This window comes from Euprymna scolopes, chromosome 7 (assembly GCF_053919585.1).
Source record: "Euprymna scolopes isolate OS-2025 chromosome 7, ASM5391958v1, whole genome shotgun sequence".
NCBI lineage: Eukaryota > Metazoa > Mollusca > Cephalopoda > Sepiida > Sepiolidae > Euprymna > Euprymna scolopes.
In genome coordinates this window covers 92650455-92938812 of record NC_136488.1, presented here as the reverse complement: position 1 = coordinate 92938812, position 288358 = coordinate 92650455, and the positions used below count along the sequence as shown (strand labels likewise).

At 33.0% G+C, this 288358-nt stretch overlaps 3 protein-coding genes and 1 pseudogene across 5 annotated transcripts in view; 1 reads left to right on the top strand and 3 right to left on the bottom strand.

The window, feature by feature from the left end:
- Positions 1 to 45887: 45887 nt before the first annotated feature.
- LOC145279828 (nucleoporin NDC1-like) lies at positions 45888 to 108244 on the bottom strand. Of its 2 annotated transcripts, none has more exons than XM_080131234.1 (17): positions 108170 to 108244; positions 100610 to 100712; positions 97513 to 97614; positions 93031 to 93202; positions 89924 to 90047; positions 87767 to 87875; positions 81148 to 81196; positions 76950 to 77082; positions 75701 to 75793; positions 72045 to 72126; positions 60842 to 61009; positions 58275 to 58322; positions 57632 to 57681; positions 51787 to 51901; positions 51079 to 51179; positions 49881 to 50035; positions 45888 to 46127 (listed from the first exon to the last, which is right to left on the bottom strand). In XM_080131234.1, the coding sequence occupies exons 1-17, from the start codon at positions 108227 to 108229 to the stop codon at positions 46064 to 46066; spliced, it is 1728 nt and encodes a 575-aa protein (XP_079987360.1). In that variant the 5' UTR covers positions 108230 to 108244; the 3' UTR covers positions 45888 to 46063. The 2 variants fall into 2 exon arrangements, with proteins under 2 accessions (XP_079987360.1, XP_079987361.1); XM_080131235.1 differs by lacking the exon at positions 108170 to 108244 and adding an exon at positions 107877 to 108025.
- Positions 90417 to 90534, bottom strand: LOC145280405 (5S ribosomal RNA; annotated as a pseudogene).
- On the top strand, positions 107123 to 190389 carry LOC145279829 (tax1-binding protein 3 homolog). Of its 2 annotated transcripts, none has more exons than XM_080131237.1 (4): positions 107123 to 107259; positions 161330 to 161482; positions 173287 to 173364; positions 190057 to 190389. In XM_080131237.1, the coding sequence occupies exons 1-4, from the start codon at positions 107251 to 107253 to the stop codon at positions 190255 to 190257; spliced, it is 441 nt and encodes a 146-aa protein (XP_079987363.1). In that variant the 5' UTR covers positions 107123 to 107250; the 3' UTR covers positions 190258 to 190389. The 2 variants fall into 2 exon arrangements, with proteins under 2 accessions (XP_079987363.1, XP_079987362.1); XM_080131236.1 differs by lacking the exon at positions 107123 to 107259 and adding an exon at positions 108196 to 108269.
- A 39588-nt stretch (positions 190390 to 229977) lies between these two features.
- The window catches only part of LOC145279827 (uncharacterized), a 289465-nt gene continuing 231084 nt past the window's right edge, over positions 229978 to 288358 (bottom strand). Inside the window, exons 5-12 of the mRNA XM_080131233.1 lie at positions 283443 to 285043; positions 260252 to 260413; positions 256434 to 256547; positions 240256 to 240385; positions 239513 to 239654; positions 237775 to 237989; positions 235857 to 236078; positions 229978 to 230893 (exon numbers count right to left, since the gene is read on the bottom strand). Of these exons, the coding sequence (XP_079987359.1) occupies positions 230745 to 230893; positions 235857 to 236078; positions 237775 to 237989; positions 239513 to 239654; positions 240256 to 240385; positions 256434 to 256547; positions 260252 to 260413; positions 283443 to 285043 (2735 nt within the window). The 3' untranslated portion in view covers positions 229978 to 230744. The remainder of the gene's footprint in view (positions 230894 to 235856; positions 236079 to 237774; positions 237990 to 239512; positions 239655 to 240255; positions 240386 to 256433; positions 256548 to 260251; positions 260414 to 283442; positions 285044 to 288358) is intronic.

Below are 288358 nucleotides of genomic sequence, written 5' to 3'. Positions count from 1 at the left end.
AATATCATAAAAATAGAATCAATAGAAAAATTTTGATAGATTTTTAAAGTTTAAAAATTGAAAAATATTGAGTTCGTAAAATTCACTACTGTTTAAAAAAAAAAATTCTATTACCTTTAAAACAACTTTAATAGTTTATTTTGGAAGTATAATCCATAAAGAAAATAAACAACCCACTTTTAAAGGAGAAATTACGAGTTTTTTATATTTTATTCGCAGTTTCGTGATAGGGGTGTCAAAAATTCCTACAAAAATTCTGATACATCTACTAGATTGGAGTGTTTATTCGTTGTAAATGTACCCGACAACCTATAAATGTTGACATTTCCAATGTGAATGGTAAGCTGGACTTATGTAAAAATAACAAAAAGATATACCAAACTGACTTTTTCGTTTACAAATGGAATTATTTCCTTTTCGTCATTAACTTTTTTTTTTTTTTTAAATAAATATTTTGTGTTTTATATACATAAAGTACAATTGTTGAATGTTACTGTTTTGATTATATTCGTTTGGAGGGTGCACAATTAAAAAATTAAGAAAGATTAAAACGAAGCGAAATTTAAATTTCCTTTCCATTTTTACAACAACCGTAAAACAGTGCATACTCAGCAAGTTTTATTGAATTTATAAGCATAATGTTGAAACACTAAATCAACATTTTATTTATATTTTGCATAATTAATGATGGAAGTATTTTTCTGTTTATTTTCTGAACATCAGTTAAAAAAAAAAAATAATTTGTACATTCTCTTGAAAAAAAAATCAAACTTTTCTCTACCTTCACATAACTATTTACAGTGTTCATGCAAAGCATTCATCTGTTCTTTTTATAATAAAAATTCCGTTTTCAAAGAGAAACGTTTACTGCCAAATTTCTTTAAAAAAAAAAAAGTGCAAGTTTTCCTGAAAAAAAAACTTTCACCTAACAATTTATGGTAAAAAATTATTCTTTTTTTGGGGAAAAAAATTACAACTTTTATTGATCAAAAAAATTGCAAAAAATAATAAAAGTAAATAAACGAACAAAATGCAATTTTTCTTGAGGAATGTGTTCCATTTTAACAAACTTAGCCGCAGCAGCAGTTATTTCTTTCATATAAGCTATTTCTTTCTTTTTTTTTTTAGGTATTTAAAAGGTTGACATACAAAATTATTATGCATCATTTATATTATTGTTTTCAATGCTAACTATAACGTAAAATATAAAACCTTATCTAATTAAAAACATATTCTCTGTGAACATTTTAGGTATTAAGACTATTTTTAGTGTATTATCTATCTATAACGATTTTGCTAAACATTTTGTTATTTTTTTTCAATTTAAAAAAATATTTAAGCATATAGTTCCTTAGAAAAAACTTGGGTTCAAAAAATGAAAACACAGATTGATTTAAAAAACACACAAATTTTGAGAATAGTAGTCTGTGTAGTCCAGATATTACAAATTATCAATCCTCTTCTCGAAAAAAAATTCCGAAACATGTATCTATCTGTTCACCAGGTAACATCATGCCAATCAGTAGCTAACATGACGTATTAGTATTGTCTAGTTATTTTTGATGGACGATGTACACTAAACAAGCCTATATAAATAGTGCAAATTACACATGCATATTTAAATACACGTGTCTGTCTCCTTAGCAAATATCAATATCCGTTATCAGTATTTAGTGCAAATAGCTACCTGTTGTTCTTTGTGATGCGGATGAAGAGATGAGCAAAGAGAGACACAAATTAATCCTTACATTACCAAAGAGCAGACGGATGGAGATGGATGATGCTTATCTTTATTTTTCTTCTTCATTCTTTTTTTTTTTGTTTGATCGACTGCAAAATATGGACAACTAAAATGCATCTTTAATGGGGAAAAAGATGCACAGCTTAGTTGAAGATCAGAATGTTTTTTTAAAAAAATGCTGATAACAAAGGTTTTTCCGAGGCCAAAGTAGTGAAAACAAGAAAAGATTTCTCCAGAAAATACAAAAAGAATTTTAAGGAAAACAAGGGTTTTACATTTCAAATTAATCCGGACACCATCTTACTTAAAAACAAGAACTCATTAGTGATAGCCAACCTTTAACATTCTGTAGCAATAGCATGAGGAGGCAGAATATGAGGAGACAAGTTCAACTGATGAAGAATATAATTATTTGAATGCACATGGTTATCACAAATTAAGGGAAGTAGAAAGTGAACCTTGGGTTTACTTTTGGCAGCCTCGTCGTAACTCTTGCTTTTCGTTATTTTGTCATTTAGTTGTCACATTCCGTAAGTGATGTTTCTGATAAAGAGCAAAAATTTGCTGTTTTCTGAGTAAAATTTATCTAACTACCACTTAATTGTTAAGTAATTTTTGACTTAGTAGTATTTTTTATAGTTCCTTAGATCAAGTGGCTTCATACCATGTCAGGAGCGATTTCCATAACAAAAAACAAAAAATTAAACGCAACAACTGATGAAGAATACATTTCTTTGAACATACATGGCTGTTGCAAATTTAATGCGACAATATTCCTCAATGTGTAAACTTAAAAATAAACATAAACTTTTATAGTTATCATTAGGATGAATCAGTTACATTGGTATGCTCATGTAGAGCGTTCATCCGCCTGAAGAAACCATTACAAAAGCATGGTTGTGTTAAATCGTAGGAAGGAAAACTTGGAAACATATGATTCGACAAGACCAAACAGAATGTAATTTGGAGACAGCTGGCTTGCTTAACTGTGAGAATTGGAGAGTGGCTTGTGTAAGATTACAAAACGTTTGACCCCCTGAACAAGGGAAAAAATGACAAATGAATAGGAGTTATTGCTGCTAAAAGACAAAATAAATAAAAAAAATAACTTTGTGTTGAATTTGGATTGTTTAAAGAGAATTTGTGTGCATTTACCTCTTTTACCTTACTTATCAGTTGGTATGCTGGTCACTTGAAAAAAGTACGGAGTCAGGGATCTTGGCTTTCTCATTAATACAGTAGAACCCCGGGATATGGTGGCTCTAGGATACGTTTTTTTCAGGTTACAATGTGGAATTCGATGTTTTCCCGGTCCCTGGTTACGGTATTTTCTTTGGTTTACAGTGTTATTTATAATGTTATTTGATTATATATATGTGTATTATATACTGTATTGTATTTTGTTATTAATTTTTAATGCCATATGCCGGGGTTCTACTGTACTGGAAAAAGATGGTGTAGAGGCTGAATGTCCCTTTTGTTATTTAATACCATCAAACAAAGGAGAATAACTCGCACACCATTTTTCATGTTTGAGTTTGAATGTGACATACGGTTAAGGTTTGTATTATTTGCTTCATTCAGACTTTTGTTTTCCACTATGTATATGAGTTTCATAACATTTTGGCCAATGTAACTTCTGACCTTCCTTAAGTGCATCCTGTCAAGCTCAGGACCTTTCTGTTGAACTTGGTAATCTGTACGGAATTTCGAACAGAACTCTTTATTTAATCCATGTGAGTAGTTTGTTCTCAACTATGAATGACCGGTAGAAGACTTCAGGAATTCATAACTGTATTCTCTCTCTCTCTCTCTCAAAAAAAAAAAACATAATAAAGAATCAAATCAGTTTCCATCATTCATTTGCACAATAAATAAATAAATAAAATAAATAAAGCAAACAACGATAAAATAATTAAAGCATTGCTCTCTTCTGAAGTCCATACACATGGACTTAACAATGTAACACACAAACACACACATATCCACATACACACGGTTTGACTTTAACACATATGTATGAATGGACTTTCTCATAATATGAATTCTCCTTTCCTACTGTTGTGACGTGGCTCAAATACCTGACTACGGTTCAAATATATTTAAGGAGAGCGAAACTCACTGGAATCGATTGAAGTTGTGATTCGAAATGTGAACATTTAGCAGTTTACTTGTCTACTTACCAGTTGTTGCTACCTGACATGGACATCTATTATTGTACCTAACCAAATAAAGCTATACTATATTTTATATGTCTTATTTTCATCTCGACGATACATCATTATGTGAATAAATGTGAATGTGTTTATATAAATAAAAGCGAATGTTTTAGTCTGATGTTTACAAGAAAATTATGAATGAAATGTTTATTAGTTAACATTTTGATTTTGCAAAGTGATAGCAAGTTGGAAAAAGGGTAAGTTTTGATTTAGATGAAAAAATGAGTGCTGTGATGTGACTCAAATATATGGCTATGGTTCATGCATATTTAAGGAGAGCAAAACTGGTTGAAGTCAGTTGAAGCTGCGAGTTGAAATATGAATATTTAGCAGTTTACTTGTCAACTTAAGAATTGTTGCTACCTGACACAGACTCCTATTATTATATATAATGGAAAAAAGTTATTCTATATTTCATATTTAGGTATTGTTTTCTATTATGAAGATTAATATATAATATCCACTAAACCTTATATCTAGAATCCTTATTTCAATTTAGATCAAAATTCATTACAGGATTTTGATTCAGAAAAATGTCTAAAATATAATACCTAGGCTCAAGGGGCCTTAAGAATAAATTGAAATACAGGAAATCTTGCTTAATTGTTGCTGCAACATGACTTTAGCACATTACTATAGTTCACATATATTTAAGGACAGTGAAATAATTGAAGCTGTGAGTTGGAATGCGAACATTTAGTGGTTTACTTGTCACATCATCAGTAGTTACCTGACATGGACAACTATTATTAACGGAATAAAGTTATTCTATGTTTTATATCTTGGCATAGTTTTTCACTCAACGATACACTTACAAATGGGACATTCATCCAATCCTTCATAATAAGTATTGAAATTCCAAGGTGACTATTCTGCACAAGCACCCTGATTATTTTAAGTGAAGTTAGAGCAGACGATTTCTTAACATAACATTTCTGAAAAACAATAAAAAGTTTTAGGTCAGTAGGAGACGAACTTAAAGTTCGCTGGTGAATGTGTTACTTCGATGATCAACAACAATAACCTTCATTTGTTTATTGTTTTGGTTTAATGGTGTGAGAAACTGTGTGGTTTGGTCTGCTTAGTAAAGGTTACCCAAAGTTGACATCAGCCTTCTATTATTTGTCACTTGAAGAAGGAAATTTTATTACCAGGGCAAAAAACAAAAAAAAAATACATGCAGTATTTGATTACATTTTTCTAAAGGTTTTGAATATAAACATAGCATATCAATGACCCATTTAGTTAAAAACAACGACAAAAAACAAAACAAACAAACAAAAGTATACTGTCCTTATCCTTGTTTTGACTCTTAATTCTAAATATAATTTTCTTTTTCTCAGTGTCTACCGACTTTTTGTGGATCACCTATCTCTATTACAAGTAATGTCCTTGACTCTTCTGAAATCACCGTTTACGCAATAAAGATAGTCACTAAAAACGATTATAGGTGAAGGAATATTCAACACTATGGCTTTTTCATTGCAGGCGATGATTGGTAACAGAATCTGTCTCCAGTGAATCTAGACTAACAACACTCACTTCATTTCCACGCACATAAATAATCTGAAAAGGATTCACACGTCAATATGTTCACAAGATCCAGGAAGAATGTAGTAACACGATCAAGATACAGCTTGTATCCTGATTCCCATAAAACAGTGAATGAGACCCACAGAAATTTTTTAACCGACTTAAACTTCCCCAGGTGAACAGACCAAAGAGTATAAATCCTCAATAAACACTGATTATCATTTGAGCAGCAGAATGAAAACAAAACGAAACCATTCATATTATTTGAAATCTTCGGACTACTGTTCTCATCTTGAGTGCGATTTTTACAATGTTTCGGTTGATGTAACCGACCTTCTTCAAGTGTATCTTGTCAAACTCTGGAATGTTTCTGTCAAACATGGGAATCTGGATGGAACCCTTTATTTACTTCATAAGGGTAGCATGGTCTTATTACGTCAGCCATGACTGGATAGAGGTCCTAAGTAATTCGCAATCATATTTTTTGGTTGCCCACACTAAGGATTAAACCTTCAACCTTTAGGAAAATATGATTTTACAATCGATTTTTCCAAGTACTCTAACCAATGTGCCATGAGAACAAGAGCATAGTACCCCCGTGAAATAAATGAAGGGCTCCCTTTGAAATTCCATCTATTAAGATTACTGAGTTTGACAAGATACACCTGAAGAAAGTTGAGAGTTACATTGACCGAAACATTGTGAAAATCGCACTCAAGATGAGAACAGTAGTGCGAAGATTTCAAATAATGTGAATAACCAATCCTCAACTCCAAAATTCAAAATTTTAAAACAAAACAATATGGCATTCACCCAAGGTGGGTTGAGCCGGCTTTCTTCAAAGGAAAAAGTTTCTAGGAAATATTAAATTCACAAGCAGTTCCCAGCCGTTAGTTTTTTGCAGTTCTTACAGAGGTATTGATATACTCTTGCATACAGCAAGTGGTATTACAAAATGGTCACCCCTCTGATATTGACCAGGCACAGTATCGCTTAACATTAGTGATTTAAACAAGAAACAGTGATTATACCAAATCAACTGCTTATATTAAACCCAAAATGTCAATACTTGGCCAGCAAAATGAATCATTTGCACAACTGGATGCGGCTTACTTCATTGTCCCAGATGTCTGTTTCTAACTGTTTGTTTGGGATAGCCAGTTCTCTTTTACTGCAGACAAGTTGGTGTTGGCGGTTATTATCATCAAATACATTGTTTGTATCAACTTCATTCTACAGTAGCCAGTGTTATTTTGAGGTTTTCTTCGAGATTAGTTGCCAATATCAAATCTTCAGAATAATCTATCTTACCATTTATTTTTATTAATGAGTCATCTATATATTAAGAGAATAGTTTTGGTGTTGGTTTCGATTCAAGCTGATGCACCCAAGTCATACGGATATATTTTTTTTACTTTTGAAATTGCAACTTTATAATATATAAAAATAGATAGAACATTAACTCTATAATAATATATATGAAATCTGCAAGAATTAAAATATCATATTTAAGTGTACTTTACGACCGGGCTATGCTGACTTAGATAAGTTTTAACAAAAGAACTACAATAACATCAAAGCGTCTCCATTTACGCTGAACATCTACAGAATGTCAAATCAATATATTACATATGAATGAGTCCTCTATAGAATTTCCACAGTCCTGCTAACTAATTATTAAGACCAAAAGCCACTCGATAATAAAGGTTAATAAGATGGGTATATTGTCAGTTGAACGATTAGAATTATTATGAGAGGGTTAGAAATTTTGTTTGATGTTAAACAAACAAAGGAATAAAAGTTCTTTGCAGTTGTAGAAGAAGGATGAGTTCTTGCTGTGAATGCCTTAATGGTTCAATAATCCACGGCTGGGAAATAAGGAGTAAGTGATATATGGATTCATACCTTTCCCAAGCATATTAGTGGTCCAGTTATTTTGACAGAATTTGTGTCAATGTGAATCTGTGTGCATTCATTACATAAGTTGTGATCATCCACATGTTGTGTTGGTCCAAAGTCTTTGATTGATTCCAACAATGGTTGCAATATCAATTATGTGGTCTTAGTGCTGCCACAGAAGAATTTTCCCTTCAAATAAAATTGCAACTCCAATTTAAAACAAATAACAAAGGTTTTTTTGGGGGGGCGGTAACAATGAGTCTCGTTTTCTTCTGCTGAACAACAGAATTGCAAATGAGAATTCTTAGTCTTATTGCTGAGTTGGGGAAGAAGACTATTGGATCCTCATTTTATAGTAAGAGTTGCTTTATTGGTATCCATTTTAGTTATTGGATATAAAGTAAGAGTCACAAACTTCTACAATTTCAATTCATTTTATTCAAACTTCATCTCTACAAAACAACCAAACTAAACACCATGAATAAATATTTTGAGATATAAAAAACTTGAAGCATAAAAACTTTGGCCTAAATGAGTGGACCTGAAAAGGGTTGATATGCTGTAAAACAAAACTAAACATTGTGTATTAATATATGGAGATAAAACAACTTGAAGCATAAAACCTATTTTCCAAAATTACTGGATTCGACATTAAGGAAGGATGGCCTCCAGAGACAGATTGGAACAGATATTACACTCTGAATTATTTATTTACAACAAAATATGTTACATTACTGATTCCTCATAACATATTTGTCTTTTTTACTATTGGCGAGAAGCATTGCAATCACCATAATATCACATTTACTCTAGGAGGTCATCCTACCTAAAACAATCCAATAGTGTTGGAAAATTTAAATTTTATTCATAAATATATTACACCTTGATCACAACAGCTCACAGGTCAGAAAAATCGACACTTGTGTAGTTTAACATCACCAAGCAAATTTAGAAAACTATTCTTAACATAGGGGGGAGGGAGTCTTTGTTAACTCTTGCCTTGTATGGACAGAACTCTCCTAAAATAATTAATTTGCTTCTGGATGTTAAATTGCACAAGTGTTGAAACAACTGTCAATATTGCTTATTATTATTATTGTAATACTAATATATTACTATGAGGTAAAAGCAGTTTCGCGGCCTGAACATAATAAAAAATTGTGTATAGGCGATATTGTTTTATCTTGTTTTTGTTAAATATTAGTAAAAGAGAAAGTATTTTGAGTTAAAATCTATTTAGTATTACGCTTGTAACATGTACATATGCTGAAAGTATTATTAGAAAAAAAATGGTTTTGTTTGACAATCCACAGTGGTATGAAAAAGGTAGTAAAAAATTCAAATATATACCAAATAAATGTTATCAAGGCAAGATAAGTTACTCTTCTACTTACCTGTTAAAGTTTTTAGCGGTTTTACTCATTTTAAACTGTTTATTCAGTTCGAAAAACATATAGTGCCGAGTGTTACGTGAGAACAAGAAAAATGGTCGCGAATTGACACCTAAATATTTGAAGTGTTGAAAATGATTTAAAAATGAAAAAATTATACAAAATACTGTTACAAATGTAGAACTAACTTGTAAGGCTGTGAGTTGGCGTTCACCAATTCATAATCAGGATCTATCAATTTTTAAGACTGAAGTTGCAGGTGCAGAAATCTCTTGGAGTTTACAGTAGTAGGGTATCCAAGGGACTGTTAAAAGTAAATTTAATGAGATCGCTGGTTAATAGAATACGCGTGGGTATTGAAAACGGTAATTGCTATGAAAATGTTTCTGTCGTGGATTTGTTCTGGCCGTATGTAGCGGTCACTACATGACTCTCTTCCTAGATGAAAAGTCGATCTAAGAAGAAAGAATAAAATTATTGCAAGTATTTCACTGGGTGCAGGTAGCAAAATGGAGTGGACACTTTATGTGCCTGCTGGATTTGGTGGAAATCATAGCACTAGGTAGCACTGTATCATTAGGCGTGGCTTAGCCGATCCTGTTTGAAGGGCATATCTTGGTTGATGGCAGTTCGAAAGAAAAGTGGCGTCATCAACTTTTGTGATTACGAGTGCGATAAATGGTGCAATTTCAAAAGAAATGAGCTATCTGTGTTTGCAAGATGCATTATGGACGACGTTCGTGTCCATTTGGGATATACTGAGGAGTTGAGTGAAAGCAGAATGTCGAAGGTAACAATTCCTCACCATTCTTCTGGTTTGCCACAATCTGTCGAAGATCGGCGTTATTCATGAGTGATTGCAAGTGAGTCTGCACGATTGTTTAAGTTCTAGTTTGCAAGTGGGTCTACAGAGTCCAAGTACAAGTGGGTCTGTATGTGGCATTTTGTATGAGTGCAATTTACTTCTTTTTTTTTTTTTAATTACATTTTCACCCTAAACAAGGCACAGCGCCACTTTGATGTATGGGGCTACTATTGGTGACATAAGTTGCAGGGATATTATGTAGGGAGATGAGCAGCAAGATGTCTGTTCACATTACACTTGAACTTTTGCATGTCAGTACAGTTGAGAAAGCAGAGTCCGGGAAGGGAGTTCCAAAGTCTAGCAGTTCTGGGTAAGAAACTATTGGAATAGAAGGTTTTCTTACATCTAGGGATCTCTAATGTGTAAGGGTGGGATTTAGCTGCTTGGCAGGTTTGTCGGGGTGTTTACATTGAGGGGGTACAAGTGCTTGTAGTTTGTCGGAGCATTCCCCATTAAAATACTTGTAGAACAGGCAGAGGGATGCAACATTTTGTCGATGGGACAGAAGTTGGAGGCTAGATGACAGTTCAGGACCTATCAGGTTGGTGACTCTCTTTTGAACCCTGTCCAGGAGTGAGAGACTAGTAGCAGATGCACTAGCTTTGTAAGAAGATCCCTTATGCATGTATGAAAATATACTGGGATTGCTTAAGAATCCGAGGTGCTTGTAATGAGCTCGTTTTGAAGGTCTTGTGCATAGTTCGCCCAGGGGGGGAGGGCTCATTAAATTCCACGCTTACAAAAAAATAGTGGTATCTCCGATGTGGTGGGCGTGGCCATGTTGACGTGAGAGCATCTCTCTACATTATGTTGTTAATTTCATGGGAGATTCGGCGTGAAATGGGCATTGATGATCACCACCGGCAACGATGCAGGTAAACTCCTGTTGGTGGGCGAATTGTCCAAAGTGCTGACTTTGGGACCACTAATCTTTAGGAAGACCATGTGTGTGTGGCGCTATTTTTGCTGGAATCAAGGCTGTGTTCACTATTCATTCTGAGTAATCGTCAGTTTCCAGAATCACTAATGTTGGTACCTCTCTCTAAAAATATTTCTTTGATGACCCCTCCGATCGCCCATACAGCTCCTGCCCTGATCTCTCCCAGATAGCAAACTTCCTCGGTCCACAGTTGACCATCAACAGATACAGCTTATGGCGATAATGGGTCACATCAATGGCTAATTGCTTCCAGTCCTCTGCAATGTGTAACTCTCCTGCTTTGTGTCTGGACAGTCCAGGGTCTATCGATTGGTACTCCTGACAGTGCTCCACTACCTCCCTGACCTTTTCTTCGGTGGTTTCCGAGTAAACCTCTCTTGCCAGGAATAACGTCCGTTCTTGACCAAAGTGGTGCATTTCATGTAACTCTTTAACTTCCTCCCCTGCACAGCATACTGAGGAAACCTCCTTTCCCTCTTGCAGCCAGGCCTTCTTTACCTGTGTCATCGAATCCGCCTTGTTCTTTTCCGATAGGACCAGCACAACAGACACCCTAAACTGGAATTCCGCTATCAAATCTACGAGTGCTCCGAGCCTGCACTTGATCAGCATTTTTGCAGCACCTCTGGTACTAACTCTCTTATCGCCAGTCACTGCCGACCTGATCCATGAAACTACCATTGCCGAATCGGATTTGATTTCAATTGTTTTCAATCCCCACTTCAGGGCCAGATTGATTCCTTTCATAGTGGCCTCCAGTTCGGCTACGTTGATATGGGAATAGTCGTTTTTCTTTCTTAGCCATGCCGCATCTTCCACAGTTACATCTCCCATCTCTAATACGACGCCCAATGCCAGGCTGCTAGCATCGCACCAAATCACCCCCGCGTCTCCCGCCGCTGACGTACAATTCTCCCTTAACTGGGTCTTCTTTCGTCACTCTTACGATGCTTTCTTGTAGCATGTTCATGACCTCCTTCGTCACACAGCCTTCCCAGCCATCAGTGTCCATTTGTTGTTTAATAAAACCGCACGCTATCCTGAGCCAGCCGGCGATTGGATAGTGTCCCACTAGTCTCCCGCAGACCGAGAAGAGTTCTCGTTTTGTCAGGTCAGTTCCGACTTCAGGTATCGCATTCCGACTTCAGGTATTGCATAATTTCAACCCCAATGCCGCTCCTCTATCCAGGGACTCTGCCAGTTTTGCAGTCAACCAATACCTCTCGACATGGCCTCTCACTTTTTCCGCTGTCACCTCTGCTTCCTCTACGAGAATGTCGTCAATGTACGAACTAGTGTCCTTGTCCACTGTACAGTCTTTACTCAGCACTGTCTTCAGCATGGCAGTCATAATTTTGGGGGCTGAGCTCAGCCCAAAGCCTAACCTCGTCAGGCAATACATCTTCTCTTTGTACCAGACCAATTGATGTTGCTAGAGTTTTTCATCTACATGGACCTAGAGATAAGCCGATTCAGGTTGACAATCTTAGTGGCCCGCACCATCCCCCTCTATTTTCTCATAACCTCTTCGCATACGTCAACCCCCTTTCTTTTTTATTTTACATTTGTTAGTTTGAAGAGATCAAAGGGCTCCTTTCTGGAGCTAACACTTGATTCTGTTACAGTTTACATTTATATCCGAGGGTTCTTTTAAGAATAGACACTGTTCCCTTTATGGCTGCTATCTGTATTTCCTTACAGTTTGGTTTTCCAGGGATTGCTTCTAAGTATTTCTAAAGGTTCTTTTTTATTAGGCCAGTTGCTCCCGTCACAACTGATATTATGTTTATTTCTTTCAGAGACCATATTGTTTTTAGATCCTTTTTCAGGTCCTGATATTTAGTTATTTTTTCCCCCGTTCTGCTCTATTAAGGCCAAAGTCATTTGGAACTGTGACGTCGATAATGAGAGCAGTTCTGTTGGGCTTGTTCCATATTACTATATCTGGCTTGATGGCCTTGTCTTTTATGTATCTGCCCGTCTGTATGTCTTTGTCGTAGAACACTGTCACTTTTCCATTTGATGTTATCAGTGGTGGTTCATGTTCCCAGATGTTCGACGACCTATCTAGTTGCATCTCTCCACAGATCTTCCAATCTACATACTTTGTTGTGGCAGGCAGTGTAATGACCATCAGCTAGAAGGATCTTGCATCCAGACATTAGGTGGCTTGGGCTTTCAACAGCCGAGTGACAGAGTGCATTGGTCGGTTTTTTGTAGACCAGCCATTTTCTTAAATCCATTTGTGAGTAAACCTTGGTCTTGTGCAGCTATAATTAATCGTTCTTCATCAAATGGAAATTTGTCACTTTTAAGCCATTGTAGTGAAGCCTCCTTGTCAATGTAGCTCTGGTTCAGTTCTTCCATGAACCTGTCTGCTCTCTTATGTTGTTGCCATCCTTCTAGTCTTGTCTTCAGTTCCCTTTTTGTATACTCCTCTCTCTTCTTTCGGGCTATTAGGGTTGCTGGGTTGTCATATTGTTCTATTGTGTTATCCAGTGTGTTACCACTGAAATTTTCACCGAGCTTTGTAGTTGACGTCTGCTGAGGCAAACATTTGGTGTGATGTTCATTCACCATTTTTATTTTTGGGTCAGAAGAACATTTGATATATTGGCCTATGCTTACCATTGAAGCTTGGTATGCGTGGTTAATTTCAGTCAGGTCTAAACCACCTTCTCTCCATGGTAAGTACAGCCTGTCCATGCACTGATGTTTGTAAATGACTTTATCAAGGGCCAGTATTTTCCGAGTTTTTACGTAAAGGTTATTGATGCAGTTTTGTGGTCAATTGATTATGCCAAATCCATAAGAGACAACGGGTATTGCCAATTGATTGATGGCAGTAATTTTGTTTTTCGGTGATAATTCTGATGAGAGATTTTTTTTAAGTCGCTTGAAGTATTCTCCCTGCACTTTTTCTCTCATCTTTCCATGTTCAAGTGTCTCATTCTCCTCTACTCCCAGGTATTTATAGACAGCATCCTCTTCAAGGTCTTCAATAGAGCCATTGTCAAGATTAAGATGTTCTGATGCTGTCTTTCTTCTTTTCCTTATGGTGCACTTAGCGCATTTGTTGAATCCAAACTCCATGCAGATGTCCTCTGTATAATCTTTAACAATGTCTATCAGAGAGACAAGTTGTTTCTCGGATTCTGTATAGTTTCAAGTCGTCCATAAAGAGTAGATGGTTTACTCTTTTATTTTCCTCCTTCTTTCTGCCCATGCTTAGATTGTATCCAGCATTGGATCGTTTAAGTAGCTTACTTAGTGGATCCATTGTGAGGCAGAAAACGAGCGATGAGAGGCTGTCTCCCTGGAATATTCTTCGCTTGATCTTTATGTTTGGGGTCTGTATCCTTCCTTCCGTGTGCCGTAGTGTAATTGATATGCACCATCTGGCGATTTGTTTTGGAAGAAATGATGTAATATTAGTGTGCACATTGTACAGCTCTTTTACTCTCTTGGTGTTGGGGTAAGAGTTTTCACTGAATAAACCATGCTACCCCCTATGTTGTATGATTTATTTCACTCAGTGGTGCATTAGTTGGAGTGATTCTTTCGAGGGCATCATTGACTTTTGAAACAAGCACCTTGAAGGCTTTGTTCATATTAATTTTTACCAGTCTGGGCCGATCTTCAACAGCCAGACCTCGTGCTATTTCTATACTGTTTGCCAGCTCTTCCTCTAGTTCTAACTGGTCCGCATCCAATGTCACATGTTCAAGTGGGACATACCATTGGCATGTCTGCCCATGTTTAAATTGTGTTGAGTCTGTTGGGAGTGATTCCTGGGGAGATGTTGCATTATTTGATGGTGTGATACATCGGGTATATTTCTGGTTTGTTTTTGGTAGACATCTAAGACTTGGACTTGTTGGCATTATCTCAGGGAGATGTGCCAGGTGAGAATGTGTTGTAGTTTGGTTTGAAAGATCTTGAGTATAGGGAGGGGATTGCTGATTGGGCAAATGTTGTTTTTAGCCATTTCATGGACATCTTTTTTTAGCCGGGATATTTGCTCACAAGAAAAGACATTGTTTCTCAGAAAATTAGATTTCTGACATGTTAACTTTTCCTTCTCAATCCCCTTCTTGTTTGGCTAGTGGTGCTTAAAAATCTTTTGCCATTGTTTACAACTGTCTGTGAGTTTTTGGTATTTTATTTTTGCGTATTCCATTGACCAAATCAATGTCCATTTTTCCTCCCTATTCCACTGGGTTTGGGCATGTTCAGCAGTGTTAGATTTGGTAAAATCAATCGCTGTTTCACTAAAAGCTTTCTTCTCAATTAACTTTCTAACATCTTTTGGGAGATATTTATGTATTTGAGATACAATTGAAAGTAAGTTCTTAGTTGTGGTTATTGATATCTTTCCTTTTGGTAAGGGTGAAGTTTTTATTTGAGCCTCGAATACTGTGTTTTTTTCCCTCCCCCATTTCTCATACCTTGAGTATGCGAAGCAGTGAAGAATAATGTATAATAATAATAATAATAGTGAAGAATAATGGTATAATGTTTATTTCTTTCAGATACCATGTTGCTTTTAGATCATTACCGCCAGTAATGGTAGCACACCTTTTTCTTCCACTGTCCACGGTTTCAGAATTCCCTCTTCTATCCACCTCTCCACTTCTTCCTCGAATCCTTTTCTTATTTCTCCTTGCAGTATTTTCTCATAGCAGCTTATTTTGTTTCGTAATTCCGGAGATCCATTTTCATTCCACCGTCCACTCTCACCATCAAACCTCACCAGAAAATCCTCGTTCTCGATGCAGCAAGCCTCCGGTTTTTGCATTCTGATGTTTCTATCACCTTCCACTCCTGCCATCCCTACTGCGCCGAGGCGTCCAAAAGTTACTTGGCCCCCTCTCAACTTAGCCCCCCCCCCCCAATCGGTTGATTGCACTTACACGTAAAACCACACCAACATCTCTGACCAGACGATCCAACACCAGGGTTCGCAGTTCAATAGGCACACCTTGCACCAGTACTTCTGCTGTCGTCTCTGCTAGGCATTTCACCTTCCTGCCATCAACAGTCTTAATACTCCTGCCTCCGCTCCATGACCTAATGACATTCTTCGTTACTAACGTCGTGGTGCAGCCTGTGTCAACAAGGGCCATGGATCTCTTCCCATTGACTACTACCGATAACTGAGGCAACATTTCATTGTGCGCCATTTCCACATAGAAGGGGGAACCACTGGCGCAATGGCTCTCCTTTACTCGTTTCCCTGGTCCTGCGAAGCGACACAATAGCAGCTAATGTGCCCAACTCATCCACATCAGTAGCATGTGACCCCCGGTCTCGGCTCTTTGCAGTCCTGGAGCAGGTGAGGACCCTGGCACCGGAAGCACTTGATGGCAGGTCTTCCCTCCTGTCACCTCGCCACCTGTCTCTCGTCATTCAAGTGGGGCCTCGTGCACATATTTCCACTCACAGCTGCAGCCATGATTGAGCCCTTGACATTCTTGACTAGGACTCTGGTGTGGACCAAGAGAGCGTCCACTTCCATAGTATTGATCTCAGTGATTCTCTGCATGTTTGCGGAGATTTCTTCTGGGAAGCCGTTCACTAGGTATAGCTTTACCATCATCTCCATGCTCCTCCCCACGTAACCAGCCAATCCTGCTAGTCTCCTGATCTCTGCAGCAAAGATGTCAACACACTCGCCAGTCCACCTCAAACTTGCAAGCTTGCCGAGTGCTTCAAATCGACTCTCAGTGAAAGCCAATTTCAGTCTTTGCTCCACTGACGCAAGGTCTCCCTTATCTTCATCGCGCATCTGCTGGTAAATTGTGAGGGCTTCCTCCTATTAGTATAGCGGCAGCAAGGTGACCACGTCTTCGATTTTTTGCAAACTTGCCACCATCTTTCATTTTTCCAGCCATTTAATTAGGTCACCCTCCCCAGTGAAGGGTCTCAACATCTGAGTGTTCAGTCTCCAGTCAGCCATGTTAATCTGCTTGACAGGCCGAAATAGCTTGTGAGGTTACGATCAGGATTCGGTTCTGAGGTTCGGGAAGGAGTGAGTCACTCACTCGACAATAGCACGTTTTTGCCCTCTTCTTTTCCAATCGACCAGACCTGGTCTCTCGCCACCAATGTCACACCGCACAATCTGAACATCAGCAACACAAAATACTTTTCAAGAAATGCAGGGAATTTTATATCCTCCTATCAAAAAAAAAAAAAAAAAAAGGAAGAGACAAGAAAAAAAAATAGCTTCTCCCATCATGCCCCTCCTTCTCAAGATGCCCTTCGAGTATATAAATGAGCTAGCCATCTTTTCCTTCTTCTTTATAAAAGAGTGATGCAGATACGCCCAGTACGTCGTATATTACTTATTTTTGTTGTTTTTATTTCCAACCATAACATAGCCTTAAACGGTACCTTTTTTTCCCCTTTCGCATATACCCCACAGGAAGATGTGGCGGTAGTTGAGAGTTTGGAGGGAAAACTGATTTGAATTTTTGCAGCAAATCTTTAAATAGGGGTGTTCTCGAATGTTCCAGTCTGTTTGCTGTATCTATACGTATGGAAACGTAACATAGTTCCTTTGTTCCATGTGTGCTGGTGGTGGTGGTGGTCACATCACAACGTTTTGTGTTTGCGCGTTCTTCACACACGTGGGCATTGAAAACGATGATTGCTATGAAAATGTTTCTGCCGTGGATTTGTTCCGGCCATATGTAGTGGTTGCTACAGAAACCCACCCAATATACGTTACCGTGACATATATTGAGTGAGTTTCTAACAGTATTTTGTATAATTTTAAACTGTACCTCTTTGGATTATAATCCCCCCCCCCAAAAAAAAACAAACCAATCGAGTGTTCATACAAACAGAAGTTAGACAAGTAATGATTTGTCTAAAAATCGAATCGTAAATAATGAATAAAACAAAAAACGAAGTAATAAAAATAATCTTGTATCTAATTTTTTTTTACTTATTTGTTTACAAACTGTGCAATATTTTAGATGGGATTTTCAAATTAATTCAATATTTGCTTTTGTTTATTACATCGTTAGGTGAAAGTACAACAAAACCTCCTTCCCCATGTTAAGAATGGGTTTCTAAATAACGTTATTTTTTTAGCACGATTCGTAAACTACATTAGTACCTTTAATTTATTCAAACACACCAAAATTAATAAAACTTTATTTTATTTCAAATCTTGTGAAAGAAATATTTTTATACATATTTAATTTTGTTGTTTGTTTCTGTTAAAAAAATAAAAAATAAATAAATAAGAACTTTACTTTTATGGGTGTGTGTGCGTGCGTGTGTGTTGAAAAATACCTTAAAAATTCTATCTTAAAAAAAAAAAATAAAAAATAAAAAATAGCACGGTCCATTACAGTGTAATGGCATTACACTGCAAAAGTACATCACAACAACAAAAAAATCTCGTTAAATAAATATTTAAAATAAATTTTAAATATTTTTGATTACACGACTTTACTTCGTTTCTTTATTCATGATTTACGATTCGATTTTTGGATAACCTGTACTTACTTCTCTAGCTTCCGTTTGTATGAAGAGTCGTTTATTTCAAGCGTGTTCCTAAGATTACGGGCATAATACTAAATAGATTTTAACTCGAAATGGTTTCTCATTTACTACTATTCAATAAAAAATATGATAAAACAATATTTATCGCCTGTAAACAATTTTTCATAACATTATGTTCAGGCCACTAAACTGCGGTTTTACACTACAATTATTACGATTGTTAATTAATGTTGATGATTAGTTGTCTAAATGAATAAATAAGTCTTTCATTGTCAATAAAAATGTCGTAAAGTGTACGACGGCAAATTAATAGGAGCCGAGAAGAGAAAACTTAATGAATAAATAAATAAAATAAAAAACGAATCGCAAAACGAGAAGTCGACGACATATGGACATGTAAACACAAACTGTTGCCAAGGAAAAATGAAAGCGGAAAGTCGACGGCGTGTTTAAAAAGAAAAAACAAAAAACGATTGACGCATACAGTAGTAACTGACTATTTTCTACAAATAAAATTAAAATATGTTTTTTTTTGTCTTTTTTTAAAATTTTTATCGGTAGATTTCCATTTCGTAAAGAAACGACGAAGACAAATATAAATGCTATATTTATTACGATTTGATGTCAAACATGGCGGCCTTGTCACACACTTTTAAAGCATCTATAAAAATATATTAACTAGTTGGAAATGATTTTCATCTTATTGAGAGATTAATAAAAAATAAAAAAAAGATAACAGAAAACTTGGTACTTATGCAGAATACAAACCGTGTTATTTTTATTTTTAATAAATAAAGTTGAATGGGATTTTAAATAAATAAAATTAAGATTTCAAGTTAAATTCAGTGAATTTTAAATTTAATATTTACGGTATGTGTTCTTAAGTGCTGAATAGTTAACAACCCCCTCTTTGCAATGGGTGTCTGAATAATGTTATTATTTCAGCAGCACAGCCCGTATTTTGTATAAATACCGAAAATTTAATTTATGCGTTAAAAAAAAAGTTTGACAAAAAATGAATGAAAATGTGTTTTTTTTTTTATACATATATCTAATTTTTTTTAATCATTCGTCGTTCTATATATTTAATTATTTTATCACTAAAATGGTCAACAATTAACAACATAATGAACTTCATTAAATGATTAGTAAATATCAAATAAATATACTAGGAGAAAAACAAACTAATCGAACTTGTTGAAAGTAAACATAACGGCGTTGTGAATCAAGTTATTGTAATAAATAAATAAATAAAATACACAGAAAGAAGGGGAAAGAAAAATTAAATAAATTTAGATTAAAAAAAAAAAAAAATGTCGAAAAAAAAAAGAGAAAGAAAATGAACATGTTATTTTTATTCTATAAGTTTAATTTTTTTTTTTTTTTATCCTTGTTCCGTCGTTGTATGTTTGAATTATTTTATCACCCAAAACAGTCAAACAATTTACAACGAAAACAAGATTGGAAAAGGTACACTAAAAATTGAACTTGCTAACTTGAACTTCGTTGTTAAGGAAACAATACACAAATAAAAAATATACAGAGAATAAAGGAAAAAAAGTTACAGATGAAAAAAAGAAATTGTGATTTTGTCTCTGCAAATTTCTTTCTTTTTTTTTTTTTATTTGTTTTATATTTTAATTTCTTTCTATATTTTAACAATATAATGAAAATACGCACAAAACTAAAAATACAATATCCTAACAACTGAACTTGTTGACTAACGTTGTTAAGGAAGCAACTGCAAAAAAATAAATAAATAAAATAAATAAAAAATAAATAAATAAAAGCCGATTAATCCTACGAATTTAAACTGAGACGAAATCTTAAAAATATTCAATTTTTAAAATCAATTAGGAAAAATTAAAAAACAAAACAAATTAAAGGGAATTTTAATATTTCAATATAAAAGAAGTAAGAGAAACAATTTTTTTCTTCTACTTTAAAACTGATTTTAACTCCGTCTTCACCGAGCGTGTGAAATTTTTGTTGGTTTTCTTTATGTGTGAATTTTTGTTGGTTTTCTTTATGTGTGAATTTTTCGAGTGATCATATAGAACGATTTCTAAACCTTAAAAAAAAAAAAAAAAAAAAAAAAACATACAAACAACGACAAAAAAAAACAAAAAACTATTGAACACTAAAAACAAACACGGAGTGCTTTTGCTAAAAAAAAAAGTTAAATTATTTGTAATATAATTTTCCTGATTTCAAATGAAATATATAAATTAGTTCAAAAATATTTGTTTACATAAAAAAAAACTACTCTTTGCTCCCAGGTTAAAAAAAAAGAGAAAAAAAGATTCTATTTATCCGCAACTAACTGTAAACCTAATTTGAATTTTAAGTTTAGTTCAGCAAAAGTTTGTTCGATTCAAAATCTGTAGAAGCACCATTTTTTTTTTTTTTTTTTTTTTTTTTTTTAATTTTTACCCAATTACAGGTCTATATCCTGGAAATACCTAGAGAATAAAAATTAGACCTTAGATGACTGGGTAATTTTACGATATAAATATAACGTAACTAGGAAGCGTTCATCGGAACAGAACGCGTAATCATTTTTTTTTGTATTTCCAAAATGTTATTCATTTAGAAACATAAACTTGCTATGTTCGACGTCATGCTGTCAAAAAGATAGGCGACAAGTTTACATTAAAAAATTATATAATAAAATGAATCTCCAGTTAAAAAACAAAACAAAAATCAAATAACACACACACACACACACACACACACAATAGAATCTTACTTTTCAGGATGAGGATAAAGGATGAAAATTTACAAAAAATTTACACAAAAAAAAAAAAAAAAAAGTGGAAGCCATCATTTCTTTTATTTACTTGCGATTAAATACTACCATACAATTACTTTCTCTTTAATAATCAATAGATATTTTTAAAAACGAAAATCTCAAATATATAGATTTTTTTCCTGCTATATAAAATTCAATATCTGTGTTTGTGTCTTCCTGATAGAAAGATAGTTTAGAGAATCTACATAAAATCTAAAAGTGTATACTTATGGAAATTTTACCTGGAAAAAACAATGAAAGTGTTCCTGAATCTTTCAGTGCAGTCACTGCAGTGCACGCCTACGAGGCTTATCAGGGCATAACTCTCCTAAAATTTCAAATATATCCTATTTTGATGAAATTTATATTATATGTACAAAATTCTTCAAGGAAGACAATGGGAACAGTCACAAATCATGTGCTGGCCTCTATACACCTTTAAATGATCCACTGTGATAAAACTTCTTTAAAACTATATACAATTTCTTCCACTCTCTATTTGTGGCTAAATCTAAACGCAGATTCCATGAACAAAACTTCTTTCCTAGAACTACCTGCCTGTGGAACACTGTTCTGCTGACCTGCTTCCCGGTGGAATACAACATGGCAGCTTTCAAATCCAATGTAAACAAATTCTTGTTGAACATAAATAATCAAATTCTACCCAATGTACACCATTAACGATTACTACACTATCACCTTACATTCCGTTACCCGGATCCTTGAGTGGCCTTCAGGCCTTGATAAGTGGTGACTCCCAAGTAAAAAAAACAAAACAAAAAAAAACTTCAAATACGTACATTCGAATTTAATGAAATTTAAACCATGTTTGTAAGACACTAATTCAGATTTTTCCAACATTTCAGTTTCTTCTGATTTATATTAAGGGCCAAAAAAGGAAGAGGGAACAGTAAAAATAAAGAAAGTAATAAGGTGTTATGAGCATAGTGAACAAGTACATAGTAGTGACCCTCATTTAATCTTGAGCAACGTTGGGTCTTCTTGCTAGTTACATATATTATCAACATTTTAGAATTAAAACGACTTCTGTCATGTAAGCCGTATTTGTTCGATTTCATTATTGCAATATTCTTTGGGTTCAAACTTCTTTCAGTTATTAAAGAGTTCAGTGATGCCTTAATATCATGAACATGACTTGTGATAGGTATTTCAATCCGTACATTTATATATATCTTGCTGAAAGCTGCTGAAGAAGAGACATATTGGAATGCACATATATAAAAACATAAAGTAAAAATAATTCCGTGTTATCTCGTAAAGGATTGTATGCCAAACCATTGTTAACCATGCTGAATTTTAGGAATAGTAGCAATAAATAATATCAAACTATTTGTTTATCACTATTCTCTCATATATATATATATGAGAGAGAGAGAGAGAGAGAGAGTCATCTAAAGACATAATATATATTATACTGGCATGGAAGGACGAACACAGCCTTGCCGGGCCGCAAAATACACTTAAATATATTTTAATACATGCGAATTTCAAATATATTAGAACCAATTCTCTAGTAGCGATTTCAAAAGCTAAAAAAATAAAAATGACTTGGGTGCCACCAGCTAGAATCACCACCAAAACATTTTACGCTCCAGCCATGTCTCCTATTGATGTAGCTATTGAGAGATAGGTAAGAAAGATTTGTCATGGTTTGCCAGCAGATTTAAGATTAAACGAGTTCAAGAAATGAACTGAATTTGAGCATATGTAGAAAGAAGTAAAAATATGTCAGCAAGTTGAAATTGAACAGTTTGCATTTCACCTTGCTGATATATGTTTGTACGCCTTATTCATCCATCCAAAGATTTTACTCATTATAAACCATCCTCGGTGTATGATTATATTTCCTGTTAATTTCAGTGCTATGTGATCAGAAGTTTAAGAGTTTATCAATTAAATATTTACACTCAGACAGACATACATGCATCTACTGTTTTATTTATATAGATATATAATCATCCACAGACAGAGAGCTTTGCTATATTACAGCTCTTAAATATGGTTAGACAAGCAACTGCCTCAAACTAGAATTGAAACTTGACCGTTTAGATGACAGTCAGCACTTATATCTGTTGAAATAAATGAACCCACGAAGATAAACATTGTCAAATGCAAAAAGCTCCATTTGTTTACACAAAGAGTATTGCGTTTATACCTTAGTAGCAGTTTGATATTTAACTTACCAGTAATCTCAACCCATAAAATAGAGCATATGGTGCTAGTGTACCAAAGGAGCCCCAAATTTTTGGTTTCTTACTGACCTTGAAAAATTTAGGTCATGTGATATTAGATGGCCGATGTAACATCAAATGACATAGCCTCTTCATTTTTGATCCATGCAGTCATTCATCCCCTAGTCGATAGATCTGATTTTTATATTTTAGAAAGAAAGCAATAGTTCTTTTTATGTTTTTTAATTGGTTACTTTTATTTTTTGTGATTTTATTGAGTCAAACAAAAATAAACAGGAAAAATTATAAAAAAAAAAAAAACAAAACAAAAAAAAAAAACAGTTAAACAAACAGTAAAAAAAGAAAAAAAAAAGTTCAAAGAACATTAAAATCCAATTTTAGAAACAAGGGGACTATAGTTATCCCGGAAAATCTGTTCTGGTAAAAATTTACTTTCACCATGACTAATGTTTGTGCAAAATTAAAAAAAAAAAAAATTCAAGGCCTGCTTATTGAGAAAAGTGTGATCAGACAAATAAGATTGAATTACTAAGTCCAATCCCTCCTTTCTCAGGATACCAATTATAACATTATTTGCTTTTCTAAATTTTCAAATTAAACTTACAAAATAATGTTTTCAAAGATGTGACCAAGTTTCTCTATATTTTTTCCATTTTTAGTATCAATATGGTTAGTATGTGTTCAATTAGTGATCAACATACCGATTATTAGAGCTAGGACAACAGAATATTCTTATTGTTTTGACTCTCGAGTATATATCCAACACAATTAATCAACTGAAAACCGCATCACTCCATACGAAAACATAAGATATCAACAGATATATGCTCGAGAGTCAAAACAATGAAAAGAGTTGTTATCCTAGCCTGACTGATTATATATATATATATAAACATTTCTTTGGTACTGAATTTTTTTTGTTTTTATAGGTTGTGAAATTTTTCATGTAAGTAATGGAAGTTTATTACACCTCACTTGGCATGAGAAAAATTCAAGATAATCCAGTTTTTTGGGGGCGGGGGTGGGAGGGTAGTGCTTTCTTTTTATTTGAATTGTTTGTATGAGACTGCACAACAGCAATTTCTTATGAAAAAGTCATAGTCAAGGCTTTTAATAAAAATTAATCCTCATAAGGAATACAAAGTAACAATTCATGGGTCAAAATCATGCATTTTTTTTTTTTTAATCCAGACTGCCTGAGATGATTTAAGTGATAAATAACTTCAAATACAAAGCCAATGGTTTTTCTACTTACGATGGATTTCAAAATAATTTGTACCAGAGGCGTTCCATAAGTAAGGGTATTGCAAATTGTACAGTTATGATGACTTAACTTACACATTCATGACCTGAAAGTTTCCTCTCTCTGTTGCAGATATTGACAGTGTGAGACTAAGAAAGCAACTTCTGTTATGGACACACATCAGAATCAAAGATGCATCATTGAATTCCTGATAAAAGTGCATTGAGAATGATGGTGACTATGTAGAAAAATAAATTCTGGAGCACAAACGATTGTTTTAAATGGTACCACTCCAGTTTTTGTAGGTCTTCAACATTTTGACTAAAGAGGCTTTATTTTTAGAATGATCCTTGTATTATTTAGATTATCTGGATTACTATTCTCATAACGTTTCTGCCAATTTAACCTCCGACCTTCTTCAGGTGTGTCTTATCATACTGGAGAATCTGTACGGAATTTCAAACTGAACCACAGGGGAAACTTGCTCTCATTCCGTCAATCATGACATGATAGAAGTCTCAAGTAGTTGTTGATTATATTCTTAGTATCACCTGTACTAAAGCTTGAACCTTCAACCCACAAAATAACCATCACTTAGAAGTGACTATTACTTAGCACTTTATCCGTTGCAGCATGTGGAAAAGTTTGATAAGATGCATTTGGAGAAGGTTGAAGGTTGCATCAACTAAAGAGTTGTGAAAACATCCACGAGAACAACAGTGTAAATAATCCAATATGTTAGAAATCTGTTGAATTGCATTTCTGGCAATCTTATTCTTAACATCATATCTTTTCACTAAATTGGCTCTGCTATTTATGTTATTTGTATTCTTTGGACTACTGTTCTCATCTTGAGTGTCATTTTCACAATGTTTTAGTCAATGTAACCTCCGACCTTCTTCAGGTATATCTTGTTGAACTCGGAAATGTTTCTACTGAACTCAGGAATTTGGACAGAATTTCGAACGGAACTCTTTATTTACTTCATGGGGGTAACATGCTCTCTTTTCACTAGCCATGACTGGATAGAGGTCCTAAGTAATTCGCAATTGCATTTTTTTTTTTTTTTTTTTTTTGAGAATGGCACTTTTAACCTTTAGGAAAGTATCATTTTTACAATTAATTTTTCCAAGTACTCTAACCACTGTGCCATGGGTCCTTGCAGACAGTTCTAGTATGAATTTTGGGAACCATAAACCTATTTTATTTCTAGTCATAAATATCAATATTTATTACTAACTAGACTGGGTGCCCAGCGTTGCCTGAGTGTTCGTAGCCGGGTGTTGAGCAAAAGTGGTAGTAGGCAGGCAGGCTCGAACCCGTGAAGCGAAGGTAGAAAAGAAAGTGGAGGTGTGTGTAAGGGTGTTGGTTGAGCAAAAAAAGGAAAATTGCATGTGCAAAAAAGTGGTAATAGACAGGCAGGCTTGAACCTGTACCATGAAGGAGGAAAAGAAAGTGGAAAAAAATAAAAAGAAGACACGTTAGCTGTTGCACCCATCGCCAAACCGGAAGTGACATAGGTTTAAATTAAGGCTAGACAATCGAAAAGACGCAATGACTTTCAAAAATATCAGCGAAAAAAAGCGACCTCTCCCTGTAGAAAAGTGCCCAGTTGAGAGTGAAGGAATTAATGTTTTTGGTCAATTTTTCGATATCTGTCGTCCGAAGGGTCAAACTTCAAAACGATACTGATCTAGTGAAAATCCGTCGCCTCTGTCGAAAGTTTTAGGCAGACATACAAACATACATTTAAACAGACAGGTGAGATTTATATTACACTAACGGGGGTACCCGGCGTTGCCCGGGTGTTACGAGGTGTGTGTGCTCTTTAATCAAAAAGAAACCAGGGGGGAGGGGTAAAAAAAAGTTTTGGTAAGTTGGTAGGATCGAACCTGAAGCCCTGAGGCGAAGTTGGAAAATAAAATGTAAAAAAAAAACATGATACGTTAACCACTCGGCCAGCCAGTATGAGTTAGTGAAAGATGTTTGAATTTATTTAATTAAGAAGAGAATTGACAGGTGCCTGCACTTAATGACGTCAAGTGGAAGTCGTAGAGTTAACATTTTGTGCTAGCGTTACAACGGCGACGTAAGCAATAGCTATTCAGCAGTTAACATTTTCTGCGGGACAGTTTTTAATGAGGTCAATAACCTGGTTTGTTTGTTTTTACTTAAGTTTGAGGAAAACCAGCTCTCCCTTTATTAGGGGAGTGTCTCGTCTCAAAATGAAAGCAACCGTCTGATATGACGACTGTAAGCCGACATTGACCAAACGTTACATCGCTTTCTAGAGACCACTGGCCAGACATTTGAATAGAGTTTTGCTTTTTTTATACCGAAAAACGAAAGCAATATGCGGCGATCTCAAAATGTCGAATTTTTAACGTTTCAAAGTCGGGCAAATTAAATAGACGGGTGACCTCCGTTCGTAACTCGCAGATATGATTTCGACGTGATATAAAAAGTTTTAAAAATGAGTGACAGCCTCAAGAATCCGCCGGAAAAAATCCTTTTGCAGACATACGCAAAAAGCGAACATACATACATTTTCACTTTTATATAGATACTAGCGTGGGGTACCCGGCGTTGCCCGGGTGTTAGGAGGTGTGTGTTGTGTTAAATAAAAAAGAAACTGGGGGGGGGGTAACAGTTGGTAGGATTGAACCCGAAGCACTGAGGCGAAGTTTGAAAATAAAATCGGCCAGCCAGAATGAATTATTGAAAGATGTTTGAATTTATTTAAGTAAGAACCAAATTGACAGGTGTGTGCACGGAAGTCGTTGAGCGTTACGACGACGACATTCAGCAAATGAGGTCAATGACTTATAAGTGAAGTAAAAAAAGAAAAAATCGTTAAAACTTAAGCGGGGGGGGGGGTAATGAAAACATCGAAAAAAAAACAGAAAAAAATCTAACGTAAGGCAAACGAATGATGTTAAATGTAAAAATCGAAAAAAAACAAAAAAAACCCCAGAAAAATGAACATGTGAAAAATGGCTTAAATAAGCCTGTTTCGATATTAAAATTTAAAAAATCGGTGAGTACCCGGGTGTTTTTGGGTGTGTGGTCAGGGGTGGACAGGCGAAGTAAAAAAAAAAAACGGAAAAACGAACGTTACGTGAAAAATGGCTTAAATAACACTGGTTCAATATTTAAATTTAAAAAATCCAAAAAAATAAAAAGACATCTCACACCACGATTCAAACCCAAAATGTTTAGATAACGAACCAACGCATTAACCAACTGAGCTAACGCGACGTACATGAAATTTAGTCAGTTCTTCAACTATTTAAAGTAAATCAGGTCATGACGTCATTTGATGCATGCGTAGAACTGGACGTCGTCACAAGGGGACGGTTTTTGAAAATAAAATCGGCCAGCCAGAATGAGTTAGAGAAAGATGTTTGAATTTATTTAAGAACGAAATTGACAGGTGCGCGGCCGGAAGTCGTCGAGCGTTATGACGACGACGTAGGTTTGTTTGTTATAAGCAAAGTAAAAAAAGAAAACGTTAACACTTAAGCGGGAAAAAAAACACAAAAAAAAACTAACGTAACGCAAACGAACGATGAAAACAGAAAAACGAACACGGGAAAAATGGCTTCAATAAGCCTGTTTCGATATTAAAATTTAAAAAAATCGGTGGGTACTCTGGTGTTTTTGGGTGTCGCTAATAATAAGCGAAAAAAAGCAGAAAAACGAAACACTGGTTCAATATTTTAATTTAAAAAAAAAAAACATCTCACACCACGATTCAAACCCAAAACGTTTAGATAATGAACCAAGGCCTTAACCAACTGAGCTAAGGTGACTTACATGAAATTTGTTCGGTTTTTCAACTATTTAAACTAAATCAGGTCACAACGTCATCTGACGCATGCGTAGAATCAGTCATTGTCACGAGAGGACCGTTTTCGTTGACCCCCCCCTCCCTCTGTCGAAAATTGTCGATTTCGGGGTGAAAAAGTTAATGTTTTTGGCCAATTTTTCGAGCAAAGGATGGAGCAGCGGGGGGGGGGGGTACCCGGCCTTGCCCGGGTGTTTTTAGGTGTGTGTATGGGAGGGGGGGGGGATAAGTAATAACCCTGAAACGATGTTAAAAAAATCGGATAAACCAAAACCAAAAAAACAGCGAAAAAAAAAACGCTGTGTGTATGGGGGGGGAAGTAAACTAAAGAATAAGCGAAGTAAAAAAAATAAAGAAACGTTGCCCACGTGTCTAAAGATGTAAAAGAAAAAAAAAATAGTTTTGGTTGTGAGGCTGGATTGAACTTGGGAGCCTTGACGCGGAGGTGAAACAAACTCCAACCACTTAACCGTGTAGGCCAAAAGTAAGAGGAATTGATTATAGTGTTAAAATAAGGCTTATAAAGCGAGTGAAAGAGGTTTGATTGACAGATAGCCACTAAATGAGGTCATCGCGAGAGCGTTACGAGATGACGTAGCAGTATTTTATTGTTTTTGTTTTACTTCACATTAGCGTTTATTAAATCACGTATTTTGTTTCCTGTCTAGACATCTCTCTCTATCTGTCTCTCTCTCTCACTTCGTCTTCCTTACTCTAAAGACTGTTACTAAAAAAGAAAATGGCGTCTGGCTGTTTTTTTTTTTGTAAAAACTTTGATCGTTAATATTTTTTGTAGAATATTTTTTTTTTTACTTCACATTTTTGGCTTGTTATTTTTCATTTAACTATCGTATCTAACTATTTTTAATGTGCTAATGACTTTGGTAACATTGTCATAGCGTAGAAGTTCATAGTTTAGCTTGTGTGAGGGTTAAATTTTTTTTTACAGATAACAACATTTTTAAATTTTAAATTCAGACTGCCATTAGAGCTTGCTGACGTCAAGATCACGTGACATGACTCAGCGGGTTATAAATACAAGTTGACCCAAAATAAACGGCCCCGTGTATACTTTATGTAGAAGAACTGGTGCCCATATTTTTTTGGGCAGTTATAAATCGATTTAAAAATATGTAATGTTTAACATTAAAATGTCACTTTTTTGGGTCCCCCCCCCCTTGCAGAAAATCGATCAGTTGACGCACTTCTGATGGTCCTTTTGGGCTAATTTTTCGATATTTGTCGTCCGGAGGGTGGGGCTTTAATATGATATCAAGTTTGTGAATTTTTGTTCCGTCGGTCAAAAGTTTTTAGCAGACACACAAACATATATACATACATTTTTGCTTTTATATATATAGATAAATTGTTTACTTATTTCTGTATATATTATCAATTATTAGTCATGTGCAAGCGACTCTATAAGTCACTCCATCGGTCTGTCCGTAACACTTTTGTGCTTAGCCTTTTTGGTTAAGATCAAAGGTCTGTTGTTAATAAATGCTGTTCTTAGCTTTTTAAGATTTTCTTGGCCTTTTGGCCAAGATCAAAGTACCCTCCCCCTCCGACCACACACACATAAATACAAATTTAAAGGGGTAACCATGATAAAAGATGCTGGCCGAGAGAAAAATCATTTAAAATTTACAACAGAGACGAGATGGATCAACCAACCTCACCATTGACTTTTTGAGTTGGTCTTGTGCCTAAGTTTTTTGTTCATTTTCCCAATTGTATTTTTCTTCCTGTGAATAAAAGATTTAATATCTCAAAGTTTAGTATCTGTTCCGGCAGATACTGCAAGCAAACACCATATGTGGGGGAAACCTCACATATAAGACCTTGGTCAATGTAGAGGCAACCCTTCATACTAATTGTCACTATCCAGCTCCCCTACTCCACGGGGAGTTGGTCCCCATTTCCGCTTAACTCCTCACATTAAAAATCGGCCTTGTGCCTAATTTGCTCGGTGGGGGAGCAAATAAATACCCTTTTCTTGTCCTTTTGGCCAAGATCAAAGTGTAGTATACATCGCGCGAGGCAGTGCTGTTCTGGCGACACATTCTTGTGCCCGGAACACCTGACGAGCTTGTTGAGTAGCGTTCTGTCCGCACCCCCACTTTGTCTGTCTTTCTCTGCTCTCCCCTCTCACGAGGGGATCCGAGCTGATAATTTACGACCTTCAAAACAATGCAAGGGACAGGTCCCAATGTTGGTCCATCCGTCACTCTACAGGACCATAAAATTAATTTATCCTTTGGACGTTGGTGGCATTGCAAGAGAAGGTCAGGATATGAAAAACCTGACCACCTTGAGCATGGCACATAACGTCAGCGTCCTCTCCCCGACTGACTTCGGAGCTGAATGTGACACACCCTAAGGTAGGTACCATGGCTTTGAATTTGGCTAGTTTGAATGCGAGGGGGTTGAGATCATTGGGCCAGGCGCCTCGCCTCCGGCACAACCTCTTGTCCCTGGGAGTGGATGTGGCTGCGATTCAGGAGACGCATTTCGTTTCCTCTGGACTGTCAGGTGCTGGCCAGAGATTTTGAGGTTTTCTCAGTTTTTCTCAGCATATGGCAGCCTGCGGGGGAATGGAGTTTCCATGCTGGTTAAACGTACCCTGTCGGCGAAGGTCGATGTTCATAGGGATGCGGAGGGCAGGCTGGTTGTGGCTGATGTTGCCGTAAAAGATTCTGTGTTTTAGGTGATCGCGGTTCATGCGCCCAGCACCGCTCATGAGAGGGTCTCATTCTTCAGTCAGCTTGACGTGTTTGTAGATTGTCGGAAGCGGGTAGTGCTAATGGGGGATTGGAACGCCATCTTGGACCCCGAGATAGATAAGGTAGGAGACAATGCTAGAGAATCGGAGAGGTGTGAGTCCAGCCTGGCTGATCTGATGGCTAGATGCGGTCTGGTCAACAGGTTTCGGGTCGAGCATCCGGGGCGGGAGATGTGGACGTGGACCAATAGCGTTTCTTCCTATCCAAACACTTATTTGGACAGGATGTTGGTTAGGAGAGGCGAAGTAAACTTCTTATCTTGACCCATGTTCACTTGGCTAGGCCAGACGGACCATAAACTAGTTATGGCCCGGCTGAAGCTAGGAAATAGGCCTAAGTTAGTGGCTCACTGGAAGTTAAACACTTCCCTTCTAGAGATACAAGATTTCCAAGAGAAGCTAATAGAATTAATTCAAAAAGCACTTACCGGGAGTAAGTGGTGGGTAGGTCTAAAAGTCAAAATTAGAACCTTCTCCGTCAAGTATGTCCAGCGCCTCGCACTAGATAAGGCCAAGACGAAGAAGAAGCTAGAGCAGAAACTAGCCCGGGCTACAGGAGAGGGTGATAGGGTTAGTCAGGAACTAGCTAAGCAGGACCTTCTGCATGAGAATAACGAGCGTTACAAAGTTCAAGTAGTCAGAGCTAGGCTTAGAAAGATAGGCAATGAAGCAGTCAACTCCAACACTGACACGCGTCGTGAAATTTCTAGGCATGGCTCGGACAAGTACATTGTAAAGGTAAGACATCCAGATGGATGCACCCTGGAATCGACTTGGGAGATCTGCGAGGGGTTTCGAGAACATTTCGAGGAGCGTTTTACGCAGTAGCCCGATCTTCCAGTCCTTGAGTTTAGTGACTATTTGGCTGACTCTCCCCGCCTCGAAGCGGCTAGTTGCGAGGGCTGTCGCCCATGTTTCTGCCTCTTCTGACATATGTGTTCAACCATTGGTTTGCTCAGGGATCCATCCCGGGGCAAGTCACCAAGGGAGTGATCACATTGCTGAGGAAAGGTGACGGGCATGGTGGGGGAAGAGTTAGACAATTACAGGCCCATAACTCTGCTAAACACAGAGTTGAAGATTTTGGCCAAGGTCCTGTCGAATCGGCTGCAGGTTGTTACCAACGAGTTGGTTGAACCGGAACAGAACTACGCTGTGAAAAGGAGATCGATTCAGAACAATTTGCACCTGATACGTACGATCCTAGGGGGAGGGATAGATGAGGATCCGGAAGCCGCGCTGATCAACTTAGATCAGTCCAAAGCTTTCGATAGGGTCGACCATTGTTTCTTGGCATCCGTTTTAGAAGCCGCTGGTTTTAAACCGGACTTCTGCAAGTGGATCTCCGTGATGTATCAACAGCCCACAGCCGTCGTGCAAGTCAACGGAAAGCACTCAAAACCCTTTGTTATCTCTCGGTCGGTTCATCAGGGTTGTCCGCTGTCCCTCCTGCTCTATGTCCTGGCTTTGGAGCCCCTGCTTCACAAACTGAGAGGCAAATTTGGCCCTGCGTGGAATTGCAATACCCGGTGGCTCAGCTGACAAGGTATCCGCGTTCACCGATGATGTCACGGTCTTTGTGTCGAGCTTCAGAGTCATCGAAATCATGTCAGAGGCGCTCGCTCGGTACGAAAGAATTACAGGGCTCAAGATAAACTGCAGCAAGTCGGTAGGATTGCGGTTGGGCGCCTGGAGTGGCAACACCAACCTCCCGCCACCCTTCAGCTGGACGGATAGCCTAGTTCGGATCCTCGGCGTGTCGTTCGGACCAGGTCTTCAGCTTGACAAAAATTGGTTGGAGGTACGGTCAAAGGTGGACGCTGCAGTCAATTTGTGGCTTCTAGGAAACTTTCCTTAAAGGGTAGAGTGGAGGCGTGCGCTACTTACGTCTTTCTTCTCATCCTTTACCGACTGGCCATACTTTCCCTGCCTACACAACACCTAACAGCTCTCGTCGAACTCTTGTCCTCGCTTCTTTGGGACAGAGGAAGACACTGGGTGAGCAGACAGGTCTGTATTCAACGTCCGTGTGAGGGAGGCTTGAGAATGCCAGACTTGGTGTCATTGAGACGCTGGCCTTCCTGAGCCACTATATGCAAGATGACCAACCGTAGTACCCCGTGGTTACTGCCGCCTTCCCCGACCTCGTTCTCGACCCTTCTATCGAGAGCTGTCGCAGTCCGCGGGGAGAATCTGCCTACATGAAAGAGTGTCGAGCCGCGCTAAAATGACTATCAAGGTCCAGCGACCTTGTGACTGCCACCCGTAGGGAACTCCACAGGGATCTAGTGAAGGGGGCCCGCCGACGACCCGCTATGCGCGCATTTGGGTTGGCAGCAGAGTGAAATCTGCTTCACATGTTCGAGTTATCTGAATAATTCAGAGTTCTCTCTGACCTGGTGATTGGCTTGAAATGCACTTCCACTCAACAACGTACAATGCAGTTCCGGGTTTTTGGAGTCGCCTGATTGTCTCCATTGTGGGACAACGGCCGTAGAAATGACTGATCACACTTTCTTCGATTGCCGCAAACTCCACCGGTACTGGTCGTATGTGAGCGAAGTGACGGCTCGCATCGATCCTGAGCATCCTCACACAATTACTGTATCCAATGTTGTGGACAGCGTGAGACTACCGTGAAAGACAAATGGTCTACGTTACGATCCTGGCCGTGGTGAGAATGGTGATTTGGACGTCGCGTCTGCAAGATTGCCGGGGGGGGGGGGTTATCAGGATCTGATCGCTTTCTTTAAATACCAACTACGGGTGAAGATCAGATGTGATAGAAGAAGGCTGCATTGCACGGCATTTGACAGAAGATGGATACATGTAGCAAGTCTGTGTGTACGAAGAGGAGCCAAATTTGAATATGTGTTCCCCGCCTAGGTGTGGAATGCACAGTTCCGTAAAGTAAAATTAAACAAGTAGCCTCTCAGCTAGTCTGTATTCCATCCCTCCCCGATTAGGAAGCCTCCAAGATCCCCACCCCCTCCTACTTGCAATTTTTGTTTTCACCCTTTCCTCTAAATTTCACCCATCTTGGAGAGAAAAAAATACAAACTAACCCCCATCCCTTACCCACAAAATTTTCTTTTCTCCATTCACCCGCATCTAGAGGGCATCCCCACTTAGAGACTGACCCACAGAAGCGAGGTTCCTTTTATAAACCTAGTGGAACGGGCAGTCTATCAACTAGACCTTTTGTTTTTTCTTCCCCCAACCTCGACACAAATGAATTATTGTACCATTTTTATTGTCATCTTTTTTTGTTTTTACACGTCAATAAAAAATGTTTTAAAAATTGGGAGTTAAGTAGGACGTCCCCCAGTATGAAAGGGTGAATGCGGTATTATGGTGAAAGAAGATACTAGCTGGGAGAAACTTTTGATTTTGTTTAGTTCTGGAGTGACAAGGATGACCAACGACCCTCACAATCCCCCCTTTTGAGTTGGCCATGTGCCTAAGTTTTTGTTCATTGTTGATTTTCACTGTATTTTTAACATGAATAAAGGATATAATATCTCAAAGTGTAGTATCTGTTCTTACTACAGGCTGTACTTATGTTTGTAACTTTTCCTTGGCCACATAGCTAATATAATGTTTCAAATTCCCTAAATCAAATAATTTCTGTGATATAAAGTGGGAGATCACTTTTCTGTATTAATTTAATGTAAAATGATCACCCACTTTACAACCAGTCAGTCTCAAAGCCATTCAAGTCATTCTCCAGATCATTCAAGTTGTTTTTGAAGGATTTTAGTTATTTTTTAAGCATTCGAGTCATTCTTAAGGTCATTCAATTCATCCTTAAGTTCATTAAAATCATTTACTTTTTATTTATTTAAGTCATTTCAGCCAATTTTTCGGTCATTTTAGTTTATCTTTAAGAATTTCATGTCAATCCTACATTCACGCATTCATTCATTACATGAGAGGACACAACTAATGGCTATCGGCCTTGTTTTTAATTAACGGTTCCCATATAAGGTTACATTCTATACCAGGTCTACTTAGTAATTGATTGTCGCCCAGCACACGTGCTGCTTCTTTGAGTCATCTTACTCTCCACCATTCTTCTGTCTATAATTTTTACTTTGTTCCATAAGGGTAGATGGTTTCTCTATTCCCTCCAGATAGGGTCAGCCATACCTGACTTCTCAATTTCTCCACGTATTACAGCTTTCTGATATTATTCTAACCATACCTATACATTGACCAAAACGTTGTGAAAATGACACTCGAGAACAGCAGTCCGAAGAATCCAAATAACCAATCCTCATCTCAAAAATTCAGAAACGGGATTTAAAACCTATTCTCACTCTATTATTGATCAGACAAATGTTTCATGTTCATTATCATAAAGATACAAGTGGCCAATGGAATAAAAAGGCTGAAATCGAGATGCATTTACAAACCATGGGAGTTATAGTAGAGTGTCGGTAAATTTTTTTTTTTAGTCACCAGTTGGAAAAAAAACATTGATTTTTAACATGATTTACACGCAATGAGAACACTGTAAAATCTTTTCTCTAAGGGTTAAGTATTCATCAACTTTTTCATGGACTTGACGTAGTTAGGCTGTTTTATACATAAATAAACATTGCTCACAAATGTAAACAATGTTACCTTGCAGGCCCCTAAAATTTCGCAACAGTGCAAACATAACTAATCATGGGCTTTGAAGTTTTGAAAAAGACAGCACCTATGTATGTGACGGAATAAGAAAACTCAGTAAGATAAATAAAGATTACCTTTAAAGTAGTTAATAAAATTCTTGTACATCATATTAAATGTGTTATGAAAAGTTCTATGACGTTTTTATCATAAATTTTTGACAGCATTAATCTCACTTCAAACAAGCAGTTCAACTTAAAAATATAAGAGAATCGTAATGAAAGAATCGTAAATCTAATTTTTTAACTATGTGATTCCGATTTCCCCAAAATACACGATTCTTACGATTAACGATTCCGATTAATCGTCCCACCACTAATCTTTATTATCATTTCTTTTTTTTTTTTTTTTTTTTTTTAGCTTTCAGATCAGTTGTAGCATCTGTTTTTCCCAAAGATGGTACAATAATGTTAGTGTGTGTGGGGAGGGGAGAAACGCTCACATCAGGCATCCAAAGAGTGGAATTATGTCACAAATTCCTACACGGGTTTTGGAGATGGACTCCTGTAACCATATTCTGAAGCTACATTAACTAGAGTATTAAGATAAGTATGTTTCAGATTGGATAATGGTTGCACAATTATATCCTGAGGTTTGTGTTCATGCGGAATGTCCATATAATGGGAAGCACAGCAGCAATATAGGATAGATGAAGAATGCAACCGTGGAATTTCCACGGGTCTTGCTAGTAATGATAATATTAATAGTAAACAATTACAAAAAGACTATCCATGTATGATCTAATGAAGTCACATGCTGTCTGAGTAAATACCTCACTACTGATGCAAATCTCTACCTATATAAGAGCTAGGTAGTCCAAGGATGGAGTATTGTTGCTACATCTGGGCAGGAGCTACTAGAAAGACCTTCTCCTGCCTTGGCAAGGTTCAAAATAGACTTCGTAGCCTAGTAGAGAATGCCCTTTTCTCTTCCCTGCAACCTCTTTCTCACAGAAAAGATGTTGCAAGCCTGTCTCTGCTTTATCGTGCTCATCTGAGCTCCAATCTATGCCCCCCCCTCCTCGCCAAACTTTCACGACAAACAGTTGTCTAGCTGAAACCACTATGAATCATGAACAAAGCTCCTTTCTTAAAACTGCACACCTGTGGAACTCTCTTCCATTTGACTGCTTTCCAGTTGACTCCAATATGGTTGTATTCAAGTCCAACATAAACAAATTGTTGATGAGCTGTTCCCCTTAAGTAATCCAATTTACTAAATTTCCACTACTAACAATTACTACGATATTGTCCCATTCACTACTGTACACTCTTTAACCCTTATCCTCGAGTAGCCTCTGAGCTTTGATAAGTGGTGTCTTATGTAAAAAAACAAAACAAAAAAAAACAAACAAGAAAAACTGCAAAGCAATAGAGCTATAAATAGCCTTATAGTTCCTTACATAAAACTTATTCTAGATAAACAGAAAGAGAAAACAAAATCAGGTTAGCAATGATCGAGAATTTAATAATAGTTGTCCACAGAAAGAATGAATGTATAGAGTGACTCGCTCCACCAAAAAAAAAAAAAAAAAAAAAAAAAAAATGCCATCCATACAATCGTTAATAAAATTCACAATCCTTTCTGCAATCCAACCATATTTCGTACAAATAAACTTTAGCCTGAAACTTGGTGGGCAAGTCAAGTACAATTATGAATGTCCAATATTGTTTTATCACCATTCAATAATCAGGACACTTGGATACGGTGTACAAAATTGTCAATAATTCTGACACACTTCTCTTTTGGTACTAACCTAATTTTGACCATGATGGACCTCTTTAAGTTAAGAATAGTCTGGGGGATTATTTTGATAGACATTTTCTTTGAGATTACCCCAGCAGATTTTTTTATGATCCCATTTAGAATCATACCCTACTGATGATATAATCCCTAAAGTGCCCCCCCCCATCCCCAATATTATTGAATGGCGATAAAACAAAAAATGTTTGATATTCATTACCGAAATTTGGTCAACAAATCAGATTGTACTCAAATATGATAAGATTTGATTGCAGAAAGGATTGTAAATTTTATTACTCCCATGGGGAGCATTTTTTTTTGGGGGGGGGAGAATCACCCTGCACTATACATGGTTTTCAGTTAATGGTTTGAAAACATTTTAAACTTTATAGGTATACGATATGTGTTAAGTGATAGCTCTACTTGTCTGCATATATCGGTGTTTACTTTTTTTAGAAAAAGAAAAACGTCTTTACCAGGAGTTGGGTCCAGTATACCCTACTATTTCACCAGGATCAATTAGGTTTACAGACCTCAGAAAATAAGCAAAATAGTTGATGTTGAATGTACATGGCATCTGTAAACAAATATATAATAAATTCACATTGTTTGTTTTTTTTTGTCACAAGGTCGACTTTTGATATAGGGGAAGATTTATTTATCCTGGGGTCCTTGAAACCTAATTGATCCATTTCACCCATAGCTAAAATGGAAGAATGAGATGGATTTATATCTTTTACAAGGGTATTAGCACAGCTACCGAGACAGGAGGCCAGTGAACATGATAGCATGACGTCATTACCAGATCAACACGTAGGTAGAGGGTGCCTACAGTTTCTGGTGTTCAACCACGTAGGCATAAAAAATATTTTTCGTTGCCTTAGATTGTGGCTGTGGTGATTTTATGAAAGTAGTCCAAATGTGCATATTTTTTCTCTTTAGAAGAAAAAACAATTCTCCATTTGGATGATTATATAATTGCACATTGGGATAGTTTTAATCTAACAAAATATAACAGTAAGTGAACTTGTTTTTGAATTTTTATTTCTATTGAAAGAAATTGAATATTTATTTTTTTTAACTGCAAAACAATTTTTTATATGAGAATATTTTTCAGTACGTTCTTTTAATAAATAAAAACTTCATTGCACATAAAGATAGAAGCATTTTTCACAACAGTTTTTTTTAAAAACTAAAACAATCTATGAATTCAATATTTTAGCACTGGGCATAATTTATTTCTTTGAAATATATTTAAAACTTAAAGATTTTTGTTTGTTTTATAACATTTTATCTGTAAATAATTTACATGACTGAAATGGGAAATGAAATAGGAAATTCTCTTCTCTTCTGAGATATATGAACACAAATTCATCTTAAAAATTCATTAACTAATTAGTTTTAATTAAAGTTTTGATATGAACTTAAAATAAAGAATACATTAAATTTTAGTTAACATATTTTGTGTTTATCTTATAAATATTGTTTGGTATTTGTGCCGTGTTGAAATAACGTTACTATTTAGAAAGCCATTCTTAACGGGGGGGGGGTCTAACTATTCTGCATTTTCACCTAACAATTTAATGAAAGAAAAAAAAAAAAAAAAGAAGATACCATAAAAATTTAATTTAACTTGAAGATCCTATCTAAAATATAGCACTGTGCATACACTGTACAAGCACCATTATTATAACAACAGCAATAATAATAAAAAAAAAAAAAAAAAAGGTACTTAGTTGCTCCCTATAAAGTGCATACACAAAAGATTTTCATTGGTTTATTTAATCACAAAAACCTTTTGAAGGTACTATTTGAGGCAAAAAAAAAAAAAAAAAAAAAAAAGAGGCCAAAAGCATTATTTGAATATGTATGAAAAAAATAAATGTAACAAAAAAAAAAAAAATATTTAGTGTGGAAAATATAATAAAAATAAAATAAAAAAAAGCACAAAATAAAAATATGAATCAAATTTAATTAAAGAAATAAAAAAAAATTCAAAATATAAAATACATGCTCGATTACAAAAAAGTGTATGAGATATATACGAAGAAAGCGAGAAAAAATCTCAAGGAGCAGCCATTAAATTAAACCCTGTTTACACAGGGTTCACATGCCCTGTGAAGTGCAAAAAAAAAAATGGTAGATGACATCGACTGGCGCCACACTAACTAGTTGTGAAGGGTCAGGGAGATGGAAAGTCAGAGGTGAGAGAGTACTAACCAGATCTCCACTGGAAGTGTACAGATCAAATCTGATACATTGGGGAGGTTTTTTGTCACCCAAACCTCAGGAAACACCAATGGTGGATGCCAATGAGAAATCAATGGCAAACGGCTGTTGCAATAACATGCAATCATCTGCACGAGTAGTCAAGAGTTGAAGAACATTGGAGATCTGGGGAGACTTGTTGTCACTCGGTCTTCAGCTAATACCACAGGTTACTGTCAGTGAGTGATCACTGATGATGGCCTGTGAGACAAGTCCTAGTAAGTGAAATAATAATAATGTCCCCTCCCAAATTCACCACCACTCTGATTTAATATCGTAGACGTTTACTATATTTTCTTAGTTTTTAACAAATATTCACATTATGGTATGATTATCTTTTAGTAGTTATGTGAACTTCATTTTCGTATTCATGTATTCTGCACTGATATGAAGATGAAGACTATAGAGGAGTATAGGATTTCTATCCATGTAACTGATGAAAATATGTCTCAGCCATGAAGGATTTCTCCACTGACAGAACAAAAAATTGAAGTGTAGCATCTGAAGAACAGATGGTATTTATTTGCTCCCCCACCAAGCAAATTAGGCACAAGGCCAATTTTTAATGTGAGGAGTGAAGGGAGGGGGAAGGGAAAAAGGGGACCAGCTCCCGAGAGGTGGGAAATGGGAGCTGGTTGCTAGTCATAGCTAGTCATAGCTTGCAGCATCTGAAGAACAGATACTACACTTTGATCTTGACCGGCTGTGTTTTGTTTCTTTAATTCTTTGTTCCCTAAATTCATAATTCAGTTTTATCAGTATTAGATTGTATGTTGCTTTAAAATTACGTAATTTTACATAGATAATATTTATATATTTCATATTGAATAAAGTTCACTTTCATTATTAATCGAATTGGGTTCCTTGTTTTAATTTTTTTTTTAACGTGTTTTAATGTTCTTTTTAAAAATGCCCTCATATAGTAATAGTTTGACAAATCTTACTTACATTGCCTGCAGGCATTTTTCAGTTAAGAGGCCTTCTATATATCAGTGGCCATGGTATTAACGACTCAAAATAGCTCTCCAGGAAAATGGACATGGTATGCAGTGCCTTTGATAATTTGTGCTGGTAGCTATTTTCACACTTATATGCTAAGCCAAATCATTTTCATGCATGTTATCACCTGTCACACACATTAAAAAGATAACGAGATTGTCTAATTGACAAAGATGGTGATTAATCTGATCTCCCAAGTAAAAATTTGGATTTTATCCATTTTAAAATGAATTGTTCCAAAATCAAACCATGTCATCCTCTTAACTTAAGCAGTACAATATTAAATAAATACATTAAAAAAAGAAAAAAAAAATAACCTTTGTTTTCTTGATTTAAAGAATATTTAGCTAACAGTAGTTTTTATGATAAGAGAGCATATTTGTTGTTTTAAAAGGAATTAAACTGCTACAATTTTAAATAAATATAGAAAAGACATATTTGTTTTATTTATTTTACTCTTCCAACCCTGCATGGGCAATATATTGGCCCTAGCAACATAGCTAAAAAGATGACATGGCCCATATTTCGCACTTCTAATAAATAATATGTTATTAATTTTGCTAATCGTCCATCATCTTTTTGGCTAATTATTGCTTAATTGGTTCAGGGTCCATAGGGTTAAAACATATATAGCTGACAATGGCAATTATTTATAAAAAAAAGAAAAAAAAAAAGAAAAGTAATTTAATCTTAATATTATTAACCCTGACAGACAATATTCCTTTTGAAATAAAATATTAATAGTGAATTTATACAGATTGATGTAGAAAGGATTGTAGAATTTTCATGGAGGTTGATCGGAAAATTTATAATAAAATTTTTCTTAAAAAAAAAATATATATATATATATATATATATATATATATATATATATATGTATGTAATGCTTTCCTTACTTAAAATTCTTTTTAACATGATATTTTGAAGAGAAATAAAGAGAGAGAGAGAGAGAGACTAAGTAATTATCTTATTATGAACGAATAGATAGACACAGTGAACAAAGATTCTAGGAGGGGGGGGATCTCGTTCTGGATGATTATCAAAGTTTTTCTTTCAATAATGAGAGCATAATTGATGATCTGTTTTGCACCACATCCATAGACAAAGTATTTCTCTTACCCTTGATATCCGTGATGTCAAGTGCCATGTCCTGATAGCTCCTCATTTTTACTCAAACTCTCACATCTTTTTCTGTTCATGGTTTTGGAACTTGTTTATTTTCCAAACTTTGTGTCATTTTGATCTGTATTTAGTTAAACCCATTTTCAAGATTAACACTAGCTAAATACTGTTGCCACATATGGGCAGGAGCTGCTAGAAAAGATTCGTCCTGCCTTGATAGGATTCAAAATAGACTTCGTGGCCTAGTGGGAAATGTCCTTTTCTCTTTGCTGCAACCTCTATCTCACAGAAGAGATGTTGCGAGTTTGTCTCTGCTGTACCGTTATTTTCATGGAAAGTGTTCGACTGAGCTTCAATCTATGGCCCCCCCCTCGCCAAACTTTCACAAGAAACACTCGTCTAGCTGAAAACACTATCAATAATTCCCCACACTCTTTATCTATGCCTAAACCTAAACATAGATTCCATGATCAAAGCTTCTTTCTTAGAACTGCACGCCTGTGGAATTGTCTTCCGTTTTCCTGCTTTCCAGCTTTCTATAATATGGTTGTCTTCAAGTCCAACGTTTCTGATGAGCCATTAAGTTAACAAATTTACCGAACTTCCATTACTATCGATTACTATATTGTCCTTTTGACTACTGTACACTCTTTAACCCTTATCCTTTAGTGGCCTATCGGCCTTGATAAGTGGTGACGCCTATGTTAAAAAAAAAAAAAAAAAGCTAATGTAATCACCATCCATTATGTATTATGTAAAAAAAAGAGCTATCTAAAGTTACCATTAGGAATAGCATTGAACTTAGTTATTCTTGTATAGATAAAAAAAAAAAAAAAAAATCAAAATGTAATTAATAATATGTAAAAAAAAAAAAAAAAAAAAAAAATTTAGCAAAATCTTATTAACAGTATAAAACATAACTTTACTTTTGATTATTTTTCTAAGTTTTAATATGAAGTCCTATACCATATTTTTGTTTGTAATGTTCACTTTCACGCTCACATTTACTACCATAATACTATTGATCCCCCCTCCCCAAGTTTTGGGAAGTAAAAAAAAAAAACATAACATGAAAGAGAAAATACATTCGTTGGCAGAACAAAGGAATAGGAAGTTGTTCACAAAAGAACACAAAAGGAAGTTAAATACAATTGTTAATCAAGGTGTGGCAGTGATCGGAGCAAAGGACCAGACAATAAAGGAAGATATACTTAGAGTTTGTTTTTGAGGAGCTTTGTGACAGTTTATGACAGTTGTGAACGGTTTTTGGACAGTTTTAAGTTTGTGATGGTTGACGACAGTTTGAAGGCAGGTCGTAGTTTAGACCAGATCAAAATGAGCTGACATTAACTGATGAACATGGTCTCGAAAGAATGTAGAAGTGAACCTTAGTATATAGAGGGTCGATGGTGTCACATACACATCCAGAGTGCAACTGATATCTGCAGAATGTGTTGGAGTTTTTTTTTTTTTTTTTTTTGTCTTATTTTTTTTTAATACTTGTGAATATGTGCACGCCCCTATTGGCAGCTGCTAACGTGAGAGACGATGACACAAACAGAAAAGACAAAGCAAAAGAAGACTATGGAAACGGTGTTGGGGCATTTGTTATTGAGTGGTCGGGACATTTTAGTGGTTTCACAACTGGTGACGTGACCAAGGCTTCAACTCTTAAAAGCTAAATGGGAGAAAGAAAAAAAAATAGACTAAAAATGTTCAGTAATTTGGCAATTGTCTGACTAGGATTAACCTTTACAAGCAAATATATACATATACGACTCCAAAATGTTTCACAAATGGTGTTGAGGGTTAGCTTTCACTCATAAAACTGGAGAAAAAATATAGACAGGAAAAAAGAATGTGTAAACTTACATAGAAAAAGTGAAAAAATGATAAAGAAAAAAGTGAACGAAATACACAATAAAGAAAAAGAAAAAAAGAAACAAACTACAGTCTCGACTAGAGGCGAGGGAGGAGGAAACTTATCTAGAGAAAAAAAAATATGAAAAGGCAGGAAAAAAAACATGGAGAAAAAAAAAAATCATGCAAAGGTGATCAAGGTTGCTTTCTCTATTTTTTTAAGCTTTGCACAAAAAAATTGGCTTATTGTAAACATTTTTTCTAATTTTGATATGCTCTTTGCTTCATAAAGATATTTGAATTCATAAAAAGCAACATACTGGGGGAGGGGGGAGAACAGACAGGCGTGTCTCACGATCCACTTGAAGAAAGGAAGGAGAGACAACTTCGTAAACTTACTTCACTTTGTAAAAGTTTGTGACAAAATCTCACTCAGATAATTGGTGAAATGTTTTTTCCTCAAGGCCAATATGCCAATTTGAGATAGATTTTGAAATATATACATTTTTCTTTTTTACTTAACCATTGATATCTAATGTTTTTGTTTTACTTCAGGGTAATTACGTAATGAGTATTATTGGTAAATGATTCGATTGTGAGGGAGTTTATAGGAATTGTTTTAATTTACTTAAAAGAATTTTTTATGCTTATTCAGGTTAATACTTATGGCGATAAAAAAAAAAAAATGAACAAAAACTTACTGTCTACCTACTTGTCATGAACTAAAGATGGTATATTCCAAAAATTTTTTTTCAAAAACAAATTTGCTGGGTTTTTTTACCGATAAGTGAAGGCCGAAGCCATTTTAATAGTCTTCAAATGTAATCATTAGCTTATATAAAATTACCTTTCAAAAGATGTTTTCATAATTTGAAAATTTCATTTTTTCATAAAATAAAAATTAAAACAATACAACTTATGTTAATAAATTATTGTTTGGTTTTAAATCTTACATTTCCGTTATGTTTCCAATATTAAAAATAAAAAATGGAAATGAAAATCAGTTTGCCTTTGTTAATTCCCCCCCCCTCCTTATGGACATTGAGTGAAATTTGATTTTCTTGCATAATAAAAAACCTACTAGATCAAAGTATATGACTTAGAATATTTCATCTTCGTTCCATGACTGATACAGACTTTTCTGTATTCATTTTTAATTATCGCCATAAGTGCCGATCTGAATAAGCACCAAATTTTTAAATTATTTCAAAAAACAAAGGGTTATAATCTATATAAATATAAAAGCGAAAATGTGTGCATGTATGTTCGCTTTTTGTGTATGTCCAAGAAATACTTTTTTCCAAGAAGTGATTGGTCGACTCACTTCTTAAAACTTTTTATATCATGCCTAAATGATAATATCTATGAGTTAACAACTGGGGTCGACTGTCTATTTAATTTGCCCGACTTTCAAAAGATAAATATTCAAGATTTTTTGATCGCCGCATGTGCATTAAGCTTTTTCGTATAAAAAAAGAAGCGGTAAATAAAACACTGTCCCGCACTCAAAGTTGACGTCATTAAGTCGTCAAAAACGGGCACCTGCTATTAAACGTTGCACGTTTTTTTTCACACTTTATTATTTTCCAACTGCGCATCAAGGCTTCATTTTTTTTTTTTTTTTTTTTAAAACAAACATCCGGCCAACGATTTTTGTTTTCATTTACCCAAAAACACACACACCTCCAAACACCCGGGCAACACCAAAGTTAAGTGCTGGATTTCATTTCCCCTATAGCGTGATGTTTGACCTCATTAAATTTACACACCTGTCACATAACTTTTTAATCATTTAATTTCATCCACCCTCATTCCACTGCCTTCGTAGTGTCGAGGTAAGTTATCACGCTTTTTTTTTTCCACTTTTGCCTCAAGGATTCGGGTTCGAGCCTACCTCCCTACCAATTTTTATACAATAAATAATTCTACTATTTGTAATCAACAAACTCTGAGGGACAAGACCGTATATCATTTTCATATTAGAAAAAATATTGTATGTCGCACTGGTTTAAAGATGCATAATGGAAATATGAGTAAAAACTTAATTTCATTTCTTACTAAAATTCTACTTCATAATTTTTCCTAATTTTTGGTGTAAATAACTATTTTGCCTAATATGTAATTTCATATTAAAGAGTTTTCATGTTAATTTATTTTGAATTGCTATCTGTGTATTTCTTTCGGTATGCACAAAAAAATATTAAAATCGCCATTTTAAAAAGTAGAACACAAAAATACAGAAATTTTCAGAATTTATTAAATATAACATCTTTTTGATATAGTCATCAATTGGTAGAAAGCTGGATTACTTTTTTTCCTTATTAAAAAAAAATATAAAAAGAAAAAAAAAAAACAAAAAAAAAAACAAAGAGTGTCCTTGAAATTATATTTACATGATAAATTGAAAGAGCTAAATTATTCTTTATATTCTAAGAATAATTTAAGACGTCTCTTTTGTTCAGGGCCCAACTTGAAATCCCTGTATAAAAAAAGAAATTAAATGATTAGAACAATTTCAAATATAATTTCAGACAGCTGTTCTTTATATAATAGCGAATGAACATTGCAACATGTGATTAGATGTGTTCATTTTTTGGTGTGTGTGTAAGAAATTGAAACTTAATAATGATGAAAAACATTGAAAAAATAATGTGAAAAATTTGAATAAGAGAGAAAACTGCTAAGACAATGCATGGCAACAATGAAAACAGCTGAAATCTTGAGGAAAATCCTTGAATGCAGAAGGCAACCCACAAAAATTGCAAACACTAACCAGACAAATGGAAGTTGTAATAGAAATGAAAAAAAACCCAAAAAAAGAACCCAACCAGATGAGACGATGAAAACTGAAACCGCAAAAATGTTAATGCAGTGATGGACTAACTTATACTAGCATTACAAGTTGATTTTTCTTTTTAGATAATTGTTATTTTATCGACTTGCATGAAAAGAGCTATGTAAAAGATGCTTAAAACCGTTTGAGTTATGCCAATACCATCAGTAATTCAAAAGTTATGAGAATTTTAAGTGCCAAAATTTAGGCTTTTCCATGGACATTTTTCTTTAGAAAAGTGGGCTAAATTACAGACGTCAACATTTCAAGAAATTCGGTAATTTCGCCACCATTTATTTATTTTTTAAGCTATTCTCATGAAACTTCATACACCCGTCTAGCTGAATCCACTGTGAAAAATTTCCCCCACTCTATATCTGTGCCTAAATCAAAACGCGGATTCCATGAACAAAGCTTCTTTCTTAGAACTGCACGCCTGTGGAACTCTGTTCCGTCTGCCTGCTTCCCACCGGACTACAACTTGGATGTCTTCAAGTCCAACGTTAACAAATTCCTAATGAACCGCCCCCTTTAGTAAACACTTCATCAAATCTCCACACTAACGTAATGTACTTGCAATAACCCTTATCCCTGAGTGGCTTCCGGGCCTTGATAAGTGGTGATCACTGTAAAAAACTTGATGTAAAATTGTGTGCTCTTTCTGATTATACAACCAAACCGGATGTATCTCTTTACCATAAACCATGAATTATAAATTGAGATGTATAAATTTCAATTTCTTTTTGGTATCATTCAGTTGGTGTTTATTCATGAACAAAACTAAGTATTTAAATGTAGCTTTATTGAGAGTAGGATTGACCTGCCTTCCCACCAAAAGAGCTTGATCTAGGGTATAGAGCATTCATGGCTGGTATTTCTACTCCCCTCAAAGAAGAGAAAAAATTGAGTAGATATGAATTAATCTCAGAAATAAATCAAAGAAAATTTTTCAGATAGATTTTGGATTTCTTTAAAGGATGGAAATTCCCATAGTTGATCAGAACTTATGCATTTTGAGACCAGTCCAATTTTCAATTTTGTAAATCCTCTATCTGGCTCAAAATATACTTCCATTTTCTGAGATGCAACCATAACTCGTACTCTACATGAATTCTCAAATGTAGCTTTCACAGTACCAGGAATCCTGTTAAACAACAACTATATATTCATCAGTTTATGATAATTTTCATAATTTCTATTCTGGTGTTTTACTGAAAATTCAACTATGTAAACAAAGAAACAAAATGGTAATTTTTTACCTTGTTTCCACTTTAATATTTAAAATAATTATTTTTATAGATTTTAGGGTATGCTGAAAATGACCATCGCATTAAAATTTTCTGCCAATAAGTAGTTTTCCGGATATTAAGCAGTGTAATTTCTTATGTTATAGCTGGTGGCCATCTTGGTACATGTGAGTGTGCAAACGCAACCCCGAGAAACTATATGCAAACGCGTGTACCAAAATGGCTAACAGCAATAACATAAATGACATTGCTTAATATCCGGAAAGCTACTTATTTGTGGAAAATTTAAATGCAATATACGATTTTCAGCATACCCGAAAACCTTAAAAGGTAGTCATTTTAAAGAAAAATGTTAAGGTGGAAACAAGGTAAAATTTACAAAATGCATCACAATGAAATTCTTTATTGAACTGTCTAATTATTATTATTGTTATTTAGATATCCTCAGTTACAAAAAACAAAACAAAAAAAATGGTTTTATTTTACAGATTCAAAAAAATGGTCTTGACAAGGAGTTTAAAAAAAAAAAAAAAAAATATTGTACAAAATACTATTAGAAACCCACCCAATAAATGTCGCAAGGACATTAATTGGTTGGGTTTCTAACAGTATTTTGTATATTTTTAAGTCATTGTCAAGATTTCAAAGACATAAGATACCATGTGGCTATTTTTCTTGTGCTTGTATAATGCTTGACACTAATTTTCGAAATAAACATTTTACATTAAATAAACACACTAAAAACTTATCCAACTAAGTAAAAGAGTAACTTATCTTGCCTTTGGTAATATTTATTTGGATGCTTATGCACTAATGTTACCGTGCTATTTTTTCAAATAGTATTTTCAAGTAAAATTCAAGTTTCACAATATCTTTTATTTAATTGTTAGGTGAAAGTACAGAATAGTTAACAAAACACCCCTCCCTCCCTCCTATGTTAAGAATGGGTTTCTAAATAATATTATTTCAGCATGGTAGCATAAGTGCACAAGTACCTTTTATTTGTTGTATTTTTTTTTTGACCACTAAAAAACAGTTCTACTTTAAGTACAAGTAAGTTATAAATACCATGATAACAGAAATGTGTGTACTTAGTACATTTTGTTGTCTTTTAACACTTTTAGTACATTGTGATAAAAGCGTTAAAAACAATAAAATAGTTTTGACTCGGTATTGTTTGGAAATAAAATTTGAAAATCTTGAAAATAATTTTTTTTAAATTGACAAAATGACTAGTCTACAGAAAAAAAGCAGAAAAACAGTTTTCTATTTTTAAGAGAATACTTTAGTCAGCTCAGCGCTGGTCAGTGCATAGCAAGCCGTTTTCCTTTTAAGTGGATTTGAATTTCTATAAAAGATAACATTTTAAAAAAATTTCTGCACAATTAAAAATTATCAAATATTTACGCATCATACATGAAAATAATTCTGAAACTATTATCTATATGAAAATGGATGATATATGCTGATTTATCTTATCAATTTTTAAATATTCTTTGTCAACTTTGCTCGGCTGTAACTTTACTTCCGTGGTTGTAAAAATATAAATCAAAGTCCAGTAGCGATAGACTTCTACGTTTGTTTTTTATATAGCCTGTAAAATTTCAGCCATATCCAATCAAATTTGACTTCGTGCATGTGCATTCAAAAAGTAACATATGAAATGTAAACATTGAAAAAACAGTTTCCCTTTTTGCTGTTGGCATTTTTTACTGTTTTTTCATTTTTAACTTGGAGCATAAAAACATGAAACAAATAAAAGAAAAATAAATTAATACCATTAGAATGCTTATTCTATTCTCTTTCAATGTAATTCTTTTAAAAATTGACCCACAAATAAAAAAAGATATGACTTGTTGAAGCACATTAGGTATGTAATATTGCCAATGTTCACGGAGGTATAGCATATGCTTGTAATGCTACTTATACTGAACAAGATTTGATGGACTGTAGCTTTAATACCAAAAGATGGATCCAGTATTGACACCAGAGATAACGATAATGGGCATAGGATGTTTTATCTTTAAATTTCATCAATTAAGCAGTTATTGAACTTGGAAGGTCTTTTAGAAAGAATCAAAAATATGTAAATATAAAAATAGATTCAGAATTAATAAACCAAAAATGCAGAAGAACAAAAAAAATTACTTACAGAATGCAATCACCAAATGTACTTGCCATCTGGTAAATTGATGATTTGAGGGTTGAACGGAATGCATGCCGCAACATGAGATCATAGGAAGTGTTAACATTGTTCGGACTGCGTCGACCAAGATTAGAAGTTAACTTAAAATGTCTCTCAACATTCTGTAAAAAAAAAAAAAACAAAAAAAACTTTAGAATTATAACATTAGCTGATTTAAAATGTTAGTTTCTAAATTATTATCATTTCAAGCTGAATAAGACTTTCTTGGAACTTTATTTTTTAAATAAAAAGCAACGATTTTCAATATCCAATTATCATATCTTGAAGAAATCAATGAAAAACTATTAAACAAAAAACAAAATCAGAAAAAAACAAAAAAAAACAAAAAAAAAAAAAACGAGTTATACAAGACAATATCCTAGTCAGGAAACAAGGCCAAGCTGGTATTGATAAAGATAGCACTAGAATATGAAATTTTAATAAACTTCATGTATTCAGAATAATGGTAAAACAATGAATTTACAAAGACATTTTAGAGGCTCTAGGGCATTCAATGCCATTCCCCTATTCTCTATTTGAAATTTCTCTTTCTCTCAGAAACTGAGTAAATTGGGTTTGCTTGCATGCCACTTGTGCTCACTCGACTTGTTTGGGCCGGTCTTGTTTGAGAGGTTGAGGGTACCTGATTAACAGTTTATCTGGCTTCTGTTTCCGACTGACAGTACAGGAGTCCTAACTCTTAGGTAGTGTTTAGAGTAGCTGCTCTATCATCAATTGTATAATATTAGGATAGTTGTAGTGCCATGTCACGCTTGAAAAAGGGCCTTGCTGCTATCTCTGGTGGGCTTTCATGAGGCCATAATTTTTTAGACAGGACTCAGCTAATGGACTTAGTGAAAATTAAGTTTTGCTAAATTGACCAAAGATTTTCAGTTTTCAGAAAATATTTATCTCCCTTTTGTTACAATTAGAACTCTGATTTCTGTTTTTGAAAAACTAGAGATTTCTGCGAAAACTATTTTCATTAATAATTAATTTTCTAACTTATTTCTCATAATTTTTGGATATGTTCATTACTGTGACATGACAATTCAGTAGATACCATTGCTCTCACTTTAAATTCATTTCAATTTTAATAGTGTACTTTTGAAAAGAATACACCAGATAGTCATAAAAAAAAAAAAAAAAAAAAAAGCATTGTTACCTCATACAAGGAGAGGAACACATCAAGTATAAGTGGCAGATTTTGTTGGACAATTCCAAGAGAATCTTCATGTAGAGAAGCAGCCACAAGTGAAGACAAGCCTGAGAAGAAATTTAAAAAAAGAAAAATATTAAAGAAATAAATTCAGCAAAATGAAACAAATTTTATTTTATTTTTGTCGATAGGTTACATTAAAAAAAAAACAAAAACAAACAAAAAAAAAAACCAGAAAAGATTGGAATATAGAACATTTTTTTTTTTTATTTGAAGCAAAAATTTCTTGTACATACAAATTTCTAATTTTAAAACCTGTTCATAAACTTTTGCTGTTATTGATGAAGGGATGATATGAAAAAATTTGATTAAAAAATTAAAGGGAAAGTTTCTCCTAATAAGAAGATAATGGAAATGACAAGACCAAAATCTTTTCTATTTTATGCTGTAGTTGATGAGAGTATATTTATCTATTGTTTGACTGGCATTCTCATTATAGAAATTTTGAAGAGAAGTTATAGCATATAATAACTGTATAGAGCTATGATGCAACCACAGAACTTCCTTTTTTTATGAATATTGCTCCAGACAAGGCATGAAGCAACTTGATGTAAGGAGCTAAAAACCTTTTACTTCAAGATAGTGCAAAGCCAAAACAAATTTTTTCTTTTTTTTGACAGAAAGTGAAAACTGAACACTGTTAGGATGACTTACCTTCTACAGCCCAGATATGAATTTGTACAGAAGAGAACAGTTTCCGAGCAGTAGCATCTGGCAGGTCACGTAGAAAATAACCAAAAACAGGTTTTTTCTTCAAGGCATCCAATATCTGTATAGTAATAAAAAGTTTTGTGCATGATATATATATCACAAATGTATGAAGAAAAGAAAAAAAAAAAAAAAAAAATGAACAGTAACATGAATAAAATCTTGGTTACTGAAATTTAACCTCATTATCCTCCAGAGAAGACCCTAAATTGCTCTATATGTGCTTTTTGTATTGCACTTGTTCACACCACTGCATTTGTATTTGCCCTCTATTGCCCCATTACAGCGGAGTTATTATCTTTAAAGGGATAGCTGAGAAAAGTGACCACATCCTGTCTGCTCATCCTTCGGCTAACATTCACGCTTGTGGAGACTTCAATGTTCACAATGTGGAATGGTTAGCCCACTCAAACAAGACAGATGATGAGGGGAGGTTCAATCACGGTTTCTCCATTGCTTATGACCGAACTCAGATTGTTCACGAACCCACCCATGTGCCAGATACTGATGGTCAGTATGCAAGTCTCCTAGATCTTTTTCTCACTACTTGCCCTGAGCTATGTTCATCTTCTGTTCTGTCCCCACTGGGATTTTCTGACCACTCAGTTGTCTCAGTTAAGATAAAAACAAAATGTAATAAGTCCTCCAACATACCTCTCCATCGTACAGTATATTAATACTCTATGGCTGACTGGGATAGCTTTTGTATATTTATCTCAGATCTATCTATCCTATACTTACGAAGTTGTTTAAACGTTGCCTTAAGGAGAATTGCTTCCCAAAAACCTGGAAAACCTTATCAGTATGTCCCGTATTTAAAAATTCAGGTGATCGCTCATCTCTCTTTCTCAATACAGACTAATCAGTCTCCTGTGCATCATGAGTAAGTTGCTGGAATCTGTTAAATAGAGAAGTAGTCAACCAGCTCAGCAAAAATAATCTCAGTGACATGCAATATGGTTTCTGTTCTGCTAGATCTACAGCAGATATGCTAATAGTTATATCTCATAGGATTAGCCAATCTCTCGACAGAAGTTTCCTTTCTAGGGCAATTGCCCTTGACATACCAAATGTCTTTGATAGGGTATGGCATAAAGGTCTACTCCACAAAATCTCCAGCTACGGTATTAGCTGGAAATGTCTTTTCAATTATTAAATCATTTCTCTCTGATAGGCTCATAAGAGTAGTGGTTGATGGGCAGAAATCAGAAATTCACAGTATTAATGCTGGAGTCTCCCAGAGGTCCATCCTGGGCCCAACTCTCTTTCTGATCTGAATCAATGATCTCCCAAATCACATCCTAAAATCATTCGTAGACATGCTGATAACACTACCATCTATGGCAACACTTCAAAGGCTGTAAACGACCAAGTTCTGATTCTCTCTCCTCTGATCTTGAACACATGGTGCAATGAGAAAAGAGGTGGCTGGGTCATTTTAATGCATCTAAAACCAAGCTTCTATCTTTACATCAATGCTCTGATCCCCGCTTGGCATCAATTGAAATGAATTGCTCTTGTCTTGGGGAGGCTCTGTTTTGACAAGCTTCTAGGTCTGATCAAAGATAGCACTTGTACATCAAATCCATTACCAAGGCTGCTGGAAAAATGGTAGGATTGTTCTACTGCTCCAGTAGATATCTCACTACTGATGCAATTCTCTACATGTATAAGAGCCAAGTATGTCCAAGAATGGAGTACTGTTGGCATATCTGGGCAGGAGCTCCTAGAAGCAGCTTATCCTGCCTTGACAGAGTTCAAAATAGACTTTGTAGCTTAGTGGGAGATGCCTTTTTTTCTTCCTTGCAACCTCTTTCCCACAGAAGAGACGTTACGAGCCTGTTTCTGCTTTATCATTATTTTCATAGCAAGTGCTTGTCTGAGCTCCAATCTATGGTTCCCCTTGGCCTGACTTTCACAAAAATACTTGTCTAGCCAAAACCACTATCAATAATTTCCCCCACTCTTTATCTGCACCTAAATTTAAATGTAGATTTCATGAACAAAGCTACTTTCTTAGAGCTGTGCGTCTGTGGAACTCTGTTCCATTTTCTTGCTTTCCAACTGACTAGAATATGGTCGTCTTCAATTCCAACGTGAACAAGTTCTTAAGTAATCCAATTTACCAAATTTCTACTTCTAATGATTACATGTTCCCTTTGACCACTGTACACTCATTAACCCTTATCCTCGAGTGGCCTCCGGGCTTTGATAAGTGGTGACTTCTTCGTAAAATATATATACATGGTTAGTAAGCAGAATGCTTATTGAAAAAAATTTTAAAATAAGAGCGTAATATTTATTCATACATACATTATAGATGCTCCGAACAGCGGAACTATTAATTTCAAATCCAAACAAAAGGGACCTATAGTTGGTCTCCTATATCAGACTGTCTCCAGCTTGTTTTGTCTCCCTTCCCAGAAAATGGCATTACTTTATTACGATAATTACATCATTAACTTATTTTCATTTTTGTTATTTCTTTTTTTTAGAGACTTCAACTCACGCTGTGAGGAAGTAGATAATTTTTATCTAATTTTTCTTTAATTTGCTGAGAAATTGAAAATAAAAACCTAGAAATTAAAACTACATTCTCACCCAATTGCTCGAAAAAGGAGGGAAAACAAATTGGAATTGTAAATTAATATTGGGTGTCATGAAATGACTATCCTATTAAACAAAAAACAAAAACCGTCAAGTTTATTTTCCGTTTCAAAATAAATTGTATCGTCAAAGGGGGATAAATCTTCAAAGAACCGTTGAATTTTGAATTAAAAATAAAAATATTAAATTTTATCAATTTGAACTAATAAATAAAATATTTTTAAAAATATTAAATTAATCAAAGTAAAAAAAATTGAATTAAAAGTAATTAAATATAAAAGAAAAGGTAAATTTACAAAATTTGAATTTATTCAAGTAAAAAATATTAAATCTTCAAAGTTGGCTAGAAAGTTGTACCTGGATGTGCTGAAGAGCGTGGTGATCCCCTGGTGCAATCAGACGACCGCTGGCAGTCCTGAAGTGTGGCAGCAGGACTAAGCGCATATCTACAAGTCCAAAGAGACCCAGGCTTGGCTTCAGAAATGCTACGACTTTGTACCCTTCTCTCAGTGCCCCCCCCCCCTGGATTATTTCATTTGGTCATATATCGAGAACATCAACATGACCTCCCACGACACCAAATCCAGCCTGATCAACGCCACCCACTGAGTATTTGCCAAGCTCCTACTAGCACTTGTAGAAAAGACATGTTCCTAGTTCAGGACAGCTCTTCTGCATAATCAAGTTAACAGAAGTGATTTTTTTAATAAAAGTGTTAAAATAAAGCTGTAGTGTTGTTTTTTTTTTTTAGGGTGACAACTTTATTGTTCCACCCTGTATTTTCCATGTCTTGACATTTAAAAGTGTTTCTATGTGCATATAACTTCTGTTTGAAAGTGCCCTGCTTCATGTCTATGTATGTTCGTACATGTGATAGTCGCTTCAGATACAAGTGGTTTCACTTTGCAGTTTTTAATTTGAAACTGACAGTAACAATGTTGTTCTGATCTTTGTAATGAATAAATACAGTCATCCATAAACAACCGTTTTGCTGTATCACAACTCTCCAATATGATTAGACGAGCATCCACCCCAAATTTGGGATTGAGCCAGCAAATAAATATCTTTATCTTTACTTATATATAAAAGGCACTTTTAATATAAAACCAACAGCAGGTTCTGTAAACTATAATGTAGTGTGAACTAAGTCATTATGGGGAGACACATGAACTTCCTCCTTGTGCTCCGTTGTGGGTCCCCCAACTAAAGCAGGCAATCAATCATTTTGATTGAAAAATGAGCGATTTCACAGATTTTAATGACAACATCGATGTTTTGTCTTTATTGAACTGACAAGTAATTTCATATATACCAATAAATAACAAATTCACTTTTATTTTGGACAGCCAACAATGCCTACTTTGTATTATCAGGACTCTCGCTTTGAAATCAAATAGTTTTTGGCTTGTGCCTGCATGCAGTCACCGTTTCTTTGCTGCAAGGACATGCTAATTGTGGCCACTTTTTCCTCTGTCTTTTCGCACCATTAACAAAGATTATCAAAGTCTTTATCAGATATCACAACTTTTAAGCTTTCATATAAACTCTCTTACAAATCAAAATTAGTATCAACCATCAAAATATACCAATTTTCTCTTGCGTCAGTATGTGCGTGTGGCATTCTTCAAATAGTTGGGGAATTTCCCTTTATGGATGGTGACAGTAGCGTGGGCAAGGAGATTTTAAATGGAATCACTCAACAATCAAGATGAGAATAATAGTCTGAATAATCCAAATAATCCTCATCTACAAAATTTTCGGAACAAACCCAATTTTTTTCCATTTAAAAATTTTATTTAAAAAAACTATTTAAAAAAAAGTTTTTTAAAATTTTTCTACCCTATCCTCTAGTTAAAAATACTTAAAATGATCACAGAGGAAGCGTGCTTGGGAAAATGATTAAAAGATGAAAAAAATTTTTGCTTTTCTGAAAAGTAACTTTTTTCTGATAAAATTGCACATAATTGAAAGGTTGCTTTGCTGAATTGGATAACGATGCTCACTAAATGGCTTGGATGTATCAAGTCTAAATATTCGCTTCAATAGCACTACTTTCATTCATGGATGTTGGTAACCTTCTTGTGGTCCTACCTGTTAGTAACTGATTCTAGAGAGGAATCAGGAGAAACCAATTCTAACAACAGAGTCGAGCCAGTCAAAATAGGCATACCATGCCGGTTCATATGAATTTACTTTATTATGGATTCATTATGTGCAGCGTATATTTTGTTTTAATGGAAAAGATCCAGAGTTTAGATTTTTATGCCTCAAGGAAGAAGAACACGCATCTAGCAGTATCTCTGGGAGTGTTTTTATTTGGTACAAGGAGATGCTCCCTTTTGGGGAGATGGGGCTTCCCGCATTAACAAAACTTGTGCCTAACTACTGTGATCGTGAGGAGACAAGAAAGGTGTTATTGAAAAAACCATGGGGCCTTCAGTAATTGTCATCAATCAGATATTTTAAAATGTCAGGGCATATCAATAAGGGCTCCAGATTGACGGTTATTTATGTAACCAGTTGTACAGTGTCAAAAGTCAAACCTGGCTGCAGTCAGAAATTATCAACAATGACAATATTTCAGTGGCTTTGTTTTTTTAGTGTGTATGCTTATCTCTCTCCTTTTCTTTCGTTCTTCTCTCTTATCACTCTCTTTCTCTCTTTTAAAGAGAGAAGAATTGTATTAAACATTTGAAGATAGGACTGTCCACAGCGGACATAAACAGCTGAAGTCACCAAATTTAAAATGCTCCTTAAATGTTCAAAACAAAATTTTATTTTTGTAAAAAAAATGTCTGTTCGCTGTCTTGTACTAGCGGTCTCTATCAACACTGCCAATAAAATGCTGCCTGTAATGAAAACCAAAAAAACGATGAAACCCACCAGCAGTCAACTCTAGTGACCTATTTGACCCTGTATGTAAACAATAGACGTTATATCGACCCCTTAGTCTAAAGAGAATGTGCATATCATTCCTCAGAGTTGCTGTTCCCAGAATGTAACAACAGTTTTAGAAATGTCCCTATGACAAATCAAGTAATTCTCTCCGGGTTCACGATATCAGCATATTTATATCTATTTTCGAGAAAATAAAGGATTTTTTTTTTTCAATTTGTTTATTTTTTGTAACCACAACCTAATTAGAAAACTTTGCAATAAAAATAATTAAAATAAAGATGTTCACCTTTGTTGATAGACTTATTTTCACTTTTTTGTCCTTGTGTAGTCCAGCAGCTGTTAAAAGAACATATAGGTATTTTATTAGTAAGAAACATGTAACCGAAACATGCACATAAAAAAAACTTTTACAAATTTATCAAAATATTTTTCTTTCTAAATATTAAATTGAATATTCTTGTGGAAAATATAGTTTGGTACTTCTTGACAGAACATTCCCTGGCAAATATACTAATAAAATTCTGATTTAGGGAAATACTTATGGTGAAAAATAAATAAATAAATGTTATCTTTCATCGGCATATGTCATGTCAGAATTCTTTCTGCAAAAGTAATCACATACTTTGGTTATTGGAACATGGGGACTCTGTACCAATCATTCAGTTTAAGAAAGATAGTAGTGGAATAAATTTACAGTAACCCATTTCCGAGACGTGGAGAGTAAATTAAAATGTATCACTTGTTATGAAATGAACTGAAAATTTTCCCATTTTTTGGAATTATTATTTACCAAAGGATTAAGCAAATTAACCAGATCAAGTGATTCATTAGTCTGTTTTTGAATACATTAACCTTTGAATAAGAAAAATAAAATATCAAAGAAATTCATTATAAATCAATAGCTTTTGTTGACAAACATCATGACTTACCAGTTTCATTAAGACTAATATTCCCTACTGATGTCGGCTTCACAAAACCTGAAAAAGTTAGAAAATAATTACTTATATAAAAAAAATTAAAGAAAAAAAATTAAAGAAAAAAAATAAAACAAATAAACAAAATATCTGTCTCAATATTGACGGAGACTAAACAACCTTTTATAAGGGAAAACTAAAAATATGCAATTAAAAAATAAAAAACAAAACAAACAATAAGACACTTTGTGTGTGTTTTCTTTATTAAATTTTCTTGAATTTTGGAGCACAAAAATAATACTTTACTTTAAACCTCAAGCTAGAAATTTCTTTTACAATTCAAAATTATTTCTGAATTTTCGAAGTATATAAGATAGTAAACATGTCAGCCATTTTTAAATCTGTTTCTTGATTAAATTGGCTGACTTATATTTACTATAATGTGAAACTTAAAAATCTGAAAGTAATTTTGAATCTAAATTGTTAATCAGAAAGTAAATTTGAGCATGAATCAAAACGTAAAAAGGCATGTGTTGTATAAAAGAACCATTTTTATGTAATAAATCACATAAAGCTACATATATCTTTGCATTTCACACAATACAGATTATAATACTATTCTTAAAATGCTTAATAATCATTGTAAATTTTATTTGCTATACATTTTTAAAAGCTATTTTTCATAAATAACTGTTCATGCATTACTCGTTTATCATATTACCAAAGGATTTTGGTTTTATTTTGATACAACTATAACTACGATCAGGATCTCCACTATTTACGTCAAAATTGAAAATATTTTCAAATTTAAACTAGCTATGGGCAAATAACTCCACTGCCTTGTGGATGCCATTGGAAAGGCATAGGCTAAGGGAGTAAGTCTGGTTTAGAATCCCCATAGGTTCATAGTAACGCACTGCAACACTTTTCCAGTAACTCCTGTAGCTGTGCTGGCTTATTTTTCCATCAGACTTTGTCTGCAATGTTGACTGGGGGACTCTAGTAGTTGGGCAAACCAAGGTCTGTATCTGGAGAGGCAACCCCATCTGCATAGCCACAGCAAATGCTGTAGTGCACCAGACGCAGAATGACATTGTCTTATAAGACAGAAGGTTGCCATTATATTACTATGTATAAGTAATATTTTTCTTATAAAGTAATTTAACAGGATACCCTTCCTCCACATCTCATAAAAATTTGTATATCAAAGTAGCCGTAACTAATCAGTGTTGCCTGGGATTCATTAATATCAAGTTAGTTTAAATTTTTTGTTTCCAATTTTAAACTTATGCACGAAAAGAAAAAAAAAAAGAAATTTATTTTTGGGTTTTTTATAAATTATGTAAAAAAGTGTAAAAGTAAAATTAAAAAACAATGTGCAAATCATGTACAGGCAAGAAACATATACACAGCGGTCACAAAATGTTTTTAATAACAATAAAGAAAAGAGAGAAGACGAAAAAAAAAATGCTTATGTAAGGGATGTAAATCTTTCTATGTGAAAATATGAGTTATTTCCCTTAGTTATTTATAATTGTCGTCATTGTAACAATCTTTTTTGTTGGAATCATTTTTTATTCAAACAAACTTAAGAGCTATTTTGGTATTGTAAATACAAAAACATCTTCAAGGAAACAAAAAGTAAGACGAATTGAATAGCCAAAATCAAACATCTATATGCAATTTAGATTTTAGACTTAAATGTCTAAAATCTACAATCAGGCTGACTTAATTTTATATATTAGTTAGATAGACTAACCAGAAGAAAATGATGTAATGTAGGTAATGAAGAAAAATAAAAACAAAAGATTATACTCGTAAAATCATTAAATGCAATAAGCAGGAAAAATAAGACTATTTTTATATTACCAAATAATTGCGCTTCAAGAGAAAGCATAGTATGATACAATCTTAAACTAAGAAGCAAGTATGCTTCTATTTTCTTTTTAAATCTTGTAATTTTTTATTTTTAGCAAGGAAAAAGAGACAACTAATTTGGAGATCAGAATTTTGAAAATTGAACCAATCATGCTTATTCATATTTAAAAAATGAATGTATTGAAACAAGATAAGCTAAGAGAATGACTGAAGACTCTTTCCATTAGCTGCTATACTGAGGTGTAGGGGATGGAACTACTCCGTTTCCAGGATTACTCTGATTGCCCTTGATCTTCTCCTTATAATGTTGAGTGTTTAACAAAGGGGCATCAAGTACCATTTTTTTAAAAGAATTCTTTAGTATGACCCAACTGAGGATTGAACCACAGTTTCCCAACCTATTAGTGAACACTTAACATTATGCCAACTTGTATTCTAAAAGTGACAGTAATGACTGACTTTGTGAGTTAGCATTTTTTATATGTAGTCAGAAAAAGCAATTATTTAATATGAACATAGACATGAAAGTAAATAGACATCATTATCATTAGTAATGAAGATAAAAACTGCTGGTGGGCACTCCTCATGGATCTAGACACAAACCTGCATTTATTTCCCTAAATTCTCAAAGTAGATTGTGGTTAATATCTATCAAATCACCATACTAAGCAATAATTTTGTATGAGAATTGTTAAAACACTCACGGTTAACAGGAGCCGTTGAATTTTGTATCAGCCAATTTGAAGCATTTTGTTGTGGGACAGCAGCAGAGACAAAGGCATTATGGTTGAACTCCTGAGTAGCGTCTTTCAATGTATTTAATGTCTCTAAACAAGTGTGGTAAATCTGATTCCAATTCTTTGGGTGACATCCTTAAAAAGAAAAAAAATGAAAGCAATGTAAAGGAATATTTAACTTAACATATAAGATTTAATAGGCAGAGTTATTTGCAGGCACAGTTACGCACTAATGATTATGGCTAAACCCTAAATAAACAAATTTAAGTCTAATCTAATAAGATGTGTTATGAAAATTCTTTCAATATCCAAACAAAAATGAACAAAACGGGAATGTAACAGACAGAGGAGAGAAAAAAAAAAAAAAAAAAAAAAAAATCATCACTGACTAACAAAATATCATTTCAGCAATTTAAATAAGAGTTGGTTTTGTAACTGGTCCACTTGAGATGAGGATTTGGATAATCTGTATTATTCAAACTACCGTTTTCATCTTGAATATTACTTCCATGTTTTGGCTGATGTAAACTCCGACCTTCTTCAGGTGTACAGTATTAAACACTGGAATCTTTCTATCGAACTTGGGATAATTTAATCCAGATTTGAACAGAACACAATTTAATCCATGAGAATAGCATGATCTAGTTCCACTAGCAATGACCAGGTAGGAATCTCAAGTAATTTGCAGTTGCATTTTTAGCAGCAGCTGGAATAAGGATTGAACTTTAAACTCCAGTAGAGTGAGACCTACAACTGATTTTTACTTAATAAAGTAGAACCCTGGGATATGATTTTTTTCAGGTTACGATGTGGAATACTATGTTTTTCCAGCCCCTGGTTATGATAGTTGCCCTGCCTTACACTGTTATTTATGTTATTTGATTATATACATGTGTATTATATACTGTATTGTATTTTGTTACTAATTTTTAATGCCGTATCCTGGGTTCTATTGTACTTTATCTGTTATGTCATCAGTTACATCGATCGATATGTTGTGAGAATAACACTAAAGATCAGAAGAGTAATTTGAATAATCTAAATAATACGATCAGTTTGTGATTCCAGTGAATATAGAAGTTAATTTGTCAAAGAAATCAGTTCTAATCAATTTTATAAAGAATTAAAAATTAGGAGAAAGGCAATTGATAAGTAGAATAGAAAGAACAGGAAAGCTTTCTTTGATGAAACTGCTAATTTATAATTCAAATCAATTAAATTAGTTTCTAAGGAAACATTGAAAATAGTTTGAAATCAGTCATAGCAATCTATAGTCGATATTACAAAATTTAATTTTTAATTTTCAAAATAATGCGAGTCTTAAAGGTAATGACCTAAAAAGAAAATTAAATCTGGATAGTAGAGGAAGATGTGTGGAGAAGAGACTTTGGGGTCATTTAATGCCGAAACGTTAGTTATGATGTGTTATATATTGGTTTGTTCTTAATATATATATTTTTTTTTTTTGGGGGGGGGGGGGATATTTTCTTATATTTTAGTGTATATTTTAATCTCTTTCAGAAAATTGATAATTTTTGGGATCAGTCTTGTTTAATATTGTTTTTAGATTGTTTTCTTGGTAATACTTTGTTCGGGTTTGTTCAAGATCAATGCAGTTCATCAGTATATGATGTACTGTGTAGGGTTCTTGACATGTTATACAGATAGGTGTCTCCTCCCCTTTTAGTAGATGTGCGTGGGTGATGTGAGTATGACCTATTCGCAGTCTGGTCATTACTACCTCTTCTTTTCTTGTTAACTTTTTTGTGTCTCGTTCCAATATTTGGTGTTATTTGGAATAGTTTATTTTCTGTACATGAGCTCCAGTTTTCTTGCCATTTTCCCTTCAAATATATGTTTATTTTAGACTTTAGGTCTGTATAGGGGATTTTTCCATTTGTGTGGTTTTGTTGCAGGGTTTCCTTTGCTGCCTTATCTGCTTGTTCGTTCATATAGATGCTGATATGGCTTGGTATCCAGCAAAAGATAATGTTTTTTTCTTTAGTTATGGCATCTATTTTGTTTAGCAGCTTTGTAATAAGTGGGGTTGTCATTTTTTTTTTCTTTTAGTGATATGAGTATCGAAAGTGAGTCTGTAAGTACGAGATATTTTTGATGGTCATCGTTGGTTATTATATTTAGTGCCAAATCTATGGCTGTTGCTTCTGCGCTGAAAATAGGAGATTCGGTTGGGAGCCTTTCCTTTAGTTATATTTTTTGTAGATGGCTGCGCATCCCACCGTCTCCATCTTTTCATCCGTCAGTGTAAATTTGTGTGTATTCTTTATATGTATTCTGGATGTTTAGTAATTCTTCATGGAAGATTGATGGGTGGGTTTTCATTTTGGGATATTTATTTCATTTTAATATGTGTGGTTGTTTGATCATCCACGGAGGAGTTTTTGATTTGTTATATTTATGTAGTTTTGTTATGTCTATTTGGGTTTCTGTGAGGAGGTTTTTTTATATGGAGGCTATAAGGTTTGATGATATTTTCTTTCCTGTTGAAGAGATGTGTGTATTGTGGATGGAGGGTACATTGGTATGCCGTATTTGATGGACATGATGCCAGCTTTAGGTAATATTGTAGCGCTAACTTCTGTCGTCTTAGTATCAGTGGAGGCTCATGAGCCTCTATATAGAGGCTTTCTACTGAAGGTTCTAAATGCTCCCAAGGCCAATCTTAATCCTTGATGATGGATTGCATTTAGTTCTTTTATGTAGGACTTCCTTGCTGCTCCATATTAAGCATCCGTAATCCATTTTAGATCTAATTAGAGTTTGGTATAGTTTCAATAATGTGACTTTGTCTGCACCCCAATCGGTATGTGCTAGGACTTTGATCAATTGCATTGTCTTTTGGCATTTTGCTTTTAACTATTTTATATGTAGTATGAAAGTCAATTTTTTATTGAGTATGATACCTAAATATTTATGTTGGTCGGTGAGTGGGATGTTCTTGTTGTCCAGTTTCAGGTTGGGGTTGTGGTGGAATTTTCGTAATTTGCAAAAATGGATGCATTTAGTTTTTTCCTCTGAGAATGTAGATCCGTTTTCTATAGTATAGCCCATTTGTTTATTTTATTCAGACAGAGTTGTAGTTTGCGTTCGGCTGTTTGTATATATTTAGATTGATAGTATATAAGTAGATCGTCCACATATAGGGCAGTTTCAATTCCTGGGTGTATGTATTTTATGATATTGTTTATTAAAATGTTGAAGAGAGTGACGGATAGGATACTGCCTTGGGGGACACCCATTTCTTGATCTTTTTGGACTGAATAAGTGTTGTTCATCCGTACTTGGAAGTTTCTATTTGTTAAGAAATTTCTGCCATTCTGTCCCAAAGTCCTAGTTCGTACAGGTCTTTTTGGATTCCGTATTTCCAAGCCTTTTGCATGTCAAAAAAAATTGCTATTAGACGTTCCTTTTTTGCAAATGCTTCTCTTATGCGTGTTTCCAGTTTTATTAGGTGGTCAGTGGGGCTTCTATTTTTCCTGAAACCTGACTGGCTTTCTGTAATCAGATTTTTGCTTTCCAAGTGCCAATTTAGTCTTTCATTAATCATTCTCTCAAATGTTTTGCACAAGCAACTAGTGAGTGCAATGGGTCGGTAGTTTGTTGGGTTTGTATGATCTTTTTTTGGTTTGGTTATCGGGATTACAATTGCCTGCTTCCAGTTTTTTGGGATACTGTTATTTATCCATATCTTATTGTAAATTTGTAATAAGTAGTCCAGTGATGGTTTTGGTAGTTTTTTTTGAGACATTGGTAGTGGATCTCATCAGGGTCGACTGCTGTATCATGAGATTTGTTTATTACCTCCTCTAGTTCTGTGCCATTAAATAATTGGTTGTAATTTTCTTCATTTTTTAATTTGAAGTTTACTTTTTATTTTTTCTTCATTTTTTTTATAGTTTGGAATTTTTTATTTTGGTTTATTGATGATGAGTTTGTTGAGAATTGTTCTGCTGATTTATTTGCGATATTTTGTTTGTCGGTAATCTTCATGTTGTCGCATATAAGGTGTTTAATAGGGTTCTTAGTATTTTTTCCTGCTACTTTTCTGACCATCTCCCATACTTCTTTTGGTTTTGTGTTTTTATTAATTTTTGTTACATAGTCTTTCCATGTGTTCAGTTTTGATTCTTTGATAGTTTTTCGTGCTTTGGCCTTGCTGTTTTTATATATGTCCAAATTTTCTTTCGTTGGACTGTTTTTGAATTTTTTTAGGTTTGCACGTCTGGTTCTTACGGCTTCTTTGCATTCTTTATTGAACCGGGGTTTGTTATAGTTTGTAGAAGTGGAGCTTTTTGGTATGTTCTCCTCAGCTATTGTAAGGTATTGCGGAAATATGTGATGTGTTCTAGGTTAGGGTTCGCTTCAGGTATTAATCTGTGCTGACATGCGTTGAATGTGTTGACATGCATTTTGGAATTTTTCCCAATTTGCCTTTTGTACATTCCAGCGAGGTGTTTTGTCTTCTAATTTGGGAGCCTCGTTTTCTATTATAATTGGGAAGTGGTCACTTCCGCATGTATCCTTATGTGTTCTCCAGCTATAATCCATGTATATAGTTGGGTCACGCAGAGTTATATCGATTGCTGATAGGGTTCCCGTTGCTGGGTGCATGTATGTATTCTCTGTTGTTGAGTAAGCAGAGCTCGTTTTGGTTAATTATTTTTTTTATAATTTGGCCTCTTTTGTTGTTTTTTTTTACTTCCCCACCATGCATTGTGACTATTGAAGTCTCCCAGCAGTAGAAATGGTTTAGGTAGTTGTTTGATTATATTGTTTAATTCTGTTTCGTTTATTGCTTCATTTGGTGGTATGTAGGTTTGTGTAGTGTTGCAGTTATTGCAATAGCTTGCATATTTGTTTTTAAGTTCACTGTGCTGTGTGGAATGTTTTCGTTTATCAGTATTGATGATCCACCAATAGCTTTGTTTGATAGTTTGTTTCTGTGGTTGTATATTGAATAATGTTTTATGTTAATTTTGTCATTTTCTTTCAAGTGTGTTTCCTGTAGGCAGATTATTGCAGGACATAGGGATTTGACGAGTATTTGTATTTCTTCAATATTAATTTTTAATCCTCTTCTGCTCCACTGTAGGATTTTGTTAACCATGGTTTATATTCTCTTTCTCTTGTTTTGGGTTGTTGGATTCCTCGATCTCCATGACTTCCTGGCTTTCCTGGAGGCATAGCGTTTTTTTGTTTATCTTTATCTTTGGGTCGTGAGCTAGGGCTTTTATTTGTTTTTGTTCGTAATCGTGATCGTCGTGTTCTGTAAGAGGGTTTTAGTTCTTGCTTTGTTTCATTCTCTTTTTTGTTAATTCTTTCTTGTATTGGTAATTCTTTGATTCTGGATGTGCTAGGAGTTTGTGCAGATTCTATTTCTGTTTGATTTGGTGTTGCTTTTTTTAATTGGTTTTTCTTTTCTTGGTTTTGTTTTATTTTAGAGTATGTGTTCGTTTTTGTGGTATCTGTAATTATTGGTTTTATTTCAGTTATGAATTTTTGCCAGTCGCTTGGTCCAAGTTTTCTTAATTTTTCAACGAGTATATCGTATTTATCTTTTTTTTCTGTAATTTCCTTTTTGGTAATTTGTGCATAACTTTTCTTAGTCATATATCTGCCTACAATTTTCCTTGCTTTGGGGAATGATATATTTTGTTTTTGTGTTACAATTTCTTTTTCTTTTTTCCATATGCCACAGCTCCTTGCATAGGCTGGGTGGTCTTCTCCATAGTTTGCCCATTTGCATCTGTTTGTACACTCGTTTGAATTGTGGTCTGGGTTTCTTTGGTTACATTTGCCACATACAGGCTGATTGTAGCATACATCCTCATGATGTCCGAATTTTTGGCATTTTTGACATCTAAGGGGGTTTGGTATAAATAGTTCAACTTTTACATTTGCATAACCAATTTTTATTTCTGTTGGGGCCTTTGGTGTGTTAAACGTTATGATATACGTGTTAGTTAAAGTTGAGTTTCCATTTTTTTTTAATGGATATTCTTTTTATGTCTGTTAGTCCTTGGGATTTTAGTCCAGTTTTTATTTCGTCAATTGAACAGTATGATAGTTCTTTGCTTTTTATAAAACCTTTTTTGCAGTGGTTTCTTTAGTAATACACACGGACGAAAAAACGCTTTGGATAATCACAGATTTCAAGGTAGTTCTACTAAAATAGCCATATTTTTTAAACCAAAGCACTTCAAGTCTTCAAATTACTACTGTTTTGTTCGGAAATGAATATACTTTCAAATGAATTAATAAATATGAATGTACATTATATATTTTAAGAGTTTTAAGCAAATAAAGTGATAAAAATGTGAACGTCATAAAATGGCGTTTTCGGTAAGGTTTTGTAATGACCCCCCCTGTTTTCTAAAGGTCCGTACCGTGATTGTATGGAGAATTTTGTCATGAAATTTGGGAACCAATTAGAAGAGGTGTTAATCTTAATACTGTCAAGTGTCCGAAATATTTTTGACCATTTCTTTTTTTGTCGTGTTAAAAATAAGACTTTAATATGACGAGTATTGAACATTTTGAAAAAAAAATTCTTCGGACACCCAGTAGTAAGTAAATCAATCTTTTTACTATCTTTATCAATTAAAAGTATTATTTTATGTTGAGTAGGACCGCGGTAATTGATAATTTAAAAGGACCTACCCGAAAAAAAAATTGTTTATATTTCTCGAATTTGGTCAAATGAAGTTAGTATTTTAAAGAAGCAGCAGCAGCAGCAGCTCCAGCCTGTAGAATCAGCCATAGCACAGCACAGTGTAAACAACACGCGTTCTTTAATTTTTATTCAAGAACGAATTAAGAAAAATATGAAAATATGAATATAAATGTTCTTATACGTTTAATGAGAGCTATTTTGTTATCAGAATAACATTAGTTTAGATCTATTCGGTTTTCAGAATGTATAATAACAATCCCAACCAATTCGGCATTATGAATCTGTTGCAATTTCTTACATTGCTCGTCAAATTTAAAAACATGGTTAAAAAAACAAAAACTACAATTAGGAAGCTTGCATGCACTTTTATTCTTTAAATTAGTCTTGAACAACGAATTAAAACAATGTTTTACTGCGAACAGCCACAAATATTTTTTTTTTAAAATCAAAATAAGTATCAAAATCTCGTTTATACATAGATTCGAAAAAGTTGTCAAAAAACAAATATATAACAAATAAATGTTATCAAAGGCAAGATAAGTTACTTTTCTACCTAACTGGATATATTTTTTGTGTTTTTATTCAATGTAACATGTTTATTCAGCTCGAAATACATACAGTGTTTACCGATGTATTGGAAAATTAAAAATAGCGCCCGGCCCGACTCTCTTTGACACGGTAAGTTTGAGAAAAGGAGTTAAAAATAAAAAAAAACTATACAAAATACTGTTAAAAACTCACCGAATATATGTCAGCCTATGTCACGGTAACATATTGAGCGAGTTTCTAGCAGTATTTTGTCTACTTTTTTATTTTTAACTCTTTTCCCCAAACTCACCGTTTCAAGAGAGTCGGGCGGCGGGCGCCATTTTAAATTTTCCAAAACATTAGTAAACACTGTTTTCAAGCTGAATAAACATGTTACATTAAATAAAAACACTAAAAAATTATCCAGTTAGGTAGAAAAGTAACTTGCTTTTGATAACATTTATTTGTTATATATTTGTTTTTTTTGACAACTTTTTCGAATCTATGTGTATAGTAATACAAACCCTCAAAATCTATATCAATATTCTTGAAATTTTAAAAGCAGTTAGAAAACACATCAAACTACAATTAGGAAGCTTTCTATTTTGTTATTTTTTTTTCTACTTATTAAGCGAAAGATATTTTACAACCTGCTCCAGCGTAGTATAAACGGCCTATGGAATTAACACCTTCAACCTCGAAAATAGAAATCAACAAATTTTTGAACGCTCTCTTTGAAAAAAAGCTCTCTTAACTTTACTTCTAATACAAATTATGTGTGGCAAGTCTCCTCCTAAAACACTCTTTAACCCTAACAATAACACTAAGTTCGAGTGGCAAGCCCCCCCCCCCAACAAAATACCTCTGTAAGCCACATACAAGCATCTAAAACAAACAAACAAAAAATAGACCCTTCCTTAAAGAAAAATACACATAAAAATAAATTGGTTAACTGTCCTAAAATGCTAGAATGGCCAGGAAATGATGAATTATTTTACATTAAATTTTTGTGAAACTAACCGCTCCCCCTCTAATATTGTTTTTGTTAGCTTTGTCTCTGTCAAGTTTTCAGTATGTTCGCACATAATTTTCCTTAGCCCTACAATTAATTCAAAGACCGAATGGCAACCCTCCTCATATTCTCATTGCATAGAAACCCTCTTAAAACTACACATAATCATCTTAAAAAAAAAAAAAAGCATGCATATTTTCCCATAGAAAAAAAAAGTTAACTGCCCTAAAATGCTAGAATGACCTGTAATAGGAACTTATTTTACATTCAATTCTAAAATAATTTGTTTATCTTTCATTAAAGTATTTCATGGCATTTTATACATAATTTCCTAAAAAGGTAGAATCACATTTTGGAGGGGTGGTCAGAAGGAGTTGAGTGGGGTTAAACAGAAGGTGTTAATCTACAATAATACCAAAGAAATATTGCAATATATTCATTTTTAAATGGTCTTATGTTTAGATTTAAGTTTTTTGTACATAAAGCACATTACAATTCAACTTTGAGTTCTCCAACTTCTTTTCTGTTTATGGATACATGGCATTTTTAAGGAATTGCTGCATATTTATGCACATTTACTGCAGATTATTTGGAAACCATAAACTTTGGGAGATTTTCAGTTGCATATTCTGATTCCTTGTACAAAAATACACTTATATGGTAAATTTCATTTCTTAGTCTTGTGTTTTAACAAAGATATGACATTTTTACTGAAAAAGTAGTGCAAAAAATGTGACGAAACGCATATGGTCTTAAAGAGGGAAAAATATCCAAACGTGTGAGGCACAAAAATAGCCATAACTTCCTTAATTTTAATCAGATTTCAAAAATTTAAAAAGATTCTTTCTTAGCTCATCAAGCTCTTTCTATGCATACCAATATTGAAATATTTTAAGGTATTTCAATTTTTTCATGTGTATTGCTAGTTTCTTTCTGTATCAAGAATGGGGACAGTCTTGTCATCTTCAGCTTCCAGGATAATAAATCTTGGAAAGTTTTGATTTTGCATTTCTTCTTCCTCTGAGCTAGAAATATCTGATATTTCCGCATGATTTCTTTTGGGAGTGTGTTGGGAAGGGGAGAAAATCATTTCTATCCTTCGCAACCCTCAACCGTTCAAAGGTGTCATGGGTCGCCACCCACGGCAAACGGGTGGCCCCATTGAGGGACTTTTATTCTCTGCAGGGAGGCAGATGGTGTATTCTAAAGCCCCACCGACAGGGCGAAGTAAGGAAGTGGGGGGAGAGGGAGGGGCTGTTTTTGTTTTTGCAGAACATATTTAAGTTTTACAAAAGAGGATAGAAAACAAAAACAGAAATCAATGTAGGTGCATTTCATCTCAGGAAGTCAGAAGACAGCCTGATCTGGTAGCACCAGGACTTTGATTGTATGGTCACATTGAAAGAATAGAAGAGAATGCTTGGGTTAGTAGATGTAGAACAGTTGAGGTAGAAAAAAAATCAAATGGAGGAGGAAGGCCCAAGAAACCAAAGTTGGGGATTAATAAAGGTGGATTTGAAAGAAAGATGAACAAATAAAGACTTGGCCAGAAGCAAGTTAGTTTTGAAATCAATTACTAAAAACTTTCCAACACATACCTGTATGTAAAATGGATGTTGAATCAATGACGATAGTGTGAAGTGCATTAACCTAAGCAATCATTTTGATAGTTTTCAAAATTTTTTTTAGGGTCCTTTAATAAATCCAAATGACTGACTATCGTTTATGCTACTGTTAAATTTAATTTTGGCAAAAAATGGAATATTATGGCTTGACTGGATGCTCCAAATAGATACATCAAGTTAGTTTGTTTGAATAAAAAAAAATGTGAATTTGGAAAAGCCAGTTAAATTAAAAATAATATAAAAAGGCAGCATTTAAAATTAGTATCTTGTCTGCTATATCTTCCTCTCTAAGTTTCTCTTTCCCTCTCTAACTACAAGTATAATAGTATTACTACTTTTAATGATATTTCCTGTCTGTAATGGATCATTCCAATTTTGAATTTTGCAGTTACTTTTATTCTCTTTAATAATGAACAGAAAGAAAGAGAAAGCGATAGATGTACATGAGACATAAACTAAGAGTGTGTTTAGGTGAGGGCCAAACATCATATAGTGAAAAACTTAAGAGATGGATCACTTGATGATTTAATTGCAAATTATGGTTGATTAAACAATTAAAATGAAATTTTTCAAACATAACCAACTTCAAAATTAAGAAATATTTTAGCACTAGATTTTTTAGGCCATGAAAATGGGCAAAAGTTATAGCCCATTTAGAATGAGTGCTTTATGCTGAATCAATGGTTAAATAGGGTTCCATTTGTGTTTATTTTTGCATTAAATACTAATCCCTATTAATCGCTAATTGTGCATTGGATAAATACTATAATACTTAGTTCATTGAATCTTATAATAAAGGTCCATATAAAGTTTTAGCTGGATTGTCCCAGTAGGTTTTGAAAGAATTTCTAGAGTAAATGTCGTATTGTGGCGAATAATCTCTATTAATCCCTAACTATGCATCAAACATATACCATATACTTAGTTTGCTGCACCTTATCATAACAAAGGTCCATAAAAAATTTCAGCCAAATCAGTTCAGTAGTTTAAAGTTAAATTGACAAACAGACTAAGAGAAATATAACAGATTTACTTTGATTAAAACATAAGAAATACATAGGAGAAAAAAGCTTTAGGGAAACGAGTGTTGATTAACTCAGCTTTAGTATAACACATAATAAATAATCAATGACTACTTGTATTATTCACCCTTATTCTCATCTGGGTTATATTTATGTTTTGGATGATGTAACCTCTGGTGCATCTTATCAAATTTTGGAATTTTATGTTGATTAATTTAGAAGAAATGTGAGAATCTACCTTAGATGTAATAAATGAGAATTGAAAGAAAATCGAGGACTAAATCTTTACCTGGAAAAGTAGCACTGAAAATTACTTGACGCCGCGCAAAAGAAAACCGGGACAATTGGAACAAATCCTGGAATCCAAGATACTGAAATAGCAAAACAGATGAAATTAAAATCCTAAACAAATTCTTGTTGCAGGAAATGTAATAAGAGTAAAGAAAAAAAAAAAAAAAAAATGAAAAATGGAGAAATAAAAATAAAAAATTAAATAAAAAGGACAGAAAGAAAAAAAAAGGACAGAAAGAAAAAAAAAAGGACAGAAAGAAAAATAAAAGGACAGAAAGAAAAATAAAAGGACAGAAAGAAAAATAAAAGGACAGAAAGAAAAATAAAAGGACAGAAAGAAAAATAAAAGGACAGAAAGAAAAATAAAAGGACAGAAAGAAAAATAAAAGGACAGGAAACAAAAAAAAAAGGACTGGAAATAAAAAAAGGACAGGAAACAAAAAAAAAGTACAAGAAACAAAAAAAAAGATAAGAAACAAAAAAAAAGATAAGAAACAAGATAGAATAAAAGAAAAGAGCAGAAAACAAAAAAGCGAAAAAAAAAAAAAAGCGGAAAAGAAAAAAAAAGCGAAAAAGAAAAACGCAAAAAAGAAAAGATGAAAAAGGACAAAAAGTGAAAGAGAAAAAGCGAAAAAGAAAAAACAAAAACTAAAGTAAAAAATAGATTAAAAAGAAAAGAAAACCCAGATATTTTACAAATAGGCTGTTATACAAGATTTAAAATTTTACATGTATCCTCAATGATTGTTATATTCTCTAAGTTTTAGTCATTACAATTTACTGCCTGATATCATACTTGATACCTTTCTCAAATCTTTTTTAATGAAGATTACAATGGTGGATAAGGATAACAGTATAAAACATTAAAATATTTAATGTAATATGTAGTTTACTTAAATATAGGTTAAACGAATGAACTATGTGTAAAAAATCTGGTTGCATCTAAAATTCAAGATTGTTTAGGCTGTGATTTAGGAAATTCAGTAGGAAAAATTAAGATAATTCCCTGAGGAATCTGTAAGGCATGTGTACAAATAGAAACAACTGTAGATGAATACGATGAGTCAATGAGAAAATGGAGGAGAGTCAACTTGATTTGAAGAAGCAAAGATGTAGGATGTAGTGTGAAAAGAAGCGATAAAAGTAAAACAATATCAAATCTTTTCTGTTAGACACTTCTCTATGTTCTAACCCACTTGAGAAAAAAACAGTTGGCAGTGAGAAACTCAATCTGCCACACAAATCCTTGTCACTCATAACATGGTGTCATCAAATACTAAATTTTTTGCAAGTGAAACCAAATCTAGACTTGGTTGTTAGACCATAGACTCTGGGTAGATAACAAAAGAGAGATGCATGGACTCCCTCATGCATACACTGTCTAAAACATAGGAAACATTTGCATGCTGCTACAAAATTCATAATCAGCCTTAAATCTCTACAAATCTTGGTTAGATATTTCTATGACAACATTGTCAATTATCAGTTATTACTAAACTGTTACTTGAAAAAAAGATACACATAAACAAAGGATGATGATAAAAAACTCAAAATCTTTGTGATTTTAATGTCTTCTCAATTAATATTTGTATGTTGCTTTTCCTCTATAAATTTTGGTGCCCCTGACCACAAAGGTCCACTAGAGAACACTAAAGCAGCAGTCAACTGGATGTTTATATTTTGAGGGTTGTTCTAATTTACTGTTTTATACTTTTTAAGATATTAAAATCATTTTTTTACTAAGTAACAAAATTTATATTGACATAAATAATCTTTCTAATAAAGAAATATTTTTTTCTTTAGATAGAAAATATTTTGTCATAAAAAAAAGCAAAGGTGTAATGATGACATTACACATTATGTAAAGACTAGCAAGGGGTACCCGGCGTTGCCCGGGGGTTAAAAAAAAAAAAAAAGAAAAAAGAAAGTAAGTATGAGGATCGAACCTGAACCGTTGAGAAAAAGTTGTAAATTAAAGTGGAAAAAAAAACAAAAAAAAAAAACGTGCGACGTTAACCATTGCCCACCACGAGATGCTAACGGAAACACGTTTGAATTTATTTAATTACTTGGATTTGGCAGGTGCCCGTTTTAATGAGTTAATGAGGTCACGTTTGACTGCGGGATAGTATTCATTTACTGCGGAACGCTTTTTTAAATTTTTATTTTCCCCAAGATCTTATAGGAAAAAGACTAACCCACATGCGGCGAGCGACAAATGTTGAATATTTATCTTCCCGAAATCAAGCAAATTAAATAGACAGGCGAGCTTCGTTGTTAACTGTGAGATATTATGATTTATATGCGATATAAAAAGTTTTAAAAAGTTGTGAAGCAACCGACCGCTTCTCTGAAAGAAGCCTTTTGTAGACATACAGAAAAAGCGAACACACATACATACATTTTCGCTTTTATATTTATAGATGAAAAAATATGCGGAAGCTTAAATACAGATAAATTTTGTTTTTAGTTTCTTAAAAAAAATCTACTGGAATAAAGAAAACAAAAAAATTGTTTCTAATAAAAAAAACAAACTTAAATATATTTGAGGATATAATTCTCACAGTATGTTTCATTCTCAAAAAGGAGGAATTAGTATTGTGTGCATTACAAAAATCTCATTAAAAATAAAGTTGCTTATTCAGATTGGCACTTATAGCGATAAATAAAAATGAAGAAAAACTTATTTTGTACCTACTTGTCACAGAATGAAGGTTCCAAAAATCACTAAAATTGATCAAGTAGTTTTTTTTTTTACGGAAAACAAATTTTCTTTTTTTTTTTTACTAATAAGTGACAGACGAAGCCATATTTTTCTAGAACATAATAAAAGGAGGTAATCAGTGATTGAATTTCCACATACGTTAGGGTTGTCTGTCCTTGTTCACTGATTTGTTTATTTAATTTTTTTCACCCTTTTTGAAACTTTTTCAAATTTGGATTTCCTTGAATAAAAAAAAATACTAGATCAAATTAAGTGATTTTTTTTAGAAATTTTCATCTTTGTCTAGTAACTGATACATACATCATACAGACATTTCAATATTTTCTTCAATTTTAAATGCCACCATAAGTGCCAATCTGAATAACCACTAAAAGTTTTATGAAAATATGACAAATACTTGAATTTTTCATAGAATCTTAAAACATGTGGGTATGTGGCTATGTTAAAAGTTAATAAAAACACTATTATTTTCTAAAACTGAAAAAAAAAAAAAAAAAAAAAAAAAAAAAAAAAAAAAATCCATATATGGTTTCCTGTTTTTAAATGCTCTAAAAAGTATAAATTGTTGAGTTTCATTGTAGTAAAAATAGAATATGGTAATTTCTAGTATGAAAGTAGAGGTCCTTAATATAAAGCATATCAGAAATGAGTAATCTCTCTCTCTATATATATATATATCTTGTGTTCCTGAAAAACATTTCAATGGCACATGAATTTGATGTCAGTCACTAAAGTCAAAGAAAAATCAATGATATTTCGGATTAAACATGTTAACATATTACTCAACAAATCCTGAGTCAGACATATAGATGGTGCTACTAAAAAAAAAAAAAAAAAAAAAAAAAAAAAAAATCATGGTATATCTTAAATGATGATGAATGCTAATTTTTTGTAAATGAAATGCTTCGCTTTAATAAAAAACAATTTACCTGAAGCCAAGCATTGTTCTTGCACGTGAGAGCATTATGAAGACATCTGTTTGAAAGATGCTCAAATCCAGATTCAATACTGAACTCATAACTCTGAAAGAAAACATACAAAAAGAAATTAGGCATAAAAATTTGCAAAAATTTTCAACTAATAAATAATCTTAATTTTAAAAAGAAAAACATTTTAACAAATTTCACCACAATTTTCAGACACTATATAAAATTAGATCACATTTTAAAACTTGCACCTTAATAGCATTGCATCTCAGAAACTCATATTTGATTCTAGCTAGCCTCCTTTTGTTGAATGTTGGTACATGCTATTTGGAAATAATTAACTTTATTTAGATTTATATTGTTAGAAAATCCTATTTATCCTGCTTGGAATATTTTTCACAGTGATGCCATCTTTCCTTTCAGCAACAAATGGCAGCTATTTTTGCTAACAGTAGTAAATAGTTATCTATGCTGATGATACCAATTTCTATTCTGGTGTTGCTTCTTGTCCATCTCTCTCAAATCAGTTGAAATAGACAACTAACCTAGAAGTTGACCAGAGTTAAGTTTATTTTGTCTAACCCTGTTAAGACTCAGTTTCTGTCTTTCAATCATAGGAGGTCTCTTCTTTTCCAGAAATTGTCATGGATGGCTCTGCTCTTGAAAAGAAATCAGCTGAAACTTCTTAGTCTTTCTGATCAAATCTTTCTTGGAGTTCATATATAATATTGCCCTTCCTGCTTCTTGCAAAGTTTGTTCTTTATCGCTCTAAACACTCTCTCAGTTCTATAAATCCACTATCAGACCATGTATGGAGTACTGTTGTCAGTTGAGCTGGTGAATCTCTGTCTTGTTTGAGCGTTCTTGATAACATGCAGAAACGTATCTGTAAATCTGTAAGTTGATATGGATATTCTTCTAGTGAATTAATAAATTTTTGAATATCTACAATGATTCAAAAGTATATATAAGTTTTAAAAAATATATAAGACAATTAAGCAACACAGAATTTTCCGCATTTCATCCCCATGAAGATTTGTCAGATTATTACATGGAATCAATTGTTACTGCAATAGCCCGATGAGTCCTCACAAGGATGAAACGTGGAAAATTCTGTATAGTTTAATTGCCATAAATATTTTCAAAACTTACTACCTACCTCTACTCACATATTGAGCACTATTGAAGTAAATAATGAAAATCCATGCATAAAATTTGATGTAGATAGATGAAATAATATATAAGCACTTACCTCGGTCACATAGGTTTTCAGCAGTAGAATAGATAAATTCCATATAAAATAGACATAACTTCCCAACAACAAAGCTTGTGTGAATAAGTCTGGTTGAAGCAAGTTATGGATACTTGATAAACTCATACTTGAACTGAAAAAAAGTTTGGATAAAAATCAGGCAAAAATATAGATAAATGGAAAAAGCAGATATCCAAAAACAATACAATCAAATTAACTCATGAGGAGATTGAAATTTTGTCCTTAGGAATTTGCAGATGAGAATTTATAATTTGTTCAAACTACTGTTTGAATCTTGGATGTTAATCTCAAGGTTTTAGCTGATGTAATTTATGACTTTCTTCAAATGCATCTTGCCATACTCAAGAATCTTGTTATTGAACCTGGAAATCTGTACGGATTCCTGTGTTTGACAAGATGCACCTGAAGAAGGTTGGAGAAGAAAGTTGAAACATGAGACTAGTATCCAAGATGAGAACAGTAAACTAAATAATCTATAGTTTTTGTCATTTTAACGTTTCTGAAGAAGTCTTTTTAACACTACAGACAAAAGATAAAAGTCTCACCATATGAGAAGACATATCCTATTTCCGGATACATAGAAAGTATTTCAGTAAATCTTGTTACCATATTCCAGGATGTGGAGAAGAAGTTAGATTTTTAGAGACATAAAATACCATCAATTTATATTGCTAAGCAGAGAAAACTATGTTAATAGGAGATATAGTAGAAACTAGTGTTGGAATGATTACTTTAAATCGGGGAATCAGAACTTTTTTTGGATATCAGAATCGGAAAAATTAGTGCATATTTTCTGATACAAAAATATATATATATATATATATATATATATATATATATATATATATATATATATATTTGTTTTGTATTCCAATATTTTTGGTATAATAAAGAAGGATAATTATTTATTTTCATTAAAAAATACAAGATTCTTAAAAAATTTGGCACAAGGAGGGAAGGGTAAGGGACAGTCACGACAAACTAATGCTAAGCTAATCTAGCTAGCTAGTTCCTATAGTAAGAAAGGACATGATTACAAAAAAAAGAGGAAGGTTCTATTTATAGACGGAGGGAGGGGGGTGATAGGAACTGACCAATCAAATGGAAAGACGCTCTGTTACCAACCAATCAGAAACCTGAATCACTCTATAAAACATACTGAATATTTTTAAAATTCTGCACATACTTTTCGTTTTTCAAACGAGAAGGAACTTTGCTCTTCAGGATTTCAACAGATTTGCTATCAAACAAGAAACTTCTGGTTTCTAAAACGGCTTACAAGTAAAATTTTGTTTGCTAAATACTTAATTTTCCTTTGCTAGTACTAATTATAAAATAAATATTTATTGTAAATTACCAGTAAAACTGAAATGCTATATATTCCCACTCCCCCTAAGTGTAATTTATGCTTGCGAAAATATATGCACATATTATATAGATTTTTATGGTACTCTTAAAATAAAGCAAAATAACAATTTTTTAACTAAAATTTAGAAATAATCAGAATTGGTAATTGTATCGGAATTGGGAAAAATATTAGAATTATCTCATCACTAGTAGAAACCATCAATTATTACTTTTTATTCTAGTCTTGCTCTTAACATGCACATAGGATTACAGCAAAGTTCTTGATAACACAATGTTTGAAGATTTTATCATTTCGTAGTAAGATGTAAAGAGATTCTGCTGACCCTAGAACATTCTAAATAAAACTGTCAATGATGAAAGCAAGGTGAAGTCGGATTAAAACTAGCAATTACCAATGACTGTCTTGAAAACTTGTTGATAATCATGCCAAAGCAAATTACGAGCATCATTCTAAAAAGTAATGCCGTCTATTTTTTAATTAAAAAAGTTGAAGAGCTATGAAGACAGAAAAGTGGTACCATTGAAACGAGCGACCTTTTGTGCTCCAAAATTTATTTTTCTACATAGTCACTGTGATTCTCAATACATTTTTGTCAGAAATTCAATAATGCATCTCCATTTCTGATGCACGTCCATAACAGGGGTTGCTTTCTTAGAGTCTCACACCATGAATATCTACAACAGAGAAATGAAACTTTCAGGTCATGAATGCATAAGTTCAGTCATCATAACAATGCAATTTGCAATTTCCTGATTCATTTGGGTGGAATAAAAAATAGGAGGCATTACTTTTGGAATGCCTTGTATAAATCAAAGCCTTCTAAATTCAACCAGAGAATCTGTTTGAATTAGTAGTATTCTAGAAAAGAAAGTCTGTTTTCCACCAGAAGGTGGGGAGGGAGGGGGAGGGGTTACTATTTTAGAGAACTTTTTATATACTCCCTAGATTATATCTATGATTTGTGAACGGACGTCGTATCTACATTTATTTTGAGAAACTTTTAAAAAATCTTTGGTTTCCAGTGTTTGTTTGTCTTTCTCATACAAATAAAGCAAAACTGAATCGAAACAAAGCGATTCACTGGCCTTCATGACTGGCACGTCTTGAAGGCAATCAGCTTTGATCACTGTGGGGAATGCCCTTCATATCAGACAATTGCTATTCATTAAGACATTGCCAGAGCTCCCTCTCTTGGTGGGTGTGGGGGGGGGGGAGGGAAGCTGGTTTTCCCCAACATCATGGAGGAAAAGAAGCTTTACACTTCCGCTCTTGTCATGGCATAGCGGTAACATGTCATGTTTTCTTTCACTTTCTTTTCCGCCTTCACGTCGCGTCTTTGGGTTCGAGCCTACCTGCCTACTAACACTTTTTTTTCCGGGAGAAGTTTCCTTATACTTCCTAGCTTATAATATCCCTGCTAATGTAGTCATAAAATTTGATTTTCTTATTTAGTAGTTTACATATTACAGACAGAGACTTGTTTTAATATTATCGATATTGTTGTCTCCTTGGAATGGCGCTGACTTATGATGCGATTTGCATTCCGCAGCTCCTGTGAATGTGGCAAAATACTTTGTTCACGATTACCATTCTAAACTGTTTGTTTGTAGCGTGTTAGATATTACAGCTAATGTAATGCTTTTTGGTAGGAATAGAGATAATGTAGTGATGGGCAACTAATAGTGTTATAATCAGAATTCTGTTCTGGGGTTCGGGGAAGGGTGAGTCACTCTCTCGACAACAGCACGTTTCTGCCCTCTTCTTTTCCAATCGACCACACCTGGCCTCTCGCCACCAATGTCACACCGCACAATCTGAACGTCAGCAATATGAAATTCTTTTCAAGAGAAGATGTTCATGACTCTTTTCTCTCTGCTGCCCCAGGGAATTTTTCCCAGCTTTTATATCCTCCTATCTAGGAAAAAAAAAAAAAAAAAGGAAGAGACAGGAAAAAAAAAAGCTTCTCCCATCATGCTCTGCCTTCCCAAGATGCCCTTCGCGTATACAAATACGCTGACCATCCTTTCCTTCTTTCCCAAAGAGCAATGCAGATACGCCCGGTACATTTTTTTTTTTTCTTCCTTCTTTTTTAACCATATACCCCACAGTACTCGAATTGGTTTAGTAGATAAGGATAGTGTAATAGTAAAGAAGGGGATAGAAACAAGGGAAACAGAAGCAAGGGAATAGGAAAAGGTAAAAGAAAAAGGAGAATAGAAACGAGGGAAATAGAAAAAAATTAGTATAGTAGCAACTTAAACAATAAGTAAAAAAATGAATAAATGATGATAAGCAATGCAAAATATGTTAGAAGTAATTGAGTATGAATTATCTGTTGGTCACTTGTTACAACAACTTTGGCATGAAGCATTATAAGCATTAGCATGCTAGAAGTGGCATTATATAACAAAAACAATTTAAATTGCATAATCATATTCATACAGATTCTCATTAGATCAATAAAGTTAAGTGATACTAAAACTAGTCAGTATAAAATGAGACCAATTGAGAATATTAGTGGCTGTATATGAGAGGATGGCGACATCTTGCAAAACTGTGAGCCCTGACGATGCCTTTAGCAACTACTTCAATATAGCTCACTAACTGCACACATATAACACAAAAGAACAATTGATTTCTGGGCAGAGTTGTTATCAAACATATGCAATTAGTCGTCCATATTTCCCGCAAGATGTAACAGGAACCCAAATTAAATATTTCATCTTTACACAGATCACCTGAACTCGTTTTATTTCATTTTTTTGGTGGTGGGGGTGGTAAGAGAGCATTGATAAAAGCAATACTTACGATATTTCAAGTCCAAAAACCTTAGCAGCTATATCTCTGGGAAAATAACCTAAAGAAAATTTAGGAGAAAATATTAGTATAAAAATCAATAATAAATTTTAATATATGTAGAACGCCTGTTCCAACAACAACAACGAAGAAACAATTGAAATGCTCAATAAAGATTGGATCAAAATACTCGATCTTGATTGGTTGCCTATATCGAACTTCAACCAATCAAAGATTTGCTTCCTGCAGCCGAACAAGTTTGTGTTATCTATAAGTTAGCATACACATGCTGTCCTCAGAACTAGTGAGAATCTCAACTTGCCACAGAGACATTTGTTAGACATAACACTGTCACACATATTTTTGATGTGCAAACAAAATTTGCAGTAGCCTCTGGCTACTGGCATCTCAGCAAAATAACCCAAGTCACAATCATGGGCTGCCTTCTGGATAACAGGGTCATAGCTACAATCTTCAGTCATAATCACCTGTCAGGATATGAGGTTTATTATTGCAGAAATGAAACGGGTTGAAATCTGGTGCTTTTACTTCAATTAGTTGAGTAAAGGTAATAATAGTAGTTTATCAATAATCAATAAAGTGTTTTTTTTTTTACATAAGATAATGCAAAAACTGTCCTGGAATGATTAGTAGAACTGAATTAATATTAAATAGCAATAAACGTGAAAAAATTGAAATTGCTTAAAATATTTCAATAATGGCATACATAGAAAAAAAACTTGATCTAAGATAGTATCTTTTAAAATTTTTAAAATCTGATTAAAATTAAGTTATGACTATTTTTTTGCCTTGTACATTTAGATATTTTTCTCTTTTTAAGATCATATGCATTTTGTCACATTTTTTTTAACACTACTTTTAGAAAAAATGCTATATCTTTGTTAAAACACAAGATAAAGCAATGAAATTTTCCATATAGGTATACTTTTGTGAAAGAAATCTGACTATGGCACTGAAAATCTCCAGGAATTAATAGTTTAAAGTAATCTGCAGTAAATTTACATAAATATGTTGCAATACCGTAAAAATTCCATGTATCCCTTAAAAAAAAAAAAAAAAAAAGTACTCAAAGTTGAATTGTAATGCATTTTATGTACAAGAAATGAATATATAGCAAACTTTTTGTATTATTGTAGATTAACTACTAAATCACCTCCGCTTGCCTCCTCAAAATATGCGATTCTCCCTTTTTATTTTGTAAAATAATATTAGATAGAAGGCTTGCCACTCAGACTTCAAGTTAGGGATAGGACTAAGGACAATTACATATGAACACCTAAAACTTCTCAGAATGAAAAAACAAAATTATTTTAGAGTGGATAATTAGTTTCCAGGCTATTCTAGCATTTTAGAGGAGTTAATTTATTTTTTATGAGAGACAAATCCTGTGCATTGTTTTATTTCTTTTAGGGGAGGAGGTCTTTTTCATGATTATGTGTGGTTTTAAGATAATTTGTACTAGGGGGAGAGGAGGAGGTGCTTGTCACTTGGACTTAGGGTTGTGGTAGCGTTATGGATTCTTTTGGTTGTTTTTGTTTTACAGCATATCAACTCTTTTCGGGTTATTTAATGCCGAATCCAAAGATTTTGAAGAAAAATCTTTTAATAGAATATATTTGTTGTTTTCAAATCAGTTTCTATTTAACCCATAGTTGGGACCCTAACAGGTACTACCACTCCGGGTCAGAGTAGACCTGGGAGCAATGGCAATTAAAGAGTGGCTACACACTCCCCAAAGCCTGCAAGCTGGGGCCTCACCACTGGATATAGTTTAAGGTCATATCCAGGACCAGCGTTATGGAAGATTGTTATTTTGAAATGTGTGCCATTCATACTTAGAACCAGTGGTAGAGTTAAAGGAGATTTTTTAGGGTGGACTTGTCACTTAAATTTAAGATTAACAGTATGACAGATTCAAAGGGAGACACTTTTAGGAGGTGGGCTTGTTATGTGGACCTAAATTTAGTAGTAGTTTAATGTTTTTTTCATATATATAGAACTTTTCAAACTGAAAAAATATCAAAAAGAATTTGGAGTATTAACTGCTCTAAAAGACAAAAATAGCTGGAAAATAGGGGATTATTGTACATTAAATTTATATGCGGAACTGATCCCACACTACTCTAAATTATTTTTCTTATTAAAAAAAAGAATCTTATTTATTCATTATTTTTTTAAATTGGCAGCTAGAAAGTCAGTTATTACTACAAATTTGAAAGTGAAGTATATTTTAAAAATCAATATTTCTTGGAGGAACCACTATTATTTAAAAGTATCACAAATTGCATTAATTTTAAACAAAAATGTTTTTTTTAAAAAATAAACCTTTAATTGTAGTTTACAAAATGCATTGATTTCAAGATAAACAACTGACAGCAGCTACTGCTACAGTCACTTGCTTATAACTTAGCAATAAAGTCAAATTATTTAATTTCACTGAAAGGGGGGGGGGGGTAATATTTTGGGGGAAGGGATAACCAAAACCTGCTAATACCAAAAAAGAAATCAACATAGAATCCCTTTAACGTATAAAAATGATAAAAACATTAATTTACTTGTTAGCTGGGGTACGAAAAATATTTAGAAAAAAATGTTCGATACACATCATTTTGAAGTCTTATTTTAAAGACAGCAAAAGAACAGATGGACCAGTTTATTTCATACCCTGACAATAAGTGAGATTGATGATTTTTCTGACGTTTTTCAAATTCCATGACAAAATTCCTCATAGGGGAGTAGTATCAAGCTTTTAAATACCATGAAGGTAAAAAAAGCAAACATACAATGGCGATTTCATAGCATTTTATTATTACTTTGCTAAAAACTCTTTAAATATATGAAGTAGATTATTTATTCAAACATATGAAACGATATTCATTTCCAAACAAAATGGTGTTATTTCGAGGACTTAAAGTGTTGTGGTTTTTAAAATGATTATTTTAGTCAAACTACTTTGAAATCTAAAATCATCAAAACAGTTTTATGGTAAACGCGTATTGCTAATTATAAATCTTCTATTTATATTTTAGATGTGAATTGATTATAAAAATTGTATGTATATATTAATAGTGGGATGATTAATTGGAATCGGAACTTTTTGGGGTATCGGAATCGGAAAAATCATAAGCTAATTTCTGATTCCAAACCGATTCTTTAAAATTTTTAAATAAAAAATGAAACAAGCATAGATTATTTTTTTTTATTAGAAGTTGTTCCTTTACAACATAAGACTGAGAAGGGCCACAGAATGAGTTATAAATCTTATTTACAGATGTAACATTGATTAGCAGAGTTTAATTTATTTTATTTATTGGTCTTTTATTAAGAGACAAGCGAGGAGTACCCGGCGTTGCCCGGGTGTTTGGAGGTGTGTCCGGGGGTGGGGGTGAGGGGTAAAAAAAAAAAAAAAAAAAAGTAGGTATGAGAATCGAACCCGAACCCTTGAGGCAAAGTTGTAAATCAAGGTGTGAAAAAAAAAAACAAAAAAAACGTGCGACGTTAACCATTGCCCCACCACGAGATGCTAACGGAAACACGTTTTAATTTATTTAATTACTTGGATTTGGCATTCAATGAATTAATGAGGTCAAGTTTGACTGCGGGATTTTTATTTTCCCAAGATGTTATAGGAAAAAACTAACCCACATGCGGCGAGCGACAAATGTTGAATATTTATCTTCCCGAAATCGAGCAAATTAAATAGACAGGCGAGCTTCGTTGTTAACTGTGAGATATTACAATTTATATGTGATATAAAAAGTTTTTAAAAGTTGTGAACCGACTGACCGCTTCTCTGAAAAAAGCCTTTTGTAGACATACAGAAAAAGCAAACACACATACATATTCGCTTTTATATTTATAGATAACTTGCCTATTGTCTTTGTAATTGTTTTGCATCTATTCGCTAAAATATCTATGTGCACTCATCTGAGGGAGTTTATATGATTATTAAAAAGTTTTAAATGCTCTTGGCGGGGGGGGGGGTACATTTCTTTGGCGCCAGCTGTATATTAGAGTGTCTGTCATCGGCTTCTGAAATAATTAAAGTTTTATGGACACAAAGAAATCCTTTATGGCTCTGACAACTGTTATTCCAAGAATATTTGAAAACCCATTCCCAGATGTAGAGTCTCCAAACCTAATCTAATTTGTTCTTATTAGTTTTGATTGTAAGCAGAGTAAATATATTAGAGTTTACTTGCCTATTCAATATCACAGATTTTAAAAAGCTTTTCGCACCTATTTCATAAATGGCCATACTGCGTCTATTAGAGACAAACTTTAGACCTTAGACATTCAAACTTTAATATCAAACATTTAACATACTTGGAATTTTTTCTCTGCCGCTGGTTTTGTCTGATCACTACATCCTTTGAAATATTTCATGTTTCCTTATATTTTGTTTGGTTTTGGCACAAGTTAAAATATAAATGAAAATCTTACAAGTTTATCAAAACTTTGAAAGAGCAAACATTAAGTTTGTTAACATAAAAAAACAAACAAAAAAAAAACAAACTTTCATTTACATTTAAAATACTCAAAACGTATTAGATTCTACTTCTTTTTTTAAGCGATTATGTGTGAGCACACTGAAACATTTTAGAATTTAGAATGGGGGTTCAGTTGTGCATATAAATATAATGTAAACTGATCCTATTTCGGTACATTATACCTTTTAAAGCAGTTAAGTAATTTTTACCACTAATCCTAAGGCCAATCAGCAAAATCGTAAAATCACATGTAATTGCTATATTTTTCGTATTGCCACCCATACTTAGGGTTAGTAGTAGGAAAGGAGCGTGAGTTTTATGACTTAACAATACTATGTATTAGTACGATAGAGTGTGTGTTATTTATTTTGAGTGTCACGATTACATCCAAGTGACTTGTTTAATTGCTATGGACTTCCATTTCTTGTAATAAATAATTTTACCAAGAATTCTTCACAAGTTTTGATTTCGGTTTAAATTATAGCTGATGGTACTTAAGTCATCTATTTTTTTTATGAATGATTTTACCAAGAATTCTTCATAAGTTTTGGTTTTGATTATAGCTGAAGGAACTCAAACTGATGCATCCAAGTCATATGGATATATGTTTTTATTTTATTTTTGAAATCGCAACTTTAATATATATATATATATATATATATATATAAAAAAAAAATCAAAAAAAAAATCGATAGAACTTTAATATATACAAAATCTGCAATTAAAATATCATTTAAACGTACTTTACGACCTGACTACGTCGGGCGTCCCTGTTAGCTTAAATAAATACTTTTGCAGTTTTAACAAGAGTTAAAATAATATTAGAGCATCTCTATTTATGCCATGAATACCAACATCAATATATTACATATGAATGAGTCCACTGTGGAATTTCCACAGGTCCCGCTAGTTATTATTATTATTTGCATCTTGTTTGTTTTTTTACAGCAAAGCAAATCAAAAATTTATATAATTAAAATAAAATTTAAACATTCATAGAAGAAAGGTACATAATAGTTAATGAAACCCTCTCCATATTAAAAATGATTTTTTAAATAGTAACATTATTATCTAGAAATTCGTTCATAACAATGGAACGGGGGGAGGGGGGCATTGTTAATATTTTGTTCTTACACCGTTTTCTCATTTTACCTACCAATCGCTGATTATTTTCAACTGTTTATGAAAACTTTCAAGTAGCATGTTGTACACTAACGACGAACTGATACAATTTGGCTTTGTTTAAAATCAAAATAAACCTTCTGTTGTCTTTTAATTTGCAATACATTACAAGGAAAACATTTGAGAAAAATATATCCGTTTATGTAATAATTTGAAACTTTACAAAAAAAAACAAAAAAAAACAAACAAACAAAAAACCCAACAAATCTCTAATTAAATATTAAAAGAATCGGAATTGAATTTGTAATTGGATCGGAATCGGGAAAAATTTTGGAATCATCCCATCACTATATATATATATATATATATATATATCTCACACACACACGGAGATATACACAGTAATAAGCATTAATATTACGCATCTATAAACAAGATTAGGTTTACGGTTTTCAAAATTCAGGTTTAAATGGTCCACATGGGCATATGACAAGTGATAAAGGCAAAGATTGACAATTAGTTTTAAATGACAATCTTTCAGAGCTTGAAAGTCTAATCCTCACTACAAGCAGTAATAACTAATATAATAATACTTCTACACAGGCATAGCCAATGTAATAGAAACAATTTACTCCCGTTGATTGAATAAAGGACTCAGTTTGAAGCTCTGTATAGATTCCAGGTTTTGAAAAGAGCAGTTGTGAAATAACAATCAAAATTTGAATAGTAGTCTGAACATCATTGTTCGCATTACTATGAAGAATGAAATCGCAAATGGTGATCCAGATTATATTGCTTTACACAGAGTTTAGATAGAGTTACTAGATGATTATGGAAGGAGATTCATGTACAATTAGGCAAGATCTAAAATTTATACAATGCTTTTCGAGGATTAACAGCATTTCAAATTATAATTTGTGGCAAAACAAAATACAGGAAAAACAGAAACAGGGAAGAAAGTTCACTTTTGCAGTTGAAAGTATAAGAAATCAACTTACCTATAAAGTAAAAAAGAGGATAGAAGACAATCAGTTGTTTAAAAATAAGCTTAATTGATTCCATTAAGATTGGAAAGAGTTGACTTTTGATGTGGAAGAATTTGGCTTGCTGAAAAAACAAAACAAAACAAAAAATCTTAAAGGGCAAGACCAAGATGAAAATAAAATATAAATATTTATAATACAAACAAAAAGCTAAGAAAAAATAAAAAAAACCCTGATCAAATAGACCATTTCTAACAAAAACTACGAAAGATTTTCTTAAAAATTTATTCTTTTCATATTGCATATATATATATATATATATATATATATATACTAGCAAAAGTACCAGTACCAGTTGTTGACTGGGTTCAAAAACAGCCTACAGAAAATGGACTCTGATTTATGAAAGTATGATAGGTTATGAAAAAGAAGAGTCGTAAAGAGATAGCTTTGAATTAGGGGTATCAAAACCAAAGCAAAATATGATGAAAGTAAAAATAAAATAGATAAACCCCATAATTTATTATACCATACCTGTTCACACTGAAACACTTATCACAATATTCTGTGGATCTATATTAAAAAACCTTGTTAAACTTTGTGACATATTTACATTCTATGGAGGTCAGGCGCGAACGAACACCCCATAATTTTATTATACCATATTTCTTCAAACTGAAACATAATTATCAAAGTATACTTACGCAGATAGATATGAAAAGTCTTTATTAAAGTTTGTGCCTATTTCCATTCTATGAAGGCCAGGCACGAACGCAGACCCCACAATTTTATTATACCATCCCTATTTAAGTTAAAACATACTTATCAAAGTATTATTATGTACATCTATATCAAAAACACTTGTAAACGTTTTTTTTAAAATTTTTTATTTCCATACTTTGTGGACCAGGCGCGTATGCAGACCCCACAATTTTAATGAATCATCATTATGCCAGATCAAACATACCCATTCCTGTGTCTCGATACATCTTCTATCATATGTAATCAGTTTTTTAAAATAGTCAACCATATAGGAGCCTATTCGTGATCAGACACACAGACAGACGTTCAGCTTTATATTATAGATATATATGGAATACTAAAAAATAAAACATGACAATAGAAGATGAAAAGTAAGAATCAAAATCCAGAGTCAGATTTTTTTTTTGTTTTTTTCCTCAGACAATTCAACAACTTTGATGAAAGTGCCAGAACAAAGCTTCTTTCTTAGAAGTGCACGCCTGTGGAACTCTGTTCCATCTGCCTGTTTCCCACCTGACTACAACTTGGATGTCTTCAAGTCCAACATAAACAAATTCCTGATGAACCACCCCCTTAAGTAAGGCACTTTATCAAATATCAACAGTAACGTACTGTACACGCAATAACCCTTATCCCCGAGAGCCTTGATAAGTGGTGACCACCTTGTTAAAAAAAGTTCAATATTTACAGAATTTTTTTCAGATTATTCACTTCTACCTATTTGCATTTTCAGTCTCTGATAATCCAAGATATTACAGTCATTATCATCATGGCTATCACTTGAAGAGAGTATATAGGTTTCCAGGGGTTTCACATTTGAGATCCACACATCCTATCAGAATTTGGGCATACGTTTATAATGCTTCTGTTTTCTGCCTCTCCTAGCTTCCACATTTAGGTCAGAATAAAATATTTTCTTAGGATAAGATTGATCTCAATCCTTATGTGACCAACACATCTCAAACGATTTTTAACAATTCAAGCCTTTATACTAGAACAACCAGACTCTACCAAGATACTGTTAGTTTTACAATCTTGCTAGTTAATTTAAAATATTTTTCATAAAATTCTTTGATATTGTTTTTCAAGTGCTTTAAGATGTTGACAGTGTCATCCAGGTCTCCAATGCATACAAAAGTGTGGGATGGACAATGGCTCGATACACTAAGATTATAAGATTACATTAATTTTTTTACAAAGACCTGGAAATAGAATTAGAAAATGTTTTTTGAGTATATCCTTGATAGTTTTTGAGTTTTAGGGAGACAAGAAAATAGTAAAACTGAGATGGGCTTTAATTTGAAAATAAGAAATTACTTTTGAATATTTGAAAGCATATAGTACTATATATTGATCAAATAAGTAAAAAACAAAACAAAAACGTTTTTTTTGGATGAAGAATGAACTTACCTGAATGATATGGAAATGAGTATACTCATACTGGTTGACATAATAACGCAGATGATACAAGAGGCCTTGATAAGTGGCAACCACAATCAAGAAGAGTTTGTGTTCATTTAGACATCTGGATTGACTGAAACATTTATAAATAATAAACATGGCTCAAATTGTGAAAATATACAAATTAAACCCATCCAAAAATTAAATTTTTTTTTAATCATTAGTCTAAAACAAAACAGAATTCAAGTGATTACAGATGTTGATTCTGTAATATTACCCTATGAAAAGATATGAATTTCCAATTTCATAAAAATAAAACAAGTAACCATCATCAAATGGATGGATGCCTCCGTTCAGTCTTAAAAGACAATGTAGCTGCACATGTAATTGTGAGGCAAAGATTGTGCAATCCTAAGCACACCTCTATTGAATCGCACTGCTTGAGTCCAGTAGCAAAAGAAGTTCAGGACACATGAAAACTAATATCGAGAGGAGCGGAGAGCACATACAGCACCTAGAATTCTCAAATGGTCACCTATTTTAGTACTGACTAGGCTCAACGTTGCTTAACTTCGATGATCTAATAGGAACTGGTGTGTCAACGTGATTATGCCATACATAACCAACATCAAATACTTATAATATAAATGTAAAGAGAATGCAAACAGATAATTGCGGCACCAGTTTATTATTTATTTATCCTTTACTAGTAATGTTGAAAAGACATAAGTTAAAATGTCCTATGAACGAATAAACAAGCAGAGAAAATGTTACTTTGAGAGGCATTTAATAAAGTGAATCATTTGATACATGAATCAGTCGCATACAATCACTGAGTAGTTGCTAACTAGTGAAAACGTTTCCACAGACACTGTACAGATTCACTAAATATATTCCCAATGATTGTTGTGTTTTTTACTAGCAAGAAAGACCTATGTTATGTATTGGAGTCCTACACCGGTATTTAGCGATCAAGTTAGCTAGTTTAAATTTTGGCAAGGGTTGCATTAGTACATATTAGGATAACATAGCAGCAAATGGAAATATACCCAGCTGCAGGTATTGTGATTGAAGTGAGAGTCAAAGAAAAAAAAAAAACACGTTAGACATGCAGGGTTGAACAATATGATTAAAAAGATGTCACATGCTTGAGGAGAGTTCTGGTTTGTCTTTTTTTGAAAGTTAAGCAAACAAAACAATGTAGATAATCTAAGTGAATGTTGCCTTGAGATTCTGGCTGTGTGTTGCCCATCTTTAAAAACTTAGTTAAGAAAATTAAGTAAATAAATAATTAGTTATGTGGTCTCTTTTCCATGAACAAAGACTCTCTAAATAAAACCATGAAAACTCAGTCTCTATTGCGTTTTCATACATAAGTAATTATTTGTCTTAAAAAAAAAAAAAAAAAAAAAAAAAAAAAAAAAAAAAAAAAAAAAATCGCTGACCACCAGACATGATGATGGCTAGTCACGAATGGCAAGAAGTGATAATGAAAGAAAGACCAGCACATATAAAAAGGTGGTATTTATGCATCTATGTTACTGCGCTGAATTTTGTACTTTCACCTAACAATTTAATAAACAAAAATATCATAAAAATTGAATTTAACTTGAAATACTAAAAAAAACAAAACAAAAAACAAAACAAAAAAAAAAACAGTATGGTAACATACAAGATGCATAAGCACCAAAATGCTTTGATTTGCTGTCACAGGTGAATAAAGTGTGCAACTATGCGCTTATAAAAATGATCATGTGAAAAAGAATGTTATACCTATACTAGCAGTGTCAGAAATTTCGTGAAAATAGCGAATAATTCCACCCCATCTTTCCAAGCTTATAACTCCTCGAAAAATGCAATTCAAGCCCTAATTTTTTTTTTTCAATTAAAGGAACAAGAACCAAGATTTCATTAAAAAAAAAAAAAAAAAAAAAAAAAAAAAAAAAAAAAAGAAAACCTGTTTTTTTTTAAAAAGGTTTTAAACTTCGGACTTTACAGGTAAATTTCTAAAAGAACACTGTTTTTTTTTTTTAAATTTGAATATATTATGTATTGACCTTTTCTCTTCAATTTGTGAGTAAATAATTATGTACTTATCGGGGTCTAAATTAATTATTATTAGACATTTACAAAATGGGAGGCGTGAATTATTCGACCCCCTGTCTTTCCAAGCTTATAACTCCTCGAAAAATGTAATTCAACCCCTAATTTTTTTTTCAATTAAAGGAGCAAGGACCAAGGTTCCATTAAAAAAAAAAAAAAAAAGAAAAAACAAATAACGTGGTTTAAAAAAAGGTTTTAAACTTCAAACTTTACAGGTAAAATTCTAAAAGAACACTATGTTTTTTTTTTTTAAATTTGAATATATTATGTATTGACCTTTTCTCTTCAATTTGTGAGTAAATTAATTATTTACTTTCGGGTGACTAAATTAATTATTTACTTTTTAATAGACACTTAAAAATTGGGATGGGGGGGGGGGTTTGTGAATTTAAAAAAAAAAAAAAACGTTTGTCTAAAATATTATATTCGATTTATTGGAAAGAACATAAAATTTCACATTGACCCTGAAAATATCGTAAAAATAGAATCAATAGAAAAATTTTGATAGATTTTAATACAGTGCATAAATGAAGTTTAAAAATTGAAAAATATTGAGTTCGGAAAATTCATTACTGTTTTAAAAAAAAAAAAAAAAAAAAAAAAAAAAAAATATTTCTATTACTTTTAAAACAACTGTAATAGTTTATTTTGGAAGTATAATCTATAAAGAAAATAAATAACCCACCTTTAACAGAGAAATTCCGAGATTTTTATATTGTATTCGCAGTTTCGTGTTAGGGGTGTCAAAAATTCCTACAAAAATTCTGATACTGCTATACCTACACTGCCAGAGATTGAATAAAGGACACTGTCCTTTTGCAATATGCTCATAACATCATATAACTTTTTTTTTTTACTGTTGCTTTAATATTTACATATAGGTGACAAAAAAGTGTATGCATTTATCTCATTCTTTTTTTTTAACCTTTTGTGGAAACTTAGGGTTTCAGGAGAACCTCGGTTGAGAAATGTTGATATAGACGATAAAAACAAAAATACAGTGAACCTTTTACCTGTTTTCTGGACAAGGTACAGTTAAATTTGCCAAAGTTGGTTTCATGATCCATGAAGCAAAAATGGTGACAAAGATGCTCGATATAATAAACAGAAAACATCGTAGAATGTGCTTTGGTTGGAAAAATGCAACAACATTACCAAGGCGAGTCACAGATATTCGTGGAAAAACTGAAAAAGAAAAAAATAAGCAAATAAAATAAAATCTAATTCATTAGATTTTTATTCAAAATTATACCAGATCCAAGGTTTTTATTTTATGTACATTTTGTATATTATTAAATCCAAGAAAAAGATTATTTTTTGATATCTACTATTATACTAATCAATATTTGTTTCCCTAAGACTTTTATCCTATATATTTTAATCATGCAAAATACATGCTAAAATATTCCTCAATTTGAAAATTGAATTATGGTGGGAAAAAAAAAAAAATCTTACATTTTAGTTGTTTTAATTAATCGTAATTAAAAATGAACTCAAATGATCTGTTACTAAGTTTCCATCTATCATTTTCAACTTCCTTCACTGTGTGTTGTCCGATTCCTTATCTCCCCATTCTTATTATATAAGTCTATCACTTGCTTCTGACACACTCTGTGTTTGTTAATAGTTGAAGGCAAGAAAGGAAAAAATATTGGAATAGTTTACTATAAATAAAAAAGAATATCACAAACATGATAATACTATGAACAAGCACTTGTGCATTCACTGCACAGACTGTGATTGTCCCACTTATGCCGATTCAAAGTTGTTTGACCCAGTCAGTGCTGGAACAAAGGAATTCTCCCTCGAAACAGAACACCACACGCCCAATGCATAAATGAATAATATTTATTTTCTTGGAGATTATAAATAATACTTATTTTCCAAAGTTGAATAGCAGACTTGCAAAATGAGAGTTTCACATGACCAAACAGAAATAGATAAATCCCATTAACAGTCCTTCAGCCCCAAGAACCCAATTGCACAGAAAAATGAACCAGCCCAACTGATCACGAGCCCTCAGAAAACCCAACTGCCTTATCGAATATTGCACTGGTTGTATACTCCTCAGCAGGTTGGCTCTAACTGATTTCTCTTTCCCTCATCTCCTGGATTTTTTTCACCCCCAACTGATTATAGCCTTTGTTAGTGGTCACCATTTGACCACCTAGAAGGTGACTACTTGGAGATTACGACTAGACAGTCAGGAATCCACCTAGGAAAATTACTTTTCCCAAGCAGGTTGGTCCCAAAATGATTTCCCATTAAATGAGGTACTTATTTTCTCAAACAATGAAAACATCTCTTGGATGGCCGAACTCCAACCAGAGATATCTTCAATTCTACCCTCCACCTCCACCCTTTTGGCCAAGCATCTACCACCTGCAACATCAGCCATTCTACTGCACCTCCGAAACATGCAGACCTGTGCATGTTTCCAATACTATTTAACCTATAGTGGGATAGAAATAGAAATATAGCAAGCAGAAAGAGGCTAATTTTGGATTTTATTTACATTTAAATGGCGTTGCAAACCCACTTTTTTCTGATTTGAACACTTTAAGCAGTATAATAGAGTGTCTTTCCATTATTGCATTGATAGATTTTAATCTAAACAATGGAAACTGACTTTACGACCAATCCAAGGTAAAAGGCACACTATTAAAAACTTACCAGTTCAAATATTTAAAAAATAACTTGTTTAAAAAAAAAGATAATGACATCAGAAAACACATTTAACAAAACAAAAAAACAAGCCGCGCGTGGTCTCACTCTGGTGCTGCATGTGAGATGACGCCACAAAAAGTAGTGAAGAAATGATGAATGAAAGAAGTGTGAAGGTTGAGTTAGTCCTAAAAACAAATATTACTTCCGTCATAGTTAAAAATTGAGTAATTTGATTTGAACTTTTCACATTTTTTTTCACTCTTTTTGGCCCAATCATAGTGTCTGGATGTCCTAAGAAATTACCGTGCTTTCGGGATATTCCCCCAACCACTTCTCATGATTGCAATTCAATCATCCCAAGAAACACGCTTCCCCCTGTCGGACTCGTCAATCATTTTTGACCACTTTTGACCTCTGGAGCCACTGGGGATGCCAAATCCCAGTATATTTGAGTTGACCACCGTATAAAACCACTATATAGTAAGACATATCAAGTTTTTGTTGAGAAATATGACAAAAGAGTCACAAAAAGATGCGTTTTTAGCACTAAAACTCCCCGGGGATGTAAACTAGAATTTTGCCAGGGTCACCCATACTGGATTTATATTAAGGACCATGAGCTCCACATTTTGGTCAATTTTAAGAAAAATCTAATGAATGGATCAAAAGTTATAGGGCAAAACGTGTCATTTTTTTACCTCTTTGAGCCCAAGGGAGAAACAATGGGAATTTTTGCAAAAAAGATTTTTTACTGCACACATCTATTTAATGAAATACAATTTGTGGCAAAATTTCAGGAAAAACTAATGGATGGTAATCTGGCAATCTCCCAGACTAACAGACGCCACTGAAAACATAGGCCCCCCCCTCCGATAAATCGGGGGGACCAAAATACAAACATTTATTAAATAAATAACAATTAATAAGATATCCTTTTTCAAAACCAATATGCAAATATTAGCAAGTTTGATTAGATGGCCTGCTGGCATGGCTGGCTTAAAGCAGGCTCAAGGTATTTCCACAAATAGTGTGAATGAAGAGGTGCTCGTAAAGCCAAGTCCACAAGTCTGTTGAGAAGACCAGCATATTTTGATTGACTGCAATCTTTTGCTGATGCTACAGACAATTATTTTTAAATATTAATGAAATCATTAAAATATACTTTTTTTTTTTTTTTAAATATTTAAGAAATTACTAAAAAACAAAACAAAAAACTTTATTTTGACAGAAAAAACATTTTAAAAAATAAAAACATACTGTAGACATTTTTTTTTAATTATGATAAAATTTTAAAAGTCAAAACAAATAATGATTAAATTTAATACATTTCAAATTTAAAAATAAATCGAATAAGTATTTTATTTGTTTAAATCATTCTTTTTAAATCTATTGATATAAGTACTTTTTATTGTACGGTTTTATAAGCTGACAATAAAATTATTAATTTATACAAGGGTTGTTCCAAAAGTAATGCCTCCTATTTTTTTTATTTTTTATTTTACTTGAACAGATCAGAGGGGCTTGCAAAATGCATTGCTATGATAACTGAACTTATGCATTCATGACCTGAAAGTTTCATCTCTGTTGCAGATATCGACAGTGTATGACTCTAAAAAAGCAACCCCATCATGGATGTGCATCAGAAGCAGATATACACCATTGAATTCCTCCATGCAGAAAAAAAATTGAACCGATCAACATTCACCGGTGCCTGTCAGACTTTTACAAACCGATGCAATTGATGCTAGCACAGAAGATGGGTTCGTCGTTTTCAGAATGGCAACAGAAATGCAAGTGACAAAGCATGCTCTGGACGCCTATACATAGCCATCACACCAGAAAACACTGTGTGCCTTAGCCAACTCATCCACGCCGGTCAGTGGATAACGTCAAATGAAATGCGTGCAGATTTGAATGTAGATGTGAGTGGGCTGAAAATGATGTCATCCCTAGGATACAGCAAAGTGTGTGCTAGGTGGAATGCTCACGCAGAATTAAAAGGGTCACTGATGGGATGTCTGTCAGGACTTGTTGAATCAGTACAAAGCCGAAAGTTACAGATTCTTGGAACGCATCATCAGAGGTGATGTCATCACTACGAGAAGAGTCCAAATGGCAGTCAATTGAATGGCACCACTCACGTGCCTTAGTAAAGAAAAAGTCGTTCAAGATGCAGATATCTGCAGGCAAAGTGATGTGCACCGTCTTCTGGAACAGGAAGAGCGTCATCCTCCTGAATTTCTTCAAACCAAGGTTGACTGTCAACTGACTGTTACATTGAAATGTTAACAAACTTGAAGGCTTGGATTGTCTGTATAAGGTCAGAGAAAAGGGAAACATTTCATTTGCAACACAACAATACCAGGCCATACACAAGTTTGAAGACTATGGAATATGTGACAAAGTTTGGCTGGGCAGTGTGTATCACCCTTTGTATAGTACCGAGCTGGTACCATCAGACTTTCACTTGTTCAGACCTCTGAAGGATGCATTACATGGGAAGCATTTCCCGACAACAATGCCATCATCGCAACTGAAAAAAAAATGAACTGCCTTAGCAGACGCCGACTTTTATGACCGAGGTATCAAAGCTCTCGTTCATTGCTGGTGAAAGTGCATTGAGAATGGTGGTGACTATGTAGAAAAATAAATTGGAACATAAAACGTTGCTCATTTTAAATAGTACCACTCTTGTCTTCATAGCTCTTCAACTTTTTGAATAAAAAAAAAATAGGAGACATTACTTCTGGAACTACCCACAAGTATTTTTCAACATATACCACTGATAACAATGGGCAATCGCCCTTTAAAACCAAATAAAAACCTACCTGTGAATTGGGTCGTGTTATAAAGGGCGACCAAAACATGACTGCCAGTAGCAAATATCACAAAAAATATTGAATACAGTGTAAAAAGAGCAGTGAAATAATCTGGAAAATATAAACAATGGTTTATCAATTAAGTTTTATTATTCAAAGAAAAATCATTAATCACTTAGTGAAGGTTTAGAACAAGTGTTTCATGAAGAGAAATGTAATTCAATTCTTTAAAAGGCAAGCTTAGTTTTGATGCCTTCAGAAAAAGATTAAATGTGGACTTTATAGAGATGCATGCAAAAACAAAAGTTGATGATATAGAAATGTTGAATAGATGAGACTTCTTGGGTTAGTAGGTATAGAACAGTTGAGATAGCAGGTTCAGTTCACAGAGGAAGGCCAACTAAAACATAGGAGAAAGTGATAAAAATGAACTTCAGAGAAAGGAGAATAAATAAAGACCTGTCCAGAGATAGTTTATTTGGGAAATTTTTTTAATGCTATCTAATACATGCAAGCATATAAAAATGGACATTAAACAGAATATTATTATTGTAGAAAATAAGAAATCTGTTGCTAAAGTTGTTGGAAAATAATTGTATCATTTTATCGCTCCAGAAATTATCTCACTCTTGATGCAATCACCTACCTGTATAAGAGCCAGATACATCCTCAAATGGAATTCGGTTGCCACAAATAGGCAGGAGCTGCTCAGAACAACCTATTCTGCTTTAACAGTTCAAAATTGGCTTTGAAAGTTGGTAGTGATGCCCTTTTTCTCCTCTCTGCAACCTCTTTCCCACAGAAGAGATGTTACAAGCCTGTCTCAGCTCTATCATTATGGCAAATGCTCATCCGAGCGTCAATCTATGTCTCCCCTCCCTGCCAAACTTTCACAAAAAAAAAAGAAAAAAAAGAAAGTGAAATCAACAATTTCCCCCACTCTCTATCTGTGCCTAAATCTAAACGCAAATTCCATGACCAAAGCTTCTTTCCTAGAACTGCCCACTTCTGGAACTTTGTTCTGCTTGCCTGCTTTCCAAAGAGAGAGAGAGAGAGGTTAATTACAGAAACTTGGACTCCTTTGGTATATTAAAGCTACCTACCACTTTAAAAAATTGCCAATCATGTTAAAATCCACAATGCTTTCTGCTGTACAATCCTATTGGGTAAAACTTGTTCATCAAGACTTATGAAAGTCCAATTGTTTTGGTTTTACTGTCGTTCAATAATATACTCCAGCGAAACTCAATCAGGATCACACCTACTGATAAGACAATCACCAAAGTATCACTACAATCGTTCTTACACATCATTTGAAGTATGAGGAGTTGCATTCCCACAAAAAATTTGTCTGCAAAGGCCACTGCATTCCATGGGTTGCAATATTAAAACATTGAGGTCATTGGTTCTTAGAAACTCAAGGATGAGAAGTCATGATCAATACTAGTGGTCATTAAGTTTGGAGCCGCCTAAGGGAAACAAATCTAGATGAAGAGGTGTTGGGTTGGATGAACAGTGATTTTAACAAGACGAGCAAGAGAGATCGGTATCAGTTATAGACAATTTTGCTTACTATATCCAGATGACCTTCAATGACTTCACAGAATTCAATGGTTTATCAATTAAGGTGCATATTTGTTGCACATCATTCAACAGCGATAAAATAAAGACTGCTGGACATTCATAATTGAAACTTGGTGAACAAGTCAGGTATTGATTAATGTTTATAACAAAAAGATTGGATTGTAGAAAGTAGCATTTGGCCATTTTGTAGTTAAAACAACAAAATGAAAACGTGATCAATAAACAAATCCACAACAAATAAGTATTACCAAAGGCAAAATAAGTTACTCTTCTACCTACCTGGATAAGTTGCATGTGTTTTCACTTATTTTAAAGCATTTATTTACATTTGTAGTAGACAAAATACTGGTAGAAACATATTCAATAAATATCACCAATCATATGAAAATGTAATGCTCTACCAGTATATTGTTTCATTTTCGATTTTTGAGCAATTATTGAGACTTCCCAGAAGACAGTCTAATGCCAGTCAATTTTTTTCTTGTAATTTAAACCTCAACAATAGTTTTGTTTCAAAGTAAATAAACATTTTAAAATAAATTAAAATTAGCAATACACACGGATGATAAAACGCTTTGGATAATCACAGATTACAAGGGGGTTCTGCTAAAGTCATCATATTTCAAAAAACCAAAGCATTGTAAGTCCTCAAAATGCAACTGTTTTATTCAGAAATGAATATGCCTTCAAATGAATTAATAAACAATAATGTACATTATATATTTTAAGTGAATTTTGGAGAGGTGGTTAGATGGGGAGGGGAGGGTTAATGGAAGGTATTAATCCACAATAATACCAAAGAAATATTGCAATATATTGATTTTTAAGCAGTCGTAGATTTAGATCTGTTTTTTGTACATAAAATGGATTACAATTCAACTGAGTTCTAACTTTTTTTCTTTTAATGGATACATGGCATTTTAAAAAAATTGCAGCATATTTACTGCAGATTATTTGGAAACCATTTCAGTAGCATATTCTGATTTCTTGCACAAAAATATGCTTATGTGATAAATGTCATAGCTTAATCTTGTGTTTTAACAAAGATGCATGTTTACTGAAAAGGTAGTGCAAAAGAAATGTAACAAAACATGTCTTAAAGAGGGAAAAATATCCAAATGTGTAAGGCACAAAAATAGTCATAACTTCCTTAATTTTAATCAGATTTTCAAAATGTAAAATGATTTTTTCTTAGCTCATCAAGCCTTTTCTATATATGCCATTATTAAAATATTTCAAGCCATTTCAATTTTTTCATGTGTATTGCTATTATAACAAACAACTTATACAGGTAGGTAGAATAACTTATCTTGCCTTTGGTAACATTTATTTTTTTTTAATTACAATTTTTTCATTTTGTTATCTTAACTGCCAAAATGCCCAAGCATTTATTCATTTGACTGTGGTGGTAGTTTGTTCTGTAATTTGTTAGATTGCATACAAATAACATTTTTATGATGCATGTGGAATTGTTAAACAAACTACATAATTTCCGAGACCATGTAATAGATAAAAATATTACCTGACAATGTCAAGAGATAGGAGAGAAGAATGTATAAAATGCTAATGATAATGCTGAATACTGCGGTCCACCATATACTAGCACCACACCGCCATCTGAACACCTGCAATAAAAAAAAGAGAGAGAAACAAATAGGAGAATTTTTATATGTGAGAATCAGAATCTGTCTATAACTGAACCCCTAAATATTCAAAATGAAAAAAATGCTTCTTAAAATGTCATATTTTGTATTTTATTGTGATTATTCAAACTACTGTTCTTGGATGTTATTCTTATAATGTTTAGGTTGTTGCAACTTCCAACTTTATTTAGGTGCATCTATCAAATTTGTCGTATATGCAAGCGTACATATTTTCCCTTATGCGCACGCTTGCGCATACAACAATGACCACTAATTACATAAATTACATTGCTTGTTATCCAGAAAACTACTTATTTGCGGAAAATATAAATGCGATATTCGTTTTCAGCATATCCGAAAAATCGTCATTTTAAAGGAAAATGTTAAGGTGGAAACCAAGTAAAATTTTACAAATATGGCCGCCACGGTATATTACTACATGAAATGGGTGGAAAAGTATTTTTTCAGTATCGTGAAAACTAGTTGCCTGCTCCAATTTTAAATGCTATATTCATTTTTAGCACACCAAAAACCCATACAAAATCAGTTTTTAAGGTAGGTTTTGTGTTGATCTACCAGGCTACAATTATCCCTTTTTCTAACTATTCTTAAAATTCACCTTATGTATACATACCACTAAAACAAATAACTTTCACATACTTAATGTATTGAACAGCGAGTGAGCCGCCATTTGTCTTTTTCAAATATACCGATAAATACTGCATGTTTTACGAACCGATTAAACATTTTACATTAAATAAAAACACTAAAAAACCTATCCAGTTAGGTAGAAAAGTAACTTATCTTGCCTTTGATAAAATTTATTGGGTATTTATTTAGCAGATTAACCAACAAACGACTATCCGAAAAAATAAATATACAAGAAATAAATGGCACCGTAGGCAATAAAACTTAATTTAATACCAACCTGGCTGATTTGTTCGAGTTTTCAAGTAGTTTTTATTGCTCTTTATTTAATCTCAAAAATTCAGTTTTTCTGAGCGAATAAAAAAAAGCCGACGTACACGAGTGCTGCCGGGCCCCACTAGCGAAATACGCATCGGTTCCAATGTTGAACGTTATTCGACTGAGGGAGAATTCATTATTTTTACAAGGAAAGAATTTTTGCGTGTGTAACCTAGTTTTTTTTATTATTTATTTTGGCTTGAAATTTGCTCATGATTTTTGTTATGATTTTATCTGTATAGAGAGAGGCTTATAAACATGAAAAGTGAAAAAATATTAGATAATTTTGAAACATTTTTAGAGTATGTTCATGAAAAATATGGTAATTAAAGAAAATTCAATAAGCTTTGGGAAAAAACAGGTTTTGAACAATTGAAAATTTTTGAATAAAAAATAATTATTCAAATAAAAACAGTCGTGTTCTCGTTGAGTAGTTTTTATTTTCTGGAATAAAATAAAAAGGTATTCATGCACTTGGGTCATGCTGAAATAATGACATTTAGAAAGTCATTCTTAACATGAGGACAGGAGGGTGTTGTGTACCTATTCTGTACTTTCACCTAACAATTTAATAAAAACTAAACTTGAAAGTACTATTTTAAAATAGCACGGATCAATAAGTGCATTAGCACCAAATAACATTTCACTGTGTTTCGATTTACGACATTGCATGAGAGATACGTACACGCTAAAGCTTTTTGTTTATTTTTGTTTATCGCCACAAGTGTTAATTTTGGCTTTCACCAATTTTTCTTTAAAAAAACAATTAGAAACTCTTCAAACATGGGGGAGGCACTTAAACCCTTAAAAAAGTAACAGTAAAATAAGTGCATAAGCACCAAATTGTTTTTTGTTTTGTTTTCATTTTGTTTAAATCCGGCAAAAAAAAAAAAAAAAATAAATGAATAAAAAATAAAAACATAACAAAAGTATACAAAAACAATAAGAAAAGAATCCGTAAAGTTCAAGCGAACTTGAATTTTTTATTTTTAAATAAAAAATAACGCAGGTATCGTAAAACTTTAATTGTTTTTTTTTTTTACTGGACACAGATTCAAAAAAGTTGTCACAAAACAAATATAGAACAAATAAATGTTATCAAAAGGCAAGATAAGTTACTTTTCTACCTAACTGGATATGTTGTTTTTTTTTACACAGGCATAACCACATTATCAAGGCCAAGAGGCCACTCGAGGATAAGGATTAAAGAGTGTACAGTAGAAATTTGACAATATAGTAATCATTAGTAATGGAAATTCGGTAAATTTGTTAACTTATATGGAACGGCTAATCAAGAACTTGTTTACGTTAGACTTGAAGACAACCATATTGTAGTAAGCCGGAAAGCAGGAAAACGGAAGACAATTCCACAGGCGTGCAGTTCTAAGAAAGAAGCTTTGTTCATGGAATCTACGTTTAGGTTTAGGCACAGATAAAGAGTGGGGGGAAATTATTGATAGTGTTTTCAGCTAGACGAGTGTTTCTTGTGAAAGTTTGGCGATGGGGGACCATAGACTGAAGCTCAGTCAAACACTTTCCATGAAAATAACGATACACCAGAGACAAACTCGCAACATCTCTTCTATGAGATAGAGGTTGCAGGGAAGAGAAAAGGACATCTCCTACAAGGCTATGAAGTCTATTTTAAACTATCAAGGCAGGACAAGTGCTTTCTAGCAGATCCTGCCCAGATGTGGCAATAGTATTCCATCCTTGGATGTACCTGGCTCTTATATAGATAGAGAATTGCATCAGCAGTGAGATATCTACTGGATCGATAGAAAGATCACACCATTTTTCCAGCAGTCTTGGCAACAGATTTGATGTACGTGTTCCATTTAAGATCAGGAGTAATGGTCAAGCCCAGAAGCTTGTCAAAACTTGAGGCCTCCTCAAGACGAGAGCCATTCATTTCAATTGATGCCAGATGTGGATCAGAATGTTGATGATGTAAAGAGAGAAGCTTGGTTTTAGATGCATTAAAAGTAACCAGCCACTCCTTTCCCCATTGTACTACATGCTCAAGATCAGAGGAGAGAGAATCGGAGAGAACTTGGTCGTTTACTGTCTTAGATGTGCTACCATAAATGGTAGTGTAATCAGCAGAAATGTCTACAAATGATGTAAGGATGTGATTTGGAAGATCATTAATGTAGATCAGGAAAAGAGTTGGGCCCAGGATGGACCCCTGAGGAATTCCAGCATTAATACTGTGAGCTTCCGATTTTTGCCCCTCAACTACTACTCTTATGAACCTATCAGAGAGAAATGATTTAATAATTGAGGAGACATTTCCAGCTATACCATAGCTAGAGATCTTGTGAAGTAAAGCTTTATGCCATACCCTATCAAAGGCCTTAGATATGTCAAGAGCAATTGCCCTAGAAAGGTTGCCTCCGTCGAGAGATTTGCTAATCCTATGAGATATAACTGTAAGCACATCTGCTGTAGATCTTAGCAGAACGGAAACCATATTGAGTGTCACTAAGGTTATTTTTGCTGAGATGGTTGATTATTTCTGTATTAACAGATTTCAGCAACTTACTAATGACGCACAGGAGACTTATTGGCCTGTACTGAGAGGAGGATGAGCGATCACCTGAATTCTTAAATACAGGGCATACTGATGAGATTTTCCAGGGTGATGGCAGCTAGTCTCCTTAAGACAACATTTAAACAGTTTTGTAAGTATGGGCGCTAGTTCTGGTTGAAGTTTTTTGAGTACTATAATTAGAATACCGTCAGGGCCAGTAGCTTTACTGGAATCAAGGTTTTTGATTAACTTGGCAACATCACGTACAGATATATGTATATCACAGTGTGTTTTCTGATACAGGAGGAAATATGTTTTTAGTGTTTATATTTAATCTAACATGTTTATTTTACTCGAAAAACATACAGTATTGGAAAATTTAAAATGGCGCCGACTCTCTCTCTTTGAGGCGGTAAGTTTGAGAAAATGAGTTATAAATAAAAAAAAAACAAAAAAAAAAACAGACAAAATACTGTTAGAAACTCGCTCAATATATGTTACCGTGACATAGGCTGACATATTCGGCGGGTTTTTAACAGTATTTTGACTGTCTTTTTTTTTTATTATTTTTATTTATAACTCATTTTCCCAAACTTACCGTCTCAGAGAGAGAGAGAGAGAGAGTCGGCCGCCATTTTAAATTTTCCACTACATACATCGATAAACACTATGTTTTTCGAACTGAATAAACATGTTACATTAAATATAAACACTAAAAATATATCCAATTAGGTAGAAAAGTAACTTATCTTGCCTTTGATAACATTTATTTGTTCTATATTTGTTTTGTGACAACTTTTTTGAATCTATGTGTACAGTAAAACAAACACAAACTCCGGCAAAAAAAAAAAAAAAAAATATCCACTCAAAAACAGATAAAATAATAACAAAAATCATGCGCAAATTTCAAGCCAACATAAATAAAAAACAAAAACTAGGTCGCACACGCAAAAATTCTTTCCTTGTAAAAATAATGAATTCTCCCTCAGTCGAACAACGTTTAACATTGGAGCCGATGATGCGCGTATTTCGCTAAAAAGAAATGGTGGAATCTTCTTTTTTGAAAAGCAAGTCTTGTTTTGATTTTTAGGGGGTATTTTTTATGAGAGAACTCAGCGCAGAGCGACAACAACCTCTCTATGTTAAGAACGGCTTTGAAGATGGGGGGGGGGAGTTATTTTGAAAGCCGTTCCTAACATGGGGAAGTTGGGGGTATTTATTCGCAGAATAAATACCCCCAACCTCCCATGTCCAGAACGGCTTTCGGAATTATATTCTGAAAGCCATTTTAAACATGAGAGGTTTGGGGTATTTACACTACGTTGGGTACTCTCGTTAAAAAAAAAAAAAAAAAAAAAAAAAAGGTACTAGTGCAGAGAGTGATCCGAACGTAAATAATAACTTCATTATTTAAAAAGCCGGTACTGGTCGCGGTAAGAGTTCCCTGCCGAACACCCTCCAAAAACAACGATGTCTCCCGTTTCTCGCGCAGCCGCAAAGGACATGTTTTAGTTGCCATAGTAACAACACTTTTTATCGACATTGTTTTACTGTTTAAAGACAGTACTACTACACATTTATTAATAATATCTCACTTTTAATCACTTTTATCGACTTTTTAAAACTTTTTTTTTACTCTTTTTAAATGACAACGTTAATGTTTATGAATATTGAAATAAAACATTATGTTTATGAATATTGAAATAAAACATTACTACACTTATTAATAATATCTTTTTTTTTTTGTACTGTTTTACTGTTTGTGTCACTTTTATCGACTTTTTCTTTTATGAAACTTATCGGCGGTTCTTGAAATTTACTTACCACAAAACTTGTCGGTGGTTCTTGAAATTTACTTACCACAAAATGATGATAGAATAATAAATTTACTTACGTTTAATCAATGTTATTTTCTTTTTTAAATAGCATTTTCTTTTTAAATGACGACGTTTGTACTGTTTATGAATATTAAAAGAAAAATAATTACTAAACATTTATTAATAAGAAAATGGGTGCTAGTGCACTTATGATCCGCGCTATATTTTAAATCGTATTTCTAAGCTTAAAGTTTAATGTTTTTTTATTCAATTGTAAGGTTAAAGTAGAGAATAGGTACAAAACACCCTCCCCGTGTTAAGAATGGCTTTTTAAATAATAACGTTATTTCAGCACGGATCAATAAGTGCACTAGTACCACAAAATGGTGATAGAATAATACATTTAGGGTTTGTATTACTGTACACATAGATTCGAAAAAGTTGTCAAAAATCATCATTTTGTGGTAAGTAAATTTCAAGAACCGCCGACAAGTTTTGTGGTAAGTAAATTTCAAGAACCGCCGATAAGTTTCATAAAAGAAAAAGTCGATAAAAGTGACACAAACAGTAAAACAGTAAAAAAAAAAAAGATATTATTAATAAATGTGTAGTAATGTTTTATTTCAATATTCATAAACATTAACGTTGTCATTTAAAAAGAGTAAAAAAAGTTTTAAAAAGTCGATAAAAGTGATTAAAAGTGAGATATTATTAATAAATGTGTAGTACTGTCTTTAAACAATAAAATAATGTCGATAAAAAGTGTTGTTACTATGGCAACTAAAACATGTCCTTTGCGGCTGCGCGAGAAACGGGAGACATCGTTGTTTTTGGAGGGTGTTCGGCAGGGAACTCTTACCGCGACCAGTACCAAAAAGCCATTCTTAACATGGGGAAGGGAGGGTGTTTTGTACTTATTCTATACTTCAACTTTACAATTGAATAAAAAAAAAAAGCATATAATAAAACTATAATTAAACTTGGAAATACGAGTTAAAAAATAGCGCGGATCACTCTTTTGCACTAGCACAAAAAAAAAAAAAAAAAAAAAAAAATACTCCCCCCCCCCAAAAAAAAACAAATTCAAAACACCTGTAAACCTTGAATTCCAAAAAAGATGCAGATATTTTTTTTTTCAAATCGAAAAAACTGAATTTTTGAAATTAAATAAAGAGCAATAAAACCTAATTGAAAACACAAACAAATGAGCCAGGTAGGTATAAAATTAACTTTTATTGGCTACGGTACCATTTATTTCTTTTGTGTGTATATATATATGTGTATTTTATATATATATATATATATATATATATATATATATATATATATATTCGTAGTCTTGTTGGTTAATCTGCTAAATTACCCATTTATTTATTTATTTTAGACAACTTTTTCGAATCTTTGTGTGTAGTAAAACAAAACCCAAATTTATAAATTTTCATTGAATTCTTATGACAATATTTAGACATGGACACTGTCCATTTGACAGTAAACAAAAACATGTTTAGGTTATGAAATCAGCTAAAATGAAAATTGAATAACTTCAAAAATTTAAGAAAATATGAGCCGTTACTTCGTAAGAGTTTTTGCACTTAAAAATAAAGCCTATCATCAGGTTTAATTAAAGAATTTACACTGTGTCCTAAATAATCTGATAGATTAATAAAACTAAAATTAATAAAGGTTTTCAGAAAATATTTGCTAGAATAAAAATGAAGAAAGAAAAATAAGCTAAACAAATCGCTCTGTGATGCACGGTTTTACTTTTTTGAACCGGCGAAATAATAACTTTTAATTAGATCAGTCATTACAAAATGCTCAATACAATACCTCATTGTAAAACCAGTTTCCTATCGGGTCTTCTGCCCCAGGAAGCATTGTAAGTAAAGAAAACAAAAGGTTTTTAGCACTTAAAAGGCGCTCAAGAAACACATGCGACCATTATTAGTTCAAAGATACCGCCATGTTCGTTCTCGAACGAATGTGATTTAATATTTTTTTAAAAAAGAGACTATCATTTTTTTTTTCTAATAAAAAAGTAATTATTTAAACAGATTTTATCGTGAAATATTTATTTAAAAACTATTAATGACTTAAAAAATAAAATTATTACGTAAAGTTACCCCGTATAGAATCAGCTCGTCTTTTTTTTTTTTTTTTTTTAAGTCTACCCAAAACAACATGGCAGGTCATACGGCCGGCGATCCTTTAGAGTGCTACAGCGTGAGTTAATAATGCTTATATTTTTGCTCAGATTTATTTATTTTTTGAAATTGTGTATTCGTGTTCAGAATATTGTTACATTTTAATAGATAGAGTTAAAATTAGTCTTAGTTTTTTTTTTTCTTAGTATCGTTTTCTGATGATACTTCGCTTATTCGCTCCCTCCCTTCTATTGTCATTTTTGTAATGTATAACAGCAGAGCCACAGAACCAAAGTAACAACTATCGTTTATTATCAATAGTATATATATATATATATATATATATATAACTGGTGTTCTTGTTACAACTGCACCAGTGCACCATGGATTAAATATTTAATTTGAATAAAGGAAGGTTTGAAATATTTACTTTCGATAACTCTGCAAAACTACTAATAAAAACAATGACAGTTCTATCACACGTTCTGACACTGTCAACTTTTGACAAGGAAATTGTTCTGCCGTCTTATTGTTGCTGAGTCTGGAAAAATAAAATCTACTTATAATAGGAAACTTGTAGATTTTGTTTAATTTAATGCTAAAAGATCTGGATCATTTTTATTTCAACTCTTTGTCAATTACGTTTTTGTTGTTGTTTTTTTTTGTATACCCCCTCTCCACACAGATTTTGGATTGTGTACGTTTTCAGCGTCCCAAATTCCCTAGAGACGTTATTCTATACGATTATTCGATTTGTAGTTTTAAAAATGATTGTAATTTAAAATGCAACAAATTAAATATACACACACACACACACACACACACACACACATATATATATATACATACATATACACACAAGGATTTAATTAACTTATTTTTCTTTTTGAGAGATTGTTTTTTTTTTTTTTTTTTTTTTTTTTTTCAACATTTTTACGAAGTTTTAAATTTTGGATCTATCGCCCTTTCAGTATGAGTCTGTACGAGTCCTTTTCTCTCTCCATCACTGAGGTTTTTCCTCCTAATATTAAAGTTAGCAAAACAAAATACAGTACTCATGCAGAATACGGATCGTGCTGAAATTACGTTATTTAGAAACTCATTTTTAACAAGAGCAGGTGCGGTAAATAATCCAAATATTAAGTTCTTAGATAAAAAAAATGTCGGTATTAAATATTTCTGGATTCAATATTTTACTTTGCATCTTAAATTTCAGCGTAATTTAAAAAACTACAAAAGTGACAAAATTTTGAAAATGGAAACTGGGACGCTAAAAACGTACAAAATCCAATTTTGACCAAACGAAGACTTCTGAGACCCCCCCCCCTTTTTTTTTCTTTCTTCGTCTTGTGTGAACTGGAACGTTTCGTTTCTGGTTGGTGCTATTCGTAAAAGATTCAATACCAGTCCTTTACTCCTTTATATATATATATATATATATATATATATATATATATATATATATATATATATATATATAATCTCCTGTCACAAAATGGCTAAATGAAAGTTGAATAAAATAAATAATAAAAAAACGCGCTAAGATGTATTTTAGATTTAAAAACAAAACGTTTTTATTCTTTTAAAATACTTTTTTTTAAATTAAATATTTTGATGCTTAATTTGTAATTAATCGATACCAATAATGCCACAAAGGAATTAGTTAAGATAACAGTTTTGGGAACTATTGGATGGAATATTTAGCATTATTTGATATCTATATGTTGATGTGTTAATATTTGTAACTAGTAAATTTTGAACAAATATATAGCAATTAAGCTGCACAGAAAATAATGTTCCGCGTTTCATTCTCATGAGGATTCTTCAGGCTCTCTCTCTCTAATATATATATATATATATATATATATATATATATATATATATATATATATCTTTCGGTACTTATGTATTTTTGGTATCGTGCTGAAATAATGTTATTTCGAAAGCCATTCTTAACATGGGGAGGGTGTTTTATAACTATTCTGTGCTTCCACCTAACAATTAAAAAAAAAAAGATATCGTGAAACTTGAATTTAACCCGAAAAAAAAAACTACTTAAAAAAATACATAAACCACTTTTTGACATTTATTTTGCTTATACAAGCTCTACATATGTATTGAGCACTTTTGAAAAGGTATCGATTTTTAGTTTAATATATTTGAACTTATTTAATAATAATAATAATAATAATAATAATAAACAAAGTATACATTATTTTGAAGTTAAGTTGAAGATAGGAAGATAAATAAAAATAATTAAATACGATTCTTATTCGATATCAATTTCCTAAATTTTATTACTGCGTAGTCTGTACCTTAATTTTAAAAATTTTAATTTTTTTTTTAGATCTTAATCGATCATATTGTACATATTTTTTAAAGTTGATTTTTAACAGCATTGTCTTTTTTTGTTCATTTATTTTATTTTTATTTTTCATTCAATTCAAATGATTGATATTTAAGACTTTACTCGCCCACTCGAGTTTTAAAGTCATAAAGTTTTATTGTCATGCCTATCTTTTTAAAAAGCATATGTGATTGTTGCGTTTCTGCTTTCTTACTATTAACTTTAATGCATTCAGAAATAGATTTAATAATAATAAATCATAAGTTTGAATATAAAAACGTTTGTAAAACCAACCCATGTAATGTGCTTTCTTTGTTACCAAACCTAAACTAGCAATCTGTTAACATTAACATAATAATGACATTATAATATATTACAAATAATAATAGCAACTCATTTTTTTCAACACACACACACACACACACACACACACACACACACACACACACAAGAAATGAAAACTAAAGAAAATATTAAATAGTGGATATTTTTTTTTTTTTACAAAAAAAGTATAATTATTTATTAGTAGTACTTGCGCTGTTGATCTTGCTGAAATAATAACGTTGTTTAGAAAGCCATTCTTAACATAGAGAGGGAAGACTTTTTAACTTTTGTACTTTTCCCTATCAATTTAATAAACACAAGATACTGTAAAAATTTAACTTGAAAATCCTGTCTAAAAATAGGACGGTCCGTAAACTGCACAAGTTTATTATTATTATTATTATTATTATTATTATTATTATTAAGCTAATACACATAGTTCGTGGTTCAATTCATTTTATTAATAGCTAAGATTTTTATAAACGTTTAAATATTCATATTTTGTTAAATGTTGAATCGTATAATGAAAAAAAATAATAAATAAAAAATAAACGCCACTTTTTATTTGAAAATGAGCCCTTTAAAGTTTTTTTTCGGTTAAATTGAAGATTTCAGCTTTTAGATGGTTACTATAAAGCTATAACTAATTTGATAAGAATATTGTTGTTTCAATGGCAGTTCAAGGCTGAAATTTTTAATTTACTCTCTTTACTAAGTCACCCATTCTCTGGAGGGGGGGGGTTTCTATTTTATTTTATTTTTTTAAATGTGATTACGTGTGTGTACACCATAAATAATTGTAAAAGAAAACCCCCAAAAATTAGTTTAGAATTTAGAGTGGGGGATCAGTTTCGCATATAAATTGGTAATCGTGAAGAAAGAGAGCCTGTTTCCTCCGTTTGACTATAGGTGGCGTTACTGTCTCTCCACCCAGTTACGGAAGCACAAAATGTATATAATGGCACCCTTGAAATAAAAATAAATGTTTTTGTTATATTTTAATTTTAAACACGTTTTTTTTTTTTTGTTTTTTTGCAAACATATTTAAGTTTTATTTTTCCAAACATTTACGTTTTGTTGCTTATTTATTTTCAAACATTTACGTCTTTTTTTTTTTTTTGCAAGCACTTATTGTACCGTGCTATTTTTAAATAGTAGTTTCAAGTAAGATTCAGGTTTTAAAATATCCTTTTTCAAATATACATATAAATACTCGCGGAAAAGGTAAAATAAGAGCAGAAAAATTAAGAAAAAAGGGGGGTGTCTATAAAAAAAAAAAGATAAAAGAAAAACGTTAATTTTTTTTTTTTTATAAGAGCGTAAAAAATACTCGCGGAAAAACGGTTGTACCCATAAATATGTTTAAAAGAAAAATATAGCAAAAACATTTAGCTTATGCTTGCAAAAAAACCCCCCAAAAACCGTAAAAACAAAAAACGTAAATGTTTGGAAAAATAAAACTTCACTATGTTTGCAAAAAAAACAAAAAACATGTTTAAAATTAAAATATAACAAAAACATTTTTATTTCAAGGGTGCCATTATATACATTTTGTGCTTCTGTAACTGGGTGGAGAGACAGTAACGCCACCTATAGTCAAACAGAGGAAACAGGCTCTCTCTTTCTTCACGATTACCTATAAATTCAACATACAATGTTCCTATCTCTGGTCATTTTAGCGTTTAAGACACAGAAAATGATTTTTTGCCATGGAAGATAAATACTTGCGGTTGCTCTTTTATTTAAAATTTTTTTTTTTTGTGTGTGTGTTGGTAGGGGGCTTATTTATTTATTTATTTATTTATTAAACGATTGTGTTAATCTAGAATTTTACCAAAATAAATATTGGATTAAATTACAGTTCAGTGACTCCGTCCCAAAATTCCTCCTTTCTAATTTGCACACGAAGATCGTAGGTTACATCGGCCGCAACTAAGATGAGAATAGCAATCCAAATAATACGAGTTATATATAAAAAGGGGGGGAAAAAAAAAAAAATCCGAACCTCAAATACCCCATTGTTGCGTCCAGCAATAATTTTTTTAAAGTCTTGAAATGTCCTTAAATTGGCATTTTAAATAGAAAAGTTCATAAAACTAAATAGTTATCGATTTTAGCATTTTTCACCAAATTTTAAGAAACGCGCTGTTTTTGTCCGGTTCAAAAACTGGACTAAACCCCTTTTATAAATCCTTTTATAAGATAAAGAATAAGTAAAATGCATTTAAACGAAATATCAATGATAAATTTGGGCTTTGCGCGCATAATTAATGCCTACTACTGTTTAAAATCCTTCTGAACAGGGTTTGTCAGGATAACCTGAAATGCGGGTACCTCCCTCCTACAAGTAAACCCTGACATGCAAATAATATTCGAAAACTCTGTTAATAACATAGTATTCGAAGCTCAAATAAGATATACTCTGTATGGCTATACGGGAATCGGTGTGCACCTTCTCTAAGTGATGTTGCCTATAATAACAACAATTGTTTGGATATTCCACCAGACCAGATGAATTTTTGTCCTGGAGTTCAGTAAGACTAAGAAACCATAAAAAATTTTTATATGGGGAAAATTCAATTTCCTGCTAGATTAGGATAAAAATAAAAATTACCTCGATCTAGAAGGTTTTTGTTTTAACATAACAGATGACATGTAGAATTATAACATACTACACTTTGCTTTTAGCCGAAAGGCCAAGAAAACGTTAAAAACAAACCAAACTGAATTAAAAAAAAAAATTATTTTATTTAAAATCGTTTTCTTTGATGTGTAATAAACGAAATCGGTAATTATGAAAAATAGTTTACTTTTACTGTGTTTTCTTTGATTGATACTAGTTCAAAGCAACAACTCCATATATTAATTTTAAATTAGAACTTAAAGATAATTTTGGTTTAAAAGTAATATCATATTTAAGAGGTTAATGTAGTTTGAAGCATTGTCTAGTGTGTATATAAAGGTAATTTATAAAAGGCTGACACAAACTAAAGCAAATTAAGACATATAACTGAAACAGACTATGCAGATTCATGTTTTAATATAATATACATATAATATTTATTATATAATATATTTCTTTTTAAATTGTATTGTGTTCTTACTTGCATTAATATGGTCAGATGGAAGTTGTGTATTGCATTATATTTTGGGAAATTTGCCTTCCTCATATGTGTTCGACTTCAGTTCAAATGTGAAAATATGGCTCTTGTAACTTATATTAAGTCATATTTAAAAATTTTATGGAGAGATGAGAGAAAAAAGGTAATTCCTAATCCAAATTGAAGAATAAGCAAAAATTGACATTAAAACTTGTAGTAATTGGCAAATCTCATCTATGAATTTAAGACTAATAACTTTTAAGGCGTCTCTTTTGTTTCTCATTCATTCGATATTTTTAATTAATTTTTATTGGTGGCGGGGGGAGGGGGACACTTCGTGCGTTTTAGCAACAAAGATTATTTCTTTATGAACAAGTAAATTATCAATGCCAACACAGGGATTTTACCTCTGGTTCCAAAGCCACCCGAATCCAGGCCATTGTTAAGAGGGTGTGTTCTGTTTTGAGGTATGGTCTATATGTTTCTGCAGTTCTAGGTCTACTCTTCCAGGCTTTACCTTTTGCAGTTTACTGATCGTGCTGAAATAATGTTATTTAGAAAGCCGTTCTTAATATGGGAAAGGGAGTTTTGTTAACTATTCTGTACTTTCACCAAGCAATTTAATAAATAAATTAAACTTGGGAAACTGAAACTCTTGGAAGTTATATTATGGATGGAGTTTAATATCAGGAATTAAATCTGACCAAACACCGTTTGCTGCCGACTTTGAGTTGGATATTCTTCAAGTTTGCCTATTTCTTTTGTTTTTTTCAGTTTATTTAAAAGAAGAAAACTAAATCTTTATTTTCCCACCTTGCTTATTTTTATCTTTATTTTTTTTACTTTTCAAAATAGAAGTAAATTTATTTTTATTTTATTTTCAGTTTTGCGATATCGATTTTTTTTTTTTTTTTTTTTTTAATAAAATAAAAACAAACATGAATGTTAGAACTTATCTATTATATAAAGGGCGCAATGGGTGCGAGCATTTGTGTATGTTCACAAAAGGCGTTTTGTATCGGTTAGATTCCGTAAGAAGTTTTTGCATACTTCCCAGATCTTAATATCTCGCATTTGCAAATGGACATCCTTTCTTTCCCTTTTTTTTTTTTTGTTTGATCTAGTTAAAAAAAAAATCCCACCATGCTGTTGTCTCCAGTGATTGTCTTTTTTGTATGAATAAAGAAAAACTATTCGAATGCAAACGCCTAGCCTTTGGGCTGGGTAGTATCTGTTCTGTAATTGTACCTTGGTCAATGTAGGGGAAACCCTTCATACTGAGACAATTACTATTTATTGGAATACTGCCAGAGTGCCCTCTTTTTGGGGAGCTGGTTTTCCTCCATATTAAAAATGACCTTGTGTCTAATTTGTTTTCATGGGAGGTTTAAAAGCAATGCCATTTCTGCAAGTCATTTTTTGTTTTTGATTGACTACGATAAATTTGACCGCTTTAGACTTCCGGTTGCGTCGTGGAGTAGCAGTATGACGTCAAATTTTCTTTCATTTTCTTTTCCGCTTTCGCGCCATGGGTTCGAGCCTGCCTGCCTACTACCACTTTTTTTGCTCAACACACACCTACAAACAATGCACCCAGGCTATCTCTGAATAAGAACGAAAATCGAAAAATTGGATTTTAATTAAAGCTGATGGTATCAACTAAATTCCAAATGTCGACATTTATAAATTTTGGCTATTTTACTAAAGTAAAAAATTAATTATTAATGAAAATAGTTTTTAAAAAAAACTTGCAAGTTATACTTAAATAATATTTATCATTTAAATATAACTTGCAAATTTTTTTTCATAGCAGGGGAGGTAACTGCAGTCTTTCTTGTAAGATTTCAATGATGGATCAGTGGATCGGGAAATTGTGAAAGTACATATTTTATGTAATAATGCAGTAATGTTAATAATTACGGCAATTAAGTAGACAACCTTGCTTTTAGTTGCGGTTAATGTACAAATTAAGTAGATAACATTGATTTTCATGGAAATTTAGTTCTGTAAGTTTAAATTTTCGTTCTTATTTGAACATACATCTAAATTCCTTTTTTAACAGAGAAAAAAAATTTGGAATTACGACACTTGTTTTTTTTATTAAATACAGAGCAGCAATGCACTGTGACTTTAGTTGTTTGTGGCTAATGCAGGAAAAATAAAAAAAAATAAAACAAAGTATTGTGATTAAGAAATCAAAATAAATGAATAGAACAAATTATTTTGTATATTAATCAAAAATTTCTTTGCATTTTAAAGTTCACTCAAAACTAAATTCAATACATCTTTTAAATAATTAGTCATTTTGACTAAATAGAAAATAACCAGGAAACATTCACGTTTTGTTTTTATTTTATTTAAAAAAAATCAATATCACAAGACTTATGTCTTCATTTAAAAAAAAAATGTAAAATCGGCAAATATTCGAAATGTAAACAAAGGCTTTTTCATTTTAAAAATATTCTGAGCAGACGAGGAATACTGAAAACTCCGTCCGTGTGACTTAAGTGACCAAATGTTACCGTTCTTCATTTGGTAGTTTGCCTTAGCATCGATTGAAGAACGATCACACTTTGTAGTGTTAGTTCCATGGCTGAGTCTACTGCATTTATGCAAAACGGTATATATTGATGGACAATCAATCTAATGAGTTTTATTCAGTTTTTGAGGTGGGGCCCAAGAATGTACTAGGTATTAATTAGGAGGTGGTGGGTTGCAAGTACTATGATGTTAATTGAAATAGATTTCAAATAGATTTTAGATAAATCTTGTAAGGAGTCATAGAATAATTGGTGGTGAAAGAAGAAAGATAAACCCCACATTTACTCCCTGAAAATAAAGACACAAAATCTTTAAAAGCATCTTTTTTATAATTGCTAGCAAATATTTAATTGGATTTAGGCAAGCCCATTTTACTGCAGATATCTTAACTGTAATCTCTGAATGTGTATACCGTGCACTGGATAAGGCAGGGCAGTAGTCCTAGATATATCTGAGGCTTTTGATAGGGTATGACATGATGTTATAGTATAACTGGGCGAATGCTTAACATAATTAAATCCTTCTTAAATAAGAGAAGAATCCAGGTTGTCCTTGATTGATCATACATCTAAACAATATGATATAAATGCAGGTGTCCTTCGGGGGTCGATCCTTGAACTTTTATTATTCCTGATATTCATAAATGACCTCCCTGATAAAACAGTCTCTGAGATGGGCATATTTGCTGACAACACCATGCTCTATAACGGGCACGAGGGGAAAACGAATGAACATCTATCCAAGGCAATGACGGAAACCCTAGAGGAAGACCTCCAGTTTGTAGTGGAATAGGATCAAAAATGGATGGTAACATTCAATGCTGCCAAGACTAAGCTTTTTTTTCTTTAATAATTACAAGAAACCTTCTCCACCAACAATAGCTAGATGTCTGTTCACATCACATTTAAACTTTTGCAAGTTAGTACAGTCATGGGAGCAGTATAAAGGATTGAATTCCAAAGTGTAGCGACACCAGAGGGAAGAAACGATTAGAGTAGAAGACTTTTCGGTATCTTAGGGACCTTTGCTACTTATTGGGTTAGTCGGGAGTATGTACGTCGAGGGAGGCACAAGTGCAATGAGTTCATCAGAGCACATTCCATTAAAGTAATTCTAAAACAGGTACAAGGATGCAACATTTTTACAATGGGATAGCGGTTTGGGCTTGGCTGATAGTGTGGGACCTAATTAGATTGATTTTTTTTTTTTTTTTACTTCATGCATGGGCAAATGATGGCTTTCTAAAGATATAGATGTTCTCTGATATGAATAATTTTCTAGCATAAAAGTGGGAGCCCACCTTCTTACTGATAACCTACATTTTTACTAAGTTTATGATGACAATTTGACTGCAAGTAAAAGCAGAAAGTGTAAATAAATAATACTAATATTCATTGTGTAGTGTGTATTATTTCAAAAAGAAATATGTAAGGTTGTATCATCTTCTCCTCCTACCCCCCTCCTCCTCCCACACAGCTGAAAGCTATTGACAATCAGCCATGTGTTCAAGCGCGAATTCCATGTCAGATATTCTTTTGGATAGATGAGTCAGTTCTCTCCTCTTTAACCGGAAACACCTGTTAAAAAAATAAACTAAAAATATGAATACATATAAGCCAACATCAGGTTGTTGTCATTATCAGAAGAAACTGGCTAAATATTCAAAAATGTTTCATTTCATGACATTATTTAAACAAAATTGTTTTTCCTCACATTTCACTTCCTTTTCTTTGACAACTTATCCCACAGTAATAACATTATTTTGATTTCTCTTGTTGAATTATTTATGAATATCATGGAAAGTAATCAACATGAAAATGTGCATTGTGTGAAAAAATTGCAGGATGTATGGAAATTCTTTATTTTAATTATGGAGATGTTCCAACTATTTTATTGTTTTCTTTTTGTCCGAGTTATTTATAGGCTAAAAAAAAACCAAAAAAAACTGGGGCAAAAATTTTGCATAAAGCATACTTTAGGTGCCGCACGTAATAGTGAGGAAGAAGTGCTGCTATTACTGCTAGTGCTAAAAATAATAGACCATTGACATGAGGAATCTCTCAGATGCTATTGCAGTCATAAGCAGAGGTGAGTCTATTGAAAAAAATCAGAATTCTGACACCTATCGCTTGTCAAACGGATCAAAATGATACTACTATTACTATGATGCTGCTACCACTTCCTCCCTGACTTTCCTTTGCGGACAAATGCCACACTAGATGATCTGAAAATCACACCTTCTCAGATGCATGGTATCATGAATAACTTGGACACCTCGTAAGCATGTGGACCCGATCTCATTCTGACTATGCTATTAAAAAATGCTCCGATAAGGTTGCTCCAGTTCTCTCCAAACTTTACAACAAATGCCTTAACAAATCTTGCTTTCCTGACTGCTGGAAAACTGCTTCTGTGGTACCAGTTTTTAAGAATTCTGGCGAAAGAACTGACCCATTAAATTATCGTCCCATTAGCCTCCTCTTGCTTTTCGCAAAAATTTTTCAGTCCGTAATTAATCAAGCTCTAATCCATCACCTTACAGCTGCTAAACTTCTGACCGACCATCAATATAGATTTAGGCAAGCCCGTGCCACAGCAGATATCCTAACTGTTGTCTCTGAACATATATACCATTCACTGGAAAAAGCAGGGGAGGATAGGGCAGTAGCCCTAGATATATCTAAGGCTTTTTGCAGGGTATGGCATGAAGGTCTTCTCAGGAAAATCAGATCAAATGGTATCAGTTGTACCCTCTCGACGTAAATACCTCTGACAAGCAGCTAAATCCCACCCCTACACGGTAGAGATCCCTAGATGTAAGAAAGCCTTCTACTCCAATAGTTTCTTTCCAAGAACTGCTAGACTTTGGAACTCCCTTCTGAGATCCTGCTTTCCCAACTGTACTGACATGCAGAAGTTAAAGTGTAATGTGAACAGACATCTTGCTGCCCATCTCCCTTCATAATATCCCTACAACTTATGTCCCAGATAGTAGCCCCCTACTTCAAAGTGGCACTGTGCCTTGTTTAGGGTGAAATCTGTATAAAAAGAAAAACATTTAGAGCCTCTAAAAATATTGGACAGAATTGCATGAAGCATGAAAGACCTTTGGGATGTTGGGTGTCATGCATGATAAAAATTAACATGCTATTATGATAAATACTATCAAGTAGGGTATTCCCTGATGATTCTATTCTATTCACGTATGCTTATCACTGCTCTAATTATTACATATTAATCCTAATTGGTTAATACCTGCAAAATATGAATGCGAAGAAAAAGAATATACATTTTAGACAGTTTGATCTTATTTTTCTATTAATAATGTCTTGCCAATTTGTAATTTATTTAAACTATTAGTTAATAATTAAGTTATTTGTTGTTATTTGAAAAAAAATCAAATTCAATTTATAAAAATAAACTTTGATTTTATTATTTGCTAATAATTAATAATTATACAATTTATTAAAAACATTTGCAAAAAGGAAAACATATTGTAACAAAAATGTACACTTATTAATAAAATAATGGTAATAAAATTTAAATTATTAATTATAGTATTTACAAAAATATTTTGGGTTAAATTGACTTTTAATTATTCCTGAATATTGTAAAATGAAATTTCTTGATAAAAATTGGTTATAAAATGTCTATGCAAGACAATGTATGATTAAGAAGTATATAAGTATGGATTTAAATGCTTGTGATGGAGTAGAATCAATGAAATTAAATTGTAAACTTGGACTGAGGATTAGTGTTTTGTTTAATGAAAAAAATATGCCATTAACATAAATACTAACCAGTTTGGGATAACAAGGGGGGGGGGATAAATAAATAGAAAAGGAAGGTTTAACGTCAATTTATAATCCAAGTAACTGCTAGATATTTATAGTCCAATCTTCCGGAATCTTGTGTAAAAACAACAAAAAACTTATTTAACCCTTGCTTTACTTAATAAACAAGTTTTTTTTTCTTCTTTCATTCACGGTTGTAAAACCTATTGCTTTATACAGTTCAAAGATCTTACCGACGATGAGAAGATTCGCTGGATGTCTGAAATTACATTGCTTGACCGTGATGAAGATGACATCACATTGATTGAAAGCAAGATGAGGGAATGATTGCTTAGATCTAACAAGTGCTGAGGGCCAACAACGACACTGTTACAGAACTTGCCTTTGCACCAAAAGTTGCCAAAGGAAGCATGATGATGAGATCCGAAAATACGTCACACAAATATCTCTGTAAATATGACCCTCACCTCAACCAAGCCTTGTGTCAAATGGAGAGAAAAATCCATCATTGTAAACCCTGCTGCAGCTCACTATTAACACATGAGAAATATTCATTTTGAATATGTAACTGAACTTAAAACAGAGTGCTTTTGTGTTAGAAGCGACACCATTTTTATTGATGGCTTTATCAGAATTCTTAGTTTGTCTTAAACACCTAGTTCTGTAGTTTATTACTAAAACATTAAAATCATTTGGGATCACGCCTACATGTATATCAAAACAAATTAGAGATGATGAATGAAATTGGATATTGTGTCTGAGTTCACATCACAGTTTTAGGTTAGAACTGTTTTTCTGCTTGCCTTAATTCCTTTTGTAATCATGATCCTATAGTTTTATCTGTATATTCTTTCTATGATGCATCTTATTGGCTTCAATCAAGCTCCTCCCCTGGCCACCAGATTATCTTTCATAGCTGGAATTGACATTAGGATGGATTAATGGCTATGAATGATATATAATATTTAAAACAAACATGACCCAAAATAGAATATATTTGAATTGGAGAGACCACCTATCATGTTCAAAATCTGTTGTAGTGTTATAAGTAGTTGGAGAATACGAGGGAAATAATAATGGTTGTGCGAAAATAATTATAACTGTTAATATTGTAACCCAGTGATGTGAGTGGTATGAAAGGACTTGATGTGTAGAGAGTAAACTGTTTGCTACCGGGAATATATAATCTGATCATTTTGTTTAGATCAAATGCAACAATTTTTAAAAATGGATGAAATGTATTCATAGTTTTGTGGACTATACTTTAAGAAGTACTATAATTGATCAGTGTGAAAAATTTGACAAAGAAATGTTTGGTTAGTTTCCTATTAAAACTATATAGACAAGAGAAAAATCAAGATCACTTCATTAATATAGTAGACATCAGTCTATTCAACCATCACTGGTTGATTGCATTTTATGTGCCTAAGTCCTTTTAATTAACATATTAATCAAATTGCTATGTGAAAAGGCCCACATAATCACTTGTATGTTAGCTTCATCTTTTGAAAACTTTATTTCCATGTCACTAGAGTGCTTTTTGTTAATTTTTTTTCTTTATCTGTTTCAACTTTTTATATGCTACTGTCCAACTCTGGCACAAGGTTACTTGTCTGAAGTGATCCTCTTGAAACATTTCTCTATTTGTTGTAATGTTTATTCTGATCAATAATGAAAGTGATTACGGATGTAGATTTAATAGTTTTTTCCTACAGCTGGGGTTGCAGAGTTGGAAGGTATATAGACTTTTAGGATTTCCTAAATTTTGATCCTTCTTCCTAGAATTCTAAAATATCCAACTTCGATTCCTGGCATTCTTAAGAATCCAACTCCTTCCAAAACCCTGGGAACAATGATATATATATATATATATATATATATATATATATATTTTTTTTTTTTTGTTACATGTGCTATGAAAGAAAAAATATACATAAATGAATGAACGTGGGATGGGGAAGGTGTATAAACCAAATAGTACAATCAAAATAATGTATATGATGAAATGTTTATTTCATCTTTATTAATACGACTTCCTCAGAAATGCGTGAAGATGTTATTAAAAAAAATAAAGATAAAAGTAGAGTAAAACTGAAAAAAAAAGAGATAGGAGATAGCGAACGAAAGACAAATGAGGAGGAACTTTGAAGTTACTTTTGAAAAGTTGATAGGTCAAAGAAAAATAAAGACTAAAAAGGAAACAAAAAATGTCTTTCTTTCCATTCATCTCTACATATAATATCCAAATCCTGCTATGATATGTATCACCAATAAAAAAAAGACATCAGGTACTTGCAAGATGGACCACATGAAGGTTACTAACATCCTAAGTGAAAGTGTTTCTGTGGAACAAACAGGATTCAAACTTTGCACACCTAGGTTGTCAGTCTGAGATGTTAACCACCATGGCCTTTTTTCAGTTTTGAATTTGAAATGTATCTTTCAAAAAATATTAATTTAAATAAGTGTTAGTGTTTTATTTGTGAACTTGACATGTTTATTTGTACTGAAATAATAACTAAAATATTAAAACAGTTGATGCTACACCATAATTTATAAAAGTATTAGTTGAAATACTTGTTTCAAGACACTCCCATAAGTACAGTGTTGCACCTTTTAATAAGTGCAAGAGTTTGAACCAGAATTGCAGAGTCCAATTCAGACTCAAAAGTTAGAAAATTTCTTTCAAAGTCTTTTAATATTTAGACTGTTGATTCTTTGGAGATTAAAAAATATGACTTTTACTCTTAGCATTCTTACCAGCTTGACTCCGACTTCTAAAAGTGACTCTGCAACTACGAGGGGTGTGCAATAAGTAATGCCCCTGACCCACTTCCCATAGCAGTAGAGCAATGAAACTTGGCACAGTTATTAGTCTTTCTCTACATAGGAACCATCCAGAGTTATGCATTTCTCCCATCGTTTGATGCAGCTCTGGAGACCGTTTTTGTAGAACACCCCAGGTTGGTCCTCCAACCACGACGTGACTTCAGAAATCAAGGCTGCATCATCTAGGAAACAGTTTCCTTTCAAAAACAACTTCATGGCTGGGAAGAGGTGAAGGTCAGAGGGTGCAAGGTCAGGAGAGTAGGGAGGATGGGGAGGATTTGATAACCACACCCCCATGCGTCTGATCTGGCGACATGCGAGTTGTGGACCGGAGTGTTGTCCTGCAGGAGGAGCGTACCTTTGCTGATCTTGCCCTGCCTCTTGATTTTGATAGCTTTCGTTAATTTCCTCAAAAGTGAAGCATAATAGGCTCCTGTAATTGTGGTACTCTTTGCCAGGAAATCTGTCATCACTATTCAGTCCTGGTCCCAGGAGACTGTGAGCATGACCTTGCCAGCGGAGGGCTGCACCTTTGCCTTCTTTGAATGGCTTTGTGCTTAATTTATTTTCAGAATTTTTTATATTATAAATCTTTGTGGAAATCAATTTTTAAAAGAATCTTGGTGTAAAAACAAACAAAAATCTTAACGTGCCTATGAGTTTATTGCTTGCCTTTTGGTTTGGCTTGAAAGTGTTTGTTAAAATTCATAGGTAATATAAACTACTAGCAAGGCTACCCGACATTGCCCGGAGTAAAAGTGTAACTGATTTCTTTTAAAAATGTATTGCTCTGTATTCGTCTCCCTTTCTCTCTCTGACCGCCCCTTTTTCTCCTTTAACCAGCCCGTTTCTCTCTAGTGAGACTTATGCAGATAGACAACTCTCCTTTATATAATAGTAATGAGTCTGCATTTTCTTTCCAAATTCGTAGATGACATTGCCCTCCTCGCTTCAGCCCCACGAAACCTGGCTCAGTTCACTTCCAGAGAATGAATATTGTTTTTCAAAGTTTTAGATATTCATCTAGAGCATCATCTGAACAAGAATATACAAACTTTGTTGATGTTCGTTTTGTAGTTTTGACTTTTAGCTGGATATGCAAATATTATACAGAATAATCATATTGGCATATTGGTTCCCCATTAGATCACCCAAGTTAAAAAATGTTGAGCCTGATCAGTACTAAAAATGGTTAACCATGCCATGGGTTGCATGTGCTCTTATAGTGTTGTAAGTAAATGAAGATGTAAAACAAAACCTCTTTCCAAGGTTTTATTGAACAAAATTCACAGCTACTCAAGCAAGAGAGAAAGAACTCGGTCTTTTAAAGAAAAAGGAACATGTGCAAATCACGTGGCAAGAAACTGAATTTGCATATCTGTTTTTTTTTATTTTTTATTTATTTTTTTTTTAATTAGTAAGAACGAAACAAGTTAAATGAAAATATAACAGCTCTAAAGCCTGGAGAGAGATCTGTTGCCAGGCTATTCTTGCCTAAGACATGCATGAAATATGTAGCGGCTCAACAACCCCGGAGGGTTAAGGTACTCCTCCATTATCCACAAACTTATATACAGATTAGTGTTGGGATAATTAATCGGAATCATGAATCAGAAAAATTGGAACTTTCTGGAGTATCAAAATCAGAAAAATTCCTTTTAATTATCTGTTTTTTTTTTTTTTTTTTTTATTTATTTTTTTATAACAAAATCTTCCGCTACTAATAGCAATAATAAAATAACAAATATTTATTTATTTAAGCTTCCAGTAAAATTAAAATCAATAGATCACCCCTTCACAATTGTTTTTATGTTTGAGAAAATATATGCAAATTTAAGATGTGTTTTATGTTAATTAAGACAAAATAACCTTGAATCGGTTAATGTATCTGAATCGGGGGGGGGGGATATTGGAATCATCTCATCACTAATACACACCAACAACTGTCCTTTATATAATAGATTACTTAAAAGGAATCACGACGTCAATGCTTCCTGCCTTGATCTCCCAGAATCCTAGGAAACTGTTAATTTGTAGTATTGAGGCCCAAAAATTGGTTCATCTTTTGATGATCTGTGTAATTTTCTTATTTAACTAAATTTTAAATCTCATTAAACTCAGGGATATTTTTCAGTTGGGATCAGGCATTTCTTACCTCTTCCTCTCTCCCCCAAGGAATTGTTTCATAAGCAAATAAGGATTAATATAACCTGCTTACCACAATCTGTAGAGGATTATTTCTACTAAATTTCAAATTTTTCTTTCAGCTTAAAAATAGTTAGTGGATGCATAAAACCATCTCGCATGCTGATATAGATGTTCATTTGAAATTTAATTTGATTTAAAAAAATTTTTTTAATAAAATAAAACTTTCTAAGTATCCCTAAGGAAAATACATAAATGTATCATAAAAAGGAAATATATTTGTGATGCATCAATGAATTGTCGCATCAAAAATATCCTAGATAACTGATGCTGGCAAGATATGCTTTTTTTCACCCTTAATACTTGGATTAAAATCAAAGGAATTTGCCCTAAAGTCACGAACAAAATAATCTTTTAAATCTGATAAGCATTCATTTAAAATAGATTAGGAGGGAAGATGTTTATAGGCTTAAGATTTCTTGGCAGAAAGTAATCTTTTATAAATACGTGTAAGGAAAATGCTTTATATGTCCCAACCTTCTATTACTAGATCAACACTTTACAGATAATAGTGGTCGTAGTTAATTAGTCCAGATAAATTGCTCTTTTACCTACCTGCATAAGTTTTTGGTATCATAACTTATTTTACAGCGTTTATTTACCTTGAAGCACAACTAGTGACGAGCCTTGGCTTTGAACAAGACAAAAATGGTGGACATGAGAGCGTCATCTTTGTAGTCTTGATAATCACTCCACAAAGAAACAAAATACTGGGAGAAACCTACCCAATAAATACCACTGACATTTCTACTAGTATTTTGTTTAGTTTTTGATTTTCAAGCAATTATCCAGACCCCTCTTCCAGATGACGGTCTTATGCATAATGTATTATCTTTTTATATTATATGTGAATACATGAAATAATATACAGTTGTTTCCTAGATGTTAATGTAATGCATTTATAAGATAGTGTTCAGTAACAAGTAGAGCTGTATTTTAGTATAAATTTTTATTTACACAAACATTGGCTACATATGTGCATACATGTTTCAGCTGCGACTTTATTCCAAGTCCAACATCCTTAAACTGTACTAAATATACCGAAAAAAAAAAATGAATTCTCAGTTTTTTTTCTTTGTGTGGGAGGAGGGGAAATAGTGGTGGTAGCAAGGTGCATCTGTCTATATGCATTCACAACTGCATATTAACATACAAATTCTTACACTTATGACAGTGTCTGAAATAATCCATTTTAACGAAGGATTCTCAATGTCTTGGATGTTAATATGCAGTTATATAATTCTGATTAAATAATAATTATTCGTTTATACCTACAGACACTAATGTTTCATGCTTACACAATCATCAGTGTAAATATATTTGTGAGAATACATGCCTTGCTCCCTTCACTATTCCCTCCATCCTCCTTTCATCGAATATTCTCTACGAGAAGGTAATTCCTTTTTCCCCTAATACATTTCTGAATGTGAAATTAAGTCGCAACTGAAAAAATGTATGCAAATATGTATCTAATAATATAAATGCAAATTTATATAATTATGACTAGCAAGGCTACCCAACATTGGATGGGATGAGGAATGCTCATGTCCTATTAATCTGGCTCCATAACACCAGACACTCTTTTTATCAGTAGTTTTTTATAATTTATAATATTCAATTTATGAGATGGAATCCCAGCATGTACTCTACATGCTGAACTTGGAATAAAGTTGCAGGTGAAATATTTATGCACATGGGTGTAAGTTAGATTAATTGAAAAAAAAGTTTAAATTTATAGTCTTTAACACGCCCTCCCCCCTCTCTTAATGCACACTTGGCGTTTTCCAGGAATTCATGAGGACTTCTTTTTCAAGCCCTGAATCTTATATTAGCATTTCCATTATTTTTTAAATTTCTATAATTTTCAAGTTATAAAGTAAAATACTTTCTATTCCTTTTTATAGATGTGTGTGTATGCAGGTGCTACAATAATTACTGTACTATCTTTGATCAAAATGAAATATACTTATCCTTTATTATAGGACTAGCGGGGCTATCCGGCGTTGCTTGGGATAGTATAAACAATGAGAAAATTGAATTTGGTTTTGTAATATATTTGTTATTCTTATGAGAGAGGAATTTTGTATGTTTATGTATCATTTGTTATTTCGAACAAAAGAATATTTTACCTACATAAGACGGGTATTACACATATGAAATAATTGCATCTTACCTAGGGCAGGTCATTTATAGCATGTATATGAAAGGACGGGTAATATACAACACATTTATCTCATCAAATCCCAAGCGATGTCAGGTATTTTACTAATATATATTCTCGCCTATTTCATTCAATCCCGGGCAACGCTGTGTGTTTTGCTATTATATATCTCAATCAATCTCATTAAATCCTGGGTGACGCAAGGTATTCTGTTAGTATATATTTCAATCAATCTAATTCAATCCAAGGCAACGCCAAGTATTCTGCTAGTATATATTTGCATCTATCTCATTACATCCCAGGCGACCATGTATTCTGCTTGCATACATTTGCATGTATCTCATTGAATCCAGGGTGACTCCGGGTAATCTGTAAGTATATATGTGGACGTATTTCGTTAAATCCCATAATTCTTGGATTGTTACAAATTTTGACAATTTAACCCACATTATCGCTCACCTGTCTAAAATAACTTTGAGACATTGTCTTGGCTGGTTTTTCATTACAAACACATCATCCAAATAACTCACATTTCATCATTTTTTATAATTTTTGGATATGTTACTAATTTCAACAACCATGTCACATGATTTAACTTTATCGCCACTACTCTTACTAAAATAAAAACTTTGATACATAGGCTATGGTATGTTACTAATTTCGACTATCACTTTTCATGAGTAAATCCACATTATCGACCCCTTCTATCACTAAAATAATAACTTTTAGACATTGTATGGCTGGTTATTTCATTACAAACCCACCAAAGAAGTAACTCACATTATATCATTTTTCATAATTCTTGGATATGTTATTTCGACACTTATTTTTAATGAAGTAACGAAAATAATTGCGACCTCTTACTAAAATAATAACTTCCATACATTGTCTGGTCTGTCTACTTCATTACGAATACACCAATCAAATAACTCACATTTCACCATTTTTCATTATTTTTGGATGTGTTGCTAATTCCAAACGTCATTTTTTCTGAGTTCAATCACATAATCCCTCTCCTCTTACTAAAATAATACCTTTGAGACATTTCTGGGCTATTTATTTCATTAGAAACGCATCAATAAAATATCTCACATTTCATCATTTTTTATAATTCTTGGATATGTTATGAATTTCGACAATCAAATTTAATGAGTGCGCACATCTAATCGCCCAGTTCTTACTAAAATCATAAATTTGCTACATTGACTGGGCTGTTTATTTCATTATAAACACACCAATCAAATAACTAAAACTCCATTTTTCATAATTCTTGCATATGTTACTAATTTCGACAATAATTTTTCATGAGTTAATCCACATTATCGCCACCTCTTATCACTAAAATAATAACTTTCAGACATTGTATGGCTGTTTTTTTTCATTACAAACACACCTATCAAGTTACTCACATTTGACCATTTTTCATAATTCTTGGATATGTTACTAATTTCGACAATTATTTTTAATGAAGTAACCCAAATAATCGCTCCCCTCTTTAACCGACACGATTCCTTTCCTCTTACAAAAAATAACAACTTTGATACATCTTCTAGCCTGTCTATTTCATTACGAACACACCAATCAAATAACTCACATTTAATCGTTTTTCATAATTCTTGGATATGTTACTAATTTCGACAATCATTGTTTATGATTTAACCCACATAATCGACCCCCTCTTACTAAAATACTAACTTTGAGACAATATCTGGTCTGTTTATTTCATTATAAACACACCAATCAAATAACTTACATTTCATAACTTTTCATAGTTCTTGGATATGTTACTAATTTCGACAATCGTTTTTCATGATGCCTGGGTGTTTGGAGGTGTGTGTGGTTTTGGGTAAATCAAAACTCGGGGGGGTGGGTTAAATTAAAAAAAAAAAAGTTTTGGTAGTTGAGTATGAGGATCGAACCCGAACCCTTGAGGCAAAGTTGGAAATTAAAGTGTGAAAAAAAATTGTGCGACTTTAACCGTTGGGCCACGGCGACATAAAACAGAAGACGTTTGAATTTATTTAAAAACAGAATTGACACGTGGGCGCAATAAAAGTTAACTCTGCTGCTTCTATTTGACCTAATTAATGAGGTCAAATAGAAGTCACGCAGTTAACTTTTGCTAACCCAAATTTGACTGAGTTTTTTTCCCCAACAGATGTTGGGGAGGGGGAAACCAGCTCCCCATTGTCCAGATTGAATAGCAATTGTCTGATATAAGAGGAGTTTGTCCCCACATTGATCAAAGCTGATTGCTTCTGGACGTTTCCCGGCGCGATGCTGAGAACAGCTTGTTAGCTTTTAAATTAGTTTCGCTTTTTATATGAAAAAGCCGAGTCAATATGGGAGAAGCCAAAATAGCAATAATTTTGTAAAAGTCGCTGTAAATAAATCTAGATGCTACACACATTCCCAAATCCTAGATATTATTATCTAGTGGGCATATAAACAGTTGTAAGCGATCGTACCCCCCCCCCCCTCCGGGAGCGTGTGTGAAAGAAGCCTTTACGAGACATACACGAAATGGTCACGCACATTTTGCCTTTTATATATATAGAAGATGAAGGATTTCTTTCTGAATTCATTTCAGGTGGCGAAATAAATCTGAGGTTATTGTCTGACTGACTTATTTGCTTTCTCATTTCCCCTCACCACTTGAAATGGTTTTGTCAAGGTGACGAGAAAAGGCATGTTTTTTACTTACTAACTTTTGGGATGGAAGTGTGTGCGCGCACACACACACACACACACACACGTGAAAATAGATGAAAGAAAAAAACAAATTAAACACAAATTATCAAAGTGAAACTTGTTTCATTCAGATCAATGAACGTTTTCAGAAACGTTTTTTTTTTTTTTTTTTTTTTTTACCTATGTTTTTGCCCTCATTTCAATAAATTTAAAATCTTCACATTTTGTGAAAATTACTTGGAGGCTTTTCTGAAGATGTTTGTTGATCCAAACGAAACTAGTAAAGCTCTTGTTTTTGATGATTCATTCCTGTGTTTAATTTATTTTTCCTTTTTGCTTTTTTTTTTTTTTTTTTCACATTTTTTCCTCTACAGCATTTCATTTTATAATATATCTTTATTTAATTTTATGATATATATAACGTGTATTTTATCCTTACACACACACACATATATATATATATATATATATATATATATATATATATATATATAGTAGTTAATATATAAAATCCACTGTTTTAAAAAAGCACTGTAATGGAATTCAAAATTTAACGGTTTAAAAGACCGGACAAATGCAGGATCTTTTTTTTTTTTTAAATAAGTACATTTATTTAAATTAAATTTGAATTTTTGACCCATAAGGAAAATCCAGATAATATATATATTTTTTCTTTTCTGTGCTATGCTAGTGGCAATGTCTGGAAGGTCCTCAGATGTTGATGAAGATTGAAGTTTCAAATGTCCAATGCACTTTGAAGCATCGGTTGTGTACCTGTATCAACATCTGAGAACGTGAACCACCAGCATGGTTCGTAAAAGAACAAAACTGAATTTTAGTTAAAAATTCAAATTTAATTTTAATTAATATATTTATTTAAAAAAAATCCTGCATTTGTCTAGTCCTTTAAACCGTTAAATTTTGAAAAAATATATGGTGTAACATTAGTAATGCTTTTTTAAAAATGTCTTTTAATGCCTAAATTTATATTGTGCAGGCAGTGTAATTTTATTTCGATTTTACTGAACAAAAATCTAAAATACTTAGAATTTAATGATTAATTACAGTAAAACGAAAATGTTTAATAAATATTACTGTTTCAAATGAATAAAAAAAAATAAAAAAGAGCATTATGTTGTACTATGTATGTATGTATGTATGTATAATATATATGTACACGTGTCAGTGGATAATTATATGTAAAAAAAAAAAAATTTATATGCCGTTCCCCATTTTGGGATACCAAATTGGTAAAAAGAGAAAATTATTCCCTACTCACATTTAGGTAAAAATGCACTTTTGTATAAATAATTACATTCATTCAAAACGTACCACAAAAACAAATGAATAACATCGATGTAAATTGCGATATACTCAAAGCAGTCGGTGAGATGGTCCAGTGGTAGAAGTTTAGGCTTCTTAACATGGGGTCCCTATTTTGAATCTCACTAGATTCAACCACTCTGAGTCGTAGACGACGAAACATGTGTCAGTGGATAATTATATTAAAAAAAAAAAACCCCCAAAACAATGTATATGCATGTACACACACACACACACACACATTGGTTTTTATTATAGAATGGAGGATGCTGATTGGTTTGTAATCTTATGTATCCCTAAATTGCTGCTTTTATTTTTTATTTCTTAACAATATATATTGTTTAAACTCAGTATCACGTAATCGCTGCAAGGCCTTTGAAGAAATTTCAGAATTAAGTAGTCTGCGATAAAAGTCCCCTTTCTTTAATGTCTAAAAAAAAAAAAAAAAAAAAAAAAAGAAATTAGAGGGGAAGAAATGAAAAAGAGTTTAAAGAAAAGACTTTCTCTTTTGAATTTTTATCATTCCCCTTATTTTTCTCTGGTTATAAGACACTGACCTAATTTGACAAGGCAGGGAACATCAAAGAAAAGAAATGGGATAGTGACGTTCGAGAAGAAGGTATTGGGAGGGATTAGAATAAATATTGAAGATTAGAAATTTGCTTCTTTTGAAAAATAATATTCTTTTGGAACAGAAAATACTGCAATATATATAATTTTTTTTATTTTCATGGAGATTGAGGTGCATCCCTGGAATGCACAGACAGTTTACTGCTTCATTTTATGCTTAGGAACTTTTGAGATGAGGATAGACTACTGTTACTCATCTTGGCTTTTATTCTTGCAACATTTCGATTAATGTAACCTCCAATCTTTCTGATACTAAGAATACAATTACAAATTATGTAAGACTTTTACCCAGTCATGGTTGAAGGAAGGAGAGCAAGCTACCCAACGTGGATTAAATGAAGGGTTCAGTTTGAAATTCTGTACAGATTCTCAAGTTTGACAAGACAAACTTCAAAAAAAAGTTTGGAAATTACATTGACCAAAACATGAGAATAACCTCTAAGATGACAATAGTCTGACTGATACAAATGCTTCCTTTTAGAATTTGAGACGCCAAAAACATATCTAGCAGTGTATGTGTGTGTGTGTGTGTGTGTGTATATGTTGATTTTTCAATATTATTTTTGAAAATCAAATATAAGTTCTAAAAAAAGATCAAATCCGAGACATACAGTGTTTAGGTAGCAGGCTTAGTTGGCAAGGAATGCCCCCCCCCCCAAAAAAAAAACGTTGGAGGAAGTGATAATGGACTTGAGAGAAATAGAGGTAAATACCTGGTCAGAGATAAATTAGTTTGGAAATCAATTTCTAAAAGCTGTCCAATGTATGCCAGCATGTAAAAAGGACCTTAAACTGATGATGGTAATGAAGAATATTGACTCAGAAAGTTGTGTATTAAAGAAAGGAAATTATTTCGTACTAAAATCAAATCAGCAGTCTTGGATATTTTGGTGTGCCCTGTTCTCTGTTGATCTGAGATATGGTCTTGTGCAATTTTAGAATGTACTTCCCACCTCCCAGGCTTTAAAATCTCACCTTTTTAAAAGGGTTTAGTTTTTTGCAAATTGCCTAGCCTCTACTGTGGGGACCACTGGAGTTATTAACGCATATTTTTTTTTTTTTTTGTTTTTTGACTGCTGGAGCGCTCTTCCTCTACAATTTAAAATCCCACTTTCCCAACCTGTCACATCTTCCTACTGTGGGAAGGGGATAAATGAAAAGAAAAAAAAAACAAACAAAAAAAAACATTGTATAACTTCTCGACTAGCTTTATTCTGTTTTTGGGATTGGATTTCAAGATTTTTTTTTTTTTCTAGCATCAAGTAGTTACAGGAGGAACCCTCATGAAAGTTGGCAACGTCAATAAGTGAAAATGATCCTATGGAATTGAGTAGATTCGAACTTGACACACCCAGGTTGTCAGTCTGCTTTGTTATCCACTTCACTGCTGCCATCTCCTAGTTGTGTATGGATGTGACGAGTCCTGACACCAAACTCTGTTTTTAACATTATTTTTACGCATCCAATCCTGCTATAGAATTAACTGTCAGTGAGTTTTGACTCTTTGTTTTTTTTTTTTTTTTTTTTTTTTAACTGAATTTCTCTATTTGATATCTGTAACTTGTCATCAACTTTTATAAAACGTACTGCATTTTTCTTAATTATGAAAATAGATGTTTCATCATGTAATTTGATTAATTCAGTGTTGCCGATATGAGAACTCACTTTATTTCTGTCAAAGATTTAAGTTACCCAAAAGTTGATTTTTGTCTTTAAAAAAATTAGGTAGTAGAAGAGTAACTTATCTTACCTTTGGATAACATTTGTTGTATATTTATTTTTTTACCACTTTTTGTTTCATTGGCTATTCTAATAAATGCCCAGATTTTTATTTAAGGTTATACCTCATAGAAATTGGTTATGATTAGTATGACTTGGATTTTACTATAACGCAATTGAAACTTGCAGATGATGTGTGATTGACCTAATAGTTATCACCGTCATTGATTTTAAAGTCCATGTTACATATTAGCATATGTGGACGGTTTTTAGAATTTAACTTTTAAAGTATATCTTTGGCCAGTTCTTTAGATACACCCCTCCTTTTTTTTAGAGATTATAGATTTCTCCCATGTTTTTCTTGACCACACCCTACTATCTCAACTGTGCACATCTAACTTTAGTAGAAATTTTATCTATTCTTCCAATTTTACCCTACCAAAGAAGTCTCCTGATCTGCAAGCATCTCCCTATACTGTCCAAATTTCGTCTTCCTCTGAGGTCATCAGATTTAAACCTGTCTTCAACACTCATTACAGGTCCATCGTATACATCCCATATTTTTTATTTCCATGCAACATATATCCTGAACCTTTACTGGACGGATTTCTAATTTATATTATATATATATTTTATTTATATTATATATATTTTATTTTATATATATTTTATGTGATAATGATTATCACACTGCATACACATGCCCAATAGACTTTTTGCTTGATCGACAGTCGTAACACTCTGTTAGTGATGCCAGAAGTTTTTTGAACTTACTCCATCCACTTGTATCTCTTGCAATCACACTAGCACCAGCTCCTTCCAATGGTATTGTATGGTAACAACCTCAATAACTTTATCATCCAAATATATTTTCTTCACATCTGCGTTCTCATCTGTCTTTGTCTTCCACTTCTTGCATGTAAACTTTTTATCATCACTTAACCTATCTGTAATTCCACTGCACTTATTAAATGCTTATAAATACATAAAAAAATTGAGTTGTATTCGACTCTTTTTCTATAAACGAAACAAGGGAATTACACTCTTTCTGGGGGCTTTTAAAATTTTATTTTTATATGTATAATGATGTCACCACTTACAGATACCAGAAGCCACTCGAGGACAAGTGTTAATGAGATTGTTTATTAGTGGATTGTAAATGCTGGAAAAAATTTAATTACATAAGAGGTTGGCTTGACAGGTACTTGCTGACATTGGCCTTGAAAACTATCATGTTGTTGTCCCAGTACTACATGCACTGATTATCATTTTGGTCTTAGTGACATTCGTTTTCACACCTTTACTTTTCATAGCATTCTTCCAAGTCTCCGGCAACAAGTAGACTTAATAAATACTGTCACAGATTGTAAAATCAGCTCTGCTGGGTTCAAAATCAATCTGATCTATTGTGACAATTTAGACTAATTACCGTTGTTCAGCTTCAGCAATGGCGATTTTGTACTAGCAAAGTATCCAATCGGTCTTAAGCAATCAATCTGTTTTTTTCAAAGGAGTCACCACTGATCAAGGCCCAGAGGCCACTTGAGGATAAAAAAGGTTAAAGAGTATATAGTAGTCAATGGGACAATATAGTAATCGTTTTGTTGGCAGTGTAAATTTGGTAAATTGGATTACTGAAGGGGAACGGCTCATCAAGAACTTGTTTACGTTGGACTTGAAGACGATCATATTGTAATCAGCTGGAAAGCAGGCAAACAGTTCCACAGGTGTGTAATTTTAAGTTTTGTTCATGGAATCTACATTTAGGTTTAGGCATAGATAAAAAGTGGAGAAAATTAGTGATAGCGTTTTCAGCTAGATGAGTGTTTCTCGTGAATGTTTGGCAAGGAGGGGCTCAGATGAACACTTGCCATGAAAGTAACGATAAAGCAGAGACAGGCTCGCAAGGTCTCTTCTGTGAGCGAGAGATTGTAGGGAAGAGAAAAAGGCATCTCCTACTAGGCTACGAAGTCTATTTTGCACTCTAAGGACTTCTTCGCTGCTGCCCAGATATGGAAGCAGTACTCCATCCTAATCAGTTTGGAAGCACATTCATGTTATTGTGCTCCACAGACAGGTAGTTCTTGGAAAGAAACTTTGCTCCAAGAAGTTTTGTTTTAGTTTTAGGTACATAGAGGAAGAAAGGATCTCTGAAATGAGGGCTAGACTTAATGGAATTGTTTGTTGTGTCGGCGTTCACCATAGGTCGGTTGAGCCGACTGCGTCTCCTATAGATGCCACCCAGGCACGTCAGTTTGAAGCTGCAGTCAATATCAGATCCAGCCATTCGTGGTTTGAGTGACGCACTCTGCAGAGTCGAAAACACAGGATCAGATTGGCATGAGATTATCAGCTGACCACAGTGTCTTTTCTTCCAACTCTGGAGTGGGGCTGGGTTGATGGTGGCATGGATGAAGTCATCAGGTTGTCGGCTCAGTGTGACCAAAGCATTGGATACATCTCTCTGAGGTATGGTATCTGGCAGCGTGAACGAATGGTGTTGATTGGGACAAATTTTTGCCAGCAAATCCGAAGGATGCGGTGCAGACATTAGTAATCAAAAACTCCCAGTTTACGCAGGTCACAAACTCATACTAGTCAGGTTTCGCATCTGTATAGGAGAATGGTGTGAACAAGAGTTTGGTATATTCAAATTTTTGTACAGCCAGATTTCATTTCTGGACCAGATTCGAATATTAAAGCGACAGAAGGCAATACAGGCATTGTTGATATGGTTGCCAATATCCTTTTCATCTTGGCCTGTTGCAGTGATATTAAACCTCAGGTATTTGAAACTTTCAACCTCTGCAAGGATTTCTGTCGAGGAAAAGTAGTTGTGAATTGTTTGGGGAGAATCCAGTCGCTAGTAATTTTGTCTTTGTCATGTTGATCTTTATTCCTATCTTTGAAGCATTCATTAATGGGACTAACCCCGTTTGTCTATGATCCAGCTTTGTTCTAGAAAGTGTCCCCCTCCCTCCATGAAGCATTTCTTTCTATTTACAGGAGGTGGTTTATTGTTGATCACTAGAAATGTGTTCAGACTCCTGCTTTCTCACAACTAAATTCAGCTGTAATTTCCACTGTCCGTTCTCTCTCTCTCAGCTGTTGAAAAACTGCCATTGTGCTTCCAACTCTTCCTTTTTATAAGTTTCTGTCCTCTTATGCAGATTAATGCTATATGTATATTACTGATCCTTCTACAAATGAAGGTATTTTCTTTCTCTTTTGTTCCCTCATTCCATCACCCAACAGGAAAGAAGGAGGCGCACTGGTTTGTGTAAGTCACTTTCTTCATTCCTTTCACCGCGTAATCAATTTCTCTAATGTTCTTGTTTAATTCTGCTACAAAATGCCTCTACCAGGGAATTTCAACAGACTTCCTCCTTGGGGAGGAACTAATTTTTCCTATCTTTCAACCTTGTGCCACATTTTGTTGCAGTAGAAATTAAGTACATGCCAACTGTATTACTGCTACTATTACAATCTATAAAAACTGTCCATCTTAAGAGGCCAATCAGTAACAACCGAACTATCTTCTGTATTGAATAAAGTTAAACACTTCATTCTTAGCTCACAAAAGATATCTGCTCCCTCCTCCCTTCAGTCATGCATAGAAGAGCAACATGTGTTCTTATTGATCATATACAATACATATTGTTTCAGTATTAATTGACACACAAAGGTTTATTGTTTTAAGACAAATCAAATCAAACAAATTTTACTATATATGTTTGTTTATGAGACTTCGACATCTCCAGTATTTGTTATTTCTTTTCTCTAAGAAAAATAAAATGAAAATTGAAATATGTGAATTTTAGTTATCTACTATCTGTATCAAACCGGGATCAAACCTATGACCATATAGTTGATAGTCAGCAATTCTAACTACTTGACTAAAAGGCAGTGACTGTTATATCTTGATGCAAAATGCTGTATAAACATTGTCAGCTAGACAGTTTGTTGTATGGCATCCACCTTAGATGAATTGAACCGGCTTTCTCTAAAGGAGGAAGTGTCAAGGGAATATTAAATTCACAGGTGGTCCCCAGTTACCTCTGTAGCTAGACTGCTCGATTTGTTATATATGTGAACACAAGAAATATAAATTTATTGCTTCTGAATTTTTTTAGGTAAGGATCGATATTTTGGATTATTGGAATTATTTGGACTGTTATTCTCGCTGCCAATGTGATCTCTAAACTTTTTCAAGTGTAGCGTGTCAAACTCAGGGAATCTTTCTCTCGAACTTGAGAATCTGTAGAGAATTTCTAACAAAACCCCAGGGATAGTATGCTCTCATGCCATCAACCATGATCGGATAGAAGTCTTAAAGTAATTCACAATTGTATTCTTAGTATCACCCACACTGAGGATTGAACCTTCAACATCCAGATGAGTTTCACTTAAAACTACATTTTACCTTATCTGTTATACCATTGGCCCTGAAAAAGTTCAGCTAAAATTGTTCAAGATGTTATGAAAATAAGACTCAAGATGAGAACTATAGTCTGAATTATCCAAATAATACCAAAAAGCTCAAATATGTAAATTTTATCTGTACCAAGCCAGGATCGAACATACAACCATCTGATTGACAGTCAACAATTCTAACCACTTGACTAAAACGCAGGTGTCCTTGTGATATTTGATGCTCAATGCTTTATATAGACATTATCAGCTAAACAGTACTCCATTTGTTGTGTGTGTGTACCCATGCCATAAAAATGACAGTATGTTTTTGTTTCATTGCTTTCCAAGATACAGTAGTTGTCATCTTGTTTACAAACATTATTTAAACTTCAATCATACTCATATTTATTTTAATATATACAAAATTACCTCCCTTAGTGCTAGAGGCAAAGGAATAACTTAGATTTCACAGCAATAGTAATATATAGTATCTTAAAATTAAATATTCAGTCAATTGTTTATGAGGCTGTGTGATTAGTGTAATGGATATCATTGCAACTTATGAAACCAACTAAGTCAGGGTTGTGTAGTCGGAATGTATAAGCTTGAACTTTGACTTTTAGAATTCCAAAATATCCAACTCTGACTCCTTATAAAAGTCTTCCAATATTCAGTGATAGTTGGATTAAAAAATACTCGGATTCCTAACATTCTTATGAGTGTGACTTCTGAAATCTTTAGATTCAACTCTGTATCCCTGGCCAAAGTTCTTGTGGATCTGTTTTGTTTAGTTATGCACTAATACTGTTGGAAAGGTATGAACTTACCTCTTTCCCAATAGAACAATGGCGCAGTGAAGCAATTCTTAGATTCCAGCAGATTATCTGAATGCCAACTCATCAAACAGCTGGAGTCTTGTGGTGTAGGTGATATGTAGCAGTATTAGAACATCTTTGTGATATTGCTCTTTTTTATTTTCATCTTTTTGTTGCAGTCATCATCTTTCCAATAATGGCAGTTATAAAAATTATTAATAACAGCACACAATCATTTGGAGTTTAACAATCCTTTTTCTTTTACAGTATTCATATAAAATTCTCTATGGATCTTCTCTAATGTATCCAGACAGTGTGAGGGATCAGCTGTCTCCAATATGACCGTTTTTCTCCAGTTTAGAAACAAGAGAAAAATTTTATCAGCTTATTTGCTACATGTCACTGGAGACTTCCTATCTGTGACGCAACATCATGGCTGTAATTCTAATCTTTAACTTGCAAGTTCCTCATTTTTCTATGTCATCTAATGTAGGACATTTCGTTTTAAATATGATTTTTATCATCCTTACATTCAATAGTGTTACAGTCCTCCTTCACCAGTAAAAAATAAATCATTTACAGTAAGGATTGTTGACTTAAAAAAAAAAAAAAAAAAGATTGATATTTAAAAAAATTTTTTTGTAAAATACACAAACCTATCAAGAATATTTTACAATGAAGCTCATTGACAAACATGTAGTTACTTCTGCAAAAATGGAGGTTATGTTTTTTATTTGTATTTGTGCACAGCCTAGCATTCACATTGCTTGATTAATTGTCATCAAATTTAGTCAAAATATTTGGCATAGTTTAACTTGATTAAATTTTAAGATATCTAGGTCAAAGGTCAGCAGCCTTGTAACTTGCTTCTTATTTTGTCCTTTACTCCTCACATTCCACAAGTAATGTTTCTGACAAATATGAAAGAATTGATGTTTTCTGAGTTAAAAGCTATTTTCCTGGTGGCTATAAGTTCGACTATAATGTAAATTTTTTTTTTCCATCTCCTTTAAATGGCTCCATAACTTGTTTTGGCAATAATTTTGGTTATGTTCGTCATAAAAACTCTTCTCCAAATTTGTTGTATGGGTCTGATGTCCTTCGAGAACAAACCACCATATAAAATCTCAGCCTAATATGATAAATAGTATTTTAATTAAAAATGTTTCTATGGCGTAACATCAGGAATAAAATTTGGAGGAGTAAGATAAGACTTTGGCCCATCCTTACATTGTCAGGTAAGGGTATGCAGTCTATTGACCGACTTTCGTTATTTGATTTTCTTAAAAAAATATATACTGTTATCTTGGGAGAAAAATGTAATCTCTCAGCTGAATACTTTTTCTTTCTAGTTAAATTTTTTTTAGTGCTGTTAATTATCATTGCATTAGGTATTTTATGATCTTTTTATGTTGTCTTGACATTATATAATGCCCAACCCAGTTAGAATATCACTTTGCATGTGACATAAGAATCTAACTCGTAATTTACCTGCATGTTTAGATTAGTTACATAAAAATGTCAGTTAAAAAAAAATAAAAAATAAAAATAAAAAAGTATCCTCTCTTTGAGTGTCTTTTATTTCAATCAATAATCCTATTGCACACACACACACAATTTATATCATAGTGCTCAGTAATAAATAAAGCAAGATATACCTGTATGTATGTATATTCTACCTCTATAAAAGACAAGTACGTCCTAGGATGGAGTACTGTTGCCACATTTGGGCAGGAGCTGCTCGGAGCACTCTATCCTACCTTGAAAGAATTCAAAATCGACTTTGTAATCTAGTAGGTGATGCCCCTTTCTCTTGTCTACAACTTCTTTCCCACAGAAGAGACGTTGCGAGCTTGTCTCTGCTCTATTGTTATTTTCATGGCAAGTGTTCAACTGAGCTGCAATCTATACCCCCCCCCCCTTGCCAATCTTTCACAAAAAACATTTGTCGAACCAAAACCACTATCAATTTCCTTCACTTTCTATTCGTGCCTAAACCTAAACGTGGATACCATGAACACAGCTTCTTTCCTAGAACTGCCTGTCTGTGGAAAACTGGTCATCTTTCTAGCTGACTACAATATCGTTGTCTTCAAGTCCAACATAAACAAATTTTTATTGAATCATCCTCTTAAATAATCTAATTATACCAAACTTTCAATACTAATGATTACTATATTATTGTCCCAATGACTACCGTACACACATTAACCCTTATCCTCGAGTGGCCTCCAGGCCTTGATATGTGGAGACCCCTTTGTAAAAAAAAAAAATAAATAAATAAATAAAATGAACTTACCAGGGTTGTCAGAGGCTTTGGTCAGAGTTAGGCTTGTAAGAATGCTAGGAGTCATAGATTTTTTAAAATCAAACTTTGAATATTCGAGGACTTTAAAATAAGAAGTCAGATATTTTGGAATCCTAGGAGTCGGTGGGATTTTACATTTTCTGAGTCTGTAATCCTGATACTTACAATCTACTGAAGCTGCACTTTCTGTTTGTTTGTTTTAACATGTCTGTCCAAATTTTGAATTTTTTTCAATCACATGAAAACTTCTGGCGTCAAATGGTGCAAATGTTGTGGAGACAGGTATTACACTTTGATTTTAGCCAAAAGATCAAGGCGCTATTAAAAATGTTTTTTGTGACAAAGCATTTTTAAATGAATGGAAAAAAAATCTAAATATTTATAGTGCTATAATTTTGTTTTAACCCTAATCCTAAATTGGAAGGTGCATGCATTTCTGTTTATATATTTGTTGCAATTCAAATTTTTTTAAATTTTATTATTTTACTTTATTTTTTATTTCTATTTTATTTATTTATTTTAGCAAAGTATGATTAGTTCTTTGGAAGACTGAGCATCTGCTGTCACCAATTAAGTTCATTTTGGTTTTGCAGTTATTTTCGCATTGTCATTTTATGTTTTTTTATGTATTTTTTGCGACTTTAAAATTGTAGATTGTTTAAGTCATTTCTTGTTTGTTCTGTATAACAGAAACATTCAAGCCAATATATGTTACCTCTCATGGAAGTACCCAAATTTTGTTCCATATTTAGAATGTTATCCACAAGTGTTAGATATTTAAAAATTTCACTCTGCAAAGAATGTGTTTTATGAAATTTTATGAGAATCAAAAAGAAAAGCTACTTTGAATACATAAAAATGCTAAAAGGTGACATGAAAATAGACAAAGATAAGATACTAGTAGGAAGACCTGGAGTTGATTAGGATTGGATGAGGACCATTACTATTTCTTTACTATGCTTGTAACACCATATTTTTGTTTTTACTATCCCTTCTTTCTGTTTCACCCCCTAATATCGGAAGAAAACTGATTTAGTATCTTTTTTTTTTTTTTTTTAATTTTTAAAAAATTTTATTTTATTTTTTTTTTTTTAAGAGGCAGACAACTTTAAATTAAATCGCAGGAAAATATCATACAAATGTGGTTTATTCCAAAAAGTAAGTTTTGGCAGTTATAATTGAAATACAATTTTGGGCATATGGTCCCACAGCTCATGCGTATATGACATAATATAGAGGTCCAATTTTCACAAACTGTATGCATCAAATTGGGCTGTATTTCAGTAATAATGCATCAAATGTTGTCTTCCAAGTGATTTACCGTGTCATAGACATGGGACTTTACATATCTCTAAAGAAAATAATCTGATGGGGTTAAATCACATGAACAAAGTGGCCAGTTGACAGGTTCATTTCATGAAATTAGTCGTTCATCAAATGTTTCTCTCGGTAAATTGATTGTATCATTTGCAATTTGTAAACACTGCCTGGGTGTCAGTCTCTCCATGGTGAATTGTCAAATCAAGCTTAACTCAAGATAACTGATAGTTGCCTAATCTGCAATTAAAGAAAATACCCTACACATGGCTTGAATTTTATTAAAATCAGGTATACATATTTGAAAGAGTTTGTTTTCATACGTTATTTAGATATGGAGGTCACATAGATATTTGGCACATTGAGAGTAACTTAGAGATTTAGGATTACTTCCATTATTTTTCCTAAAGAATTTTGTACATATGATTAAACTTCATAAAATTATGCCTTCATAGCTGCCGTACGAGATTTGTGAAAACTTGTCTTAATATAAATAATAGTCATCTCAATAATGAATTCTAATTAAAATAATATATATACCAATCGGTACGGACCCGACCATGGAAGTTCAGATAATAAACGTGGATTTATAAGATCAAAAAATCCAACCTTGATTTCCCCTTGGGACCTGTGGCGCAGTTGATAGACGTTGAATCTCTACGGTTCCAGATGAGAATTGTCTGAAGACAGCGATTTCAATACTACCCAAAGCCGGTCAGAGGTTACTTGGCCAAAAATGTGGTGAGACGACAACAACTACGGATGGTAGTGATTGCTGAGAATGCAGTTAGGAGATTCAAAGTTCCTATCCATCGCGGTTACCACCTGACGAAGGCCAGAGGAATAGTTGGCCAAAACGTTGTGAAACAACTAATAAAGATGAGAATAATAGTCTGCAATAAATAAATTAATATAAATAATACTCATCTCAATAATGAATTCCAATTAAAATAATATATATTTTCGATATTTGTCGCCTGAAGGGTCGAGCTTCAAAACAATACTGATCTCGTGAAAATCTGTCGTTTCTGTCGAAAGTTTTAGGCATACATACATACAGGCAGGTGAGATTTATATTATAGATTTATAAAAATTGAGTCTTCAAAAGTCACATTTTTATAATATATGGGATCATAAAAGACTGAAAATATGTGAGTCATATTAGAAGAATCAGATCTCATTAAAATAGGTTATTCACAAACAACTGTTTTGCTGTATCATAGCTCTTCAGTGTGACTAGATTCAAAACTAGGCGGTTTGGTCAGGTATATTCTTAAACTATTAAGCTCACTAAGTATGAGAATTTATAATGCTCATATTTTATGTTCACACTACCAACTGCCTCAATTTTTATCCCGAGCTATATATAAAAAAGCAACAATAACTATAGATGTAATTGCTGAAATTTATCAAATTAATTAAAATGTTTTGTGATTTTTTTTCTTGTGCTCAATAGTTATGCAATAAAGTTTTATAATTCAGATTTTTATTATGTGTAATGCCTTACTTCAATTTCATGTACAACGCAGAAAAATTGTTTCTAAATTATTTTACAATAGATATGCAATATGACCTTTAAAAGACAGGCTTAGTTCTGATGACTACAGAGGAAGATTAAATCTGGACAGTATACAGAGATATGTGCAGAAGAGTAAACTTCCCTGGTATGACCATGTTAAAAGAATGGATGAGTTTTTGGGTTAGATGTAGAACAGTTAAGATGGCATGTTCAATTCATAGGGAAGTCCAAGAAAAACATGAAAGAAAGTGATAAAAAGAAATGGACTGGAAGGATAAATAAAGACAGTGGCACAGATAGTTTTTTTTTTTTTTTTTTTATATGGAAGTCACCACTTATCAAGGCCCGAAAGCCACTCGGGGATAAGGGTTATTGCGTGTACAGTAATCAATGGGATAGTATCGTAGTAATTGTTAGTATTGGAGACTTAAGGGGGCGGTTCATCAGGAATTTGTTTATGTTGGACTTGAAGACTTCCAAGTTGTAGTCAGGTGGGAAACAGGCAAGCGGAAGAGAGTTCCACAGGTGTGCACTTCTAAGAAAGCTTTGTTCATGGAATCTACATTTTGATTTTGGCACAGATAAAGAGTGGGGAAAATTATTGACAGTGGTTTCAGCTAGACGGGTGTTTATCGTGAAAGATTGGTGAGGGGGGGGGGTGACCAGAGATTGGAGCTCAGACGAGCACCTGCCAGGGAAGTAATGATAAAACAAAGACAGGCTCGCAATGTCTCTTCTATGGAAGAGAGGTTGCAGGGAAGAGAAAACGGCATTCCCCACTAAGCCATGAAGTCTATTTTGTACTCTGTCAAGGTTACTTTGGAATCAATTTCTTAGTCATCTCACACAAGCCAGAATGTACAATGTTACGATGTACGATGTTAATGATTTTTATATTTTTATATCTAACATATAAAGTCAAGTCATTTTTAATTTTTGTTGTAGATAGTTTTCTTAGAAAATCAATATTTGATTCTAGTTGATCAATTGTTTTGATAGATGATTGCAACGTGTCAAGTAAGAACAATAAAATGTAATTCAATTTGGCCCCTTTTAGAAAAATCTTTGACTCGGTCAGACATTTTTTTTTTTATATCAACGCTATCGTAAGGTGACAAAACTCTGTATTCATCAGTACAGAGTTACTTCCCTCTTTGGGTTTTTTAAAATAAATTTTATATAACTGTCCGTATATAGGTAGATTTTTTTTTTTTTTCTTTAAATAAAAAATAAAATAAAACATACGGCCAGCATAATTGAAAATAAAACCCCCCAAAAGCTTGCAAGTAAAGACATTACTGGTCAATGCTGTCTAAGTACAGATAGTCATTTATAAAATATTAGCTAGCTTTACTATTGATTTGCAATGTTAGCTACTTGAAACCAACATTTTTAATAAACATTTAATTCGCATCTATCCATATAAAAATAGATAAATATTAGTATTTTTTTTTTAAATTTTGATACAAATTTATTTATAATGGATCAATATTTCTACATTTTAAAGCTACCAGATACTTGAAAACATTTATAAATATAATTTCGGCGTTAAAATATTTTTTATTTTTCAATAAATGACACATAAAATCAAATATTTCTGTTGATTTCTGACCATTTTCTAGTGAAGTATAGACATCTTTTTTTTCTTTTCTCTTCAGTTTAGAAGGATTTCTTTTTCACTGACCAAGGACATAGAAAAGATGCAATGTATCAGAACAGATACATTTTTGCTTCTAATCGAACGTTCAAATGAAGGTTATTAAAAGCATCGCAATTTTTGACTTAATACAAAATTTTTTTATTTAGATCTTTGAATTGATGGTTATGACTTTTAGTTCTTAATACAATGGAGGTCATACATTAAGGATTGCAGGGCATAAATTTCTAAAAAAGAAAAGATTAGGATTGCTTAGAGAAATGCAGGTAGCAAAGAAAGATCTGTAGTTCATGTCACCACATGTTTGCTTTTCTATATAAAAAAGAATTTTCAACTCACGACTCTTATTAGCTACTAACTCGCTGATATTAAAATTTAAATACTTAGATTACAAAGATCACAAGAATGTAACAACCAACCATAAATTTGTTGCATGAAGACATTTTAACAAGTTGTTAATTGGCTATTAACTGGTAAGGTATCAAATCAACTTTATAAAAAGATAAGGATTCTAAGAGTTAAAAAAATTATTTAAAAATGAAATAAAACATTATTTTATTTGAAAATTTTTATCTTATTTGAAAGTCTTTATTGGTCCCCCTGACAAACGAGGGATTGGACCTAGTACCTATTTACTATGCCTCCCCACGGGACAGTTAGACACCAGGGTCGTTTTTTAACGTGGAGAAAAGTTACAAAAATAAAAAATTGTCTCAGTCTTGAAGGACTGATCCGCCACCGAAAGAGAACAAGAAATGGAAGTGCAGCATCTGAAGAACAAATACTACACTTTGATCTTGACCAAAAGGCCAAGGATTGGACCTAGTAATTCACTCCCATTTATCCGTTCGTTTGTTTGCACTTTTCTCAATAACCATGCTTTAGATCTATTTAATTTTGTGCGAACATTAGTCATGGTGAAAGTAAATTTTTGCCAGAACAGATTTTCTGGGATAACTCTGGTTGCTCCTGTACAGGGCATTATCATTCATCTGTTCATTTGTTCACACTTTTCTCAAGAAGCACGCCTCTTTAAATTTGCACAAACATTAGTCATGGTGAAAGTAAATTTTTCATTCAGCAGTGTGATTTTTGCCTACCAGTACTTCTGTCACTGAGAATCAAAATCATAACCATGGAGACTATAGTTCGATATCTTTCCTTCCCCCCCAACATGTTAGTTCTTTGGTAATTAGCTAAATACAGTGTATTAATCATTCTGTTATTTATATTCTAGTGACAGTTTCAGTGAAAAGTTTACTAAAAAATGCTTGATTTTCTGTGAGTAAAGAGCATATATGTAAATAATCTGTTTTGTTATTATCATAACTCCTCAGTGTTGTTTATACACACTAGCAAATTATAGAAGAATAAAAATAATAATTAGGAAACATTTGTAATTTCAATTACATACAAGTAATAAAAACAAAAATCTAAGACAATGATAAAGTATCTAAGACATAATTATGAAACAATAACTGATATAAAACATTATATGCAAGCCAAAGTAAATCATATCAAACAAAGCAACTAACATAAAAACAATGACTAATATAAAACACACCAAACTATTATAAATGAAAACTAAAGAAATATATGAAAGGTTTTTTTTTTATTTATGATCTTTTAGATTAATCTCAGTATTGTTGACATATTGTCCGAGTTTTATTCATTTTTTTGTTTTTATTGAAACGATTTAAAATGGAAAACAGTGTATTTTGTTTTAGTTTAATGTTAAAAGATCCAAACTGTACCCCCAAAAATTAAATTTCAAATATATATATATATTTCTTTACGTATCTAGTATTTTAAAAATGTTCTTGTGTAATTTAAGATTTTCTTTGATTCAGTTAAAAAAAAAATGTTATCCATGATTGCAACACAAGACTTATTGGCCAAAAAATGGACATATTAAAAAGAAAAAATTACAAGGCAATAAAATAACCAAACGTTTGGAAAAGATTGTCTGAATTTCTGTTGCTATCCTCATGTTTTTACATTGTGGCACTGGTTCTCGTTAGATCACTGAAGTTAAGTGATATAGAATGTGGTCAGTACTAAATCGGTGACCATTTGGGAGTCATCCTAGACCTCTTCTTTCTACTGGGCTCATATAATGCAGATTCAGGAAAGGTATGGTTAGAGATTGCACAACCTTTGCTTTGCAGTAGACTCCCTGCACAGGCACATGCGCAGGGAGTATCAATTATCTCACTCGACTAAATGGCAGCCTGTCTCTTTGGAAATCTTTTGATGTTATTGTGGGCTTGTGCCGGAGGGGGGGGGGTAGCCTTCTCCCCTTTGACAATTTTTTTTTATCTTAGAATATTGTACAAATCCAGTACTATCCATGTCAAACAACCTCCTTTCTCAAGTGTCTCTAAAAAATAAATGAAAAAGCTTTGTTGCCCCCCCCCACCCTTGTGAAGAAGAGAGAAAATTTCCATTAGTAACCATAGCAACATACCCCTCCTGCCTCTCTTGATTCAATCTATCAATTTCTTGATTTTTGTTTTGTTAATTTTCTTGTGCATAAATTATTAAAAATAATGAGTGTCCACTCTGAATTTAGTTAACGAAAGAATGATTATGGTGGCAATGGGTTTGCTTTGCAATGTGCTGCTGGATATTTCTTTGATATTGTTTCTTCATTCAGGCTGTTCTCATTCAAACATTGAACTCTTATTAACCCTTCTAAAGAGTTCACTTGAAAGCAGGATTTCTTTTTCTTTCATTATTTTTTTATTTGAATCTTATCTACCAGTCTTCATTATTTTAAACATTTTCGGTTCTTGTCCAGAATTTCCCTATATTAAAAAAAAAAAAAAAAAAATGAAGAATCAAAATAAAGATATCAAAAACAAACTAAAAATATCATATTCCCAAAATTATGTAAATTGATCAAGTAGTTATATTTTTATAAAGAAAATTATTTTTAGTGATTTAATGAGAATTCTTAGGCATTATAACATAGATCTAGTAAGTAGGGATTATTGCTGAGTTATCTTCATTGTTTTTTTGTGATTTTTTTTTTTTTTCTTTTTCAAAATAGCGAGTGAAACCGTCACTCCTCCAATGCTCATAAAATTTAATCTTCGTATTGAAAAATAAAATTACTTGATCAATTTACATGATTTTTAGAATAAGTTCTCGTTTTGTTATGGGTTTGTACATCATACAGATTTTTCTTTATTTCCGTTTTTTAACATGTCTTTTCATAGGTTTTAATATGTATGTCTGCATAAAGTTAGACAGGTGCATACATCTGTGTGTATTTGTATGCATAGGATTCACTCCTAAATTAATAAACCAATGATTATGGATTTTGGAACACAGCTGCTAAGTCTTATGTGGGCTATATTTAATTTATGCAAAAGAGACAAAGAGCGGAGGAGAGCTTTGTGAAAAATCAGATACCTCAGATTTTTATGACAACACTAGGCATTGGACTTCAATTAATAAATATTTGCCTAATTTCGGTTTCTTTGACATATTTGAAAGGATTTTTGGGGGGTATAATATGGGCACAACCTCCCATTGTGAAAATTCAAATGTTTTAGTTTTGCATTGAGTTTGATCCATGGTCATATGTCAATTTAAGCAAGATTTTCTAGATTTCAATTTTTTCTGAAGATTTCAATTTGTTAAATTTTACACATTTCTTAAAATCAAAATCATGTAATGGATTTTTTATTTATTTTTTTATCAAAATTAGAATAAAAATTTTAGACATAAGGTTTAGTAATGTCTGGAATTTAATCTTTCTAGGAATATATAGTGGTACAAAACTTTTCTTGTTGAGGGAATTAATTTTACCCATCCTGGGAAGAGTATCCTAGTCATACATCGTCATAATCATATTCTGTTTACCATCTGTTTCACATGCTGACATGTGTTGGACAGCTTTAAGAAATTGATATCCAAAATAATCTATTTCTAATCAAGTCTTTATCCCTCTTTCCCTGAGATCCATGTTTATCACTGTTTTCCTTGGCTTTCTCCTGTGAATTGAACTTGCTGCTGCAACTGTTCCACATCTACTGACCCAAGAACTCTCATCCATTCTTTTAATGTTGTTTTACCATAAGTCTACTCTTCTGTTCACTTCTTATACTGCTCATATTTAATCTTTCTCTGGAGTTATCAGAACTAAACTATCTTTAAGACTTAACATTGCGTATCTATCTTTTTTTTTTTTTTTACATGGGGTTCACCACTTATCAAGGCCCGAAGGCCACTCAGGGATAAGGGTTATTGCGTGTACAGTAATCAATGAGATAGTATTGTAGTAATCATTAGTATTGGGTGTTTAGATAGTCTTACTTAAGGGGGCGGTTTGTCAGGAGTTTGTTTATGTTGAACTTGAAGACGTCCAAGTTGTTGTCAGGTGGGAAACAGGCAAGCGGCAGAGAGTTCCACTGGCGTGCAGTTCTAAGAAAGAAGCTTTGCTCATGGAATCTACATTTGGATTTAGGCACAGATAAAGAGTGGGGAAAATTATTGACAGTAGTTTCAGCCAGACAGGTGTTTCTCGTGAAAGATTGGCAAGGAGGGGGGACGAGGGATTGGAGCTCAGACGAGCACCTGCCATGGAACTAACGATAAAACAAAGACAGGCTCGCAACGTCTCTTCTGTGGGAGAGAGGTTGCAGGGAAGAGAAAAGGACATCCCCCCACTAAACCATGAAGTCTATTTTGTACTCTGTCAAGGCAGGATAGGCTGTTTTTAGCAGCTCCTGCCCAGATGTGGTAGCAGTACTCCATCCTTGGACGTACTTTGCTTTTATACAGATAGAGAATTGCATCAGTAGTGAGATATCTTCTGGAGCAGTAGAAGGATCCCACCATTTTCCCAGCGTCCCTGGCAACAGATTTGATGTACGTGTTCCATTTCAGATCAGGAGTAAAGATCAAACCCAGAAGCTTGTCAAAACATGGAGCCTCCCCAAGACGAGAGCCATCCATTTCAATTGATGCCAGATGGGGATCAGAGCGTTGATGATGTAAAGATAGAAGCTTGGTTTTGGATAAATTAAAAGTGACCAGCCACCTTCCCCCATTGTACCACGTGCTCAAGATCAGAGGAGAGAGAATTAAAGAGAACTTTGTCATTTACGGCCTTTGATGTGTTGCTGCCATAGATGGCCGTGTCCTCAGCATAGATGTCAACGAATGATTTAAGTATGTGTTTTGGGAGATCATTGATGTAGATCAGGAAGAGAGTTAGGCCCAGGATGGACCCTTGGGGGACTCCAGCATTAATACTGTGGGCCTCTGATTTCTGCCCATCAACCACTACTCTTATGAACCTATCAGAGAGAAATGATTTAATGATTGAGAAAACATTTCCAGTAATACCGTAGCTGGAAATCTTGTGAAGTAGGCCCTTATGCCATACCTTATCGAAGGCCTTCGATATGTCAAGAGCAATTGCCCTGGAAAGGAAACCTTTGTCAAGAGATTCATTAATCCTATGTGATATAACCGTTAGCACATCTGCTGTAGATCTTGCAGAGCGGAAACCATATTGCATGTCACTAAGAAGGTTGTTTCTGTTGAGGTGGTTGACTACTTCTTTATTTAATATGGGTTCCAACAACTTACTCATATTTGCATATTGTTTCTTTCCATGCAATGCATGTCCTCAACCCTCTCAATGGCTAGATTTTACTTCCATACATCACACTGCAGACACATGCCTGACTTGTTTTTTGGTTGACAGTGATAACACTCTGATCCTTAGTAATGACAGTGTATTTCCTAAACTTGATCCATCCACTCCTAATTCTTACAATCACACCAACACAAGCTCTGCCTTGTCCTTCATTGGTATCACCAAAGTAGCAAAACTTCTCAGTAGTCTCACCATCCAATTACACTTTCTCCACATTCGAGTTCTCATCCTTTTTCATTGTCTTACGCTTCTTGTACACAAATTACTCTCTCTCAACCTACTGGTAATTTCCATTTCACGTAAATATATTTTTCAGAATAATTTGTATTTTAGTACTTTCCAGTTATACATTTAGTGATTTGTAAGAAATGTTTCTCATAGAAACCTTTTTGTTTTGGAATTTATCCTTTGCTTTAATTTTCTTTTGGAATCTTAAATGTTTTCACCTTTTTTGTTCTTCATTTGATCATGAGAAAATTTGGAATTTAGTTTTTTGATGGCATGTCAACTCTTGCTGTAGTGTTTTTTAATGCTAAGAGATATTGGATAGAGTAAAGATTAGATACCCCATAGCAGAAGACAGATTGGCGAACATTTCAAGTGACACTGGTTGTTCGACCTTGACATTGCTGTTGGTTGTTTGTAAACACGTCAAATAGCAGACATGGTTGAATGTTTGCGAGCAAGAATTAAAAAAAAATATTTACAAAACTTTTAAAGATTTAAAAGAAAAAATATATATTTACAACACATTTTCTTTAATATTAAATATTTACAAAACTTTAAAATCCATGCTCTGAAAACTTTATGTAAAAATTATTTAACAAGTTTAAAAACTAAAGGAAAAATAAATTTTAATTTTCAACTTTTTGATCTAAATATTCATTTTTAGATCCTTATAAGAAAATATACTGTTATATTTAACATAATGTTTGCAATATTAAGAAAATGGATTTAAAATTATTTTATTTTTATTACATTTACTTAAGATTAAAATCCCATGTAATTAAATACACTTTTAACAAATATAAAACTTCACATTATAATCCATTCTAATTGCACGTGTTTATTGCAAAATAATTATAGATCTTATTTGTATTCTTTGGATTACTGTTCTCCTTTTGAGTTTCATTTTCATAACGTTGTAGTCAATTTAATCTCCGACTTTGTTAAGGTGTATCTTGTTGAACTCAGAATCTGCACAGAATTTTCAACGGAAGACTTTATTTGGATTCCTTGAACTACTTCTCTCATCTTGAGTGTGATTTTCATGTTTCGGTTGATGTAACCTCTGACCTTCTTTAGATGTATCTTGTCTGCAAGGACCTGTGACACAGTGGTTAGGGTACTTGGAAAAATCAATTTAAAAAATTCTCCTGAAGGCTGAAGGTTCAATCCTCACTGTGAGTGACTGAAAAATACAATTGCAAATTACTTAGAACTTCTATCCAGTCATGGCTGACGGAACAAGATCACCCTACCCCTGTGAAGTAAATAAAGGGTTCCGCTCGAAATTCCGTCCAAATTCCCGAGTTCAACAAGAAACACCTGAAGAAAATCAAAGGTTCCATGGACCGAAACGTGAAAATAACACAAGATGAGAACAGTAGTTCGATGAATCCAAATAATACGAATAACTACTCCTCATCTAAAAAGATCAGAAATGGAACACTTTATTTAATTAATGGGAGTAGCATGCTCTATGACTGTATAGAAATCCTAAGTAATATGTAATTGTATTTTCGGTTGCTCACACTGAGGATTGAACCTTCAACCTACAGAAGAAAGTAACTTTTATAACTGAATTTTTCCAAGTTAGGAAACATTTTATATATAAGATGAGGTACTCAAAAATCAAATCAAATCTTTGAATAGTGTGCATCATTTTTTCCTTGGTCTATTGTATTCATCAACCTTGAAAGTAAATGACTTCTCATTTGTAAAATTCAGATAAAAATCCTTTGAATTTCATGAAGACCTAAGCTCATTAAAGAGATGCAAAGTTTTCATGTTATGAGCATGTCTTATGATCAGTGAGGCTTGCAAAGCTGAATTCTTCAAGCCATATGGAAAGAAAGCAGGTGGGTAGGGACTGAGAAATAGTGGGGGCATAAAAGATGTGAAGGTAGGGGAGAATAATATTCATGAATGGATAGGCAGGTCATCACTTTTGTTAGTTTTTATGGTTGGTTAAGCTTTCAATTGTTATAATACTACTAAAAATAATGAAATTATTTTGATATGGGTCAGTGTTTGAGTATAAGAATGTCATCATCTGAGGGGGGGGATTTTTTGCTTTTATACAAACGATCTTCATAACTTTCTAGTAAATAAACAAAACACAAACGGATATTTAGATTTATTTGTTATGCATTCATTTGATCTGACTTTAGCAATTTCAAATGTAAACATGACAGACTGATTTACAAACCCATAAATGCATTTAAAAATTGGTATTTTGGAATCGTACCACGCTTAAACTTTTATTGAATTAAAAAAAATTCATTAGCTGTACACATTTTTATTTTGGGATTAGTTGTACCTTCATGGAATTGCATGGTAATGTTTTTATTTATATATATATTTTTTTAATTGTGCAATTTTTAAAAACAATTTTAACCAAAGAAAGAAAAGTAACTATGTATCACCAAATACAGCCCCACCCCTCCCCTTATTTTAAGATTATAATTTCAGTTCAGTTAATGTATTTTTGAAAGGAATTAAATAACATTTTTTGTACTTGCTGCATGATTCACGTTGACACACTGGTTCTCATTAGATCACCAAAGTTAAGCAACATTGAGCCTGGTCAGTAATAAAATGAGTGACCATTTGGAAATTCCAGGTGTTGTATGTGCTCTCTGCTTATCTCAACATTGTTTCCAGTTATCTCCTGGTGTTACCAGATCAGATTGTTTACAAAGTGACTTCCTGAATGGAATGCACTGCACGTTAATGTTGTTTTTCCATTTTCTCTTGCAGAACTCAATCATGTTTTGTAAGCCTCCCCCCCTTTTTTTTTCTTATTTTTTTCTCTCTTCCTCCCCCACTTCCCTACTGAGTCCCAAAATGCACCAAATAATAATACTGAATAACTATTTGAAGACAAAAACAACTAGATTGACTTAACAATAATTATCACTCTGTCAATTGAGGCTGTAGAATTTGGCGACTGCACCTCTGCAGAGGGTAAAAACCCCACAACGAGGCCACCTGTTATGCTGTGGCTGAGCAGCTGATGACTATGGAGATAAAAGATCTTTGACTGCTAGACACTTTGCCTTAAGTCAGTCCTATTCAAATGCATATAAAACAGTAGGAAATTTGTATAGTTTACAGATTAACCCATCTTTAAAAAGCTGTATCTTCAGATCTTAAGATATTATGAAATTTCGAGCATATTATCATAATACCATGAAAGTTCAGTTGGCGTTATTTACGACCATCTCATTTGGTAACTTACGGACTAATTAGCATATTCCAGTTTCATTTTAACAGCTTTAAGTAGAAACATCATAAAAGCAGCTAAGAAAAATGGTAAGTAAGGCTTTATTATCATAGGAAGTATAATTCTGATGGACATTATCATTTGTTATTATAACATCATGAAAAATCCAAGATGGCGACCAAGAAATCCAAAATGGCCACCATGATATGATTAAAAGAAATGAACAAAATATGGCTTGTAGCATATCAGATTAAAGGAAATTTTGTACAGATCAGAATTGTTTTCAAGTACATTAAACTAATCAGTATAATTAAGTTTCATTTTAACAGCTTTAAGTAGAAGCATCATAAAAAAATAGTTAAAAAATGGGAGGTAAGGCTTTCTCATCATGCGAAATGTTATTCGGATGGACATTATCATTTGTCATTATTACACTGAAAAATCCAAGATGGCAACAAGGAAATCCAAGATGGCCACCAGAACACGATTCAAAGAAATTATTAACAAAATATTCCTTGTAGCATATCAAATGAAAGGAAATTTTGTACAGATTACACATGTTTTCAAGTACATTAAACTAATTAGGATAATTAAATTTTATTTTAACAGCTTCAAGTTACTGTGACAATTATCGGGTGACATTCTACCACTATTTTGTATAATTTTTAAGTCATTGTCGAGACTTTAAGAGACATCATGGCCATTTTTTTCTTGTAACACTCGATACTACTTGATTTTTGAACAGAATAAATATTTACAACACCAAAAATTTATTGAAGTAACTTGCCTTTTGTAACATTTACTTGTTATATATTTGTTTTTTTGGTTTTTTTTACCACTTTTTCATACCTCTGTGGATTGTAAAACAAACCCAGTAAATGTTATTTATTTACTTAACTGGGTAAGTGGTTTGTGTGTTTTGACTCATTTAAAAGCATGGTCATTGTCAGTTATTCTTTTTCAAAGAATTTATTTTTTTTAAATATTCTTTTCCTTTCGAGAATTAAAACTACTGTTTTCTAAATAATAACAGTAATAAAATGAATACTTTATGCTTGTAAGTTAGTTGACGTACGCTTGTTTACAGATTTTTTTGTGCGCGTCTCTGCAAACAAAAATTCTCATGTTTATATGCGGTTGTCACTACTTCTATCGATTCGTGCATAATAATTTTATCCAATTCTTTTCAAATTTTAGGACAAAAGAAATTAATATATTCGCTATTAAATAGCGTTTGAACACAGTTTCTATCTTTAATTATCTTTGTACTACAAAGCGTCAACTTTGAGATATTCTAACTTTGGACTGGAAAGGCATATGTGTTGTGTTCGAATTCCATAGCAAAGACAATTCTTTTCCCTGATTTGCTAAAACAACTAGAAACGTCATCGACAGGTACAACTTCCACTTTGTGTATTTATGTGAACACACCCCAACCATTTATTTGCAAAAAGTGATCTCCCGCCAGTAGGCATGCTATGCTGGCATGTTTCATCATTAATCGTTGGATTTATCAAAACAAAAATATTAAAATACTATTTTTAAGTAAATTTTATTGTGAATCCAGTTATAAATTTTATTCTGATGGAGATAGGAGAAATGTACTTATTACTGATTTAAAGACTATGAGTGTCAAATTAAACAGCATTGTGTGCCTTGTCCAGCGCTGAACGTTATGGTGTCTGGTATAACTAGTTCATGTAGTCCTGACATGTTGAATTGAGGTGAATGGATTTCTCCCTCAACATGTCCCAATATTAGGGCTCGGAGTTGGATGGGGAACATGAATAATGAATAAAAAAAACAACCAAACCTATGAATAACTTTAAAAAAAATCCAAGAGAAAATATGGAGCAATAGACGATGAGACACCCCACTCAAAATTCTTAGTGCTGGAATCGCTAAAGAAGGAGACTCCACTTACTAAATTATCTCCTTTCAAAATTAACGCTAAATCAGTAAAGAAATTATGTGATGGCACCTTTATTAGTAGAATTAAAAAAAAAAAAATGTTGAATTATTACTCAACATGAAAATCTATTCGAAATAAAAGTATTTTCACATAAAAGGCTAAATATGTCGAAAAGGGTGATAAGGAACCAAGAATTAACTCTATGCTCAATGGAAGAGATAAAAACCGCATTAAAAACCAAGGAGTTATTGAAGTAAAGAGTCACAGTTAAAAAAGAAGGCAAAGAGATTGAAACAAGAACATATATATTCACTTTCAAAGGCTCAATAATACCCAAAGAATTAAAGATTGGATATACAGTGGAGAGTGGAAAAATATATCTCATATACCCCCCCCCCCCACACACACACTAAGATGTTTCAAATACTCAAAATTTGAACAGTCAAGATGCATGCAGAGGAAACCCAACATGTGGAAGATGTGAGGAGAAAAGAACCTAGCCATGAGACAAAAGACTACTAAACAATTCAATTGTGTAAATTGCCAGTCACCCAGTGTACTCTAGAGAGTGTAATATATGGAAACAAAAAATAAAAAACAGGTCATGGAGGTGAAATATAGGAGAAATATATCTTTTCCAGTAGCCCAAAAAATTGTAGGAGGTTATATGGGAAGACTAACCTATGCTGGTGTTGTTCAAATACCCCCAAACTTCAAATTACTATGAAACAAAATAGAAAGAACTTATTAATAAAATAATAAAGTTTGAACCTGAAGATGGGTCAAAATTTCTTATAGAAATTAAAATGAGCCATACCAAGAACATTGGAGCACATAAACAATCAGAACAAACAAGGAAAAATATTAATTTCACACCCGTTATTCAACTTGAAACTGAAGAACAAGAACCTCACAAAGATAAAGAATATCAAAAAAGAAAAGGCTCTTAAGAAAAAAAACAAGAGAAGGAATGTAATAAAGAACACAAAAAAAAAGTAACCATCATCGATATCAACCAAAAAAAATAAGCAGCACTGAAAACATGATCATAATTGACTAAATCTCCCAAACTAGTCTATATGAAACAAAAGGAAAACACAAATCAAAAGAATTAGAAGTTCAAGAATAGCCCCCCCCTCCCTAAATAAAAACAACTTGAAGCAGAAAACATTTTCCGAAATGTCTGCATTTGTCATTAAATAACCTGAAAAGGGTTGATGTGCTATAGAGCAGGGCAACCAATATTATGAATAACTATTTGAACATGAAAACAACTTGAAGCATAAAATCATTTTTCCAAAATGACTGTATTTGGCATTAAATAACCCAAAAAGGGTTGATATGTCATAAAAGAAAACTGACAACCAATATATCAATATTCTGATATTAATAATTGTTAACTAAATGCAATATATGAATATTCTGATACCATTAGTAGTTTATAAGAGACAATATATAAATATTATGATGCAATCAATAGCTTACCAAATATAGACAAAAACAACTTGAAGCATAAAAACTTTTTCTTAAATGACTGCATTTGGCATTAAATGACCCAAAGAGGCTTGATATGCCGTAAAACAAATCAATCAATTTCCAGTTGTCTAGCACTTCTTGCCACAGGATTCAAGCAGTGTCGATTCAAGGAGAGGTGTTTGGGAATTGCACAACCCCTGCCTCACAATTACAGGCACAACTAGCCTTACAGGAGTTATCCATTGTCTCTTAAGACTGAACCGAGGCATCAAGGAACATGCTGCAACAATCCACAAAATAATTGAACAAGAATCAAATATTTATTTTATAGCAAGAAAATTATCAATAATAAAAATGGAAAGCAGCTGACTTTATATATATATTAATTGATTTTAGAGATCAGTCATTTAAAAATAACTTAATTGTTGGACAGGAATATGTATAGTAAAACCTTTATTTCACTGATCCTTTTGTCTATTTTAAATTTAATTTTCCCTTGTTCAGGAGTTAGACGTTTGTAATATTTTGCAAGTTCACTATCCAGTCATCATTGTGTTATTCAGTCAACTCTCAAAATTCCATTCTGAATGGTCTTGTCTAATCACTAGTTTCCAAGTTTTCCTTGACCACGCCCCCTTTTCTGTAATTCATAAGATCCATGCTTCTGCTATGGTTTATCCAGGACAATTATATGAATCTTCGCATTACTATATTAGAATAACTAGTTTTTAGGGAAAATTCTATGTTGATTAAATGTAGGGCTTTTAGTAAAACCTCTGACTTAATATGTTGAGTTTGACTTGATTTATTACATATGTATATTTTGTCATTGAGAGCCTTGTTTACTTACCACCTCTCGATCTCTTGGCCTAGCTGTCTCTCTACCTCGGCCTAGCTGTCTCTCTATTAAAATACCAACATGAATGGAAGTAAAGACTCCCAAATAACCTTCAGTAGGTACATCTAGTTGGTTTAATGAAACTATAAAAGAGAAGCTAAGGAATATGATATTTAAAGTTGCATTTATAATTTAACTATTTTTTTAAATTCATTTCATATGAATCAAATAATTCTATTGCTGGTATTGGTTTTTCTGATATCTTTAGAGTTAGAATCCTTCCAGAAAGACATTAGGTATTTAAAGGAGAGACCACATGAAGGTTGCCAATATCTTAAGTGAAGGTATTTCTAGAATGAACTGGATTCAAACTTGGCACACACAGGTTGTCCGACCTTGTCATTAACTACTTACCACCATCACCTGCCATTTCTGTCTGACAAAGGTACTTTAGCAAGTTTTCTTCATCATTGTTTATTTCATATGATCATGAGGTTTCTCAAAATTCTGCAAGGAAGTGTACATGAAGGAAGCAGAAGGAATATGTAAAGTAATATATAAGCTAGACCACTTTTGTGGGAGGACAATATTAGAGAGTGGACAGGGCTGATGCAGAGTAACTCACTCAGGAAAGTAGAAAATCGAAAGAGGTGGAGAAAACTAGTTGCCATGTCATCTTTAGTATCACAACAACGGTGAGATGAGACAATACAAAGACAACCAAGGAATATGGTTTTTAAGTTAGCAGTTGTAATTCCTTTATCTGACATATAAATATTTCAGTGAGTTTAATTTGTCATTGTTTGCCGTTTCTAATTTTGTTTTGTTTTGGTTTTGTGATTAATCATTACCTGCCAAAGGTATAAATTCTAAATGAGAAGTGTTGCCAGGTAACTGAAGGAAGATGGTAGTTTCTTATCGATTGGTTGTCAAAAGAATCTGATTTAAAAATAAACTCCATTTCTATTTTTGCTTTCTAATCTTAATAGATTATCAGCATTATATCTTCTGTGTATGAAAAATGATTTTGGTTGGAAGCAAAATGAAAAAAATTACTTTTCCAACTTGATAACATCAATATTCATGAATGCTGTTTGAATTTGCGCTTATGATTAATCAGGATTCTATAACACTAGTATTTCAAATGGGAATTCATAATTCTTATAATTTCCTTTACACTTATAACTACCCTATAATATTAATCATTTAACATATAAAGTTATCTTGTCGAATTTAGACTCCAATAACATTTTATTGGCCACATTGATATTTGATTCAGTCTAGCAATTAATGAATGCCAGTCAAGGTTAAGTAGATATTACAATTAGACAATATATTAATTACAGTAGGTTTGTAACAAAAACTCTGAATATTTAAAAAAAAAATGACCAGAAAATCATTCTTGAAATATATTTAAAACACGTTCTTTCATTAAAGGAAAGTGGATTTTTGTTTTATAGCTGACCCAATTATTTTGCGGATTAAAAACAAAACTTATGTTAGAATATTAGTATTTTTAACAAGAATTTAGTATATTGTAAACAGGGTTGTGAATCTGAATGTCACGTCTAACTCCAATTTAGACCCCTAGAATTTCAAAATATCTGACTCTAACATTTTAAAGTTTTCCAATGTTAGACTGTTGATTTTGAGATTAAAAAAGTCAGATTTCAATTCATAGCATTCTTACGAGTGTTGATTTTCCCAAACCTCTGATGCTAAAACGTAATTTCAAATATTATGTAATTATTGAAGAGGCTTTTTATTGCACTTTGATCATCTAAAAATGATAATAATTAGACTGATATAGAAATTCAATGTGATATTTTTTTTTATGTATAATATATTATACTAAAGAAAACGTGACCCATTGGGTCACTTGAGATCGGGTTCAATTATTTGAACCTAGAAAGTCAGTTTGTGAATTGTTAAATTAAAAAAAAAATAAAGATAAAATCCCAAATTAGTCTTTATTCTCTCTCTTACTTTCCTCTACAAGTTAAATATTATTACTACTTGTGATAATATTTCCTTTTGTTCATAATTATAATTTGTAATTTCTGAGTGCTTCTTAGATTTAATTTTTTTCTTTTCTAGATTCCTATTGTTCTTCATAAAGAACCAGAAAGGGATGACCATGGCAATCCTGTGGTTGGTACAGATGGTAAACAGAAATACCGTTGTGGCTTTCGAATTGGAGGTGGGATTGACCAAGACAACACAAAAAGTCCACAAGGATACCCAGATAAAGTGAGTTCTTATTGCTGTTAAAATGATGTACGATCATTGTATGACTAAATTGCCACTGCTGCTGATTAAAGCAATTTTGATGCAGGCAATCGACTGGATCTGTCAGCATAAAATATCTTAAAACAATCTTGTAATAAACAATAAAATGAATTACTCAGAAGTTTGGAGAGATTTTTTGGCAAATATCTTGTTTAAGCCCATACCTATAAAGAAAACTCTATTTTTATTAAATATTCCCTCTTGCACAAGCGATATACTATGTCCATCAGCGCAAAAAATGTTATTAAAACAAACAATAAAACGACTTAGTCACAGTCGCGATTATTTTTGACAAATTCTTAAAGATTGAGTCTTTTTTAACCCAGTGGGCTACTTTTTTAAAATCTTTGTAAAATAAATAACTTTATTTCTTTATTATTGAAATAAAAACAAAATGAATTTAGTTAGTCACAACTTCCAGCCGAAAGTTTTTATTTTTTTAATTTTTTAATTTTTTTTTTTAATTTGAATTCATAACACAATAGCAATGTAATACTAGAAAATCTTTTTAAAAAAGTAGAATAAATCCCTGAAGACTGAAGCAATATTTCCAATCTCGTGTGCCTCTTTTGGGGGAACTAGTTTTACCATATTTAAAACATTAGTGTCTAACTACTCTTGTGGGGAGGAAAGTAAATAACTTATTTTAAAAAAATTATTTTCATTTTTTATTTTTTTTATTTTGATAACATTGCATAAAGTTCTGTTTTATGATAACGTGACTTTGATTCGTTTCTCAAAAATAAAAGGGTCAATGTGTGCTGCTTATCCAACTTGCAAAGGGTGTTTATTCCGAAAGTCGTGGGGAGGTTGAAAATAAGAAAATGCCTTTCAGAATTACCATCCCCTAACTCCCCATGTTAAGAACAACTTTCAGAATAAATGCCCTTTGCAGGTTGGACGAGCAGTGCACATTGGTCCCCTCCCTCTCAAAAAAAGCAAAGGAAATCATTTTTAAAGTTTTCTCAAACATTTTTTAATTTATATTATCGACTATTGCTAGTTTTTTTTTTATTAATTTCTTTTAATTAAACTGGAGTAAAAAGGTTCAAACTAAATCTTTAATAAACTGAAGTGACTTTTTCCTTTAACTTCGATTTTTTTTTTTTTTTAATTTTAATTTTTTTAACACAAACTATATTCTAAAACTTTGAAATGAAAATTTACAACAAAATTTGAAATATCTCACAACACAAATAGTTGTATTTCTATTTTGTTTACTTTCTGGCTTAAGAGAGAATATTAAAAAAAAAAAAAATATGGAATAAAAGTAACACGCAGAATTGGAAAAAAATATTTAAAAAAAAATTGTGAATACTTTTTATATGAATCTAAAAATATATCTGCAAAAACTAACTTCTTGATTGAAATTTGTGAGTAAATTTATCCTATTTATTTTTACGATATTTTGCGCTGGCAAACCCAGTAGCAAATTCCTGGTGTTACCAGATCAGGCTGTCTATTGGCTTCCTGAGACGAAATGCACCTACATCGATTTTCTGTTTTTGTTTTCTATTCTCTTTTGTAAAACTTAATTATGTTCTACAAAAACAACAATCCCCTTCCCCTCTCCTTTCCTTTTCCTTCCCTACTTACCAACCCCGTCGCCCCCTCCCTTTTTTTTTTTTTTTTTTTTTTTGCCCTGTTGGTAGGGCACTAGAATAAGCCGACTGCCCCCCTGCAGAGGGTAAAAATCCCTCAATGGGGCAACCAGTTAGCCATGGGTTGCTACCCGTAATGCCTTAGGACATGATCCTGGTGATTGAGCTAACCTAGACCTGGGTGCATAAAAGTCTAGGCACTGCAACACATTACTTCAGCCCTTATTTCGGCTAGACAGGCGGTCGGAGAGGCTGGATCCGATCAATCGGCCAGTTACGCCAAGCCCTAGCACTTACACCCAAAGTACCAACTACCACAACAAAGAACGAAACTTAAAGATACTCCCATCTTTTTTTTTTATTATTATTTTTCTTCCCCCACTACAAAAAATAGGCAAACCAAGTAAGTGCTAGAAGGCGGTGGCAAGGGTCAATCAATTGGAAAGATCAGAACTCAACAGTTCATCTGATGTATTTTTGAGGACATATTGAACAGAAAATATAGTGCTTGAGAACTCTTTACCAAAAGAGTATATCCTCCACGTAGCCCCGACATAGTCAAGATGAATGGATTTCCCCCTTACTATGCCTCAATTTTGGACTCCGAGGTGGGTAGGGAGCGTGGTTGATGAAAAATAAATCCCAAAATCTATGGCTGATAAAAACAAATGCATCCCCCTCAAAACCCTTAAAAGAAACCATTCCTCTGACTCTGACCTCTCAAGCTCAGATGGAGAACAAAAATTCAAAACTAGAAAAACCGCTCCAACCATAGACGAAGAAACTTCCCATGATTCTTGGTTATTGAAGTAATCGAAAATAAAAAAAATTGGAAATTTATCACCTTTCCTAATAGAAAAGACATTATCCACAAAAAGTAAACCAAAAATGATAAAAAAAACAAGTACTACTAGTTGAGATAACTAATCTTAGAGATGCTCAATCTCTACTCAAAATGAAGAACTTCCATGCAAAGTCTTTCCCCATAAAACACTAAACACTTCAAAAGGAGTAATTCGAAGTTATGAACTATCGCTAGCAACTGAAGAAGAAATAAAAACCGAATTAGAAAAACAAGGAGTAATCAACCATATCTGCATAAACATAAAAAGAAACAATAAAATAATAACCACCAACACATACATACTAATGTTTAACAAACCAACAATACCTAAGGAAATAAAAATCTGCTACTTAAATGTAAAAATAGACCAATATATCCCAGCTCCATTAAGATGTTTCCATTGCCAAAAATATGGACATCATAAAGAAGCCTGTAAAGGAATAAAAATATGTTGAAAATGCGGCAACAAAGAGCCTGACCACACCGAATAAAAATGCATAAATGAGGTGAAATGCGCTAACTGCAAAGAAGATCACCCGGTCTTCTCTAAAATATGCAAAACATATAAAAAAGAAAGAAATTATACAAGTAAAGTACAAAAAAAAAACCTTTCCAGAAGCCAGAAAAATAGTTGAGACGTACATGAAAGACAACACATATGCTGAGACAACAAAAAAGACAACTAAACCATGCCAACATAATGAAATACATGATCAATATTAGGGAACTGATAAACAAACTGATTACATTAAATATTAAAGAATGGCCAGAATTTCAAAATAGCCTAAAAGAAAAATACTCAAATCTGGGAAACAAAATAGAAATAACAAATCCAAACAAAGAAAATAATATTCCATCCACAACAGAACCATTAAAACAATTATGACAGAAACCAACAAAACTACCACCAGAAATTAATAAAAACATAAGCAATGATAAAACAGCAAATAAAGAACGTTTCAGAAAAGAAGAAAACCAAACAATAGACACACAAAATAGATTCCAAATTCTAGAAAAAACGAAAACCGAAAACACCCTGGATAAAAAAAAAAGAAACCAAACACAAGTAATCAAGAGGGAAAAAATGAACAAGAAGCCAAAGCGGCAACATCTCAAGCAAGATCCAGATCGACGTCCAAATCCACACAAAAAAAAAGAAAAAACCCAGCAAAACACTTCACCAAAGATACAAACTCCGACAAAAGATAAACCCTCTACTTCTAAAGAGATGGAAATAGAGGAAAACTAAACAGCCTCATGGATAGAAATAAAACACAACAAATTATCCAATGGAATTGTCGTGGAATAAGATCTAACTATAATGAACTTCTTATACTTATTTCACTCTTCAACCCAGCCATTGTTTGCTTACAAGAAACCTTCCTACAAAACAATAACCATTTCAAAACGCCAAACTATGAACAATACAACTATTTCCATAACACAGGCTTCGTGCTAATGGAGGCACCTCAATTCTTGTAAGGAATAACATACCTCAAAGCAATTTCTCTGTCAAAACAAATCTCCAAGCAATTACAACTCAAGTCACATTACACAAAACAATCACAATCTGCTCAATATACCTCCCTCCTCGTGAACCAATAAATTAAAATGAACTAGAAAATTTAATAAACCAACTACCTCCATCATTCATTCTTCTAGGAGACTTTAACTGCCACAGTACGTTATGGGGATGCGAAGTCACAAACTCAAAAGGAAACAAAATTGAACAATTAACAAAAATAACTTGTGCCTTCTCAATCAAAAAATCCCACATACTTAAATCCAACAAACGGATCAACTAGTGCCATTGATCTTACCATGTGTGATCCATCAAGCTTCTTGGATTATACGTGGAGCACTTACAAAGAACCCTGTGGAAGTGATCACTTTCCCATTATAATCAATTACAGTAACCCCATCCAAAACCACATACCCCGGTGGAACACAAACAAAGCCAACTGGGCCGAATTTAAAGAACTTTGTTCACTAAAACTAACAGAACATCAAATCCAAACAATAGAAGAATTCACGGAAGTACTCTTAACAATAGCCAAAAAATGCATATCCGAAAATTCTCCTCCTGGAAAAAAAACAAACAAACCATGGTTTAATCCAGAATGTAAAACGGCCATTAGACAGAGAAAGGCAGCCTTAAGAAAATTTAAAAAACAACCCACAACGAACAACTTAATAGAATACAAACACCAAAGAGCTAAAACTCGAAAAACAATTAAAGAATGCAAAAGATCCTGTTGGCAACAATTTGTCAACAAAATCAACATCACCACGAAACCCGAAACCGTCTGGGAAATGATTAGGAAAATAACTGGAAAATATAATCTGAATCCAATCAAACACCTTCTCACAAATAAACAGAAAATAACTGATAAAAAAGATATTGCTAACACACTAGCTAAAACCTTTGCCGGAAACTCATCATCAAAACACTACAATAGACAATTTCAAATACTTAAGAAACATGAAGAAAAGTACAAAATAAACTTTAACTCCAAAAACCAAAAGCCTTACAATGAAATCTTCTCACTCCATGAACTAGAAACCGCCATAGAAAAATCCCATAACTCAGCTGTAGAACCAGATGAAGTGCACTACAGCTTCCTTAAAGAAATTCCATCAGAATTATTAAAACTCCTTCTCAAAATTTATAATAAATATGGAAAACAAAAGATTTCCCAACTTCATGGAAAAATGCAACAATAATACCAATACCCAAACTGGGAAAAGATACACCAAACCCAGAAAACTACAGACCAATAGCTCTCACAAGTTGCCTATGCAAAACGTTTGAAAGAATGATTAACTACCGTCTTATATGGTATCTAGATGACAACAAAATAATTTCTGAAATCCAGTGTGGATGCCAAAAAAATCGAGGATGTATAGACCACATCACTAACCTCGAAAATTATACCAGAGAAGCTTTTATCAATAAGAACACGTAACATGTTTTTTTTTTCGATCTTGAGAAAGCATATGAAACTACCTGGAAACACGGTATCATAAAAGATCTCCACAACATTGGACTAAGAGGCAGATTACCTGAATTCATAAAAAAACTTCCTAACAGACAGATCTTTCCAAGTTTGCGTAGACTTAAAAGAACTCTCTCCTGATATACATAGCTCTTTATATGTAGATGACTGCTCAATCAGCTACAGATCTAAATACACACACACTATTGAAAGAAAACTACAACATAACATAAATAAAATTAATAAATGGACAACAAAACAAAACTAAAACAAAATGCATCCATTTCTGTAACCAACGCAAACTCCTCCCTGACCCAACCTTACAGATTGAAGGCGAAAAAATTCCATTCGTAAATGAACACAAGCACCTGGGAATCATTTTTGACAAAAAACTAAATTTCATTCCACACATCAATCACATCAAAACCAAATGTAATAAAGCATTACAACTCCTACGAGTCATCGCCCATGCAGATTGGGGAGCTGACAAGAACACACTACTCAAACTATATAGAGCATTAATTAGATCAAAAATAGATTATGGTAGCTTCATATATCAATCCACCAGAAAGTCATATCTAAAAACCCTCAACACAATATGCCACTCTGGACTAAGACTAGCACTAGGAGAATTTCCAACCTCCCCTGTAGAAAGCCTGTATGCGGAAGCACATGAAACTCCTCCAATGCTCAGAAATCAAAACCTTGGTTTAAAATACTACACAAAACTTACAGCCAACCCCACAAACCCAGCACACAATAGCACTTTTAATCCAAACTGTAAACACCTTTTCGACCAAAAAGAAAACACAATCAAAACCTTTGGACTTAGAATAAAATCGATGTCCAAAGAAGCAAGTCTACCCATAACTAAAATTCACAAAACTGTCCTACTCAAAACCCCTCCCTTGAAAATCGTATTCCCTAACATCGACCTATGTTTAAGTAAATATGAAAAGAAACCTACTCATCCAATAACTTATGATAATCTCGATAAAATCAAAGAAAATATCCAGACCACACACACATCTATACAGATGGGTCTAAGCAAAATAACGCAACAGCCAGTGCAGCAATACTCAATAAATCAATAAAAAAACAATCAAACCTCCCAAAAGAAACCTCAATCTTCAGTGCTGAAATACATGCTCTAATCCTAGCTCTCAAACTCGCCTCCAATAACAAAAAAAAACAAATTTATAATCCTTTCAGACTCCCAATCTACTCTAAAAGCGATTTAATAAATAAATAAAAAATAAATAAATAAATAAAAAAAATAAAAAGGACAACCCCCTAATCGCAAAATTACTCCAAAAATTAACTGAACTAAACAGTAAAAAAAAAAATCATTTTCTGCTGGATACCGAGCCATTCCGGTATTAAAGGTAATGAATTAGCAGATTCTGCAGCAAAAAACGCCTTAAATCTCCCAATCGATGCAAATTTTAAAATTCCGTAGATAGATCTAAAAAGACGTATCAAAACATATACAACAGAAATGGCAAACCTACTGGAATGAACACCCTAACAACAAACTTCACAAAATCATGCCAAAAAACAATAACAAAATACGAAACTAAACAGAACAGAAGTCAAACTAACAAGAATAAAAATAGGCCATACCCACTTAACCCACTCATATCTCCTAAAAGAAAAGAAAGCCAACCCATCTGTATACCTTGTCAAACACCACTCACAATCAAACACATTAACTGAATGTACTGATTTTGTAAGAGTAAGAAATCTATTCTACAAACAAAACAATATTAAAGAGTTTTGATAAAAATAATCCCCACACCATACTCTCATATCTTAAAAAAATTGGCCTTTATAAAAAAATTTAAAAAGAACTCTTTATACAACGGTCCTAGATATGACCTAAAACTATATCCGATGGTGAGGCCCCAGCTTGCGGGCCTTGGGGAGTGTGGAGCCACCCTTTAATTGCCATTGCTCCCAGGTCCATTCTGACCCAGAGTGATAGTACCTATTAGGGTCCCAACTATGGGTTAAATAGAATCAGACTTAAAAAAACAAATATACTCCATTAAAAATCGTTCCTCAAAATAACTAGATTTGGCATTAAATAACCTGAAAAAGGTTGATATGCCTTAAAACAAAAACAACCAACCAACTAGTAGCAAGTTCGTGTAAAAGTTGCTTTGATAGCACAATAGCAGCAGGAGCAAATAATCGTACATAATTAGTAGTACAATTTTAGTAAACTCCCTTTTATGTACGATCAAAACCTGGTACGACTAATTGTCCGATTTGGCTGCTGTTAATTCAAGTAACTTTACATGTTATTTCTATGACAAACAGCAGGAGCAGTCAGTTGTACAATGATCGGGAATAATTTGATCATACATATTTAGTAAAACTGCTTCAACCTTATATTTCTGTTGGAGAACAAAGGCCCTGTTTGACTAAATGAGATCGTGTTGATAAAGAGAGAACATACTTTTGAAATAGTTAAGCAATTGGTGAGACACAAACTTAGCTCTAAGTGAACCGCAAAGTTATCCAATCTTGACTTTGATTTACATTACTCTTATATCATTTCTTTCCATGCAATAGCTTCAACCCTGACTGGTCATGTTTCATTTTTGTATATCATCAGACTCTTTATGCATGTCTGACAAATTCTTCCCTTGATTGAAAACAGTAATGCTTCACAACTTAGTAAGTGTAGAACCACATCAACATCAGCTTATCGCAGTGTTTCAGTAGTAACACCAAACTAAGAAAAATTATTTGCCATCTAAATATACTTTTTCTACATCTGAGTGCTTATCCAACTTCATTGTCTTACATTTTTTGCACACAAACTGATTATCATTTGTCTGTAATTCTACTGTATTTCTTGCATACACAGTAACACAAAAGTTTGAGTTGCTTTCAATTCTCCTTTCACAAATTATAATAAACTACATTTCCCAAACCGGCATTGCCTGGAAGTCTTTTTACTTTTGTTAATAATTTAAGTGACTGAAATAGGATTGTTTTGCTTGCATAAAAACGTTATGTGGGATATTGATAAATGTAAAACAAATCTTGTGTCCTCTTTAAAAAGAATAAACATTTACTTAGTTTGTAAGTCAATGATGTACAGTTTTTTTTGTTTTTTTTTAAATTTTTTTATTACATTTTCACCCCAAACAAGGCACATTGCCACTTTGGTGTAGGGGGCTACTATCAGGGGAAACATCTACTGGGGTACTATGTAGGGATTAGGGCAGCGAGATGTTGGTTCACGTTGCACTTGAACTTATGCATGTCAGTACAGTTGGGGAAGCAGTGACCTGGAATGGAATTCCAAAGTCTAGCAGTTCTGGGGAAGAAACTACTGGAGTAGAAAGATCTTTTACATCTAGGGATCTCTACAGTGTGGGGGTGGGATTTTGCAGCTTGTCGGGTCTGTCGAGGGTGTTCACGTCGTGGGGGCACAAGTGCTTGCAGTTCTTCAGAGCATTCACCATTATAATACTTGTAGAACAGGCAGAGGGATGCAACGTTTCGACGATGGGTCAGAGGCTGAAGCTTAGATGCCAGTTTAGGGCCTATCAGATTTGCGACTCTCTTTTGAACCCTGTCAAGGAGCGAGAGACTAGTAGCCGATGCACCAGCCCAAATATGACAGCAATACTCCATACATGGGCAAATAGTGGCCTTATAGAGGTACAGGATACTTTCGGGTGTTAGAAGTTTTCTAGCACGGTAGAGAGAGCCCACCTTCCTCGCAGCGGCCCTGGCAATGCCCTCGATGTAATTGTTCCAACTCATGTTTCCTGTGAACGTTAGGCCAAGGAGCTTGAGAGACGTACTCTCAGATAAAGAGTCGTTGGCCATTGCTATAGGTGGTAGAGAAGGTTTCTTGTAATTATTGAATGAAACCAGTTTTGTCTTAATGGCATTGAACGTGACCATCCATTTTTGTCCCCATTCCACTACTGATTGGAGGTCATCCTCCAGTGTTTCTGCCATTACTTTAGATATATGTTCATTTGTTTTCCTGTCGTGTCTACTATAGAGTGTGGTGTCATCATCATATATACCCATCTCAGAGGCAATTTTGTCGGGGAGGTCATTTATGAATATCAGGAACAGCAGAGGTCCAAGGATAGATCCCTGGGGCACTCCCGCATTTATATCATATTGTTTAAATGTACGACCGTCGACGACAACCTGGATTTTTCTCTTATCTAAGAAGGATTTAATTATGTTAAGTATTCTACCAGTGATACCGTAAGATCTAATCTTCCTGAGGAGACCCTCATGCCATACCCTGTCAAAAGCCTTAGATATATCTAGAGCTACCGCTCTGCCCTCTCCCGCTTTATCCAGTGAATGGTATATGCGTTCAGAGATTACAGTGAGGATGTCTGCCGTGGAACGGGCTTGTCTAAATCCATATTGTTGGTCGGTCAGAAGTTTAGCTTCTGTAAGGTGCTGGACTAGAGCATGGTTAATTAAGGTCTCATATATTTTGGCAAAAAGTGGGAGGAGGCTAATAGGGCGATAATTTAATGGGTCAGTTCTTTCGCCAGAATTCTTGAATACTGGTACCACAGAAGCAGTTTTCTAACAGCCCGGAAAGCAAGATTCATTAAGGCATTTGTTGTAGAGTTTGAAGAGAACTGGAGCTACTTCGGCTGAGCACTTTTTTAATAGCACAGCTGGGATGAGGTCGGGTCCACATGCTTTGGAAGTGTCAAGGTTTTTTATGATAGCATGCACCTGAGCAGGGGTGATTATCAGATCGTCTAGCGTGGCGTCTGTCCGCATAGGAAATTGAGGTAGGGGGTGGTTTAGAGGGTCCAGTGTGGAGTTTGAGGCAAACCGACTGGCAAGCATGTTAGCCTTCTCGGTTGCTGAGCAAAGAACCTCGTGATTGTTGGTTAGTGGGGGAATTGTTGATTGCCCATTATTTACTACACTGTTGTAGATTTTCCAGAAGTCACGAGTTTCTAGTTTTTGTGCTTCGATGCATTTTTTAGTGGTTTCCGTAAATTCCCTCTTAGCTATCGCTATTTCTTTCTTAACGTTACTTCTAGCTTCTATGTACTTCTGTCTGTTTGAACTGGACTTATGTCGGTTAAACCTGCGGAATGCATGCTGCCTTTTACATTGTCTTTTAAATTATACCTGCTAAATGAACAGAACAGCCGTTTAATTTTGAATTTACGTTGAGTTTTGTCACTTCAATATTCTATGCCTTTTCTATGTCTTTCTTTTTATTTTGACTTTCTTAATTGAAACTGACTAGAGTTGTTTTTGGAAAAAAATGCATTTTTTTTTTTTTTTTTTAAAACTTGGGAATCATTGTTGAACCTGAGAACCTATATGGAATTTGAAACTGACCCTTTATTTAATTCATGGGGGTAGATTGTTCTTGTTCAGTTAGCAATGATCAAGTAGAAGTGTTAAGTTATTCTTAATGATAATCATTTGTAGTAAGAATTGAACTTTCAACCTTAGAAGACTGTCACTTAAAACCAATTATTAATCAGTGCCTTTATCTGTTGCATCCCATGTCCAGATGGTTAATGGACTAAAATAGTTTATCCCTCTGGATTAAATAACCGGTGCATTTCAAAATATGGATTTAACTGCTAGTGGTACTTCCACAGCATCTGCCTCTAAATGAAAATCAACTCTGACTGCTGTCTATTAATGTTAGATTGTGCTGTCCTTCAAAATGTGTCGCTCCTATTCCAACTCTACACCAGTTCACATATACATCCAGGCTGGCGACTTTCTGATGCACTTGGGCCGGATCTATGGATTTCTACGCCTCAGATTTTCAGTTTCCGCTATCCCATAATACTTTTATATTCACATAATAGAATCTTTCTCCTCATTTGTACTATTTGATTCCAAAATACTTAGGACCAAATGTAACTTCAGCACCCCACTTCTGAAGGGAACTCTGTCATGGTTACCTTTCATCAGTGAGGATGATGTTTGTTTTCTAGTTCAGGTGTAAAAGCTGACTGTCTAGCTCAGTCCTAACCTTGTATATCTTTTTGCAATGAGGACAAATTGGTCTAGTTGGAAGGTTAGGTTGAGGGCATTTTTTTTTTTTGACGAAATAGAAAAGTTGGTAGAAAATACATGGTTATGTTCTGTTTATATTTGGAAAGATATGGACCATGTTCGAGTGGTCCATACTTTTCATATCTTGCAAAATATGTTCTTTTCAAAAGTCAGCAAAAATCTGGTGTTGAATTCACACTTGGGTTTCTTTAGTAGTTATGCAAACTGTACAATTTAATTTCATAACTTAATTGAATCAGATATTCAATTTTTATGTTTGTTTTTCAGGGTATCTATGTGACATTTATACATGAAAATGGTCCTGCAGCCAGAACTGGACTTCAAGTCCATGATAAAATACTTCAGGTGAGTTTCTTCTGTTTAATATTGCTTTCATTTGCGAAAATATTTTATTTTGATTTTGAGAAAATAATTTAGGATTTTAACTGTAGAAAAAATTTGTTTGAAATAAAGCACAATGTTAAAACCATTTCAAACAGTTTGATGGAGACCTATTTCTGAAAGGGTGCCAGTATATCAACTTTATAATCAGGCAAGGTTTGTGCAAACCACCAACCAGATTTTTTGGATTACTATTCTCATCTTGGTTGTTATTTTTACATTTCAGCCAATGTAACCTTAACCTTGTTTGGTTCAAATGTTATTAGAATAACAACCAAGATGAGAATAGTAATCCAAATAATATCAATCCTCATCTAAAAAATTTAATAAAAATTAATGCAAAAATAAAAACAACTCCATGCTCTTTTCATTTCATAAACATATCTCACATTTTGAATTCTAATGACTATGGTTCATTGGAAAACAGAACAAAAACAAAAAAAATAAGAGCCATTGTTAGTGAATGTCTGACATCTGGTAGAATGCCCCATTCCCAGAAAAAAGAAAAACATATACCTTAAAAATCTGTGCTTGCACTCCAGAATGTTTATGTAGTCTAATGATTATTATAGTGTCAAACATAGCCTGTGGACTGGATCCAGCACATGGCTTTCCATCTAGTTTGCAGCTTAATTTTATTTCTTTTTAGTTTATGATTTTTTTCTTTCCAGAGTTTAACTAGGCTTGATTGACATCAGTTAATATATCCTATCAAAGTTTTTAATGTTTTAAATATTGCTAAAATTTTAATGTTTATTGTCTAACATGTTATTTATACATTTACATATCTATAATGTAAGCTGATATTTTGGTCATGAATCTAGAAATTACGAGGGGTGTGCAATAAGTAATGCCCCTGACCCACTTCCCATAGCAGTAGAGCAACAAAACTTGGCACAGTTATTAGTCTTTTTCTACATAGGAACCACCCAGAGTTATGCATTTCTCTCATCGTTTGATGCAGCTCTGGAGACCATTTTTGTAGAACACCCCAGGTTGGTCCTCCAACCATGACGTGACTTCAGAAATCAAGGCTGCATCATTTGGGAAATGCTTTCCTTTCAAAAACAACTTCATGGCTGGGAAGAGATGAAAGTCAGGGTGCAAGGTCAGGAGAGTAGGAAGATGGGGGAGGATTTCATAACCAGACGCCCGTGCTTCTGATCTGGCGACATGCGAGTTGTGGACCGGAGCGTTGTCGTGTAGGAGGAGGGTACCTTTGCTGATCTTGCCCTGCCTCTTAATTGTGATAGCTTCCCTTAATTTCCTCAAAAGTGAAGCATAATAGGCTCCTGTAATTGTGGCAGCCTTTGCCAGAAAATCTGTCATCACTACTCCGTCCTGGTCCCACAAAACTGTGAGAATGACCTTGCCAGTGGAGGGCTGCACCCTTGCCTTCTTTAGAGGTGGTGAGTCCAAGTGCTTCCAGTGCATTGACTGGGCTTTGGTCTCTGGATCATAGTGATGGACCCAGGTTTCATCCTGTGTAATCAGCCTTTTGAAAAACTTTGACTCCTCTTCTTGGCACATCTCCAAATTCATCCTCGAGCACTCAACGCGTTTTCGCTTCTGGAATGGTGTGAGCAACCTGGGAATCCATCTGGCAGACACCTTATGCATATGCAAATGGTCATGAATGATAGTTTCCACCGACCCTGTACTAATCTTGACATCTTGGGCTATTTGGCGAATAGTAATGCGCCAATCTTCCAAAATGGCAGCTTCAACTTGACGGACAGATGCCTCATCAATAGCAGAAGGGGGGGGGCGACCAGGTCTGGGAGCTGTTTCCACAGACTTCCGGCCATGTTTGAATTCACAATGCCAGCGTTTTACAAGGTCATATGATTGGGCATTATCACCATAAGTTTCTTTCATTTCATCAAAAGTCTCCTGTGTTGTGCGTCCTTTCAAATACAAAAACCGGATCACTGCTCGACATTCAACAGGCTCCATTTCACATCTGACTCCGTTCAAACACCTGTAAAACAGAAACCACAATTAGTTCAGAGCTGTAATTTGCCACATAACCCATAGATATAAATCATTGCACATGCAAAATTTCAGCTAGATCAGACAACTGGAAGTGGGCCAGGGGCATTACTTATTGCACACCCCTCGTAATGTTGAATTCATGAACAAAATATTGATTGGCTTTAGAGATGTGTTTGTGTCATTTTAACTAGTTTGTTTACATACTTATTCACTTATTCCATATACTAACCATTTCATTTTACCACAAATTTTATTTCACCATAAACGTGTGTGTGTTGAAAGCCTGTACATTATTCGGGATTGAATGAAGATCAATCTGTACTTTTTCTATGCTCATAACACCATATTACTTTGTTTTTACTATTCCTATTTTGCCCCCTAATGTAGACAGAATTAAATATATTTTAAAGTTATTCCTCCCTCACCTTTCTCAAAAATTTGAAATCTATATACGTTTTAATTTATTCCTAGGTAAGGCCAAGTTTCTTATTCCTGCTCCTTAATAATATAATAAAACCTATATTTATTTTAATCTATTCCCAAGTAATACTAAGGTCATTTTTTTTTGTCTTCCTTCTCCATCAAGTTTATACTGCATAGGGAATGTACTACTGCATTATTAAACACACCTGTTTTACCTAGGATTTGAGTTAACTTATACCACTCACCAATATAATACTGCATTATTACTATTATGGCCCCTGAGCAACAGAATTAAAAGACAGGAGTACTTCCTTCTGAGTAATGCTACAAATTAGTATTTTCTACTGTTGCAATATTTTTATTTATAATAAGGTATGATTGCAGAAAGTTGGAAGGTTCTACTTATAGACACTGATGATAGGAAGTAACCAATCAAATGGAGCCACGTTCAGCTAACAACCAATCAGAAACCAGAATTGTTCCATAAAAATATTGTATCTTTTAGCATTCATAATTTCTTTGTGTTTAGATGAAAAAGATCTTTTGCTCTTTGTCTGCAAAATTTTATAGTCAAAGACTTGTACAGAACAGCTAGCCACCGAAAACTTTATTTCCAGGACTTGTACAGGATAGCTATCCACCAGAAACTCTTCTGAAATTAAACATGGCTTTCAGGTCAAGAGGTTATGAACCTGGTGGAAGCATTTTTACAATAGAATAAATAAAAAAAACCCAAAGAAGATTATATAAGGAGAATTTTTATTCACATAAATTAGCAATACACATGGCCGTTAAAACTCTTTGGATAATCAGATTTCAAGGGGTTTCTGCTAAAATAGTCATATTTTAAAAACCAAAGCACTTTAAATCTTCAAAATACCACCGTTTTGTTCAGAAATGAATATACTTTCAAATGAATTAGTAAATAACATACATTATATATTTTTAGAGTTTTAAGCAAATAAAGTGATAAAAATGTGAACATCATAAAACGGCATTTTCGGTAAGTTTTTGTAATGACCCCCCCCCTGATTTCTAAACATTCATACCGTGTTTCTGTAAAGAATTTTTTAATGAAATTTGGAAATTAGCCAAAAGAGATGTCATTTTTAATAATTTTGAGTGTCCGACATTCATTTGACCACTCGTTTTTTTGTGTTAAAAAAAAGATTTCAAAATGGTGAGTATTGAAAATTTTGAAAAAAAAATTCTTCGGACACTCACTATTAAATAAAACAATCTTTTTACTATGTTTATTCATTAAAAAGATGATTGGACAGTGTTTTCTCTAGTGGTACGTAGCAATTTAAAAACATAATATCCGAAAAAATCGTTATGAATTTGAATCAAGACTTCTGTAGTATTAGTAGCTCTATCAGCAGCAGCAGCGATAACATGGCGTAAAGACGTTTGTTTTTGTTGTTTATTTTTATTCCAAATCGATTTTTTTTTTTTAATTGAAAATCTGGTTATAAAAAAAATTCTTACATGTTAGAACTATTTTGTTATCAACCATACAAATATTTAAAAAAATTATGTAGTAGTAAATTTTAAAATATTTTAACAAGCGAAAATGTGAAATATGATGTTTTGGTTCATGTGTACGATTACGAATGGTAACATACTTCTAATTTTCGTCCCTTAAAAAATGTTTTCAGTGAATTATTATCGAATGCAAACTAATCTACCTGATTATTAAAATAAAAAAAAAAAAAAAAATAATATTTAAATATTTGTAGGAAGTGCTCAGTTAAAAATAACAACGGTAGGAAAGGACATGAAATGTAATTAAAAATCCAAATAACATTAATTCAAATTTTTTAACAATTTGTCAGCTTTAGCAAAAACTTGTTTCTTTTTTTATATTTAAATAGAATTTAAATACTTGATATTTTTCCAAGTATCATGTTTTCTGTTAGAGGGATGTCACTTTTTTAAATAACATTTATTTTTGTCTGTTTGTCATAATTCTTGTAAAGTTTCACAATGGGTATCAAACACCCTCTTAAAAAAAAAAAAACACTTAATTCTATGTCTAATCCTAGGTACGAGCGGCAAGCCTCCTCCTAAAACCTTTGTACTTAACAATAACGCTAAGTACAAGTGGCAAAGCTCCCCACTAAACAAACTTCCACTGTAAACATAAAAAAAAGCATAAAAACGTTTGGAGAAAAGTGCATATGATTAATCTTCCCCCACCCAAATAAATTGGTCAACTGTCCTAAAACGCTAGGATCGTCTTGAAATGGTGAATTATTTTACATTTATGTGAAACCAACCCCCACTCTAAATTCTAAAATTGTTTTTGTTTTGTTTCTATCAAGTCTTCAGGATGTTCACACATAATTTTTCTTAGCCCTATCATTAACCCAAAGTCAATGGCAACCTCCCTACCTTCTCGTAAGTGCACAAAGACCCTCTTAAAACCACACATAATCACTTTTTTAGAAAACAAACAACAAAAAAAAACACCAAGGATTTATCTATCATAGGAAAAAAAGGGGGAGGGGTAACTGCCCTAAAGTGATCGAATGATTCAAAATGGGAAATCATTTTACATTAAATTCTAAAATAATTTTTGTTTATCTTTTATTAAAGTTTTTCAAGTTGTTCACATGCAATTTTCTATAAAGGTAGAATCACATGTTTTGGAGAGGTGGTCAGATGGGGAGGGGTAACAGAAGGTATTAATCTACAATAATACCAAAGAAATATTGCAATATATTCATTTTTAACCAATCCTAGATTTCGATTTCCGTTTTTGGCACACAAAATGCATTACAACTAAACTTTGAGTTCTCTAATTTCTTTTCTTTTAATGAATACATGGCATTTTTAAGCAATCACAGCATATTTATGTGAATTTACTGCAGATTATTTGGAAACCATTCATTTCTGGAGATTTTCAGTAGCATATTCAGATTCCTTGCACAAAAATACACTTATATGGCAAATTACATTGCTTAGTCTTGTGTTTTAACAAAGATATAGCATTTTTACTGAAAAAGTAGTGTAAAAAATGTGACAAAACGCATATGGTCTTAAAGAGAGGAAAATATCCAAACACGCAGGGCATAAACTTCCTTGATTTTAATTGGATTTTAAAAATTTAAAGATTCTTTCTTAGCTCATCAAGCTCTTTCTATATATACCAATATTGAAATATTTTAAGGCATTTAAATTTTTTCATGTGTATTGCTACATAAATCAACATATCCTGTATTCAATATCTAGTTTCTATATAATAAGAGGTTCAGTTGTCTTCCCCTGTATCAAAATACTGTAGGTTTACAACAAATTTATTATGCCTGCACTATTAGGCACTATTAGACATTTGACACATTTACGGCCCTTGAAACGACTTTAAACAAACGATCACTGAAAGTGACTTGTTCGGTCGACATCGATAAGTAGCGTAAGCAAAAGTTTATCTACTATAGAATTATCTATGTTTAAAGTAAACGTACATGTTTAATAATCAATGTGTTAAGTATTAAATGTACTAAAGTCGAAGAAAAGAAACTGGTCTGTACTGCCAAAATAACGTAAACAGTTTTTTTTTATAAGTGTATAATTGCTACCTCCAACGCACGCCACAGTTTTAATCCCCACCCGTGTATGTAACACCATGTAACTGTAATTTAATATCATCCTAATTTTTATACTATTTAAAAGATTTAAATAACTGCTAATATTTAAATTTTTTATAGCATACAAAAATAATGTGAGACAAAAATCGAGTTTACATTATCGACGCTTTAAAACAACTTTCCTATGTAGTGATGTTGGGGGTTGGCCAATAACAAAAACAGCCGAATTTTAAATTTTTACGCATGGGAGGTGAGGAGCATGCTATCTTCAGGCAACACCACTTAACAAGTCTTGCTAGTATAGATTAATAATGGTGAATAATGCATTGTGGATGTGTTATTGGCAGCTCCCGTAACTCTCGCTTCTCCTAATTTGCCTCTCTCCTCGTTTAGAATGAGTGATTTTTCTCACAAAGGGAAAAGAAAAGGCTGTAGGTTGGCAGTATGTTTGCGTGAGCAGTTGCCTGAGATGTCATAAAATTTCTGTTTCTATCCTTATAACCATGTCACTAATAAGGGTGCTGAAGGGTTACTGATCTGACATTATCCGCCTGATAGTCAGGGACCCCGAACCTTGGAGTAACCACTAAGGAGGTTGTCCTATTAGCACATGAAAAGTACTGGGGCTGATGTATTTGCATTTGGTGAATGGATTCTGGACCATGCAGTAGCTTCTGGTGGAGCTTCTCAATGTCATATTAGTAGGTAATTCCTACGGCCTTACCTTATGGCCTGCAAAAAAAAAAAAATATTTCTACACTTCTTTTTCTCCCTTACTTTCCCTCTCTGCCCTGCTCTAACCGAGTCTGTCGACCTATTCCACAAATCCTACAACTCCATGAAAAGTCTCCAGAAAGAATACATACTTAAAACCAGAACAACTTCCAACATAGACCCTCCACTACTATGTCTCTTTCTCCAACATCCGGGATCTATGTTCCAACCTTCTAGAGGTTGAAATCCAATTATAGGAGATCAAACCAGACCTATTCTTCCTAAGTGAAACTGGCATTAGGCCAACTATTTCCCTAGATGAGTTCGTAATTAAAGGATATTCTAATTTAACATTCAAGGATATTCTAATTTGACATTCAAATCTGAGCCCCCAAGATGGCCATGGGCATGAAATATGTGCCTATATTAGAGGTTGCTTTCCATGTCTTAGGGACCCTAAATTGCATTATATGGGCTTCTGGGTTGCACTTGCTCTCACCACTGTGCTTATATTTGCCCTCTATCATTCCCATAACAGAAAAGTTAGTATCTTTTAAGAGCATATCTGAAAAAATTGACCACATCCGGTGTGCTCATCCTTTGGCTAACATTCATGTCTGAAGACTTCAATGTTCAGTGTGGAATGGTTAGCTCACTCAAACAAGACAGATGATGAGGGGAGGTCCTCCACGATTTCTCCATTGCTTATGACCTAACTCAGATTGTTCACACCCACCCACTTGTGTGACCGACACTGATGGTCAGTACGTAAGTCTCCTAGACCTTTTTCTCACAACTTGCTCTGAGCTATGTTCATTTTTCATTCTGTCTCCACTGGGATCTTTCGAACACTTGGTTGTCTCGGTTAAGATAAAAACGAAATGTAATAAGTCCTCAGACATACCTTTCCATCGTACAGTATATCAATACTCTATAGCTGATTGGGACAACTTTCATACATTTATATCAGATCTATCTCTGCGTTCCATGTTTAAAAAAACTGTGCTTCATACCTGCAAAAAATTTCAGCAAAAGCCTAATAGCCAGCCGTGGTTCTTTCCAGAATGTGCTGCTGCCATTGCGTACAGAAATCCCTATTTCCATTGTTTCCAATGTAATAGATGTACTGGCTTCAGGATTGTAAAAGAGTAATAAAGAATTCAAGAGAGTTGTATGCTCAGTCCATCAAGTCCAAAGTAGCTGAGCAGTGGCTTGATTCTCATCAGTTTTGGCAAATAACAAACAGGGTCCTGAATAGAAGTGTGTGCCCTATCCCAACCATCCTCAATGGACCTGAAGTAATGTCAACATCAGGCAAAGCCAAACTCTTTGCCATTAGCTTTGCAACTCATTCTTCCCTATGCGATCAGGGCCACCAACCTCTTGTATTTCCTCCTGTGTTTGAAAACACGCTATGACCTACAAGTATCTGTGCATGATGTTGCTAAGCTAATCAAAAACCTCGATTCCAGTAAAGCAACTGGTCCTGATGGCATTCTTATCATAGTGCTGAAAAAGTTTCAATCAGAACTAGCTCCCTTACTTACAAAGTTGTTTAAGCATTGTCTTAAAGAGAAACATTCTGGAAAACCTTATCAGTATGTCCCGTATTTAAATATTCAAGTGATCGCTCATCTCCCTCTCAATACAGACCAATCAGTAAGTTGCTTGAATCTGTTAAATAGAGAAGTATTGACCAAGCACTTCTCTCGCTCAAATTCTCCCTGTATCAGGAAAAGCTATGCCAGTACATCTAAGAAAGAGAGAACAGGTGCAGGGGCTGCCACAAGAGAAATTCATGATTATCTCAAGTGCCTTAATGGGGCCCCACTCCATTTGGTGGCTGGCTGTTGAGTGCCTAGGTAGCTCATCCACCCTTTAGTATTACACAGGAGGGACCACCCATCCTTGAGAAGTCCAGGCTGGTATTAGTGAAGAGGACAACACTGCTGGCACATTATGACACTGGGTTACATGATACCAGTAGCAGGAGTGGGACTCCTGACTTGACTTTTTTTTTTTTATATATACAGGGTGTCCACAGAGTCTGGCTACATTATGCAGCCAGACTTCGTGGGCACCGTGTAGATTATGCAGCCAGACTTTGTGGACACCCTATATATATATATATATATATATATATATATACGATGCTAGTTGGTCGTTGACCCCTAAAAAGAAAGGGGGTTCATCCGCTTTTGTAAGGTCTTGTTTTTAATCCTTCTGGGAGACTAGCCACCCTCCTCATCAAACAAGTCTGGTGGGAGAACCAGTTTAGTCGCTGGTGACCCGACTGAAACCGGTAATACTGGATTACATGGTATCAGTAGCACAGCACATGACATGACTTAAATTGGCACTCAACTTTGACACAAACAACATAATGACTACTATAATTTATCTTTTTTAATCAACAAAATAATATCATACAAACGAACCCTTGATTTAGATCCAGACTAGTTATTTTTACACCATATTGCTGGCAAAGGTTTTTTTATAATTTATGGATATAGCTGAAGTGAAATTCAAAATCGAAATAAATATTTTTTAAATATTTTAATAGTAATTAAAATATTAGTTTTTTGGTTTATTATATCATTGTTTATATATCAAATTTTGATTTTAAAACTTTAATTATTTCTGGAGAAGACTTTGAAAAGGGCTTTAAAAGCTTTGAAAAGTCCTTGAAAAGCTGTATGAACCCGGAGTTATTTATGAGCAGGCACATAACCTCCATTCTTAAGGATTCCTGTTTTAAGGCTTTTGTTCCCTTTACTATGTTTTTTTTTTTTTTTTTTTTTTCAGCTCAATCCATTTGAAAACATTGCTGCTTTTGTAATATTTTTCACTGTTTTTTATCTTGCTACTCCTACTACCCTTTTGAGAGCTTTGCATAATATACTTAATAAATTTCTTGCAGTCATTCATATAATGTTTGTTTACAAACATTTTTTTGTTGCTCTGAAGCCAAGCGTGTAAATCTGTGGGACTAGGAGTGAAAGTTATGTCACAAGAGACTAACATGGAGTATACTTGCATTTAATAATAAAAACAAATATTTTATTTTTATTTACTGTTTTTTAGAAAAGGTTTAAGACCACTATTGTGCACAAAATAAATATTGCATATTTATTGAACATCGAGTAGTTCACTTTGAATCCTCACCCCAAATGCACCACTTTTATGCCCCCCTCCCTTAGAAAGATTAAACTGAAGATATAATACTGGACCTTATGTCTAGAATCAGTATAATTTTTATAATATCTATTACATGTTTTTATTCTAGAAAAATATCAAAAAAGGAAAAAACAATAAGTCTTTAGGATCTTAATAAAACATTGAAATTCTGGTAATCTTGCTTAATTGGTATCTACTGACTGGTTCAAATTCAAAGCACATCTAAAATATTTGAATTTTCAAATGAGAGGTTATCTCGATATCATATCCCCTAAAAACCCTTTAAAATATTCCAAAAGAGATGGAAATTTGGAAACTATATATGAATATCTAATACTTCCTCAAATCAGAAGTGTCTGAATTTTCATTTTTTTTTTTTTAATTTTATTTTTATTTATTTTTTTACACCCTTTGTATAAAACTAAATTAAACAAAATGTAGCTCACATTACCACCCCTTATGCCTAATAGCTATGTTCTCAAATTCACAATGATCATTTAATTAGTTTAAAAATGAATCCTTTACATACTAATGTATAAACATATAGGAATACCTAACTTTATAGATAGCAAGTTCATCTACTTAAGTTTGAAACTTTGTAGTTTGGAAATGTTTGCACACAATTGCAATTAGTTTCATACGATTACTTTGCAGCTTGTCCATGTACGCACGAATGCGCGGTCACTTTATGGTGTGTTAATACATTAGCCACACCCTGACCCAGAATGAGCATGTGTCCACACCTATATTAAACTATTAAAAAAGGACGAGGGGTTTAGATGGGTGTCATTCTTTATTTTATGTTGATTTTATGTTTAATATCACCAAGTTGGAAATAGTTTTCTTTGGAAAATGTTTTATATCTGATACATTCTTAAAAAAAAAAATAAATAAATAAACACACACACACGTAGTTATCTATGAACACATGTTTTGTTATTTATAACTCTTCAGTGTGGCTAAAGCTAGTGCGATTTGCAAGCAGGACCCTCATTACTGATGTTCAATGTTGTACCACTGAGGAATGTATCACACTTATAAATGTTGATATTTATTTATGTTTTTATTTTAATTTGCAATTAAATTATTGATAATTGAATATATGCAATATTTTAAATTATTGATAATTGAATATATGCAATTTTTACTGGAAAACATTTATCTGAATGCTAGTTAAAATCGTTGTTTCTTTCACCAGTGTAATGCTTTCATGGGAGCATATATATTTTATAAAATATACTTATCCATGGATACGCGTTTTGTTATGTATATTATACTAAATCCAGGAATGAGACATTTGCTCTTTTGTAATTCAGAAAAAGCATAAATCTGCCCTTTTTTTTTTTAAATTAAAAAAAAAAAAAAAAACAAAAAAACAGATTTACACTTAAATCTGTTTTAAATTTTTTATTTTTTATTTTATTTTTTTTAATAAATTTGATTTCTGTCTTGAATCATTCTTTCTTGCTTTATCTTTCTCTTTTCCTGTTTTTTCTTTCTTCCTCTTCCATAGTTTTATTTTATCTTGACCCCCACTTCTGAAAATGTTAATTTTGCCAAACTTTAAACGATTCATGATGGGGAGGTGAAGGAAGATAGAAAACTTTTGAAAAATTTGCTTTGTGTCTCCCTCCCTTACATACGCTTTCTCTTGCTAACGGCTGTTTTTTTTCTTGTTTCTTAGAACAAACATATTCATGTTTTAAACTTTTAGTACACACACAAAATAAAAAAAAAAACTTTAAACGTTTTTTTTTATTTTTACATAAAACTTAACAGGATTTAATGACTTTCAAACCAAAAATGAAGTTAAAACATCAGTTGAATTCAATATGAAAATGATTAATATGAAAGGCCCCTTCCTCTATCTAAAAAAAATAATAAAAAAAAATAATTTATCTACCAGGGCAAAACAATTTTTGGAGTAACTGTCTTAAGAAGCTAAAATGACCCAGGAGATGGGGTAGAGATTGTTGACGGTTATAGCTCCCTGCATGCTCTATGAACAAAATACCCCCCTCCCCTTTTTTTTAAAATTTCATTTTTACAAATGAATTATTCTGTATTTTTGCTTGATTGATTCTTCTGGACAAATATTTTTAAGTTTTTTTTTTTTTTTTTTTTTTTTTTTTGTGTGGATGTGTGTGGGTAGGGGGAGGGACTGCAAACACTGATCAGAGGCCAATAAATTGAAATAAAGATATTCTTTTTAGTACAGTTATTTCAGCTTGTATGCACATATATCAAGGCTTTGCTATGAGTGAAACGGTCTCATTTGTCAATGATTATTTCTAGAAATAATAAAACACTTTTGATGATTGTTTTTTTTTTTTCACTGAAAATCTTCCAAAGCTCATTACCAAGTAAAACATCTTTTCAACCTTTGTTTTTTAATAAAACGAGCATAGTCAAATTATTTAAACAATAAAAGCTTTAATAGAACAATATATATATATATTTTTAATGAAGGCTGTTTAGAACATCTTAATTGTGTTTATTTTTATTTTTTTTTTTTTTAAATTTGTCTAACATTGTAATAAACAAATACCATTCAAAATTGATTTAACTCAAAAATCCTATCAAGAAAAGAAAGTAGCACATTCCGTTATGTGTATAAATACAGTCAATACTTTCTTCTAACAATTTAATAAACAAAAGTATCATAAAAAATTATTTAACTTGAAAATTCTATCCTAAAAATGTAGTACATTCCAGAATCTGTGTTTATATTCTTTCATATAAGAATTTAAAAAAATATATAGCATGGTTCGTATTTTGTGTGAATACCCTCTCCAAAATTAAAGAATTAGTTAACATGTCAAAAAAACACATTTTAAGAACAGAAGACAAATAAAATTCAATTAGTTAGGAGAATTCCTATTTTAGTCTTGTAACATAATAGAATTATATTCCGGGTTTTTTTTGTTTGTAATTGTTTGGTGTTGTTATAGATGCCCTCCATCAAGTATGATTGAAAACAAAGTGACAAATTTGTAAGGTTGTCTTTAGTCATCTAAAATCAAGGAAGCAGAGAGATTTGGAAGATATTATTTTGATTTGTTTGGACTAGTGTATTGGGTTTTGGTTAGAAATGTACAAATGGAATTTCTAACCGGTCAATGTTTAAATGTTAGAACTTCTATAAGATCTAGTGTACATGTATGAGTAATGATTAAGTTTTTCTAATTGTATTTCAAAATTGAGGTAAAGGAAGACAATTCAATAGGACGATATGTAAAATCAGTTTCTTTTCATGATATTTATATGTGAAGTCGGCTATGTTAGTGCTAGTTAAGATGTTCATTTTATGATCTATTCTTAAAACTAAATGTATACAATCTAAATATGTATTGTGAACTGGTAAGCCATTAAGAATAAGGGAGGGTTGGTATGAATTTGTAAGCTGATCTATTATGTAGTTAATATTAATATGTAGAAATTCAAGTAATAAACCAGCTACATGCAGAAAAGTTAACCTGTTAATGAAAGTAAGCTGAGCTATGGAAGAGGAATGAATTGCATAAGAGTAGAAACTTTTGGTACTCTCTGAAGTCTTATGTATTTGAGAGTACATCCACTAGGAAAAAAAAAAAAGAATTATTAAACAGTAACAAAATGTATGTATTGTGGTCTAGGAACATTGTGAGCCAACTACTTGTGATCGAATTTAATAGCGGTTATAATAGTTGAATTAGAACTTTTATGGGAACAATCCCGGGCAACACCCAGTTGCCTTGCTGACTCCATTTATTTAGTTGATGATGTAACCAGGCTGAGGAAAAGTAGCTTCAGTTAGCGAATTTTGGATTGATAATACTATTTTAATAATAATATTTTGTGAAGAAAATTGATTTTGAGAGAATAGTATGAAAAGTTGTTTTGGCTAAACTTGGAAGTAGAATCTGATCTTGAGGTCAACTTTCAAGGCGTGAGAACAAACTTACTTTGATATGTGGGGTCAATCAGAAGAGACGGGAATATGTCGTAATGACCCCTGATTGGCTAGTTTTGACCGGGGAAGTTTCATTCCTCACCCATCTCCTAAATATATAAGCTTGTGCACAAGCAATTTTTAGCCAGTTGAGCAGTAGAATCGAGGAGAATTGACTAGGGTTGAACTGACAGTGAGCTGAACACAAAACGCCCCTGACCGCTGGGAATTACTTTGACTTTGAAATATTGCTATCAATTTCTCTCACTCGTAAGCTGAATAATATTTTCATCACATATCGTATTTTGTGCCAAAAAAAAAGATTTGTGTGGCGAAAATTCTCATTGCTGATAATCTTGCTTAACATTACTGCGATAAAGACTTGCGCTCCATCCCCACATCTGCAGACTGCTAATGACAATATAAGAAGAAAAAGTCAAATTCACGTAATTGTGGCTGTAAATTTCCCACCTGTCCAAATTTACGAATATTGAATTCGGAATTATCGGTGACTGTTTCTCAAGGTGAAAGCACCTGGAGAAACAGTCTGTCACAGATGATGCAACACTTGTTGCTCTGAAGTGATTTAAACTACTTATACCTTTATCTTTGTACAGTGGTATTATATTAGAACTTTGTAGTCATAGTTTCTGTTAATGTCATTTTTATAAGAAAGAAAACCAATGCCTGGAGTTTTTACTTATTGCTTCTGCAAAGGAGTTTGCATTGCTACCAAACCAGGTGATTGAGTTATTTTTCAGGAACCATTTATCAGGAGAGGAGTGCCTACCTCGATGTCGGGAGAGGGCTGTGGCTTGCAAATCAACAAAAACAATCATAACGTGGTGTGTGGTTGCACCTATCTCCCTGAATTGGCGGACTCTTGTTGAAACAGAATAACCAAAATCTCTCATCAAACTCTGTCCCTGTTTGGACGATCAAGGCCAAACTGACGTGTTGTGAAAGTTGTTCTGTTCTGGGTGACTAGAATAATCGTTGAACTTTTTGGGCGTTCTCTGATTGGAAAGGCCTAAAACAAACTCCTATACTGGGGTTAACCTCGGTTAATAGCGGCAGACCGTATATGGTCTTTTTGTCATAACCAGCTTTTTAGATTATAACATGCTTTAGTAGTAACTGTAAGTGATGAGCATAAAAGTTGTGCATAGGAAGTATTTACTTGTTATGCTATAATGTCGAAAGTTGTAAGGGAAAAATTGTTTCCATTTCATCTATAATCATTAAGTAAAATACATAAGCAATAAATATGTTTATAGTTATATGGAGATATTTGTATACATATATTCATCCATGTCCCTAGAATGTGATGAAATTAGAATGTAAGAGACAACTTCCTAAAAAAATTCCCAGGTGGAATAACTTGTGCAGAAATGTAATTGTAAAAAAAAAAAAAAAAAAAAAAATACAAAAACTCGTGTGTGTGTTAGTTTGACATTATTAAATGACTTTCCCTGCATAAATTTATTTTCATGTATATTGTGCTGCATTTTGAAGAACATAACCCACCCTCTACCAAATAAGTGAGAACTGTTTTGAGGTCACTATGTGTGACAGATTTACCTGATGATAGGTGTTACTTAGTTTTCTTCCTTGGATTTGTTTCCTATACCAAGGCTTGAGAGCTTGATCTATCCAACTATTTTACTGGAGGCATATGAATGATTACTTTTCCTAAGAATATTATTGATAGTGATGCAATAGCCCTAATGGAACCCTAACCTTGTGAAACCCACTGCACTGTGGCCATTTCACATAGATATAATTGACAAAGTGTCTGAAAGTTTTGTTACCTATACACAAAAAATATTTGACAATACAAGAACAAGTAATACAGCAATACCAAACATATCCTGGATTCAGTTTACTCACTTTAAGAACAGTAAACTAAAATAAGAACAGCAACAAATAATACTGTAAAAGAAAAGACCAAATAATGGAGTCAGTTTATTCACTTTCATTAACACTGTACCACATTGAGAATGCCTATAACAACACCATCATTTTTATGCCACAAAATAATACAGCGCCATGATCTGTCATATTCTATGAAGCTTTGCTTTAGTGATTGTTCCTTTTTAATTTTACTTTTTTGGTAAAAGTATTGAGATGTTTGGATCATTCTTTGTGTATGAATTTATGGTATTACTCCTTTATATCCACTCCTTAAGCACTCTTGGTACTCTACTAGTTTCTATCTTTATCTAACTTCTACTGCTTTATAATTAGTAGGAAGGAAAATATTGTAAATTTCATCTAAAAATATGCTACTTAGTATTTGCATAAGAGAGCAAGTAATTATGATTGTATTTTACATATTATTGGCAAAAAAAAAGGGTTTTAAACAAAAATAATTGGCTTCGAATTAATGCTGAAGGCAATTTTTTTTTTTTTTTTTTTTCAAATTATCAAAAAAAAAAAAAGAAAAGCACTTAGTTAAAAACAAATTTTTATGTTATTTTTTGCGATTTTAATTTCTGTAATTATCTAGTTAAAAAGAAAAAATATTTTAGTCTTACATGAGATTCAAACTGATATGGCAAGTGTAAAATAAACTTTCATTTGACTTTCAGTTTTTTGGGCGATTTGATATAACAGTAATGTGTACTCTGCCTATTCCTTTTTTGTTAATCACATTTCTATTTGCATATGAGCAAACTATTAAAACATAATTTTTAAATAGTACATAGATTATCACATTTAGCTTTTATAATTGTGTGTTTTATTGTTTGTTAATTTTTTTTATATGAAAATATATATTTCTATAAATATTAGTTTGTGTATAACTTAATTTTGTGCTTATTTCAGGTCAATGGTCATGACATGACTGTAGCAACTCATAAAAAAGCTGTGGAGTATATCCAGCGGAAACCTGTTTTGAATATGCTTGTTTATAGGAAAGGGGTGCCGCCATTGCAGAAGTCTCCCAACCAGCAACAGACTCAGTTCCAGGCCTACAACCAGCAGGAGTACTCTCCCCAAGCACAGTACCAACAACGGCAATACTGACTGACACCACCCACCACCACTAGCATCAGCCCAGGCAGTACTACACCACCATCACCATCTCATCAACCGCTCAATAGTAATTCAAACCATTTTAAGCAGAGTGAAGAAAACAACCCTGAAAAGAAGAATAACTTTTTCTCTCTTCCCCAGGACTTTTTTTACCTGATGGGATCAGGAAAGTAAAACTCATAAATATATCTTCCAAGTAATATATATATATATATATATATATATATATATATAATGGCTTATAACTATCCAACATTTTTTTATTTAATGAAACGTCTTTGAAACTTTCTATTTCAGATACAGAGTTATTGAGCAGACAGGATTATCAGTTGACGAATTTCTATCTGTAGGCTGTGTACCGCAGTGACATTATTTATTCTAATTGAACCCTTATAATTGAAATTGTTAAAGTGTTCTAGCTATTAAAAGGGTTTCTTTGTGGCGCAGATTTGAATCCTGGCTATGGCTCTGCAATTTTCTGATATTGATTCAGTTTTTTTTCTTCAGTGCACATTTGTATACATCTTCAAATATAAGTATGTGTATGTACATATGTATGTACTAAAAATTAATGAATAAAACAACAAATCAGTTATATCATACTATGGTTCAATGTCTGTCTCAGAGCAAACAAAAACTTCTTGGCAAATTTAAATGTGTTCAAGTATTTTTTGCTTTCTCCTAAAATCACAAGTTTTTCTTTGCTGTGAAACAGATTAAATCATAGTATGATATAACTTTAATCTATGATTTTATTTAGAGCTATATTGCAAATTTTTAAATAACTGTTTTTGAACTTCATTTGACTTTGATTCTAATGGAAATCAAATTCCAATCTGAACTATATAAAATATTTTTATTTTTATATAATCACATGTGTATAGGTATATGAATGTAATTTTTTATGTAATTACATATACAAATATGTAATTATACATAAGTATATGAATTATATCTGTAATTGCACAACTTAATTCAAAATCGCTTTGGGAATGTTACATTTGTGAATTAATCCAAAGCTGCAAATAAAATTAAACTTAATATCAGTTCCCTAAGATAGAGCTATTATTTAATAAAGTCTACTTAAAGTTAAATCCATTTTCAGAAATAAAGAATTGTCAGAAACACGTCTGTCTTGGACAATTTTTGATTTCTGAAACTGCATTTAATTTGATTTAAATTGACATTATTAAAAATTATATATATACACGCATCAAAAAAAGAATATATATATATATATATCTACACACACACACACACACACATATACGCACTAAGATTTCCGATTAAAAACAATGTTTTTACTTTCTAAAACGTTTCATATAAAATATATATAACCGCAAACTATTTTGAAAGGATATGTTATAAATGTGCCTAACCCAGCTGGCTTGGTGATGATTGTCTAATCAGAGTATGAAAAGGAAATGAAAGTCGACCTTTTTGCTTAAAGTCACTTGATTTTTTTGCATTGAAAATGGCTCCAAATATACATCCATGTTACAATACTAAAATCTATTTTCAATTGAGCATCATGATAAAAACACTTTATCTAATTTTGTTAAAGTAATATTGATAACTAATTTTCAGTCTAACCATGATAAATAATTTAATATATATTTAGGTACTTGTTTCATTTAATTAAGACATTAAAAAATGAAAATATTGAAAAAAATTTATTTTGTATGTACCCGTTATGGAATTAAGTTCTGATAAAAAAATTTCACTTAATTTGATCAAGTATTTTTTTTTTTTTTTTTTTTTTTTTTTACAGAGGAAAATCAAATTTTATTGAGATGGATTGTTTCACAGCCGAGAAGAGAGATGCCTTTAAACGAAAACGTGATTAACAAAGGACAAAATAAAAAAGGGATTAAACAAAGACAGAAACTCCGTAAAATAAGTGAAAAAAAGCCTAAAATATTTATCTAGGTATTTGTTCTGCCCATGTTTCAAAATAATCTCATCAAATTTTGACAAACTTTAAGCGGTGATTGGAGTTATCTCTCTTGACGCCCCTTCCTCTCGTCAGCAAAATAGGCATGGCTGGGATACGATCGATCTCATTAAAATTTTATTTTCCTCTGTAAAAAAACAAAACAAAACTATTTGATCAAATTAAGTGAAATTTATTTTTTTACAAGAACGTTATTCCATAAAGAATGCATACAATATATTTTTTTCCATATTTTCATTTTTTAATGATTAAACTAAACAAATGCCTATATTTATTTTATTTACCTCCTCTCTGGGAGGTTAGATACAAAGTCAGACGTGGGTGTGATGAAAGTTTTATTGTGAAACGAACTGGATTCGAACTTGGCACACAGTGGTTCATGTCGTTAGCTATTGTCACCTCCAATTTAATATATATTAACATATAAATATCTCTCCGAGGGAGATAGTTCTAGTTTCATAAAACTAGAGTTATCTCCCTTGGACAGTTAGTGTCAGATTTTTGTATATTTTCCACTACAGTGACATGTTTTCTCTTCAAAGTAAACAATAATTATTTTTATTCTTTACCTTGACTTAATTTTTCTCACTGGTAGTAAAAAAGATTCAGATTAATAGAAGTATGTTATTCAGTCAGATAAACAGAAAATACTAAACTGGGGGGGGGGATGCTAAAAATGCTGGAATATATGTTTCTTATGTTATTTCTACGCACTTTTAGTTTGGAATTTAAAAAGAAATTATTTCAAGTCCTTCGAACATGAATAAGAATATTGAATCAAAGGTGCTAATTCCAAATCTGCAGTTATTTTGGTTCTTAAATGAACCAATTAAGTGTGATTAGCACATGCATACAGACAACTTTTTTTTTTTATATATATAAATTAGTTACAATGGATATTGTTTTGGAACTGAATAACCCCACAAGGGTTGATAAGCTGTAAAACAAATGACTACAAAATGAGGTCCGTTGAAAACTTTTTTTTTTTCTTTTTTGAAACTGATTTCTGATATGGGTATATCATCATCAGACAGTTTGGGGAAATAAAATCTTTGGCACAAAAGAAAACTTGGAATCTCCTTCATTCATATCATTGATGGTGGCTGCAGTATATTTTTTTTTAATGAATGTATAATATTTATATATGATATCATATCCGTTATATACACCATGATTTATATATGATTTGTATATATATATAGATCATGATTTCTAGATATGATTTATATTTAATATTTGTATGATATATGTACACGCACACACATACATAATGTTATATGTACATATACATACATAATATTATTTCTTATATATACAATATTATGATTTGTATGATATATAACGTGGACAGATGTATGGTAAAAGTGTATCTAAAATCTTGATTACAAAATTCAAAGTATTAGTGGTGGTGGGTCTATTCTGTAAATACGGAGCAGGGAGTCAGTTGCGTTGGTTTTGAAAACTAGTCCTTTGGATAAATACGGGCAATGTCTATAATTTTTTTTTTTTCTATACCCACACGTGTTCTCTACTTGTAGCAAAATTATAACACATCACTTATTTGCATATGTGAAAGCAACCTATTATCATTGTTAGTAAAAATGGGATCCTTTATCCAATAATGATTGAGAGATTTTGTTTTCGTCCATTTTTTTCATCTTTTTTTTTCATCTTTTTTTCATCTTTTTTTTATTTTTTCATTCATTTTTTCATTTGTTTCATTTTTTTTATTCATTTAAAAACAACTCTTCATTTTGTTTTGCATTTTATTATTATGGTGAAATGAGAAAAGAAAACGAAAAGATTGATATATGGAATGAAAGTAGATGAACTATTTTAACTGCTGAATTTCCCCTGTCCCTGTATTATGAAGAAGGCTGTTCTTTGTACAGAAGGTGCTTTCTGTGTTTATCTTTTTTTTTTTTTTATGTATTATGAAAAAAGTTGTTGGTCTTTGTACAGAAGGTGCTTTCTGTGTTTTTATGTTTTTTTTTTTTTTTTTTTTTTTTTTTTTTGTTTTGCATGATTGCATTTTATCAATCCCATAATGCCCTTGATAAAAAAGTAAAATATGACCAATTCAGAAGCTTTCAGATAAGATTTTGAAAAGAATGGACTCAAAACATAAAAAAGTAGAAAAAAGTTTCAACAATTTTATTTTATTGATATTAAAATTGGATTGTGTATATATTTTCTCTTTCTGTATAGCATTTTTATCGCGATAACGGAGTATACATGGTACGGATGATGTTTGTTCACAAGATTATTGTCTAGGAAAAAATGATAGTAATTTCATGTTTCTGAGTTTTTAAAATGAGGATTGATAATTTGTACTCACAACGATTTGACTGATATAAGTTCCAACTTCAAGTGCATCTTATTGAACTCTGAAATCTTTCTGTCAAATTCTGAAATCTGTTCTTCTGTAGCTTAGATAAACTGTTACATTTGAAATTCTGTATAAATTTTCGAGTTTGACAGAAAGAGTCCAGAGCTCGACTAGATGTAATAATTGAAGAATGTCAGAGGTTACATTAATTGAAATGTGAGAATAACATTCAGAATAAAAAAAAATTACACAGTAATTTTATTTTGTGAGCTTTATTCATCAAACTTGGGTCATGTTTGTCTTCATGACTTACTGTCAATTTCGTTTGATGAACCAGTCTTCATCTCAGAACCTATCATAGGCCTTTGTTACTGTATCTTAATTTAGACCTCCAAAGGCACTGATAATTTTGGCCTTTAGCACTTCCTTTGTGTTACAGCTAGATCTTTTAGTGTCTCATTCTACCATGCCCGACACAAAGAGGTCAAGGAAATTGTAGTCAGTTTGTCAATGAATTCCTATGACAGACAGACTTGCGTTTTCTGGCTAGTATGGCAGGACGCTCAGTCTTACCATTACATGTATGGTCTACCTGCAGCTATCTGAACAATCCAGAGTTTATGTCAGAACGCAGATGTAGCCATCAATATTAAACCTGAGGCTCTTACTGAGTTTATTGTTGATTATCTTCTGAACTTCACCAATGAACTCTGGTGTTCTGATCATTGATCATGCATTTTTCTTTCCAATGTTACCTCGTAGTCAGATCCTGAACTTTCAATTTCTTTTTGACACTTTTTATTATCCTCCTGTTAATGTTGAAGTCTGAAATCTGTTTATTTGTCCTTCCAGCACATTCCAAGGAGAATTCTGTCTATTCCACAAATATGTAGGTACAAAATTGCCCATAATCAATTATTTTGCAAAATAAATAAAAAATTACAGATTAGAAGCAGTCACTGTTTTCATGAAGACAAAACCGACACCAAAAGTAAAAAAATATCAATAAAATTATTAATTTAAAATTCTCTATTCATTTAATGTCCCTTGTCCAGGAGTTAGATTTGTTGATATTCACAAGTGAATTAACTGTCTTCAAATTCCATTTTGTATGGTTTTGTCTGATTAATTGCTTACAACTTTATTTGCTAAAGTTCCTATAATTCAAGACATTCATGCTTCTGTAGTGGTTTATCCTAAAGAATGAGTGCTCCATGTGACTTTAAATTTGCAAACACATATCATCTGCACCCTGCAAATACTGATTGTCATATTTATGACGTGAAAATCTTATTTCCTAACTTGTGATACGATTTTTTTTTTTGTGATTTCATAGAATAAACTGTCTCTTTCCACATGTTGCAAAACTGTGTGGAATATTTCTAGATGTTTTGTGTGAAAAAGTTTCCATCCTTTTATATTATTCTCAGTTTTATACAAACAACGTTTTCATTATATTGGATTGTCAATTAAGTTTCAACAGTTATTAATTAATCAATAATGTATTCTCATTTGTACTTTGCAACTTGTCCCTAATGTTCACCAAGATTTTTAATACCTCATTGATAGAAATCAAAAAACGAAGAAAATGTGTTGAAGATGTTAATTTTTTTTTTAATTTGACATTCCATTTTATTGATAGAAAAATAAAGAAATTAACCTAAATTAATTTGACAAAAAACATAGATTACAAAATGATTCCAACATAAATAATGATTAAAAAGAAAATGTAAACATGTAATAGATTACAAAATAAAAATTAAAAACAAAAAACTTGGAATTCATTATTGAGATGAATATTATTTATTAATTTATTGCGGACTATTATCCTCATCTTTTTTTAGTTGTTCCTATCTCGTTGCAGTTACCACCTGACGAAGGCCAGAGGAATAGTTGGGCGAAACGTAAAACAACTAAAAATTAAATTAGGAGGATTATAGTCCACAATAAATAAATTAATGAAAAAAAACTCTAAGCTTTGTTGCTGACCCAATAGATAGCATTTTTTTTTTTTAAATTATCTATGAAACAATTTCTAAAAATACAATTATTTCATTCTGATAGTTTTTTTTTATTGTTAATGTTTTTATTCTTTACCTTATCTGGACTACTTGAATCAGAATACATTAAAAAGAAAAGTTATGAATCTAAGACAGTATTTATGGGGACAATAACTGAATTTAATATGAAAAAAAAAATGGTGTACACGTTTTTATATATTTTTTTATTTTTTGTTACTTTAATTATTTTGTGATTTTGTATTTGTTGTGACTTGATTTTCTATCTATTGGTTTTTGGGACTTTTACAATATACAAGATTTTATTTCATAATAAAAATTTGGAGACTTATACACATTTTAAATTTCCTTTTGTTAGCAACTCCATTATTGAAACCATGTGCCGACTTGCTAAAATTGATTTTAAAACATTTTTTAGTGACGCTATTACCATGTATACATGTGTAATGAACAACTTTTTAGCAATTTCTTACTTTGAAAGCACAAGTTTGTTCATGAGAAATGTTAAAGCTTAGCTTATTATTAGGCTCAATCTTCATGTAACCTCAATCCAAAATCTCCTGCATTGTCCTAACAAAAGACAATTAAGATAGTTTTTACTTTACATAATTATTATATCATCAGTGCTATTTTGTGCATCAATAGTGAAGTCTTCTTTTTCATTTAACATATCTTTCTAACATCCAATATGAGTTGTATGTTAGCCATTGCATTAATCAACTAAATCTCTACATGAAATTTTATCCACAGTATTCAAGTGAACATGATAGGCTTAATCAAATTCTAGATTACATTGTTGACTTACAATATTTTATTGATCTTATTTCTATTTCAAATCATTTTGAAAGTATGTGTTTAAATGTTTTCTATTTATGTTGAAGAAATATTTTTGTAGCTAAGCATATCCATCAAATTAAGATCTTTTATGACATGTGATATATGATACAAAATCACCTTTTTGTGGCTAGAAATTAGTGATCATTCATAAAACAAAATCGTTCATGGAGAAAAATATAACAAATATTGATGTTAGATATCTTTTTATTTTATTTTTATTTTATTTTTCTTTCAATTTTTTTTCTTTCATTTTGTTTTCATTTTATTTGAGGTTTATTTTAAAAACCAGAAAGTACGTTTCTGATGATGTTTAAACGATGAGTAAACATTTCAAACGAAATTGTGGTGTAAATAAAGATTATATTTTGAATAAAGTGTGAAAGTGAAATGTAATTTGAAACTTTTTACCATTTTAATTTGAAAACTTAAAAGAAAAAAAAAAGAAAAAATGGCATTTTTTTTTTTGTTTGTTATCATAAAAGATTTCTCTTGAATTTTTTGAATTCTCTATTAATTCTTGGTACTCATGCAGGGAGTGATCCAGACATAACTCAGTGCACGCCCGGCTTTCCCCGGAACACTACGTCAACAGCCGGAGTAAGCCAAGCGTCGCTGCTGAAAGCATAACAAGAAAAGAGAAACCTACCTTAATTTTTAAGTTTTATTAACTGTAAAGGAAACTGTTTTAACAATGTTTGTTTTTTTGTTTTTTTTTAAATGTAACAGATTTTTTTTTATACAAGAAAAGGCTCAAAAGTAAGTAAATTAAATACTTTCAAGGAATTTCGTGTTCGTAAAGTTTTTGTTTATGTATTTTTTTTATTTATTTTTTTTTTTCAATAAAACAGATTTTTTTTTTATATTTGTTTTTTGAAGAAAAATCCTTGAAACTAGGAAAATAAAGAAAACTGGGTGGGATTGTTTATTTTATTTATTTATTTATTTTTTGTACGAAACAAATTTTTTTTGCCTATTTTTGGTTTTTATTTTGTTTTGTTTTTTGGTGGGGAGGGGAATTTTTTCTGAAGGAAAAACCTGGAAACTGGAAAAAGAAAGAAAACTGGGTGGAATAATTTTTCTTTTTTTGTTTTTTTTTTTTTAATTTTTTTTGGGGGTGGGGGTTGAAGGAAAAACCTGGAAAAAGAAAACTGGGTGGAATATTTTTTTTATTTTTATTTTTTTTTAAAACAGATGTTGTTTCCTCAGACTGTTGGAGAGCATCACACAGCGCCAAAGTGGATGCAGAGGTGATAGCGGAGGTGTAAGGAAGCTCGTCATCAACCGGGTAGCTTTCAGTGATGTGAGCTAATATGGAGACAAACGGAGCTTTACCAAATGTTTACCTCCACATAAACTCTAGGAGATATGTGTCCAAAAGCTCCCGGTTGGTCCCACATTCTACTTTGTTGCATTGTTTAGCTTCCTTCCACATTCACTCCACATGATTTGTCGTAGCCTTTGTTTCGGGATCTACGAAGTGAAGGCTGTGGTTCACCGTCAAATGGCGATGCCCCTCTCCTCTCACTTTGTTGTATGCCTTCCAACAGTCTCATACGACCGTGGTCCCCGGCAGGATATATTGTTTGATTAATGGAAGGAGTGTTTCGGCATTCTGGTTTGGTACACTCACCAAGAAACCCTCCTTTTCGGCAGGGTCATATCCACTGAAGACCCAGACCGGTGTGAGTAACCTGCCGACGTTATGCTTTCTACGGTTAAACAAAGCCTCGTCTACCTCCACCGTATGGCTTGGGCCCCCTATCTGCCAGGGAATTCCTTAGAAAATATTCCCCGCAAATGTTTAAGAGTCGGTGATGGTGTGCGTCGAATGAATTCCACATTCGCGTTGGAGTTCTTTTTGCGTTGCTCTCTCGAACGCCCACAAATAGATCAGTTTTAGTATTATGGCAATTGCCAGCCTAGATTTTGTGAAAAAAGTTCCTGTTCGGATAGAGGTGAATGTTCGGCATTTGCCAGCCTGGCATTTCAGGTATAGCCATCGCTTATTTTGCTTCTTGCAATAAGAGCGCAGTTTATATCCACAAGAGGGACACGTGTTCGTTCGTGCTAGCAATCTCCTATCCTGACAAAATTCCAGGACTCCTGCTGCTGTTTTTAACTGCTCAGATAATTCTGTAAAATTCATATTTTCCTTACGGAAAAGTACGTAAATGATGTTTTTTATCGTTTTCTAACCTGACTTGTTTTCTTTTCTTCCTTTTCATGATTGTCATCTGCTGCTTTGAATTTTTAACTTGCGCGAATGCGCATTGCGTTGAAAACCATCGCACTACATTGTCGTTGGCTCAGCTTTATGTTACGTCAAAAAGCTTAATCTCCTTGATGACACTCGGCTTACTCCGGCTGTTGACGCCATGTTCCGGGGAAAGCCGAGCATGTGCTGAGTTACGTCCGGTTCACTCTCTGCATGAGTACCTAATTTTTTCTTGAAAAAAAGCGGTAAATATTTTAATTTGTATTTGCAACCAGAAATAGAACAAAATATTTAATGATTTATGAAATACTAAATAAACTTAAGTGTATTTTAGTACAAAATTTACTTTCTTTCATTTTTCTTTCTCCCTTCTTTTCACTTTGTTATTTCATTTGTTATTCTAAAAGTCAAAAATGTTACTTTACAAAATTAAAGATTAAGTAAAAAAGAATGTATTTTTGTTCATAACATGAAATAAATTTGGGAAGTAGTTTTGTTCTTGATTGCATTCAAAATGAAATTCCTAAAATAATCAGCTTGATGAAAAGTAACATTTTACTGTATAAATTAATGTTGTTACTTTGCCTTCTCCATTTTATTTGTAATAATCTTATTGCTCTTCATTTCATACAAGATCAGAAAGCATTGTTTTTAAACATTTTTCAAGGATTATTTCAAATAGTTTTGCCTATTGGATAACAAATGGGAATCTTTTGTCACAAGATTCCACAAAAACTGCAGATGGACCTTTTGAGCTCTTTATTTTCTCTTTTCTCTTTACCTCACAAGAGCAATGTACATAATCATAAGTGTACACCTTCCATCTAAAGATGACAAAAATTGATGCTTTGTTATTGTTTGCACTAATGTTCATATAAGAAAAACCACTCAAGTTAAAAAGAAGAAAAAATATCAGTGTAGAAAAAAAAATTGTCAAGAATTCCCTTTGTATTAAAAAATAAGAATAAAGAAAAATCTGTATGATGTACATATCTGTGATGAAACAAAAATATCATCTTCCAAAAATTATGTAAATTGACCAAATAATTTTATTTTTTAATAAAATCAAATTTTATGAGTATCATACAAGTAATTGTTTTGCCTGCCATTAAAAAAAAAAAAAAAAAAAATCTCAAAACAAGAGATAACTCAACAATAATTTATATTTATTAAATTTATATTGTAATGACTACAGAAAATTATTTTCTTTTATAAAAATAAAACTACTTGATCAATTTATATGATTTTTGGAATATGTTTTTGTTTCATCTCTGGTACATAATACATCATACAGATTTGTCTTTATCTTTATTTTTTTAATAAAGTGGGAATTCTGGACAAGAACCAAAAATGAAAATCTCATTGAAATAGTGAAGAATTTATTTCCAAATCCAATTTTGTTTGCGGGGATTGTCAAACTTGCTATTTACTTTCTGCTTTCCTGTAAACACTTGAAATGGTTTCATACCGCAGTTTTTTTTTATTTGCGAAATTTTCTGTGACTAATTGGATTTTTATTTCTATGTACATATACAAATAAATACACATTGGTCTTCATTATTGAAGTGAAGAATACGTCTGCCACAATGAAACCTGGAGAAAAATTGAAACATGATTTTCGTGGCATTCCTCAATTTTTCAAAGCATCACAAATGTCATTGATTGATTGTGACCCTCTATCTTTGGTACAGTGGGAGAAATACTACCTAGGGAAGCAGCTTATAGGAGCTGAAGCTGATTATAATAAACATGCTGGAGTGCTATTCATTTTCTAATGGTTTAATACTAGCATAGATGACTATATTTATAGTTATCTAAAGACAAGAAAGTTTTTATCAAGGGAGATAACTCAAACAAGGAAAGTAACTTATGATGTTATCCTCCAACATTGATATAAGCTTTTTTTTTTTTTTTTTTTTTTTTTTTTTTTGAGGACAAATAAGTAATGAAGATTATAAAGGACATTCTTTTTACTTGAACCTGAACATTCATATCTGGCATTGTTGGAATATAAAACTGTTTTAAGCAAGTATTCTGCAATGAGCATATTTACCTCCTCTCTACAAGGTGAGACACAAGATTAGGTGTGGTTTTGAAAAGCCAGCACACTCTGGTCTTCTAAAAAATTGCTTAAGCAGCCCCATCGGCATTCCCAGTAGAGGCGTTTCAGGTGATAAACAATAAACTATTTTCAGATTTGCATGTTTTGGATTATCTTCATTGTTATTATGCCTCACCTGTTCTTCTTGATCTTCAGTTCAAAATTCCGAGATGTTTACTCAAACGTTATGAGCAGAAGCATCACGAATTAGCAGAACTGTTTGAAACCTATAAGTAATTCTTTTAAGCAGTTAAACAAATTTAAAACTTGAAACTGCTAATGTTTTGTATTTTAAACAAATAATCTTTGTCTTCACCTAAAGTTAGGCATGTTTATATATTTCTATGTACATGATTCACTACTAAACTAATTAACTGATCATCATGACATTCAAAATACAACTGTTATGCATAAAGGGTCCAAACGTGGGCCATATTTAGTTTTATGCAAAGGGTATAGAAGCATTTGGTGAAAATTTGAGTACCTTTTGATTGTTATAAAATTTTAACAATAGATCCAAATTTCATTTTATCTTTATTTTATTTATTTAATATTTTAAGTTTTTTTAGGTGGCATAATATAGGCACAACCTTTGATTTGAAAATTCAAATATTTCAGATTTGCATTGAATGTGATCTATAGTAATTGAATACCAATTAAGAAATATTCTTTGAATTTTAATTTATTCTTAAGATTTCTTAACTTTTAGATATTTTTTAGAATGAAAATCGTGTAATGGATTTTGATGAAAATTAAAACAAGGATTTTAAATATAGGGATTAGTATCATATCTTTATTTTAATCTTAAGAGACATCAAAGTGGTGTAAAACTTCTGTTCAGGAGAGGGGGGGTATTTTCTGGTTAAATTTTTGCTATATCCGAAAAATCACATTTTTTTTGCCAAGGTCATGTCTATGAAACCATTTGACCTATGGATGTAAAACATATTAGAATTTTTCTCATGGTTGTCTATAAATACCAAATTGGAAACAAAAAATCTGTCATGGTTTGAACTTTGTTCAATAATAATATTAATCTCTTTGCTGATTTTATGTTTGTGTGTTTTTTATAATTTTTATTTTTTTATTGTATTTTTCTTATGTTAAGAGAAGAGTTAAAGCAGTGTTTATACGATTTTTTTTTTTTTTTTTTTAATAAGTCGTTGGAGATGGTTGTCTTTAATATTGTAATATATTTAAAAGCAGAAAAAAAAAGTTTACTTCAGTGGTTCCCAAGATGGGAGTTGTGGCACACTTCAACGCTACATCATGTAATTATGTATGCTGTGAAAGATTTAAATTATATGTAAAAATTGGGGGGGGGGATACATAATAAAGAAGCATTTCAATACTTTTGAAAATTGATAAGTGTATTTATCGAAAAAAAATCTTAATTTAAAATTTTTTTTAAACGTAAATTTTTCTTTTCCTTAAAATATGATGCAAGATAAAATTCAATGACAAGAATTCTACATTAAATAAGTAAAAAGGCAGTAAGTTTTGCTTTTCTCTCTCTCTCACACACACACACACATATATAGTTAGTTTCTTTTAGTTTTATGTAATAAAGTAAAAGTGGTCTACTTTTTTACTTTTGTCAGCGATAGCTTTCATCCTACAAAATCAATATTTGATTGTAACTAACCAATCAATTACGGCACTTATCAGTCTGTGTTATTAAAAATTAAAACTTTAAATTCCAACTAATTTTATTAATTATATTTAATATTTAGCCTGATATTTTCATTAATAAAACACTATGATCATTAGCCAATGAAATAGCTGTATTTATTACAAATATGAAAAATTCAAATAGTGTTGCTGCATAAGTATTAAACATTTTATTTACATTATTGTAAATTTAATTACTTGTTATAATTATATCCACAAATTTATTCTAAAGTAACAGAACTGCTTTTTCAAACCTATTATTTTAATTATATCAAAACTTTTGTGGCATGTGTTACTTGAGCCTTCTTGTATGCTTACCCTTATATTTAGATTTAAGTCACATTTCCCAACGTATTTATATTTAATTAAATATAACTTCTATGTGAGTAGCTAAAAGTAATGAAATTAATTTTTTTAGTTGTCTGGAATTCAGCCTAATTAAAAAATACAGAAAAATCTTTATGAAGTGTGTATCCATCACGAAATGAAAATTTCATATTCCAAAAATTATGTAAATTGATGAAGTAATTTTTTTTTTATATAGAAAATCATTTTTTACGATTTCTAGTGATTAATAGTAAATTCTAGTCATTACAAGGTTGATCTTGATCTATTTCAGGAGAGATTTTAAGGAGAAGGTAACTCCCTTTATGTATTAAAGATGCCCAACTGAGACACACCATCCTCGCTTTTTCATAAAATTTTATTTTCTTGGTAAAAAAAAGTAAAATAAAATGAACCTACTTGATCAATTTATATGATTTTTGGAATATGACATTTTCGGTCCATGATAGACATACATCCTGAAAATTTTTATTTATTTTAATTAGGTTGAATTCTGGACAAGAACCATTTTTTTTTTTTTTTTAACTCTAGAATTTTCATGGGTCCCTCAAGTATACAAAAAATATATTCATAAATATACATAAAAATATCTATTGAATCAATTTTCCAATTTATGTAAAAAAATGTCTTTAAAAAAGATATTTTATTTATTTTTTTGTGACTTTGTGAAAATAAATATCTGGGAATCACTGGTTTTATTTTGTTGCAGTGTTGTTCACTGAATTCTTGTCTACTTTTAAAACATTTACTTCTGTTATAAATTAACTCTGAATATATGTATTACCAAAGAATGGTTTTGGTTTGCACTGTTTTCTCTTGTTCCATTAATGGACTATGTTTCCATCAGGTACCCCAGAATAAAAGAAAAATAAACGCTTTTATTTATTTATTTATTTATTTACATAATTTAATTGAACTAACAATCATAATTAATCTCATGTGATCAAATTAAATCCTAATATTTAAAAAAGTCTTAGTTGAAATTAAAAAAAATTACATTGAAAGTTTTTTTTTTAATTAAAACATCTTTAAAGTCTATGTATGACCTTAAAACACATTCTGTGGTGAGGCCCCATTTGGGGGCTGTGGGGAATGTGGAGCTGCCACTTAGTTACCATTGCTCTTGGGTTTACTGTGGCCGGAGTGGTAATATGTGTTAGGACATTTAGTGTTACCAGATTAGGCGGCCTGAAGATACTGACTTTCTGACTAAAAATTCACCTAACATTGATATTTTTTTTCTTTGCAAAACGTAATCATGTTGTGCAAAGTAAAAAAAACAACCTTTTTTTTTTTTTTTTTTTCTAAAAAAAACAAAAACAAAAAAAACGCAATCAAACCAAACACCATGAATAATATCGAATAATATTTGAAAATACAAAGAACTTGAAAAATAAAACCTTTTTCTAAAATTACTGAGTTCGGCATTAAATAACTAAAAAAATGATTGAAATACTGTAAAACAACCAACCAAATCTTTTAAACTTTACGTTAAAATAAAGCTCAATTATAAAAAACAAATGTTTATATATTATTAAAAAGTAATGATGCTTTGGGAGTTTGTTGGTATGCAAATAGAAACGTGATTGGTTGACTAAAAAGGAATAGGCAGAGTACACATTACTAAGACAATAGTTTTTATGATTTCAATACTTGAGTTCGAATCTTGTATAAGCCTAAAGAATTTTTTTTAACTGGATACATATTTTATAAATTAATTTTTTTTAGCATAACATTGAAAAATTATTTTTAACTGAGTTTTTATCATTCACAAAATGTAAGCAAAAGTGTATTCGCATTAGTTTAAACCTAATTATTTTTGTATAGAAACATGATTTCTAATATTTTTATTTATTTATTTTATTTTATTTTATTTTTTTCGACCAAGAGTGCATTTTTATATATTTACACACCTTTTAATTAATTTTTGGATTGATATTTTTATTTAAAAAAAATAAATAATAAAAAAATAATAAAAATAAATTATATCATTTATTTGTGATCAAGATTGATTTTTTTTTTTTTTTTTTTTTTTTTTATAGAGAGTGCATTTATATATTTACAAAAATTTTTGATAAAACTATTTAAACCAAAATTTGGATTGATATTTTTATATATACAAAAAAACAAAACAAATAATGAGACCCCCCCTCCCCGAATTATATTAGGTATTTGTGGCCTGGTAGACAAAATGAAAACTTGCAATTAAAAAGTTGATTTTTATAGGTATTCCAGTCTCTTTTTTAACAAATATCACATTTTAAATTGTGTGTTTTTTTTTGTTTTTTTTATAAAAAATATTGATGCAAATTTTAGTTTAGTTTTATTAAAAAACTTTGTAAATATAAACACACTCTCTATAAAAAAAATTAATCTTGGTCATGAATAAATAATATAATTCATTATTATTTATTTTTATTTATTTCTTTGGATTGATATTTTTAATAAAAAAAATAAAGATTTATTAAAGTTGTGGAAATGTATAAAAAAAAAACACTTTTGGTCGTGAAATTGTGTTTGAATGTGTCAAGGTGAAGGTTAAACCAGTGTCAACCGAAATCTGTTCTTTTCTTATTGAAGTTGGCTGGGGTCCTTATTTCATATTTCATCCTTTTTTTTTTCTACAAAATTTCACAAATATTTTTCTTGTACTAGCTACTAATTAAAAAAATAAAATAAATGAATTTATTTAGAAAGTAGGGGATATTTTTTTTCTTGGTTGGAAGTACCTGATGGAAATATAATTCCATTATTTTTCCTTTTTCTTTATTCTTTTGCTTCGAGTAAACTGCATTGTTTGTAAAATATATATAAAAAATTCTCTTGCTGTAAATTCTGTTTTTTTTTTTTTTTTTTTTTTTTCTGATTATTTAAATTAAAAAAAATGATGTGGGATCAATGTTTTTTTTTTTTGTCTCAAAAGAAAGCCGTAACAATAAAAATTCTTCCATTTTTCATGAGAATTTTGTTAGTTTTTATTTAAATTAAAAAAAAAAAAATTGTTGAATATTCAGGCCGGGCGTACCAGAAATGTCATCTGACAGAAATAAAACTTGACACACCTGCATCTGGCTGAAAGAAACAAAATTGGGTCAATTGCCATAAATAAAATAATTGTTGATTGATTCAAAATCACCAAAAGTTGTTTTCCAAAACGATTAGCTGGAGATTGAAATACCTTATTGCTAAATAAACAACCCAGGGGTGTAGCTACAGTGTGGAACGATAAAGTTGCCGCCCTAAAGAAAATAACACTACAGCTTTATTGTAAAACTTTTATGGAAGAAATTAATTCAGGTAACTTGATTATGTAGTAGAGCTGACATCTAATCAATGTATGCACCTTCAGTCTCAATAACCACCTCAATATGGGTCTGGAACTAGGAGCATGCCTTTTCCACAAGTGCTGGCGGGAGCTCATCGAATAGCAGCAATCAGGTTGCCTTTAGTGTTGTAAGAGGTCATGTTGGTGTTGTTCTCGATGTATAACCAAACAAAATAGTCCTGCGTGGTCAGGTCAGGGAAGGAGGGAGGTGAGTAAGAGAAGGGTACAAAGTTGTAGCACTCATTCTAAAATCAAGCCTGAGTCTCTTTGGATTTGTGGGCTGGTGCAGCCATGCTGCCACACCCAAGGTCTGCTAGCGGCCACCTGATTGCACCAGCGGATCACCACACTCTTCAGCACATCCAGGTACACTTTGGTGTTGACTTTCAAGCAGAATTTGAAGATGTGAGGTGGCATGATGTGGCCCTCACTTGAAGCCATACCAAAGACCATAACCATGGTTGGAAACTTTGTTTTCATCACTCTGAGCATGTCTCTGTTATTTGTGGCAATCCAGCGATGCATTTTGAGGGTGTTGGCAATGATGCTGTTCTTATAACTTGGATTAGTAGAGAACATGAGTTGTAGAGCAGCACATGTCCGATCTCGCCCGTTGAACATTGTGTCACGTTCAGACATGATAGAAGGCTCCTATCACTCTTGGGATTTGTATACAACCGGACAACTAGTAGATGGTCTGCAACAGAAAAGAAAACAGATTTTCATCAAACTGAAATGAAATCATGTCATCTTTTCTAACGCAACAATTTTATTGTTTCACCCTCTACATTGCTAGCGAAGATAAAATCTTCAAATGAGTATTTACAAGTGGATGTGTGGGTGTCAAAATTGTTATATAAACTAACCCAAAATTGAGATTGGCAATTAGTTTGGTGAAAACCACTCCATCAATTCTTCCTCATTAAACAGGCCTTTGTTGAGCCATCATCTTAAATAATCAAATTCTATCCAATTTCCACAATCGGTACTAATCAGTGTTGTCTCATCGTCTCCACCTGACGCTCATTAATCCTTATCTTGAGTGGCTGTCAGGCCTTGATGAGTAGTGACTCTTTAATAAAAAATGTAAGGAAGTGTAAGAGTTGTGGAAATGAGTTCAGATTAAAAGAAAAAAAGCAAAACAAAACCTTTTGTCACTGAACTCTGTGGAATATAGGATTTTTTGTAACAGAAGTTTTCCCTGACAGGAATAAAACGTACTTAAAACAGACACACAGTTAATTAGTACAGAAACACAACTTTTCAGAAATAGTTGTTTATTTGCAGATTTTGTGGAATTAATTATCTGTAAAAAAATTACCTGCAGATCGGAATATTCCATTGTTAAATCAACGCATTAGGAGCATAGCTACTTTGAAAGCGAAGATGAACGCCCAAGATGTGTGATTCTCCCAAATCCTTGTATAAACTAAGCCAGATGTGTAGGAGTCCCACATCATTATATAAACTAATCTAACATTGAGATCGAGAGGCAATTCCTATGCGTCCCTCGTCGAAAGTTATGGTGTGGATACTCACTCCCTACTATCACCAATAAAGATATATCATTATTATATTTTTATGCACCTGTGTTTATCTTCATTCTTTTAAGCACATCAGAAATACATTTTATGAAACATGTAAGCGTAATATCATGATTATTATTGCTTCTCTTCACATTCGGCTGAGAGGATATCATGAATTTAAATAAGTATATAGAAGATGTTGCAAAGTCTGCTGCAAAGAATATAACCTCCATAATGTGCTAGTGAACTTCTTACATGTAGAATAGTACTTCATACCAAATTGCTGATTGAGTATAGTTAATTTTGTGCTCATTTTTTGCATGAAATACTGTGTATCGAACGGATACCATATTACTTAGTTTGCTGCACCTTATAATAAAGGTCCATAAGAAATTTCAGCCAGATCGGCCCAGTAGTTTCCCAGAAAAAATGGAACGGAAAGACTAAGCAAAGTATAGTTTTATTCTTTATCTTTCACTCTATACTCATTCCATTTAATTGATCTTATCCTCGAGTAGCTTTTGGCCGCTATAAAAGGTGAATCATTGGATGAATTGGCCATCAATTGCAAAAATGTGCAAACAGACTCCCCCCCCCCCCCCAAAAAAAAACAAACTAATTCAATGTTTTTTCATTTATCCATAAATTGGTTCACATCACTGAAATGTTAGTTATATGAACTAATAGTATCCAGTTTAGAAATCAGGTATTTAAAAAAAAAAAAAAAAAAAGTTTAATATTTTAAAAGGTATAACTATAAATTGTGCTGTCTTAAGATCTGGAGGCAGTGTTTCATGAGAGAGCAACTCTTCGAACACCTTCTTCAGTTCTCAGCCATAATCAGAGAGAGAAAAATAAGATTTTCTGGACACAGCAGAATAGCTAAAGATGAAATCATCAGTGATGTTCTTTTGTGGATGCCTGAACAAGGATGGGGCTCAGTGAAGAAATATCAAAGAACTTGCTTGAAGTAACTAACAATGCTAAGTGTAATAGAGAATAGAATGAGATGGCATGAGAAAGTCAGAAGGATCTATGACTAGATGATAATGAACTATAAATTGGTGGCTTTTTTTTCAGATGTAAGTATTCCTCATGGGTGATGGATGAGTCCCTTAACTCTCTCGAGTCATGGGGGGGGGGCGATGCAGTATTTAATGCAGTATATCTTGGAACAAGAATAGACTGGTGGAGCCCATCTCTCTCTAGGCCCCAAATAGATACAGTATCTAGCATACATATGAGTTAAAATACAACACAAACTTAGCTCAAATTCATTAAAAATTTATTTCAACCCTCTACAGGCCTTCTCAAATGAGAGCTAGTCATATTTTTAAGTCACTTTTTGAGTCAAATTAACATCTGACTAGCTCTCTTAATTTGAGAAGGCCCGTAGAGGGTTGAAATAAATTTATGAGTTTGGGCGAAGTTGTGTTTTTTATTTTATTTTATTTTTTTTTAAACTCGTATATTTCTGGTTATTCCAAGTTCAGAAGAGCACAAAGAACTGACTGTCAAAGGGCTTACAAAGACTTTTCAAATCACTGTTAAGCTGATTATTTTGTTATATAATTAGATATTTATCTTACTTGTATGTGTGCTAAATGCTTTTCATCAAAATTCTAGTGAAGTCTAGTTTAGGGTACCGGAAAACAAAGAATATGACAACTGTTTACAAATCCAACAAGATAAAAATTTGTGGAGCATCAAGTCTTAGTACAATCTTCGTAAATCCAGAAAGTATTTGTATAGTACAGCAAAATCCTTAGAATACTAGTGTAATCCTGTGAATTGATGTGAAAATGAAAAGATCCAGGTAAGAATTCTCGAAACGAGAAGATAATTAGTGGAATTTCAAGAATTGATAAGTTTCAATTCCCTCAAGGTAAAGATTTATATTGGGATAATAAAATTTGGTGTATCAGACTGTCATGGGATGATATATTTTCCCCTTTTGATATGAAGAAATTAAGATTTATTACACAAATGATTATTAATTATCCAAATAATAACATATAATAAAAAGGTAAAATATAATAATAAATAATTATTAATATAATTAATTATAATAATAATATTAATTATCCAAATAATAACATAATAAAAATAATTATTAATACTATTATTAATTATAAAAATACTTAACATTATATAATAAGTAATTTATTATTTTTATTATTAATTAAAAGGAAATAAAAGATTATATAAAATAATATAAAAAGTATTACTTAAGAATTTGAATGAAAAACATTTATTTTTATTTATTTATTTATTTTTTTAGTGTCTCTGGAGACATTCAAAAGATAGAACAAAAATTAGTCTTTTTTTTTGTTCTTTCTGGAACCGTCTCTAGTGATAACTATAAATAGCAAATGATCGTTATTTTTAACTCAGTTATAACACGATGTTGGGATGCAAATGAGAAGCGACCAATCTATTATAACTCCGACCGAAAGAAAAACATAAAACTCGAGTCGTTAAAATAACTGATGAACCAAACAAGATACAGAGAAGGAATCTCTTTCCTCAACAAACTGGTAAATATAGATTTTTCTGAATTATATTTGACCAAGAGCTTGTATCTCTAAAAGATAAAAAAACAGATATTACTTAAAACCTTTTTCCACTATAAAAAGGGAAATAACCAGAAAACAGAGTTATCTCCCTTACACTATCGATTATAAACACCTTATTGAAATTCATTCTCTTTACTATTTTTAATTTTGCTTTTCTTTCTTTGTTAATAAAAGTTTGTTTTTCTTTTCAAATTCTCTTTTTTTTTTTACTCTTATTTTTTATTGATATGTTTGCGGTGTTTTGATTCTCCTAGACTAAGGAAAAACCGTAACACAGACCACTTCCAAAAAAAGGGGAATCAGTAAAATAATTCCAAAAGCCGGCAAGGTCATGTTCTTGTTAATTAAAATCCAAGAAGGAAAATCCGTAATCAGAATGAAGGTTCAGCACATCCAAAATACAAAAATCCAGATTTCAGATTCGATATTTGAGAAAAACTTTTAGGAAACTGAAGTTTAAGAAAAATTTCAAAAACAATAAAAAAAAAAGAGTGCAATAAAGGTAGAAAAATCATATATGAAGATATATATATATATATATATATATATATATATATATATATATATATCACTAGAACTTGAAACGAGTGATAAAAAATCTAGCTTTCAAATTTAAAGGTTGATTAAATAATAAAAATAGAGAAAATTTTTAAAGGATTTTGCTATACTGTACAAATACTGTCTGGAATTATGAGGATTGTACTAAAACTTGATGCTCTACAAATTATTTTACCTTGTTGGATTTCTAAACCGTTGTCATATTCTTTGTTTTCCGGAACCCTAAACTAAAAGACTTCACTGGAATCTGTTTAATTTTATTTTATTTTACATTATATATTTTATTTTTAAACTTATTATTTAAAACACTTTTTTCTTCACTTTCAAAGCATTTTATTTTTTATCTATTTATGTATGTATTTCCATATCCCCTACTTACTGTTTCTATCTCCTCTCCTTCTTTCTTCACTTTCTTTTCTATCTTCCCTATTTTTTTTACTTCTTTTATGATCCCCATTATTTCAAAGTGGCCTATAAATTTTTTGTACTACATATATACTACCCTTCCCATTTACCCTTATATGTTGTACCTATTTTTAATTACTATTTACCATATTATCATATTCTTTCATTCTCATTTCATATCTAATTGTCCTTAAGCCAGTTTTTTTTTTCTATATTTGTATTTTATATAATTCTGACCCTTCTCCTCTTCTGATGAAACGCATTTAGCTTTGAAATATCATGACCTAAAAAGTTTTTTTTTTAATTTCCCCCTTAACTTTTTCTTATTGTTCTGACGATATAATAAAGTTATATAAAACTTGTATTTCTCATCTCTCATTTAATATTATTGCTTACTCCTCTTAATAGTGTTGAACTTCTCTTATCTTGATGAGTTTAGCTTTGTTAAAGATTTACTCTTTGATAACATAATTATATATATAACACATTAGACGATAATACATATGGTCTAAGATCCAATTCCTATAAATGAACCAGTAGTTTCGGTAATCCTCAGCATTTAGCTAAAAGCAATATATCTATACTTCTATAATTTTTTTTTAATTGTGTATTTGGTATTCATATTAAAAACCCCTTTTTCTATGTATTTAAAAAGAAAATACGACTTTGTTATATAAGGGTTGTGGAATTGCATATTCTTTTAAATATTCATTTTAATTAATTCCCTATTAGTTTTTTTTTTTGTTTTCTTATGGGATGATCATAACTATTACATGTAATTATATTCATGCAAATATTATACATGACTTATATTTGCGCAAAAAGGTTATCGTAAACACAAACCTCTTTCTATATATATTTATGTATGTGTATATATGTTTAAACAATTTTGCCTACCAACCTCCTCAGTCAGTTTTTGGTCTACAGATATGAAACTTAATATATAGGGTATTTGAACCCATGCAAAACTTTATATTTGTGTTTTAGCCGGAAAAAAATCTGTGCAAAAATGAAGATTAAAAAAATAGAATTTGCCAGGTGAAGGTTGAACAACAGTATTATGAATATGCATGCGTAATGTAATAGCTAATGGTTCATATTTTCATTTTTAGCCTTGCAGCAAACATGTCTTCATAGCTCAGGCATTAACATCAATGGAAAAAGTAAATTGTAAACTAAACGTTTTAGTTTCGATTCTCAATGGTGGTGTGCAAGTCAATTTAAAAATAAAACCCTTTTAAATCATTAATATATATTGGATCTAATATAATATTATAATAAATATGAAATCTGCATTAATCAAAATATCATATTTAAGCATATTTTACGACCGGGCAATGCCGGGCGGCCTGCTAGTAATATATACTTTTTGATTGATGTAGTAATGTATAGTGTAGTAATATATATTTTGGAATCGATGGCATAACTTCATAATTATATCCTACATGTATGCGTATATAAGCCCGGAAACACTTGGTTTCTAAGTAGGGCTATGGCAACAACATATCTTCATTGTTTTGACCTTTGAGTGTATATCTGTTGTTATCTTATATGCTTTTATATAAAATAATGTGGTTCTCGGTTGATTGACTGTCTAACTGTGTCGGATATATACTCGACAGTGAAAACAATGAAATAACTAGTTATAAGCCATTGAAACAAATTCTGACCAACATTCTTTATTGTAAACATCTAACACATACAATGTGTGTAATAATGTACTATTATTTTTACATATGGGATAGATAAACACTATCCATGTGACTGAATCGCATGTAAAGTAAGCCTGGACCTGGTGTTGCTAGATATGATAAAATGACACCAAGTAAATATAAAAACCATGAAACTCAAAATAAAGAGCCGAGTGTCATAATAAACAGGGAATTTTTTTGATAGCCAATTTAGGGGACCCGTTCAGTATTCAATGATTGTTGGCTCTTTATAATCCCAGTGCTATGTTATCAATTTTCCAAACACCATATATGTATTGTTTTTTTTCAACTTTTAGGTTTGTATTGTTTTACAAAAAGGTGTTCGATATTTAAAAATTATCGTTTCTAAAATCGAGCAAAATAATAATAATGATAAATTACAACCACGAAAATGTTTGTTAGGCTTACTTGTCCGATTATCTATTACATAGGATATAAAACTTACATAAGTAAACACAATATATAATGTCTACAACAACATTATCTATTTATTGTAATTTACCATTATCATTATTTTCATTATTTTTTTTTATTAATGGAGACATTATTATCTCTCTCACAAAATATTTGTAATCATTAACTGAATAAAAATGAGAAGATACATAAAAAAACAATAGTTTTTTTGTTAATGTACAAGTTTATCACAAAATGACATAAAAACAAATATGGTTATTTATCATACTTAATTTGCTTGTTTATTTTGTTGTTTTTTTTTTCTTTTTGTAGCAACAATTATTATCGATATTATTAATAGACAAAAAAATAGGCAGAATAGTAGACGTCAAAAAAAAAATCTTTTATATACATGAATTTGAATCAAATATATAAATTAGAATAGAAAGAAGGAAGGCCAAAAACTTAAAGTAGCATCTCAACGTTTGCCTAACTGTTGTGAAGGCTTTTCCAAGAGTGACAAGAAAAATTAGCAAAGAACGAGAAAACATAATTTTTGCTACTTCTTCGACTTTTTTTTGTTACTCATAAAAAAGCTCTTGCAACAGCTGGGAGAAACGCTGAGATGCAATTTTGAGTATTTCGTCTTCATTATTTTCATTTATTCTATTCATCCTTTTCTTATTTGTTTCTGTCTCCCTGTATATATATTTGCTGATAATTTAAGAAGTAAATTGCAACATTTTTTTAAGAATACCCGTCCTTATATGGGTTCACTATTCTGAAACAGTCTTCGACCCTTTCTGTACGAAATATCTAAATATCTAAAAGCAACAAAAAAAAAAGATTAAGAAAATAAAAATTGTAACAATGGAACTTAAACAACTGAAATTGTAGGTTCAAAATGTAACTTTTTCAGTTTAATACCTACATTGAAAAAAAATGTACAAAAATTTTGCTGTTATTTATAATAACAAAGCAGTTCAACACTTTCATTGGCAGAGCTGCAATGAGGTAGGGTGTTGAGCAACAGTCATTATAAATCCAATGCTATTGGTAAACTGACTTTTAAATATTCCCTTTATTCGGTGGCACCGGTAAGCAATTATATTTGGCTACATATTGATAAGCAATTTTATTTGAACAGTCTGATTTTTCTCAGGAATTATTTTCTCCTAAATTTCTTTACATGCAATTAAATGCAATTACAAAATAATAAAAGTAGCATCTACTTAAAAAGAAGGTAAATATAATTGTTGGAGACATTTCTTTCTGTGTTCATCAATGTATTCAGTGTTGCCGTCATAGAGTAATTTAAACATGATATCAATCACCGTACATTAGGTATGAAAATAACATTGACTAAAAATTTTGATTGAGTTTAACTTAGCAAGCAAACTATAGGGTGTCCATAAAGTCATTTTATAATTTAAAAGAAAATTTTGTGGCTTCTCTTGAGAAGTAACCATTTATAAGGGTTTACTTAGCAGTTGTCTTTCCATTAAAACATGAAATACAAAATCTTATTGTTAATGAAAACTTCAATAAACACTGATTAAAAAAAAAAAAAAAAGTCAGAATATCTTTATCAACTACCTTTGTCATATTCTTTTAAATTGTAAAACGACTTCATGAATGCTCTATACTTCTACAGCATAAAGGCCCCTAATGACAAATGTTTCAAATTATTTAAAAATGCAATTAAAAAAATGTTTCTTTTTACTCTTGTCCACCTCAAACAAAGCATATCGTTACTTAGATATAAGGGACTACTATTTGGGACATGTCTGCAGGGGACTATGTAAAGAGATGGGCGAAATTTCTGTTCACAATATATTTAAAGTTTTGCATGTTAGGACAGTCAGGAAAACAGGAAACTGGGAGGGAATTCCAATTCAAGAAAAGACACTATTAGAGCAGAAGGTTTTCTGGAATCTACGGACCTCTATAAGGAAAGGGTGGGATCTTGCTGGTAGACAGATTTATCGAACGTATGAAGGGGTAGAAGTGCTACGAGTTCGTCAGAACACATTCTATTAAAGTAAAACAGGTTTACATAAGAGACTAGAAATGCTTAAGCCGTTGCCAAACAATCGATTAATATTGATGTTAAGTTAAACAATTGTTTCATAATCTTTAGGTTAAAGTCAATTATTCCCTCCACCCCCGTGTGTTAAGAATACATTTAATAATTTTCTGCAAATTAGTGAGCCAACTTTATTTCTTTTATTAAAAAAAAAAAATAGTAATTCAAACCTGACCCTTAGTGTCATCTGCATTTTCATTTTTTTCGGTGTGATTTTCAAAATCACAACCTCTTTTAGCCATTTCCAGTCTGTTCTGTCAATTGCAATAGAAAAAAGGGACCTGTTTTGTAGAAGCACTCCTTTTTTCATTATGAAATATAAAAGATATATCCTGCAAATCAATTTCAAATTTATTTCTATTTTTCTATTTTATATGAATTTTTTTTTTTTTTAATTATTTTCTTTAGAGTTCATAGACACGTTTGGCAACTTTTCGTGATGACCAATAAAAAAAGAAAAGAAATAAAACAAAAGAACGGGTTGTGCGTAACTTTCTTTCATTTTTTTTTATTGATTCGTGAAATCAATGTCTGAAAGGCATTTCTTACAGTTTTATGTCAATGTTAACAAGACTTTAAGGAAAAAATGTACTTAAATTTTTTTATTTATAAGGGATTTAAAAAAAAAAGAATAAAAAAGCAAAAAAAAAAAAAAAATTCAAATTTGAAACAATCTACAGTTTTTTTTTCAAACATGGGTTTTAGTTATTTTTCAGATACATCTCATGTTTACTTCAAAAGTTGTATAAAGGATACTGTTATGATAAACTTCCAGGATTATCTCCCTTTAATAAAACTTTTTAAAAGAATGAATGCCTCGTATTCGCCAGTAACAATAAAATATGAATAATTTGATATCTAATAAAGCCACTATTCAGTTGTAATCATTGTTAATTCATCACAACACTAATATAGAATTGGTGGGGTCGGGGAAGTCAAGTTTAAACCCCATTGGGCTTAGTATATTAAGTTGTTGTTGCTGTTGTTGTTGCCTTACCCTTTTGTTTTGAGAGACAGTGGGCATTCTCTGGAAGGGTAACTGTACAACAGGGAGTTTACAATAAAGTAAGGATTATGCACTCTCTACTCGTACTTCTCCAGCATTTCTGTAGCATGAAGAAATTCCATACAGTTGGAAACAATGCGGGGGTGAGCTTAGAAACACTGGTATTATTTAAGAGATTTCCTTTTCCGAGATTAGTTGCTCTATCAGAGATTGAGAGCCTACTCTACTATTACAGCCAGAGGGAGAAGAGAAAGATTCATACGTTCCTCATTCAGCATTAAGCAATCCACAAAAACTGATCTGCATTTACCCCCTCCCCAATATAGACTGACAAAATCAAATTCATGTCATGTCAGAAAAGAGGCTTTGACTTTAAGGCTCCTACCAGCCAAGGTTCATCTTGATATTATTCAGGCAACCTAAGAGTTGTTGTTATCTATTAGATACTTTTTTTTCGTTTTTGCTGAAATGAGGCATGATCAGGCCTGGTCCTAGGGGTACAACTTCCTAGGTAATACCTCCTCATTCGATAAGGGAGTTATTGTTAGTAACCTGAAATGTATGTATCCATCGGCATTCACCCTAAATGGGCTAAGGAGAAGATGTCTAGGGAATATCAAATTCACAAACGATACCCAGTTGCATGTATATCTTGGTTAGGGGAAATGACGATATTATGTTTTGTTGCAGGAAGGTGTTGACATTCTCCCACATATAGCACTTGGTATTCCCAAATGGTCACCCATCTGGTACTAACCAGGCTCAATGTTGCTTAACTTCGGTGATCTAACGAGAACCAGTGTGTCAACGTGATTATGCCCGAAATGTCTCTACAGGAGCATGACAACAGGCCTTCCTCAGTCACTTACTTGTATCTGACTATAGAACCCTTTCGGAGGAGAGTAGGGCCAGCTGGTTCTCTCCAAACTCGTGGCTTTCTGCTACAATTTTACTGCAGTGAGAAGTAATTAAATAGGATCAAAAGAGAATGTCTAAAACAATTTGCAAGTTAATAGGAGATTTGGATGGAGTGATTTTTGGATTTGGCTTTGTATTCTTTTACTTTGTCACTTATTAAATGTGGGAGAAACATGAAAAAAGGGAGGGAAGAGGGTGAAAAAAATTTGACAAAATATAAATTAGAACATCACAGTTCCATAAAATAAAAATATGAAATCCATGCACCTATTAAAGAGGTACAGCTGGCTTGTCATTATATATATATATATATATATATATATATATATATATATATATATATATATAAACTGACATATATAAAGATTCAAAACAACTATTTACACCTGTGGAAAATGTGTTCCCCAAAAATGCTCCTGCCAAAAATAAGAGCAGGAACAAAATATACAAAAGAAAAAGTTAAACAATTTTTTCTTTTCAATATGGTCATGTCTTTTTCTCATTGTGTTAAATTCTTTGAAAAAATAATCAATAAAATTTGTTACACTTACAACAACCACAATATATTTTTTTCTTTAAGAAATGACAGACACAAAAAGTTAAGTTGAAATTATACATTACCAGGGAGAAGTGAAGTTGGTGGCAAATTACTTTTAAATTAAGAAAAAAGATTCTTATTTATTCATAAAATGTTCGCCGTATCAAAGTATTGTGTGTGTGTGTGTGTGTGTTTTTTTTTTTTTTTAAAGAATATTGATTTTCAAGGTTAATAATATTTACTTTACTAACCACTAACATCTAAAAAAAAAAAAAAACAACAAAAAACACACATTAGATTAAAAAAGGGAGATAACGTTTAAACTGAAAAAGGGAAATAACTTGTAAATCTCTTTCGCAAGGGAAATCACTCTTAAAATTACGATCCGCGTCTTTAAAATGATTTCTTGTAAAACGTTTACAATTTTAAAATTCAACTCCCGTTTTCTCCATTCAGTAAAATCTGATTATAATAGAATAAATAGCTTTTACATGTTGATGAAATTTAAATATTCATTTATTAAAATTCTTATATAACGTTTATTGAAGACCTGTGTATATTAACCTTTTTTTTTTTTTTTTTTTTTTTTTTAAATTATTTTAGTGAAAGTAGAGATTAAATGGAGGTACTTGATGCATGCACCCATAAATAACTCCTGGAAGATAGCCATAACCCTATAGTTATAAGAAACTTAGTCTCATAGTTTTTATTTGGACTTTAGATTTATACTCTTAATTCCTTCTCCCTTTTCCTAATCGATTAGAAACGTAATATTTCTTGTTATATTACTATTTCTGTGTTTAAAAAGTAATTTGGAGCCAACTTCACTTGAATCCGCATGGGATCATCAACACTCATATACGTTCGTATTCTGAATGAAGCCAAATTTCATCTTGGAATAGGAAAGTCAATCCCACAATGTATGCAAGTCCACTGCCCACACTTAAAGGAAAACAAAGGCAAAACCAGCAGTCTCACTCGACTAATAAATATAAAAATGTAATCCAGGGGAACATTTAGTCACAAAATCCTTTTTTAATTTTAATATTTCTGGTAAAAATTTTTAAAAGCCATCATGTTCTTTTATCTCTCTTCTGTTTTTAATTCGATTTAATTTTTGAATTCATCACAGATCCCTGGTTAGAGGTGACTGCAACGTGAAAGCTAACTCTAACTCAACACATAAGGTCGAAGGATTTGCTAAGAGAACTACATTTACTCAGCATAGAGATTGTTGCTGGTACGTTAATGGACCATTCATCCTCCTAGATAAATAATTCTCCAAAAAATATTTTTGGTGGAGAAAATTGATTCTTTGGTAAATAAATAATAAAATGTAAAGGAAGTGGCTTTTATTAAAAGACAAAGGAAATCTGTTAGTTTGCTCCCTGGATAGTTTGGAATGTTAAATTAAATGATTTTAAGCAGGAGGATAGTTAAAACGACTCTGGTTTATAAAAACAACAAAATAATGAAGAGCAAAGTTTTTTTCTTCTTGAAAAAAAAAAAAAAAAAAAAAAAAAGTAAACCAGACATCATTTTTTTTTCCAAAATACAAGGAAATATGTTAGGAAATATTTTTTTCTTAAAACATTTTGATTGTGAACAAAATTTATTTTTAAGGAAATACATTTGAGAAATTAGTCAAAAACAATGTACTTGGATTTACATGCTCATTTGTTACTTATTTGTGACAAAAAATGTTAATATTTAATATAAGTATAAGCATTTTTGTTACCATAATTATTGGTGTTGAGCAAAGTAATAAGGAGTCTTGTACCTTCTTTTTTGAAAAACAAGATATCTACCTTATTACTTTAGTTCCAACCAATAATCATGATAACTTAAAATGTTTATCTTACATTAAATATTTTGTAAACATAAATGTCCATCACAGAAATAAATTGTTTTGTCAGTATTTCCCAACTATTTCTTAAAAAATATTTTATCTTACTGATGATAATAGTTACCAAACTATTAAGAAAAAATGATGGGGAAAAAATGTCAAAAATATCAAGCGAGCTGCTGTAAAAAAATATATAAATTTTAAAAATTTGGTTTCGTGGACAGACGACACTATGTGCATTTTTGTTGTTTGTGTAGCAAAATATAAATAAATGTAGAAAAAAATAAAATAAAAATAGATTGGAATGTCCAAAAGGCCAGTGGGCGTCAATTATGAGATCCCATTATAATTATATTTAATTACTTAATTTAATAAATATTTTTCCTGGATGGCATTGTAGAAAAATGCAATGAAAACCTAATAAATAAATAAATAAATAATGGAGGGATTGGATAATGGCTTACCCTTAGTTCCCAAAAGAAGTAATAATTAAATATTATATCATTATTCTAATAATAATTAACGATTATCCTAGTAATAATTAAATATTATGCCATTATCCTAATAATAATTACTCATCAACATGATCTTCATAAATTATTATTCTTGTTAATTTGTATCACTATATTCCTTCTGTGTGCTTATTTGGATTCATTTTAGCATTTTCAGAATCAAAATTTATTTGAAATAAACAAATTTGCTAATAAGAAAGAAATAAACTCTATGCATGTATGTATGTGTCTGTTTATAAATGTATACAGTGGTTGAAAAGGAATTAGCCAGTTCGTGCTGTAAAAAAAATTATATTAAAATGTAACTCCCCTTTGCTGGATGATACAAAACAACTTAATTGAACTATTATTATAATAATAATAATTATTATTATTTATTTATTTAACAATTTTTTTCTTTTAATAGAAATCTAAGGAAACTTTTGTCACTCAGATTCCAGGGAATATCACCTGTTTTTTTATTTGCCAACGAATGATCACTAGTAATGATTTGTGCAAGCTCCTAGTGAATGTATAATAATACTATAGTACTAACATTATTATTACTATAATATTACTACTCTTAACAATAATAATAATAGTATTATTATACTATTATTACTATTATTGATATTTATAAAAATAATAATAATAATAATATCATTATTTGTATTATAATAATATTATTATTTGTTTTATAAGTCATTTTAAAAACGAACTACATTAGCAAATCAGTACTGTAAATGTTTTGTCAGAACATTATTCATCATAAACATTTGCTTAATATCAGGTGAACAATTGCAACAAACTGTAATAATAATAATAATAATGTATAATATAATAATAATAATAATAATAATGGCAATTAAACTTTGTGACGATTAAAATAATAAAACTTAACATTAAGTATTATACTTTACATTACCACTAATAATAATTGAGTAGTGTCATACCTGTAATAATAAAAAAAGAAACTATTATAATAGCATAATAATTAAATCATAACCATAGTAAGTAATCGCAATGAAAACATTATAATGCTCATCATAATAATTGAACATTATAGCATATTTTGGCATGATGGTATACTAAATATTATAATAATGCTTAGAATAATTAAACTATATTACATCATAATAATCAGAGTAATAATAAATATTTATAATTGTTGTTTCACGACGTTTCGGCCGACTATTCCTCTGGCCTTCATCAGGTGGTAACCGTGACGGGATAGGAATTCTGAATCTCCTAACTGCATTCTCAGAAATTACTGCCATCCATAGTTGTTGTCGTCTCACCACGTTTTGACCAAGTAAGCCTCTGGCTGGCTTTGGGTAGGATTGAAACCACTATCTTCAGACAATTCTCACCTGGAACCGTAGAGATTCAACGTCTCTATCCACTGCGCCTACTAAGAAAAGATGAGGATAATAGTCCGCAATAAAAAAAAAATAAAATTAACTATAGCAATTGATTATTATAAATAAAATTATAACATTATTATAACAATAATAATTAGTTATAAGTATTATTATAACAATAATAATAATTTAGTCTTATAAGAAATGATTTTGTTGAAAAGGGATTGTTTTTGTAAAATGATAGTTATAATATTAAGCTGTCAGCCTGATTACTGAGTAGATGTTGAATTAGCGTATGTATGTATGTAAAAAACTAGGCCTAACCTAAGACAAACATAGTAAGGCACTCAGTAAGACTTGAACTCAGAAACAATGACTTTGCTATAAATCTATGATGATAAAACATTAATTGAATCTTATTATAATGAAATTTCAGTGTCTATTTGTAAACATTTATCATATATACGATGTTAACATGGTTTGGACATGTTTCCTGGCTACCAAACTCTAGCTATATAAAGAAATCATACCAAGAAGATTTTATTCAAGAAAGATCAAAAGGACGACCACCAAAGAAATGGGCTGACCAAATTAGAGTTGTGACTTGCATGTCGCTCCTCATAGCTGAAAAACTGTCCTAGGACCATGATGATACATGGTGGATTTTTTTTTTTTTTTTTTTTTTTTAAGCATGCCTTGTAGGTCTCTGGGAGTATGCAAATAGGTCAACTATATTTTAAAATAAATTATTGATACAAATATTCTTTTCTATGTCATTCTAAATTGAAGTTCAATTAGCACAAATTACACAAGATATGTTAACTGTATTAACTGACTTAAGATAATCTAAAATATAAATATTTTCTATTAAATCCTATCATTGATAAAGAAATGCTCAATATTCCAGATAGAGCATTAATATACAAGAAAATTTAAATTCTGAGAAAGAAAAATTCTTTAATTTTTACTCTGCTTATTTCCTCTAAAGAGAAATGTATCAATTATCGAAACTCCATGGAGTAAGAAAAACCTTTTATTATATATTCCCTGCATTTGCAAATTTCTTGATTTAATAAATAATGTAAATTTTTATTCTTCATCATTTAAATTTTCTCGTATGCTATTAACTTGCAACGTTTATTATTATTATGTAAAAAAAATTATGCTTATCTATATATTAAGACGATAGCAGATGTTATTTTGTGTGTGCCGCTTACATCTTTTTTTCTTCTGAGTGACTGTCATTGAATTGTTATGATCTTCCATTTTTTTGTAATTAATCATTTTACCAAGAATTCTACATAAGTTTTGGTTTCGGTTTCGTTTATACCTGAAAGAACTCAAGTTATATATATATATATATATATTTTTTTTTTTTTTCTTCATAAGTTTTGGTTTTGGTTTAGATTCAAGCTGATGCACCCAAATCATATGGATATATATTTTTACTTTTGAAATTACAGCTTTATAATATATAAGAATCGATAGAAAATTGACTATAATAATATATGTGAAATCTACATGAATTAAAATATATTTAAGCGTATTTTATGACTGGGCTACACCAGGCGTCTCTGCTGATAAATACTTTTACAGTTTTAACAAAAGAGCTACAATAATATCAGGTCGTCTCCATTTATGCTGAACATCCACAAAATACCAACATCAATATATTACATATGAAAAAGCTCACTGTGGAATTTCCACAAGTCTCACTAGTTAATGTGAATAGAATATATCAAGGGTGACCTGCAGGCCTTCTTTTCATTGGCTACTACACTGAAATCTAAGGGAGGGCACAACTCTTTACCTTTGATCCTCACCTTATAATGCTATGTGTTTACCATCAAGTACCATTTTTTTTTTCAATCTTTGGTATGACTAATGAAGATTGAATCCTGGTTCTCACTGGACTCTCAGTTAATTAACAATGCTCTAACTTGCCTGATATTATGTATTTCTAATTTGATCGTATTATTATTTTTAACTATAAATATCAGAGAATAAAGGGTGATTGGCTGACTCTTTTTTTTTTCTCCTCATTGTTTTAGTCATTTTTCTAATTTATATTTGTGGCTGATAATCATCTAGTGGTTTTAACTTATTTGAAAATACTTGGAAGTTTTTTTTTTAATTTTCAGATTGATTATTGAAGTTATAGAAAAAGTGATTCCCCCCCACTCCTTTGTTTTTTTTAAACCAGAAACTAGAGAAGTTCTTTTAAGCAAAAGGAGTGTAAAAATGAATTGACTCCAATTTGAGAGCAGAAACAGCTAAAAAATGAACAGAAAAAATACATTCCTAGTGCTATGATATTTTAAGCTAATTCACTCCTAGCCGACACCGGGTATCCTTGCTAATATATAAAATATGATACACTCATACATATACAAAAATTTACATAGTTGAAATATATACAAATATAGTTGTAATAATTGTATGGTTGTTTTCGAGATAAAGAAAGAAAAAAAAGAATATTAGCTTCCATCTGGCTCAATTGGATAAACATTTTCTTTTCTACAAAAAATGGATGACAAGCCTTGTAAGGCATCAAAAAGCAATGGTCAGTTTTACGACCAGATCTGGTCAGTCAGTAGCTAGAATACTTTGTGGCAAATGAAAAAATACCCGTGCTTTGACAATTATCATTGCCTGCACTGATCCAAAAATAAAAATGATTTCATCTATTTTCTTTTTTTTTTTTTACAAAAATTTTATACATCTCAATTTCAATTAAAAAAATTATACATATGTCTCATTCTTACAATAATCATCCAGTCTTTCTTAATTATTAATTATATTAAAAAGAAAAAAATGTGAATTTAAAAATAAATCACGTTTTTTTTTCGATTTATAATATTTAACAAAAAGAATTTAATGAATTATTGATCATTTTTTTTTAATTTTAAATTGTGCGATATTGATAAAAAGTGATAAGACTTGCTTCGATTATCTCCCCTTTTTCTCCATTTTAACTTTTTTTTGCTCAGATCATCATGAGTAATTTTTTAAATGTCTTTTTTATCAATAAAATTTCATATGTACAATTCATCACAAAAATATGTTGGATCTTTTACAATAAGTTTTAAAAATATAAAACTACTGAAATTATAGAAAATAAAAAGAGATAAATTGATATATATATATAAAAAACACAAATTCAGTGGACGGACATAGACTATTATTATAATATAAAAATGATATAGGCAATCAGTTTTGTACTGATTGTTCATCTCACAGGGGTGAAATGTCCTTCAAGGCACAAGGACATTACAAAATGCAAGTCATTAAAATGAAGGAAAAAAACCCTAAAAAAAGGATGATACATAAACTAAGATAGTCACAAGAATTGTGTCACATTTGTTTTCTTCAAATAGTTTTCAAATATATACAAACATTTTTAAAATATCCAAAAAATTCTCTTAAAAAAAACAAAGCAAAGTTTGTAATCCAAATACTCTCATCAGAAACCAGGAGAATAATTTACTTTGGATTTAACAAACAAAATACAAAATATTCAAATTTTTCCTCAAATTTAAAGAGATGTGGATATTTACTTTATTAGCGAGGTTTGAGGGAGAATTATTTTCATGTGCTTTTTTTTTTTTTTTCAAATGTACATGTTATCACAAAACAATCATTAATGCGATTAATGAAAAAAAAATATTATAGCTTACTTTTGAACATTATTTTTCTTGAAACAAAACAGAATAATGATAATAAATTTTGCAGCATTTTTAAATCTCATCAACCAGAGAAAAAGATATAAACTAATTTCTTATTTTGTGTTCTGTGTTAAAAGAGAGAAGAAAAATTGATGGAGTTTGTTGGCCTAATTTTTAAATAAAATTTTCAAAGTCACTCCTGCTTTTACTTGTTTAAACGATATATATATATATATATATATATATATAATGCATATAATTAAATAATAATTATTCTTTATATCTACAGACACTAGTGTTTCATGCTTACGCAATTATTAGTGTAGGGGTGACAATTCCTGCCGGTCATAAGATTCGAACCCAGCCACAAAGTTACCTTCAGCTAAGCCTCTACCTCAGGGCCACCAAACAATTGCCACAGGAATATATATATATATATATATATATATATATATATATATATATATATATATATATATATATATATATATATATATATATATATATATATATATATATATATATATATATATATATATACTATAATCTCTGTGGAAATATACTCTTTATTTCCTTATTTAAGAAGCTCAATGTAATTACAGAGCAATATAATGAATGAATAACAAAAAAGTCTATATTCCAAAGTTTATGATGTTGAATATCTTACAATTTATTCCTTTAATTCAGTTGGCATTTACTATTCTTGACAGTATCTGTTTCGTAGCACAAAAATCAATCACTTAATTATTACATCAATCAGGGTCTGAAGGGTTAAAAAGAAAATACTTTTCTCTTAATACAATTATAGGTAATTCTTTATTGAATTATTTGCCTTAATTTTTTATTGATGTTTTTTTTTAAATATTGTAATAAAAAATAAAGAGTTCTAAGTTGAAGAAATCTAATATAATAATATAATAATTTAAGTGTAGAGGAACAAACTGTGAATGGCAAATGTTTTTAAGGGCACCAGTGGATTATTCCCATTAGTTAAACTCGAGAGAGAGAGAGAGAGAGAGAGAGAGAGAGAGAGAGAGAGAGAGAGAGAGAGAGAGAGAGAGAGAGAGAGAGAGGAGTTCACTACGGCTGGATATAATTCCACATGACTCCTAATATGAAGAAGTTCTGGCATTTACAAAGATTCATAAGTTACTATACCCAGTAAAGTTCTACCACAAGACGTGAGTAACACCTATATATATCTTATGTCCATTTATGTTAACAAGTGTAAATGGATATGTAATGCAACTTTAAAGAATATAAAATATACATGGTTATTACTCACGACTTGTTGGGATTCTACCAGACATGGTAGATTAAGAAGTTCTGTAATGTCCACCCGTGATACCCCCCCCCCTCTCTCTCTCTGGGCCATTATTGAGTTTAATCAAGGGGAATAACTCACTGGTGTCCTTAGAAATTGATGTCAATCTCGGTTCGTTCATGTACACTTCGACTGTTTTATATACTTTGGTGCTTATTTAGAATTACACTTATTAAAAAAAAAATACAAATAATCTTTATTATATACATACTCGTTATGGAACAAAGATGTTATATTCGACAAATTACGTAAATTGATTGTTTTTTTTTTCAACTAAGGAAATAAAAATTACGATTTTTAGTGATTTTAAAGGCTGCTTTTAATCTCGATAGTTCGAATTGAGTTGTCTCCTTACACATTATGGCCGATCAAAAATCCTACATCTCGTTATAAAATTTGATTTATTAGTTAAAAATACTTGATCAATTTATATGATTGTTGTAATATGAAATCTTTGTACATAACGAGTATATACATCATAAAGATTTTTCTGTACTTTTTTAAAAATTTATTTTTAATAAGTGTAATTTTAAATAAATACCTATTTTTTAACTTTAAAAATTTTCATAATTTTTGCATTAGAAATACCTGAAAAAAAACTCCCCAAAAACACCCATAATTTGGATTTGAGTTTAAACCCTCTTGCTCAATTTTTTTTTAACAATGAATGAAAATAAGTTCATTCTTGCCAAGTAAATTTTAATATTAAACATTTTTTTTTTTTTTTTTGTGTATATCAAGGAATGTAACATTATATTACGACACAGAGACGTTTTAGTTACTAGTGGAATTTGTTTAGGAAAATTGAAAGTTTTGCTTAACGAATAAACAGGAGAGTTCGTAAGGGGAGGTAATCATTTTCTGAACATTTTGAAAAACTTAGGCCAATGCTGGAGAAGGTTTTGAAATATTCCAAACTATGAATTACTTTCCTTGTTTTTACATCACCTGTCCCAAAGAAATATGGCGAAACATTTTCTTTGATAAAGCTTGAAAATTTTCATTTTATTTAATAATGCAGTAATAGTTAACTAATTAAGACATGACAATAAACTAGATATCATTGCTTTTAATTGAAATAGACATAAAAAGTAAGTAGGTACCATCATTTTTTTTTCTTTATGAAAAAGATTTTTTTCGACTCCCGAATTTAGCACTAATAACAAAGAAGCATAAAAAACAACATAACATTTTACAAGAGATCAAGAGAGATAACTATAGTAATAATAAGTCAACAAGGGAGATAAGCACCTAACCAATATTTTACTAAAAGAAAACAAGGTGTTAAACAGTTATAGTCGCAGGTTATGAATTCAGACTTATCTATTTCTTTTACTTTCGGATTATCACGTAAAAGGAACAATGCTATCAGAATAAGAAAGGTACAAGGTTGTAGTTCGTTTATGAAGGCAGGATTTAATATAATGATGATATGTTATGTGACCTGATGCATTTATATCATTATTATGGTAATGTTATTAGAAAATGAATGAAAAGCACAGGAAAATGTGTCACTAAAAGTGACAATATAAATTGAGGGATAAATAAAAAGCGTTGTGACACCAATAAAAAATACATTTTTTTTTCTTGTGGCTTCTTGTTTGTACAAAAAAAGAAAAAAAAAATGAGAATTGATTTGTATTGTGGATTTAACTTTGTCACATAAAGAATGCATGGACTGAAAAAATAATTAGTGACGCTCTTAAAAGTGGCATAAATTTGGAAATCTGTTGGTAGCATTAATAGATATTGTATCAGTAAATTGTAGGTAGTGTGGTTTTTTGGTGGTTGGTCGTGTTTTTGACAACCCACTGCAATGATATTCCAAGAAAAAAGATACAAGAACCTTTAGTGAAAAGTCATCTTGAACATGAACATCACATGTTTTTTGAGGTTACAGTGTATCTAAATATATATTTGTGTGTGTGTTTATTAGTCAAAATTTATTTCTTACAGCATCTAGTATGTTATGAATTAAGCCACCTTTTATTGTTGATGCTATTGTTGGTGTGGACAATTAATCTTATTACATTATTATATTTGTTCAGAATTTGAATGGCGTCCATATTAGGCAGTCTCTCTCCTGAGACACATCTTCGAATTTTGTATGAGTCTCATTTTTAACTTTGTTTATATTCAGCCCCATGGAGTAAATAAGCCGTTTGTTTAGTAATATTATCTGTGCAACAACAAAAAAGCAGCTTAATATATATTATATCAGTATCACGAGATTCCAAAATCGAAGATATTACTATTGCCAATCATTTATTTCTCAAAGCAAAAATCTCAGCGTATTCACAGATCTGTTTCGTTCATAGATAAACAAATGATATACTGGATATTTCACTTATTTATATACGCTTTGTTGTTATATTTTAATAAACCTCCAGCTTTTGTTTTAAAAAAATTGGTATAGATAAAAAATAGAAAATATACTCAAAAGCGTACATTTCCACAAACCTATATATATATGTATATATATATATATATATATATATATATATATATATATATATATATATATATATATATATCAAAATTGTGTTGTGGGAGAAAAAAAGAATGACCAGAGTGATCAAAATTTGATGCATATACTGACGAAACTTCATGTGGCCTTTTGAAACCACTGGTAGTCATGCTTATTCGAATCATTATATAGTAATTATATAGCAAAATGTAATTAAAAATCCATTAAAGAAATCTGATTCAAAATTGTAGATCAGAAGATTTCATATGTGGATCATAATATATTAACATAAAAAAAACAACAGAAAACAAAATCGAAACGATCTTTTTTGAATCTTTTCATCTAATTAACTCCCTTAAATATTAACTCTGACTCACTCTGTCCACACGTGAGTAAATGTGGCCATTTTTTTTTTCCAAAAGTAAACCCAACTCTAAGGAAGTATATGAAACCATTTTTGTCAGGTCCATGGAAAACAGAACAATATGGCTGCTTGTCAACTTTCTTTTGCACATGCTTAGAGGACCCAAGAGAAATAACTTCTGTTTCATTTGGGCATGAAAGATAGTAAGTTTTGTTTTTTAAACAGAAACTTATACACTGATAAAGGAAATAAACTAAGTTATTTCCTAAATGAACTGTAGCATTAAATCAGGGTTATTCTTGGATTATCACCGATACATGCTGTCGGAAGGTGGGTGTTGACATCAAATTGACTATTACCAACCAACAGGCAAAACCTTCACATTTACAAAAAATAAAACCCTTCCAAAATATTGTCTTTCTTTAGTTCTTGAAGATGGTTTGAATTTCAAGTTGTTCCATCTGCGTAAACTGCGGACATCCGGCTACTGCAGCGGTCAACTGCTGTCAACTGGAGGAATTGGTTTTCTTCAACATTGAGACAAGGTAGTCCGATATCAAACTCTCGAGGATCCATTGTTGGAGGATCACCATAACCTGTATGAAATAAGAAAATTTTTTTTATTTGTATTTACTTACTTGCAGGAACACAAGCAAACAAATTCAGAAGTTTAAATTACTAGTAAACATACACACCCTCCAGATATTTGTCTAGTCTTTATAGTATTTTTAGGGACAGTTTTGAAAGGATCTAAGGGATCTCATTTATAGTAATCATTTTCCCATATTTTAATATGATTGTTTCTACTTACTTGCTTCCTCACGAGACATCGGTTTATAAAGTGGGGAAAATCCAGCTCCCCAAAAAGGGGCTCTCTGGATAGGAACAAAAATAAAAATTGCCTCAGTCTGGAATGATTTCTCCTCGTCTGATCGAGGTCAGAAAAGGTGAAGTGTACTATCAGAAAATATACATCACCCTGCTTTTTGCTAAAAGGCCAAGCTGTTTGATTTCTTCTTTATGCAGATGTTTTTTTTGTAAGTAATTATATGACGTCACACACATTGCCATGATTGGTGATATGTTTTAGCACAATGCTTCTGAGCTTGAAATCTTTTGTAAGCAATGAGAATGAAAGAATGTGAACTAAGGCAAGAGTGAAGTAAACCCTGGCCAAACTTAATGAACCTCGGCAAAATTGAAATGAACCTAGGCAAACATGAAGTTAGTCTACTGGACCTTTATCTCACAACGTTCCCTGAACTATGTTCAGTTTCTGTTCTGTCTCCTCTTGGATTTTCCGACCACTCTGTTGTATCAATTAAGATAAAAATGAAATATAATAAGTCCCCAGACGTACCTCTCCATTGTACAGTATATCGCTACACTATGGCTGACTGGGATAGCTTCCGTATATTTATATCGGATCTACATCTGCGTTCCATGTTTAAAAAGGATGTGTCCTCTATAGTATCAGACCTGACGGAATGGTTAATTGTAGGTATAGACGTTTGATATCCTCGAAAAAGTTCCAGCAAAAACCTAACAGCCAGCCATGATTCTTTCCAGAATGTGCTGCTGTCATTGCGCACAGAAATCACTTTTTCCACTGCTTCCAACGTAATAGATGTATGGAAACTAAAGGCGCTTTCAGGACTGCCAGCAACCATTGTAAGAAAGTAATAAAGAACACAAGAGAGTTGTATGCTCAGTCCGTCAAGTCCAAAGTAGCTGAGCAGCGGTTTGGTTCCCACCAGTTTTGGCAAATAGCAAACAGAATCCTGAATAGAAGCATGTGCTCTATCCCAACTATCATCAATGGACCTGAGGTAATCTCGTCAGCATCAGACAAAGCCAAACTCTTTGCCAAGAACTTTGCAGCTAATTCTACCCTTTGCGACCAAGGCCGCCAATCCCCAATATTTCCTTCTGTATTAGAAAACATGCTATGTGATATACATATAACTGTACGTGATGTTGCCAAGCTAATCAAAAACCTTGATTCCAGTAAAGCAACCGGCCCTGACGGTATTCCAATTATAGTACTAAAAATATTTCAACCAGAACTAGCGCCTATATTTACAAAACTGTTTAAACGTTATCTTAAGGAGAATTGCTTCCCATCACCCTGGAAAATCTCATCAGTATGCCCTGTATTTAAAAATTCAGGTGATCGCTCATCCCCCTCTCAGTACAGGCCAATAAGTCTCCTGTGCGTCATGAGTAAGTTGCTGGAATCTGTGTTAAATAGAGAAGTAATCAAGCATCTTAGCAAAAATAACCTTCTTAGTGACACACAGCAGATTTGCTTACAGTTATATCTCATAGGATTAGCAAATCTCTCGACGGAGACAACCTTTCTAGGGCAATTGCTCTTGACATATCTAAGGCCTTTGATAGGGTATGGCATGAAGGTTTACTTCACAAGATCTCTAGCTATGGTATAACTGGAAATTTCTTGTCAATTATTAAATCATTTCTTTCTGACAGGTTCATAAGAGTAGTAGTTGATGGGCAAAAATCAGAAGCTCACAGTATTAATGCTGGAGTCCCTCAGGGGTCCATCCTAGGCCCAACTCTTTTCCTGATCTACATTAATGGTCTTCCAAATCACATCCTTACATCATTTGTAGACATTTATGCTGATGACACCACCATCTATGGTAGCACATCTAAGTCAGTAAATGACCAAGTTCTCTCCGATTCTCTTTCCTCTGATCTTGAGCAGGTGGTACAATGGGGGAAGGAGTGGCTGGTTACTTTTAATGCATCTAAAACCAAGCTTCTCTCTTTACATCATCAACGTTCTGATCTCCATCTGGCATCCGTTGAAATGAATGGCTCTCGTCTTGAGGAGGCCTCAAGTTTTGACAAGCTTCTTGGCTTGACCTTTACTCCTGATTTTAAATGGAACAGATACATCAAATCTGTTGCCAAGGCCGCTGGAAAAATGGTGGGATACTTCTATCGATCCAGTAGATATCTCACTGCTGATGCAATTCTCTATCTATATAAGAGCCAGGTACGTCCAAGGATGGAATACTGTTGCCACATCTGGGCAGGAGCTGCTAGAAAGGACTTGTTCTGCCTTGATAGTGTTCAAAATAGACTTCGTAGCCTCGTAGATGTCCTTTTCTCTTCCCTGCAACATATATCTCACAGAAGAGATTTTGCGAGTTTGTCTCTACTGTATCGTTATTTTCATGGAAAGTGTTCATCTGAGCTTCAGTCTATGGTCCCCCCTCATCAAACTTTCACAAGAAACACCCGTCTATCTAAAAACACTATCAATAATTCCCCCCAATCTTTATCTGTGCCTAAACCTAGATGTGGATTCCATGAACAAAGCTTCTTTCTTAGAACTGCACGCCTGTGGAATTGTCTTCCGTTTTTCTGCTTTCCAGCTGACTACAATTTGGTTATCTTCAAGTCTAATGCAAACAAGTTCTTGATGAGCCGTTCCACTTGTTAACAAATTTACCGAATTTCCATTACTAACGATTACTATATTGTCCAATTTCTACTGTACACTCTTTAACCCTTATCCTCGATTGGCCGCTTGGCCTTGATAAGTGGTTATGCCTATGTAAAAAAAAAAGAAAAAAGAAAAACAAACTTAATCACAAAGTGAAATGAATCTAGGCAAAAGTAAATGAACTCAGGCAAAATTGAAATGAATCTAAGCATGTATGAAGTGAGTCCAGGCAAAAGTTAATACAACCTCGGCAAAAGTGAAAAGAACCTAGGCAAAAATGAATTGAATCCAGACAAGTGAACAAGAGCAGAAACGAAATGATGAAATTTATCTAGGCAAATGTTAAGTGAATTCAGACAAAAGTAAAATGAACCTAAGTACAAATAAAATGAATCTGGGCAAAGTGAAGTGAACCTAGGCAAAACTGAAATGAACTTCGGTAAAAGTGAAGTGAACCTAGACGAATGTAAAGAGAACCTAGAAAAAGTTAAATGAATCTAGGTAAAAGTGAAGTGAACCCAAGCCAAAAAAAAAAAAAATAAAATAAAAATTGGAATTGCCTTCTACAAGCAAAATCGAATATCACTAGAGTAGTAATACTATTTAACCTAGTTGAAGATAAAAGAGAGAAAAGTTAAATATAACTGCCTTTATGTTGTGTTATGCCTACTTTATGGATAATAATGAACTCTTTCATTTGCTATAAAGACCGGGAGAATATGTCTCTTGACCTTAGCATACCCGTTATGCATGAGTCATGCACATTGGCAGTCGGACTGACGTATAACCACACTCTTTATTTGTTGTATTTGTTTTACTATCTAATATATTATATTTCCACTAATTACATTGTATCTTTCTTCTGAACCCTTACTGATCCACAACATGTGTGAAAAACAAAAAAACAAAACTTTCTTGCAAAAAAAAAAAAAAAAAATTATAAATGTTTTCATTATATTTTCCTCATCAAAAATCAAGATAAAAAAAAAATTGCATGTTTTTTCTCTTGCTTTAAATGTGTCTTAATTTTTTTTTACTTTGTTTGATAGCATTGCCCTGTTTTGATTTTGAGACTGGGATATTTCTATTCAACATGTTCTGACTGTTTATGCAAACAACCAGAAGATGCTGATGAAGAATTGTTTTTAGCATGGGTTAAAACTGTACCAGTTCTGTCTTAATGATAAAAAGGACATTGTTTTGCTCTGCAGCTTTCATGTTCTTGCTATAGATTTATTGCTTTGTTTTTAGAAATACAACTGCACTGCATTATATACACTATACTGGATACATGAGTATGATATACATTTCTCCATCCCTGCTCCTGTAGGGAGAACGTAAGTGGATCTCCAAAAAGGATTTTATTTTGATGTCTTTTGACATATACCGAAGTAAGTGCTAAGTGATTGGCCTGTCGATTATTAAAATGGCTGGGCGTATCAATACACTTTGTTGGACTAATTCTTTGAAGGTCGTCCATGCAAGTATTTTCCTCCTACACAAACAGTTGGTACTCAGGAATTTGTACAATTCAAATGTCCTATGGTTAGTTCTACCCACCTTATCAGCCAACAATGATAAACGTGCTAGGGAGCATGGTGCCATAAAATTTGTAAAGTTTATTATTAACTATCTTGATCTATTTCATTTCTTCAATCCAAATGAAAAGATATTTTTTAATAACATAACAATGCTGTTATATTTCTTCTTTGCGTCAGAAAGACATTTAGTTTAACTACTTTTAACACGAATCTAGCAATGTTATTGATCGACACAAAAATCTTTTGTTCTGTTCGTCATGGATATCGACTCACCTTCACTTCATTTATTCTAACTGACCATCTTTACTGAAAACTCTAATTCCATTCACACTGCTAACCAAAGAGAAATATTTGCTGTGCCTCATTCCGGACTTCCTGCCCAGGATGTTGTATCCTGAACAGCACAATTTCTATTCTTAAATTTCTAGTAGAATTTTGTTTTTACTTAGTTTATCTTCATGAAAAAAAAAAAAAAAAAAAAAAATCTTGGTTTTTTAACACATGCCTTGAAATCTGAAAAGGGAAAGACAACTCTGTAATTACCAGAATAATTTGAGATAGCCCTCTGCATGTCTTCCAGCGGAATGGTGGGCATTGTCTCTTCAAAAGTTGGAATCTGGAAGATGTTTCTCTGTCCCATATTTTGGAAGTTTGATGCTGTCATTTTGTAGTTGAGAGTTCCGAATCCAGGATAGGCAGCTCCTCCACTTGTCATTCGGGTCATAGCTGGACCGCATGCATCTTGGCTGTAATTGCCTTGATTATCTGAAACATAGAATGATATGCAAAATACATTAATTAGATTAACTTTGATCTGATTGATACACACATTTATAGGATAATATTGTAGCTCCCAAAGAGTTCTATATCTCCCTAGAATATGTCTCCAGCAAAGAAAGTATTGGGAGAGGAAGTGTTAGATTGGCCAGTATTAGGCAAACTCACATCCCAAACACCAGAAAAACACACAAAACAAGTCCAACCAAAGAAAACGGCCCAACTTGGGGAACTCAGCAACAAAACACCCCAGATGACTATCGAAAGCTCTTTCAATAATACATTTCCATACCCCTTGCAATATTAATATCTGGTTTGAGAGATGAAGAAAATGAACATACAGTCAATTTGAACAATACATTTAGCTAATGACATGAAAATGAATAAAAATAACTGTAAACTAGCCTACAAATCTACAAACTGCGGCCCACAGGCCAGATCCAACCCGACAAATGCGCACAAACCCAAGTTTAAAAGTTAAGGTAAGTACAATCGAAATAAAATGTGTAAAAAAAGTGTGTTGTTTTTCTTTTTGTTCAGAAAATGATTAAAAAGAATGAGGTTTTGGAGAACCCGTTTCAGTAAAAAGGAAACCTAATGAGCAAAACCGTATGAAACACGTCCAGGTCATTTTTTTTTTTTATTTTATCTCTAAAATGTCAGCAATATGCCTCCCCACCCCGTTTGAAAACTTTGGAGACCCCTAGCCTAATAAATAAACAGTATTTATAATTATAAACTGTTCTGTTTAGGGAATTAATTTTATTAGCTCTGGGACGGGTATTCTTCTAGTTTATTTATATAACAAATGTGTGTATTTATGAAGGTTGATGGCAATGCAATTGGAATGACGAAAGAAAGTACGACCATCAACGACAATGTCTGGCATAGGAATCTTCATAAAATCTATTTATTTTTCAAAAAATCTTCCACATATCAAATCAGTATCTGGGATGGTGTAAAATCTCTATACATCTAAAACAGTAGATGTATGTGTGTGTGTCTATTTGTCTGTGTTTTTATGTGTATATATTTAACCGATAAACTCTTAAACTACTGTTCAAATAACACTGAAATTAGCAGAAAATAGTAATCATGGTTGATAACAAGTAAAATCTTTGTTTGGATGGATGAATAACGTGTACGGACATATATCAGCAAGTTGAAATGCAAACTGTTCATTTCAACTTGCCAAAATATTTTCACTTCTTTTTGCAAATGCCCAAATTCAATCCATTTTTGCAGGTTATTTAATATTAAACCTTTCTTATCTATCTCTCGATAGCTACGTTACTGGGAGATGTGGCTGGAGTGCTAAATGTTTTGGTTTCGATTCTAACAGATGGCACCCAAATTGTTGTTTTTAAACTTTTGAAATCACAATTATTAAGTACAAGATAAGATTCAATAGAGAATTGGCTTTGTAATAATAAATACGAAATGTGCATGCATTAAAATATATTAAGGTGTAGCCCCCCCTCCTCTTAATCTTTAATAACCCTCCTTTTCTAAAAATTCCTCTTTGAGAAAGGAAAATTTTCTTCAAAAATTATTGCTCAAACACTAAATTCAACTGAAGACCATAAGCTAACGATCACGGCCTGTGCAACAGAGACACACAAACCCAAGTTCACAAACTAAGGTTAGTAAAATCGAAATAAAAGGGGAAATATGCTTTATTGACCTGCCATATGCGATCCTTGCAAGAAAGCAGGAGTATAAAGGCTTGACTGTTGATTTGTCGATTGATAGGAAAGATGGGGTGCCATGTTTGATCGAAAGTTGTTTGGTAATTGTGAAGTAGAAGCAGTCTGCACCCCTGGATGACGGGGAGTTATTGGAGGCAAAGGCAGTCTGGGACTAATCAGAGATGTTGCCGGTGCTGGGTTACCATTAAGGCTGCAAATAAAATTACAAAAAAAAAAAAAATAAAATACAAAAAACAAAGTGAAATAATATTTAAAAAATAAAGTTTTAATACTGTTAAAATATAAAATCAACAATAACAAATTCATAAAAAATTATATTTAATATTAATTTACTGTATAAATAAAATGCATTAATTAAAACAGGAAAAAAATAACTTAAAATTATTTCAATTTTGTAGTCAGACTTGAACTTCGATTGTTCAAACCAGTTAATTATATATATATATATATATATATATATATATATATATATATATATATATATATATATATATATATATATATAGTATAACTTTTAAATAAATAATTTGTATTTTGGCTCTCGCATTCTTATATTTAAGCACATTATTGATTATTGATGAGAAATCATTTTTGAAACCAAATTAGATGGTAGAAGATTTGTTTTATTTTTTCCAATATATGAAAACAACATAAGTCTTCATCAGTGAGTTATAGACATTGTTTTTTCCTTGTTTTCTTCATTGTTGAGCTATAATAATGAACTTAGAAGATAATAGATCTCTCCTTGTGTTAAATTCATACGGTTGTTAATGTCTTGATTTGTGCAGAAAAAACGCTGGACTTGCTTGTACATCAAATTTGGAAAATTCAGAAGTTGAAATCTCGTCCACATTTCGACCATGACCAGAATATTTAAACGTTAATATAAAATTATATAATATACAAGATGCAAGATTTTATTAGCTACTTCCCTTATTTTGTTTTCACATTCCATGAACAATGTTTTTGACAAAGGGGAAAGAATTACTGTTTTCTGAGTCGGAATCTATACATCTAACTGTAATTGTTGGATAGTTTTTGACCTTGAAGTAGTATTTTTATAACTCCTTACATCAAGTGGCTTCAAGTCCTTTTGGGGCGATTTCCATAAAAATAGTGAGTTTCTATGATAAACAGGATAGAAGTTATCGCTAAAAGTGTGATTTTCACTTTTGCAATATTTTTTATTTATTGAGGCGTATGATTAAAGAAAATTGGAAAGTTCTATTTATAGACACTGACCAATCAAATGGAGCCACACTCTGCTAGCAACCAATCAGAATCACTCAATAAAACAGACTGTATATTTCAGAATTCCCACACATAATTTTTCGTGTCCACACCAGAAGGAATCTTGCTCTTTGTCTGCAAAACATTTACAGTTCAATTCATACATATTAGCTCCTCACTGATACAGATTAGCTACCTACTGAAAACTATTTTTCATCTTGGGACTTATACAGATTAGCAACCCATAGAAAACTCTTCTAAAATTAAACATGACTTTCAATTCAAAATTCAGATTTTCTCTGACCTTGATTTTTGACTTAGTTAGATCTTAACGAATATTTTGACTACATTTGGTGACAATTGGTCAAGCTATGTGGACATTAGACTATACACAATCAAACATGGTTAAAAACCAACCAGCCAACAAACTCAACTGAAAACATAACTCCGTAAATGGAAGTAATAAACTAAATTGAGAAATACCTTTCATTCTGCTCTTCAAGGAAAGGCAAAGTATTAGAATTCATCGGGCTCCCTTGGAGTGTGGCTGGGGACTGGAGATTATTCACATTGTTTGTAGAGGTTGTGCCACTTTGACTAGAAAGACTACCAGAAAAACCAATTCCTACAAAAAAAAATCAAAAACAGAAGTTAAGCAATGTCAAGTCTGGCCAGTACTAAATGAGTGACCATTTGCGAAAATCAGATGCTGTATGGCACAAAAATTACTTCAAATTAATCTCAAAATCAACTGTGTATAAAACGTATAGTTTTGCCATCCAATGACCCAACAGTGGTTGACATGCTGTAAAACCTGGTGAAAATAATAGCAACAATAAAACAACACTAGAGGGATATCAACCCTAAGATAACTAACAAAACAAATACAGTATTTACAATGTTTTTTAGTGCTTGATTTTCAAGGTACGGTTTAAATGTGAACATAACATATTGAAGCTTATAATATATAATACTGATCACAGTTATATCCCATTCCGTCCGTGAAACATACAAGATATACAGAGTTTTAGTATTATATAGATGACACTGATCACGGAAGGGGATATTCAAATATTGGAATAAGGATTCTAGACATAAGGTTTGATATCATTTATATGCCGATATGCTTCATGGTCGACATAAAGTGGTACAAAACTGTTCAGTTTAGGAAATAACTTTTACCCACCCTAAGATGGGTATTCATTTAATGTATATATAAAACCAACCTGGGTACATATCTGTGGCAGCAAGTGAACCGTTGCTCTCTGTGTCCATTGGAGAATCGTCTGGCCTAATTTGTTGGATGGATAAACAAGTGGTCAACATTTCCGGGCTGAATTCTTCTTTGCATCGTACCTGGAATTAGATCAGTATATAAGTACAATTAATGTTCATTTGACTGAAAAGTTTCATTTTTTTTGTTGCTTTTTTATTATCACCCAGAAAGTGTGTCAAAAAGATATACTAGACAAAAAGGAGGTGAAATTTAACAGACATAATTACAAAAAGAAAAGTCTGCTTTCATAGTCTCTGAGAATAAACATGTTTTGTTGGTTTGCTTGTTTTGTTTTACGGCATATCAACCCATTTTGGTTTTAATTCCAAATCCTATCATTTTTGGTAAAAAGTTTCATGCTTCAAATTCTTTATATCTTCAAATATTTATTCATGGTGTTTGGTTTGGTTGTTTTGTTTTATGACATATAAAGCCTTTTCGTTTTATTTAATACCAAAATCCGATAATTTTGGTAAAAGTTTTTATGCTTCAAATGCTTTATATCTTCAAATATTTATTGATGTTGCTTGGTTTGGTTGTTTTGTTTCAGGTATATCAACTCTTTTTAAGTTAATTCCAAACCCGGTCATTTTGGTAAAAAGTTTTATGCTTCAAGTTCTTTATATCTTTAAATATTCATTCATGGCGTCGAGAATAGACATGAATTGCTAGAGTAAATATGGAAAATCTTAAGTATGTAAAATAATATACAACTTACTTGTACAGAGAAAGTGTTATATTGAACTAGTTCACTGTCTAGGAGTTCTATCACAATGCTCAGTGGTGATTTCCATATTGACCATGGAAAGCCGAATTGGGTGGTCATCCATTGGCCTTATGGTATGTAAACATATATAAACAGAAAGCTTAGCCAGATCCGTCTGGTCCAGCTCCAGTTCAAAACCATGCAAGAACATAGCCAGAGACAATGCCTCAATTTTCAGTCTTGCACAATACATGCGCAAGCTTTTTATTTATTTCTTTTTGTATATTTTTTTTACTCCTTTTCACACGAAACAAGGCATATCACTACTTGACTGTAAGGATTTGGGATTATGTCTTAGAGAGGATAGTAGGGAGTTGAGTAGCGAGATGTCTGTTCACATTACATCTAAACTTCTGCATGTCAGTACAGTAAAGGAAGCAAGAAATAGAGAGGTAATTCCAAAGTCTAGCAGTCAGAGGGAAATAACTATTAGATTAGAAAGCTTTCCAGCATCTAGGGACATTAACAGTGAAGGGGGGTGATTATGCTGCTTGTCAGGTTTGTCAGGAGTATATGCTATGCGTTCATCAGAGCACAGGTCATTAAAGTACTTGTAGAACACACACAGGAATGCAACATTGCAGCGATGGGACAGAGGTTGGAACTTGGCCGATAGTGTGGGACCTATTATATTTGAGACTCTTTTTTTAGATCGTATAAAAGTGAGAGACTAGCAATAGATGCACCAGCCCAGATGTAGCAACAACACTCTATGAATGGGTGAATTGCAACTTTGTAAAGATGTAGGCTACCCTCTGGTGTGAGTAATTTTTTAGTATGGCAGGGGGCGCTCACTTTCTTTTTATATTTTGAGGATAACTTGAAATTAATTCAAGCGACACGTAACTAACAGGAATCTTAAGGAGATATCAACCATACCAGTTATCATAGGTGCCACAGGGTATATGAAGAAGAACCTGAAGTCCTACCTAACTAATATTCCTGATGAACCAAGTGCAAAAGAGATCCAGACAATTGCACTTAAGGGAACAGCGTGGATACTAAAAAGAACTCTCGGTTGGTTTCAATAAAAAACAGGGCAATGTTGGCAGCTGGTCTGACTGTCTCATACGCAGCATTACAATCTTCAAAGGAAGAAAAATTAAAAAAAAAAAAAAAAAAGCAAGCAACTGTAAAACGAAGTGTATTTACATGCTTCCCACTGCAGCAAAGTTACACATAGCGACAGTTTATAGTGGGGAATCCAGTTACCTTCAATATGAGGCTCTTGAATGGCTGCCAAATTTGCTGTGATTGGACTCATCGGAATTTCTGGTAGGGGTACTTCAGACGACCGGCAAAAACGCCTTTTTTTGAAGAAGGAAGTAATGTCTGAGAAGAAAGTTCCTTAGACTTAAACAAGATAATATTACAAGATACGCACTTATTATTTGTGTTCAATGGATATATGTGTGTGTGTGTGTGTGTGTGTGTGTGTGTGTGCATGTATGTATGTATATATATATGTGTGTGTGTGTGTGTGTGTGTGTGTGTGTGTGTGTACGCGTATATATTAAAAGAAATTCTAAAATGCTTTCGGATTACAAATTGTATAATACTGTAAATCTAAAGTCCAGATAAATATTAGTATCAATATCTATAGGACAATCCCAAGCAGATAAAGAAAGCTCAATATACGAAATAGGGCAATAATATAAATGGAAATTTTGAATTTAATTATGTAAAAATTCACAACAAAATTTATTGTTTGACAAGGAATACAAAAAAATTAAAATTTTTCTCTTAATCCACGATTTTTCAAAGAATGGTTTCTCACTTCAGAGGAAATGTTATTAGCAAAATGCATATAGGTAATTATAAGTTTTGCTTATTAGCACATAACTTGAAAATTAAATGTATGAATTAATTGGATGAAAAGGATATTCCATTGTTGAATGAATGAGGATACAGAAACAGTTGTAAAACATTTCCTCCGATGAGACGATCCATTTATTGAAAATCCATGGATTAAGGAAAAGCACTTTAAATTTTTACATTCCTTGTCAAACAATAAATTTTGTTGTGAATTAATTTACATAATTCAATTCAAAATTTCCATATTTTTATTTAGCGATTATGCAAAACTCGCTGTCCGTTTGTTTATAAACAAAGTAGTAACTTGAGTACTATTAAGCGATGGACAAAGGTTTATTTAATAGACATTTGATGAATCATTTACGAGTACCAATCCATGGTCCTGTGGTTAGAGATGCCGACTGTCAACGTGATGGTTGTAGGTCCAATCTGCAGCGAGGGAAAGGTGCTAGTCTAGCCGCAGTGTTGTGTTATGATACAATGAAACAGTACTGTATGACTATGTGGATGACTATATATATATATATATATATATATATATATATATATATATATATATATATATATATTCACACTAGCCTGGATGCCCGGTGTTGTCCAGATGTTTGTAGATGCGTGTTGAGCAAAAAAAAAAAAAAAAAAAAAAAAAAAAAAAAAAATAAATAAATAAATAAATAAAAAAGTTGTAGTAGGCAGGCAGAAAAGAAAGTAAGGGTGTGGGTTCAGCAAAAAAAAAGAAAAAGAAAAAAGGAAAACTGTGAGCGCAAAAAAAAAAAGTGGCAGGCAGGCTCGAACCTGTACCGCGAAGGATGAAAAGAAAGTGAAAAAAAAAACGTGGCATGTTAGCTGTTGCGCCCATCGCCAAACCTGAAGTGACGTAGGTTTAAATTAAGGCTAGTCAATCGAAAAGAGGGAGAACTTTCGAAAATATCGGCGAAAAAAGCGACCCCTCCTTGTAGAAAAGTGCCCAGTTGAGGGTGAAGGAATTAATATTTTTTGCCAATTTTTCAATATTTGTCGTCCGAAGGGTCGGGCTTCAAACAGATACTGATTTCGTGAAATCCGTCGCCTCTATCGAAAGTTTTAAGCATACATACATACATACATACATACATACATACATACATTTGAACAGACAGGTGAGATTTATATTATAGAAGATGAATGAAAAAAACACGGCGTTATAAAATGATGTCGCTTCTCGTGGATGATGAATACAATTAATTTTTTTGGGAAAAGTGCCTCTATATTCTATAATAAGTAAGAATTAAAAAAAAATATTTTTATTCTTATAATTTTGTGAATTTTTAAAAATGTTCAATTTTTTAATGAATATTTTTTCTGCATATGCCTTTATTCCAAGGAAAAATATTGTTTGTTTTTTTTCGAGGAACACATATCTGTCTCTGATGAGTTGTTTGGTGAATTTCCGTCATTCGACGAAACACGTGTAAGACGTATTACATTAACATATGAATAAAATATTATGAGTGTGAATAAAATATATCTCCAGGTTTTGAAATGATAAATAATGATATATATGATAATTACAAATGATTGGGAGATTTGAACCCAGTCTCAAAGTTACTCTTGACTCCATAGGCTAGCATTCTACTTCAAGGCTACCGGCAACTAACACAAAAATTGAGGGAAATTAAGTATCTGTAAACACATATTAAAGACGCAGAGAATATTCAACAACTGAAGTCAGAATGTTGCATTTGCCCTAAAGTTAGCCGATTTTTCTTAATTCTCAAAATTGGTCTTAACTTTAATTTATTAATTACTAGCGGGGGTACCCGGCGTTGCCCGGGTGTTTGGAGGTGTGTGTGCTCTTAAATAAAAAAGAAGCCCGAGGGGGGGGGGTAGGGTCGAACCCGAAGCCCTGAGGCGAAGTTTGAAAATAAAATGTGAAAAAAAACATGAACCGTTCGGCCAGCTAGAATGAGTTACTGAAAGATGTTTGAATTGATTTAAGTAAGAACCAAATTGACAGGTGCCCGCACGGAAGGCGTAGAGTGTGACGACGACGACGACGACGACGACGACGACGACGACGACGACGACGACGTAAGCAATAGCTATTCAGCAAATGAGGTCAATGACCAGGTTATAAGCGAAGTAAAAAGAAAACATAAAAACGAACGTTAAAACTAAAGCGGGGGGAGGGTAATCAAAACATCGAAAAAAAACACAAAAAAACTAACGTAAGGCAAGCGAACGATGTTAAATGTAAAAATCGAAAAACATAAAAGAAAACAGAAAAACGAACGTTAAAACTAAAAAAAAAACACGTGAAAAATGGCTTAAATAAGCCTGTTTCGATATTAAAATTAAAAAAATTGGTGGGTACGAAGTAACCCCCCCCAGAAAAACGAACGTTACGTGAAAAATGGCTTAAATAACACTGGTTCAATATTTAAATTAAAAAAATCGAAAAAAAGACATCTCACACCACGATTCAAACCCAAAACGTTTAGATAACGAAACAACGTGCTAACCAACTGAGCTGACACGACATACGTGAAATTTAGTCAGTCCTTCAACTATTTAAAGTAAATCAAGTCATGACGTCATCTGACGCATGCGTAGAACCGGTCGTCGTCACAAGGGACGGTTTTTGTTGACCCCCCCTGTCGAAAATTGTCGATTTCGGGGTGAAAAGTGAACGTTTTTGGCCAATTTTTCGATATTTTTCGGGCGAAGGATGAAGCTTCAATATGATACCGCGTTTGTGAATTTTCGTTGTGGCTGTCGAAAGAAAGTTTTTAGCGGACACAGAAACACACACACAAACATACAAACATACATACATGCATACACACATTTTCGATTTTATATATAGACTAGCGGGGATACCTGGCGTTGCCCGGGTGTTTGTAGGTGTGTATGGTGTTAAATAAAAAAGAAATCGGGGGGGGGGGGCGGTAGGATCGAACCCGAAGCCCTGAGGCGAAGTTTGAAAATAACATCGGCCAGCCAGAATGAGTTAGTGAAAGATGTTTGAATTTATTTAAGTAAGAACCAAATTGACAGGTGCGCGCCCGGAAGTTGTCGAGCGTTACGACGACGACGACAACGACGATGACGACGACGACGTCAATGACCAGGTTTGTTTGTTATAAGCGAAGTAAAAAAAGAAAACAATGTTAAAACTTAAGTGGGGGGGTTAATCAAAACATCGAAAAAAAAACTAACGTAAGGCAAACGAACGATGAAAACAGAAAAACCAACACGTGAAAAATGGCTTAAATAAGCCTGTTTCGATATTAAAATTTAAAAAATCGGTGGGTACCCGGGTATTTTGGGTGTGTGGTCGAGGGTGGATAAGCGAAGTAAAAAAAAAAAAAAACCCAGAGAAACGATCGTTATGTGAAAAATGGCTTAAATAACACTGGTTCAATATTTAAATTTAAAAAATCGGAAAAAAAGACATCTCACACCACGATTCGAACCTAAAACTTTTAGATAATGAACCAACGCGTTAACCAACTGAGCTAACGCGACGTACATGAAATTCAGTTTTTCAACTATTTAAAGTAAACCAGGTCATGACGTCATCTGACACATGCGTAGAACCGGTCGTCGTCACGAGAAGACCGTTTTTGTTGACCCCCCCCGTCGAAAATTGTCGATTTTGTGATGAAAAATTAACGTTTTTGGCCAATTTTTCGATATTTTTCGAGCGAAGGCTGGAGCTTCAATAGGATACAAAGTTTGTGAATTTTTGTTCTGTCTGTCGAAAGGTTTTAGCAGACACACACAAACACACATACATACATACAAACATGCACACATTTTCGCTTTTATATATATAGATTAATATACATATATATATATCTATAATATTTATGTATATTTATATCCATAATATTAAAAAAATATTGACAGTTACTTTTGAGAGAGAGAAAGAGAGAGAGAGAGAGAGAGAGAGAGAGAGAGAGAGAGAGAGAGAGAGAGAGAGAGAGAGAGAGCATCATTATTGGGAAGGTAGGAAATGAAAAATAAATCTGAAAAAACTTAAACAGTGAAAGAAAATGAGAGAATGCAATAATCAGAGAGAAAAAAAAGAGAAAATGAAAAGATAAGAAATAAAAATATTTAAATAAAGAAGAGAGAAATAGAAAGCATGAGTTAATTAGATAGAAAGAAAAAAGAGAAAGAGAGAGGATAGAGAGAACATTAGTCAGAAGGAAATATGAAGAGGGAGAGAGAGAGAGAGAGAGAGAGAGAGAGAGAGAGAGCATAGAGTGAGAGAAAGAGGACACCACAAGAAGGTGGAGAAAGAAAGTGTTTGTCATAGTAAGAAAGAGAGAATTAGAATATAATATTGAAAGAAAAAAAATAGAATTTCGTGTTTTTTGTTTTACGGCACATCGATCCTTTTAAGGTTATTTGACGCGGTCATTTGATAAGAGAAAGAGAGAAGAGAGGAAGAGAATCGAAGAGGGAGAGAAAGAGGAAAAGAGAGGGAGAGAGGAGAGAGAGAGAGAGAGAGAGAGAGAGAGAGAAGGGTGGAGGGTAAATTTCAAGAAAATAGAAAAGAAATAATGACAATAAAGGAAAACCAAAAAGAAAATGCATAAATAGATGAAAAGACAAAAAGAAAATAAAGAGAGAGAGAGAGAGAGAGAGAGAGAGAGAGAGAGAGAGAGAGAGAGAGAGAGAGGGTGAGGGAGAAAGCAATATAGATAGATAGATAGATGGAGATATATATATATATATATATATATATATATATATATATATATATATATATATATATATATAGAGAGAGAGAGAGAGAGAGAGAGAATGATGCGAATACCAGAAAAGACGAGAACGACAGAAAAGAAAAGAGAGGAAGGAAAGAAAGAAAAGAAAGAAAGTACAATGCTGCGAGAGATAGAGAGCATAAAAAGAGAAAAAGAAAATAAAGATAAGAAAATAAAGAAAGGTCAAAAAAGGAAAGGAAGAAAACCTGAAGGAGATAGACATGACATCGGAACGAGAAAAATAGAAATCATACAAAACAAAAGCAAAAAAAAAAAAAAAAAAAAGAAACAAAAAAATAAAAAAAGAACAAACCAAAACAAAAACAAACTAAAACTAACAAAACAAAAATGAACACACAAAAACAAAACAAAACAAAACAAAAATAAGCAAGTGTTGCCAGTTTACGCTTAATCTTCAGCGATTGGACAATAAACCAAGATGGCCGACTTAATTAGCCAAAAGGAGAAGAAGAGATACACCGCCCCTGAATTTACAGCCATTAAAACAAGAAATAGACTATGACGAGTAATTAAACAAGAACAGTATAAAGCCACCGTTCGTCTGTTTCAAGTAGGTCTGTGTTTACCTATGTGGCCATTTGTCCGTCTGTTAACACCTGTGGTCTGCCAGTCGTCCATCCGAACTGGTCGGCAAGGAAGCTGATAAGTAGATCTGGTTTATGTCACGTTGCTTCCAAGATGGAGTAATCAACAATTAACTATTTATCAATCAAGCAGGTTTATGCTGTGTGATCCGACATAAATCAGCTACTATTCCACCCCTAACACAGTTCTCAATCCAGGGAATATCAACTGAAGTAGCTTATGAGGCAGATCAACAAATACTAGAAGAATACTCGTCCCAGAATGGGTAAAATTAATTTCTCAAAGAAAATCGTATATATAGAGAAATATGAAAAGTTTCTAATTACTCGATACCGCAAGTTCCCTGCCTTGACAGATTGAATGTTTTCTGAGGCTTACTATGTTTGTGAATAAAATATATTTTAAATATGTAAATTCAAATATGACTGTCATGGAGTTATTCGGCTCCAGGACTCAAATTGTTCGACTAGTGGTACATTTATGTAAGTCACACTGATGATAAGTCTGGAGATAATAAATATTTATTAATAAAACAAAAACAAAAACAAAAACAAACACACACACACACACACACACACACACACACACACACACACACACACACACACACACACACACACACACACACACTTGAGATTTTCATTAGAAATTGTTTCATCCTTTTCTTATTAATACTATATATATATATATATATATATATATATATATATATATATATATATATGATTGTATCGCTGTAGTTTCTAAGATGTGAATACACTGAAACACCAGTGTTTATCTAATAGTGTCCAATGACAAGCACATCGTGATTATAAACATATACGCCCATATGTAGGCAATAATATTTATATAAATAAAGATTATATATATATATATATATACATATATATATATATATATATATATATATATATATATATATATATATAATCATGAGAATAATGGAAATAGTATTCCGACAAAATAGAGAAATAAAAAGGAACAAACGCAGTTATGTGTGTCCATCAACGTTTCGTCTTTATTTCGGAAGTCTCGAAATAAAGGCGAAACGTTGATGAACACATAACTCGGTTTGTTCCTTTATATATATTATATATAGTGTATCACAAAAGTGAGTACACCCATAACATTTCTGCAGATATTTAAGTATATCTCTTCATAGGACAATACTGACAAAATGACACATTAACACAATTAAAAGTAGTTTGTGTGCAACATATATCTGAATTAATTTTTTTTCTACTCAAAATAACTCCAAATATAACCATTAAAAGCTAAACCCCTGCTTACAAAAAGTGAGTACACTCCTAATAAAATACACCCCTAAATGTCAAAATTGAGTATTGCTTACAATTTTCCCTTCAAAATACCAAGTGACTCATTACTGTTACTAGGCCCATGTGTGTATAGGGAGCGAATGTGTTCAAATTTGTAATACAGCTCTTACACTCTCATACTGGTTGGTGAAAGTTCCAACATGTCACCACATGGCAAAGTACTCTCCGAGGATCGTAAAAGACGTGTTGTTGGGCTACATGAAGATGGTCAAAGCTACAAGAAGATTGCCAACACCCTGAAACTGAGCCGCAGCACAGTGGCTAAGAACATTCAGTATTTTAAAAGAGCAAGGTTCACTCAGAACAGGCCTCCAATAATCTGTCCAAAGAAGCTCAATGGATCTATTTTATAATAGCAGAGTATATATAGTACAAATATTTTGCTGAAATTCAAAGACTCACATCATTTTTATAACTTTCGTTTATTACAGCCGTTTCGTTAACAGGTGGACAATTTCATGATTTTATGTTTCCATAGAAATTTTCCAACCTATCAACTCACCAGATACGATTTCCTTCCGATGTTATTTAACATAAAGTTGTTTTGTACATGATAAATCTGGTACATTATTTTTTAAAAATTCTATGACTGACCTGTAGCAACATGGTCTTGGACTCCACCCCCCCCAAAAAAACGTACCAGGTTTATGATGTACAAAACAACTTTATGTTTATGCCAACACTGATGGCCGCTATAGTGACTGTCAGCTGCAAAGGCAGCCAGTGCCCACCAGTATCCGCAAATAATCGCCCCAAATCAATACTAATCGCCAGTAACTTCCAGTGATGACAGTGACAGACAGTGATTTCCGCTAACTGCCACTGCCAGACAATGTCCGATAGTGGAAGCCAGATGATTTAATTTTGGCCTCGGTCGCCAGTGCCAGCTATTTTTCACGGCTGACAACCGTAGTTGTTTTCTGTTCTGTATTTGTGTAATACTTCCACCGGGCAATGCCGATACACATATCCTGCTAGCATAAAAATAATTTTGTAAAATCAACAGTGATCATAGTGAAATGTCGATTGCAATGTATTGTGGACTAAGTCATTTAGGAGAGGGATGTGAAGTTCATTTCGGCGCACCGCAATGGATCTCTGTCTGGATCAGGCAATCAATTGATTCGATTGAAAAAATAGGCGATTTCACTGATTTCGATGGCAATACAAGTATTGGAAGTGTGAAACGTTTGTCATTAAATCTCGGGAAATGTTGGGTTTCTCTGCTAATATATATATATATATATATATATATATATATATATATATATATATATATATATATATATATATATATATATATATATATATATGTAGTGGGTAGCAAAAATATTTGGTACATTAGTATTCTTCGTATTTCCCAAAAAATATCAAGTTAATTTGAATGAAATTTACACTCAATCTTTCAACAGATATTATCTATCTAAAAATAAAAGGGAAATGAAGATATACTTAGTTGACAAATATTTATTAACGAAAAATCAAATTAACCACAGACAAAAGTATTTAACACATTTATTAATCGTTAATTAAATATTCTCTATACTACCTTACAGCCTCTAACGTTTTCCATAACTGCCAACTCGTTTCATACAAGCACTTGCTGGTAGTTTCAGTCATTCTTCTTCGCAAGTTTTCTTTAATTCCTTGATATTCTTGGGATCTTTTGCATACACTCTTAACTTCAAAGTTTTCCACAGATTTTCAATTGGATTTAGGTCGAGTGACTGGCTAGGCCACTGTAGAACACCATAGGACACCAGAATCCCATTATGCATAAACCATGTCATAGTTAATTTAGCCTTGTGTTTGGGATCATTTTCTTGCTGGAATATAAAGTCACGGCCCAATCCGAAATCTGCGGCACTTTTGATGTGTTGACAAAATTATGTTGTATTTTGCTGCATTCATTTCCCTTTCTATGATTTCCGCTCCTCCAACCCCTCATTTGCAAAAAAGCAGTCCCAAATATCACACTTTCACCTCCAAATTTTACAGTGAGAATGGTATTTGATGCTTTAAATTCTGTGCTCTTTTCCCTCCATACAGGTGTGCACGTTTCTTAAAAAAAACAAAACAAACAAACAAAAAAAAAAACAACTCATTTTTTGTTTCATCTGACCAAATAACTTTGTTCCAGAAGTCATCAAATTCACATTGATATTTATAAACAAATTTCAAACGATTTTTCACATATCTAAGATTAAAAAATGGAGTCTTACGATTCAATGATCTCTTGATTGTATCCTTGCTTACTTCAATACCTGCTTCCTGCAAATCCTTCTGAATTTCGGAACAAGTGAGAAATGGTTCTTTCTTCACGTTATGAGCAATGCTACATTACTAAATTTACGTGGCCGACCACTTCTTAGATTATTTTTAGCATTACCACCTGTTATTTTCCACTTTCTCACTACAGCCCCAAGTGTACTCACCACCAAATTTAGTTATAAAGCTATTTTCCTGTACCCCTTTCCATCTTTATGCCTTGCTATTATTTCCTGGTGCATATCATTAGTCAATTCCTTTGTTTTAACCATTTTAAAACAGTAATGAAAGAGGCAACCCGCGCAGTGTCTGAGAGCTATTATCAACTGACCTGTAAGGAGCCGGAACCCTGTGGCACCTTCTCATTGATTGAAATATTGTAGCAAGATGAAATACTGTTTAAAAATGAAATTTTTACAGTGTGTTAAATACTTTTGCATATGAGTAATTTGATTTTTGTTGTTAATAATTACTATACTACTCGTGGCCCGTTGGGTCAGTATGTTATATTAGCTATGGAATTCATGTATGAGCGTGACACTTGTGACGTAAAGAAAATAGTTTTTTTTGACATAATAGAAACATTTCTATAAAAGTATATTAAAATGAAAAATCATGAACGAATCACTCAAACGTGAAAAAAAAGTCCTCCCTATTCGTGTAAAGTTACCTATTTTTCCGAATAATCGCTCAAAAATCGAAAATTAAACATGATTTTCCTACGAATCGAACGCCGACGAAAGTCATTTAGCAGCAAAAAACGCACATGAACCTACCAATGAGAAATATAAGAATGAAAAACCCATATTGGAAACCTTCAACTTAAAATCTAAAAAAAAAAAAAAATAATTAATAAAACCTGAAGCAAAAAAAAAAAATAGAACCTAAATAAATAAAACAAAATAAAACTAATATTGAAACAGATTAGTAAATGTGTCAACAAATTCATCGTTCTCACACAACTATTTTGTATCTAGAAATGTAAACAAAAAATAAAAAAGAAGGAAGGAAGGAAGGAAGGAAGGAAAAGGGACGGATAGAAAGTAGTAGTAGTCTTGGCTTTACTACAATTGTTCTTATGTTTGTCAACGGGTTAAAGTTGTTTAGTTGTAAGAAAATAGCGAGAAGTTATAGTTGTAATGAAGAATAGTTGCAAAACACCCCCACGCTTCCCATGTTAAATAATAATTTCGAAATAATAACGTTAATATTTCAGTGCGCAGGTCAAAATCTTCAAAAGAAGCAATTTGTGTTTATTTGTTTACGTTGTCATGGGTTAATATTTATGCGCGTATGCGTAACCGGATGTCGTAAACCGGAAAGTGGGTTACATCACTCGTTACAAGGTCATTTGCGTTTTATAATTATATAGATTTGTCAACTAAGTATATCTTCATTTCGGTTTTATTTTTAGATATATAATATCTGTTCAATTTCATTCAAATTAACTTGATAGTTTTTGAGAAACACGAAAAAAACATCCCAATGTACCAAATAATTTTGCTCCCCACTAGATATATATGTTCCGTCATAAAAGTTTACGAATACAAAACTGTCTAACAAATAAGAGAAAGTCTTCCGCCTTAACTTTATTTTCATGGGATGTATATTTATATATATATATTTTTTGCCATTTCTGCTTTCTATACCGATTTAAGCCTTTTCTTTTTCAAATCTTCTTGTTTATGTTTGGCAATCGTCACTAATGTTTTTTTAAACATACGGCATCATATTTTTTATATATCTCTCTCACACACACCTACGCACACAGATACTAATATTTAGACTTTCAGAATTAAAGTCCATCACGTGTTAATTTTGAAAACTCCAAAATATATATGAATAAATAACAGAAGATTAGAATCGAGTAATCGTGTCTTTATTCGTTTCTGAAAAGATTATTTATTTTCGGACTGTTTCGTTTACACTTAGACAGTTATCATATATGGTTATATATTCTCACATTTCGATTAGTCTAACTGATCAGAAGAAAAGCAAAAAAAAAAAAAAAAAAAAAAAAATCGATCGTGTCGAAAGCATCAGGAAATAAAAAGGAGAAAATAATAAAATTCACATCACCAAGACATGTAGATTCAATTAGGAATATAATATTAGGTTTATTTTGATTGATGACATGTCTGAAAAACAAAGGAAAAATAGCAGCACCAACGATAATGTGTATATTAAACCTAAAGATTGGATCATGAAAAACTCATATGAGTTAAAAAGAGAGGAAAATAAATCTCATCCTTTACATCATTCGTAGACATTAATGCTGATGACACTGCCATCTATGGTAGCACATCTAAGACCATAAACGACCAAGTTCTCTCCGATTCTCTCTCCACTTATATTGAGCACGTGGTACAATGGGGAAAAGAGTGACTGGTTACTTTTAATACATCTAAAACCAAGCTTCTATCTTTACATCATCAACGTTCTGTTCCCCTTCTGGCATCAATTGAAATGAATGGCTCTCGCCTTCAGGAGGCCTCAAGTTTTGACAAGCTTCTGGGTTTGACCTTTACTCCTGATCTTAAATGGAACACGTACATCGAATCTGTTTCCAAGACCGCTGAAAAAATGGTGGGATCCTTCTATCGATCCAGTAGATATCTCACTGCTGGTGCTATTCTCTATCTATATAAGAGCCAGTTACGTCCAAGGATGGAGTACTGTAGCCACATCTGGGTAGGAACTGCTAGAAAGGACTTGCCCTGCCTTGATAGAGTTCAAAATAGACTTCGTAGCCTCGTAGGAGATGTCCTTTTCTCTTCCATGCAACCTCTATCTCACAGAAGAGATGTTGCGAGTTTGTCTCTACTTTATCGTTATTTTCATGGAAAGTGCTCGACTGAGCTTCAATCCATGGTCCCCCTCGCCAAACTTTCACAAGAAACACTCGTCTAGCTGAAAACACTATCAATAATTCCCCCCACTCTTTATCTGTGCCTAAACCTAAACATAGATTCCATGAACAAAGCTTCTTTCTTAGAACTGCACGCCTGTGGAATTGTCTTCCGTTTTCCTGCTTTCCAGCTGACTACAATATGGTTGTCTTCAAGTTTAACGTAAACAAGTTCTTGATGAGCCGTTCAACTTAAATTAACAAATTTACCGAATTTCCATTAATAACGATTACTATATTGCCCAATTGACTACTGTACCCTCTTAACCCTTATCCTCGAGTGGTATATGGGCCTTGATAAGTGGTGACGCCTATGTATATTAAAAAAACCCTATAAGTTAAAGATGCTGACCTTGGATTTTACTTTTTGAAACTGAATTCCCGTTTTTAAATTAAATTCCTTTTTATTTTGAGGGTCACCCGGTCTTCCCTTAAATATATTTTAATTCATGCAGATATCGTATTTATTATTACAAAGACAATTCTCTGTCTGTCTGTCTGTCTGTCTGTCTGTCTGTCTCTCTCTCTCTCTCTCTCTCTCTCTCTCTCTATATATATATATATATATATATATATATATATATATATATATATGGTACTGATTTACAAAGTTAAAAAAATGACTTGGGTGCCATCAGCTAGAACCGAAACCAAAGCATTTAGTGCTCCAGCCGCGTTTCCTACCGTTTCAGCTATCAATAGATAGATAGATAGATAGATAGATGAGAAAGATTAAAATTAAGCCACTTCAAGCCATGAATCAATTTGGACATGCGTAAAACTAATAGAAATATGTCGACAAATTGAAATGAACATTTTGCATTTAAACTTACCGACATATTTCTGTAACTGTTAATCGTGCATCCAAACAAGGATTTTACTCGTTATAAACCATCTTTTGTGTATGATTATTATTTCTTCTTAATTTCAGTGTTATGTGACTTGTAAAGAGTTTATCGGTTAAATATTTTCACAGATACACACACATGCATACATCTACTGTTTTATTTATATAGATGAGTTGAATGAATGAATAGTACGGAGTTCGTCATCGTACTTTTCATTTAACCCTTTTCCTTTTCTTCTTTATTTCCCTTTTCTATTTTATTTAGTGATGAAGCATATTTTTTCTCGTCATTTTTGACGGAGGATGTAAACGTGTCTTGATGTTATGAACCCGTCCAGTGACGTGTATTACAATTATCATTTGTGATAACATGAATTTATTGTATTATTTGGATTATTCGGACTATTGTTCTCATATTCAGTGTTATTTTCGTAATGTTTCGGCCGATGTAATCTCCGATCTTCTTCAGGTGTATCTTGTCAAACTCGCGAATCTTTCTGCCGAACTTGGGAATTTGCATGAAATTTCGAACGTAACCCTTTATTCAATCCACAGGAACAGCATGCTCTCGCGCCCGCACTAAGGATTGAACCTTCAAAGTCCAGAAGAGTTTCACTTAGAACTGAATTTTTCTTAACACTTAATCCATCACACCACGGGTCCTTGTCCGAGTTCGATCAGATACATCTGAAGAAGGTCGGAGATTACATCGACGGAAACGGTGCGAAAATAACATTGAAGATGAGAACAGTAGTTCGAATAATCCAAATAATCCAAATTATTCATCGTCATCTGAAAAATTCAGAAACATTATTTCATTGGTTTACCCGTTTTCTCTGCTGTTGCTGGTCCTTTTGTGTGTGGTTCTTGAAATGCTTCCTCAGAGAGCTCGGGTCTGTATAGCGCTTTGTGCACCCAGGAACCTGGCAAGCATACGGCTTCTGCAATAGACAAATAAAATAGTTGCAGTGAACTTTCTTGGCTGGAGCAATTTTGTTTCGGTTAATCTGTTTTGTATATCCTCCTCTTAAATCAAATTTTGTACCTAATATATTTTTAACTCTTTCATAACCGATTAAAATATTTGGTGCTTGTGCAATATAATGGTATTTTAAATAAATTAATTTTAGGTAAAAACGTGATTACGTTCTTACGTGTCATTTCGAAATCCCTAACAAAATGTAAAAATTACGAAAAAGATCGAGTAGAAAAATAATTAAAAGTAAAGAAATTTTTTTCGAATTATAAAATTTTATCGAATTTATTAATTTTGAAGATTTCCTAAAATCCATGATTTTGATAAATTCACCATTTCTAAATAGAAAATAGCGGATCGCTAATATCTATTTTTTTGTTGTAAAAATAGTTTTTTTTAGACTTATGTTCACCTCTTACAAGGCATATCGCCACTTGGACGTAAGGGGATACTATTTGGGAAATAATCAAAGGAAAGATTAACAAGATATTTGTTTATGTTACAGTTAAACTTCTGCATATCAGTACAGTCAAAGAAGCAGGCAGCAAGAAGAGAATTCCAAAGTCTAGCTTTCTGGCATTTAGGAACATAAACAGTGAAGGGGTGAGATCTTGTTGCTAAGCGGGTTTGTCCGGGATATGTACGTCGAGGGGGTAAAAGTGAAACGAGTACATCAGAACACATTCCATAAAAATATTTGTAAAAAAGACACAGTGCTGCAACATTGCGGCGATGGGACAGGCGCTGGAGCTTAGTTGATAAAGTGGGACCGATTAGATTGACAACTCTTTTTTTTTGGATCCTATCTGAGAGGGAGAGACTAGTGGTAGATGCACCAGCCCAGATGTGGCAACAATACTCCATACATGGGCGAATGGTGGCCTTGTAGAGGTACAGAAAACTCCCTTATCGATTACTACGGTATCGTCTCATCTGACACTCATTAACCTTTATCGTCGAGTGACGTCTGGGCCTTCATAAGCGGTGACCTATTAAAAAGAAGTTTAGAAGTATGGATATATATGTAGCAACTTTTTTCATTTATACAACGTCAATCTTCCTCATGCCTTCCTTCAAATAGGATTTTATACATGCCCTTTTGTAGACAGACAAAAATGTCAATTGCTTTTTTGTGAGTTGACAGTAAGTGGACATGTCCAGATTAATATTGAAAATCAATCCGGATTCAAATCCTGAGCGACAGATGAAAACTGTCGTTGATTTATCGTTAATAAGTCAGGAGTGGAGTTTTCATTCAGTGTCGAACAAAAATACAGACCAGGACAATGTATGTATGTATGTATGTATGTATGTATGCATGTATGTATGTATGTATGTATGTATGTATCTATCTATCTATCTATCTATCTATCTATCTATCTATCTATTTGTGAGTCTGTCTGTCTACCTACCTACCTACCTACCTACCTACCTACCTATGATGTATATATATATATATATATATATATATATATATATATATATATAAAATAAAAATTACAATTAAATTTACCAAAATGATCCAAGATGGTAAAATTAAAGTATATTATAAATATTAAAGAATTAATGTTTATAAAATTATCTCAGCCAGATGTAAAAGCTCGATAAAACCAAATAGGAAATAGAGCTTATAATATGAATATATATATTCATATATATATATAACATTCACATATATATATTCATATATATATATATATATATATACATATATATATATACATATATATATATATATATATATATATATATATATATATATATAGAGAGAGAGAGAGAGAGATAGGGAGGGAGAGAGAAAGAGAAATAAAAAATAAAAAGGAACAAAACAAGTTATGTGTTCATCAACGTTTCGTATTTATTTCGAGAAATCTCGAAATAGAGACGAAGCATTGGTGAACACAACTCGTTTTGTTCCTTTTTATTTTTTATTTCTCTATTTTGTCGGAATACTAGAATACTATTTCCATTATTCTCATCATATATATATATATATATATATATATATATATATATATATATATATATATATATATATATATATTAGTTGAGCATATTGAGAAGTGATACAGGAATTACCATTAGCGTATAAAGCGATGCTCTTTGTGTAAAACAAAATCGAGCTTATGACCTCCATAGAACAGAAATATGTCACAAAGTTTAACAAGGTTTCTTTAATATAGATCCACAAAATATTGTGATAAGTGTTTCAGTGTGAACAGGTATGGTATAATAAATTATGGAGTTTATCTATTTTATTTTTACTTTCATCATATTTTGCTTTGGTTTTGATACCCCCAAATTCAACCCAAATTTACAACCCTTCCTTTTCATAACCTATCATACTTTCATAAATCAGAGTCCGTTTTTTGTAGGCTGTTTTGGAACCCAGTCAACAACGGGCACTTTTGTTAGTGTATATATATATATATATATATATATGTATATATATATATATATATATATATATATATATATATATATACACACACAGAGGCGTGCATACATATCAATACTCGCTTTTAGCAGAGATGTTTTTGTATTAAAAAGCAACCAAACAAAAAATAAATAATAAAAAAAACAGAATAAATGTTTATTTTTGTTACTGCTTTTTCACATCAAACAAGGCATAGTGTCACTTTGATGTAAAGGGCTAATATTTGGGACAAAATTTGCAGTGGGATGTCTGCTCACATTACACTTAAAGTTCTGTATGTCAGTATAGTCAAGAAAGCAGGGACCCGGGAGGGAATTCCAAAGTCTTGCAATTCAAGTGAAGAAACTATTTGAATAGAAGGCTTTTCGACAATTAGAGATCTCTACAGTGTAGGAGTGGGATTTTGCCGTTCGTCGGGTTAATCGGAGGTATTTACATCTAAGAGTCACCTGGGCGTAGAGTTTGTCAGAACATTTTCCATTAAAATACTTGTAAAATAGGCAGATGAATGCAACATTTCGTCAATGGGACAGAAGTTGGAGTTTGGTTGATAGTGTGGAACCTAATAGGTTGGCGACTTTTTTAAACGCTATATAGGAATGAGACACTAGTAGTAGATGCACCAGTCCAAATGTGCCAACAATATTCCATGCATGGACGAATGGTGGCCTTGCAGAGGTACAGGATACTTTCAGGCGTAAGTAACTTTCTAGCACGGTAGAGAGAGAGCCCACATTTTTCGCAGTAGCCTTGGCAATACCCTCGACGTATTTGTTCCAATTCATGTTCCATGTGACCATTAACCCGAATCGGCACAATTGATACTTTTTTTAAAACCCAACAATTTAGTATAGGTATTAGTTTCGTATATAAGCTTAATATAAAAGGGTCCTTCAAATAAGGACTATTATATTTTTTTAGGACAGTTAACCGCTTTTTACCAGTAACTCTAAGTTCGAGTGATAAGACTCACAAACAAAACACCTGTAAACCCGCACGTAATTACATATTCCAACAGGCAATTAAATTTAATGATGTTTTCTTTTGTTTCTTCTTAAAAAAAAAAGAAATGTTTTCTTTTCACTATTCAATAAAACTTTTAAAAATAAGTTGAAAAGTTATCTCCCCTGAAAGGACCATTAGCTATCTATAAGTAAAGAAAAAGGCCAGACACTAATTTGCAATCAATTTTAAAAGCTTATTATTGCTATTATAATAGGAAACATACTGACCGTATCCATGTGGGTTCGCTGGTGCTTTGCCCGATCGGATGAATTGCTGAAAGCTTTTCGGCATTCGGAAAACTGACATAAATATGGCTTCTCGCCGGTGTGTGAACGGAGGTGAATCTTGAGATTTTCGAGGCGAGAAAATGCTTTGTTGCAGCCCTCAAACTGATAAAGAGAGATGGAGAGGGAGAGAAAAAGATAAAACATAAAATACGTACAAAAATTTATATTACTAGCAGGCCGCCCGGCGTAGCCTAGTCAGAGAATACGCATAAATATTATATTTTAATTAATGCAGATTCTTTTTATTCATTAAAAGCATAAATACCGTAGGTATTAAACGTAACCTTAACAAAAATAAATAAATAAATAGATAAAGTAAAAAAAAAAAAAAAAAGAAACGGAGAGAAACTGAGATATGTGCATGCGAGTTTTTCTAAACAGTTCACTTCTTGTAAGTAAAAAAAGAAATACTCGAGCTGAGATCGAAACCAAGACCTAAAAGACAGTGAGTCAAGTACGATAACCATTAGGCCAGCTTGCCACGTTTTTAGAAAGTGTTTTAAAATCTACTTATTCTTAACATAAGGAATCTGTCATGCAAACATTTCACGCATGCGGACTGGTGAAACAGTTTACAAACAGTTAAAAATCCAATGACACCCACGTACCAATTTTTCAATTTTGACTCTTTTACAGCCTTTTTTACCGGATGGAAACCCGATGAAAAAGTTTTCCACATGTCTGAATTCCCCATATACCAAATTTCAAGTCCGTAGATCAATAATGCGTTGAGTATATAGGTTGAGAAGTGTCCCCACGCACACACATTCTCACTTTTATAGATATATAGATTTGAATTATTCGCACTACTATTCTCGTTTTCGATGTTATTTTCATAACGTTTCACAATGTAACCTCAAACGCTCTTCAAGTACATCTTGCCGAAACTTGGAATGTTTATGTTTCTGAAATTTTTAGATAACAATCGATAATTCGTATTATTTTGGGTCATCCAGACTACTGTTCTCATCTTGAGTGCTATTTTCACGACGTTTCGGGTGCATCTTGTCGAGATCGGGAATCTTTCTATCGAACTGAGAAATCCGCACGCAAGGACATGTGGTGCAACGGATAGAAGTTTTATATGAGAATCAGTCCTAAGACAGGTTGTGGATAGAGGTGTTGAGTCTCTAAGGTTCCGTTGTCTGAAAATAACGGTTTCAATCCTACCCAAAGCAGACCAGAAGAATAGTTGGCCAAAACGTGGTGAGACAACAACAAATATGGAAAGCAGTAATTACTAGGGATACAGTAACAAGACTCGGTATTCCTATCCCGTCGCGAAGTTAACCACCTGAAGAAAGCCAGAGGGTGAGTTGGCCGAAACGTGGTGAAACGACAAAACTATGATAAGGATAACAGCCAGCAATAAAATGAATACAGTCTTCTGGAGGTTGGAACGTTCAATACTCAGTACAGACGATACTAGGTATATAATTAAGGATTGTTTGAGATTTCTATTCAGTTATGGTTGATGGAATAAGAGAGAGATACCTCACTTCTCACTGTGGATTAAATAAAGGGTTCACTTCGAAATTCCATACACATTACCGAGTTTGGCATAAAGGATTATGAGTTAAAAAAAAAAAACGCACTTGAAGAAGATTATATCGACTGAAATGTTGTGAGAATAACACCAAAAATAAGAACAGTAGTACGAACAACCAAAATTATAAATCCTCATCTAAAAAAACAAAAAACAAAAAAAAAACGAAAACGAAATATACAACAATTGCATAAAAAGACAAAACGTCTACAGACCTTTCCCGATAAAATTGGAATCGTCCGTTAATATCAACATAGAATTCAGACATGGCGATATCATATTACTAATGCTAATTCATATATCTATAAAACTGAAAGAGAGAGAGAGAGAGAGAGAGAGAGAGAGAGAGAGAGAGAGAGAGTGTGTGTGTGTCTGTGCTAGTGATAAATAATAAAATCCTTAGGAATAAAGCAAACCCGCGATCTGAAACCGGAACAAAAACCTTGAGATCTTCAGCCTCATGTTCTACTAACTGACCTATTTTGACTTATAAATAGAGGTTAAAACTTTACCAGATCAAGAATTCATAGCTTTGACGTGAAGTCATATTTAATTTTAGTTATTATGTAAAAAAAAAAAAAAAATACGAAGATGTTTACATAAATCTGATGAGAAAAATATAAAAATGTGCACAAGAAGTTGGAAGGTGTGGAAAGAATCTGGATCTCAGTTAGGGTTTCGTTCGCTGTGTATTAGTTTGCTAATTAAAGATCAATTCTGGATCTAGCAGTATCAAATGTTGTCCGATGCTACAAGGACTAAATACTGGTTTGCATCTGCCGAAACGTGAATAGAACAATCGCGATGAGACTATTAATCCAAAATAGTTGATATCTTTCCTTGTTTTACCGTTTCAACGTTCCCCTCTCTTTCTGACCTGTTTTTAACTCTCCTAAACAGTTACATGGTAAACAGATGATGATCTCTGTATTCCATCTAACGATTTAAGATTAGTTAGTTATATATTTGAATACCCTTTCCTAATTGTGGATTTTCTAGCAAAATTTCGGCTTATGCAAGTGCCAAGTCTGCGATATGATATATTTAGTTGGTATTTCTGGGAATTTAAACTGCATTTAAAATTTTTTAAAAAATAAAATACTTAAATCTTCTTCTTCTTCTTCTTCTTCTTCTTCTTCTTCTTCTTCTTATATATATATATATATATATATATATATATTGTGATAGATTTATTAAAATGTATAATTTATTATTTTATTGATTTTTAGCCGAGAGATGATATATTTTCAGTACATTTTATTTACTGTATCATTTTTTGGCATCAAAAAGATCCATTCTCGTCTGCTCGATCACATTTTGTAAACAAAACAGAAAAAAGAGGAGGAGGAGGAGGCCTGCGAGCAAGAGGAGAAGGGAGAGACAGAGATACTGTGAACGAAGGGTGGAAGAGGAAAGAGAAAAGAAAGCTCATAGACGAGAAAGAGAGGAGAGAGAAAAGATAGAGAGAACTAAACCGTATATATAGAGAGATAAACTGTATAGAGAAAAAGATCGATAGACCGTAGAGAGAGAGAGAGAGAGAGAGAGAGAGAGAGAGAGAGAGAGAGAGAGAGAGAGAGAGAGAGGATGAAAAAAGTTGTCAACAGTCAGTGGAGCTTCGCGCTTCAAAGCGACAAGACGTAAGTCAGCGAAGGTCGGGGTGGCGACGCCGGCGAAAGGCGACGGCAGCGTGGTAGCAGCGTCGCGGAGGTAAATATCAACGACATCAGCCGATGTTGGCGGCGACGGTAAAGATCTGTTTTGATCAGCGGTCAAAGTTAGAATATTGATTGAATAAAAGAATGAACACAGCGAAGGAAGGATCAATGGAGCAGTGAAATTTTTTTTTACTATAAATCAAGGGCTTCGATGAGCTTCGGAAACAAATACTTGGAGCAATTAACACGCACGCGCGTAATGAATCGTAAACAATCCGAAGGATAAAAATATGAAAATTAACCTGCGCGCGCGTAATCAAATATAAACAATTTACAGGAAAGAAAGATATATTAAAAAAAAGAGACAAAAGAAAGGTCACAATTCAAAGAACATTAAATGAGTTTTTCAACCAAAAGTTTCATTTCTTCAACATCTCGTTCTTACCCTAGAACCTTTATCTAATTGAGCAGACCATTTCTTGTTTTATGTGAACATTGACTGTTGATATATTTTCCTCTCGGTAGAATTTGAATCATTAAATCATTTCATTTAGTCAGACATATTTAATTTTCTTTTCTTTTCTTGAATTTTATTTATTTTTTATGTAAATAAAAGTTTGTTAATTTTTCGACGCTACTTGTCCTCGGTATTTCTTATGTTATTTCTTTGTCCAGTACATTTCATTTTGTTGTTGTCTTCTATACGGTTATCCCATTCCCATAACAATGCATTATCAAGGAACTTGGGAAACTTTATTTTTTTTATATATTTCGTTACGTCACCCATCTCTACCGTCTCCAGTAGGGCTGGGATACATCGTAACAAATTGGGGGCTCGTGCCCGAAGATACCCTCCCTAAAGACACTCTGAACAGTCGAACACATTTGAGGTAGCGAGAGCCGCTTAGCTCAACATGTCGGGAATACAAGAATTCCTAGATTCCCCTACTTTTGAAGAATTATGCAAGTTTAGAAAAGACAGCATCTTAGCAATAAGTAGACATTATGAACTAGACGTTAGGCCAGGTATGAGAAGAGCATTGTTAGTTAGGATAGTAACAGAACATCTCGTCGACAATTTCTTAGTCGACGAAGCAGTTTTAAGAACTCTGTCAGAAGGTATGCCCGAACCCCACCAAGAAAGACGGGAGGAGTTCGATATCCCCCAAACATGCCCGCCTTGTACCGACGTTCCACGAATCGAATGTGGACGGGTACTTCCAACATTTTGAAAATATTGCCCTGAGTGCAAAATGACCTCTAGAAGTTTGGCCCATGCTCTTACAAACCGCATTAAGATGAAGAGCACAAGAGGTATATACCTCTCTCTCGATTGAGGATTGTTAAAATTATAATGTTATAAAATCCGCCATCCTCAAATCGTATGAACTGGTACCCGAAGCATATCGACAGAAGTTTAGGTCATACCGAAAAGAGAACGGACAAACCTACGTGGAATTCTTTCGGCAAAAAGAAACACAGTTTAATAGGTGGATTTCTGCTAAAGATGCACAGTCCGATTATAATAAACTCTAGCAGATGATCCTGATGGAAGAATTTTAACGTTGTGTGCCTGACGACCTAAAAGTGTTTTTGAACGAACGCCAGATCGCTACAACCTATGAAATGGCGATTCTAGCCAACGAGTATGCTCTTACACACAAGACGGGTAGAAATAGAATTGATCCATTCGAGGGTGAAATTCACACAAACCTTTGGAGAATGTCTGTTACGGACTCTAGTTGGAATACAGGTCCAGAAAGTACTGTATATCGACCTCTCAGCCCAAGAAATAGATCCCCGAAAGCAAATCGACCACCCACCTATCAACGGATCGACAGGTGGAAACCCATGACGTGCCACTACTGTAAGAATGTAGGACACATCATGATGAACTGCCAGGTAAAGAAAGATACCGAACGTAAAAAGGGGATAGATTATAAACCCCAAGGCTTTATTACCTCGTGCAAGATCTCTACAAGAGACAATGAGGACAGTATTAGAAAAGGATACCAACCATTTATATAAGAGGGTCTGGTACATACAGTAGATAATCATCAAAATCGACGACCAGTAAAAATCCTGAGAGATACGGGGGCAACCCAATCTCTAATTTTAAAAAGTGAGATGCCGGATGGACCGAAAACAGCCACCGGTAAATCCATCACCATTCAGGGAATTAGTGGAAATTTGGTTGATGTCCCACTCCACCGAATCTCCCTTGATTCGACCACAGTAAGCGGTCCGGTCGAAGTAGGAGTCGTTGAAAATTTACCAATGAAAGACATTTCATTATTGTTAGGGAATGATTTGGCCGGTGAAAAGGTTATATCAAAACCGAAAATAGTAACTGAGGTAGATGCTAATAAAATCGAAAGAGATAAAGAAGAGGAAGGAAGGTTAATCCATATACGAATAACGAGAAAATTGACTTATCCCGACCATTGTTAAAAGCTGAATTAGTACTAGATACCCCACCGACAAACTTAAAAGAAGGCAATAAGCATAGTGAAAACTTAGAAATTCCCACGAATCCTGCAAAGAACCTTAATTTAAATACAGCACGAAAATTTAGAAATCCGACATTATACACCAAGAAGTGTTACCGAAATAAACATGTTCAAGTGATATGCAACAAAACAGTCAGGAAATCCATTTCTAATAAACTGAGATCCCGCAGACAGCATCGTTTAAAAGATTTGATCATAGTTAAGAATTTTTGTTATAACAAGAGAGGTTCAGTTGGTAAATTTCGATGTCAGATTGAGTTATGTGAAGTTGGATGACATAGATATCCGAAATGACCGACCTGTAGAGAAAAGTCCTTCTTTGACTGAATAAAAGAATGAACCCAGCGAAGGAAGGATCAATGGAGCAGTGAAATTTTTACTATAAATCAAGGGCTTCGATGAGGTTCGGAAACAAATACTTGGAGCAATTAACACGTACGCGCGTAATAAATCGTAAACAATCCGAAGGACAAAAATATGAAAATTAACCTGCGCGCGCGTAATTAAATATAAACAATTTACAGGAAATAAATATATATAAAAAAAGAGACAAAAGAAAGGTCACATTTCAAAGGATATTAAGTGAGTTTTTCAACCAAAAGTTTCATTTCTTCAACATCTCTCTCTCTTATCCTAGAACCTGTATCTAATTGAGCAGACGATTTCTTGTTTTATGTGAACATTGACTGTTGATATATTTTTCTCTCGGTAGAATTTGAATCATTAAATCATTTCATTTAGTTAGACATATTTTCTTTTCTTTTCTTGAATTTTATTTATTTTTTATGCAAATAAAAGTTTGTTAATTTTTCGACGATACTTGTCCTCGTTATTTCTTACGTGATTTCTTTGTCCAGTACATTTCATTTTGTTGTTGTCTTCGAGACGGTTATCCCATTCCCATAACAACGCATTATCAAGGATCCTGGGAAACTTTTTTTTTTATATATATTTAGTTACGTCACCCATCTCTACCGTCCCCAGTAGGGCTGGGATACGTTGTAACAATATATATATATATATATATATATATATATATATATATATATATATATATATATATATATTACATAGAAAAATGCGAGCATGAAAAGTAATATGGTTAAGATTAAGCTTAGAAAGTAAAGGACTAGTTGTTAAAACTGGAAAAGAAAAAGACAAGACATTCTAGTAAAAATATAATAGATGTATAAGTTAAAATATTGCCGCATTAAGAATTAAAAAAAAAAAATCAATTTAACATTATATATAAATTCTTAATGATCCAATATTTAAAGTTATGAATTTATTATATTTTTTACTTTTTTCTTTTTTCAACGCGCAATGATTTCAGGCTTAAAATACAAAACATGTAAATACTTACCATAATCCGAGTGGATATCACCCCCAGACTTAGGGTTACTGATGCTATAAACCTATTTTTTTTGTATCTTTTAAAACCGAGATTGTCTAAAAAAAAAAAAAAATCAAAATTCGACGCCATTTTTTCTTGACGAAATCAGTTAAATGAAAGTAATTACACGCATTTTTGAATAAAACAACTTGTAAATAGTTTTAAAATTAAAAACTATGCGAGTCGACAGAAAATTATTTTTTTTTGCGTTTGGTAAAAGTTCTTTGCCTTAATTTTGTTACCCGGGTTTTCCTGTTAACTATACTGCATAAATCTGTTAACTATACTGTTAAATCTGTATGCAGATATTTTGCTTTAATACAACAGTAACAAAGTAATTTTAAACCCACAAATCGAATGTTTTAGAATAACGTCATTTAGAAACACAATTTGGTCCGCAATGTTATCTTTTTCTGACTTTTCTTTCGAGGCAAAAAAAATGTAACACGTGACTATATTTGAAAATATTTCTGCATAGCAATGTAACAGAGCGCGGACGCGCGTATGGCAGCAGCAGGAGTAACAGCAGCAACAGCAGCTAACGTATGCAAATACCGAACCCTGTGCGAGGTGACTTCACGGCGAGGAAGAAGGAAAGAAAAAATATTATAAAAAGAGAAAAACGTGAACCCTTGATATTAGAAGAGAAGACAGAGATAGACGTGTTACACAGCTGATCCGAGAGTGACGGGAAAAGACGCGTGTCAAACATGGCCGGACATGGACGGAGTACCACGTGTTCGATACGGCAGTCTTGTTAAGCATATTGAAGTACGAGAAAACTTTCGAACAAGAGACCAGGTGTTATTTTGGAAAGTACCCGCAAATAAATGTCTGTTGTTTGAACTGAAAAAAAAAAAAAAAAAAATGGATTCAAGTTTTTTTTCTTCTTGGCTTGGTTTCCTTGCGGCTGTCAGCATACAATGTGTGAGTCCCGAGAGTTGATATGTAACAACTATGTTACAGCAATATATAATAATGGGTGTAACAAGACGATCTATCTATCTATCTATCTATCTATCTATCTATCTATCTATCTATCTATCTGTCTGTCTGTCTCTCTTGCAAACAAGTAACTCGTCCCTCTGACTTTTGTCTATGATTATTCTCTTTGTAATAAGCCTTTCTATAAACACCGGCGTTCATGTAGTTTTGTCATACTTATCATAATCCAACTGGAAGCCACCCCTTGGTCTTAGGGTTAGTGATACCGTAAGTCCACTTTATTTGTATCTTTTAAGATCGTCTAAAGAATCCAAATTCGATGCCATTTTTTCTTTACGAAGGCAAAAACTGTGATCGTGACTATATTTGAAAATATTTCTATACAGCATATATCGGGCTGGCGCACACAATTTAACTGCAGCAGAGTGCGGATGCGCGTAAGGCAGCCGTATCAAATGACCGAGCTGTGTGCTAAGTGACGTCACAGCAAGGAAGAAAGCAAAAGGTTATAAAAAGAAGAACATGTGCGCAGACCGAGAATCACGTTAAAAAGAGGACAGAGATAGACGTGTTAAACACATGGGCCGAGAGCGACAGGTCTGACACAAGAGGCAATGCGTTATTATGGAAAGTACCTGGGAATAAATGTCTGTTGTTTCAACGAAAAAAAAGGGGAGTCGAGTTATTTCTTGTTTTGTTTACTTGCGACAATGTCTACATATTAACACGTATTCAAATGGGTACAACGTTACATAACTAGATGTAGAAAAACTATCTATCTATCTATCTATCTATCTGTCTGTCTGTCTGTCTGTCTTATGCGCAAACAAGTAACTCATCACTCTAATTGCTGTCAATGATCATTCTCTTTTTTATTAGGCTTTTCCATAAATTAAAATTCGCATCCATGTAGTCTTGCCATCGGACGAGCCAGATCTTGGTTTCTTGACGAGTGTATAATAGTTTATACATGCACCAATAAATGAAAACTAGGTGTAGTGAGACGAACTATCCATCTATCTATATGTGTTTCTCTCACGCAAACAAGTAACTCATAACTGATTTTCTTTCTGTCACAATTCTTCTCTTTTTAAACGAAACTTTTCTATGAATTAAGATCCGTTTCCGCGTAGTTTTGCTGGCGGACGACCCAAATCCTGGGTTTCCGACAGATGTATACTGGTGTATACACGCTCCGTAAGGGTTAAGTGCAACTCTACATTTCGGAGTTGATTTTAAAACAAAACGAAAACGTATGAATGTAATTACTGTACTTCTTTATGACCTCTTTCCATCTATCAACAAGCTGTTTAATACTGCATTCACGAAATTCCTCAGATTTCGAACTAAAAAAGAAAACTAAGTCATCGTAGACTTCATATAAAAACGTAAGGCATTTTTATGAACTTGCCATTAAAAAAAATACTCAAAGGTCACATTGAAAAGAATGGGGACTGCATTTATGATTAAATAAATCTGAGGTGTTGTTTTAATTGTTTTGTTGAACGTTAAAACTTGACAAAACTTTCGTAACAATATTGCTTGCACCTGGATATATGATATTGGAACTGTACTTGGAGCGTCGGAGAGAGCGAGAGAAAAATAAATTCTTGTGTGTCCCTATTTAGTTGCGACCCTACGAGGGTAGTATTAGACATCCATCCATAGCCCTTGAGCCCCTGGAGGGGCATAGGCCATCTACAACTTTTTTTTGTAGATGTTTTTGTAGCGAGGAGTTCTTTTTACAGGGTGAGGGTGCTGGCCCCACGCCCAACCTTCCCAGAAGGTACATACAGCGCCTAGTCTTCCCAAATGGTCACCCGTCTGGTACTGGCCAGGCTCAACGTTTCTTAACTTCTGTGATCTGGCGAGAACCGGTGTGCCAACGTGATTGTGCCGTACAGTGTTAGACACAAAATCGGGTTTTAATGTGAGGAAATTCAGTGGTACTTTGTATTTGTTTCATTTAGAAGGGGCGCCTTTTAACTGACCAAAGATAGAAAAGATAAAGTGTGGTAACAGAACAGATACCACAGTTCGCTTCTAACAAACAGATAAACAAACGAACAGATACACAAACAGATGCACAAACAAACATATGCACAAACAAACAAAACCGTCGGCAAATCAGACTGCAACAAGCTTGTTTTTTTTGTGTCACGTGATCTTTACTAGTTTTACAATCAGAGTTGTGTTTCATTGACTTTCTCACTTAGTCGGTTCTCCGTCGATGGGATTTCGGATTACATATTATTTACCCATCATCGGCAGGAGGTTAGACACAAGGTCAGGTCTGGTTTTGAGAAATCAACGCACCAGAATAAGCTCACTCCGGTCTACAAAAAATATTTGAGCAGTCCTGTTTGAATTCTTTGGCAGGGACACATTAGATAATTAGCAATAAACTGAGTCTATTAGAGAGAAGGTAAACTCTGGGGAAGTAGATGTGCTAGGATTGAACGCAACCATACCTCAGCTCGACAGTAACAAAGCTCCTTCCGAATTACATTGTGCGAACGAACGTAAGAAGTTATCTTCTATATACTATTTTGACTGCAGAGATTTCCCTCTAGACCAAAGTATCGTAGGTTTGCAATAACATATGCCACACACTAATTCATTACGTCTAGGCTATTAACCATTATTTTTATGTAATTTTAGAACACAATTTTAGACATATTAAGTCATTATAATAAAATGCTACATTGCACTCTAGGATCAACACCATCACAATCGCAACATCTATAGAGGAAGGAGTCCCTATTGTTCCCTATAAATATTTAGTCCTCTCTGCTACCAGTTAACAACGGGATCAATTCTACATTTTCCTACGATCTTTCAGTGCACCCATCGTAACTGGTTATTAGCTGAATGCACATAACATAGTCTTTCCATTTCCCGATTCAAAAATTATATATTTTCCCTTATTAAAATCCGCCCATTCTGATTAGCTGAGACGTGACAATTCTATTATTCCGGAATCCACTTCTTCATACAGAAAATTTCCAATATGGCGTCGCTCTCTACATGAGACAGTCGTGTTAAAAAACAAATATAAACATAATAACCGCTCATAAAAAGAAAATTAAATACTGGTAACCTTACACTTACCTATGCAAAAAGTGGCTACACGGCACTATCGCCCCCTCAAAAATAAATGAATAAATAAAATAAAATAAAAAAAAAAACGATATTTATGGGTACAATTATTTATTTTTCGATTTTAGAGCGGCTTTTCAACCCTTAGACGTTGCTATTATTTTTGTTTTATTTTAGTTTTTTTTTGGGGGGGGGGCGTTTTTATTATATTTTTCTTATTTTATTTACATTTACTATTACTGTGGACGATTTAATTACGTATATATTTTCCAAAGATTACCCAGGCTTCAATCACGTTACTTATTGTGTCAACCGCTTACAAATAAGCTAATGACCTAATATTTTATGCAGATAGGGTTTGAACTAAATTACATTGCCTACGGAAACACTTATTTGCGATATATTTGTTTTCTTACTAATTATACTTTATGTGGAATATATTTTATTTAACACTCTTTTCTGAACTCATTATCGACACTACACAGACATTAACTTTATTTTAATTTTTTAGGTAAATTTTTACCTTAGCTCCACCCCCACACTTTTTTGTAAAATGACAACTTTTATAGGTTTTAGACTATGCTGAATAAGTTAATCGCATTTAAATTTGGCAGAGGCAAGTAGTTTTCGAAATATAAAGACCTGTATTATACATTGTAATTCAGTTGATCCCATCTTCGAATGCACGCACGATAAACAAATCTACTTCTCCCCCACCGACACTGCCACCCCATTTTTTAGTCTATAGTATTTCCACGTGGGTATGCTGACAACGAATATCAAAGTTTAAAAACGAGGCAAATAATTTGACACCCCCTCATAAAATGAAGTGTGTAATCCGAACACTGTTCTTAACATAGCGAGGTTGGGGGTGCTAATTGCGAAAGCCGTTCTTAACATGAGGTTGGGCGTTTCTATTCTATAAGCCGTTCTTAACATTAGGAGGTTGGGAGTTGGCCACCAACAACAACAACTGTAGTTTATTTTTTTATGAGGGGGGTATGCTTCCACCGAGCAACGCCAGTTAACGTGTCCTGCTAGTTAGCTTATATAAGCTATTCTCTTTTTTTCAACATTCGGTTTACTTACTATTTAATTTTTTATTCATTCTATTCTATACTTAGAAAAATAGAATGCAGTCGAATCAGTAGCTTCGTAATATGTCCGTTTCCGAAATAATAAAAAAAAAGAAAGTCATTATTAAACATAAATGTGCGAATTTTATATTTTTAATCAATGAAGATGATTCCTGCTCCTTCGACACGACTCTTTTAACAGTCTGATATGAAATACAGATTTCTAATAAAAATGGTAAACTCGAACACCAAAAATTCAGAGAGATGAAAAGAGAGAAATATTACGCTCATTCATCCGCCCTTCGATGTCGGGGGGGGGATGAATAAAGTATGCACACAGAAGCAGAGACACATTTTTACACATATGCGCAACAGTGAGAGCTTACGACTACTTCACTTACACACAAGCATATATTCATCGCGTGTACAACGTTCGTTTTTTTGACATGAGAAATCTTATTGATAGATAGGAAATAATAGAGATTACATTTACGATGAACTATTGGGCCTTAAAACTGGACAGCACTTTCGTTACGACTTTTATTAGGACGAGATACCCGATATTAGAACTGTACTTGGCACTTAGGCGATAAAAATGTTTGTTTGTCTGTAAGTCGACGGATCGAAATTCAACTAGCTTCTAAAGTTTTTGCACCCACGTAATTTTTTTGGCATCGCGTGGTAACGATTTGATAACAAGTGTCGCGTTTCGTTTATGTCGACAATTTAGTTCTCGATCGATAAATTTTATCACTACATAGTGGTGAAGTATAGATATGACGTGAACGAACATAAAAAATATCCGCTACTCTCTTTCTATCTCCGCTCTTTCTTCTACCAAGGATAATGGGTTGCAGTCAAATCAATAACTTCATTATATGTCTACTCATGGAATCAAGAAAACAACAACATCAACAAAAAAAAAAAAAAATAAATAGAACACGATTTCACATAAAGGTGCGAATTCTACGTTTTTAATCAATTAACATGATTTCCGCTCACTTGAAACAATTCTTTTAACGAACAGACGTGCAATACTAATTTCAAATACAAACAACAAAGCTCGGACAGGAAAAAATTAAAAGAGAAGATAAAAGAGAGTCCGGTTAGCCAGAGACAGGACATTATGCTCACCCACTTGCTGGGATGAGGCAAATCGTGAGGCAAATGAATATTTAACTGGCGCACATAGATGAAGGCACATATTTGCACAGTGACCAAACAGTGAGAACAAACAATTACTAATAAACCTAGAACCCCATCTTCCAATGTAGACCCCTACCACCATGTCTCCTTCTCCAACATCAGGGGTCTACGTTACAGCCTTCCAGAGGTTGAAACCCAATTACAGGAGACATCACCAAATATATTCTTTCTAAGCGAAACTGGAATAGGGCCGACCACTTCCCTAGATGAGTTCATAATTAACGGATACTCTAACTTAACATCTAAATCTGACCCCCAAGATCCCCATGGGCATGGGATATGTGCCTACATAAAAGGTGGCTTTCCATATGGCAGGGATATCTCTAGAGAATATCCTAATTTACCTTATATGTTATTCCGGGTTGCACTTGCTTACACCACTGCATTTATATTTGCCCTCTATCGGCCCCACAACAGCGGAGTTACTATCTTTAAGAGCATATCTGAGAAAATAGACCACATCCTGTCTGCACACCACACGGTTAACATCCACATCTGTGGTGACTTCAACGTCCATAACGCGGAATGGCTGACCCACTCAAATAAGACGGACGATGAGGGGAGGTTCTGTCACGATTTTATCATTGTTTATGACCTCACTCAGATTGTTCGCGAGCCCACCTGTGTGCCCGATAATACAGGTCAATATGCACGCCTCCTAGAGCTTTTTCTCTCAACTTCCCCTGAGCTATATTCATGTTCCGTTCTTTCTCCTCTAGGATCCTCCGACCACTCTGTCGTATCAGTTAAGATAAAAATGAAATGTAATAAGTCCCCAGACGTACCCCTCCACCGTACTGTATACCGATACTCTATGGCTGACTGGGATAGCTTCCGTACATTTATATCGGATCTACCTCTGCATTCCATGTTTAAAAAGGATGTGTCCTCTATAGTATCAGACCTGACCGAATGGTTAATTGTAGGCATAGATCGATTCATACCATCTAAAAAAATTCCAACAAAAACCTACCAGCCAGCCAGCCATGGTTCTCCCCAGAATGTGCTGCTGCCATCGCACACAGAAATCACTTTTTCTATAGTTACCAACGTAACAGATGCACTGAGACTAAAGCTGCTTTCAGGAACGCCAGCAACCACTGTAAAAGAGTAATAAAAAATGCAAGAGAGCTATATGCCCAGTCTGTTAAATCCAAAGTAGCTACTCAGCGGCTTGGTTCTCACCATTTTTGGCAAATAACAAATAGGATCCTGAACAGAAGTGTGCGTTCTATCCCAACCATTATCAACGGACCAGAGGTCATCTCGTCAGCTTCAGACAAGGCCAAACTATTTGCCAAGAACTTTGCAGCTAATTCTACCCTATGACGAAGGTCATCAACTCCCCATATTTCCTCCTATAACACAGAACACGCTAGGTAACATACAAATATCTGTGCATGAGGTCGCCAAGCTAATCAAGAACCTTGATTTCAGTAAAGCTACTGGCCCTGACGGTATCCCAATTATTGTGTTAAAAAAGCTTCAACCAAAACTTGCTCTCATACTTACGAAACTGTTTAAACATTGCCTTAAGGAGAAGTGCTTTCCAACACCTTGGAAAACCTCATCAGTATGCCCTGTATTTAAGAACTCAGGTGATAAGTCATCTCCCTCTCAGTACAGACCAATGTCTCCTGTGTGTCATGAGTAAGTTGCTGGAATCTATATTAAATAGAGAAATAGTCAACCATCTCAGCAGAAATAACCTTCTTAGTGACACGCAATATGGTTTCCGTTCTGCAAGATCTACCGCAGATGTGCTAACGGTTATATCTCATAGGATTAGTGAATCTCTTGACAAAGGCTTCCTATACAGAGCAATTGCTCTTGACATATCAAAGGTATGTCATAAAGGCCTATTTCACAAGATCTCTAGCTACGGTATAACTGGAAATGTTCTATCTATTATTAAATCATTTCTCTCTGATAGGCTCATAAGAATAGTGGTTGATGGACAAAAATCAGAGGCCTGCAGTATTAATGCTGGAGTCTCTCAAGGATCAATCCTGGGCCCAACTCTCTTCCTGATCTACATCAATGATCTCCCTAAACACATACTTAAATCATTCATTGACATCTATGCTGATGACACGACCATCTACAGCAACACATCAAAGCCTGTAAATGACAAAGCTCTCTCTGATTTTCTCTCCTCTGATCTCGAACGAGTGGTTCAGTGGGGGAAGACGTGGCTGGTTACCTTTAATGTATCTAAAACCAAACTCCTATCTTTACATCATCAACGCTCTGAATCCCATCTGACATCAATTGAAATGGATGGCTCTCGTCTAGGAGAAGCCCCATGTTTTGACAAGCTTCTGGGCTTGACCTTCACTCCTGATCTGAAATGGAACACGTACATCAAGTCTGTTGCCAAGGTCGCTGGAAAGATGGTGGGATCCTTCTACCGCTTCAGAAGATATCTCACCACTGATGCAATTCTCTATCTATATAAGAGCCAAGTACCTCCAAGGATGGAATACTGCTGCCATATCTGGACAGGAGCTGCTAAAAACAGCCTATCCTGCCTTGACAGAGTACAAAATAGACTTCATGGCTTTGTGGAGGATGCCCTTTTTTCTTCCCTGCAACCTCTCTCCCACAGAAGAGACGTTGCGAGCCTGTCTTTGTTTTATCGTTATTTCCATGGCAGGTGCTCGTCAGACCTCCAATCTCTGGTCCCTCCTCGCCAATCTTTTACAAAAAACACCCGTCTAGCTGAATCCACTGTCAAAAACTTTCCCCACTTTATCTATGCCTAAATCCAAACGTAGAATCCATGAACAAAGCTTCTTTCTTAGAACTGCACGCCTGTGGAACTCTGTTCCGTCTGCCTGCTTCCCTCCTGACTACAACTTGGATGTCTTCAAGTCCAACGTAAACACATTCCTGATGAACCGCCCCCTTAAGTAGACACTTTAAATATCCACACTAACGTACTGTACTGACAATAACCCTTATCCATGAGTGGCTTCCGGGCCCTGTATAAGTGGTGACTACCATGTAAACAAAAACACAAAAAAACAATTACTTTGCTTAGACACAGACATATATTCACGCAGTACTTGTGTGCATAGCTTTTGCTTTTGACATTAAAATATTCATGGTTAGATGGAAAGAGGCCATATAGAAAAGAATGGGGATTATATTTACTATTAAATAAATCTGAGGTATTATTTTAATTGTTTTATTGAGTCTTAAAGGTGAACAGAGCTTTCTTTACAAACTTTATCACAGCTGGGGACATGCTATTATAACCATATCACCTTTATTACAACTGGATACATAAGATTAGAATTATATGTTGATAATTTCAGTCCTTTTTATAAATACAGTGTACCCTGCATATAATAGACTTCTTCTTCTGTACCCACATAGCTCTTTTATCCGGGCTACGCTTATATCTGGGGGTTCTTATATCCGGGTTATACTGTACATTAACGCAGGCTTTAATTTGGGAGCAGAGAAAAATCTCTCTTATATCCGTTTTTCTTATATTCGAGTCTCTTATATCCAGGTTACACTGTACTATTCTGGTATGTGTTTTCTTTTTGTGACCTTTTTCTTTCTTCCTTGCCGTGACGTCACCTCGCACACGGCTCCGTCATTTGCATTAAAGAAAGAGTTCTCCTACTTGAAAGCTCGCAATCTTGTTACACACACGTCCAGAATTTGATACGAAGTCTTTGGCTTCCTTTGTTCCATCGCCTTTGACTCATTGGTCTTGTGGTTTCCGTCAGTTCGCTGTTTTGATATTTCATTGTAATATAGCTCGTTATTCCAGTAGCTTATTTTCAAGAACCGCAGGCTTGTGATACTTTATTCCTGCTGTTTTCATCCTTCCTACATTTGATCTTTCCAAGACTAAGGTCAATAGACTCCTGTCTTTGCAATAACCATTTTTCGTTTTTATTATTGCATTACATCAAGTGGCTACACGCCTTGTCTCGAGAGATTTCCATAAAAATATAGCGGACAAATTTTTCGCTCTGCTATAATTTTTTGGCATCACGTGATCTTGAATTTTCTTTGATAATTGAAGCCGTTTTTTATTTATTTCATCAACCAGTCAGTTCTCGGTCAATGAGTTTTCTCATTACACCAAATTCGCATGTAAGACTTTCACTTTCTGTAATTGCAAAGTCGAAGTGTTTATTTCGAATGACAGGTGTTAAACGAAATGTTGACCTTTTCACGTCTTTCTCTATGCTCCATTTAGACCTATACCGAAGTTACGCCCGCAAGGTTAGAGTTGAAGAGCGTTCTGCTCGCTATGCTGATACAGTGTGAAACAAGCCTCCTTAATTTCTTTCCTATGCCCAGATTTATTTAGTGTAACTTGACAGTTACACAGAAAGTTACACAGGCAAGCGAAGTTATTTATTAAACCAACTAATTGCTCTTATATATTTACGAGCTGAACCGAGAAAAGAGATGTTCCATTAACAGTTACTAGCTACCATCATACAATTTAGCATTATTTATATTTTTGGCATTTTATAAGTTCATTATATATATATAAGTAGCAGGTCTACCCAGTGTTGCTTGGGTTCCTGGCTAAGAAAATAAAGTTCAAAAAGTCTCTCTCTCTCTCTTTTTATCTCTTTAATATATATATATATATATATATATATATATATATATATATATATATATATATATATATATATATATATATATATATATATATATATTATGGAAATTGCCCCAGACAAGGATGAAGCCACTTGATGTAAGGAGCTAGAATATCTCTTCAAACTCAAAAATTAACCAAGGATAAGTGTTAGATGGATAGATTCCAACCCAGAAAAGCAATTCTTCCCCCTTTTCCAGAAACATCACTCATGGAATATAAGGGCTAAAAGACAAAATAAGAGAAGCGAGAATTACGATTCCAAAGTAAACCCAAGATTCAGTTTTTATTCTTTTCAATATATATATATATATATACAGAGAGAGAGAGAGAGAGAGAGAGAGAGAGAGAGAGAGAGAGAGAGAGAGAGAGAGAGAGATGTTTTTATTTGTTTTTGTTAGCGATACTTTCTTGAATGAATTCAAGTATTTATACGAAAGTGCATTTTTACCTAAATGCTTGTTGGGAATAATTTTCCCATTGCCCAATCTGGTACCCCCTTAATGGGGAGCGGCATATATATTATTTTTTAAATATAATTATCCATCCATTGACACGTGTTTCGTCGTCTATGACTCATCAGAATGGCTGTCGCTAGATTCAGCCACTCTGATGAGTCGTGGACGACGAAACACGTGTCAGTAGATAATTATATTTTAAAAATTATATATATATATATATATATTAAATACCTACAGATACTAGTGTTTCATTCCTTCTGGAATCATCAGTACGGGGTGTAACGATTACCGCCGGTCTGTAGATTCGACCTGCAATGAAGCCATCTCTGACTCCATTAGCAAGGGACAAATCCACATGTCAACTGCGATAAATATCGTTGAAATTTAAACATTTATTTTTAAATGTCTTAACGTCTGTCAGAGTTATCAAATGATTTTATCATTATCATATATCATTATCTGCGCATGCGAGCTTAAGTGACCGACTTCATTTCAAGTGTAAAGTGCTCAACGATAAGAAACGAGTTTTTTTTAAGGGACTGACATAATTATTTACTATAATAATTAATAAATACTCCCCCCATATATATATATATATATATATATATATATATATATATATATATATATATATATATATATAAATGATAGTTGTAAATAAACAAAAATTTATGTCATCTTCATTTATATCTGTTCCAACAACAGTTTACTGTAATTCAAATACAGACCGAAAAAAGAATCAGTATTCACTATAAAGTACAAAGTAATTTGATAGGGAAGTGGAAGATATTGCAACTAATATGTTTCTAAAATCACTACACATAAGAGCACACAAAAAAGAAACTACAATGGAGTGAAAGCAATTTCAAAAGTACATATATCCTAAATGTTATTGCTTATAATGTATGTTTTCTTCTGTATCGTTCTAACAGATTTATTTCATTTGCAAAATAGAAACTAACATTACAAAGCTCAAAAATTTTGCGATTAAAATTAGCACTGGTAAATTTATCAATTTACCTTTTTTTTTTATTACATTTTCACCCCAAACAAGGCACATTGCCACTTTGGTGTAGGGGGCTACTATCAGGGGCAGCAACTACTGGGGCACTATGTTGGGATTTGGGCAGCAAGATGTCGGTTCACGTTGCACTTGAACGTCTGCATGTCAGTACAGTTAGGGAAGCAGGAACCTGGAATGGAATTCCAGAGTCTAGCGGTTCTGGGGAAGAAACTACTGGAGTAGAAAGATCTTTTACATCTAGGGATCTCTACTGTGTGGGGGTGGGATTTAGCTGCCTGTCGGGTTTGTCGAGGGTGTCTACGTCGTGGGGGCACAAGTGTCTGCAGTTCGTCAGAGCATTCACCATTAAAATACTTGTAGAACAGGCAGAGGGATGCAACGTTTCGTCGATGGGATGCCAGTTCAGGGCCTATCAGATTGGCGACTCTTTTTTGAATCTTGTCTAGGAGCGAGAGACTAGTAGCAGATGCACCAGCCCAAATGTGACAACAATACTCTATACATGGGCGAATGGTGGCCTTATAGAGGTACAGGATACTTTCAGGTGTCAATAGTTTTCTAGCACGGTAGAGAGAGCTTACCTTTTTCGCAATGTTTTCAATATAATTGTTCCAATTCATGTTTCCTGTGAACGTTAGGCAAAGCAGTTTGAAAGATGTACTCTCAGACAGGGAGTCACTGGCCATTGCTATTGGTGGCAGAGAAGGTTTCTTGTAATTATTGAAGGAAACCAGTTTAGTCTTGGCAGCATTGAATGTGACCATCCATTTATGTCCCCATTCCACTACAGATTGGAGGTCATCCTCTAGTGTTTTTGCCATTTCTTTAGATATGTGTTTATTTGTTTTCCTGTCATGCCTGTTATAGAGTGTAGTGTCATCAGCATATATACCCATCTCAGAGGCAGTTTTGTCGGGGAGGTCATTAATAAATATTAGGAACAATAGAGGTCCAAGGATAGACCCCTGAGGCACTCCCGCATTTATATCACACTGTTTAGATGTGCGATCCTCGAGGACAACCTGCATTTTTCTCTTATCTAAGAAGGATTTAATTATGTTAAGTAATCTACCAGTGATACCGTATGATTTAATTTTCCTGAGGAGACCCTTGTGCCATACTCTGTCAGAAGCCTTAGATATATCTAGAGCTACCGCTCTGCCCTCCCCCGCTTTGTCCAGTGAATGGTATATACGTTCAGAGATTACAGTGAGGGTGTCAGCTGTGGAACGGGCTTGTCTAAATCCATATTATTTGTCAGTCAGAAGTTTAGCATCTGTAAGGTGCCGGACTAGAGCATGGTTAATTATGATCTCAAATATTTTGGCGAAAAGTGGGAGGAGGCTAATGGGGCGATAATTTAATGGGTCAGTTCTTTCGCCAGAATTCTTGAATATTGGTACCACAGAAGCAGTTTTCCAACAGCCCGGAAAGCATGATTCATTAAGGCATTTGTTGTAGAGTTTGGAGAGAACTGGAGCTACTTCGGCTGAGCACTCATTTAATTCTGATAAAACAACTTCCGGGTAACTGTTTTTTTAATACAAGAACATATTTAATAAATTCATGTTCGATGGATAATATACAATGTTGGTCCAGAATTATTTGAGTTATATAATATATGTCTCTTGGAGTTATTATTGGCAGCATTAAAGAAAGAGTTCTACACAAAAGTTCACAATCTCGTTTCACGCACGTACAGAATTTACGATGGAATCTTTCTGGCGTGTCGCTCAAAGCTGTCGGACGTGGTTCGACCAGTTATCCATCTTTGCAAACCATTTACAAACCCTTACGCGAGTTTCGTCAAATGACTTCCCGATAGCAGTCGCATAGATTCCCAGAACACAAACACAAAATAAGTAATTTTTACAGATTCACTTTTCACGCATCTACGCGCCCCTATCTTTCCTTCGCCCCTTTCTCTTATACACTAATAACATGTGTTTTTATTGTGTTTGACGCCGTAATATTTTCCTTCTTTATTACTTATATCTGCTGTTGTCTACTTATATATTATATCAGGTACTACCTTACATGTTTACCGTTTCTCTTGTACATTTATTTTCTAAAAACTGTTTATCTGTGAATAAGTGTACGCGTATGTAAATCCTCGTATGTCAATTCCTCCCATGACTGGGGCACCTGAAATTAATGTTTTACAGCAGCACGAAGAAACTAAGAAATAATCGAATTTGAAGAAAGAACCATTCATTGAGATGTTGACGTTGCTTTCTCTTCTGCCATCGACGGGCATTTTGCGCTCGTTTGGCCCCTTAGTTTATAGTAAATCTTTAATCATCACTTAGTATTGTAAAAAATACGCTCAGGATTAAAATAGTAAATAATATGAAAATATATTTGTTTGATCAATATTTTGCTAATTTGTTGAAAGAAATTTTATTAACTTTTATAGAGTTCTCGTTAATAAAGGAAGCAAAATATTAATCAAATATGTTTTTGATGTGAATCTACCTGATATATATATATATATATATATATATATATATATATATATATATATATATATATATATATATATATATAATTATGTATATATATATATATATAATTATGTTTGTTGTTCCTTTGTTATTTATTTTTTCTAAAATCCGATTGCTGCATCGGAAAGGCCAGTTAAAAATACATAATATACTTTGTTATTTTCTTTAATTTAATCCCTTTTTTTAGAATTTATTAGACAAAATTTAACTTTTATTTTACCATGCCAATAAATATGATCATCACTGTATATATATATAATTATGTATATATATATAATTATGTATATATATATATATATATATATATATATATATATATATATATATATATGTATATATATATATATATATATATATATATATATATATATATATATATATGATGTTTTAATCTATGCATATCTTAAAAATATACTTATGAGAATTGATCTATAGATTTTAGTTTCACTGGTAGTTTAATATTTATAAGTTATCATTGATATCAGCAATGGTAAATTAACTACTACTACTACTACTACTACTACTACTACTACTACTACTACTACTACTACTAATAATAATAATAATAATAATAATAATAAATAAATAATGAAACTAAAATAAAAAAACAAGCAAACACAACTAAAAAAACAAAACAAACCCAAACAAAATATAATGAAAAGAATCGACATTTATTGCATAAGTATTTATATTGGATTAGCTAATCTTCTAATATGTTATCAACTCATTAAGGTTAACTCTTATATTAACCGTAACTAACAAATCCTAACGCTAACCCAAGTTAAATAACTTAACACTTACTAACTTAGCTAATTCCATCGCTAACTAAGGGTTACGATTAGTTAGTTAAGGTTGGTTAGAGTTAGGGTTAATGGGAAAATCAAATATTAGGATATAAAAAGTTCGATAGATCACATATTGGATTAGAAATTATTTGGTTGATCACGTATTGGAAGATCATCCTAAGAAGTAAGTAAAAATAATCTCAAATAATAGAAATGATTTATCTTCATGTAAAAAATTCCGAAACATTGTATAATCTCGTGTTAAACAAAATAGAAGTAAACACTTACCGTGCATTTGTTCGGTTTCTCTCCGGAGTGTACTCTCATGTGTATCAAGAGTTTATACCTGGCGTTGAAAGGTTTCAGACGCCGCATACAACCTTGCCAGAAACAGGTGAAGTCGTCAGCCTTCCGCTGATCGATGTGCACTTTTTCGATATGGCGCACTAGCTCGTCTTGCTCGTCGAAAAGGAGGTTACAGTCTATCCACTTGCAAAGCTGCCTCTTCTCCCCATCTTCGAACGGTTCGGTTTTCACCGAGGCCGGCGACTGGAGACATGGCGCCCCGTATGGAAGTCCCGAGTTTTGTTTCCGTTTTTGTTCTTCTAGAGCCTGCGCATAGGATGGCGGCGGGCGGATGCGAAGGCCCGCGTTGTTATTCGGATTGTTTTGGCCTAGAACAATAGAGCCTTGAGCACCGCTTATCAAAGGGTTACCGTTGTTAATATTATTGTTATTATTATTGCCGTTAATATTATTATTGGTTGTGCTTGCAACTGTGTTGTTGTTGGTGTTGTTGGCACTGAGACAACTTGAAGTAAGGCTTGGATTATTATTATCATTATTATTGTTATTGTTATTATTATTGTTGTTGTTGTTATTGGTTGCTGCAATGGAAGATGCGGTAGGGTCGCTCCCAGGAAAGGCAAGGGTTGCTTGTTCCGACTCTAAGAAGGCCAGTTGCTGACTATTGTACATTTGTTCGACAAAGTGAACCTTGTCTTGGGGGATGACTAGCTGGTTTCTCATGAATGGGTCCTTGCTGTCAATTGATGGCAGAAGGTAACTTTCCAGATTGTTCGCGCCTGCGTGGAAGTCGATTATCTCTCGTTTCATATTTGATATCGTCCCCTGAGACATATAGCTGAAGTTCCGACTTCCCGAGGAGCCAGATCCAGAGTTCGGCGTACCACAGCTTCGGGCCGACAAGTGTCCAATGTACTGTGGTGAGAAGCTGGCCGAAGAGATCCGCGAGCCGCTGAGCGAGCTTGGCGATACCCTAATTAAGGCGGTCAACTCAACGCCGTCAATGCACAGTGGCGAAGTCGTTTTGCCGGAGAGGCGAGAACTCATATTGGCTGAATGGCGTGGGCTATTGCTAAACGAGAACGGTGTTGGTGGATTTTCATGCAGACAACACGAAGATAGTGACTTTGAGGCGTCATAGTGCAAAGAGTGTCCGTCATTGCCAGACAAGACGTTGGTGTCAGGTAGAGCATGCCCGCCAGGCAAGGAATTGGATAACCTTTTATTTCCATCGAGCCGACAAGGGGAAGGTTCCAGAAACGAATGCTTGTCGGTTGGGGTATTGTTTGGGAGAATACTGTGCAGCGATGAACCATTCGATTGGTCCATTGAGCCGAAACACATAGCGGACGAACGAGGAGGGAGGTTTTCTCTGGGACTGGCGTGAATACTCGAAATTTCACTTGGTGTAGGAGTGTGGCTTTGTAGAATATTATTTCCAGGAAGATAATGGCAGGAATTCACATTGTTGTTGTTTTTATTTAGAGGTTCCAAACGGACTGTGTTTAATCCAGAGTTTTGGTTATTTTGCCTTACATTTAAACCAATACACTGAGGCCCATAAGATCCTTGATGATTTCCATCTGAAAAAAAAAATGATATTCATTTATTTAAATAATCGTTTATCATTTTTCTGCTGTGTTTGATATGTATCACGACACGACGAACCAACTATGGAAAGGCCATACTTGATTTGTGACATATACCACAACGGCAGAGTTAGATACAAAATTGGGTTTTAATGTGGAGAAAATTCACATTCATCAAAAGAGACAGTCTGGATTAGAAAAAAATTGCATCAGTTTCGAACGGTTTTTTCTTCACTAAAATAGAAAAGATGAAGTCTTGGTTGTTTTGTTTTACGGCATATCAACTTTTGAGTGTTATTTAATGTAGACTCCAGTAATTTCGAAAAAAAAAAGGATTTATACTTAAAGTTCTTTATATCTTAAAATCTATACCTTTATATTTTGCGGTATATCAACACTTTTCGGTTTATATAATGTCTAATCCAGTAATTTTGGAAAGAGGGTTTATGCTTTATATCTAATATTTATTCATCGTGCTTGGTTTGTTTGTTTTCTAGAGGAAAATTGCTTTTGGTTTGCTAAACATATTTGAGTTTTGCAAAGGGGGTGACAATAGCATCAATGTTTGGTGCATTTCAATTCAGAAAGTTTTTATATTCTAAGACAGTCTGGTTTGGTAACACCAGACAAGACAAGATGAAGTGTAGTATCAGAACATATACTATAAAACGAACTTGAACCGCATACGCCACATTCCTGCAATAAACACGTACTCATACCTGCCACCTTTTCGTATGCACAAGCAATCAGCCTATAACCATCTTTTTCATCACATAATTTTAACCTTAAGCTGATACTTAAAAATAAAATAAAATTGTGAGAAAAAAACAATTCAATCATGTGCAGTCTCCCCAGACACGTCATCCACACCACCATTTTAGCTTGGACCAGAAGAGAGAGAAGCATTACTCATTTTTTTCTAACCCAAAATGTCTAGATTGTCGACCACACTTGTAGATACACTTTGAAATATTAACTTGCAGTTATATAAACAATTTATATTAAAAAAAATGTACAATGCCATTCAAAAGTGTGAGGAAATCGGTGTCGTTGGTCACCCTTTGTCACAATAACTAGACAATGTATATCCTACTCTAAACTAGAATAATCACTCGCCATAATACCACATTTACCTCAGGTGCCGTATAACTTAAAATTTCCTGAATGGTTAAAAATTTTATTGAAGATAAATCTGTCTATATACAAGACATGATTATATGATGATGACGCGTATCCAGCCAGTATTTCATTGCCTTATATTATTTATACTGCTGTTTATATCATACTTCTATTGGTAATTATTTAAATGGTGCAATGCAATCATATGTTGGTTAACATGATGGATCGGATGGCTAATGGCACACGTACATGATCTACTTTTGGGAGTCCAGCGTAGACATCTGATAAGAGAGACCACTCGAGGATGAGGGTTAAAGAGTGTACAGCAGTCAAAAGGACAATATCATAGTAATCGTTAGAAGTGTAAATTTGGCAAATTTAATTACTTAAGAGGAACGGCTCATCAAGAACTTGTTTACATTGGACTTGAAGACGGCCAAATTGTAGTCAGCTGGAAAGTAGGTAAACGGAAGTGAGTTCCACAGGTGTGTAGTTCTTAGAAAGAAGCTTTGTTCATGGAATCTACGTTTAGGTTTAAGCACATATAAAGAGTGGGGGAAATTATTGATAGTGTTTACAGCCAAGTTAAGGTTAGTGTCGGGTTAGGACAAGTCTATTCAAAATGCAGAATAAACGGCACTATGGAACGCATCACGGAATGGTATCTTCCTATGTATTCTGAGTTTATATGGACTAAATGGAGACAGCTGAATGTATAACGCAATTCCCTGCAAAACACGCAGACTGAATGGTGCGTCTAAATGCGGGCCCCAGATTTTATACGAAAATGGTAAAAAGAAAAAGAGAAAGGCCTATAATTTCTTATTCGTTCTGAATTTATTTAGTTATCCCTATATATATAATAAAAGAGGTGCAGTTTCCCCCTCCCGACTAAATACTGTAGGCTTACAACAACAGATGCCACATACAAATTTATTATGTCTAAATCTTCGACCCCCGTCTTATCTAACTACACTACGTCGTTTCATACACAATTATTCTTTACATTTAGATCCTACATTGCATCCTACGAGAGGCATCATCACTATTGCTCAGATTTATAGACTAAGTAGTTTGTATTTTCCCGTCTCCCTAACAAGTCCTTCCACACTCCCAGAAAGGACCGGGTAAATATATAACCATTACAACTATTTTACCCTGACACCCTTATTAATTGGATTAAACACGCTTACAAATACAACTACCATTCATTATTCGAAAATAATGATTTCTCCTCAGTAACAATTCTTCCTATTCTCATTGGCTGTTACCCAGAAATTCTATTATTCCGGAACATACAACCCCCCCCCCCAAAAAAAAAACAAAAAAAAAACAAAAACAACACAAAAAAACAACAAAAAAACAACAAATACATCAGTCCTTATTCAAGATGGATGCTCGCTCTTCGCGCATTTATATAAATCAGTTAATGTATAGATCTAATGAAAATACAGTTCCTTCGTTATTAACCGTCCAAGCTGTCTTCCTTTGCTCATTTGACTTAATAAACAATATCGTCAAAACTTATGAGACGAATATATGAACGAATCTCTGGCGTATGTCTACGAAATAGACTCCATCCCCACTCTAAGAACGTTATAACTGAAATCTGCCCACGACGATAAAAGTAATAAATACATTTCTTTTTTTGTTTATATATATATATATATATATATATATATATATATATATATATATATATATATATATATATATATATATATATTAAATTAGGCGACTTCTAGCTTATCTATGTATATGCATGCATATGCATATGCTTCTTGGTTGAAAACTTTCAATGAGAGAACTCAATACAATCTCACTCGATAATTTCCTATTAACTGTTAGAGTAGTGGAAAATGTCTCCACTCTAACAATTTTCTTAGCCAGAATAAGTATTCTCAGAAATAAAAATTGAAGCAATATATTTATACTAATAATATAGTGAAAATACACAGATTTCAGAAATCAAATTAAAATTTCTTCTTGAATATTTAATAAACCAGAAAATGGCTACCTATTATGGAATAAATTGTCTTTTATACGACGGATTTTTGCATGGTGAACTAATTTGACTCGCCACTGTTACAAAACTAGACAAAACTAATCGATAAAAATAAGTCAGATTTTTTTTGGAGCTAACCGATTCAAGAGAATAAAAGTTTTCCCTTTTGTGTTTTAATTTCGGCT

Bases quoted from the DNA above. Each gene is read 5' to 3' on its own strand.
- LOC145279829 (XM_080131236.1), top strand. From the start codon at position 108,228: ATGGCAGGTCATACGGCCGGCGATCCTTTAGAGTGCTACAGC. The intron at 161,483-173,286 runs GTGAGTTCTTAT...TTTGTTTTTCAG, and splicing joins CACAAGGATACCCAGATAAA to GGTATCTATGTGACATTTAT. The intron at 173,365-190,056 runs GTGAGTTTCTTC...TGCTTATTTCAG, and splicing joins TCCATGATAAAATACTTCAG to GTCAATGGTCATGACATGAC.
- LOC145279828 (XM_080131234.1), bottom strand. From the start codon at position 108,229: ATGTTGTTTTGGGTAGACTTAAAAAAAAAAAAAAAAAAAGACGAGCTG. The intron at 81,197-87,766 runs GTAAGTTGATTT...AATTTTCTTTAG, and splicing joins TCCTCTTTTTTACTTTATAG to GTTATTTTCCCAGAGATATA. The intron at 77,083-81,147 runs GTAAGTATTGCT...ACTTTTTTTCAG, and splicing joins GTTTTTGGACTTGAAATATC to TTCAAGTATGAGTTTATCAA.